General features: G+C 52.1%; 4 protein-coding genes across 6 annotated transcripts; 1 reads left to right on the top strand and 3 right to left on the bottom strand.

Annotated features, from left to right (window-relative positions):
- The first annotated feature begins 8556 nt into the window (after positions 1-8556).
- Positions 8557-21840, top strand: LOC133353193 (transmembrane protein 14C-like). Of its 2 annotated transcripts, none has more exons than XM_061569240.1 (5): positions 8557-8601; positions 11109-11208; positions 12193-12294; positions 16518-16605; positions 17757-21840. In XM_061569240.1, exons 2-5 carry the CDS (start codon positions 11133-11135, stop codon positions 17794-17796), a joined length of 306 nt encoding a protein of 101 aa, XP_061425224.1. In that variant the 5' UTR covers positions 8557-8601; positions 11109-11132; the 3' UTR covers positions 17797-21840. The 2 variants fall into 2 exon arrangements, with proteins under 2 accessions (XP_061425224.1, XP_061425225.1); XM_061569241.1 differs by lacking the exon at positions 8557-8601 and adding an exon at positions 10539-10588.
- A 13195-nt stretch (positions 21841-35035) lies between these two features.
- Positions 35036-41225, bottom strand: LOC133353362 (transmembrane protein 200A-like). The gene is made up of 2 exons (XM_061569551.1): positions 40800-41225; positions 35036-40001 (listed from the first exon to the last, which is right to left on the bottom strand). Exon 2 carries the CDS (start codon positions 39981-39983, stop codon positions 38394-38396), a length of 1590 nt encoding a protein of 529 aa, XP_061425535.1. The 5' UTR covers positions 39984-40001; positions 40800-41225; the 3' UTR covers positions 35036-38393.
- Positions 41226-51810: 10585 nt separating this feature from the next.
- On the bottom strand, positions 51811-61395 carry LOC133353405 (serine/arginine-rich splicing factor 6-like). Of its 2 annotated transcripts, none has more exons than XM_061569657.1 (6): positions 61168-61395; positions 58318-58436; positions 56923-57035; positions 55602-55807; positions 54439-54543; positions 51811-54024 (listed from the first exon to the last, which is right to left on the bottom strand). In XM_061569657.1, exons 1-6 carry the CDS (start codon positions 61272-61274, stop codon positions 52797-52799), a joined length of 1878 nt encoding a protein of 625 aa, XP_061425641.1. In that variant the 5' UTR covers positions 61275-61395; the 3' UTR covers positions 51811-52796. The 2 variants fall into 2 exon arrangements, with proteins under 2 accessions (XP_061425641.1, XP_061425642.1); XM_061569658.1 differs by having other exon boundaries at positions 57628-58436; positions 61168-61230.
- A 1385-nt stretch (positions 61396-62780) lies between these two features.
- Positions 62781-160736, bottom strand: LAMA2 (laminin subunit alpha 2). Its single transcript, XM_061569562.1, is given in 68 exon segments — positions 62781-66335; positions 67105-67327; positions 67540-67676; positions 68311-68464; positions 69622-69780; positions 70133-70322; positions 70480-70592; positions 71033-71339; positions 71827-72003; positions 72358-72506; positions 72951-73130; positions 73577-73697; positions 74770-74781; positions 75694-75835; positions 76430-76574; positions 77199-77361; positions 78392-78516; positions 79021-79174; positions 79665-79798; positions 80200-80343; positions 80835-80989; positions 82202-82384; positions 82948-83064; positions 83493-83565; positions 83567-83602; positions 84134-84272; positions 84395-84558; positions 85358-85474; positions 86610-86820; positions 87344-87506; positions 87940-88051; positions 88997-89095; positions 89249-89391; positions 92278-92471; positions 93031-93117; positions 94037-94161; positions 95396-95539; positions 96305-96422; positions 96847-96974; positions 97493-97675; positions 98447-98626; positions 99130-99273; positions 100758-100994; positions 101888-102024; positions 102585-102765; positions 103598-103828; positions 104519-104625; positions 105833-106044; positions 109097-109183; positions 110684-110811; positions 111218-111331; positions 112065-112121; positions 113886-113997; positions 114800-114996; positions 115617-115718; positions 116243-116416; positions 116733-116873; positions 117162-117275; positions 117277-117323; positions 118034-118139; positions 119670-119848; positions 120352-120469; positions 121031-121120; positions 121843-122022; positions 123701-123943; positions 127211-127323; positions 127823-127993; positions 160386-160736. Coding segments are annotated over 68 exon segments (9759 nt in total). The 5' UTR covers positions 160468-160736; the 3' UTR covers positions 62781-66180.
- Between the last annotated feature and the right edge of the window lie 50561 nt (positions 160737-211297).

Raw genomic sequence — 211297 nt, 5'->3', positions numbered from 1 at the left:
TGCAATGGTTAGCGCGCTGCGTGACGAACTTAGCGACTTGAGTTTGATTCCCGCTCACTGCCAACACCAGTGATGATTATCTGAACCAGCCCTGGGCCTCTCATAGATCGACACAACCTCAAATGAGTACCTGGTGTGACGTGTAAACTTCGTGACTAGGGAGACAAAGGCGGTCGGGCGTGGTTCTGGCCAGCCACCCCTTTGTGTACCGCTCGCTAACAACAGTCTGTGAAGGATCTACGGAGGTTCTTTGTCTTTGCGTGAAGATGATCGTGCGTCGTATTTGTCCTCTTGTGTGTGTGCTCGTTATTGTGCTGTTTTGACTTCCCGTGTCAACAGCAACGGCTTTCCATCTCAGCACCGGGGAGTTCAGAATTCACAATTAGTGGGCGCGCTGCTGACGTTTGCTGTTTTTGTTTGCCACTAACGACGGAGCGACGCTCTCGCAACAAAACGAGCTTTAATGTCGGCGCGTAACATCCCAATAATTGGCCAACGCTAATGAGGAAGACTCGCGAGCGATTTCTTTTTTTGTGAAGTGACACTGCCACTGGGCTAGGAGGAGCGCTCACTCTCTCTCTCTTTCTTGAGGGGGAATGCCGAATCTGGCTTCAGCTTGGGGCGCACGTGAAAGACAATTTCACATTTCTGAAATTTAAGTCGTCCAATGAGGTTTCTGCCACTCATTGTCTCCGCTGCTGCGGGCCAGACAGCGAAGGGGAGCTGAATGTGCATCAGTTGCACACGTGTGGCTTTCGCGAAAAATATTATTGAATGTGCATCGTCAGCGCGTTACGGAGGGAGGAACCCGCCCAGCCGCCCCCGACTGCCCCGAACACAAACGAGTTAGCTCCAAGTGCAGCCCTGGTCACCAATCTCGAAGCGTGGCCCACATTGTACCCCCACTGTCAAATTCCATAATTTTTCATCGTTTCATACGATGGGTCTCTGAGTCTATGGGTGTCCAGTGCGCGTTTATACGTTTCAAGTGTAAGTCTATGGGTCTCTGTGTAAGTGTTTTGGTCTCTGAGTGTGTTGTTCAGTGGGAGTCTGTAAGTCTCTATATATAAATCTATGGGTCTCTGTGTAAGTGTTTTGATCTCTTAGTGTGTTGTTCAGTGGGAGTCTATAGGTCTCTATGTAATTGTTTTGAGTCTATGGGTGTCAATGTGAGTCTGTGGATACCCGTCTATTCATTCACCGGGCTACCCCTGAAGCCATCCGCCGGCTCACTCTCCAACCTCGACCCTGCTGATCAACTCATCCCCTCCCCCTCTGCCTAACGAAAGAGGAAGAAGGCTTCCCCTGCTCGTGTGAGCGAGTACAGCCTCGAAACATACGCCACAGGTCTCCGCGTGTGCAAACGGGACGTCATTTGGGTTTGAAAGGCAATATGCGGGTGGACCAGACGATCGGGAAATTAGAGAGGCACACACCCAACGGCGCAATGCGAATGCGTCTTGTGAAGCCCGCTTAGCCGGGCCAAGGCGAGCTTGCTGGCGGAGGCTCATTGCCACTGTGGACGTGTTTGTGGGCAGTTAAGTGGGGGGGGGGGGGTTGTTTAAATATGTTGACTTGTCTGTGTTATGCATGTGCGTGTCGGGCGTGATGCTGGCCACCCACCCCCTTGTGTGCCGTGCCGGCATTCTAGGTGCTACTCGCGAACAGCACTTGCCCCAAGAGTCTGAGAATGCTATACGGGGGATCTTTGTCTTTGTGGCTGTGCGTGTGTGCGTGGGGAGTGGTAGCCTCGCGTTCAGCGTGCCGCGCCACGAACCCACCGAGCTGAGCGATACCTGTGACGATTATCTGAGTCGGTCCTGGGCCTCATCCCGAGGTCGAGTCAGCGTCAGAACAAGTACCTGGGGCGATGTGGAAAAATCATCGTCACTGCGGAGACAAATGCGGTCGGGCGTGGTGCTAGCCATCTAATCCGCTCGTGTGCCGTGCAGGTTTTCACAGGTGCTTGGCTCACAGCACTTGCCCCAACAGTCAGTGTGGGCTACACGGGGGATCTTTGTCTGTGTGCGTGTGCGTGCCGGTGCGGTGTTGTGTAATTAGTTTGTGCGAAGCGTTAACTCAATACAAGTCGATGCTTTCGTCGGCTGGTGCGAATGTCTCAATGCACCTGGGATTTATAAGCCCCTTTTGAAATGATTAATGACAAGCACCATATGGATTATGACCGGGTCTTAAATATAGCTTTTCATAATAATTTTCATATATATACTTATTTAACCCTTGTTCATGCATGAATTATTTAAAGCCTAACTAAAATTCGGTGTTTCGGGTTTAATTTGAAATTTGGAGTAAAAATGAAAAAACCGCGGACGTGTTTAAAGCGTTTAATATAAATCGTAGCGGTCCGCCCCGGCGGTCGGAAGGCCTCGCAGGGTGAAAACTGTCGTCACAAGCCGACGATTTATAATTTGCAAAAACATCCCACCAAATCAAGGATTACAGATCTCGGGAAAGTTGTTGGTGCGCCTTCTCTGGCTCGCGTGCCGGACACACGTCTGTGGATGTCCGCGCCTCTGTGCGAAAGCCGTACGCATCATAAATTATGCAGCATTGTGCGATTCAATTTGCATAAATTACCAAACGCGGAAACATAAAGTATTTACTTATTTACTGTCGCGGTCCGGGATAGCGGACTTGATGCATGACAGTGTAAAACTATCATCACTGTTCTATCGTTGTTATTCGTGATAATGTGTGTGCATATTTAATCATACTTTCTGCGTTTTATCTAAATCCGGTTTGTGGCCGTCATTTATTTTGCATCTGTAAACGTATTGCATTTTCTTATGACCTTTTCTCAGGAGCTGGGATTCATTTGACGATAGCTCTGCATGTGATCGTTTGTGTAATTCATCTTGAGAAAAAACCGAGATGCAGCTAAGCCAGGTTAAACAAGCAACGCAGAGTTCGGTTGGCTGAGTGGGGTAGGCGGAGTTAGGTGAGTGAGGGTAGGTGAGTGGGGCTAGGTGAGTGGGGCTAGGTGAGTGGGGCCAGGTGAGTGGGGCTAGGTGAGTGGGGCTAGGTGAGTGGGGCTAGGTGAGTGGGGCCAGGTGAGTGAGGTTAGGTGAGTGGGGGTAAGTGAGTAAGCATTTTATGGGTTTTACAATTACTTTTTACGGCTCATGATACATTCATCGATTGGCGCATTTAAGCATCAGTTACCTATGCTTTATGCAAATAATATACGATTGAAATGATAATTAATGTAACATTCACACTGGTGGGCTGAACAGAACTAGACAAACATGACTACGAAATATTTAAAAAGTGCAAACGAGATGGGAAAATGAGAGAGAAAACGACCCTTGAATCAAAGCGTCGTCTTGCATCGTGCCAATTCATCGAGTACTCCTGGAAGAGAACCGTGAATCATTATCGCCACAAGCTATGTTCGTGGGTCCACTGGTGGGCTGAGCGGTGCGGGGTAAGGAGCGCGGATGATGAATGGTGGATGCGTGCCGATATCTCTGCGCACGCTTCGTCCAGTGGCAGCGTGATCCTCCGGTCGTGCCGGGGAGTCGCGAGCCGCCCGGTTTCATAGCGCAAGTGGACAAACCACTGGGCCACCGTCCCGTCAAACAAAACAACAAAAATGCACTGGATACTTCTAGATTCTTTGGGTCTTTAATTTCGCTGGGGGCGCCTTGTGACCAGCTTGGGCTTAGTAGAGGAGAGGCAGTGGGATTTTCACTGTCCACAAACCGTCCACCTGAAGACGGAAGCTTGTGTTGCCTCCGAAACGTCGTGATTTTTACTTTACTTTTATTAATTTTAATTAACATTTTTCTACCTACGTGACTTTACCGGGAAAAACCTAAGAATACAAACCGTCCTCACAAGACCCGCACTGGAAACACGCCCGTGGTTGGAGTGGGTGGAATGAACTCATCCGATGCAGCGGCCCGTGACTCAACCGGGTTCTCAAGCCCAGTCACCAATGATTCACCTCCCAAAAACACCCCATCACGTCAACCTGGGCTTGTTACGGAATTTGGCAAAATTCCAGCACCGAGGATTAAACAGGCAGGTTTGGCTGCCTCGTGACAACCATTTCTAAGTGGCAGGGCACGTGCAGCGGTGCGGCGCCCCTCGTGTGACGAAGCTGACGGGACGTTAGAAGTACGTGTGTGATGTCAATTTGAGTGGGCTGTTCTATAACACGGGGCAATGCACTGCTCGACACACACTTTAGCATGGCCACTTCGTCTCTTGGCCTGACACAAATAGCTCATCCATCCATGGGCGACTGCTCGGGGTTCGGAGGTCAATGGTCAGCTCATGCTGACACTTCCTCTGGGCAGAAGCCCTCTCCGTTCCACGTGCTGGCCTGGCTCCACGCCTCGATGATGTCACCCCCCACCCCCCACCAATACATCCATCTTTGTCTTCTTCCTCTTGCCCGTCTGCCTTCGATTTTCCAAGCAGCGGGAGGTGTGCGGTGGGTGGGCTCAACGTGAGCCTCGTGCCACACGTTCACAGCGTGTTCCAACTTGTCCCGCCCCCCCCCGCCCCCATCAAATTACAATCGTCCAATTGTAACGCTGTGAGGAAACAAGCCCCAAAAAAGATGTGGACAGATAAAAATACCGAGAAGAGATGTTGACAGTCTGGCATCTGCGACGAGAGGAGGTCTCCACGAATGTCCTCGCAAGCAAACGAGGAGCTCCACGTGGAGCTGGCGAACTCCAAGCCTCACGCTGGCGGGGATCTCTTCCACCGGAATGATCTCCGTCGGCTGAGATGTGAGAAGAATTGCAAGACCGTCACGCCGCTGAGAAACGTCAAAACATTCCACGGTTGTTGCTGTTTGAAATAACAATAGTTAATGATGACAAACGTATCGTGTTGCCCCTGCCCTTTGGTTATCCCACAGCGGCCCCGCCGCAGCAGAACTACAGTAGCGTGGTAAAGCACGGAACAGCCCGGCTCTCTAGTTTCAGGTGACTAAAGGAGCCGCGTTGTTGCGCGGTTTATTTACAGAAGACAACACGCCCCAACATCCGAGTGGCTAAATACGCCAAAACCTACCGCAGACAGGCCCCGCACAGAAACCAATAAATCACAGCGGTTTGGCTTGAAAGCTCCTCATTTTGACCGTGCGGATGTAATAAGGCTGCCGTCACCTCCGCCGTCAGTGGATCGGCTGCGGTTACAAACTAATTGCTGTTGTAGCAAACAACTCGGTGTGAGATTCCGCGGTTTTCCGATCGTAACCCTCGTCGCCTCTGTTGGATGCGGCTCCTTTGTGCGTGGAACACCGCGCACCTTTGTTCCCATGGGCACTTTTTTCAAAGGACATCTGGATTTTTTTTATTTTGTAACAACCTACACCTGAACAGAGGGAAATGAACAGGAGACGGTGGAAAGTTGTGGCTCCACGTTCAGAAGGCTACAAACTCCAGGAGGTGACTGGCTGAGCTAACCTCCAACTGGGATTTAACCAAGTTCAATGTCATTAATTTAACCAGGGAAGCCTCGATACATCTCAAGACTCCGTTTTCAGGAGGATCGCGCATTGACGCGTTTAACAAATTCCCATCAACGAGTGTTTCTCGTTTTGCACGCGTGTTGCTGCGAGGCTCCTTCCTGCCAGTGGTGTGGATTGTGGGGCGGCCATACAGAACGGGTGAGAACCACTGATTTTACAATTGTTCAAAGTTTCTATGCCCCCCCCCGCCCACAAGCAAGGTCACGCGAGAGTGCTGCCTCTGCATCTCGAAGCGGGGCTGCTGCTTTAGTCTGCGGACGCTGGCGTCTCGCGTCGATCGATCACCGTCCTCGCAGGAGGTCCGAACACCGCCGCGGATGGTAGCGCGCAGCTCTCCACCCTCCCGCTCAGGAATGAGACCGCGGCCCCGGTGGTGGGATCAATGAGATTTGATCGCTGGGGGAAGGAAGGCGGGGAAAGAAAAAAAAACCCTCGCAGCCTCCAGACTCGCCGGTTCGATGACTCTGAAAATTGTTTGACCCACCTCTGAACCCTTCGGGTCTCAACGAACGCTTGGGAACTTTGGGGACTGCAACGAGCGGCGCCACCTACTTCAAGGGACCTCAGATGTAGTTCTGTGATATCCGCTCCCATGCACCGTTTCCTAACACAGACTTACCAATGCATTTTTCATCTCACGACTTGACACCAACAGCACGTTCGGCATAACATTGTGGGGAAAGACAAACATAATACAGCACGTAGTCACGTTAGATTGTTAAATGCAATCTCGTGTCTTGAAAAAAAAACCCACACGGGTCTGTTTACTCGAGGATGTGCGGTGAGCGTTCGTGTCTTAGCAGCAGCAGCAGCAGTTGCCCCAGCAGCAGCAGCAGCAGCAGCCTCCTCTCTCGGTTGCACGAGTCGTGGTGGTTGTCTCTCTACCTCTTAACGATTTAATTTACATTGCACGTGGAAGTGACCCCGTGACACGCGGCTGGTGTGTGGGCAGCGAGGGTCAACATGCACCCGGTGCATTTGCCGCAACTGACGTCTCTCTCTCAGCTCGGCAGCCTCTCCCCTCCACCGCAGCCCCCCATGTTTACGCTGCATTAGGGATGGCATTTTAATGGAGCGAGTGCATTAAGTGCTCTCGAGATATATATGTTTTTAATGCAGAGTTCCGTAAACTGCGCTTACATTATTAATCCATTTCATGTCCATTTTAAAGAACGGTCGTGTTCGAGATGGCAGAGGGTTGCGAGACGCCCGTTGTTTGGAGACTTCTTCCTCGGGGCACCGCGCAGCTCTCTCGCTTTGACCAAATAAATCGTTGGCACAGTAGAGGGCACAGCTGGTGCATCTGCCAGTCCTCTCAGTCGGTCAACCCATGACACCTGGGCCTCTCCCGTGACCTCCTCCTGTCAGCAGCGAGCCTTCGACACTTCACGTGGTCTCAAAGTGCACCTGGCCTGGCACAAGCGCCGTGGTGACGTCCCCGCCACTTAGTGGGGAATGTTGTTGTCAATGCAGTGGTGGAGCCTGCGAATTGAGGGCCCAAAGTAAAAATAATATCGTCCCCCCAACCCCTTTTCCAATGATTACTCCTTGTGAGATGAGAGAAGAGAGCAACTACAGTTGAGATAGAGATGTGATAGGAGATGCAGACAAGATACAGACAAGATACAGAGATGGAGTGAGATGAGAGGAGATATAGAGACAAGATACAGAGATGGAGTGAGATGAGAGGAGATATGGGGACAAGATACAGAGATGGAGTGAGATGATAGGAGATGCAGACAAAATACAGAGATGAAGTGAGATGAGAGGAGATATGGAGACAATATACGGAGATGAATTGAGATGAGAGGAGAGATGGAGACATCAAGTAAAGATGGAGTGAGAGGTACGAATGAGACACTTGTAATTAAATGTGAGAGATGTTGATGAGAAAACGGAAATGTAGCAGAACGAAAGCGATGCAGTGAATATAGAGATGAGATTATTTGAAAAAAAGCAACAGATTCATGAAGATCGCAGCCTTAGAAGGGCAACACAGCAACTCGAGTGCATGGGAGTTGGAGACCGCGCGTCATATACCACGGGACCTGCTCGGAATGAAACGCAGCATACCTGTCAACCCCTTGTCAGTGCCCTACCTTATTACAGACAAATTCAGACCTTATTGATCACCCCGTGCCCTTATAAATCTCACTGTTCATCCTACAAAGTCACATCACAAGGGATAAACACTAACAGACCACAACATTTGTGTCCGTATTGAAACTGCAAAGTATGATCTTGAGTTTTGATTATAGTGTGCTGATCTTTAAAGGTGCATTGAAAAATGTTGATACTTCCACATGATAGCTCTACTGATACTCCTGCTTATAAGGAGTGACTCATGCTGCCAGCTATGTCTGCAAAGTTTGGTCGGACATGTTATGTATATCGTTTATTGTTAAATTTGAATCACAGTTCCTATGATCACTGTTACTTTGTTTAAATAGCTTTATTTTGGTGATTTCGAAAACGTTTTGGATTAGCCATATTTGTTTGTTGTTGTACAGAGTTAGACTGATAACTTTAATCTAAATTGTCTTATGGTTGTTATTGTTTGACTTGCATCCCACTGGGATTTTTGCACACAGCATTGAACACTTTGCTGTTTTTTCTTGGATTTTTCTGCTGTGTGTAGTCACTTTAAGATGTTTCTTGTTCATGTTTTTGTTTGTCGCGGTTGCTCCCGATTCAAGAGCCGAATGGCTCACAGGGCTATACGTAATAAATGAACTGAAACGGCTGTACGCCCCGTATGGATCTGAACCTCAATTTCCCTGTGCAAGAAGGACACGGGGTAAACCCAATGGGTTAACAGCTATGGAAACGTAAAACATGCTTCCTAATTAACATTTAAAATTTGACACGTGAATCGTTACCAAAAGGGTAATTGTCTATTTTATACCTCACCTAGCTTATTATTTGCACGAGGAATTGAATTGTTCAATTATTTCGTTCATAAATTATATAAAAAGCTATTTATTAATTTATCTCATAATTTATGCGTGACGTCACCGCCTGCTTTCTGATTGGCCCGTCCCGCTTAGTGGGCGTGGCCTCTCGGAACGACATACAACACGAACCCGGCACCGGTAAACTTCCCTGCGCCGCTTACATTCATCAAACATTTAACAATTGCATTGTAAAATATCAACATTCACGTGCCGATGACTTGCAACGTTGTTTCTTAAGTTACCGCGCGCGTTTATGCATCATTTTGACGTTGGTGGCTTTAACTAAAGCGGGAGCGGCTCCCTCGCAGTCTGTCTGAAGGCTTCTGGCCTAGCCGCTTTAACAACTGTAGCATAGATAACAAAGTCTACACTATTTTATTTTTATTACGGTCCTATTCGACGCCGCACACTGATGGATTAAAAAAAATAAACCCCTAGACAACTTCACTCATCGCTGAATGTTAACATGTGATTCCGTATGCGCCGGAGACTTTGAGAGCTAAGCAAGCGTTGAGCCTGGCCTGAGACTTTGAAAGCTAAGCAAGCGTTGAGCCTGGCCTGAGACTTTGAAAGCTAAGCAAGAGTTGAGCCTGGCCTGAGACTTTGAGAGCTAAGCAAGTGTTGAGCCTGGCCTGAGACTTTGAGAGCTAAGCAAGTGTTGAGCCTGGCCTGAGACTTTGAGAGCTAAGCAAGTGTTGAGCCTGGCCTGAGACTTTGAGAGCTAAGCAAGAGTTGAGCCTGGCCTGAGACTTTGAGAGCTAAGCAAGTGTTGAGCCTGGCCTGAGACTTTGAGAGCTCAGCAAGTGTTGAGCCTGGCCGGAGACTTTGAGAGCTAAGCAAGAGTTGAGCCTGGCCTGAGACTTTGAGAGCTAAGCAAGAGTTGAGCCTGGCCTGAGACTTTGAGAGCTAAGCAAGAGTTGAGCCTGGCCTGAGACTTTGAGAGCTAAGCAAGTGTTGAGCCTGGCCTGAGACTTTGAAAGCTCAGCAAGTGTTGAGCCTGGCCGGAGACTTTGAGAGCTAAGCAAGAGTTGAGCCTGGCCTGAGACTTTGAGAGCTAAGCAAGTGTTGAGCCTGGCCTGAGACTTTGAAAGCTAAGCAAGTGTTGAGCCTGGTCTGAGACTTTGAAAGCTAAGCAAGCGTTCAGCCTGGTCTGAGACTTTGAAAGCTAAGCAAGTGTTGAGCCTGGTCTGAGACTTTGAAAGCTAAGCAAGCGTTCAGCCTGGGCTGAGACTTTGAAAGCTAAGCAAGTGTTGAGCCTGGTCTGAGACTTTGAAAGCTAAGCAAGCGTTCAGCCTGGTCTGAGACTTTGAAAGCTAAGCAAATGTTGAGCCTGGCCGGAGACTTTGAGAGCTAAGCAAGCGTTGAACCTGGCCTGAGACTTTGAGAGCTAAGCAAATGTTGAGCCTGGTTAGGGCTTGGATGGATAGCAGAGGTGTTATAGGCTGCGTGGTGGACAGCAGAGGGCGCTGCAGCAGAAACAACAACATTAACTTGTACTGGACATTCACCAACTCGTAGTGACCAGAGTGGTGAAGTATGGTCAAACAAATAACACCCACGATCTGCCACGGTGTTAGGAGGAGGCCCTCATCCAGCAGTCGTGTTACCATGGTTGTACTGAGCTCGCCAGGGTAACGTGGAATTTAGACCGCTGGCTCAGCCTTCCAATGCTAATTTGAGAGGTGAGACGTCTCGAATGTGTATTGCTCCACGTGGGCAGTCATCAGCCGTGATAATCCACTGCTGGATGAAGGCCTCCCCAAGTCTTCGCCATCCCCCAGGGGGTTTGCGACGCAGCAATGCATCTCTGCTCCTCCACACTCATTCTGATTGAATCCTTCCGCCAACCTGCGATGGACGTCCATCTCGGCCGTGTCGTTTTCTGTGGCTGCCACACCATCGTTTGTCTTGACCACCTTTATTTAATCCCTTTTCGAGAAGACTTATTCTACACAAACCCACTTGGCAGGCCAATATGACGCTCCTAGCTTTTGCATGGTCTTTCTATAAGCCACGTGTTCCATTTCTGCCTCTATGTAACTCCAATCATTCACTTTTCCATACTTTTCTTTGTGCACTTTACAGCTTTTGTTCCATTTTTTTGTGATCCAGATGTCAGCAGCAGGTATGATAGATTTGTTCTGGCCAAAGGAATGTGTCATTGTCTTGGGGCTTGGCGTCAGGAATGCATGAAACAGCCCTTTTCAACAAACTTACAACAATGTAAAATAGTTTTGTCAATTCACTGCTGCATGAAGAAGAACTCTGTGTTGGTCATACTTCTCCACGCTGGATGGTGCAGGTTTGGTTGAGTCGGGAAGGGTGCAGGACTAATTCATATATATCTCACACTAATGTTTACCGGTTCGATTACTACACTAATCGCATAACCACAAAACTAGTTGTAAAATAAAGTATCTTTCCACATGTGCCACTGGACGGGAGGTGATGGGCAAGGGTTGGGGTGATTTCTTTAGCATCATCAGTCATGAAAAGTGGGGCCCCATTGCATTTGAGCATGGGGACACCTTGACTAAGATGCAAGACATCTAATGGCCATAAGATTTACTTTTTTTAATTAAGTAAACTTGCAGTATTTCTTCAGTGAAAGTTACAACCACTAATATGATGCCTTTGTGTTGCAGATTTCCAAAACACGAGTTGTAGCCATGGCGATTGACTGGTATGGTTTTGGATTTGGCTCCTTGGTGATTGCTGGTGGGGTTATTGGCTACAAGAGGAAGGGTATGTATGGTTCACACTCGCTGCGTGATTAACCCAAAAGTTTTATACCCGACCACGGCTAATGTGAGTGGCATGTGTTCTATCCGAACTGGTTGCCAAACCGCATTGACCAGTGTATTGATTTATAGCTGCCACTCTATTCATGTCCATATGAAGTACGGACACAAAACCTCCCATGACTGTCTATGTATGAGGAAGCATTACCCCAGGGATGGATTGATAAGGAGCTGCAATGTTAATTTAGTTAAAATGTACTGAACATCCAGTAGTGGAGAGACCGCGGTAGAAAATGATGGCTAGCTATTGCAGTCGAGTTGTCAATGTATGACACATGAACATCAGTATTATATCTGAGTACATCTTTTTGTGCTTTGAATATTAAATCTAAGATGTCTGCTTGTTTTGGCTCATGTCTTGTCGATTTTTACAGATTTTTTTTTTTACACCAAGGCTTTATGAATAATGGTAATACTGTACCTTCAGTCACATTTAATTAGACATGAATACATAAATATGTAATTTCAAATTTCAAATACCATATTAAATATTTAATGTTGTTTATCTTCGTAATTTTATAGTCTGTAATGTTCAAAATTGGCACGTGCCTTGAGATGACAATTAAAAAAAGAACGATGTAAGACTCAGTTATTAGCTTAGCATTAAATATAAATTACAAATGACAACTAAATATGAGAGCACATTTAAGTTGTTAACCCATTCAGATTTGCAATCGCATTTTAAAGCCCATATCTCTTGAAATCTACGATATTTGCCATTTCCTTCAGTGCCAATTTCCTCTTGGGTGATGGAGCGGAAGACAATCCGCTGTGGAGATGGAATTGATGAAATCACCTTTTGTGCAGCCGCTGCTCGCTTAATTGTTACACTGCAGGGCCGTGAGAGATGGAGACGACTTGGGGAGAGGCCTCATCCAGCAGTGGATTGAACATAGCCGATAATGGAGTTTTCCACGTCTGTTTTCAGGCTCATTGCCGTCCCTGATAGCCGGCTTGATCTTCGGACTGCTGCTGGAGTTCGGCGCATTCCAGCTCTCCTTTGACCCGAACAATATTCTGCTATCTTTAGGTACGTTTCATTTCCACTACATTGGGCACAGTCTACACGCTTGTGTGTGTGCGCGTGTGTAAGTGGCCGTTTCGTCACCGTGTGTTCTTGGAAGTGGACACTTTCCATTAGCCGGCGTTCTATTTCACATTCCTCCTGCTATTTTAATTTATTTCAAAGTTTAAAGACATGCACAGAAACCAACCTGCTAAAATGAGTAAGTTGAGCAGTGATGTGGCCCAGCTGCAATGAGTTTTCCGCTTGTTGTAGAGGTTAATTGTTTGAAGCCGGAAGGAACGCTGGATAATACTGTTGGTGTGTTACTTGTAGAATACGTGCCACCTGCTTCACAGTGGGCATTAAAGATCCCTTGACATCATTCTAAAAGAGTGCGCCGGCACCATTATTCACATTTTACAAATGTGAAAAATTATCCACTAATTTCTGAATGGGAATTGCACTTAACAACATTGCCCCCTATAGGCAGACTATATCTTATTGTGAAACAAAGTGCCTTCGTGGTAGTCCTGCGCTGTAATAATTACACGAATAGCAAATTTATTCCATAATTTAAATACAATTTTCCATGTACTCTTGATGTGGAACTCAGAATTCCACGTGATCATGGTTTCTTGTGCAAACTGCTTTATTGTCAGCATAACGATGCACGTGGTCGGGATGTGAAAGGTGATATAAAAATGTCTTTATAAAATATCTCAAAGGAGGTTTTGTAGCACCCTTTGAGAACTATTTATAATTTACTTTCTTTAATATCAAAGAGTATAGTTTTTACATGAAGACTTAAAGGTGTTGCCTTTAAATATGCAATGGAAGATAGTTCAATCACTCGTTTTTTTCATACCTGGGTGGATCGATGATGAAGGGGTTAACACATTGTGACAAACCGGGCCACCTGAGTTAAATTCCTTTCGACAGCTTACATCTGTGGCGAGTGACAACTGATCTGGTTCTGGGCTCTGGGCTTCCTCCTATTCCTTCACCAACCACCAGTGAGCAGTGCGGTGTTGTCTGGTCAAACAAACTCCATAACCAATATGTTGTAGGGAGGCCTCCATTCAGCAGTGGACTGACAAAGGAATGTACAATTTTGTAATGTCATAGTTCTACATGGTGTTTTGTACATGTGTAAAACTTGTCTGTGACATTAGGACTCCCGAGTAGATATTTATACAAAGCTTATGCCCATACACCTTTAATACACAGGAGCTCCATGAAATAAGATTTTCTCAGTCAGTTTATTGTTTTGTAGCTGATAAATGTCAACGTGACACCTACGTAGAAATCTTTGTAGAAGTCTTGTTTATCAGCATTTCTGCATAAATGTCATTGCCTGAGAGCAAAGGAGCTCTGTGTTTAACACAATTTTAGGAAGCTTATTGCAAAGTTACATTCCTAATCCACTTCTTGAAGCCCTTGACACGAGCAGTGACAGTAGCCATGTGGGGTTATGGAAGCCCTAAGGGTGGGTTATTGCACAGCACCGCTTTATTTGCTGCCCTCGGTGACCTAAGCAGTAATGGACCATCTGCGCAAATCTAAAGGCATGATGCCGGTGGAGGTGAGAGCTGTGGCTTTGATGGGGAACGCTCGTGTAGTTAAGACGCATGCGTTATGTAGCCCTACAGAACAGAACACGATTGAATTTACCCCATGCACCTGGGAGGTGATCGTACACCCCCCCCCTCCGCCGTGTGCTTGCTTGTGTTCCGTATAGATGACCTTTGTAAGCAGCCACCTAATGTGTGGGCCTGTTTGCTTGTACTCTGAGAGCCATCGCCACAGAAACTCATTACCCTCTGGCTTTGCAGACCCTGGTGTCAGCATGTTTGTGTTTCATTAGATTTGGTGTTGTGTTTGAAAGTTTGCATTTTGGCATATACTGTACAGTATGTCTACACGTGTGTACATGTATATGATTAAACAGTATGATTGCAATTTTGGCAGTGCCCATATATGGTTTGAGTGAACTATGGAGTATGTGTTAAACAGCTCTTCCCTGTTTTGTGATGTGAAATGCATTGTTTTTTCAGTTGTCCTCAAGATAAATAGATTATACGAATGTGGAGAAAATATAGTTTGTCATAAATTGAACAAAAAAAATCCACAAAATATTGATTTAAACAATCACATCTTCCATCGTTGCTTCCACTGAATTGGCAAGCAGTGGAATTGTGATTGATGTCTGCTCTTGGCTTTGCTTCCCCCCGTGGAATTACATGTCAAATAACCGGCAGGAGACTTAAAACCTGAAGCGAGAGTGTGGCGTGTGGATTGTCCACGGGGCTGAGCATCTCTTTGGGTCAAAGTTCAGCTTGGGTTACAGCCTCGGGATAATAAAGGATCGTTATGTGTGGCACCTTTGTTTCGCTTGCCAATGATTGTGCAAAGAAACTTCGATTGAGTCTTGAGCTGTGCTTACACATCCATTATTTCGTTATTTTCTAACCAGGTAAGGCCAACTGAGCTATATAACTCGTTTTCAGAGCAACCTGGCCACAAATCATTGCTTAACTTTAAACTAAACCAATCCTGATCTGTGTTTGGTGAATCTGGGCTTGTTTCTTGTCCCAGTCATCAAATCACCATTGCATTTATACCGTCACAGCCAGATTTGCTGTATCAAGTGATACAGCAAATCTGGCTGTGACGGTCCCACCTTATGATGGAGACTTGTGTTGCCTCCGAAACGTCCTGATTTTTTATTATTTTATTTTTATTCATTTTAATTTCATTTTTTACCTACGTGACTTTACCGAAAAAACTAAGAATATGAATCCTTGCAGTCACGAAAGCTTCAAATCTAGAACCATTGCATTTGGTATTCACCCAATTATTTTGGGTTATAGGCTTTCACGAAGGAAGGTACTTTTTCTGCAGTAGTTTCGGAATAGTCAGCAATGTTGCTATTGGTAATCCAAATTGAGTCATTCGCCGATAGAATTTCAAACGTGTCAAATTTGGACCATGACTCCGTCACACAATGGCCTACTTTTTTCAGCTAACGCCATGGGATCTGTAACGTCCACTGTGAAGCGGACGGTGAATAGTATTTTGTGGTTAATTCACCCGCGGGATTAACAGGGCGGTCTGCTGGATGCGAACCGCGGACCTCGACAGCAAGTTGCAAACGAGCTCGCACAGCACCGTGCCACCTCCCCAGCATTCTTGCCGCGTGGACCCACTTCCCCCTCTCCGTCCCTTGGTTTCCCTTAGCTGCCTCAGGGCAGTTATCGCAATTTATTTTTTTGCAAGATTTAATGCAATAGCCAGATGAGCATTATGCTATCTCAAGCTAAAATCTATTATTTTTTTTTAATTTTCTGCACTGTTTCTTTTTTAAATTATGAATACACAACCCTGAATTCGACCTACTTTGAGACACACCGACTGTGTGACATCACGACTGTTTCTAAGGGCAACCCGGGTAAAAGCAAATAGCTCATCCCGGAAAGTGAGCCCTGTGGCCCAGTGCTACCTGGCCTGGTTGCACATGGCTAGGCTTGGCAAGGCTGCAATGGAAAACTGGGCTGTGCCCACCTGCCCAGTTTGCAATTGGGGGCCGGCCTGCCGTTAAGTGGTTGTGATAACACGGCAGCAGATTTAGGCGAGCTCACCGAGGTATGAGGGTGTCCAGTGTGTTATACGACACAGCGGAAACAAACCATTTTTCACACAACAAAGAGGAGAGCTAGGTTAATGGACCCTGCACCGACTGCCAGGAAAGCCCTGTGTAGTGCCTCGTTGTGGAGACATGCCTCTGCCACGGTATGTTGTTGTGCATCGCCATACCCCTTACAGTCACCCACAATTATTTCTAAATATTTTTATCCAAATGGTTATTGCTGCCACCTGTTATTACGGCGTTGTTGCGTATGTAAGCCATCCTATTATTTACTAAATTTCCTGTTTAAACAACATGTACCCCACGAAGCATTGCTCGCAAAAAATAGATATAGTGATGTAAACGTGAACAGAGTTGCTGAGATTTGGTGCGATAGCCGTTGTCAATTGCGCACGACATCTGCCAAGTGGTGGTGACGTCGGCACGGTGCCGGTGCAAGGCTTGGTGTACTGCGACGCTCAACAGAGCAGTGCAGACACATTGGCACGATTCCCTAGAACAGACCTGTACATAGCGAGGTGTGCGGGCGCTTTCACATGCACGTGTGTACGTAAATTGCGTGGACAGGAATATGTACGCAATGACTGACGGGTGTGTGCAGTTGTGTCAGCGGTGCTGGGCTTGGTGATGGGAATACGCTTCCAAAAGTCGGGCAAGGTTATGCCCGCCGGACTGGTTGCTCTTCTCAGGTAAAGCACTCGGCACGCACGTCACTTTGCTCACCTAGCCTGGCGTGCACCATCTCCCCCGGTAGGACAGAATGCGCAGGTGCACAGTGCATGACCCAGATACGCAAGCTTGCAGAGCTCATTCTTTTTCATCAGAAGCAATTTTGCTCTCGGGCTATTTTGCGAACGAGCCAATTTGCAACCGCAACGTTTCCCAGATTGCTTATGCGAGAGGCTTATCCGGGACAGTATAATTGAAGAGTCCATGCCGACTGTAATTTAATGGCATTTGGAGTGGTTGCAAACTCCCTGTTAATTTTCATATCACGATGTAAATATGTAAACAGAATTAAGCTTTGCACGCTTTAATTACGCGCGTCGAGCGAAGCCGCTGTAGGGAATTGGCGCTGGCTATCTTGTGGCGCTCCTGCCTTCAGCCATCAGAGCCCCGTGAGAGTCACCGGCTAATGCATCTCCGAGAGCGGCTCTCCGTACCGTGTCTAGCGGCCTTAGGAGCAGATGGGACGGCAGGGTGGTGGCGCAGTTGTAACACTTGTGCCTCGCAGCTAGAAGGGTCTGGGTTCAATTATCGACTCGGACGCCTTGCTGTGCAAAAATTGCATGTTCTCCCCCTGTTCTGTATTGGCTTCCTCAAGGTTCTCCGGATTCCCCCCATAGCTACATGTTTTTAACTGGTATTGGCTAAAAGAGTTTAGAGCCTCAGTGAGGCTTTCCTGTTTGAACAACCATAATAATCATCATATGTTAATAATAAAAATGCAAGGAAAGCCAGCAGGGGTTAGTGAATGTGTCACAAAGGCATCTCGGCAGCTGTTGGTTAATTTATGCATCGCTCTGGGTGCGTGCGTACGCTTACTCGTCGATAGAAAGCAGAGTGTGGAAGAGTAACGTTGTGCCGCATGCAATGTTTATGCGAGCGCTGAGGGCTTCCAAAGAGCGTATTGCTCTTAACGCGCAAAAATATACAGTGCATTCACACACTCACACCGCGACATGTAATAAAGTATGTTATTGAATATTAAAATTAAATGCGATTGTTTATGACAGCACTGAATCCAAGCATTCACTGGTAAACAACGCAAGCACAATGGCATGTCCCTGATGCGTGAACTGTCTGTTGAGAGTATGAATTTTTCTGTCTCGTTGCTTAGCATCTTGAACCTCGGACGACTGGTGCTCAGACTGCTGTGACGCCTGTTTGCCTGCCGTGGCGGCAGCGTCTCCACACCCGCTCGTCGCAAGCCCTTCTCGTTGGTAATGACTCGTGCAGACGCCAAGACGACAGGTCGCTCGCTGCGGGTGTAAGTTGCGATCGGACTGGCGTGTGCGTCACTGACGAACGTGAAGATATTAACCCTTGAGATTTTTAAGAGATTCTAAAGAGCGCAGTTGAAATTCTATATTTGTTTTGTCCTCTCCTCACTTTCGCGTCAATAATAATTTCCGTGTTTAAACACCCAGCCCGTTGTAGGTTTGTGATGGGGTTGATTACGTAAGTGTATGGCGTGCCTGAGCTCTGTGAAAGCGAAGCCACCGTACGTGACGAGTCGCGTGCTGCTGCTGCTGTTCGCTCGCGTTTCAATTTAAAACGAGCGCTCTGTGCCGTCTCAGAAATTGCTTCACACGACTGCTTTTTTTGGAAGCCGATTTGTGCGGATCCCATCGAATACCAGCAGCTCGGTCCTGCGTGGAGTGTTTAAGCCGACTGCTCGGGCAATAACAAAAAACACCCATTTAGGGAACAATTTTTAGCCCGAAGAGTAAAAAATGACCTCAAGTATGGAACTCTGCCAGCCGCATTGCAGGATTACAGCTTTGTAGTTTGGCTCTCAACCGCAGCACTTCAGACTTTCAACGTGTCAAATTTGTATGCGGGATAATTACCCTATTGAAGTTATTGTTTCCAATGTTGCGTAAAGTATGTACTGGGGTAGTGGGTGTGTTGTTAAACATACACATTATAATGCCTGTACAGTTGTATCTTCACATTTTCACCCAATGTTTTCCCAATTGTGTTATCGGCGTCACAGCACGAGACAAATCATCCATTTGGAAATTTCACAGCAGTTCAGCCCCGCGTGTTAGAGAACAGCCTCTTGAAGCAGACATTGCAGAGTTACTCAAAGATCCCTTAAAGTGACCTCTTGTCCACACTCAGAGACAGCACCCGTCCTGCTACGAAAAAATATTCATCACCTGACAGTCAAACAGATATTCTTCATTCTCACAACAAAATATAGTCAATTAAGTGCAAAATTACTTTGAAATAGGATGTTTTTTTTAGTGCGACTATATTGGTAACCAATTTCTGAGTTCATCACTTCACTACTCTTGAGTCCGCAGCAGTTGCCTGGGCTCGAACCCAGGCAAATCTCATCATCGTCAGCTCAGCGCTCTGACTTCTGAGCCACCGGACTTCCTCACAGAGCAATGAAATTCGTGAGAAAAACATATCTACCACCATTGGAACCTCCTTTGCCAGTAGCAAAATATGATAATTGTTTTTTTACCCTTTTATCTGGCAACAAAACTGACCTTTTTTTTACTACTGGCAAAGGAGGTTCCAATGGTGTAAATGCTTACCCCGAGCTCTCATACTCTGATGGTGCATTGTCTTTGAGTTGTGTGCCTTTTAGCGTCATCTGGTCCAACACCATGTGAGACTAGGCTCTAAGAAAAGCTGTCTCGGGTGTGGACCAATTCATTTCAAGGACAGTGCATACATTATCAGAGTTGTGTTTTTGTTTGCATTCGGACTGCAGGTATTGTGGTCAATCCAAACATGACTCCTTGTAAAAAAGGTGTCAGTTTTGTTGCCAGATAAAAGGGTAAAAAACAATTATCAAAAACATATCTACTCTCACGAGACCATCGACCCACTAGATTAGAGAACCCGTTTTTTGAACCTCGGGCTTCTGCCGAGCGGAATTTTGGTATCCTTGACAAAGACCTCCGCAGCATTACGTGGACGTAGTTCCATAACGGAGATCTTCCATGAGGCCATGTGAGAGACATTGTGCAGAACATCAGTGCACGATGGCCGTCACTTCTCATGGCTCCCGCAGAGAGCTTGAGTTCACGCGAGCGCAGTTGTGTTTTAAATGACCGTCTCCAATGCTCAATTGGCTTTACTTTGGTATTGCTTTGTCTTCAGTGAAGCCCTGAAATCCTGGATTTAACCACCGCTGTTTCACAACCTGCTGATCACACGTATTTAAAGTGTGAAGCACATTCAGAAGTTCTCTGTTTAATGCGGCAAAGTAACAGAGAGAACCAACTCACGGCCAAGTGAAAAGTCCTGGCATTTTAATTTGCTTGTGCCTCTTTGTACGTATTGGCCGCAGCACCTACAGATGCTCATTGAAGCACGAATCCCTTTCCAGTCATCGCCACCAGCCATGATCAATCCACTGCTGGCTGCAGGCCCCTCTCTAAGCCGTCACGATCTCACTGCCATCACAGTACCACGTGGCAATTCAAATGGCAGGTGGCGTATCGGTTGCATCTTGCCTGGCGTGGCCGACTGTCACTGGCCGCGCGCTCTTTAAGCCGTGTCACATGTTCTAGCCCTATCGCACGGCGTTTGCTTTCGTGTCAAATCGACGCAGCTTATGAGATCACCGCGAGTCATTTTATGTGGATCCTAAAAAAACCCACGGGCAATTTGCGAACGAAGCTGGTGTTATTCGGGATGAAGGTTGCGTTATTTCGTCTGCGCCGTACTGCCGTTGTGGAGCTTTCTCAGGTTGAACGCCGAGACAACTTGTGTCGTGTAACGACCCGCGGGCACAAGAGCGTGCAGGCTCGATGGCAGGAGCAACCCTGGGGCCGCACCGTGGCGGCGGCTGGCAAAGCGCATCACAGCTCGTCGGCACGTTGACGAGGTGTCGTACGGAGAGAAAATACACTCGTCTATAATTTAGTAATGCGTTCTCGTGAGAGCGCTCTAATAAGCTGAGATGCCATTAGAAGGCGTCGGACACATGCTTAGGGAGATTAGTAGGCACGTGCTCAAATCGGCGTCATATAAAATGGCATGAGCACAAATCTCTGTTGATGCTTAATGCAGGGGTCCAGATGCGTACAGTTCTTGCGCCGTTTCATTCCGAAAAAATTAACCTTCACTGCTTCAGATGGATGTGAATAATGTTTTGAATTTTATGATTTGTGGGTGTGTTTTTTTATTAAAAGTGCACAATTCCTGGTTCGGGTGATTTCAAGAAGGAATCGCATTCAATGTTTTTTTTCACATTTTGAGAAGTGTTGCGTTTCAGCGTAAGTTGCTAATACGTAAGGCTTGTTGCTAAAGCTGCGTTGAGTGCACGTACCGCTTGAATTGTGATTGCTTCGCGTCCGCTGCATTGTACGCTTTGATCTGTTTTACAAGACATACACGTGGTAATATACAGAAAAAAAAACGCAATTGATGTTCAACAATCCCTTGTGAAGTCTCACAAGCAAGAAATCTCGGAAAATGAATTCAAACTCCATTTCTCCACAAGTGTGTTCGACGTTGAGGCGAGGTGATTTTATGCACATAATAAATTATCGTGCAGTGCACGGTGCATCTGTGGGGTGCAGCCTGGAGGTAGTGTCTCTCATGAAACGAGACTGAATGTCAAGCCAGCTGTTTGAACTCTGAATGTTGGCTTTCATGCCTCTCCGCTCCTGCCGCTGCATCTGCAGCGGCCCCCGCACGTGCAGCCCTCGGTAGACGCACTGCTGGCTGAGTGCCTCCCCACGCCTGTGCGCGTTGTGGGGGGTTTTATTTCTCTCCGCTTCATGGTGATCGCTGCGGGTTTATGAAGGAGCGTTTACGCGGGGGCAGGGGAAGTGCAGTGCGATGGATTTTGATCCGCTGCCCTCTGCTGCCCGCAACATAACCTCGCAGATAACCTCGCAGCAGCAGCAGCAGCAGTCTATACCGGCTGTCGTGCATGGCGGTCGCCCATTCAAACACGACGCAGACTTAAACCTGCTTGCTTCTGAAGAAGTATGACGAGATCGGGTGCGTTGCAGATTATTTTGTCCGAGGCTTATATTGTGATGCAATTGAGCATGAAGCTGCGAGTGTACTTATGTGCTGTATGTTGAACTTTGTTCGCACCGTACGTAGCCATCCGTGCTAATGAGAGGTGCGAGTGGCGTGTAATCATGCTCACGTAGAGTCGACGTCCTTTATAACAACACGAAGTGTGTTTTGTGTTTATTCTTGAAAGTAAACATCTCCCTTCACATTTGCTCGCATTACATTTTTCCATAACGGGTTTTATCCGAAAAATAAATGGTCTGATGGAGCCCCGTTGTCTTAATACCAGCGTAATAAAACGATTGCTTTCAACATTATTTTGCATTTAAGTTTTACAGAAAAAGTATTCATATCAGCCAGCATCTATCCACTGCTGGATGAAGTCTTCCCAAGCCGTCACGATCTCATGGTCTCGCGAGGCACCATTCCATCGATCTGTTCACGAGTTGATCTCGTTGTTTCGCCACTGGTGGATGCCCTCTCCGCTCTATTTTCTCATTTGGCTGCCACTCCACCGTCAGTCTTGACCACCGCCCATCATTCGTCTTTGCGATGTTTCCTGCCCAAGCCCGCTTTTATCAAGTAAATACGGGGCCTTTAACTTGCCTACGTGCATTCTTGTAATCACATTTACTGGAAGAGGAAATCATTCACAATGGCCTTCAATCGTGCTTAAATTAAATCCACTCCACCTCTGTTCACCTGACCGGGGGTACACCTGGGTACACGTCAGTCGCTCAGCATGCCCCGCGTGTGGGTAAACCCCCCACCCCTTCCAAGACGTCTGGCCAGCGTGAAAGAGTAGGCCAAAATACCCTCCCATGAGGGGGGGGCCTCCATAGAGCTCCCTCTCCTGGAGGCCCCTGCTGTCAGCAGTGGCGTGAGGAAATCATTGCAGGGCTGCACCTTTATACGAATGCCATTTGACAATGTGGTGGGCGCGACGTGTTGCTGACCAGGTGTCGGCGCCCGACGCAATTCATTTTGTTTTGCTTGGCAAATAAAACAAAGCGGGCGCGGCGGGCGCGCCAACACGCAGTGAGGTGCCTTCAGAGCCGCCCCGTGGATGAAGACAAATGGGCGCTCCGAGCCGCCCTCGGCCCCCTCCGCCGCAGCCGCCGGCTGGTTCTTGAGAGCGAGGGCTCCCATCGTCCCTGGAGACCACGTGGGCTGGGACGCAGTCTTTCTTGTGGTGGCAGGGATGTTAAAGCAACCGCCACTCGCACTGCCAACTCAAGAGTGCTTGTGTGCTTGCCAATTTTTACAGTTAATTAGCGCTGCGTTTTCATTGTGTAATTGTTATTTACTAGCGGCATTTTTTTTTTGCTGGAATCTTTTGCATCTGCGTTTGTTTGTGTGGAGCGGTGGCACAGTGGTTATTAGCACACTGCGGTTAAGAACCAGGCCACTTGAGTTCGATTCCTGGCCACGGCTAACATCATCAGTTCGTATTATCTGAACCTGTCCTGGTTCTGCCCTCGTTCGACATGGTTAGTACGATGTGTCAATATCGCTGGGGAGACAAAGGCGGCCGGGCGTGGTGCTGGCCACTCCACCCTCTCGTGTGCCGTTCCGGCCTTCATAGGTGCTCGCTAACAGCACTTGTCCCGCCAATAACAACGTGTCGACTCGACTGGGGGAAATTTTGCTTTGGCCATAAAACAATCTAGGTCCAATATGGTGACTCACAATTTTAAATCAACGAGCCGAGGTTTGATTGTTCATAATGAAAAAAATCCATCATGCGTAAAGCACTCAAATGCTAGAACAAGAGCACATTTAGCGGCAGTACAACAAATCGGCGAGTGCTTCGTATCGTTTGTGTGTGTTCTCGGGGTGCTCCACTCTCCTCTGACACGCGCAAAGGACACACTTCGGAGAACGCCACAAAGTGATCGTTCCGTGCAGCGGCCCTTGGGCGGAAAATAAAGAACCGATATGAAAATTCAGATGTCACCTTGTCGACATTCTGCCCACGAGGGAACTGACGGGTCCCCCACGGATCGATGAGAAGCTGCGAATTAAAAACAACTCAATTGCAACGTTAGTCAAATATTTTAATTGATGCATCTCGGCGAATCTTGAAACTATTTCCGCGGGGTTAACACGTGTTCAGCCCTCCCATCACATTCTCCGCATTCTCGAAAATGTAACAGGCAATCACGGGGTTTGGGGTGGGAGGTAAGAGACATTGGTGATTCGCAGTCATTTACATGAAGGCAATTAGGGCGTTACATAAGATAAAATTAAGAAATGTGAAATTTGAAGGTGGCTTCCACGGTGAACCAAACCTCCGTTACCTCTTGTTGTTGTTGCTGTTGCTCCCACTCGATGAAGCTGTTCTTGCGAAAGCTCCTCTCTCTCGGGAGTTGGCAGCGTGCCGCGCGCACGCCGACAGCGCCGCCGCGTTTGTCTCGTGAACGCCTCATCGCTCACGGGGAGCGTCAGAATCGGTTAATAGTCCCTCTCAGTGACGATCTTGGGGGGGGGGGGGCAGATGGAGGGAGGTTTTCATCCAGCAGTGGATGGATCATGGCTCTACAATGATGGTGATGATTATGGGACACGAGTGCTTGGGGAAGAGACGCGTGGACACGTCGACCCAGCCAAGGTGCTGAGTGGGAGGCGCCGGTTTGTAATTAGTTTTTTCACGGCGTGGCTCCGTGATGCACGGCACGGGGAGTTCATTAGCGATGGTGGCCGTGTCCAGGGGTTTAGTCGCAGACACCGCCACCGTCGCTGCTGACGCCGCTGCACAACCCGGACGCCCTGGGCTCCCTCGCGCCGCCGTTCAGTGCTCGGTGATCATCCCGAGCGCGTGCGGCTCGAGACGGGGATCTTCGCCAAATGAGTTCGACTCTTGCGCGTCTGCGGAAAATTCCAGGACGCGTCACGGTGGCAACGCGAGGGAGCGGTGGGGGGGGGAGGCTCCTGCGGCGGGCAGGCGGATGGCCTCGTCCCACGGCGCCCGCCCGCACGCCGCTGTACGAAGGCCGAAATAATGAAATTGAAGTGTCAAGTAAAGGAATAATGCGACTTTGATCACAAGCGCCTCGTCGAGAAAGGCCATATAGCTTGCGGTGTGGTGAGAGGAAGTTCGCACTCGCCAGTACGTGCTGTCAAATGTCGCCCTGGGAATTCAACCCTCGGGCCATTAATGATCGTTCTCCAACTCGGGTTCAAAGTGTCCATGCGGCTCTTCTGTCCGCCCGTCTGAAACCGGGCGGGGGGGGGGGGGCACATGATATCTCTCGTAACGATGATCCAATATGAACAGAACCTCCGTGTCAAGTTGTGTTGCTCTTAGCGACCGACCCAAGAGGAGCCGGGTCGCACTGCTCACAGCGGTGCCCTCGCCGCCCGTCAGAGCCGCTAACGGTGCCCGTCCTCTCGCCGCGGCCTTCAGCATCCCTGCCGCGGCGAACGCTGCCGTGCCCCCGAGCTAAAGACGCGCACTTCTGAGGACAGTGCTGGGCACCGTCACAGAAGCCGTGCGTGCGCACGACTCTCCGTGCTGGTTGCGACGTGCGCGACACGGCTTCGTTGCATTTCGCCAACGCGACGTCTCTGCGTGTTTTCTACTCGACAGAAGAATATCTCCCCTTGGTATAGGCGAATTTGAAAGCGCACTCCCCCCCCATTAGTCACGTTCGTTTTGTTTGTGTTCACATTTAATGATCTTGCCAGAGGTGCCCGGTTCTCCTGGGAGACGGGGCGCTGATGGGATTAGCGGGGATGAAAGCATTGAATCACTGCAGCGCTGCGGTGCACAAGTCCAACAACTCGCTTGGACACACGTCCAGCGCCCGGCGGGATAAATAATTGAATGACGGAGAGGGCCTCTTGGCGATGAAGAAGGGCTCGTAATGTCGCATACTCTGTTTTCCCTTTGTGCTTAGGCAAGTGCTGTTGACCGTTGCGCTGAGATGTTGTTTGATAATTGTTTTTTGACCCTTTTATCTGGCAACAAAACTGACACCTTTTTCACAAGGAGTCACGTGCAAACAAAAACACAAACTCTGTTAATGTATTCACTTTCCTTAAAATTGATTGGTCTACACCCGAGACAGCTTTTCCTAGAGCCTAGTCTCACAAGGTGTTGGACCAGATGACGCCAAAAGGCGCACAACCCAAAGACAGTTTTGTTGCCAGATAAAAGGGTAAAAAAACAATTATCATATTTTGCTACTGGCAAAGGAGGTTCCAGTGATGTTGTTGTTTGTGTTCGTGCACCACTGCCAAACGCCCAGGCCAGATGGCTGCTCAGCGGTCTCGTGAGCGGCTCGCAATCTGAAGGTTGTGAGTTCAAATCCAGGTGAGGGTGGGATGGGTTGGGTGGCGGTTGACTAGCCCCATCATTCCTTCCGGGAGTAGATAGCACGGAGTGTCTCTTGGTTGGGGGAAGTCAACAGTGGTTGTCCTATAGATAGACTCGTCCACGTCATAGGAATGTGGAATCTCCACCGCCGGTTCATAGCAAGAACTGGAGGTGAGCACCCACCAATGTCTCTGGTGCTCGTACGAGCGAGAAGGCATCGCGCTGGCTGTGACCACGGCCAGTGCAGGGTCACGGGTCGCGTGCACACGGCACGCCGCTGCTGTTTTGTTCCGCAGGGTTTGGGAGGCTGATGTCCTTTGTTGTCTTGTCAGGGAGGAGTGATAGCCGTGAACAGCAGCGGCAGGTGGAGGCAGCGGATGTGAGTGGGATAGAAAATGAGACGGGCGGAGAGAGAGAGAGAGGGGAGGGAACAAACGCTGAGAGCAATGCAAACGTCAAGCAGATTGTGGACAATGCAACGTCGCATATCCGACCGTCACAATATGGCAAACTTACGACCCGCACCCAGTGTGGGTGGTTCGTTGTGCTTGGTCATTCCCAGCAGATATTCACAAATCCGCCTAATTGGGTCGGAGACGCGACGCTCGCCGTGCATCGGAGCCGCGGTGTGTCTATTGTGTGGTGTTGCCACACGGCTGCTCAGCGCAAACAGACAAAGATCCCCCGTACAGGCTACCCAGGCTGTTGGGGCAAGGGCGCACACAATGCACACAGTACAGACACAGGCACTGTATGCATGTGCAGATGCACACAGCACAGAGACCCCAAACACGTGCACTCAGGCGTACACACTGAACACATAGAGACAAAGATCTCCTGTATAGCCGACTCAGGTTATTGAGGCAAGTGCCACACAGAGCTGCCTTTCCCTGCGCCAGGACTCACGTTTACACAGATCCTCATTTAAGGATGAGTCGACCTAGGTGACTCAGGACCGGTTCAGATACCAATGATGTGAGGCAGTTTGTAAAAGCGGAGTGCGCTAACCACGATGCTACCGCTCCCCACACAGACACATGTGGTGTTAACCACGAAGACAACGACCCCCCGTATAGTCTTGACAGACTGTTGGGGAAATAACCTATGAAGGCCGGCACGACCATCACCAAGCCCGGCTGCCTTTGTCTCCCGAGCGGCGATGTTTACACACCGCACAAGGTACTCATTTGAGGCTGAGTCGACCTAGGGGAGGCCCAGGACCGGGTTCAGATAATCGTCACTGGTGAGCGAGAATCGAACTCGGGTCGCCGAGTTCGTAGCGCAGCGTAGCGCTACTGCTCCCCACACAGAGGCACGCGTGGCGTTACGACGCGCACACAGACCACAGCTGGTCTGACACTGACCCACACAGAGCGGTTGTCAGAGGCGGTCTCATCTGCCTCGACACCAGCATCTCGCCAGAGGAGCACGCGATGCAGCATTTCTCGTTTTATGAAACGTTCCGTTTGCTACGGATACAATGTTAATAAACCCCTCCTTAAATGCCGCACGCGTGCATCTGTGTCAGCGTACACACCGAGCCTGTTGACCCCTCGACTGCTGTCCGGCGCGCGTCACAGGCTCCCAGATTGTATGTGCGCGTGTCAGAATGTGTAATTGGACGGAGCGGTGGCGCAATGGTTAGCGCACTGCGCTACGAACCCGGCGACACGAGTTCGATTTCCGCTCACGGCCAACGCCAGTGACGATGATCTGAACCGGTATTGGGCCTCCCCTAGGTCGACTCAGCCTCAAATGAGTACCTGGTGCGGTGTGTAGTAAACATCGCCACTGGGGAGACAAAGGCGGCCATGCGTGGGGCTGGCCACCCACCCCCTCGTGTGCCGTGCAGGCCTTCATCGGTGCTGCTCGCTAACAGCACTTGCCCCTACAGTCTGGTCAAGGCTCTACGGGGAATCTTTGTCTGTTGAGACGCATGACGCACGGGGTGGTGCAGGCCGATTGGCTGCCGTGGCTGTCGCTTGTGGCAAGCGCGCGGTGTGCAGTGTGCAGTGTGTGGTGTCCAGTGTGTGGTGTGTGGTGGCATTGTGTGGTGTGCAGTGCGCAGAGTGCATTGTGTCGTGTGCAGTGTGCAGAGTGCATTGTGTAGTGTGTAGTGTGTGGTGTGCATTGTGTAGTGTGTGGTGTGCAGTGTGTGGTGTGCATTGTGTCGTGTGCAGTGTGCAGAGTGCATTGTGTGGTGTGTAGTGTGTGGTGTGCATTGTGCGGTGTGCAGTGTGCAGTGTGTGGTGTGCAGTGTGCAGTGTGTGGTGTGCATTGTGTGGTGTGCATTGTGTGATGTGTGGTGTGCAGTGTGTGGTGTGCAGTGTGCAGTGTGCATTGTGTGGTGTGTAGTGTGTGGTTTGCATTGTGTGGTGTGTAGTGTGCAGTGTGTGGTGTGCATTGTGTGGTGTGCAGTGTGCAGTGTGTGGTGTGCATTGTGTGGTGTGCAGTGTGCAGTGTGTGGTGTGCAGTGTGCAGTGTGCATTGTGTGGTGTGTAGTGTGTGGTGTGCATTGTGTGGTGTGCAGTGTGCAGTGTGCATTGTGTGGTGTGCATTGTGTGGTGTGCGGTGTGCAGTGTGCATTGTGTGGTGTGCATTGTGTGGTGTGCGGTGTGTGGTGTGTGGTGTGTAGTGTGTGGTGTGCAGTGTGTGGTGTGTATTGTGTGGTGTGTAGTGTGTGGTGTGCATTGTGTGGTGTGCAGTGTGCAGTGTGTGGTGTGCATTGTGTGGTGTGCAGTGTGCTGTGTGTGGTGTGTAGTGTGTGGTTTGCATTGTGTGGTGTGTAGTGTGCAGTGTGTGGTGTGCATTGTGTGGTGTGCAGTGTGCAGTGTGTGGTGTGCATTGTGTGGTGTGCAGTGTGCATTGTGTGGTGTGCAGTGTGCAGTGTGCATTGTGTGGTGTGTAGTGTGTGGTTTGCATTGTGTGGTGTGCGGTGTGCAGTGTGCATTGTGTGGTGTGCATTGTGTGGTGTGCGGTGTGTGGTGTGTGGTGTGTAGTGTGTGGTGTGCAGTGTGTGGTGTGTATTGTGTGGTGTGTAGTGTGTGGTGTGCATTGTGTGGTGTGCAGTGTGCAGTGTGCATTGTGTGGTGTGTAGTGTGTGGTGTGCATTGTGTGGTGTGCAGTGTGCATTGTGTGGTGTGCATTGTGTGGTTTGCATTGTGTGGTGTGCATTGTGTGGTGTGCAGTGTGCAGTGTGTGGTGTGCATTGTGTGGTGTGCAGTGTGCATTGTGTGGTGTGCAGTGTGCAGTGTGCATTGTGTGGTGTGTAGTGTGTGGTTTGCATTGTGTGGTGTGCGGTGTGCAGTGTGCATTGTGTGGTGTGCATTGTGTGGTGTGCGGTGTGTGGTGTGTGGTGTGTAGTGTGTGGTGTGCAGTGTGTGGTGTGTATTGTGTGGTGTGTAGTGTGCATTGTGTGGTGTGCAGTGTGGAGTATGCAGTGCGCATTGTGTGGTGTGCAGTGTGTGGTGTGCGGTGTGGTGTGCAGTGTGTGGTTGTGCAGTGTGGAGTGTGCGGTGTGTGGTGTGCAGTGTGTGGTGTGTGCTGTGTGTGTGTGGTGTGTGGTGTGCAGTGTGTGGTGTGCATTGTGTGGTGTGCAGTGTGCGGTGTGCAGCGTGGCGTGCAGTGTGCGGTGCAACTCGAGGTCCGGTGCGTCTCGTGGTGCAGTGTGGTTGTGCGGTGCAGTGTGTGGGGTGCGCGCAGTACCGTGCAGTGTGTGGGGTCCGGAGTACCGTGCGGTGTGCGGTGCAGGGAGCGGTGTCAGAGTGGATCGCGCTTTGTTTACCGCTGCACCCGTTTGACGCGGCGTGAAGGAACGATCCATAAGCTCATTCGTCTGGGTAAAGTGACAGTGTTCACGAAGAATGACGACAGCCAATATACGTACAAGTACATTCTATTCACCTGCGTCTCTGTATCTGTTAAATATTGGCTGTAGACACCCGTCCTTTGTTAAAGTTTGAGCTCGTTCATCTGACAATAGCGGAGTGGTGGAGCTCGAGATGGGGTTTAATGATTGTCAGCAGCAGCACGCCATTGTCCCTTTGTTTCCTGAGAACCCAATAATGATCTTCCAAGGTGGCAGGGTGACTCAGGGGTCAGGGCGTAGAGCCGGCATCTCTGAGACCATGAAATCTGGGCAGCCACACGTGGTAACATCGGGATTTCAAGTGTAGCGATTTGATAATCTCACTCTGATCACTCGTGAACGGACACACAAAATTACCATTATAAATGATTTGTTTGCTTAATGGTGGCTTAAAAGTCCATCTCCGCAAAGTAAAATATTTGACTGTGATGCAACGATGAGTGAGAACGTGTAAGCCGGGAGGGTGAGGAATGAGAGAGAGCGATAGGGCCACTGGAATGTGCTGTTTGGGAGAAGTCCCGTGGACAATCTCCGTGACGCGAGAACCACCGCTCGTCGAGAGTGCCGAATGGATTCTGGTTGCCATGGGTCCCATGGAACGATCCCGATAGCACAATCGGAACAGAATCACGCAAAAAAAAAACCCTCAATAACATTCGTTTCAACGTTTCAGTTCGCTTGTATATTTCTAAAGCTTTGGAATTGCAAGCTTTAAACCTTTCATGCGTAAAGTGCGGTCACCAGTGTAGATATTCTTTTGCCATTGACTCCGACTTCATGCGACTGGGTGAGCTGCTAAGGTGACGACCACAACGATGAGTGCGGCACTGCATCGCCCTCTTTACTCCTCTCCTCGCAGTCTCAGGTCCCCGATGGGCCTCGCCACGAGTCCAAAAGGGCCCCTCCAGACGACCAAATCCAGGACGGCGCCGTCGCTTTCATCAATGTGTCCCCACCGTCCTGTAGCTCCCCGGGTTGAGGTGTTCTGCAACGATTTCAAGAGCTTGGCACCATCCAAACTTACGACCCGGATTGTCCAAAACAAATGCAGCGTTCTCGGAACGCGGTGTGCTGCCAGCGTGCACCAGGGATGCGGTGGATTCCTTCGCTCGAGATGTGCGTTTCTGGTTTTATGTGCTCATAAATATTTAATGCCGCGAGCTGAGCTCTGGTGTATTTTTACGAGAGGCTTAGCAGCGTTCAGAAAACAACGTCAACGTCAAATAGCCTCCCCGCGCAAATCAGCAAGAGGGTGCTCATCTCTCGTCTCTTCTCACGACCCTGAGCCAGTGATGCCAAATCCCTATTCGGCGATAAAGCCTCTTCTGTCCATAACGCATTCAGCCGTTGACTTCCCTGCACAGTTAAAGCCACCACGCTGTGGTGTCTGGCCAGGACGGTCGCTGTTGGCGGGATGGTACTTTGAAAAAAGAAAAAAGCAGGATTTTTCTTCTCAAACTAAAATGTTTTGACCACGTTCCTGACTACCGGAGTAATGGGAGGGGCTATCTGCAAAGTGGGTGGGGCTACCTGAGTAGTGGGAGGGGCTACCTGCATAGTGGGTGGGGCTACCTGCATAGTGGGTGGGGCTACCTGCATAGTGGGTGGGGCTACCTGCGTAGTGGGCGGGGCTACCTGCATAGTGGGTGGGGCTACCTGAGTAGTGGATGGGGCTACTTGTGTAGTGGGTGGGGCTACCTGCGTAGTGGGCGGGGCTACCTGCGTAGTGGGAGGGGCTACCTGCATAGTGGGTGGGGCTACCTGCATAGTGGGTGGGGCTACCTGCATAGTGGGCGGGGCTACCTGAGTAGTGGGTGGGGCTACCTGCATAGTGGGTGGGGCTACCTGCATAGTGGGTGGGGCTACCTGCATAGTGGGTGGGGCTACCTGCATAGTGGGTGGGGCTACTTGCGTAGTGGGTGGGGCTACCTGCGTAGTGGGCGGGGCTACCTGCGTAGTGGGAGGGGCTACCTGCATAGTGGGTGGGGCTACCTGCATAGTGGGTGGGGCTACTTGAGCCGTGAGCAGAGCCAATGTCAGGTATGGAGGAGGTGGCCCACTCAATGTGTTTGCAGTGCTCGTGGTTGAGTGGGCGGGGCTGTCTAGAAGTGTGTGGGGCTGACTGACGGATGGGCTGCCAGGTCACCATGAGTCCTGGTTGAACCCTCACATAAATGTGGCAGCTTTAGACAAAGTGGCACTTAGGAGGATGATGGTGATGAGGATTTCAACTTGTGATTGCTCGGTTTACAATACCATCAATCTCACCTGGCATACACACACCGACACCGTGGGGATAAGCAGCAGCCTTGGCAGTGTAATCAATGCTGCAGCCTGCTACGTGTTCATCGATGTTGGTCAATTGAGGATGTTTATTATCCTGTTTATTATCTGGCAATGAAGCACACTCACTGCCAGTGAGGCTATATCTGTCCAGGCTGCGGCATTCCCGTGGGACACGCCGTGGGTCGGTACACACTTACAGGCGGTTGGCAATCGTTACCGCTTCATGTGGTGGCATTTCGTTAGGCTCTGGCATGAGCAGACTCAGTGCCGTCACCCAGGATGGCTGCTGGGGCGAACCTCACTGTGGAATTCCCGTCCCCGACACGAATCTGACTGCCGTGCAGTAGCTGCGTGACCTGTCCGTACGTCCATGTGCAGTTGTGTTGGCCTGAAGCAGGGTCCCCACATCTCTCACCACCGTGAGACCGCTCAGGACATGGGTGGCAGGACGTTGTCTTTTCTCACCCAATCGTCCCACGATTGCACGGGTTCGGCTGCTGGGATCTTATCTCTCCATGAGTTTATACTCCGTGTCTCTTCTTTCATCACGGCCACTCTCGTATCTCACGCCACTGCATCCTTCCATTTCTCTCTCTACTCCCTCTGCCTTGCACCGGTGGCATCTCCACAGCCTCTCTAATCTATGGATTTTCATTCGACTCTATGGGGCTGTTTGTGAGCCTATGGGTTTCGGTGTGAGTCTAATTAGAGTAATTGGCTGCTATAAATGTCCACATGATATGCCACTTCGTTGAGCTATCATTTGTGGCCAGGTCGCTTCTGAAAAAGAGCTGTATAGCTCAGCGGGCCTTACCTGGTAAAATAAAAATAGCTTTTTTAAACACATTTTTAATAGTTACATTTCAATAGCTTCTTTGGCTCATGACTTGAGATGCCTAGAGCAGAATCGAGATAACATTGGGGAAATAACTAGGGATTGGAACTGAACTTGAGAGTGGTTATTTAAGATACCCCCAACAAAAGTCTCCACGTAGAGCAATTATAATCTCTCACTTCTGCCAAGTCTTCAAGTCTTCAAATACACAGTTATTCAGAAATTATCATGATTTTTAAAAACAAGGCCGTCTCCCTTGGGAGCTGAAAGAACAGAAAATGAGATTCATGCTCGTTGGCAAGTCGTTTTATATTCTCCCAGCAGAAGCCTCTGAAATGTATAAATAAAACGCAGGCTCAGCAACAGTGTAATGAGGTCCTATTAACGTGATGTGTTGTTTTACGCTCGTGCCTTGAGAATTGGCGAGAATCTAATTGGGGATTCCGCAGCGCTCTGGTCCACACCGGATGATACGAATGTCGTAGTTTTGTTTCTGCTGCTTAGAATTCCTCCCGACGTGGGGAAAAAAACAATCACACGACGGTACAGCACTGACAATCCGAGTGATTTTAGAGGCGTCGTAAAGAGTTGACCTTCACCCTCACGACTACGCTTCATGCAAGATGGAGAGTCTGGTGAAAGACGCGATCATGAAAAGTGTTTTCAGCTGAAATATATGTTCTTAAGAAATGCTTCCGATGGGTTAAGCAGCTAATTATTACGCTTGGCTACCGAGGCATAGGAACTACTCATTAGCGGTGCACCTTCCGGCACGACCGTCGCCTTTTCAAAGCAGTTTTGCCGGGCCACGGAGGACGTTGCATTCATCTCCGAGACGGTCGCTGCGAGCGGCAGACGCGCCTAATATAGCGGTGGGGAATCACGGGAGGAGGCGGCTGTGAAAGATCGTCCTGCAGAGCTTGCATTAGAGGCGTGAATGGTCGTTTGGTGTCGAGGGACAGACATGCTGAGAAATCAGTGCGACGCTTTCCGCTAATGATACGGGGAGTATAAAGAGAGCCGTGCAAGAAACCGCGCGTGACCGAGCCGACACGCGGACGCACGCGCAGACTCCTTTGCTGCCAGGCCTCTGCAGAATCTTGCGTCGCCGCCGGGAAGGGCTTTGCGTCTAACCTGAGGCTGCTACTGCGGGGCACCCAGACGAGGCTTGCGACCTACGCGACACGTGAACGCCGACAACGGCACCGTGGTCACGCGGCGCCTCGCTTCCCCTTGGCTGACGCTGCCCTCCGGGTTCCCAGAGCTGGGGTACCTCGTGCGTGGAGGAGGAGCAGGAGGCCGAGGGGCGGCCAAAGCCTCGTGGCTGCAGCAGATCGACCGTGACTCGTGCGACTTTGGAAGAGAAAGGGGGCTCGCTTGGGAGCTTTGTCAGCAGGGACCCCTTGGAAGGGGGCTCTTTTGGGAGCTTTGTAAGCGGCACCTCGAGGAAAAGGGGCTTGTCTGCAGTCCCAGGAAGCCTTCGTAGTGTATTGACAGAGGCCGGAACGTAGTTGTTATGCTCAGCGTGCAATTAGTAAGAATTGCCGATTAAGTGCTCGTTGAAAGTTAGGGTTACAAGCTTTACAAGTGCGTATTGTGTGAGGATTTAATAAACGCCCCCCTATCGAGTGCTGAGCCTCGCGGTGTAAGTGGGGTAATTGTCGAGGCGGGGGCACACGATGACATCGACGCGCCTGCCACACATTTCACAGAAGATGAAAAAAAATCACCGAGTACCGTGCAACGATTCCACAAATACAAATCCCCATCGTTGCGTCGCTCCGTTGCTTCTTTGCGCACTTTTCAGTCGTCCGCTAATGAGCGCTCTTCTTTACTCTCTGTCACGGCAGGGAGGGTATCCGTCCACAAATTAAAACATGCCACATGCACTCTGCTTCTTTATTCGCCAGGTTTGGCTTCGTTCAACGTGTGCGATAAATAAAAACCAGCAGCAGCAGCAGCCGTCATTCACCACTAAGTGACGGTAACATCACCAAAGCGCCTGTGCCAGGCTAGGTGCACTTTGAGGCTATGGGAAATGTGGAAGGCTCGTCGCCATGAGGTCAGTCACGGGGCAGACCCAGGTGTTATCGGTTGACTGACTGAGATGACTGACAGTTGCACCACCTGTGCTCCCCACTGTGCAAACTCGCTGGGTTCTAGCCCACACGGCACTGCGTTCGTTCATTGTATCTGCACAATCTGAGCAGATACAATAACACACACACACTTTACTAGAGAAAAACACCCCCCCCCAACACTGCTTGCGGGTGCGAATGCGCATGCAGACCACCTGCAGTGTGTTTGAATGCGTGGAAGCAAACGCACTACCTGCTGTGACATGGTTCACTAAACTTGGGTCATACACAATTAAAAATGGAAGAGAATCTGAATAGCGCGCAACGAAGCGTCGAGAAGGTGCATGCTTGGAATGTGCACATCGAGAGACGGGATGAGAGAACGCAGGCGGGTTAACGGCGGCATCCGAAGGGTCAGGATCAAGGCTGAGAGGGCTTGGGCAGGGCTCGTGGTGGTCAGGTCGCACGACAGAGTGGCAGCTCAGGGATGGGATACGGACGGAAGCAACACCAACCCCTGGGAGACGGAGCGGTGAAATCGGTTCGTGCGCAGGTGCTAGGTGGATTATTACATCGCAGCAGGATTGCGAGAGATGGCGGTGGCGGCTGCGGCTTAGGGAGGTCTTCATCCAGCAGTGGAGTGACCGTGTTGACGACGACGACGATGGATGTTAACCGCTCTGCTGTTAGCTTCCACTAATGAAACCACAGCACAAGTGGTCTGCATCTGTATTCATTATTCTTGCAAACGGGGCATTGCGTTGGTCTCGTCCATGTGTGGTGTGTGTGCGTCAATAACATTCCGTTCGCTGGTGGTCGAGGCCAAACCCTTTGCATTGCCACGCGACATATAAATTGCGGCATTTCAGCGCCAGACTACTGCGTTGGTGGGAGCTGTCAGCATCGATGCAGTTTGAGCGGGAGGTGTCGTTAGAGTTTCTCAGCCCCTGGCGGTCGGCGCAGCTGCTAGCGATTACCAGATGTTTCCACGAGAGGAGGAAAAAAAACCCAGCAAGCGGAGAAACGCGTGAACTCAGCAATGAGGAATGGGTCCTGTGCCAGTGCAGTGATGACAGACAGCTGGAGGGTCGTTGAGTGGAGGCGCCTGAATGGTGGCATTGGGAGGAGCTGCTCTAGACGGAGGTTGAACTATCTCCCTCCAACCGCCCCCCTCTCTGCGAAGGTTTTCTCGGTTGCGCCGTGCCGGTAGCGCAGCTCTCCGATCTGGTTTATGTGTCGCGTTGTTTCGACACAAAGTCCGACGTTTTTCTCCCGAGTCCCGGGAAGCACGTGGATGCTAAAACGTCAGATGTCGTCGCCGAAACGGCACGTGGCGAGAGCTGAAAAACACGCCGGGTAGCCCGCTCCCGTGTTCGACAGCCTCCTCCGTTCACGCGCTCGCCTGGGTTGAAAATCTGTGAATGTGACGATGTGGCTTACGCTCCAGAGCGGAGCACAGCGGCTGAGTGGTCGGCCTGTGGTCGCGTCTGCGACACTAAAACTGCGCTGCTGCCGCGTGCCGCACACGTCTTTTGGTTCTGTGCTTCTATTCTGAAGTCAGCAGCGAAGTCGACAGCCCTTGTACGCCCCGACCCTTCCTCTGTAGGCCCCGACCCTTCCTCCGGATACAGCCTTGGGCTGTGGTGGGGGTCGTTGGTGGGGTGGGGGGGCCACAGCTTCGCGACGACCCTCACCGTTCCTCTTAAGCGCCGTGGTGAGCAGATGTCGCTGGCTCACTGTGAGAACGTGGGTCGATGTCTCCGGTAGGGGACAGGGGTGGGATGCCGTTTCTCGCGAATTCTCTACCCATGTTTACGACACCAAATCCATATTTACCCTGCCTCTCTCGAGCTCCTAAAGGTGCACTCGTTTGAGTTTCTGCTGCTGCTGCTGCTGCCGCATCGCATCAGCGATGAATGGGAATCGATGTTGGTAGGAGAGGGCTTCCTTTTATTTACAACGTACAAAATGGAAACAAAAAAACAGGCCTTGCGGTGCGCTGCCGGACAAAGAACTGTTGGTGCTTACGAAGAAGCACTGTGGCTCGCAGGGTGCGTACAGATCGCCGTAAAGGTCGCATTTATTACGTGAACTAATGAAGCATGCGGCGATGAAAAGCATTCACTTTGGGCGACATGAATTATTCAGTGCCCACGAGATGCGATTACACGAGTTTATGTAATTATGCTCGATTACTGTTCACGTTTCGTAGCAAATAGCGTTAACCCTCTCACAGCGCAGCGCTGTCCGCCGACTCGAGTGAACACGGCAATTCGGGGGGTGCGGAGAGAAACCCAAAACGTGAAGAGAATACAGTTGTAAGATGACGGACGCCTGCGCACGTGGATGCAGATGTTACTGTCACAGGTCATCGCTCAGCTGTTGGGAAAACAAACGCAAGCCACCCTGTGAGTGCCTTTCATCGGCAGCTGCGTCCCAACGGCTTTTAGCAGTGGCCTAGATATTGAGTGTGCAGGCGGTGCAGCTGCACCGGGAGCCTACGGGCCGGAAGGAGCCCGTGTCAATCACGTTAATGTTTAACCCAACTGGTGCCATGTCGTCTCGTCAAGAGGAGTAGTTGGCTGAACAAAATGTCCAATCGTACCGAAATGTACAAACCTCCCACGGAAAACTTCACTTACAGAAATCTAAACATGCGCCGTTAATAACGGCTGTTACAATAATCGCGGTACAAAATTCCAAATCACAAAATGTGTCGCTAACGGTGCATTAGTCTAATGGCACCGCCACTCAAGTGCTGCGATCTCAAATACTGGCGGTCAAGATATACAAAAAATATGACGGTGGCAGTTACAAACATATCCCTTGTGATGCAGCGCCCGGTTTTAAGTTACAGACCCCACGCACCGGAAACGTACAAATTGTGTTACAAAGTATTGGCACTGCTTGAGTTGAGACATTTATATATAAACGCTATCTTCATAATGTACATAAATGTATTTTTTCAGTCAAGTAAAATCTCTCATCAAAAGGTTAAAGGCGTAGCCCTGCAATTGCTCGCTCTCACCATTGCTGGCGGAAGGGCCTTTGCTCGAGGAAAAGTAGAAGAGCCCCCGCTGGAGGGAATTTTGGCCTACTCTTCCACGCTGGCCAGACGTCTCGGAAGAGGTGGGACTACCCATACTTTACCCCACCGCATGTGACTCGCCGATCGATCAACCGTGGTGACCCCACGCGTAACGCTGCGGGGTGCACAGAGGCAGGGGGTATTTGCTTTAACCGCCACACCAGGAGACCAATCGAAGCGGCGACCTCTGGGTCGTAAGTCCGCTGCGCTGACCCATTGCACCGCGGCAACGTAGCGCGACCGTCTCGTCGTGGAGAATCGACCGTCGGTGCTCATCTGTCCGCCTTTAGAAGTCCATTTCCAGCGAGCCGGGCACATCGCAAGGGTCGTCGTCGAAGCTGGAGTTGTGCGCGAACTTGGAGATCATGAGCAGCTTCTCCTTGTTCGTGTACTGGGCCTTGGGCTTGGGCTCGGGCACCGCCAGCCGGTCCACGGCATCCACGCGCCCGCCGCCCTTCGTCCAGTGCGCGCAGTTTTTGGACGAGCCGTAGAAGTTCTTGCCGTGCCCCACCGTGATGGTCACCGTGTGCGACCTCCTGCCGAGGTCCGGAGACAGGTCCTGCTGGGCTGGCAGCAGGAGGTGCGCGGTGCCCGGGGCCTTGCTGGAGCACGCCGAGGAGAAGGCGGCGGCGGCGGCGGCGTCGTTGTGAAGGCTCGCCATGTACGAGCGGGCTTCGTAGCTCTCGATCAGAGGGTCCTCGCCGACCGGCAGGGAGAGCGTGTTGGAGCATTGCAGTCTCGGGGCGGTCGGAAATTCAGGTCCTGCCACGGAGATCGCCTCGGGGTCGGCCCCCTCCAGCTTGTCGGCGCCCGCTTCCGGCTCCTCCGGGTCGTCGATAACGCAGTTGTTGAGTTTGATGATGGGCAGCGACAGGGTGGTGATGGAGGACGAGAGGCTGGACTTGCCGTGGAATATCTCCAGCTTCTCGGAGGGCTTGCTCTTGAACGGGCTGCCGAGACACATCTCGGAGATGATGAGCAGCGACGTGGATAGCATCGTGTTGAAGGGCGCTTGGAGAAACTTGAAGTGATGCTGCGCCGCGGCCTCGCGCTCCGAATCTTCCGACGAGTCCATCCCGCTCGCCGTCCAGGGGAAGAGCATGTAGAAGTTCGGGGTGGGCTTCTCCGCCGGCTGCTCCTGGCTCTTCGTGTCCTGCTCGTAGCAGCTCGAGAAACTTCGGGACAGGTTGCTGGTGCTCACGCTTGTCTGCACGTGCGGCTTCTGCTCCGACAGCTGGATGTCCCGCAGCGTGACGCCCTTGGTGTCTTTCTCCCGGTTTTCGTACAGCGCCGCGATCCCGCAGATGAACACGAAGATACCGATCCCCATGGTGAGCGGGCCCAGGATCTTGACGACGTAGAGGTACAGCTGCTGATCCAGCAGGCCCACGACCTCGCTGCCTCTCGTCTGCCCCTCCAAGCCCGTGGTGTTGTCGTTGACGCCACCGCCGCCGTCTCCTCTGCTGCTGTTGCTGCTGCTGCTATTGATGCTGCTGCTGCTGCTATTGACGCTGCTGCTGTTGTTGTTGCTGCTGTTGTTGTTGCTGTTGTTGTTGCTGCTTTCGGCCAGGATGGAGGAGCCATTGGTGGTCGCCGTGTGGTCGTACTTGGGCCAGTAGCCGATGATGGTCACCGTGATGCCAATGAGCACGATGGTGACACCCAGCGTGGCGCAGCCGGTGGAGAAGAAGCAGGCCTCGATCCGGTGTCGAACCCGGACGGCCCTCTGTCTGAGCGGCAGCCTCACCGACTCGTACTTGCCGCCCTCGCTGTCGTGGCTGTGCGCGAGGTGGTGCGACAGGTTGCTGCTGCTGCTGCTGTTGTTGTTGTTCTGGCTGGGACAGCTCTCGGGCAGGAAGCCGCCAGCTGTTGACATGTTGCCTCAACGCAGCTTCTGCAGGACAGTCGCGTGCCACAAAGAAGAAGCGAGAGATGTTTAAAGAGTCGACGATTTTTTTAAATAATTGACGAGTTGAACACAACGCATGCGCTCACGTATACACAGATCCCCGTGTAGCCTTAACATAGTGTTGGGGGCAACTGCTGTTAGCGAGCACCTACGAACGCCGGCACGGCGCACGATGTGGTGGGTGGCCAGCCCCACGCCCGGCAAACCTTTGTCTCCCAAGTGGTTGATGTTTACACACCGCGCGAGGTACTCATTTACGACTGAGTCGACCTAGCGCCGTGAGCGGGAATCGAACTGTGGTAGGTGGGTTCGTAGGGCAGCGCACTAACCGCTACACCACCGCTCCCCACAAACACACACGCGTATACATACATTCAGAACACACACGCGGCAACAAACACACAGACACACAGACACAATACACTCCATCACACAGACCGACACGTCAACACACAACAGACACCCATATAAAACACTCGCGACAAAGACAAAGACCCCCCGCATAGCCTGAACAGACTGTTGGGGCAAGTGCTGTTAGCGAGCACACACTCACACACACACTCACACACACTCTCACACACACTCACACACACACACTCGCACACACTCACACACACTCGCGCACACACACACACTCGCACACACTCACACACTCACACACACACATTCACACACACTCTCACACACACTCAAACACTCTCACACACACACTCGTACACACACACTCGCGCACACTCACACACACTCTCACACACTCTAACACACACACACTCACACGTGTACCGGCGCAGCAGCAGCAGCTGGTGGTGGTGGTGGTGTGGGTGATGGTGCCGGAGGCTGTCGTGGTCGCATCGCTGCTCTGTCCGCGCCTCCACGCCGCGCATCGCCCCGCGTCTCGTCGTCGTCACTCAGCTCCCAGCCCCTGACCCCGGCTCCCCACAACTCCCCTGCAGCACCCAGCCCCGTGGCCACACGGCTGCTCCAGCTCCCTGCTGCTAGCCCGTGCCCGGCATCCTGTCGCAGCAACGCGCCCAGCACGCTCCGGCTGGGGCGAGGCGAGTTCGACCTCGCAGGGGAGAGGCTCGGGTCGAGTGGGCGGGTGAGGGGAGACGCTCGGGTCGAGCGGGCAGGTGAGGGGAGGCGCGGGTGGGAGAGGAGACAATTGGCGAGGAGGAGGAGGAGGAGAGAGTTACGCAGCGCGCTCGGCTGTCGAATGTGGCTCCTGCCAGAGGCGCGGGGAGGAGGAGGAGGGAAGCGGAGGGTGCGGGGAGGGAGGAGAGGGCAGAGGAGAGAGGCGGGGAGAAAAAGGAGGCGAGGGATTTGCCGAGGGGACGAGGAGGAGAGGGGCGCAGGTGAGGGGAGGGGGCAGGAGGCGGGATGAGAGGTGAGCACGCGAGGGAGGCAGGTGAGAGAGAGGGGTAGGTGAGGGGAGGCAGGTGAGGGGAGGCAGGTGAGGGGAGGCAGGTGAGAGAGAGGGGTAGGTGAGGGGAGGCAGGTGAGAGGGGTAGGTGAGAGGAGGCAGGTGAGATAGAGGGGTAGGTGAGGGGAGGCAGGTGAGAGGAGGCAGGTGAGAGAGGGGTAGGTGAGGGGAGGTAGGTGAGGGGAGGCAGGTGAGGGGAGGCAGGTGAGGAGGGGCAGGTGAGAGAGGGGTAGGTGAGGGGAGGCAGGTGAGAGAGGGGCAGGTGAGGGGAGGCAGGTGACAGAGGGGTAGGTGAGGGGAGGCAGGTGTTCTGGTGACGGGGGATAGGTGAGGGGGTGAGAGAGGCGATGGAGGAGGAGGAGGCTTGCCGCTGCCGTTGGAACTGCGCTCCGTGTCCCGTGGCGCTCGAATGATGCCACTCGCTGGCGCCAGCTCGCTTGGTGATGCTGCTGTTGATGTTTTTGATGTTGCTGCTGCTGTTGTTGTTGATGTTGCTGCTGCTGTTGATGTTGCTGCTGTTGTTGTTGTTGCTGTTGTTGATGTTGCTGCTGTTGCTATCAGCGCTGTGCCGACATTAGCATCGCGCGCCGTCACAGTCCGCCTCCCCTCAGCCCTCGTGCCACTCCACTGCTGGATGAGGACCTTCCCACACCTCGCTGGGTGCGCCTTGGTGGAGGTGGAGCGTGGACGTGAGAGCAGATCACAGTGCTATGGATGTTGCAGCGTCCTCTGCTGCCCAGCGCATGGCCACACCGCAGCCTATAACACCTGCTATGCCTGGTAGTGAGCACCTAGCCAAACAACATCCAGGTTCAACGCCTGCTTAGCTTCCGAGGTCTGGCGAGATCGGGCGCGCATACTCAAAGGGCGATGTAGTCCTCGAGAATAAAACACTTACTACCATATTTTCAGGATTGTAGGACGCACCCTTTGGCCCTGTATTTTGCACAAGAGTTGGGGGTTCAACTCATAACCCGCTAGTTGTGTGTGCCCAGATTAATGCGAGCTGCATGTACACCGGGCACAATGCCAGTTCGGGGAGCGTCTTACTTTCCTGAACAGCGTTGTATGACGCCGAGAATACGGTAATAGTGAACGTGGTATTATAATAATAATCATCATCATGAATAACCAGGCGCTGGCACTGACTAATACTACATAGTGAATGCCGCTTTCCTCGGCAGAGTGAGCAGGCGGTGAGCGTGACTGTGGGCTCAGCTCCCCAAGCAGAGCACGAGCACAAATCCTACAGCCACGCACAACAACCATCATCATCATCACCGTCGGACGTGCTCTATCCACTGCTGGATGGAGGCCTCCCCCACGCCGGCCCCCCCATCGCTCACAGGTCCCGCGATGCCACCCACAATCCACTGCACCACTCAGACGTGGAGCTGGTTTTCATCGCTCCATCTCCGAGGTGGTGATCCTTTCTCGGGCGTGTTTCTCCAGCCCTTCACGACCCCTTCACGACCCCTTCACCATCCCTTCTAGGCATGACGTGATCGAGTGGCACTTACTGTCCTCAAATCAATGCGACGTCTCCAGTGTGTGTGTGTGGCGCAGCAGTTAGCGCGCTGCGCTCCGAACCCGGTGTCCCAAGTTCGATTCCCGCTCACGGCTACCAACACCAGTGACACGAGTATTTAAACCGATCCGGGGCCTCCCCTAGGTCGACTCAGCCTCAAATGAGTACTAGGGTGGTGTGTAAACATCGCCACTGGGGAGACAAAGGCGGCCGGGCGTGGTGTTGGCCACCCACCCGCTCGTGTGCCGTGCCGGCCTTCATAGGTGCTTGCTAACAGCTCTTGCCCCAGCAGTCTATTCAGGCTACACGGGGGATCTTTGTCTTTGTTCTCTGATCGACGCGTCCCTCCTGTCTCGGTGTCGTCTCGGTGTCGTCACCAAGTCATCCGGAAAGCGCCCGAGTCTAGACAGATCTCAGAAGCTAAGCGGGCTCGGAGCCTGCTCACAGTTATTACTCAGCCGTCAGTGAGTGCCTGATGCGCTTTGGCAATTCAAAGGCGTCCCAGCGTGGTGCATCATCTCAGCGTGCCCCATCCCGGCCTCAATAGGCGTTCACGAACAACATTTCGCCCAGCAGCCAGCCCTTTGTCGGTTAACAGGAGTGTGACCGTGCAAGTATTCATCGATCATCAATTATGTAGGCCCCAGATAGATGTCCAGTCAATTAAATTATATTGATCCACCATGATCAATCCACTGCTGGATGAAGGCCTCCATCTCCACGTCGTGGGGGTTGTTTGGGCACGCGAGAGTGAGATCATCGTTGGTGAAGACAGGCCCCATGCGATGGGCCCGCTCAGCCTCTAGAGGCGCTACTGGATTCACCGCCGATGTTGAAACTCGGGGAAATCGGTTTTGGAATAAAATCGCAAATCTGCACCTCCAGATGTTCGGGGGATCTCTGTTTAGTTTGCCCCCCGCGTGTCTTTATTAACAGCCCGAGTGCGCGTCTATTCCCCCGAGATGACTACATCGCTGCTCAATGTTGCCAGCGGCAAATGTCACGTGTGTCTCGTCGCAGGAATACAACGATTGTCTTGCGTGGTTACGGCTCCCCGCGTGGTCGTGGGGGGTATTTTGACGACTCTCACCGCGATAGTGAGTGCGGCTCGGTAAAGGCCGGGCGCATAGAGGCAAAGCATAGAAGTGCAGTACAACGATGGATTCTGCTGCACTGTCCTCTGCTGTCGTGGATCCGTAGCTGTTGGTGACAGCCTGCTTCTGCACGGTTGTCAGCACTGTCCAGGCTCAAGCTTGTTTGGCCTTCGAGATCTGACGAGATTGGGCGCATTCCAGGTGACTCGTTTGGTCATCGGCACCTCCATCATCCATCGTGATCATCATCAGCCCTGAACGCGCCACACGAACGGATTCCTTCGCTCCATTTCTCCTCGGCGGACGTCCTCCCAGGCGCGTTGCGCGCCCCTGGCTGCCACTCCCCATACCCCGTGGTTCTCGGCCACCTTCTCGCCGTGTCCCTCTGACCTGCCCCGCTCGCTGGCCTCCCACGCCTTCTACCCTTCCGAAGCCACCCACCCAGCCGGCCGGGCCGTGCCCCGCGCTGCGCTCGCTTCAGGAAGATAAACGGGCGCGTGACCTGGACGCCGATCTCAAATCTACCAGCAGGAAATTATATTCGAATCTAGTTTGGGGGGGGGGGGGGGGTTGGTGGTCGATTGTACAATAATAACCCTGGGATTCTAAAAAAAGAGAAACGATGTGAAATTGCATGAAGCTGCCAGGGGGCTGGGTGTGAGGGTGGAAAGTCTCGGATTATTGGCGAGGCGCGCAGGCGGTGGTGGGGGTCTCACGGCGGCATTCCAGCAGCAGCGTGGTGTTTGTTTATTCTCGGTGTTTGTTTATTCTCGGTGCTTGTTGCTTGGGCTCTGTGAGGTTATTTAAGGGCACGTTTGGGTCTGCGAAGGGAGGCAGAAGCGTTGGTTATCTAGCTCGAGTGATCCAGTCATGTGATAATGATCTCTCCATCCAGACGTCAGCACGAGCAGCAGCGGCGAGGCAGGAGGAGTCCCGTCCGTGTTGGAGCAGCGCGCGGTCAACGAAGCAGCCGCAGTCCCAAAGAGGCGGCTCCGTAAATTGCCAGAGAGCAGGCAGGTGAGCGGGAAGAGGTGCTATTAACATTCCTTCCATTTATTAATGCTAACCCGACTCCCTCCCTTTGTTGCTGCTAATCCTGCATACTGCATAATGCACGGGCATAATATGACTTTGAAACCCCCCGCCCACCTCCTACGCATTTCACAAGTAGTGACTAATCCCATATCTGCATTTCCCATAAATATGTTAAATTCCTATTGATATGCAAATTCCTTTGTCAAGGCGCTCTTCCCTCTCCAACCCAGCTTAAATATATGCTGCCAAGCCTGGTGGTGTTCATTCAGACGCTGTCTTTCCGACAGACCTGTCATTCAGACGCTGTCTTTCCGACAGACGTGTTCTTCACCTGAGGACGGCTGCTTGCGTTGTGGCCGAAACGTCGTGAGAATTATTTTATTATTTTTTTTTTATTTCGCTTCGACGTGACTTTACCGAAAGAGCCAAGAAGAGGTGCGGGAGAGTGATGATGGGAGCCAGCAGGCTCGTGCCATTATCATCCATCTCACTCCTGACGGCGTAGTCTCCTGGGCGGTCGACCTCGTGGACGCGTTCGTGATGCCGAAATCCACGTTGCCAAAAGCAGAGTAGCTACTAAACAGAGCGCGTGCTTGCAGGAGAGAGAGAGAGTTCGGGTGGTGAGATTGCCCAATGTGACCATTACAAACAGTAGCGAAAAGAGTTCAAATAGTTCGCCGGATGTTGTGCTCTGCCCACGTGCTTTTTAAAAGCATTGCGAGAGGCTCAAAGCGTAACGACGCCTTCCCAGTGGGCTACGGGAAGTGTTCGTTGTTGGTACGCGGAAGGCACAGATGACCAGCGGGCTGGTGCTGACTCAAGGTCCAGCTGCTGTTGTACCACCGCCTTGCTGCCAGGCCGATATCCATGGCAGACATATCTTTGTTTGTGGCTAATGGTGATCCACAACGTTTAAAACAAGCCGGTGAATGGCACCTTTTTTCTACTCATTCTTGTAAATAAGAAAATAATAATCATAATCCCAATATAATAAAAAAAACATTCGAAATCCATTTTGATCGGATTTTTTCCCTCGCAAATGGTGATGGGTTCCACTCATGGTTATGGTAGGTCAGCCGACAGTTCTTCATTGCTGCAATTCTCACACTAAACATCGAGATATATATAAAACTCGCCTTTTGCCCGTCCAAGGACGGGAGTATTGCAGTAAATCTGAAACTTGCAAGCGAAAAGCAGACCGTGACATGATATTCATTGCATTATCGCGTGTGCAATTTGTAAGGGCGCGGTGACACAGACCTATTTAATTTCATGGTTATAATCCCTTGTTGATCATGACGTCCTTTTTACTTCTATGTCTCAACAGCGTGACGGAGATGGCGTGACGTGAGGGTTCTGCCTTTGTCGTGAGGGTTGTAAGTTGACGCTGAGGAGGGGTAGGAGGTGCCTAGGCCCCCCATGTGGAGTGACGTCAGCCGCTAATTATTATTAATGGAGGGGGGGTGTCCATTTGGAGGACTTCACCTTATAATGATTATTAATGAGGGGGGGGGGGTTCATGTGGAAGACGTAACCTGTTCATGATTATTAATGAGGGGGGCTGGTCGACGTGGTGTGACGTCACGAGCGTTGCACACAGACATTATTGGCTCATTATAGTAGGTAACTCACTTGTTTGCCCGTCCGAGGACGGAAGCTGCAATATTTACGAAAAAATTGAGCAGAGTATAAGTATATCTTGTGTACATTTTAAGGGTTTAACTATACATGTATACTTACGCGATCTAACCCCAAAAACAAAATCTGTATCATGGATGATATTGTTCGCGAAAGCCAACGTGTTATAATTGAGCAAGTTTACTCTTATCTCGTACAAATGCGATAGCGCCATTTGTCACTAACCAATGGATGCGTTCGGCCCTTGGGCCCCCCGTGCTCGTGAGCGGTGTCAAATAAGAAGGCGCGATGGTGGCCAGAGGCGAGGGGTTAACAGCGCGGGCCCACACAGCCGCCGGACGTGGCCGCGTGGCCTCGTGTCGTCCTTGTGACGTCGTCGTGACGTCGAGCCGCGCTCGGCGTGCGTCACCCACGCCGCCTCGTGCGTGCCCAAAGCCTCCGTGCAGCAGCAGCAGCAGCGGCGGCGGTGACAGTGACGGCGGCGAGACCTTATCACCCTGCGAGCATCGACTCGCGCCACGGATATTAAAAAACCTTGACATTCTGAGCGCGAGTAGGTCACCGCGCGCCGCTGTTGTAGAAGAAAAAAACACACACACAACACACACACACAAAACACACAGCCGCCCTGCAATAAGCGGTGACCCACCGCATCTCTCTGTCCCCAAGCGGGCCACCACCGCAATTTAATAATAACAGCCCATAGCCGGTGGCCGCTGATAACGTCTGCAATATTGCCCCATGCATTACCAGGGCGCCGTGACATTTTGACAATTAAATTGTTTAAGTGCACGGCACCTTCTTTGCCGCGTGTGGCGAGTGTGGCGGTCTTACAAAACGCCGGGGGGGGATGGTGGCCGGGGTTCTGTGGAATGGTGACCCCGAGCGGCAGTGTCATTCACTGCGCAGTTTTCTAAAAGTAGAAATAACGATCTCAAGGAGTCAGATTGTCGAAACAGATCGTAGAAGGCGGCTGCACATCGGCGATGCACGGCGCCCTGCGTTCATTCGCCCGCTTCAACCCCCCCCCCCCCCGTCGCAATTCGCGGGTACTTAATTTCAGTCGCTCTGATTAGCATCGTGCATAGTCAATCACGCATTTGTTTCCCGCATGCTTGACCTTGGCAATTTCCAATTAACGCGTTTTTGATCAATTCACCTGCGTGTCCATCTGTTCAGGTTTGCCGTCGCAGCCAGAGGGAGTGGATTGTGAATCTGTGACGACTGTCCCGCCCAGAGTTCGCGGGGTGGCGGGTGGCATTGTTCCGGTGGGGAAGTGGGGTCTGGATTCTGAAGACAATAAATCGAATATTTTTTTCCATAGTCAGCACCCCACATGTTTTGTGGGGGGGGGGGGGGGGGGTTATTTGACCATACTGCACCATGCTGAACGGTATGTGCTGATGAAGGCTGGGAGCATAGATTCAGAGAACAGTACCGTACAACAATGCATTTGGCTGCACTGGCCTCTGCTGCTCACCACATCGCCTCCATGGTCCGATGACAAGCTGGTGACCCATCCAAGCACAATCCAGACGGAACGCTAAGGGCGCATTCCAGGTGATTTGGTCATAAAAATGCGTGTCTTAATTCTAGATTTGCAGTTTTCGTGTCTGCAAGGATCTTTTGGGGTTTTTTTCGATAAAGTCACGTAGGTTAAAAGAAAACAAATAAATTAAATCACACCGTTTAGGAGGCAACACAAGCTTCCGTCTTCAGGTGGAACAGTCACAGCAAAAAATACCGTATCAATTACTGCATCACTTGAAATTACTGTATCAATTACTGTATCACGTGATATAGTAATTGTGCTTTGATGGTTCCACCTGAAGACGGCAGCTTGTGTTGCCTCCGAAACGTCGTGATTTAATTTATTTGTTTTCTTTTAGCCTACGTGACTTTACCGAAAAAACCCAAAGAGTATGCGTATCTTAATCAAGTCAAATGGTACATATTCATGTTATAAAATTATACGTGAATTCAGTCATGTATGTTTCATGGTAATGGTTGAACATGCAATGCAATTGTCTATGGGAGTTCATTATACTGTTCCTTGGATCGTAATAGCACACAGGGATATGACGTATCCACGTATACACAGATCAATCAATTCCAATTCATGAAATAAGTACCACGCTTTATGTTCGAGCAGGGGTTGGAAACCCAAAATAACAAGAAGAGCCAGTTTTTTTGTATTCATTTCAAAAGCCGCAATGCAATTTGAATGACGTCACGAAGCAGTCATGAAAGAGCCCTATGCGGCTCCAGAGAGCACCACTGGGAGCCAAAAGTAGGTCACGTGTTTGGACCCCCACCCCCTCCACCCTTTCAATTAATAAAGTGCTGGCGAGATGGCAAAAGACGTTTACAAACGGGGGGTGTAGTGAGATGAACAGCGACACAGATCAGCCAGTGATGTCGTGTCATGAGAGCGATGTGGACGAGAGACATGGCGTGTTAGTGAGACGAGTGAAGGCAGCCGTGGACGACGGAGACATGAGAGAGATTCATTCAATGTTTATGCACATTTTATTTGCATGTGATTCGGATTTTTTTTTCAAGCGGATATTTGGTACAGCTGTTTCCATTCATCCAGGTCCCCTTGAGCCACTTGGGGCTCCGAGCATTCGCTTACTTTGCCGAATGCCACCAATGCGCTCTATGGTGGCATGTATTGTTCGGCGCTTCTGAATCTGGAAGCAATTCCATTAGCTCAGGAATCTCAAGAACATGTCTCTGTGTTAGAGGGCAATACATTTTTTTCATCACAACTATTTCAAGTACAGTATGCACACCGTATGTCGTCCATTATGAGGCAGCGATTATTGAGAATGCTTGGAATTCCATCGAGAGAAAGGGGGACGACGCGTGGAGCAGACAACACACGTAGGTCAAAGACATTATTCAAACTGTTAATGGTAATAAGTAACTGGGGCTTGGACAGAACACGTTGCTACAAAGGATGATAATCGATGGTCGATAATAATAATAACGGAGTGGCAGCCGAGGTGACGCATCCGAGAAGACGTCACCCGAGGGAGATGGAGCGATGAAATCAGTTTGGTGGAATATTACATTTCCAGATCGTGGGGGATATCAATCAATCGCTTGCGGAGGCCTTCACCGAGCAGTGAATTGATGCTCATGGTAATGTCAACAACTGTATTGGTGCCGACAGAATCACAACGTGTGCTATTTGACCCTTTTGAAGGGTTCACGAGCAATGTTAAACGACTCCAGCTTTGTGTGTGCGAAGGTTGGAGAGCCCAAGGGCTATTGTTCTCTCGCTGCCACGTGCGGGCCGAGATAACGCTCAGCTGCTGACCTCTAGCGGACATCCTGCGGCGCTTAGACGGATTGCTGCCACTTGCCCGGGACATCAGCCCGAGTGCTCCCGATCATCTCCATGATCTCGTCGAGATCTCGCAAGCGAAGCAGGAATTTTTGGGGCCCGAAAAAGTGCTTAGATGGGGTGACCACCATGCACAATAGATTTGCCATAGGACTGTCGGGCTTACGTGGTGGGCCATTCGATGGTTCAGTTGCGCTGCATGTATATGCTCCCCACCTTCACGAACCCACATGAACCAGCGTGGGTGACGTGTGGTCAAGTCATCCCAACGACCCTCACGGTGTGGGGAAGCCCTCACTCATCCAGCAGTGAATTGATGTCTACTGCTGGATGAGTAATTAGATTAACATTGTAGACATTGTGTATTGTATGCTCATGTTAATACAGCACTCGTGTTAATACTCACGCTCTTGTGGAGAGGATTGTACACACGAGTTAGACAATTAACTACAGCGATGTCAATTTACTACACTTTTATCACTTCATATTATCATAAGCGGTCAGGAAGAGGAAGTAATATAGCAACTGTTATCGCCATATAACCATACACTCTATTTTTCATATACATCAAACTGCAACTCATGTTTTAATTACATTTGGCGATAATAGCCTCAAAAGCCAGTAACACCTGCTCAAATATTGGTTTCCCCATTTATTTGGGGGAAAACCAATATTTGTTTACACCAGCGCTGCTCTGCCGAGCACAGACGATAGCAGCAGTGGCATGTGGGTGACACGATCATCATTGCTATGGATATACATCGTGGCTTTGTTTTGGGAGGTAATACCCACAAACACAATACTGGGTTAGGGTCACCGTGACCCAGGTGCAAACATGAACCCATCGAGCTTATTAGTAAAAAAGCTCTACGGTGAAGAGCCTCGCTGAGCAGATCGAAAAACTTTTGAACAAATCACGATGATGTTAACCTGCCCCAATTTCCATCCGCCACTCGGCAGCAGCAAGGGGCCCCCTAAACGGGGGGCGAAAACCGAAGCATCGCCTCCGCGTTGCGTTCCGCTCCCCTTCTTCCTTGTCTTGGTCACGGCACCTCGCGGAACGATGAGAAGGCGCCCTCGGCACCACCCTCCTTGGGCAGCACCACGCTGCCACGCGTTCACCAGAGGGAGCCCCGCGCATGGCAGACGTCGGTACCAATTTCTGCTGTTAGGAGCAAGCGTGTTTTTGTTTTTATGCGCCTGTATGACAAGCTACCCTTCTTCCCCAGACCACTGTATTGTCATGTGTTGTAGCTTTTAACAGAAATGTGCTTATTATACACGGAATACTAATATCCAGCTTGTCTCGGATAATATATTAGGTTGCATCAGACTAGAGCGCTCAGCAAGCAGCGCAGTCAGGAGAAATGAACTGCCACGCATCCCCAACGAGGTCACCGACGCCGCCACTGCTGCGTGCGTCACGCGCAACCTAACTTTCGGTTCCTTGCAGTTTAACTAAAAACACGTCGATTTTTAAGGAGCGTTCGGTATGTGGGAGACGAGGCAGGGAACGTCATTTTTCAGTGGCTCTCTGTGAACTCCGAAAAGCGCTTTCGAATCCGCTGCAGGCACCGTCTGCTTGAACGACGAGACGTCAGCAGCACGTGGTGGAAGTCAAAAGACTCGACACGGGCGAGCAGCCCTGCCTTCGAGGAACAAAACGACCTCTTGGGCACACACACATTTTACATTTTCTCCGAACAATCATAATCAGGAAGCAAGAGCATGTATTCCACGTGGAGGCGGTTTATTTTTTTTAATAATGAAGTATACAGCAAAGGGTGTAATTTACTGTAATACAAATCAATAATTATCTTCTTGGCAACAAGGAATTCCAAGATTGCAATATGCCTGGTTAAGTACTCCACACAGCTCTCATTTAGCAAGGTGGACATAGCATCAATTGTACAATAAATTTAATGCAGAAATGTGCATGGCACATTATACTATGTTCTGTGTATCCTTGCAGTGGAGTTTGTCTAACCATCTAACAAAGACGGTTGCTGCATTGCGCGCTTTCACGGCCGTCTGGAACACTCTTCCTTCCAATAAGAGGAAGCCACTGGATCTATGGACTTTTAAATCTAAATTCAAAACAATTTTTTTAGAACTGTTCTTATGTTTAGTTTTTTGTCCTTCCCCTGCACGTCCGATGAGCACGATTGGCTACGTACAGTGCAAAAGAAGTTCAACATACATATGTACCGAAAAAAACACGTCATGGCCATTCACTCAAAAATGTCTGCTCGTTGTCAATTGGGCGAGTGAAAGGACTGCCTTATAACATCACAATTTCGTGACTTACTGGCAGCTTACTATAATTTTCACCTTTCACAGGAACGAAGAGGGCACACATCACAGCCAAGAAAGAATGCATGCTTGTATTACCCTGTTGCCATCTATTGCAACCCTGGAGTCGTCATTTTTGAAGATTGTTCATTAACACAGCAACAAACCAAGCTCCTACGGAAATGATTGCCTTATGGGGGAAAAAAAAACAATTCACAAAAGCATGAGGGGCTCAATGCAGACAAATCAAACATCTATTAAAAATAAGGAGTTCACTATAAATGGATTACTACCTCATTCATACGAATGCCAGTGTTAACCTGTGAAGTGAAACGGTAAAAATGTTTTTGATAATAATAATTACAAACACCCCCTTTAACACCCCTTCAAAAATCCAATGTAAGAAACCCAACAATTGTTTCTAATGTTTAGCGGTCGTGGGGCAGCTCGAGTTGGAGGCAGGTTTCGGGCAGGAGGGAGACCTCGACTTTGACCTTGTCTGAGACGCGGAGCGAGACCGAGACCTCTGCCTCGACGGTGATGGCGACTTGGATTTTGAGAGAGGCTTCATCTTTTCCTTTTCCTTCGGAGATCGAGACCTAGAGCGAGATGGGCTGTCTTTCTTTCCCTCGGGTGACCTGGAACCAGAGCGAGACCTGGTGTTCTTTCTACCCTTAGGAGATCCTGATCTGGAACGAGATTTGCTGTTTCTCTTTCCCTTGAGAGACCTGGAGCGAGATCTGCTGTCTCTCTTTCCCTTGAGAGACCTGGAGCGAGATCTGTCATTCTTCCCTCTCTTAGGAGACCGTGACCGAGAACGAGATGCGACTTTTTTCTTTGCCTTTAGAGACCTGGAACGAGACCTGCTGTTTTTCCTTCCTTTGGGAGACTTTGACCTAGAACTAGACCTCACGTTCTTCCTTGCTTTGGGAGATCTAGACCTCGAGCGAGACCTGGCAATCTTCCGTGCCTTAGGAGGAGATACAGATCTGGAGCGAGACCTGGCATTTCTTCCTCTCTTGGGAGACCTGGAGCGAGATCTAACCTTCTTCTTCATTCCCTTGAGAGATCTAGACCTGGAGCGAGATCTACTGTTTTTCCTTCCCTTGGCAGACCTCGACCGAGAACGAGACCTGATGTTCTTCCGTCCTCTGAGAGATCGAGACCTCGAGCGAGACTTACTATTTTTCCTTTTCTTGGGAGACACAGACCTGGAGCGAGACCTGCTGGTTTTCCTTCCCTTGGGAGACCTCGACCGAGAATGGGACCTCGAGTATTTCCTGGCCTTTGGGGATGGAGACCTCGAGCGTGACTTGCTATACTTCCTTCCCTTGGCGGACGCGGACCTGGATCGGGACCTGGCGTTCTTCGCCCGCTTGGGAGATCTCGACTTGGAGCGAGAGCGCACATTCTTTGCGCGTCTAGGAGACCTCGACTTGGAGCGGGAACGCGATCGCCTGACCCTCTTGCGAGACCTGGACCGAGACCGAGATTTTGTTCGAGACCTGGATGTCGACCGCTTCCCGCCGTTCCTGCCGTTTGTTTTACCGGCAGACACAGAGCGGCTGCGCGAGCGACTTTTCTTTCTGCGAGACCGTGAATGGGACCTGCTGTCCCTGCCTCGTTTACGCTTTGCCGGTGAACGAGTCCTGAAGGAAAAAAATAACATCACAACGCCGCACCCGATAGCCATTAGGTGGATTTTAACGTATTCTTACGTCGCGATGTATAAAAACATTTCTGAAGTGCATGCATTTAAATCTAATTACAGAAACTCGAACAGTGCTATTAGTAATCTGTAATGCACATTTCTGGAAGTGTATAATTTACACTACTGAAAAACATTGAAATTTATATAATCAAATATTCCACTATCAAGTTCTCCCAGCACGTTATCTACAAGGTGCATTACGATATTTCGTGCCGTGCGACGTTGTTATCGTGCCCAACAATGCGTCGCAACGTTGCACGTCACGCCCTGCGTGAACGCCAACTCGTCGTGCGGCTTGGACCCCCAATTTGCTTTTATGAAGCTGTTAACGATGCCGGCTGCAAGATCTGACCTGGATCGGCTGCGTGTGCGGCTGCGTCGTCGCGCCCTTCTGCCACTCCTGCTTCGCGAACGTTTTGCCCGGTTCAGCCTTCGGCGGCGGTTTCTCGAGCGTGACCTGCCCAATACGATCAACACCGGCTCAACACAACAACCCGCAGCACGTGCGCCATATTGCACGCAACGGAATATACGCACGTGATGTCAATAAGTGCCGATAAAGTTTAAAGCTATTTTGTGACCGAGTAAAAAAACCTGGAGGCATTTATCCAGCAGTATATAGATCATTGCTGGTGATGATGAGAAACAGAGAGAAAAACTGTTCCCATGCTTTTATAAACACAAATATTCCTCGCCTGTCAGGCCCTTTACGATTAGCAGTAACCTTATTTTTCAATAACAGAGTGGGTAAGGCTAGACCTAGCTGGTACAGCAGAAACTCGATGTACGCACACCCCTTATCGCCCATGGGCCCGGAGCAGATACTTACTTGCCGGTACCACCTGAGGTGGCAAAACTGTTGTGGTTCCAATAGTGAATTACGTGATAACCATTTCAAATGACTGGGTAGCCGAATAATGAACTCTTATGAGATATAAACACATCGCTACAAATTTCGATTTAAAGCTTTCGTGACTGCAGGGATTCATCTTCTTGGTTCTTTCGGTAAAGTCACGTAGAAGGGAAGTAATAAAATAAAAATAAAACATAATAAAATAATAATATAATATAGTGATAATTATTTTATTATCTTTTATTGTTATTATTTTATTACTTCCCTTCTACGTGACTTTACCGAAAGAACCAAGAAGACATCGCTATAACTCAAATCCTGCTACCTCGGTACAATTTCTGCTTTATTGGGAAAAAGGCCGTTTGTGCTTTCATGCGGGGCTTGTATCACAAGCGAGCCTTCTCCTTCCCCAGACCACTGTAATATAAGATAAAAAAGTGTTTTTGCTTATAACGGAAATGTGCCTATCATACACGGCATACTAATATCCAGCTTCTTCCTGTATAACTATCAGATATTTTAGATTGTAACAGACTAGAGCGTTAAACAAGCCACGCAATCAGGATAAATTAACTGTCCCCGCATCCCCAGCTCGGCAACTGGTGTTGCCAGTTGCTGTGTGCGTCACGTGCAAGTGTTCTGTCGTGTACTGAACTCCAAACCTCGATCGACTGCGGCGTTTAGCGCGCAGCGTCCTGTTGGAGCGCTCCTCCCTCAGCTTGAGCTTGCGGCCAAAGAGCTCCATGCCGTCAAGCTCGTCCAGAGCTCGCTTCATGTCCACAAACGTGCGGAACTCCACAAAGCCCTCATTATCTCGCTCCACGTGCGCTTCGCCATACATCACCTCGCCAGCACGGCGCAGCGAGTCCTGCGGGAGAGTTGTCGGTGCGACCCGAGCGGATTGAGGCACGAGCTATCGTAACGTTTTATTTGAACAATACATCGACAAGATTTGGTAAAATTGGAAATAGATATCCTAAGAAATATATACATACATGGGTATTTTTTGCACCATAGAAATGATGGCAAGATTGATTACTGAGATCCCAAGACTGAATCGGGTCAGAAATTAGAATAGGAGGAAGTTAAGAGTGATGGTGCCCATCTCAGAGAAGACGAAAGAAAGTCGACTCAAATGGCGAGGGCACGCCGTAAGATGAGAGGAAACCCACATCGCAAAGGAAGGCGATGTTGAACATGGTAACACCAGGCCAGTGACCAAGAGGCAAGCCTTGGTAGAGGTGGTTCTTAGTGGTGATCTAAAATATGAAGGACTGTGGAGTTGACCTCGAGATGGCCCAGGACAAAAATGAGTGGAGAGGAGCAGGGACACCCACATGAGAGGGCCAATTAACTACAATGCGTGACTCACAATACAGGTCTGAATATGTAACCTTCAAAAGCATAGATGTCTATTCTATCATCCAGCCAAGTGCTTTACAAGAGAAAAACACAATTTGGTATAAAACCACTTTGAAAGTTACAATAAAATGGAATTGCATTGTACATATACAGCCCTTTTGCCTATCTACTGCTGGATGAGGCCCCACAACGCCGGATCGTGCGAGTTATTTGATCATACTTCACCATGATGGTCAGGACATGATGGTGTAGGTGTTGGGCAACACAGACGTTGCAGCATAGTACAATAAAACTATTTATTTCATTAAAACTGTCCTCTGCCGACGTGGTAGTTGCTGATCTAAGCAACAACATAATGCAAAAAGACAAATAAGAGGTAAAGATGCAGCCCTGCAAGTAGTTGCTCGTGCCACTGCTGGCAGAAGTGACTCCCACGAGAGGCATGATTTAAGAAACTTGGCCAATGTTTCAACTGGGGCATCGGGAGACAAAACCAGTGGCCAATGGATGGCAAGCCAAGTCTGCAAACCATTACACCACGGCAACATCCGCACAATTACAAATATGTTACAAACATAAATGTTGGTGAAGAATTTGCGATGGTCAAAGTCGAGCGATTACCTTCAGCTGTTCTGCATCGCAGCGGGTGGAGAGGTTCTCCACTACGAGCCGGTACTCGGTGCGGATTGGAGGCCTGTAGAGTCCGGAGCGTCCTCCGAAAATTGAAGAAGCACCTACACCAAGTGGACGTAGATTACAAAGCGTCTCATTCATGCCAAACAGCAGACGTATTTTAAAAATAGCAAATAAATATGTATGCGTGAAAAATAGCAATCATAGCAAAGGTGCAAATACATTGTATGTAGTGTATAAAGCATGAGTTAGTTCAAAAATAGCTATATATAGTGGTTAAAAAAACTATTTTCTGTGCTGTTTTGATTATACAGTTTTGTTTGAGCAAATTATTGCAACTATTAATGATGAAGTTGGTTCATTAAATATTGTTCATCTTGTGAATTACACTAAAGATTTTTTTTATTATTTTAAGCAACAGCAGAATTACTCAAACATAACCATGCATCTTGAAAATACAATATGGCAATTATACTGTGTGGAGCAAAGTCAGTGCAATTGATTCTATATAGCATACTAGACAATATGAATTAACGATACAAAACTGTGTGCGTGCATATTACACTTACGTCGTAAACAGCACAAAACAGTTTTAAGCTAATTCTAAACAATTAACAATGTACTGTAATGCAGTATGTGAAAAAGCACGGAGTTCACCAAACCAGCCAGAAATGACACCTGGCTGTTCCTCACCAACCGGGTCTAAAGGCAAGTGAGGCCGCAGGAGGAGGCTCCGGCAAGGGCAGCCAAGGGCCATGGGAATGGAACGGGTAGGTTGGTACGGTACGGAGTGGATGGGTTGGTGCGGTTGGTTGGTTGGTTGGTAAGGTAAGGCCATGGCCATTGGAACAGGCATCTTAGAGATTCTTGATTCAAAACATTGACGACTTTGTTAAATCGGTGGTTAAGTTTAAAGAGAAAACATTCAACAATTCATAGAAAAGCTCAAGAGCACGGGTAAATTATTTAAGTAGACTGGATGACGGGTTATGTAAGATCATATTAAAGCTATAATTAATCATTTGCAGTGTTTGCAAGGAACCACCGCATGAGTTAACTCGGATATAAATATTAACTAGGCAATAGACCATTGTTAAATATTTAGTTGTTACTTCTAAATAACAGATCCAATATTGAAATAACCCGTGGTCTTAAGAACATCAGAAACACTTTAAAATGCAAAACATACATTTCCATAAAATATAACAAAGTACTGTGTAAGGCATTTGCAATATATATGTAATGTACATTTAAAAACAACCGCTCATCAACACAGTTCAGCAGTATAAACAATGCATTTTCAGTAGACTTTTAACTGCACTCGAGGAAAAACACAGGCGCGAGTTGTTTTCTCTACTCCAGGGCAGGAAGCGGTGAGTCTACCTCCCGGCCGCCCCCGGGCGTGTTCCACCACCACCGGGTCCCCACACAGGTCGCGGCCGTTCAGCTCGTACACGGCACTATCCGCATCCCGGCCATCTTCAAGCTCCACAAATGCATACCTGAGAACAGCACACATCAGCCATTGAAGGACAGACACAGCAGCGCTCGCCTCGTTAACCACATGGGGTCGAGATGAAATATTTTGGTCGAGGCTGTCCCAGAAACTGCGGGTGTGAAAAAAATTCTTAGGCACTACGATCTCGAACCTCGGATGTATATTGTAACCATAACCTTCACAAAGAACACCATTGGAACCTCCATTGCCAGTAGCAAAATACGATAATTGGTTTGTTACACTTTTATGTCAACAAAACTGACACCTTTTTTACAAGGAGTCATGTTCGCATTGACCACAATACCGGAGGTCGGAATGCAAACAAAAAACACAACTCTGATAATGTATTCACTGTCCTTGAAATTGATTGTTCCACACCCGAGACAGCTTTTCTTAGAGCCTAGTGTCACATGGTATTGGACCATATGATGCCAAAAGGCTTGTGATTGGATGAAAATCTGATTAATAATTTAAAACCAATCTGGAGGAACAGTATTCACTTCCAAATATTTTAGACTCCAGTTGCGCTGAAAGTGATTCCAATTTCTTTACATGGGCAATGCAAGTGTGCTATGTAATAGCATACAAAACATTGGATTGATACATTTCACTGGATTAATTTGACGATAAATCATTACCAGTTAAAGTTTTTTCCACCTCACCGGTGGTGGCTCCTTCTGAATGTGCCCCAATGTCTGCAACGCCTCTGTCTTACCCTGTTCAGTCAAACTGACTGACGGCCTCTTCATTTTGAAGACTTAAATAGCCAACTCCCTATCTGCCCTACAGTCAACCAGTTGAAATTTGTACGGCATACATTTATACACATTGAAAATACAAACTTTCTTTATGCTCAGGCTCAAGGGCTAAAATAATCATGTTTTGTTTTCAGGCACCGCTATTAACTCCAGCACGAAAATATTCAAAATCTATGGCCATAAAATGGCCCAGGCAGCGATAATCGGACCCTCCTGAAAACAGCAACCCGATTCAGCTGAGGCTTGATTTGAAATACGTATTTCAAGTTAGCGAATGTTAATGAAATCAATTGCATAACATAGCCGAGCGCACTTACAAGTCAAACTTACATGCTGCAATATTTTATCTAAACATGAACACGTGTTTCACGAGGGCTGTCCAGCTTTGTTGGCAGTCCCGAAACCATCACATATGTAGATTACACATTACATATTAAGGCAGGACCAAAATCAAAGGCTCGAGTTCCTTTGACGGTTTGAGAGCGCACGAGTGTGGTCTGGCAATGGGCAGCATTGACTTGATGGTGCTATAGTTACGCGGTGTACATCTCCGCTGGAGGTACAGAACCCGCGGTGGAAATTCCACATTAACATGGCCAGAACTCAGGCTACAATATCAATGTTCTCTCTGTGTTTCCGGGTTGTTAATAATGCGTGTTGTTCCCGCATCGTGTTCGACGTTCGCTCCACGTGCAGAAAACACACTGAAGCTATATAGCACAGACGCGAAAATTCCTCGTAACAATACAGTAGAACTTATTTACTTAGAAAAAAACCTCACCGAGCCAAGACTATTTTTAGGAGGGTCCTGTATCGAGTAAGATGTATGGGCAATCCTAGATGTGGGAGAAACCTGGATTACCAAGACCCCCACGAATAGGAGTGAATAACCTTCAAAGCTCTGCACGCAGATTCAAAAATCCATCGCTCTACTATCATTTCCTGGTCACTTCGCAGTCCGATGACTTCCGTTCATCAAGTGACACTTTGTGCAATGATGTATATCAACCCCGAATAATTGACGTATATTGAAAACGACCATGCACATGAAACACGGGGGAACTGTATAGTCTGTATAGCTTCAAAAGCTAAGTTCAGTACCGGATTATGCCGCGTACCAGAGGCTTCACCTCGAATGCTCCATACGCGCCGAGTTGGCTCCATTCGACCATTCAATAGCCGATTCAGGAGTAAACGAACCACTGTTTACGATGTCCCACTGGGGCCTCATAATGAGCCGTGGTTAATCTACTGCTGGCTGATCCGGAGTGCGCAACAACCCACGCGGAGCTTCCAGCCACACACGAGGCCGATTTCATTGCTCCATCTCCCTGTGGGACGTGGACCCTCTCGAACGAATTTCCATTCCTTTGCTGTGTCGCTGGACACTTTGATTTTATCCACGTGATTTTGTTTTCATCAAGGGCCCTCCTTTGCCAGAATCAAAATATAATAGGTTTTCCCCTTACTGGCAATAAAACAGTTGTTAAGATGTTAAAACACAAAACCAAAACCTTTTGCAAGGAATCATGTCTTCATTAACCACATATACCTGTGAAAATACAAACAAATGCATATCTAAGAGCATGTTTTTGTTTGTATTTTCACAAGTATATGTGGTTAATGTAGCCTTGAGTCCCTGTAAAAGGTTTCAGTTTGGTGTTTTAACATCTTAACACAACTGTTTAATTGCCAGAAAGGGGAAACCTATTGTGATATACATTTATTTTTAAATCTTTGATACATTTGTAATAAACATTTCTGGACTCGCGGGAGGCCTAGAGGAACATGAAAAGCCTGCGGGCGTATTTCCCAGCGCAGATAAGCGCGCAGCGAGCTTCTCGCACGCCGATTGGACGAATCGCCGCACGGTCTCGCGACCCAATTGGCTGTGCGCGGGCGCGTGCGACGCGCGGACCAATGGGGCGAGAGCGCGTAATGGCGGCCGCCGATGTGAACTGGGGAATTGAGACTCACCCGTTCTTGAGGCTAATCTCAACGATCTTGCCGAAGCCTCTAAGGAAGCGTTCAATATCCCTCTCGCTCGCCTTGTAGCTCAGCTTGCCCAGGTAAAGACGAGCCATCTCTACGTGTCCCTTTTTTTGAACTGGCGGAGTTTTCGAGCGAAACGCGGAGCGAGCGAGCGCCGCCGCCGCCGCTGCTGCTGCTGCCACAAAGCGAGGCCCCCCCCCCCTCACTGCCGCATCCCCCGCGCGGTATCGGCCGGTGACGTCACCCGGCAATTAACATAATCGCCGATTGTACTCTAGATTTGAAGCTTTGGTGACTGCAAGGATCCATATTCTTAGGTTTTTTCGGTAAAGTCACGTAGGTAAAACATCAAAATTAATTAAAATAAAATAAAGATCACGACGTTTCGGAGGCAACACAAGTCTCCGTCATCAGGTGGGACCGTCACAGCCAGATTAGCTGCATCAAGTGAGGCAATGATTCAAGATGTAATCCCTTAAAAGCAAGTTGAGGGGGGAGGAGAGGGGGGCTCATCAGAATGTGGTAGCCAATGAATGGAACGTATCGGGAGGGAGGGGGGCGGGGCCGATTGTACTTTCGCGATTATATGAACGCATAAAATAATAATGTATAATTCTAGATTTGAAGCTTTCGTGACTGCAATGATTCATATTTTTAGGTTTTTTTCGGTAAAGTCACGTAGGTAAAAACGTTAAAAAGTAAAATGTGTTGCCTCCGAAACGTCGTGATTTTTATTTTATTTTATAATGTTTTTACCTACGTGACTTTACCGAAAAAACCTAATAATATATAACTTTAAATAGATTAACATGTCTGGCGCAGCTACACCTCACCCTCTAGCTCGGCCAACATTACAAAAGTATACAATTTTTTTGGATATTCCATGTTCATGTATAATACATGTTCATGTATTACATTTGTGGCAGTATATGTTGAGTTTATGTTAATTTATGCGAGATTCAGGGGCTCCTCGCTCAGCTGTGAGGTCTGTCTTTCCGACAGCCCTGTTCTTCACCTGTTCCTCACCTGAGGACGGCTGCTTGCGTTGTGGCCGAAACGTCGTGAGAATTGCATTTTATTATGTAATATTTTTATTATTTTATTATTTCCCTTCCACGTGACTTTACCGAAAGAACCAGGAAGATGAATCCCTGCAGTCACGAAAGCTTTAAATCGATACTATGCAATACATCTAAGAACCCTACTTTACTCCCAGAACGCGCTGTCTTGTTTGGCCTATAACAATATCACCATCAATTATGGACCAACGTGAACATTGTTTTGTTCTTCTTTGATTTATTATTCACAATGCACATATCATATTTAAAAAACTAGAACTGATATAACCTCGGTGAATAACATCGGAGTGTTCGTCATTTTCCATTGGTGGTGGCAACAGTCAAGGGAAGCAATTGATAAACAACACGAGGAGGTCCCCTTGAAACGGTAACAGCCCAGAGCCCCGGATATGGGGGGGTTAATGGTATTCATGCCCTTTATTTGCTCGACTATTAAGCGATTCAGCAATTCTAGACAAGACTCGTGAGATAATGCGTTGTTACACTCACGCTTCCATGCCAAATAAGTAGACAGTAGACTTTTGCAGATATAAAATACGGGGATTTATTCAACGAATCGATACTGTGTTTGTGAAATAGTGAATGTGTCTCATTTCGATCTCAGCATCTTAAGGGAAGGGTGCTTTAATTTTAATTCATTACAAAAGCGTTGTAGCAATAGGTGAGTCATCAAATTGCATTGCTTGGTAATTTATTTCAAGTATTGTTGATTTCCGTGTGATTGTGACAACACTCAATAACACAATGGCTTTTTTTATTTTGCTCAGTTTTGCTCTAAATCACTGTCAACATGGAAACGATCGTCATCTGTCATGATGTATGGCTTGAGCAAATTGAATGCACTTAAACCGCCACGGTGCTGTCAATTTAACGTCCGCACAATTTTCAGTACACTTGTAAACTGGAAGCGACTACCACGTGACTTTTTAGCAGCTCCTTTGGGGTTGCATCAGTGTTGATTTGATGCCAAATGTCCACTGCTTGAGGTAGGGCCCTATCGCCTAGTCATATCCATAAGTGCCACACTAACAGCTCCTTCAAAAATGAGAACAGGGTGAAAATACAAAAACACCCCACCAAGACCCCACTGGTGGTTGCCTTGACCCTACATTTTTTGCGAGCACCGAGTTATGTGCAATTGAGGTCTTGAGTGTGCGGACAAAGAGAGGTGGTGTTTGAAGAGCCCGAAAAGGGTTCCTCCTCTGCATTCCGTGAAGTTCCCCAAGATGGATTTTTTGTGCACCTGAATGGACGGAATAACTGATGCCGACACGTTAAAGTGTTCAGTCGTGAGCTGGTATAAACCTGAATCACCATGTCCAGTGCAGACAAGAAGGCCACATCATTGGTTCTCACTGAGTTCTCTCTCAAGTCAGCAATGGCTGTCTAACAATTGATTAGATGCACCACATTTATCAGGTGCTATTATGAGTCAGAAGCACATTTACATTCAGTTTGGTTTTAAGGTTGCCACCTCTGAGGTGCATAAACTTTGGACACATCACGGGAAGAAGAATATATCTCACAATACCAGATCAAGGGAATAACTACTTGTAAATGCATAGTCTTGAGTGGCGTATTCAAGTTAACCAAGTGATAGGTGAAAAGACCAGGTTCGTTTCAGTTTGCAAGGGTGACTTGGGGTGTTAGTCTGCCAGTTGGTGGCGACGGGCGCTGTGTGTAATCCCAATTGAGTCGATTGCGCAACTGACAAAACCTGGACTTTTAATGATCCGATTTCTCAGAGCAGCTACCTCAACAATTCAAGAAAGGTTTTAACATTTATCTATTACAGCGTTGATCGTGCTGTTTGTTGCTGGCTCTTTGAGGTTTTGGGCCTTTGCGTGCTCAGGAATTGTGTTAAAAGAAGCGGACGATCCTTAAAAAAAAACTCTTCAAATGTGTGCGTTGAAACAAAAAATAGATTTACAATTTTTCCTAACGATGTAGAAATGTGATCAAACCTGCGCACCTTAATGCAGTGGGCATGTGTTGAGATTGGTCAGTTCGTTAAGAATGCAGTTCCATTGGGAATTTGCAGCATTTGTAGCATCGTAGCTTGTTGCATAGGTCAAGGTCAACCGACTTGGGTTGCATGGCTGCACAGCCACAGAGCGAGGCAACTCCATCCAAGTCTAACCGAACTCGGCAAAAGGGGGGAAACTATACAGATACACGTTCTTTGAAATAACACTGCGTACATACTTTTATGCTTTTAATACTGTTGTGATACACACGCTGACATGCGGCCAGTCTCACAAAACACCTTCGGTCAACATTTTTCTCAAGTTGCACGACTTGAAAATGACGTAGGGAAACTTGCAATGTGTTTCATGCAACTGTTCACTGATATCTTTCCGACTGATGACACATTTTGGTTTAGCGACGTTGAGAGGGACCTCTCCAATATCGACTGGCTGGAAATTGGTGATTGCATTTATAAAAAAAAAAGTTGCATAGCTGGAAAAAAATGTTTTTGATTTCAAATATATTCACCAGAACACTTTAAAAGAGAGGTTCTTTGACCAAACATTACATTATCAGAGCTATATTTGTTCACCTGAATTAAAAATCGAGAAGGCTCTGTGTTCCGTCTGCAGTCGAGCTTTCGGCATTGTTTGTTCGAAGTTCATATTCAGTAACGGAGCCCACCCATTGCCTGGCCGACGTGATCAGCTCACCCCTTTGATTACACTCAATCCACAAACATTGACTTCATAATCAACGTTTTGGGATTTAGATCGCGTTATTTATAAATGTGTCGTAACCCTCCACCACCCGACACGGCCAATCAGTAAAAAAAGTGTCACGTTGACAAAAGACAAATAGTTCACTGCTTTAGCCCACCGGTGTGTTGAAGCGTGAAACCACAACATTTACAATTTTTGAGTACGACGTTTCGCTGGTAATTGCATCCAACATCATCGGGCAATTCGCCAGAATAGGTGAGGCTCTGCTCTGGCTCCAGGTCTTATATAGAGCAGCAGCAGGGTGACGTGATCATTAACTCATCAACTCAAACATTGACTTCTGGGATTTAAAAAGTATTTTTAATACTGCACTTCTACAACTATTACATGTGGTACTGTCAGAAAGTGGTATCAGCAAACACATTGGAAGGAAGAGGTGAGAGGAGGCAGCTGTGAGGAAATCTTTCTCCAGCCGTCGAGCTACAAGACCAACTTTCATTTCACTTGAGAGAATGCCACAGGCTCCCGGAAGCCTTTCACATGAGTGCACTGAGGCTTTTGAAACTCCAAGTGTAGTTTAAAAATAAACTGTCAATTTTTCTGCTTCTGGGAATACTCAAGACTAATTGGTTAAACGCGCACTTACATGTAATAATCTTGCCTCACAAACAAACTTTACAATGACAGGACATTTTGCCAAATTGTGCACTCCTGGCCTCAATACAGTACAGAATGTGTACTGCAGCTAAGTCTTGGCCCAGAGTTTTGAGAAAAACTACGGTTGCCACAATAGAATCTGCCACGATACAATACAATATTGTATTGAGAATTTTTATAGTCCTGTTTTTGTGATTTCATGTGCGTAAAGTACGCATAAAGATTGTGTAAAATTATTCAGCATAAACCTGCCATAAGTATTCTAATCATTGCAACTTGACAAACTAAAATGCTTCATGACCAACTATTATCACGAAATAATGATACTTTCGAAACGGGTGATAGGACTATCGTGGACCTTAAATCGTACGATTTATCGGAGTATCGCCATATCGCAGCAGCCTTCGTGAGCCATTCTCCGATTCTGCTTAAGTGAAATGTGAGTTGTCGCGGCGTCCTGGAAAATGCGCAGCTTGCGACGGAGCGAGCGCACTTTCCGCGAGCATCCTCGCCACTGCCCTCGCTGTCCCCGCCGCCCTGTGCCCGCGCCGAGCCCAGCAGCGTCGGCGTCCTCACTGCGAGGGGCAGGCGAGCGGCTGCACCCCGCGGAGGCTGGCGGCCTTGGCGAGGTCCACGGGCAGCGTCTGCTGGGGCCTCACCAACTGCAGGCGCCGCATGCAGCCCTGGAAGGGCGTCTTGCTGCTCAGCGCGAACTGCACCGAGTCGGCTGCAAGAGAAAGGCAGAGAATGGCAGCGTTCCACGCGTGCACGCTCGTTCTCTTGCCAAGCTGCTCCTCGCTCAGGACTCGGTGACCAAGCTATTTTAGGGAACAGTACACACGACACACATTCTACCCGTGGTCTATGTCAAGCAAGCAATGCGCATGTACACAATAGTCTAATTTGCACACGTTTTGCATTGTCTGTGTATTTGTTTTATCCTGGCCATGTTTCCCCTCCATTTATCATCATCATCACTGGTCAGGATCTATCCACCAGTGAATCAAGACATTCTTAAGCCGGTGCTAACTGCCTCAGTCTTGTGATAAAGTAATGCGTTTGGCTTCTGTACGGAAGATTATCTCTTGGCTCCATCTCTGCATCGTCTCAGGAGCATTCCCTCCTTTGGCTACCACTCCATCATTACTTTCGACCACCGACCATATGCTGCTCCTGCCCAAACTTACCTCTTTTCTTCATTACAATTGTCACCATCAGCCATGACCAATGCACTGCTAAATGAAAGACGTCCTCTTGGGAGTGAACTCTTACCCCTTTGGCTGCCATTCCTTAGTTAGCCTCGACCGCCGGCCACAATCCCTTCCAGTGACACTTCCTGCCCAAGCCCACGTACTTTTTCTTAACAGTCGACATTACGGATTTAACCGCATACATTCTCCATAATCCTCGTGTTCCAAGCACGCATCTCATCGCTCCGTGCTTCCTCATGTGAACGAGCATCGGGACCGTGCGGAGCGCGGGGGGCAGCGCTGTACCAGGGAAGCCGCCCAGGTAGACGGGCCGGTTGGTGTCAGCCGACGTGGAGGACTTCACGGACGACTGCGCGGTGACCATCGCCCCGTCGACGCGCAGCTCCAGCTGATGCTTGATCTTCTTGGCGCTGACGGCGTGCCAGCGTCCGTCGCACAGGGACCCGCCCGTGCCCGGATCGTAGACGGCCGTGAACCGACCCGGTCCGTTATCGGCGCTGAACAACAGCTGTGGGGGAAGCGTGGTTAATAGAGGGCATCTTAGTTATACCTTAATCCATGTTATTTGTAAAAATAGTTTTCTTTCAAGTTCAGCTTTGTTCATGTCATTTTTGTTGCCACGTATTGAAATGTGTCCAACATCGAGATGCATTTTTATAATGAGTGCATCACCGTGCGCTGTGGTACACTAGGGATGTGCGCTCGGGATTCCACACGTACCTTGCCGTCCACAAGTTCCAGACCCACGGCGTCGCTCATTTTATTGTGGCTGATGCCGAGCAGGACCCCGTTGCTCTGCACGGAGCGGAACTCCAAAACGACTTCAAAGTCCGTGCCGACTTTGTAGGCACTCTCGGCTGAAAGAGATCACAGGAGGTACGGTCACATTGTAAAGAGTGACAATCTCACAGCGGGTGCGCGCATTCACCCAAATTGAAACCTCCATCAGCCATGCAGGCGGCCGGGTGGCTCAGAGGTCGGAGTGCTGAGCCGGTGCCACTGAGATCTGGGGCTCGAATCCAGATTATCGCCTGTCATTAAACCGCCTTCTTGAGTGTGGCGAGTTCTATGTATGTACGTTGAACTTCTTTCGCTCCATACGTAGCCAACCGTGGTAACCGGAGGTGTGAATCACTGCCCTAGAGTTGATGGTCTCCGCCTGGTTACCAATGACTGAACTAAAATAACACATCACAAACATTTGGTTTTGCACTCAGATTGGATAAGTTCCAGCTCTGAGAAGTACAACATCAATTTGACTGTCATGCTATGTATGGAAGAGTGATCACTTGATGGGATCTCAGCAGTAACTCTGTGATATCCGCTTCCGTGGGCCGCTGTATAACACGAAGGGTTGCACTGCTCTGCTGTGACTGGATTCTTCGTCTCATGCAGTGATGTGGAGACCAGAATTGGGATATACGGCCAAAGCAAATAAATAGACGATGTCCATCAGCCATAGGGTGCCTGAAGGTCGAGGCATTGGCTTACCCAGCTGTGCATATCCAGTCCCGTCAAAATAAGAGCCCTCCTGTGGATTGACGTAGCAAACTTCCACGCGGTAGCTGGAGGTCGGCTTGTCCATGTCCAGCTGTTTGCCGTTCATGACAAAGTTTTTGATGCAGCCTGGAATGCTGTTGGTCACCTGCATGGGCAACAGACACAGGGTGTTCATTCTTCAACCTGATATCAGATTTTTTAATTTGTACGCACCTATTTCGGATCTGATTTAGTTTCATCGCGTGAGCATTTCAAATTGTCATGTTAAGAAACATTTTTTAAGTACAAAATAAAAACATCGGAAAAACTGAGAACATGAAAAATGTACACGTGTTTTTACTCAAGGTATTCCCATGAGAGCAATCATGTCAATTTAAGAATGTAATAAATAAAAATCACAAAACTTGCGTCACGTATGGTCGAAATGAATTCACGTAATGTCGCTTTTGGTCGGAAGATCACGAGAGATGTTGTCATGGAAATGGCTTCACTTCACTTTTATATTATTTGATACCAGGACCACTGCCTTACATTTTGCCTGGCCTGCATGTCTCAATGTGTTCTGCACACACCGACTGCACCTGATGATCATTCACTGAGGAAAGATAAACTGTGAAAAGTCACTGGGGGGACCGGGTGGTTGATATCATTGTCGAGACTGTTTTTATTCTCAGATAATTAAATTTGAACCCATTGTGTGGCCAATGACCGAACCACCCGAAATAGGGCCTAATTTAATCACATCTCAGAAGCTGAGCAGCTTTGAGCCTGAATAATGCTTGGATGGGTGGTCATCATGCACACACAGGTGGTCATAGGGCTTCAAAGTCATGTTAATTCGTTTAACCATCCATAATACAACTTTTTGGATTAGATCGCGTAAATATATAAATGTGTCATTAAACCCCACCAAAGCAAATTAGTAAGGTTTGTCACGGAAACAGAACATGCCACTAGTGCAGCACACCAGTGTGTTGAAGAGCAAAGCCGCAACAAATAAAACCTGTATTATGGATGATATTGGTCACGAAAGCCTACGTGTTAAATCGTGTAACCGTGTGAGAACCCAAAATAGACCAAGAAAGCCCCATTGCACAGGTGACCTGGATCACAAAATTGACAAAAGCAAAATCAAATAAAGTACAGGAAGGAGGTTTGCGAGACCACGTTGTTGTTGTTGTTGTTGTTGGCAGCGGAGGCCACAGCGGTGAAGCCCGTTGTACCGCACGGCTACACTCCCACATCCCACATTCACCAACCCGCAGCGACACCGGGGGGGGGGGGGGGGGGGGGCGACCTTACGTTGCCGATGCGGCGGAGGGTGTAGTTCTGGGGGACGCCGCCGACGTACATCATCCCCACCACGTCCAGAATGGTGGCGCTGGATGGGCCCTGCACCGTCACCCCGTACGTCTTGTCCAGGGTGAGGGAAGCTCGCTCGTTCTTGCGGGTAATCCGCACCTGCGAATAAGAGACGGAACGTGTCGTTTAATCAAGTCAGTTCCTGGGGCGAAACGTCGGGCGTCGTGCCGAACAATGCGCGGAACGACGCGTTAACGCATGGCAGAGATACAAGGGCACGACCGCACAATGCCTACATGGTAACAAGCGTAAATTGCCTCCTGCGATACGTAGATTGTACACATGGACATGAACGAAGAAAACAGAAGGTCCACATCCACTGTGGAGACGGAGGGATGAGATCAACTGGAATGCAGGTACTGGGTGTCTCGTTCCATCGCGGGACCGTGAGAGATGGTGACGGCTTAGGTGGGCGGGGGAGCAATGGGGGCGGGGGGGTGGTGGCACTCACGCTGTGCCACTTCCCGTCGTTGACGGTGCGTGGGATGTGCTTGGTGGACGCTCCCCGGCCCAGGTCAAAGCTGAAGTGCAGCTTCCCCTCCTTGATCTGCAGCGTGAAGAAGTCGGCGTGGTTGATGCGCGCCATGTAGAACACCAGCCCATTCTTCGCCAGCGTCCGCAGCTCCAGCGAGATCACCAACCTGCCGTCGGAGGGCCGGGGATTTCAGGTCTCAAGTTCGTTTCGTGTAACCAGGCGAGAACTCAGGGATCGGGGAGAGGTCCATTCGCAAGAGAGACGGAAATTGCCGAAATTTACAAAAGGCGTGTGCGGCATCCGTGGCGCGCGTGTGCACGCACTCCTTCTTGACGGTGGTGTCGTTGAACGCGAAGGCCGTGTGGCTGTTCCTCGAGACGCCGAACTGCTTGGCTCCACCGAGCGTGACGGGCGACACGTGAGCCGCACACTGCCCCTGCGGGATCGCAGGCGCATGGTCAATCCACCGTTAGATGAGGGCAGCCGCTCATGGGCTGTAAACCATTCTGTGTGGACCTTTGCCGCCCCGACCGTAAGTTGGATTTTTCTCCGGTTACTTCGGTTTCCTCCAAAATGCAAATCAATCCTCTATGGAATTCTCCAAACATCCCCCAATTGCAGGGCCGTTTCTAACAAGATGTATCGGAGGACTCATTGAGGCCTCCCTGTTAATATAAATGACATCACTGTTATAAGCTTATAGAGAGGACAGAAGCCTGGAGACGACCAGCTGGGTTACGCTTTACAGCCCTTTGCTCCACCGTGGGCACGAGTGCACAACGACGCTGACACCAGACTCGCTGGCCCTCGGCCTGGAGCCACCAGAGGCCCTGCGAGACCCCAACGGGGGGACGCGCGACGAGCCGGGGGACTCACGGCGGTGGCGGTGACGGGCGGCGCGGCAGTGGCCACGACCGCCGGCGGCGCCACGGGCGTGGACGGTCGCCTGGCCGGGGGCTTCCTCTGCGGGGCGTCGGGCTCCGGGTAGCTGCCGGGAGCCGGGCCCCGGGTGGGACGAGCGCCGGCCACGGGGGGCGACGCCGTGACGCGCGGTGAGGACGGCAGCGGCTCCAGCTCGGCCGACTTCTCGTTGCCGCGCGTGCCGCCCTCCTTGGGCTCGAAGCTCACGCACTTCCCGATGTCGGCCTTGTCGAATGTCACTTGGTTAGCGAAGTCTGCCAGGCTGCGCAGGAGGAAGAGGAGCAGGGATGTGGAGGGGGAGGGCGAGGTTTTTTTTAACAGGGACAATAGCGAGCCCACTAGCTACCGTGCCCACCCTGTGCCGACACAACGTGCGACACGGCACACCGCGCAGGAGGCACGCCGCACACGTCCCACACGCACTGCAGGGGCCACCGAACGGTGTCTGGGAGACTGGAGGCAAAATGTCGGATGATGCCCCATCTGAGACCCCCCTCGGCCTTTTGAAAGGCTGCCTTCTGAAGCCCCCTCATATAAGGGGTCCGGGACAAATATCCCACCTGCCTCCTGCCGCAGAGCCGGTTTAGGCCTCAATTTGTAAAACGATGGCACGGAGCGCGTGCGATGGCAGTGGTGGTGGTAATGTTGATTAGACGCTTGGTAGCGTGGTGGTGCAGGCGCGTGCGATCGTGGCGTTGCGGCGCGGTTGTAGGGCGTTGCGGAGACGGTGCGGCGGGGGCGGCACTCACACAGAGTTGACGATGAGGTTGCGGATGCAGCCCTGGAAGGACTGGGTGGTTTTGAGGAGAGTGGGGGGCACAGAGGGTGGGACGCCCCCCACGTACATCTTCTGCACACGCACGGATGCGGTGCTGGCAAACACTGTCTCCTCCGAGTTGTCCTCGTCCACCTGCACCTTGATGAAGCTGAGGAAGCCAACGTGAGGAGCGACAGGTGATCACGGGTGTCTATAGCTACCTGCACAGGGGCGATCAGTTCCTGAACAAGCTCCCAGCATGTGGAGAAAAACATCGGAGATTGTGCCGAACGGCACGTGACACGACTAGAAAACACACCGCAGAGCTGCCTCTGATGTCCCTACAAGTAACCGCTAGTCCACAACATTGTCTCAGCTTTCATCTATGATTTTGGCCTTGGGGATGTGGCGTTAGTCCTGAAATTGTCCTGAGCCTAAAAGTCTCCTGGAGGGTCGGCGAGTTCGGACTGAGGTCACGGGAGTTTGGTGCCAAGCTCGGGAGGTGAGAGGCGATCTCGCTCACCCCTTGCGCCGCGAGACGGTGAGCGAGTGGTCCTTCCCGTCGTAGAAGATCCCGGCCGAGGGCTGCGCCGACACAAAGGCCTGGGAGCCGTCGGGCACTTGCACGTGGAACATGACGCGCCCGTTGAGCAGCATCACGGCATAGTGTGGCTACGGGAGACACGCGGCGCGGACTTATTTTTTCCACACCCAGCATAGACACATCCAGTATGTGTGCGTGTGTTGTTGTGTGTGTGCATGTGTCGTCTTGTGTCGTCATGTGTGTGCGGTCCTGCGTGTGTGCGTGTCGTCGTGCGTGTGTGTGTGGCAGCGTGCCAGTGGCATTCAAAGTCCTATTCGGCTCCTAGTAAGGAAAGGGTTTCCCACCTCTTCTTACGAGTGATAATTAAGGCTAGTATGTTGGCATGGTAATTGTTATATGTAGTACACAATGTATATTAAACGCACGAGAATATACCACGTGGTATATAATGTATTGGAAATGCAGTAGAATGCCGTGAACTGGTACAAGTTTTATTTTTTCCCGTCAATCCCGGCCCTCGTCCCCACACCGCCGTGAACCGCCGCGTCACGGCGAGACCCCCCGGCACTCACGGCGGTGGCCTGACGCCGCGGCCTGCCCACGCGCCCCGCGCCCAGGCCCAGCAGCAGCAGCCCCGTCCTGTTGAGGGTGCTGAAGGACAGCGACACGTCGGCGTCCACCCCCAGCGTCGCCGATTCCAACGAGGGCAGCTCCACGAAGCCCTTGTCCTGCAGGCTCACCGAGTGCGCCGCCTGGGCGGGGGGTGGGGGGGGGCGGTCGGGGGCGGGGGGTGGGTGGGGGGTGGGGGTGCAGGCCGAGAGACCAGAGAGGAACACGTGGGTCACGTGGTCGGACGTTCTGACACGGGGCGGCACTTGGAGCACGGGACAGTCAAGCCGGTGATTCTTTGTCACAAAACGTCAGCACCCATTAGCAACCTCCACTGACAAGCATGGTGGAGTACGGTCAAGTAATCCTTTAAATCTATACGGGGATCTCTGTATATGCGAGATGGAGCGATGACATCAGAAGTGAGATGAGATAGATTGTGGCGTCGGAGGGCAGTGAGCAATGACTTTGAGGCATTTATGGACCATGGCTGATGATGATGATGATGACAATGTCGAGATAGTAGACACAGTCCGTGCGTGGGAATGCAGTAAAGCAACGGGGCGCAGCAACCGTTCCCTGTCCTCACGTCGAGCGCGCAGCCCTTGCGGATGCCCAGGGAATCCTGGCTCCTGAGCAGGCCGTGGAAGCTGCCCGCGATCTCCACGTCCCTCAAACAGCCCGCGAAGTTGCGGGAGGCCAGCTCCGACCTGCGCCACACGCACGGACACAACGAGCGGCTCGAACTCGGGCCTTCGCGCCGCGGGTGGCCGTCGCGCGTTCGCCGCTTGTGGCGTGCACCCGACGGGCCGCCCTGGTTACGATTGCGGGTCGGTTATCGGTTGCTCGTCAATCCAGAGCGCGTCTGTTTCACGGTGGACGTTCAAGATCCCGGGACGTCATTTGAAAAAGTGTTGGCCACGCTTTGCCGGCGTCACGGCTCAAATTCGCCACGTTGCATATTCCGCCCGCAAATCACTTATTTGGGAATCCACTTAGCAATGTTGCCCCCTGCTGGCAGAGCAATGCTCAGCTGCTGCCTGGTGCTCCGTTCATAGGGACAGCTGCCATCAGCGCCCCCCCCCCCCCCAGCTATATTTAGAGCAGGGCACCTTGAGACACCCTGCACGGGAGGCGTGAATATCACGCGATGGTGGCGACAGGAGGGAGAGACGCGCGACACGGGGCTGGGGGTCCGCGCACGTGCCACCCCCGTGGCTCTCCCCGCCAGCGGGCCTCCCTCAGCGACAGAAGAGGGCTCGGCTGCTCAAAGCTGAGGCTGCTGCGTCACATGCGGTGGCTGTTAGCCATGCACAGGCAGCCTGCGGGCTCGGGTGGCAGTGCAGGAACAGTGTTAGCTGCAGAGGTTAAACCGCGACCGGCTGCGAAGGCGGCTGCCGAACGCTGTCCCCGTTTGACCGGGACAGTCCCGGTGCTTTGCGGAAGGCCCTGGTCGAGGTGTAGGCGCGGTGGTCAGTGGAATTGGCGACGTTTTGGGCACAGGCCCTTCTTCAGAGCAAAGAGCTAAAAAAGGGTCATTACCTGAAATGTTGCCTATAATATTATTGCTTCTCTTCAGACAGTGTTATTGCCGAACGCGTAAAATTTTCGTTACACGAGTCTAGAAAGCGTGCTTCCGAGATGGCGCAGCCAAAGAAGAAAGCACGGCTCGAGGAAGATGCGACAAGATCCGAGTGTCGGATCGTGGCGGCGGGAAGGATCGTGGTAGCGAAACGCGTTGGCAATCGAGTGTCGTGACCGACAGCAATCGGATGTCGTTACCTCACGCGCACACTGAGGCGAGCACCGCGGTCCAAACGGAGACAAAAAAAACACAGCAACACAGATCGTGAGTATCGAGTCACAGCAAACAACCACGGACAACAGCGCACACAGCACATCGCGGAACGCACGCGGCGACGACGACGACCTAGGTCGGGTGAAATGCAGACGCTGGTTCATTTTCATTTGGCCGTTCATGTGATGGGGTGCACAGGACCGCTTCGGATATGTCAGCCGTGACCGTGCATCGAACTGGGGTGATGCCAGGTTCATACGTGTAAGAATCGCAAGTGCAACAAATCGACGTTTATTTTAATCCTTTATAATAAGTTCGCTTGCTTGCTTGCGTGCTTGCTTACGACCGTGCAAATATTTCGGTCGTTTTTTAACCCACTGATCCAATCGAGCTGACATTTTCCACACAGACTCGTTGTGCCAGACAGTTAATGTTCGTGAAAAAAAATTCCCAAAATTTTACACTTTTAGGCAAAAAAAATATATTTTACATATATTCAAAAGAACTCCACAGGCCGTGGTGGAGTAGCGCAGTTGGTAGCGCCCTCGCTTCCCATGCCAAAGGTCGCGGGATCGATCCCCGCGTCCTCCACAGGCGAATATATTTTTAAATCCTTTATATTAAGTTCGCTGCCACGCATATAAAGGATTTATAGTGAAAAACTTTGTTTTTACGGGTTATACTTATTTTATTTGCACGTGATGTAAGTGACGGGTTCATTCCACGTGCATCGCGGCACCCCTGCTACTAAACACTGCGGGCAGTCCCATTGGGGGGGGGGGGGGCACTTACTGTGTCACTGCGAAGCACGAGGGGGCAAGGCAAGCGGACGGCACGCACACCGTGCTCCCCGCGACGCCGACGGGGCATGGAGAGGGGGGGGGGGGCGAGGGGAGATCGCCGCTCACCTGGCGTTGTGGCCGTTGGGAATGCCGCCGATGTAGATTTTGTCTTTGCTCTGGAGGTTGAGGCCGGTGGCGCCCCCGGGGGACGAGCCGGCCATCTCCTCCGTCTGCTTGCTGTCGCGAATGTCCACGAGACGCAACCTCCCTGGAGGGGGTGCACGGCCGGTGACGCACGACCGGTGACGCACGCACGCGTTCACGCGGTGCGCGCGTCCGCACCGTGTCGAACTGTGTAGTGTCTCAACGTGCGGCCGGATTGACACACTGTATAAATCGGCGCGTACTGCCTCGTTCAGAGACGCGGTCATTCCCGAAAAATATAGAGCAAAAACTGAAACGTGAGTAAAGAAGCGTGGACAGACACGCGCTTGGAACCACACAGGTGAATGACTATCCAGACTGTTCAGAGAAGTGAAGCAGGCTTGGGCAGGCCAAGTCATAGGGGGGGTGGGGGGCCCGGGGCAAATCGCACCACGTGGGCCCCCCCTACCTACGCCTTCAAACTAAACGAGAAGGATCACATCCGACACCGTGACGTAGACGCGTGGGGCCCCCCGGAGCGCGGGGCCCGGGGCGGTGAAGGTGATGAGTAGAAGGCGAGGGTGAGGAGGTGAGGGTGAGGAGGTGAGGAGGTGAGGGTGAGGAGGTGAGGGTGAGGAGGTGAGGGTGAGGAGGTGAGGGTGAGAAGGTGAGGGTGAGGAGGTGAGGGCGCGAGTGCGGCGAGCTGCGGAGGAGGCACCGGTTTTGCCGTTGCGTCCAAAGTTGAGCGACTTCCAGGTGCCGTCGTTGTAGCGACGGCTCGTGCTGATGCGGCCCACGCCGCTGCCCAGGTCGTACATCACCCTCACCTGGCCCTCAACCAGCTCCACCGACAGGAAGTCTTTCTGCGGGCGGCAACGCGGCACGAGCGCTCGCTTAGCACGGTTGGCTACGTGCGGTGCGAACGAAGTTCAACAAACAGAGTCACATCACGACGCGGCTGAGGCTGTGCGGGAGTGGCGGCGCGGTGCTTCGCGTGCCGCCCTATGAACCCGGTGACCCGAGTTCGATTCTCCACCAAGGATAATGTCGGTGGCGAGTCCTGTGTATGGGGCGCACAGACGTGGCTAGATGCGGCACAACGATGGATGTTGCCGTACTGCCCTCTGTTACGCACCACACAGCCCCGCAGGCGCTGTGACAGCATCCCTTGCATGGTGGTCACTGGTAACCCATCCAAGCACTGGCCAGGCTCAATTCTGCTCAGCTTCCGAGATCTGACGAGATTGGGGAGCATTCCAGGTGATTTGGTCAAAGGCTTGCAACGTTTATCATAATGAGTGATGCACCGCACAATAGAATGGAAGGACACTTTAGGGCACAGCTCAAAATGGGCTATGGCCTGCAATCAAAAGCCACCGGGTACTTGAATCGTCCACGCGAAATGAAGTGGAGCATTTGAGACAATTTAATCCGTGGAGCCACGCGTCGGCCACACGGGGCGGCGGGGGGGGGGGGGGGGAGCGCACCGTGTCCTTGGTGGCCGAGTAGAGGAGGAGGGCGTTCGCGGCGAAGGTGCGGAACTTGAAGACCAGCACGGTGGTGTTGACGTTCCAGCGCATGGGCCGCGGCGCCGCAGAGTACCCCTCGCCGTCAAACTGCACCGTGCCCTCGTCCTCTTTGGGCTGAGGGCTGCACACGCGCACACAAAGACAAAGATCCCCCGTATAGGCTGAACAGACTGTGGGGCAAGTGCTGTTAGCGAGCACCTATGAAGGCCGGCACGGCACACGAGGGGGTGGGTGGCCAACACCACGCCCGGCCGCCTTTGTCTCCCCAGTGGCGATGTTTACGCATCGCACCAGGTACTCACCGTTGTTGGCCGTGAGCGGGAATCGAACCCGGGTCGCCGGGTTCGAAGCGCGGAGCGCTAACCGCTACACCACCGCTCCCCACACGCACGCACACATACACGTGCATACGTGTACACACGCACACACAGGGCCAAGACACAGATCCCACGTGAGCTGATTATGCAGCCACATCGATTAGAGGGGGCAACGCTTCTGAGACCATCGACTAATTACATTGACAGACAACCCAGTTTGGTCACAGGCGGCTGCCTGGCTTTGACCCCACGTTCTCAGGGGTGGTGGCTCAGCGCTACGACCTCTGACCCACCCGGCCTCCCCCCATCATCGCCTTGCCCTCTATTAGAGGCCTGGAGCCAGCGCTGTGGCGGCAGCGGCGCAGCTGCGCTGTGGCCCCCTGCCAAGTAGATGACAGACGCACAGCCAATGCGCTTTCGTTTATCGCTGTTGCCGCCCTACGCGTAGTGCTGACAATACCATAAATAACGAACGTCTAATGAAACTGAACTAAAATCATTGCATCACATCTACGATTGAACACAGCGCCCACTGTTTGTGCGCCGGTGTGTATTAAAACATCGTGAGCAGCACGTGGCACTGGCAGGAAGTGAAGGTCTCGGGATTGGCTGTCGAAATGTCCGGAGATGAAATCACGATAATCGGTGAAAAGCATCATCTTGGAGATCTCACCTTACGCATAATTGTTCGTGTGCATTTAAATGTTCCGTAGTCGGTTGAATCAAGATCAACATTTGCGTGATTTTGTTTTGTCACAAACGTCACGGGTGCATCCAAGCCGGAACATCCTGGGGGTGTCCGGACGCCCACGGTGACCCCCACGGAGGCCTCACCTCACGACGCATCCCGAGCAGTCGCCCCCCGTGCTGCGGAAGTTCCAGAGGCCGATGGACTTGCCGTCGAGGAACGCCTCCCCCATGCAGCCCGTGAAGGCGGTGAACTTGACCGTGTCGTGTTTCTGCGGGGGAACGGAGGAGTCGAGCGAACGGCCACGGCGCCGTGGGCGTGTGGCGGTCATCGCCGGGCCGCACACTCCACGACGTCGCCGCCTTGAGATTCACTCGAAGCCCAATGAGTCGTCCTTGTCGAACTTTCAGGGAATCGTCATGATTCAGGAACACGATTCGGGAAGAGATTCTGTTTCGTCTCGTTAGCACGCATTCCAACCAAGGTTGAATGTGTATATACGCTAGGCACGGTTAATTCGTGTGTCGATTACTGAATATGAACAATGCTGTAGCATGAAGGTGTGTTGATGTTAGGTCTTTAAATCAGCGAAATTGATCAAAATCTGGACACAAATTGGAGCAAAAAAGACTTTGCGCACGAGTACGTGTGTGTGTGCGTGAGTGCATGCGTACATGAGTGCGCGAGTGAGTGCGTGCGTGAGTGAGTGTGTGAGTGTGTGAGTGAGTGAGTGTGTCAGTGCGTGCGTGCATGCGTGCGTGCCTGCGTGCCTCACCTTGACGGTGGTGCCGGGGAAGCCGCCCACGAACAGCTTGGCGTTGCTGTCCACGTCCAGGATGGTGTAGCCCTTGGGGGACTGCCCCGTCTGCTTGGTGGGCTCCCGGCCTCCCACCAGCGCCTTCACCGACAGCGAGCCGCTGATGCCGGATCTGGCCGAGACGATGCAGCGGGAGGCGATGGGGAACAACAACAATGCACTTTCACTTCGTGTTCCCCCAATTACCTGCCAGTGGATCTCTTGGCAAGAGGTAAAGGTGCAGCCCTGCAACTGCTTGCTTGCACCACTGCTGGTGGAAGGGTTTTTACGAGAGGGATCGCTTGAGAGAGAGGGGCTGTCTTTGGCCTACTCTTCCACGCTGGCCAAACGTCTCGGAAGAGAAGGGAGTGTCCACGCTTAACCCCGCCACACGTGACCCACTGATCGACCGACCGCGGTTATGTCAATCCATACTGCTGAGAGCACAGCGGTGTAGAATAGCAGTTCACGGAAAGTAACCGTTACATTTAATTTTATCTAAACACCGGCTGGGGGCTGCCCTCGAAGACGGGCACCACCTCGCGTCGAGCGCATGGTCCGCTGTGAACATTTCCACGTTGGCGCAGCGTGCCCGTGCACGCTCACGTCGCGAAATGCCGCACCTCTCCGCGTCGATGCGGTACCACACGTTGTTGTGGATCTCCAGCTCCGGGTAGTCCACCTTGCCCACGCCCGAGCCCACGTCCCACTGGAACACGACGCGGCCGTGCCGCATCTCAATCGCCATGAAGTCCGTCTGCGCGCGGGGCAAGCGGGACAAAGATGCGCGACGCTGTCAGCCCCGCCCACTTTTACACAGGCACGCCCATCCACCCACTAGCACCGCCCACTTCGCTAGAGGCCCCTGGCTGACTTTCATTGATGTTGGCTCCACCCACTATTCAGGTAGCCCCACCCACTGTTCAGGTAACCCCACCCACTATTCAGGTAGCCCCACCCACTGTTCAGGTAACCCCACCCACTGTTCAGGTAGCCCCTCCCACTACTCAGATATCCCCATCCACTACTCAACCCACATTTTGCCCCGCATCACAAGCCTTTCTGAAACCACCGGAAACGTCCAGACCACGTGAGGACATTTGGCCGCTTAATGTGGGTGAGGCGCGCCGCGCGGGGCGAGTGGTGGCGTGCCCCCACCGTGTTGGCGCTGGCCAGGTAGAAGAGCAGGTTGTCGGGCACGGTCGTCTTCACGTTGAGCGTCACCGTGTTGTACTTGCCCTTCTTGATGTCGGCGTGGTACGTTCGCACGCAGCTCCCGCCCGACGCCACCGACACTTTGATCTGCGAGCGGAGTCGAGGCGGCCAGACCGGCGTCAGCACTGGGGATGGCCGCGTGCACAGCCGGGCACAGCCGGGCACAGCATCTCACAGCGGTGGGCTCAGGGACACTGCCACGAACCCGACGCGCACATCCACTCGCCACCGCTAGCGCAGCGTGGTCGGCGTGCGACGTGGTAGCCAGGAATGCGGTGGGTTACTCCGTCCGCTTACCCTGCCCCTCCAACACGTGGGTGCCGGTGCAGTTGCACCAGTCACCAGCGTTAGGCACTATCACGAGATTGCAAGGTACGCATATCCATCATTATCTTATATTATAATTGTACCAAAATACCTACAGTCCAATGAGAACACGTTCGTATCACGAGGGCAAAGCAGGTGAGGTTATTGTGGCTGGGCGCAACATTAATCCCAGAGCAGTGATCCGGGCCGTTCGGGCCACAACCAATCACAGACAGTGCGGTGGCCCAGGCGTGAGGGTCACGGCCACTCACCGAGGCGGCCTGCTTGCGGGCCTGGTTGATGAGGTTCTTGATCTGGGACAGGTTCTTGTTGAGGTTCGACTCCAGCACCTGGATGGGCTTGAGTTTCTCGAGGAGGCGGTTCACCTCGTCGTCCACGGCCTTCGCCTTGTCGGCCGCCTCAGCAACTGCGCAGGCCGCACCGGGCACACGGTTACCGCGCGTCGACGGTGTTGCCACGGTTACCGCACATCGATGGTGTCGCCATGGTTACCGCGCGTTGACGACGTCGGCACAGTAGCGTGAGCGTCGACGACGTCGCCGACCAGCGTCGCTGCGACATCATTTGTTACGAAGCGACGTCCATTCTCAAACAAATTGGGGGGCAGATGCTCAAAAGGAGGTGAGGTGGCCGAGCATGCAGCCACAACGCGCGCCCCTTACGCAGGCCACAGCGAAGTGCACCGTGCAACTCATGCTCAGGCGACGAGGGGGAGGAGGGGGAGGAGGAGGGGGAGGGAGAGGAGGGGGATGAGCGGGAGGAGGAGGGGAGAGAGGAGAGGGAGGAGGAGGTGCGATGAACAGACACGAGGTACGTACTGATTCCTGGCGAGCATGGAAAGGAGACAGGAACCAAAACATGGAAAGGAGAAGAAGAGAGAAAAACGACATCAGTGGCTGTGAACGATTCACCGCAAGAAGCTCACGCGAGTGTGGTCAGCAGGGCACCGGGTGGCGTGGGTCATTGAGGGTTAAAGTGAAGGTCGAGGCAAGGAAGACTAATGCACAAATGGGCGACGGCGGGGGCGGCACTCATTTCCACCGGCGGCCCTGAGCCAGTGCGAGAAATTACACATTCCCATGGCGGAGACTCGTCTCTCCTTGGGCAGTCCAAATGTGTACATGTACACGTAGAGCTCTTTGACGAGTCCACTCCTGGATGACGGCCTCGTCACGCTGTGTGGGTCATGGAGGCCATTTGACAGGACTCAGGTTGGGGAAGGCACGGTTCGTTTTGTTACTCTGCCCAAGTGCCCGGGCCCCCTTCCTGCCCGCGGGAACTCGGCGCAGTTGTATCGCCTGCACACTCTATAGGTGACAGGGCCGACCGGCAAAAGCGGTTCGTGCCTCCGACTCAGCGGCCGCCCCGGTCAACGCTGCGGCTGTACTGTCCGCCGTATAAAAGAGGCGCCGCCGGCTCCTCCACGGGTGACGTCACATATCCCCTCATGTGGAGCGCAAAGGGGATGGCCGCGAGTGCCGGCGTCGCAGCCACAAGTTTTATTTATTTATTTACAATCGATCGCCTGCACCGCGAAACTACCGCGGACTCTAGCCACCTGCGCGACTCCGTCACCGCAGCCTGGAACGGGGCAGTCGCGCGAGCGACGTTCACGTACTGTTCTTGCCGGAGTCGTTGATGAAGTCGTTGGTCTTGCGCGTGTCCTGGTTCAGCTTGTTGTAGTCCTCGTTGATCTTGGCCAGCTGCTTGTTCAGGTCCTTGGTCTCGGCGAGCAGCGCCCCGGCGGACTCGTTGGCCATCCTCGCCTTGTCCTTGGCCTGCGCGATCTTCGCGCCGGTGTCTTCACAAACAGCCACACGTCACGGTCATCTCCCGTTTACAGCCCAGAGTCAGCGGTGGGAATTCCACGTTCACATGGCGGGGCTCGAGTCTATCCATGGGAAAGCCGCCGTTGACTTCCCCACAGTGGTACTAGTTTTATGGACCCAAGAGAGATGATGGGGCGAGGTAAACCCCTCAAAACAGGGTTGGAACTCACAACCTTCCAATTGGGAGCCGCCTGCTCTACCGCTGAGCCACCTGGCAAGGTTCACAAACACATTGTAGACACTTGCACGCATGCTTGTAGGTAGCTATGCATTGTATGTACGTACATGTGGAATCCCACCGTGAACCCTCGGTAACAAATGTTTAACCCTTGACCCTTGACCGTTAGGGGCCCCCCGTTCACGCGTGCGGCACGCGCGTGAAAACGCCGGCGCTCGGTGCCGCAGCGTAGTTGGCATGGGCCCCGGTGGACGGGTTCCCCTCCCCCGCTCCACCCCCACACCCCCACCGAGGCCCCAGTGCAGTTGCACCGCCTGGAGGCTGGATAGCGGAGCGGCCGCCCTGCCCCCTACTCACCGTTGGGAATCATGCGCAGCATCGCCACGGCGTCGTTCAGCCGCCTCTCCAGCTCCTTCTGCTCCTGGTTGCCTTTGGCGATGCGGTCGCTCACGCCGCCCGTTTGGTTCTTGAGGCCTGCGCAGACCGACGATTGCAGCTCGCGATGGCAGCGGACACGACGACTCGCAACGACGGCCAGCGCCGCTGGACTGGCAGTTCAACGGTCGCCGCATCGGTTCGATTTCCTGGCGCGGCGGTTGAATCGACGGCGCAAGTTTAATAAACCGACCCCACCCGCCCCTGCGCCCCTCCTCTGTCCAGCCAGCAGTGTGAATGTGCGCGGCGGGGTTAGTCGATCGGAGGGTGCCGTGTGCGGTGGGGTAAAGTGAGGGCACTCCCACTTCTTCCAAGACCACCGTGGAAGAGTGGCAGAACTACCCTCTGGAGGGACTCTCTGGAGCTCCTGACAGCGGAGGGCCCCTTCTGCCAGCAGTGGAAGTTTCGGGGCTGCGCCTTTACCCGCCACCTGTGATTGTAATGCGCCACGCGAGCGAAGTCCGTACCGTCCACTTGCTTGCCCAGCTTCTTGGCTTCGTTGTTCAGGCCGAAGCTCTGCTGCAGGGAGCTCTTGGCAGCAGTCCTTCAGGGACCCATCGAGACCCGGACCGGAGGCCTGGGCACGGCGCGGGGGCCACAGGGCACCAGAGTTGATCACGCGATGGAACAGGGTGGGCGAGTGGTGGCTGGCAAATAGCCAGGGTGGAATAATAATAATCATAATACAAATATATTTTGCAATTTATTTGGCGAAATTGCTGCTACGAGCATTAAAACTATTGGTTTGAGTGTTATTAGAATAACATTACTGTTGGTGCAGAGGGGGTGGGAAGTTGATGGGGATAGAGCAGATGGGAGGGTGATGTCCCCTCCTGTGTGTTTTATTTCAACACAATCGTAGAACACAGGCACAACACGTTGTACGAGATTAAAGTTGCTCACGCATTTCTAGATGCAGATGTCACTTGAAGTGATCTCAGTGATAGCTCTGCAATATCCACATCCATGGGTTCGGTTGGCTAACGCGGAGGGTCAAAAAGGATTCTTAGCCTCGTAGCGACACTGGTAGCGGCACCGCGATTCGTGCCGCACCGCAGTGATCACCCCTGCGGAGTCTGCTCGCTCCCCCACGCGCCCACCCGCTCACCATGCGGTGGGCGTCGTGCGCCACATCGCCCGCCTCCCGCGCCAGCCGCTCGGCCTCGTCGATGTTGCCCTTGATCTTGGTGTAGGCCTTCACGGCCGCCGTGGCGTTGAACGACACGTTTTTCGCATCCGCCAGGATCCTGTCGCGATGGAGGAGAGCGCAGAGCGGCTCGTGACCAACGCCGAGGGCGAGCCGAGTGGCGAGACGATGAAAGTTCAGGGGCGAGGGTAGTGGGAGTGGTGGGGGGGGGGCTCTGCATACCCGGCGAGGCGATTGGCCGCCTCCTGCAGATGTGCCGAGTGGTTGGCCGCGCGGTCGACGAGGAGCGGCAGACCCCTGTCTCCGATTTCCCGCACCAGCGCGTCCACGTGCAGCTGGAGCCGCCCCGCCGCCGCCTCCAGCTCGTCCTTCTGCTCGTCCAGTCGCTGCGCCGGTCGACACGGGCGGGCGGTGGGGGCAGGAGAGGGCCTCTCGAGTTCCCGCGACGGAGCAGCCGCCCGAACTTCTCAGAGAATAGATTCCCTATGTATTCTATTCGCCTCCCTTCCTCCTGACGTTCACATTTCATTACACGTTGCCTGTGCTGGATTAAATACGGTGGAGTGTCTGCTTTTGTGTGTGTGAGTGACGTGGCGACACACAAGACAAAGATTTCCCCCCTTGTATCCTTCAGCAGATGGTTGGGACAAGTGTGACGTTACTGAGCATCTAATGAAGACCGGCACAGCACACGAGGGGGTTGGTGGCTAGCATCACGCCCGGCCACCTTTGTCTACCCAATGCTGTTTACACATACTACACCAGGTACTCATTTGAGGCGGAGTCGATCTAGAGGAGGCCCAGGATCGGTTCAGATAATCGCCACCGGTGTTGGCCGTGAGCGGGAATCGAACTCGGGTCGCCGGATTCGTAGCGCAGCACGCTAACCGCTACGCCACCATTCCCCAGATGTACACGTACACACGCACGCACACACGCACACACACACGCACGCACACACACACGCACACACACACACACGCACACACACCACACGCGCACACACACACACGCACACACACACACACGCGCACACACACACACACGCACACACACACGCGCGCACACAACACGCACGCACACACACACGCACGCACACACACACACGCACACACACACACACACGCACACACACGCGCACACGCACACACACACGCACGCACACACACACGCACACACACGTACGTCCAGTCCATCCACGACGGCGTCGGCCTGCCCGCGGGCCGCCTCCACCATGCTCTGTCCATCCTCCAGGGCCTTGTCGGCCTCCTTCCGGCCGTCCTCCACCAGCTTCCTCTTGCCCTGGCGAGACCATCCAACAAGCAGCGTCACCCGGCAGCGACGCAGACCGGGCCCGTGACGGTGGTGGCGATGGTGACGGTGGTGGCGATGGTGACGCGGTGGTGACGATGGTGACGGTGGTGGCGATGGTGACGGTGGTGGCGATGGTGACGGTGGTGACGATGGTGACGGTGGTGGCGATGGTGACGGTGGTGGCGATGGTGACGGTGGTGGCGATGGGGACGGTGGTGGCGATGGTGACGGTGGTGGCGATGGTGACGGTGGTGACGATGGTGACGGTGGTGGCGATGGTGACGGTGGTGGCGATAATGACGGTGGTGGCGATGGGGACGGTGGTGGCGATGGTGACGGTGGTGGCGATGGTGACGGTGGTGACGATGGTGACGGTGGTGGCGATGGTGACGGTGGTGGCGATAATGACGGTGGTGACGATGGGGATGGTGGTGGCGATGGGGACGGTGGTGGCGATGGGGCGGTGGTGGCGATGGTGACGGTGGTGGCGATGGTGACGGTGGTGGCGATGGTGACGGTGGTGGCGATGGTGACGGTGGTGGCGATGGTGACGGTGGTGGCGATGGGGCGGTGGTGGCGATGGTGAGGGTGGTGGCGATGGTGACGGTGGTGGCGATGGTGACGGTGGTGGCGATGGTGACGGTGGTGGCGATGGTGACGGTGGTGGCGATGGTGACGGTGGTGGCGATGGGGCGGTGGTGGCGATGGGGACGGTGGTGACGATGGTGACGGTGGTGGCGATGGGGACGGTGGTGACGATGGTGACGGTGGTGGCGATGGTGACGGTGGTGGCGATGGGGACGGTGGTGGCGATGGTGACGGTGGTGGCGATGGTGATGGTGATAATATTGTTGTTGGTGCTGCCACTGTGGAAGTTAATGGTAATGATGGTGATGCTGATAATACTACTACTACTGCTCGTGCGGATGATGATAACGATTACATAACTACTAATGCTCATGATGAGCTGTGACTAATGATGTACGTAATTTAACTTATTTAACACTATACGGAGCCAACCGTGCTAATGATGACGATGCTATCCGCCGCTAATAATAGCGACGATTCTGCTGTTGTGACAACACTTCTGCAATCGTGATTATGACGACGGTGATCCCCTCACGTCGAGCTGGCCGATCGTGCGGAGGTTCGCCTCGGAGAGCCGATCCGAGTCGCGGATCTTCCCCTGCGCCTGCGCCAGCAGCGACTCGGCGTCGCGCAGGCGGTCGCCGTGTGCGCCGAGCGTCGCCTCGGCCTCGCTCGCTCGCTTCTGGTTCTCTCCGTGCGGCTCGGCGAACTCCTGCTGCACGCGCGCCAGCAGCTCCTCCGCCTCCCTGCACGCGGCGCCGCCCGGGGGAAGGGGGAGGGGGGGACGGGCGCGACCTTTTGACCTCGCGTCGATATTTAATTCGTCTAACGACTATCGCAACGGTGATTTGTGAAATTCACCACAATGATCAAATATGTACGCACAACACAGTTCGGCGTCACGCCCGGGCTGGTGGTGGTGGTCGAGGCAAAGGAGGTGGTTGATGCAGGGTAGAGGAGGTGATGAGAGTGGTGGCCGTGGCGGTGGAGGCAGTGGGAGTAATAATGGTGACAAGTCTGGGCCACCCAAAGGTGGGGGAAAAGTGGGAAATTTGGCCTGGGGCCTCACAGAAAAGAGGTCCTCACTAAGGGCCTGTTTTAAGTGGATCGCGAATTCAGGGTGGGGTCTCCACGTGGTATTTTTCTACCCGGGGGGCCTCCTGCAGCCCCCCCCCGTGCGGCCCTGGATGGCAGCGGTGGTGTCGGTCGCGACGGTGGGGGCCGTCGGGTCGGGCGTGGGGGGCGGGGGTGGCGGGCCGCAGGCCTCACTTGTGCTCTCCGCGCGCCGCGGCGAGCGGCTCCACCAGGCGGCGTGCGCGCATCTCCTGTAGCATGCGGCCAATGTCGGCCTTGATTTGCGGCAGGTTCCCCTCGGGGGAGCCGTCGTGCCCGCTGAGCACCGCGTTCAGCTGCCGCGCGTTCTCCACCAGCGCTGCGGGGCCACACACGCACGCAACACGAGCGCTGGCCGTGAGCACGAGGCCGTGCGGACCAACGCCACCGGGAAGGCCCCCGGCGAGGCTCCCGCTCCTGAGAGCGGCTCGGAGGAAAGTTTACGCTTCTAAGAAAGAGCTAATAGCTCCATGGGTCTTACCTGGTAAATAAAGACAGTTTAGTTTATGGCGCTGTAAGAATTGTTATTAAGCAGAGAGGGGCAGCTAGCAATTGCCCAAGCTCTGTGGACCCATTTGTAGATGTTGGCCAACTCCATTAATGAGTGAATTATTCATGTGGGATTACCCGGAGAAAATCCATACATGCGGGGGGGAGGGGGGGGGACCGACAATCCACGTACGGATGTAAATCAACAACCCCCTTGCTGCTGCTGCCAAACGGACGACATGCGGAGGAGATGCCTTCCTCACCCTCGGCGGCAGTGGCCGTTTTGCGGACGAAAGTGTCCACCTCCTGGGCGCGGGCGAGTGTGCGGTTCGTGTCCTTGTCCACCTGCTCCCCGTCCGCGTACACCTGCGTCGTCTGTGCGGGGAGGAGAGGGTGTCAGGATTCACTATTGGTGCGAAATCAAGGGCTCTGATGAGTAATCCAGATACGCCCGATCTCGTCACATGTCGTAAGCTAAGCAGGTTTGGAGAGAGCTTGGAAGGGCGACCACCAAACACACGCGGGGTCTCATGGAGATGGGCTCCGCTCGGTTTGGGCAGCAGAGGGCAGTGCCGCACAGTCCACTGCTCTGCACAGTTACCGGTCGGACTATGCGCCCCACCATCCACAAACCCACCCTGACTAGCGTAGTGAAGTACGGTGAAAATAACCCCCATGACCTGCACGATACGGAGGGGCCCTCAACCAACAGTGGATTGAGAAACTCCTCTGACAGGGAACAGGGTGATCCGGGAGCAGACGTCCGGGGCATGACGGACAACCACACCCGGTGGTGGTGGCACCTGGAACATGCTGCGGGAGGAGGCAATGGCACAAACCTCCGACTGTAACGCGTACGTTTTCACAGGCAATATTATGATTCAAAGATAGTTGAACTCATAAATTATCATCACTAAAGCTCACCGGTAAGTTAGAGAACAACTCCCATAAACATAGCAATTTGGTGACCGGTGTGAGCTGTAGCACTACTAATTGACGCATCAACTGCTCGCACGCGTGACAAATTAATGTGTTTGGCTGTGTCGGGTGGTGGAGGGTCTCACGACACAAACTTGGCAAGATCATTATGGAGTGGCCAAACCCATGATTTCAAACCACTCCCGGACTCCGCTTTCCTGAGCGGCGGCTCAAGAGAGAAGGCTCTAAAGAGCGGCGAGGACGGAGGGATATCGAGGCAAAGCGCCGTCACCGTGCCGAGACCCGCACACTCGGCAGCAGCGCGAGGTGGCCGTGCGTGCCGTGCGGTGCTGTGGCGCGATTGCAGCCGGGGGACACGGGGGCCGGGCGAGGTGCACCCACCCGGTTGAGCAGCTGGTCCATCTCCGTGACGAGTCCGCCCAGATTGGTCTCGGCCACCGTGAGCAGCCGCGTGGGGTCTCTCTGCGGGGAGAGCTGGTGCTGCGGGGGGCGAGACGGCGGCGGCCGTGGCATCGTGAGCGAGACGGCCTCGCGGGTACGGTACAACGTCGCGTGTCCGACTCGTTGGGGGGTGAAGGGCGCGGGCAGATACGCGATAGTGTCGTTCTCGCACGCAGACAGACACGCACGCACCTTGAGCAGGTGCGTGGCATTCTCCATGGCGGTGAGGCGAGGGTACGGAGCCGGGATGGTCCCCGTCACGTTGACGGACATGAGCAGCTGCCCCATGGAGTCGAGGTCGCTCAGCAACACGCCGGTGCACTCGTCGTCGCACGCTGTGGGGGCAGCGCAACGCACGCGCTGAGCATGAGCACTCACGCGCTCGCGACACACGCTCGCGACACACGCACTGAGCAGGAGCACTCACGCGCTCGCGACACACGCTCGCGACACACGCACTGAGCAGGAGCACTCACGCGCTCGCGACACACGCTCGCGACACACGCACTGAGCAGGAGCACTCACGCGCTCGCGACACACGCTCGCGACACACGCACTGAGCAGGAGCACTCACGCGCTCGCGACACACGCTCGCGACACACGCACTGAGCAGGAGCACTCACGCGCTCGCGACACACGCTCGCGACACACGCACTGAGCAGGAGCACTCACGCGCTCGCGACACACGCTCGCGACACACGCACTGAGCAGGAGCACTCACGCGCTCGCGACACACTCACGCGCTCGCGACACACGCACGCGACACACGCACTGAGCAGGAGCACTCACGCGCTCGCGACACACTCACGCGCTCGCGACACACGCACGCGACACACGCACTGAGCAGGAGCACTCACGCGCTCGCGACACACGCACGCGACACACGCGACACACGCACGCGACACACGCTCACGACACACGCACGCGACACGCGACACGCGCTCGCGACACGCGCTCACGCCACACGCTCACGCCACACGCTCGCGACACGCGCACGCGACACACGCTCACGACACGCGCTCACGACACACGCACGCGACACACGCGACACACGCACGCGACACACGCTCACGACACGCGCACGCGACACACGCTCACGACACACGCACGCGACACACGCTCACGACACACGCACGCGACACGCGACACACGCTCGCGACACGCGCACGCGACACACGCTCACGACACACGCACGCGACACACGCTCACGACACACGCACGCGACACGCGACACACGCTCGCGACACGCGCACGCGACACACGCTCACGACACACGCTCACGCGCTCACGACACACGCTCACGACACACGCACGCGACACGCGCTCACGATACACGCACGCAGCCCGTGGCCCCTGAATGGCAACCGGGGTTGAAATTCAGGCAGGCCTGTTTGGGTCGCTGACCCACAAAATAGTTACCCACCCGGCATACCACATCCAGCAACCCACCTCTTGCATTGGCTGTGGCTACCAGTGATGTGAAACCTCCACCAAACTAGTTTCTATACTACAGTCTATATTGTATACGACAGACAACGCTATAGTCTATATTACAGCGTGTACAGTCGATGGTCGTCCAGTTTCTAGTCTAAAGTCCACAGTTTAATTTCAGCTGGGCCTGTGTGATCGGTGATCAAGAAAATACATCTACAGGCAGCACACCACGTCCAGCTTAGCTTACGTGGCTAGGGCAATGGCTACTCGTCTCCTGCTGCAGCGATCTGGATCGATGCTGAGTGAGAAACAAAGTCCCTGAGCACACTGCTGGCTCCAAGACCACACAAGCACACACGCCTCATGCATGGGGGATGCAGAAACACAGCGATTAGGTTTTTTTTAACACAAACAAAACAGTTATATTGCACGTGTTTTTGTTGCTTCCTCCAAGTTATGGTATCGTTATGGTTACAAAAAGTTGTTATCGTTAAACCAATCCGTCATCACATGCACAATCGCTAGCAGTAGGCATGTCACGTTCATCTGAGATCTAACCCAATGATATGCGTTTTTTTATTTTACATAAAAACTGAAATGAAGTTGGTTTCATAATTGGCCAATCAAGTCTTGTGAATGCAAGTTATTTTTGGCCACAAGTTGGGCCTTTAGAACACAGCCCAAATGAGCTCTGGGCTCTGTAGCGTCGCGATGTCCCTCAAGCACACGGCAAGCGCACGGCACACGGCGGAGACACCGCACGGGGAAGGAGAAGGCAGAGGAGGCCCTGGAGGCCCTGGCTGGCCTGGCTGGCCTGGAGGCCCTGGCTGGCCTGGAGGCCCTCTCTCCCTCCGTGGACGCTGCTCCTGGCCATCGCTCGCCCTCCGCACGAGGAGATGCGCTCGTCACCCGCGACGAGTGGAACCTCGCGCGTTCATGGGCCGGGGCGAGCCCCTTTCCGCGGAGGAGTTGACGCTGCCCTGCCAGCGCCGACCCCTGGCCAGGCGGCTCCGTGGTAGAGGAGAAAGCGGACCGCTAGCGGAGGGTTGTGAGTTCGCATCCTGGTTGGGGGATCACTCGGCCCATATTCTATCCGGGGCCAATAAAGTGCAGACCGCTTTGTGGGGAAGTCAACAGTGGTTGTGATATGGATACGATACTGGACATCTGTGACAACGAACTTCATAGCTCATCGCATTTCTCCGGAATAGATAAATATTCAGATTCTGATGCTCGTTCCCCTCATAGGAGTGTGAAATTCCCACCACTGACTGAGGGCTGTGCACAGGAGATGCGCACCAATGCCTAAATTCTGGTTTGAGTAGGAAGCCACTTTTTTTACTCGTGCTTCAGCCAATGCAGTCGGCTGGCATTCGCGCAGCCAACCATGACAAGCGGCTTGCGCACGGCGCGATCCAGGCTCCATCCTGCTTGGCCCCGAGGTCTGACGATATTGGGCGCATTGCGGCGGGTGGCTCTGCGTCGGTAAGGAATTGAGGCCACTCATGAGGCCCTTGCAGACAGGCATCGAGGCTGTCTCGTCTTAGACTGTCTGCCCCACACCAACATGAAGGTTCGTATATACAGTAACATAGACAAACGTTCGAGCGTGCCCAGAACTGTGTGTCAATTCTTCACGGCTGCTGGGTCGCGGACAGCTTTACTCGGAGCCACAGGCCACTTGGGCCGTAACACTCGTATCTCCCGTGGCAATTGGAACGGCCTGCTTCACAGCGAGCGGAGCGGCCGGGGAGTGTAGAACGGGGGCGGGGGGGGTTAGTACGTACACAAGCAGCGGGAGGCCACGAGCACGTGGCGCGGCATGCACGAGTCACACAGGCGCCCCATCACGCCGGGCCGGCACGAGCACTGGCCCGTGTGCGGGTTGCACGGGTGGTGCGTGCTGCCCGCCACGTGGCACCCACACGGCTGGCAGGATCCGCCCGGAGACATCGGGTCCCCGTAGAAGCCAGCGGCACACCTGTGCGGGGGGGGGGGGGGGGGGGGGGACGAGGTGAGCGAGGAGGACGGAGGAGGAGGAGGAACATGTAAACGTGGCAAAGTGGGGCAAGTCGCCGCGTGGAAGGGAGGCCGACTGCCAGAGATGTCAGCAGCTGCCGTGATGTAAACTGTTTAAGCAGTGGACAAACAGGGAGGCTGCCGTGCTGTGACGGTTAGCACACCGGTTCGCTTCCATCTCGCGGCAAGGAAGTTGAAGCTCCCGTGCAAGTCCCTTCAGTCGTCCCGCTTCTAGCCATGCGCCAGTTTAAACGTGCGCACCGCGGCATCGTGACGTGACACCGACGAAGGGCAGAATTGTCACGCACGTGGCAATTACACCTCGGCGGAGTTGCTCTGCACAACATAAAAGGAGCCTCTAGCAGCGGAACGGCGCTGGGAAGAGAAGGCAGCACACAGCTGCTGCTGCGACTGCTACTTGCTGTTACTGCTGCTACTGCGACTGCTATTTGCTGTTACTGCTGCTACTGCGACTGCTACTTGCTATTACTGCTGCTACTACTCCTTTTCACGGCACTCACTTCTCGCAGCGCGGGCCCTCGTACCCCTCGGCGCACGCGTCGCAGAAGTAGTCGCTCTGTCCCACGGTGACGCACGTGGGGCTGAAGCTGTCGGCACGCAGGAAGACAGGGCACGTCAGCCGCAGGCGACTTCACGAGCGCCACCACGCACGCCTCCACGCGCACACCGCACACGCCAGCAGCATAGCGGGTGGGTATGGGCCCTGCTGCAGGGAATGAGACGGGGCCACCCCATTCCCACCACCCCCCCTGACACATGCTTGCTCGATCCCTCCTTTAGCCGCCACTTCGTCGTGAGTCTCCACCACCGGCCATCGTCCTGGCGGCGAGGTGCCCTGCCCAGGCCCACGCACCGTCACTCGTGCCCAAGGAGGCCTCTGACCGGCGTGTGTTCTCTACCCCACGTGATCCTCTCGCTGCCTCTCAGTCTAACTCCGAGTGTGGGTCTCTCTCCACACTTCTCTGCGTGTGAATTTCCATGGTCTGGTACATATTCCAGAGCAAGTAATATATATACATTTTATTTAGCTACATTTTCCATGCTGCATGAATATAAATATTTATTTAAAGCAGACTTCAGGGAGAATTGAGCTGCGGTTAGTACACTAACCTGACAAGTAGAAGGGCGGGCGTTCGAATCTCAGCCGGGAGTCAACTGAGCTCATTATCCCTCCAAGGTCAATAAAACGAGGAAGCCAAATAGGCGATCGTCGACGGAGACGGCCTCCAAGACCCCAAGGGCACACGTGTCTGGTGTGATCTGGGAGACACTGCGTGTCAGAGCTCGGGGCTAGGGGTGGGTTTCGTGGGTGGGTCCGGTGCCAGACCACCCTGTTTCGAAGGAGGAAGGGGCATCGTCATTGCCAGATGTGTTCAGTTTGTAATAATTGTGCTCGTGCACCACTACCAACGCCCGAATCTCTAAATCACTTTTTGTTCGGCGTTTGGGGCCATGTGGCCGGGTCGGGTGTTAGCGAGCGGTGACGGCGGTGCCAGCAGCGGTTACTTGTTGCCCGGATCCTGGGAGGGGCAGGCGCAGCGGCGGCAGTCACCCGGTGAACCGCGCACCACGCCGTAGAATCCCGGCTGGCAGAGCTCGCAGTGCGCGCCCGCCGTGTTGTGCTGGCAGTTCTGCGGGAAGAGCGCAGGAGGGCCGGCGTCACAGGTGGCCGTGGTATCACTTTTCACGCTTAGACACGATATTGACGCTCACGATTTAATGGGATGTAATTTTCGTTACGATACGATATCAATTTTCACGAAACTTAAAAAAATCAGTTTGGAATAAGGTGACAAACGCTAACGATGCCGATGTCGCTGGCTCGGTCCATCAGCAGCGGCGTAGATTCTAGATAGTAATGATGATAATTATCCTGCAGTAGAACTCCTTCTGTCCGTGATGAACTGGGAGGTGAACTTCACAGATGCCACCTGTGAGCTGCCCAGTCCCCACCAGAGAGGAGCCCCTCGTGGGGCACCTCCACAGTGCGCTAGCACCGCCCTTATAGCAGGGCCACGGGGGGAGGGAGCACGAGGGGAGGGAACGGGGGGAGGGAGTGTGAGGGGAGAGAGCGGGGGGAGGGAGCACGAGGGGAGGGAGCGGGGGGGAGGGAGCTGTGGGAGTGCTGGGGCTGGCGGGGTATATTTATGGCTCACGACGTACCCTTTACAAGTCCACTTGAGTTCCTTTTCAAAACACAAATCTTTCAAACGGAGGAAGGGCTCTCTGCCGATGGTAATCCCGGAGATCCTGTCCCATTCCCTACAGGAACAAATGCTTCGCGCCGGTATCCCTCGTGGAAACAATTATTGGCTGCCACGAGTTTCTGCCGTGGCCGGCGGGACACGTAACCCGGCTGCGTGGCGCAGCGGTAGAGCGAGCGGCTCGCAGGCGGAATATTCCGAGTTCAAACCCCGATCGGGGTCAACGCAGCCCTCCCTCCCTCTCCAGTGGGTAGAATGAGAACTGCTCTGCGGGAAGTAGTCACCCTCTGTCATTTACAGCTCGTTTTTTAGCCACTGCTGGATGAAGACCTCCCCATGCTGGGTCAATCATAGGGTTTGTTTGACCATACTTCACCACGTTTGGTCAGTGCGAGTAATCGAAGGGAGGGCCCGGCACCGGTTCAAATAACACTCGGCACTGATGTTAGCCGTGGCCTGGGATTGAACCCAGCCCTCTGGGTTCATAGCGCGGTGCGCTAATAATTGGTCCGCCGGCCCACCCGTATCCACAATAGTAACGTGGAGTGTCCGTAACTGGCTCAAGAGTTGCAGATCACGGTCACGTCTCTCCCATGTTAATGAACCCCACGTCAGGGAGAGGGGACGAGGGGCCGCGTGACGGTGGCCATGCGGTGCCCACCAGGCATTTCCCCGTGTCGGCGTCGCAGCTGCCGGAGTGGCCGTGGCACTGGCACGCGACGCAGGGCGGCACGACGTGGTGCGGACGCGCGCCCCGCACCGTCAGCTCCATCCCGCTCTGCCGGAAGTACCCCTCCGAGCACTCCTACGGGGGCGGCGCGGGGGGAGCACGGCAGGGTGAGGAGACGGAGGGGGGAGGGGGCAGTCAGCGGGCACCGACGGTGGGGGGAGGGCGCCGAGCGGTGCAGCAGGAAGAGAGGAGGCAATAACAATAATTACTACATTTTATACGGCGTTATTCATGCCAACAGCATCCCGAGGTGACCGAGGGGGGCATGGGTGGGGGGCTCCGCGACGAGGGGTCGTTCGAGGGAATCGCCGGCGTGGAGTCCGCGAGAGTTTTTTATGTTTTGTGATTTTTTTTCTCTCCGTAAACAGTCTGGCTGCTGAGCAGGGGTCACGTCGGGTGAAGTAAACTGAAGTGAGCACTGTCCCCGCGTGCTGTCCGCGCGACCTGTGCGCGCGCGGTATCCCGCAGCTGTCCCGCAGATGGTGGATGTTGGAAATGGAAAGAACGCACTTTTGTTGTTTTCACGCGAATCACACAGGCGTGATCATCGCGCCGCACTTGCACACGGCAGTGATGCGTGTGGTGTGGTTGAGATGGAATTCAACACAAAAATAGCTCAAGTCAAAGATGCATGCCAATACCTACAAGAGACAAGAGATCCCACGTGTAGTTCACACATTCTCTTGCAGCAACTATTAGCAAGCACCTATTAAGGAATGCATGGTGCATAAAGGGGTGTTGTGGCCAGGACCACGGCCGGCCACCTTTGTCTCCCTCGTGGGCGACACAGACACACACACACACACTGTCCCACGTGAGCGTGCCGCACGTCTCTGGTACCTGGCAGGACAGCCCTGAGTAGCCCGTGGGACAGACGCATCTCTCGATCTGCCGGGCTCGCTCGCTCAGCGAATTCCCGTTCTCCTCCACTCCGACCTCCAGAGCGATGCCCGAGATCCTGCGGAATTACCGCCGCAGGACAAAATCCCCGTGAGAGAACGCACACCTGGACACCTGGACACCTCGACACCTGCACACCTGGACACCTGGAGCGGCGCGGGGGGTTCGATGGCAGCACTGGAGCGTGACGGACGGCGTCAGATTCTGTTTCGTTGTTAGCTCACTGATCCAGGAGAGCCACACACAAAGTCGTCGTGGGACTCTCTTTCACGAGGGTCCTGCCGTGGGATTTTGCTCAAAGATGTTTCCAGTCGACGAGTGTTCATTATAGACGTGGGAGGAAAGTGGATAATCCAAGGAAAAACGCACGCATGAAAGGAGGCAACGCTCTATCCTCGTACAGATGGGGGACATGACGATTAGTCCACTTGCCATACTGCGCGCGCACATTGGGGGCTCTCACTCCGGCCGGCGTCACTCACCGGGACTGCCTCATCTGGCGGCCGTGCGAGGCTCTGATGAGGATGTAGTCGATGTCGTTGATGACGGAGAGGAAGTCGGAGCGGCTCACCGCGTGTTCGGAGCCGCCGCTGAAATACTTCCAATTGTACTGTTGGGTTCAGACGCACGGGGAGCAGGGGGAGCAGTGGGAGGACACCGCAGCAAGGAGCTTACGATGCCAGGTAACGAGCCACCCTGGCACGGTCTCGACACCCGTGAGCTCGCCGGCCATGCGGTACTTTTATTTTCATTTCAAAACACAGCCCAGGCCCAAGATCGCGCGTGGAACGCGTGGATTGTGCAACGGTTATCAGACGTCCGCTTTGCTTTCGGGAAGTGTGCAGAGGTTAGCGGTAAGGAAGCCGATTGGGTAGCTCCCAGGACAAAATGCGTTATCATACTCGCAAAGTTTTGGGCAACCCTTTGCTGAACGTGGCCGGCTATCAACGGGACAAGTTACGAAAAGCAGCGCAACTTCGCGGTCAAGCTGTGTTCGAAGGGGTCAGACGGGGCAGATCACGGCCAATGCATCAGCACTTTAAAACTGAGTGGGAAAGGATTCGAAAGACAGAGTGGAGACCCCCTCCCCATCCCCATCACCGGCCCCACGAGGCTCTCCCCCCCCACCTCGACGAGCGCGACGGCGTGCTCGGCACGCTGCGCGGTCGGCGGGCCGCGCTCCTGGTACGCGATGACCACGTGGTTGCGAGCGCCCTTGATGATGACGAGCGGCTCGTGCGACGACGGGCCCACCTCCTCGCGCGCCTCGAACGAGAAGCTGTAGCGCAGCGTGCCCCCGTAGGCCGAGAGCTGCACGCACACGCAGGCGACGGTGGCACCGACGTCAGCGGCGCCGGCCGGGCACACGGACCGGCAAACTCGGCCTCATCGCACGGCCAGATCGGCACGCCGTCGCGGCCAAAGGCGTTGATGCCACGAGCAAAAGGCAAAAATCCCCCGCATAGCCTTAACAGACTGTTGGGGCAAGTGCTGTTAGCGAGCCCTCACAGTACGTGACACTGCACAGTCGTGAATCACTGTGAACACATTGTGAGTATATGCATCAGAATATTGATTTGTACTGGAGGAATCTGATAAGATATTTAATACAGATGGCCAGTGCATGGATCTCTATGCGAGTCTGTAGGTCTCTATGTGAGTCTATGAGTCCCTATGTGAGATCGCACAGCAGTGAACCACTGTGGTCTCAAAGTCAACAAACGCATTGGAGCAATCCACCAGCTCGCATCAACTGAAGACATTTTCTGTGCAACTACTAATTTGGACAGAGTGTTAGTAGTTCAAGTTCATTTATTAGGTATAGCCCTGTGAGCCATTCGGCTCTTGAATCGGGTGCAACCGCAACAAATAAAAAACAAAAACATGAACAAAAAACATCTTAAAGTGACTATGTGCAAACAGAAAATCCAAGAAAAGACAGCAAAATATTGCAGAAAAAACACAGTACACCAACGCTGTGTGCAAAAATCCCAGTGGGATGCAAGTCAAACAACAAGATTTCGATTCACACGGCAAGAGGAATGAGAGGAAGGGAAACAATCAGACGAAGGAGGGAGTGACCTTGTGACCCAGGAACTGCTTGGGCAGCCTCCAGTAGAACGGCTCTCCGGGCAGCTCCAGCAGAGCCTCGTCGGCGCTCACGACGACGTCCGGGCGCTGGTAGCGCACGCCGCGCGTCGTCTCGCGCAGCGCGGCCTGGTCCACCACCGGCAGCACCGCCTGCTCGTGGCCCAGCGTCACCTGCACGCGGCACCACCACACCGGGAACGCACTCATCCACGCTGCTACTCCACGTGGAGCCCCTTGGTTACTCCACGTGGAGCCCCTTGGTTACTCCACGTGGAGCCCCTTGGTTACTCCACGTGGAGCCCCTTGGCTACACCACATGGACCCTCGTGGCATTATGGGCCAAATTTGTCAAGTGTCATATACTACTCGGAAATAACTTAATTGGGAAAATTCACATCGCGACATCGTCCCCTACTGGTGGACTAATTCTACTCGCAGATCATCGGCACACGGGGAAAGCTGCTACCTGGGGTCCCCAAGGTTAAACTGCTGCTGGACCCATGAGATGTACTGCATGGGAAGCGTGTGGCATAAATAATTCGCGACGACGACGATGATGACATTTCGTTTGATGGGACACGCTCCTGTTGACGCGTGAACGCGGTCAAGCGAACAGAGCGAAGTTCCGTAAAGCGCTGGTGGTGGCGGTGTTCGTGGTGGTGGCGGTGTCGCACCTCCTGCCGCACGAGCCCCAGCGCCTCGGAGCACTCGGAGGAGACCCCGAAGCAGAAGCACTGGCTGCAGCCCTGCGGGTTCCCAGCGTGGAGGCCGAACATCCCCGGGCCGCACGCGTCGCACTTGAGCCCGTGAGCGTTGGGCTGCGCGTGGCGGTGAGGGAGGGGAGAGAGGGGCGGTCGGCACGAGGTCGGCGAGTGGCGTCGATGTCGATCGGGCACCGATTCAACAGCTGTCACTCGCCTCCTGATCACTCGTCTACAGATACTAACGTGGTCAATGTTCCCGTGAACTTCACTCACTCATTCGCTACTTTCGCTCACTGAAGGTCAGTCACCTCCTTATAACTCTTATATCACTGCGAGGATAATTACTGTCCCTATGAATCTCCCTCATTAATTCAGCCACTCATCTACACATCTCTTATCTCTCTCTCTCTCTGCACCGTCCCTTGCATTCATCCATTTTGGGATTCCCACCTATTGTCGATTATCCCCGATGTCTCACAATAACCCTGCCCAAGTCAAGAAGCCTGTTGACCATTTTCTACAACTCTGCTGCTTGTTGGGTCTGCATTCAGGCACCGAGATTTAAACCCAAGACAAATTGAGCAGCGCACGGAGCCGCGTCACGCTGTGTCTGTGTGTAGTCTGCATACACAAGCGGTGTCTCTGCGGCACACCGGGGGTGCGTTTGGTTTATCTTGAGAAGACGTGGGTGTTCGTTCGCAGACTCAATAACTTTGCCGGGAAGTTTACACTTGTTGTCTTTGTGTTTGGTTTGACGTGTTTCCATATCGCCACACTCGCTGTGTCGCTGTAAACCTGGGAGGCCGGCCAGCCATAAACATCTCCTAATACGACAAATAGCAGTTCTCTGCAGTTCCACCGCTGTCAGCATCGTCCACCGGTGAATTTACCGCATCACATCATCCTCCTGGAGGCACTCAAATTTGAGTGCTGATTTCTCGGATAAGGACAGTGGTCATCCCATAGACAGATTCTACGTGAGATGAGAATGTCATTTTTTTCCACCGTAGCATCAGATCCTCCAGTGGCAAAGGAGTGCCACCACACGCTCGACTGAGCATGGACTTCTCTACTGAGTAGTGGTGGTAGATGGAACTGTAGTGAATTACAATAATGTGGCTGCTGACAATTAGACATTATTTGGGGCACATGTCTGTAACTGAGTGAGTAATAATGCGATGATGAAGCTCAAAGTGGTCTGCCCGAGTGAACTTGTGTTACAGGAGATTTATTATTTTAAGCTGATTTATGTTTGTGCAGTGTGTTGGCGGCACGGTTGAATTCCTTCCGATTTCTAATTGTGCTTCATTGCTGTACTCTGATTTATTTGCTTTTCAATGGTTATTTCGGTAACCCACGTCTCTCTTGCAATCGAGACTCTCTGAAACGCTCATTCTGTCCCCACGAAACAAACCTGAACACAACTCGACGTCGGGGGAGTGCCGGGCACAGCGGCCTGCCCGCCGTACACCGTCCCGGCGTCGACCGGCACACGGGCGGATTACCAGGCACACGTGACCCACGCGGGCGGCGCACGGCGGTCGGGACCGGGGTCGAGGGGTCAGCGCTGGTGGCCACCGACCGCGCGACCTCCTCACCTTGCACGGGCACTGCCCCGCCGGCTCCGAGCACGAGCAGGACCCCGAGACGGCGTCGCAGGCGTCCGCCCGCGTGCCCGCCGGGTCGCAGCGGCACTGCGCGCAGCGCGGGTAGCCGTAGAATCCGTGGCGGCACTCGCCGCACTTCTCCCCCGAGTACTCGGGCCGGCAGTCACAGCGGCCGCTCCGCTGGTCGCACTGCGGGCTCAGCGTGCCCACGGGGCTGCATTCGCAGTGCTGCGGGGGACAGGGGCACAACTCCAGGCGGGGCCACGCACGGAAACCCGTTCCCCCACATTGTGGCATTGAGAAGAGCAGCATTGATTATAGGCACTGTCGTCTCTTTGTCAGTCGCAGTAAAATTCAGTTGTTTTAACTTCATCCCCAAGCTCAAAGTTGGCATCATTGTATTTGGTTCACGTAATTTACATGGTAATGTTGATTTAGATCTTGACTGTAGCAGACATTTGATTGTACTGGAGTGCATCCCGGCAGCAAGGTTGGGGATTGTGTGTGAGTGTGGGGAATCCTAATGTCTAAATGTATGGGGTGGTGGCAGAGTGGTTCATAATAATTACCAGCGAAACGTCATACTCACGTAATAAATGTTGTGGATTTACTCTCAAACACACCGGTGGGCTGAAGTAGTCACTATTTGGCGTTTTATTTACGTGACAAACCCCTTACTAATTGGCCGTGTCGGGTGCTGGAGGGTTTTGACGCATTTATACTTACGCAATCTAACCCAAAACACCTTTATGAATAATATTGGTCGCGAAAGCTTGCTACGTGTTGAACTGGCATAGTGGTTCTCAAACTGTGCTACAAACCCGGAATTTCCCGCTCATGGCCAACAACAATGTCAATTATCTGAACTGGTCCTTGGCCTTCCCTATGTGGACTCCCCGAGTACCTGGTTCCGGTGTGTGAACATCGCCACTGAGGAGACAAAGGTGGTTGGGCGTGGTGCTGGCCACAAACCCCTTTGTGCACCACGCCGGCCTTCATGGATGCTACTCGCTCACGACACTTGCCCCCGAGTCTGTTCAAGGCTACACGGGGGACGTTTGGTCTTTGAGGGACACGGTGCCCAAGGTATCCGGCTTCTGTCCCCGCGTGCGGGCACCCACCTGGCAGCCATGCGCGGGGTCGTGACCCCAGCAGTTGGGGGAGCAGCGGTCACAGCGCGCCCCCTCCGTGTTGGGGGGGCAGATGCATCGCCCGGACACCGCGTCGCAGTTGTGGCCCGTGTGGTCGCACTCGCACCCTGCGTCACGCACAGAGACAAAGACATGCAACTAGTTCGGCTCCTCTTCACTGTTACTCAGCTCCACGGTTCGTTCGTCGCACGTGACTACGAGATCTGAAGTAACCCAGGCTGAAATTACAAATGGGGCGTTTGGCATCATCAGGACATGGGTGGTGGTCAATCCGTAAAGGAAATGCACTAAATATACAGAGAGGGGGCATACAACCGCAGCAGCCTGGAGCCCCTCTCACACGTAACCCGGAGTAGATGGGGAGCGGTAGCATAGAAGTTAGCGCCACGCTGCGCTACGCTGCGCTACGAACCCGGCCACCCGAGTTCGATTCCCCCTCACGGCCAACACCAGTGACGATTATCTGAATCGGTCCTGGACCTCCCCTAGGTCGACTCCGCCTCAAATGAGTACCTGGTGCGGTGTGTAGTAAACATCACCATTGGGGAGGCAAAGGCGGCCGGGCGTGCTGCTGGCCACCCACCCCCTCGTGTACCGCTACGGCTACACGGTGTGGGGTTGGGGAATCGTTGTCTTTGTGTGTCACTAGTAAACTGCAGCGACTCACTGGTGCAGCCGCCCTCCTTGAAGTCGTAGTATCCCGGCGCACAGCGGTCGCACTGCCGCCCCACCACGCCGGGCTGGCAGTGGCACTGGCCGCTCTCGTCGCAGTCGAACGAGAACGCGCCAAACGAGTTGCAGTTGCAGGGCGCGCACCCCGTGGGCTGGCTCATCCCGTAGTGGCGCGCCTGCAGGGCGACGGAACGCACGGGCGTAACAGACGGAACGCGGGTCCCTTTCGCCATAACCCAAGCCGCGAGACCCGGTGCTTGCTGCGCTGACGCGGGACTCGGGAGGAACTCTTGGCGCGCGTGGCGGGGAAGCTACGGCCCGTGACTTCACGTCACGACCTCTTACACACGGAGACCACAGATGACTGTTACCCGTGCATCTTACTTGGGAAGGTAGGTAAAGGGGCAGTCCTGCAATTTCTGTGCTCGTGCCACTGCCGGCAGAAGGGCCTCCACTGGAGGGAGCTCTAGAGGAAATGCTCTCTTCGAGGTTGTTTTTAGCCTACTCTTCCATCCTAGCCAGATGTCTTCAAAGGGGTGAAAGTACCCACACTTTACCTCACCATCGCTTGACCTGCCGATTCGTCTGTGGCCGTACCCATGAATACCGTTGGGGTGGACAGACACGGTGGGGGTGGGGGGACTTAAGGAATATGCGCCGACATCGTGCACTGGAGAGCGAATCGATCCGGCCACCTCTGGATTGCAAGTCGGCTTCTCGCTGTCGCACCACCGCGGCACGCCGCCTCGCAGCGAAGGAGCGAGAACGCCTGCTGGCACGCGCATAGATCGCCTGCACATTACGGGACGCCGCAAGAACGAAGATTGCAGCAGCTGCCTATTGGTGCAGCACAACCCACGGGGCGGGAGCGAGCGCAGTGCGGACAATCAGAAACCGCAGCCCGTCGCGAGCGAGCAAAGGAGCTAGCGTGAGAAGGAGCGAGCGAAGGAGCGAGCGAAGGAGCAAGCGAGTGTGAGCTTTGGGTGGGGGCGCCGCCCGCTTAAGTACCCCGCCGGCGTGCGGAAGGCCGGCCCTGCGGTAGGAGCCGCGGGGGCAGCCCCCGGCGAGGCTGTTCTGCTGCTGCTGCAGCAGCTGCTTGTTAAACTCGCAGCGCTTCCCCGAGAACTCCGGCCTGCAGGCGCAGCGGCCGTGCTTGTCGCAGGTGGACGACGCGGCGCCCTCCAGGCTACAGCGGCACGGCTGGCACTTGCGCTGCTGAGCGTCCCACCAGCAGTTGGGCTTCGCCGGCGCGGCGTCGCGGAGGCAGAGAAAGGACAGACGGATGGACGGAGGGAAAGAGAGAGACAAGGGAGGAAAACAGAAGGAGCGCAGAAACGAGGACGGGCAGTGTGAGCAAAGGCGCAGCGGTGAAGTCGCAGCGTGGGAGACGCTGGTGGCGAAGGTTGAAATTCAGCAGCGACTACGTTTGGAAGGTTTCTAGCAGAGGAAAGGGAGCCAGCGAGGGATGAAAGTAGAACAGCAGATATGGGGATTGTTTTTTTTCAAAGATTGTTCAAAAAGTAGTCCAAGCCATCCCCACACGTTCCTAGGTTTGCGAGATTTATGTGAATAATTAAAAGTAATAGGCAACTGCCAGTTCGCTCACGAACGCATCCCCATGCCGTGCTGGTTTTCGGGGTTCTTCAATCCGTACCGAGCCACAGTGAGACATTGGTAAAAGGGCACCCAGGACCAGCCCATAGATCCCACGCCGCTGACGTTAGCCGTGGCCAGGATTCGGGTTTATTGAGCAGTGCCGCCGGGTTTTGTTTGTTGGGCTCGGCGACCAGGAAAAATATTTCCGCACCCGGCAGGACCACATCCATCATTCTTCTCACTCTGGCACGTGGCTGCTAGAAACCACGCGTCACAGACTCCACCGGCGGCCCCGGAAGAGGGCGGTGTGAGGCGTGCAGGGCCGGTTCTCACCACGCAGTGGTCGCACTGCCTCCCGGCCACGTTGGGCTTGCACTCGCACTGGCCCGTCACGGCATCGCACGTGTTCGACTGCGAGCCGTTGGAGCTGCACTTGCAAGCTGAGAGCGGGGTGCACACACACACGCACGCACACACACGCGCACAGGAAACGCGCGAAGATTTCATCCGGTCAACATCGCTGCCAAAAAAAGCCTACGCCAGCCCTGGCGAATATAAGCGGCAGGCCGTCGCTCTCTGAATGCTTTAACCGCGTACCGATTCCACAAAGCTGAAAGCTGCACAACGACATCTTTATCCCATAAAGGGGTGCGAAGTGCCGCCGCCGTCGCTGAACCCACGGGGTTGGCGAGCGAGACGCCGTGGCTCGCAAGCGGCCGCTGGGACGCGGTCCACCCGTACCTTCATGCCACCTCTAAGAAGACGACGACCTAACGCCTTCTCGTGGAACATGACGCATGCTATATATACATCGCTGGAGCATCAATTTTAATTGCCCCTACTTATGATATTAAGACAGACCGTGGTGAGACTATAAACACAAGCACACGCCGCTGTAATCATGGTTTCCCCAGGGCCCGATAACGCACGCGATAGTTCTGGAAACATTTTAGCGGCAGGCTGTCATCAAACACTCGGGGAATTCAGAAGAGCTGGGGCAATTTTCTCGTCTCCCGTTGTTTACACAGATAGTGGAATCTCAGAGCATGTGTTGCTCAGTGAACTGACAGATTCTCATCCCACCCACTGAAAACACAGCCCTGCACAACTCACCAGAATAATTGCTGAAAAATGCCCCTTTTATCACGCAACACAGCGACAGGAGACGTGGGGACACTCAGTGAGATACAGCCACACTGCTTTTTGTGTTTAGTTTGTTGTCCTTCCCTCGCACGTCTGATTAGCACGGTTAGCTATGTACAGTGCAAAATAGGTTAAACGTACATACATACAACATCCAAGAGGGAGAAACTAAAATAATGGGGACACGGAGACGTGGGGACACTCAGTGAAACGTTTGGACACCATCTCTATACCAGATAGACAGAGTCCATTCCCACGTAGTGCTTGTCCCGTGGACAGCCCTGGCTTTCGCAAAGACATGTGGGACTTCCACCACGAGCTCGGGGCCATGGAGATCGGTACCCGAGTGGCATCAACGCGGCCCATCATCACCCGACTCCGCAGCCGACGGCGTCACGACCGCTGACAGGCCGACGGCGACTCGGCGAGCGATGAAAAACTTTGGAGATGTTCTGTCAGTGACGGAGAAGGTGGCGGTGATGGCGGCAGGGTCTCTGCACTCACGCTGGCAGTTCTTGGCGACGATGGCGTCCCCGAAGTAGCCGGTGGCGCAACGCTCGCAGTGCCGCCCGGACGTGTGGCCCACGCAGCGCAGGCACTCGCCCGTCACCGCGTCGCACGCACCCGGCGTGGACAGGTCCACGTTGCCGTTGCACTGGCACGGCTGGCAGGTGCTGCCGGGCACGCCGGGGCTCCCGTAGTATCCGTCGTCGCACCTGCGACGGAGCAACCGCGTGACCGTGAGCGCCGCCGCAGCGGAGACTCGCGAAAATATCTTCCGATGGAGCCAAACGGGTGGTAGGCATTTACAGGTTATAAATGTTTTTTCGTTTTACAACAGTTTTCGTCGCAGGGCAACGGGGAGGGTTCACAGAGCGTGTGGAAGCAGCGCGTCTCGCGACGACGCACAGGGGGAAAGCGCCGCCATCAGGGGGGATTGGATGAGGTGCTCCTATACAAATAGCTTCCCAAAACACTTGTTGTTGATGAGAGGAGAGAGTCAGTCATAGCCATAGGCAATGGCACTCACACAGCTACACAACATATCATCGTCGGCAGGTTATTAAATTGGTCACTTTCCAATTTACATTCACAAAGAAATCTCAAACCGTCACACACAGTCACATCGAAACATTTCCTCGGGGTCAACTGCTCCTCTGGTCACCCCATCCTGCCCTCCCCCGCGGGGTCAACTGCTCCGCTGGTCATCCCACCCTGCCCTCCCCCGCAGGGTCAACTGCTCCGCTGGTCACCCCACCCTGCCCTCCCCCGCGGGGTCAACTGCTCCGCTGGTCACCCCACCCTGCCCTCCCCCGCGGGGTCAGCTGCGTGGACAATCGCGACATTGAGCGTACAACCACGGGCGCGTCACACACCACCCAGCCCTGGTGGTGGTGGTGTTGTTGCTATGAACTCGAACCAATGTTCCGGGACTTATCAGCGCTGCGAGCGATCTGTAACAGACGCCCTCGTCGGAATGAGCGATGCATCCCAGCGTCCCGCCTCAGCTGTCCGCGTCCGTGAGCCTTCAAGGGCCTCCTTTCAAAGGCGGGCAGAGTGGACGGGCGTCAGGTGGCGCCTGACCTTCGACCTCCCTAAAATACATCGCCGGCCGCGCTCGTAAAGTTTAGAGGCAGCCGGGACGGGGTTAAATCTGCCAGACGGGCTCCGTGTGCCGCGGGTCATTCTCTGAAGGAGGCTCGTTGTCTCCGTGTTGACGCAGCACAGACGCGCGCGTCGTGCAGTCCGCCTCGAGCTGCTCTCGCTGCTAATAGGGCCCCGCAGCGCAACACAAGGGACGCCTTTTCAGCCGCGATTGGCACCAGAGGAGGCCGCGTGGTGGCGGCTCAGAGGGCAGCGTGCTGAGCCGGCACTGTTGAGATGCTGGGTTCGAATCCGGGTTTCAGACGCTACCTGTGATTTAGTTCGTGAATTAGTTAATTCGTTAATTAATTAGTTAGTTTGTTGATTACGTTTTTGAGCCAGCTGGCCACCTAACATTAAAACTAACAATAACATATTTAATAATCACAGTTAATAGACAAACAACACATATACTGTACTCGTAAACATACTAAATAAATCTATGTTTATTAGCCCGCGTTCTCAAGTCCAACCAGTTGATGGTGGATATCTGTGCGATCGCTTGCGCAGATATCCGCCTGGTTAGTGAATGCCGGCACGAGAGACGGGGATTCGCGTGTGCCGCGAGCATCGCTTACATCCGGCGTGCGATCGTGATGGACAGGTGGCATGCCGCACACACACACACACACGCCGGCACAGCGGGCGACGGACTCTACCATTCTGCCGCTGCTGAGCAACTCGAGAAGTTAAGCAGGGTTGAGCCGGGGTAGCGCCTGGATGGGCGACCACCAAGCACAGAACGGTGGTGTAGGCTGCGGTGCGGCTACGCTCTCAGCAGAGGGCAGGGCAGTAACATCCATTGCTGCCCTCGACTGTTGCAACATCTACGCTGTCCATTATCACCAATCCGCATTGGCCGGTGCGGTGAAGTAAGGTCGACTAACCCCCAAGATCTGCCCGGCGTGGGAAGGCCGTCATCTAGCTGTGGATTTCTAAATGTGCATGGTTACAGTCTTCAACGTGACGACAAATAAACATCGGCAGGGGTGAAGATCTGGGGAAATTTTTACGAAAAATAACGCTTAAGATCGATGGAAATTACTGCATTACTAGTGAGTCAAAGTGTTGGGTTAAGGAATGAATCAGTAAATACATAACAGAGGTCACCATGGTGCCTGATGAGATTCAGCACGCTTATTGGTAACAATATCTTCTTCATCTTTCAAACAAAGCAAAACAAATGAAGTGGAGGCGAGCAGCGACATCACGCGAACAACTGACGAGGGATGGACACACGTGACTCCGCTCGAGCGGTGACTGAGACGGGAACGGAGCACAGAGAGACGGCAGAAGAGACGGTAACAGCAACAGCAGCAGCAGCGGCGGCGGTCGTAGAGAGATGGCCTCACAGAGGTCGGAGGTCATTACTGGACAGGAGCAGCTGGGGAAAGGAGGGCATGGGGGAGGCCTTTGCCTGGCGGTGGGGAGTTACCGCCGACAACAACAACAGCAACAACAACATGTTAATTTGTTAATTAGCCAACACGGCGAGCGTAGAAGATAAAATTGGTGCACAGTGGTGAAGACAACCTCTGCTTGAAGTTCTATTCTGGGAAAACGACGCAGCGTGCTTTACCCTAAGAGGCAGCGCAGAAAATAGAAAAGCCTCAGCCTACTTTTAGAATTTCAATGGCACAACTTCTTACGAGACTCGCACAGGCACCACCAATGCCAGTGAATATACAACGATGCATTGTATGCCATGGAATGTAAATACTGTAACTGCTTCTTAATATTTTTGTTTGCAATACAAGCAAACATGTAATGCTACTATGTTCAATTCGATTGAGGTCATGAAGAAGCCCCCCGCGCATGTGGAGCAAAACGTCGGACATCGTGAAGAACAGTGCGCGGAACGACTTGAAAACGCATTGGAGAGCTCAACATTTGAATACATTGCGGCGCTGAGGATATTTCAGAGAATTAAAATCGTAAAGGAGCACTGCTGTTAAATGTTCTATGGTGTTGAAAACATAAACTGATCTGGGCGTATGCATCGCGCAGAGATAGTGAAAGACAGCGGTACACGTGCGACATGGTGCTCGACGTTACGCGGCACGGAAATCAATTTCCCACGCTGCGCCACGGCCCAGTGGCGGCGCACCCCACGGCGCCTCTCACCTGTCACATCTTGCTCCCGCGTAGCCCGGGGCGCAGCGATCGCACAGCATCGCTCCGCTGGGCCCCACGCGGCACGTCGGGCTGAAGCTGCGGGACAGCGATTGCGGGAGGGCGGGGGTGACGGTCAGCTCGAGCAGCAGCAGCCAGAGCAGCAGCGCCGGCGTCGCGGACGCGCGGCGCCACGACGCCGCCATGGCTCTGCCGCGGCTGTCGGCTCTCTCTCTCTCTCTCTCCATTCCTCCGCTCCGTTCCTCCGCTCGCGGCCCTTGAGCGCATTCTTCCGCGCCCGTCGGCCCCGTGGTCACGGCGCTATTTTGGTGAAGCCCTTATTTTTGGCACGGCCAGTTGCTGCCGGGATTGGTGCGAGTCGCGATGAATCACGCGGTGTTAGAGCACGCGGCCAAAGCGAGAGACCGATGGTTTTTTAATGGTTCGGTCTGAATTTTTGAATTATCAAAATTAGCCGCAAATGAGTTTATTGAGTAGAACCATGTCGCGGTATCGTTGGCAGACGCCTATACAGTACTCGTCTGTGAAACACAACGCATGCGTAATAGCGTTCGTCCGATAAGACTGGCGGGGAGTGGCGGCACCTAACTGCCACAAACATCGCGGTCCTTTTTTTTATGATTTAAGAGACTCCCTCGAGATGTCAGGCAGTTAAATACAGAACCGCATCCCGCATCTTGATAAGACCGTCGAATGCAATAGCTCCGCCCGTTCTCAACGACACGGATTGACTTTTTGAGCAGAGGAGGAGGAACGTGACAATGCAGGTTCAACGGAAGGATCACTTCGCACGGTTTCCATTTGGTTTCAACGAAGCCAATCAGAGCGAACCGAACGTTCTCCCCCAGCAGGGCCCAACAGGCGCTGGCACGGAGGCAGTGCCTGGGTTTCCGATACCGACATTGAATCGAGCTGCAGCACAGGGAGCAACAGACAAACGGCGCAACGTGGCACGGCCAACGGATGCCAAACAGAGAAGCGAGAGGGCGCGTTAACGCCGAGCCCATTAATGTCCGATTGGCAAACGTTTACCACGGTCCAATTGATCCTAAATGTAATAATAACTTGATAATTTATTAAATGGGAAACACAGAGCAATTGCCAGCCCTGACTGTAAAACAAACAAAAAGGGACTTTGCAGGGGGAGAGGGGAGAGGGCACAGAACTCAACACAGACAGACGCCCCGGTCGGAAATCAAATGCCGGCCCTCCTTGCTGCGGGGCACGAGCATGACCACTTGGCCACGGCCACCGCCACCACGCTGCCACCCAACGCTCCATGGACGGCGGTGCTCGCCTCCCGTTCACGGCGCCGAGTCGGCGGTGAACATTGCAGTGAAAGTTGTGAGAAAATCACCGCTGTTTCTATAAACCCTCTAAACCCGAAACGACAAAATGTTCTTTTGAGCTGGTGGTTTGCACAAGGCCGAGAGCTTTCGAACTTGTTGCTAGCTCCGCAGAGGCTTCCGCGGCCGCTGCTTTGGCGTGCCGTGCCACTGTGTACGCGCGTGCATGCATACGTGTGTGCGTACGTGTGTGCGTGCATGCTTGTGTGTGTGTGTGTGTGTGCGTGCGTACTTGTTGGAGGGGATGGAGAGAGGGCAGGCACATGGCTGGCAGTCGTGCGGCGTTCCCTCCTGGGCGTTCCCATAAAACCCTGGCAGGCATCGCTCGCAGCGCGGCCCCACCGAGTTGTGTTCACAATTCTAAGGGGGTGACGAGGAAACGAGAGGGAAGAGAGAGGGAGTGTCGTCACGCGTGCACTTGAGGCCCTTCGTACGGGTAATGTCGGTTGTTGACAATGCTTCACCGCGCTGATCGGCCGCGTGTTGGTGAATGAATGGGTGGGTGCGCAGTACAGATCGGGCGCAAAACATCGCTCGCTGCGCGTGGATCGCTGCGCTACCAGCGCTCCACACTTAGTGAGATCCACAGAGGGGGGGCGGGGGTTCCAGATCGACCGGTGCGACACACAAATTTACGTGGCTAGGTCATGGCTAGATTACGGCCAGCAGTGGCTAGATCACGGCGGCTACTGCTGCTGACGACGACGACGAGGATGATGACGAGCTACCCCCTGAGCGACTCCCAGCGTGGGGAACGCGAGCTCACCAGGCAGTTCCCAGAGACGTCATCGCACTCGGTGGCGTGTCCGTGGCAGTCGCAGGGCTCGCACGCCCCGGCGTAGAGGCTGCCGTTGACGCGGCGGTGGCCCCGCACGCACGCCTGCCGCCGCCAGGGACACAACGGCGAGTCAGGGGCCGCAGTGGGGGTCACGCAACTCGGTGGGCGGTGTGGGGGGGGGCTCGAGAGGGCAGGGGACAGGGGAGCCCATCTAGGGTTGCCGCATGTTCCCCGTTTCCCCCGGATCGTGCCCCTTGTTGAGGAGGCAGCTGCGCTGCTGTGCTGGGAAATATTTGAGTCTTCCCAGGACATTAAGATAAAAAAATGTTGTCGGTTACACAGTAATAATAATTATACGTAACATAAGACGAAGTATGTACATGATTACCATATTCTCTGGATTATAAGACACTCTGGAAAGTAAGACACACTCCAAACGTGTACCCAGTGTCAGTAAAGTGATACAAATCTGGCCTCTCACACACACAGACACACATCTACCTTATTACGACGCAACCCCCAAACTTTGCTTTAAACACAGGGGAAATCGAGTGCGTCATGATCCAGAGAATACGGGAGTCGTTCTCCCCGGGCATTGTGAGATATTTCTCCTCCTCCTCCTTCTTGCCGTGACGGATCTCGGTGTTTGTTGGCGTGCCTCACAAGTGGCGACCCCAGCCCGTCCCGTGTGGCCGATGCGTAGGGGAAGTTCAAACGTGTCACGGTCCGGCGGGAGTGGCAAGGAGAACGAGTTGAGAGCAAAGGCGTTTCAGGCGGGGAGAGAGTGTGAGAGGGAGGGAAGAAGTGAGCGCGAAGAGAAGGAGATGTTACAGACCGTCTCCAGGGGAGCTTGGTGAAGAGCCGTGTCAGAAACATCGAGCTCCTCACTTATCTGGGGTCGAGGCGCAGCATAGAGAAGGGTTTTACTGACGGAGGCAGAACAGAGAGCTCAGAAGCACACATTGTATGTAAGAAGGTGAAAAAAGAAATCGGTAAGGTTGCACAGTGTGCCCAAGAATTGTGGGTAAACCCAGGGCATCAAACCTCGCGACAGTAGAGAAGGCCACACTTCGTCGTTGTCAAGCAACGTTAGCCGGCGATGCCTTCCAAGCCGGTGTGTTTATGTTTAAAAATGTATATTTTAAATGCTTCCTCAAATTTAATCCCGATCGCGCTGTCGGCTTCACGGGACGAAGAATCCATTGGCATCGCGCAGAGCTGTGCGACCCTTCGTGTGAGAGAACAGCCCACAGAAGTGGATATCACAGAGCTGCCTCTGAGATCCCTTCTTCAAGTGACCTCTGATCCACACAGTCAAGGGAGGCACTATCCTACCCACTCCGCCTGAGAGGGTCATTCTCAGAGCTGGAGTTTATTCAAATTAAGTACTGAACCAAATTCATCGCGCTAACAAATGTATTTTTGTCCAGTCATTGTTGATTGTGCTAAGACCATCGAATCACTGCACCGGAAAACCTCGGCTGTAATCGCCGGCACTTTGCCTGGATTTGAAACCCGGATCTCAGTGGTGGCAGCTCAGCAGCGCTCTGACCTCTGACCCAGCCGGCCAACTCCCTCATGCCCATATTAGTATAACTTGACAGCCACGTGTTGTGTGGGTTTAACGGGAGACTTTTTGGACACGCTGTGAAATTAATCAAAAACACCAAAGCATCAATATTTTAGGCAACACGTTTAAAGAAAGGTTACAGAGAAACACGAGGAATGGTGTCATTCAAACCCTGGGTTGACAAAATATCTGCAGTCGACCTCTCATGGTGCAGGTCCAATAAGAGGCTTCCATGCGGCGACATTTGAAAGCGTTTACCACGACTGCTGTTTTGAGTTTGTGGCTATGACAGGGGATCGTGAAACTCTTTGAAAAAGCCCCTTTCCAAAATGTTTTAAAACTGCAGCCTCCTCAAGGAAACAGCTTCACAGGCTCCGCTGAGGAACATCAAACATTTCTTAACCTCGCCTCGCGAGAAGGGCAAATGGAATTTTATTAAATGTCAACCTCGCTTACAGTCCCGGCGCTGCACGTCGGCCGTTTACACGCAGTTTTGATCTCCGCACAGATCTCTTGATTGAACACAGGCCGGGCCTGAGACTCCTCGTGACCCTGAGCGTCTACCCTGCAACTCGTGGCTCATCTCACGTCTCTAAGTCAGCAGTACAAAGTCCGCAGGCCCTCTCAAGGGAAACTTCAGCCCTCCCAGTTGCTTCAGTTGTTTTTCCCTCCACATATTTGTATTGTCCCTACTGTGCTATTATCGTTGTCCCGGCACGAGGAGCCCATTTATAAACGCTCGCACGGCCCGCCGCGACTCTCACGCCTCAGAGCCAAGGCTGCCTCTCTCCGTAAAATGCACGTCCACCAAAAGGCCTCTAATGAAGGGGCCGCTGGGACAAAGAAGGGCGTTGCCTCACCCCGCTCGGGAAGGTGGCAAGCTGGTGCGGCGCACTAATAAACCTCGCCAGGGATGAGCGAGCCCTGAGGCTGGAAGTTTCTGCTTCTGTCGCGGCAATAAGCGCACGGAGGCATCATTACGTGACGCCGCGCTACTAGATCCATTTGCGAACGTGGTCGCACGCGGACGCTCTCTGAGCCCACGGTGTCGCGTGACGGTACGTGGACCGAGGTTGCCGTCGTCACCTCGCACGATGTGCCGCTGTAGCCCGGCGGGCATTGGCACAGCTCCACATCGGAGGCGGCGACGGCGCCGCGCATTCCCTCCGCCGCCACCTCCAGCGTCACCGAGCTGAGCCTGTGTGGAGAGAGGGGCACAGGGAGAGGGGCACAGGGAGAGGGGAACAGGAAGAGAGGGGGCGTGGGGAGAGGGGCGTGGTGAGGACCTCGTGCCACGAAGCCGTGGTAATAAGCAGCATCTGTGTAATTCTAGATTTTCCCCAACAAGGGTGCTCCTTAAAGGTTCCTGTTAATGTCATGAATGCCTTCATTCTTGGGCAGCAGAATCCATGCGCGTGTGATGCAGGTAGGCAGAACGCAGGACTCCAAGGGTTGTCCTGTTAAAACTTTACAATAACCCACTGGTGAATCTATTTATCTTTGTTGAGCCGTGGATAAGTGTCTTCCTCTGCTTGTCTGTTTGCCAAGCCCACCAAGAGGCGGTTTACCAGCGTAGAAGTAATCTATCCTCGCTTCACTGGAGCACAGAGATAGCACTAAAGCTCTTAGCATTGTCCAGACCACCAGTTCAAAATAACTGAATGCGTGGTCATTTTGTTTTTTACAACCACCAACGGGCAGCAGTGAAACACAGACACAAGTGAAGCAGGTTTGGTCCTCATTAGGACTCATCAGCACGGTACAGCCATCAATGTTCGCTGCCGGCATGCACCTCTGGCAGCCCCGTACACGGAGAGGGCTGTAACCATTGCACTACGGGGGAACACCATCAGCACTTGCGTGAAGCATTTCATTTGATCACTTCACAATCCGCATTCGTCACTTTGGATTGTACCAGCTCCCCATAGATGGGGGACGCACAACGAACTGGTCATGATTGTCGTCGTAGTCATCGAGACGAAGACGACGACGACGCTCACCGGTAGACGGCGTGTGGCTCGGAGCTGTACGGCACTCGGATGAGGACGGCCGCGAGGTCGGTCAGCACCGTCATGAGGTCGTGCTGCGTCACGCCCGCCGCGAAGGAGGAGGGCAGCAGGCGCAGCGACACTTGCTGCTCCTCGAAGGGGTTCATGGGGGCCTCCTCGCCGTGCCACACCAGGTGCTGGCCGACCCCCTGGGGACGCCGCGGCGTCGCGCCACACGAGGGCGCGGCGGCACCACGCACACGCACGGGGGGGGGAGGGGGGGTGGGCGGGTGGGGGACCACGTGCGTCAGTGGTTTTGCGGACGCGTGTAAATTTTTATTTCCCCGACCATAGTCGGGTTGCGCTGTCGGCATCATTCCACGAGGCACGGTGTCCTCATTCAGTTCGCGGGCAGACCACTTCAACTCTTCCTGCTGAAGAGTGGCCCGCGGTAGTGAATATCGCAGGGCTACCTCGAAGAGCCCTTCAAGTTCTACACAATAACAGGCGACACTTTCTCACCTGCACTGCCAATGACAGTCGTGTCCACCACAGAGTAATATCCATCACGTGTATTTTTTAATCTTAGACATAGGATTGAGTGAAGTTAAGTGCAGGGGCAAATTGAATTCGATTAGGTTTGCAATCTTTGGTGAACGGGCTGACACCTTCACCTCGCTACAGCTGGTCAGCTCCAGATCTCAGCCGTGCTGGGTCAGCACTCCGATCACTGAGCCGCCCATCCAAAGCCCTTCACGTGGTGGCTAAGCCCCCCTTGCTGGGCCCTAACGTGTACGTCCGCTCCATGTCGCGCTGCTTGCCCCCTTACCTCCAGGATGACCTCCAGCCGGGCCCGCACGGCCGGAGCGAACATGTCCGGGGGTAAGTCGTACGACAGCGTGAAGCTCAGCTCGCCGCCGTAAGCGGTCAGCTGCAAGGGCAGACGATGCACCAGAGTTACTACCATCGTCATCATCATCCATCATCAATCATCAATCATCATCGTTATCACTGATTATAAATTAACTACGGGAAATGATGAGCAAATCCCTGTACTTTAAATGAGAAAATGTGGGCCACGTCTTAAATCCTGAAAATCCCCTTTTTGAAAACGGTTCTCCATTGCAAAACCTGACCACCCAGAGGACAGAAGACGCCACGAAATATTCAGAATCATCTCCCAGACGGCACCTCTCCCTATTGTAAAGCAGCGCCTTCATCGTCATCGTCAGCATCTTCACACTCTCTGCATAGTAGCGCATTCTCCCTATTATACAGTACACTATTTTTCTTTCGAAAATGCCTTCAAAAGTTTATTGTGCGTTTTTATTTCCGGAGCGTCTTGTGGTCTGGAGAATAAGATACTGCATGGGAAGCACCTTATAAATACTAAGCAACGATAACAACGACGATGACGATGATGGTGATGATGGTGATGATGATGATGACGATCACCTTGTTTCCCAGGTAGGGGCTGGAGGCCGCCCAGTAGTAGGAGGCCGGCAGCACGCGCCGAGCCATCGTGTTGTTGACGCTCAGCTGCAGCGGCCCGTCGAAGCGGTCCTGCGTGGGCAGCATGGCCTGCTCCCCGCGCCTATCCATCAGCCGCCAGCCAGACATGTCCGACACCTGGCACAGACGATTGGGGAGAGAGGGGATGGCCGCATCAGCTGATCAGGGCATGGGACACGGGGCACGTGGTACGGGACACCGGACACGTGGTACAGGACACGGAGCACGTGGTATAAGACATGGGGCACATGGTACGGGACACGGATCACGTGGTATGGGACACGGAGCACGTGGTACGAGACACGGAGCACGTGGTACGGGGCACGGAGCACGTGGTACAAGACATGGAGCAAGTGGTACGGGGCACGGAGCACGTGGTACAAGACACGGGGCACGTGGTACGGGACACGGGGCACGTGGTACGGGGCCTCACCTTTGCGCGTGCCCAGGGGATGCTGTCGCACATTCGTGTGACTCCGAAGCAGAAGCACTCGGTGCAGCCCAGCGCGTTGCTCTCCTGTAGGTTGTAGTGGCCCGGCTTGCAGCTGTCGCAGTGTTTCCCCTGCACATTGGACTGTGGGAGCGGCGACAGCAGCAGCAGCATCGTCATGGGCCTTGACCTATCCACTGCTGCTTTTATGCCTCGCCATCTCTCAAGGCCTCGCAGTTCAACATTCCGTCTCAATTATGCACGCGGTTCCGTTTGTCTCGATTTGTTTTCATTTGGCGCCTTCAACCGCAGCCACACGTAGCACTCTACTTCCATGCTCCCCGCCCTTGCCAACTCGCCCTGACTCAGGCACCGAAGTAGGATGGGAGGAGGCTCCCGTCCCCGAGGGGCCGCTCGGCGTCTCTGCCCTACCTTGCAGACGCACGGCTCCTTGCAGGGGTCCTTGTTGATGCTGCCCTCAGTGCTGCACTTGCACTTGACGCAGTTGGGGAAGCCCTTGTAGCCAAACGCGCAGCGGTTGCACCGGCTCCCCGCCGTAGCCCGGCTTGCACCGGCAGCTCCCTGGCGCCAAGCCTGACGCACGCACGGAGGGGCAGGGATGTTACCGACGGGCTTTCGGGTCGTGCCGAGCGACGCGCTATTCGTGCAGAAGCTCCCAGCACGTGGAGTAAAACGTCGGACGTCGGTCCAAACGGTACGACCCAAATGCATGTCAGAGAGCTCGACTGCAATGCAACCATGGCAAAAACCTAAGTCAGACCATCGCGAGCTTGGAATAAAAATTGACCGCTTGCCCGATGTATTTATCTTATTAATTCCAGTACGCTCAAAGGGTTGTCTGACGAGTTTCTCATCGTTACAGAAAATGTAAATATCAGTTTGAACTGTACACGTAAAGGACAGCCACTGAACATTGCAGACCATAGGGAGAAATGCTGTTAATGAGCACCTATTAATGCAGGCGTGGCGCACAAGTGGGTTGTGTGGCCAGAACCGTTCTGATATTTAAACACCACACAATGGATTATTTGAGTCAAAAAGCCAACAACGCACTGCTCTAGGAACCTGACGCCATCTGAGTTTGATTTCCAGCCGTGTTAAACATCAGTGGTGAGTGACAAATGAAACGGTCCACGGAGCTCCCCGTTCATGAGACCGCACTGACCAGCACGGCGAAGTACAATCAAACAATCCCCGCCGCTGCCTCCACGACGGCGCGGTGAGGCCTTCATCCAGCAGTGGATCGACGAAGGGCTGGGAATTATTATGGTGACTACCCTCACCGCCGGCGGAGGAGCTCTCCTTGTCGTCCTTGACGCAGACCTTGCTGACGGAGCCCACCGGGTTGCAGTTGCAGGGTCGGCAGGGGTTGGGGTCCGTGGGCCGCACCTGCGCGTGGACACGGCAAGCGGGAGCGCGAGGTCACGCCCGGCTCAATTCCCTCGCTTCCCTTGCTGGGGGATTTCACAGCCGCGACCCTCGCGACCCTCGCGACCCTCGCGACCTTCTCGATGCGTTCGACCGTCACGACGCGCGAACCTTGCTACCCTGGCGACACTCGCTACGTCCACAATGTGCACGACCCTGGCGACCCTCGTGACCCGGGCGACCCTCGCGACCTTCGCGACCCCCGGGGCCTTCGTTCCGAGTGCAGCGATACGGCCCAGCCGTGGCGACGTTCAAATTTACTTCCTGGGCGCAAAGGTGCATCGTGGAGGGAGCGATCAAATACCAAACCCCCGAACGTCGACGCGGCAGAGATTCGTCGTGCGGCGCGTACCGATTAAACCCGGATGGCGCTAATGCGGTTCTCAGGTTTCAAGCGATACAATGCTACGCGCCGCTTATGCTTCACGGTGGACGTTAAACATCACGCGACGTCACCCCAAATGAGTCGGCCATTGCCTTCACGGTCCACAACTGAAAGTTTACCCACGAATTAGACGACTGGGATCACCCAGAGCAACACAGTCGCCCGCTGCAAAACTATGGAACGCATCACCTTTGTGATAGCCTCGCACTGTAAGAATGGCGCAAATACTAAATGTACTCACGATTGCATTTGTTCTTCCCAACTCGCGTAAAAAAAACATTTTGTAGAATGTTTATTACATCCTGATTGTGTTTGCTGAGCACGTGCCAGTGTCTCCATCGCCAACGACAGGATGAATCACCAGGACGGAGTGTTTTTGGCTATTTGGTCAAAGTGTGACATTGGCCCACCATTGTTTAAGATTATTGTCGGTTCGTGGGACCATGGCTGATCCCGGTAACATTGTCAAGTTATGATGGGATTCTATCCTGGACATCCTTGCTATTATGATTACAACACAATTACACTTATAATTGTTATTATTGTGCTTCTTTACTCAGGAAAGCCTCACCGAATATAAATAATCTTTTTCAGGAGGGTCCTGCCAAGTTTTTGCAGAAGGAGAAGTTGATTGCTGCGTATGATCTCAATTCAGTCATTTGCAGATATTTATTTTACTTAGCAAATTGGGACCCTGGCGGCAACACATAAAGGCCTACTGGCATCACAGGGTATCTAAGCTCCATTGTGAAGCAGGCGGCATGTACTTGTACGTTTAACACAGACACCGTAGCATTAACCTAGAACAGATGCTGGAGCCGAATCGTGAACCTCTTACAACGAGTGGGCGAACGCCCTTCCGCTGTGCCGAGTGTCTAAACTGTGACGTCACTCCAAGACGCTTGTGAGGAACAGTACGAATGGAAGGCTCAAGAGGAAGTGGCAAAGGGTGGGTCGAGATGGAACGGAGACAGATCAGCGCAGAAGAGGAACACAGAGCAGCTTGGAGGCAGCGACGCATCGAGGCAAGCGAGCGCAGATGTGCCGCAGTCACGAAGCTGGCGACGATGGCGACGATGGCGAACGGGGAAGGTCGCGATGAGCACCTTCGGCGGTCTGAAGAATTCGTCGACGCAGCTCTCGCAGTTCACGCCGGCCGTGTTCTGCGAGCAGTTGAGGCAGACTCCGCCGCCGACGAACTTGCCGGCTGTGTTGAGGCTCAGGTTCCTCCGCGCGACGTCTGGGTCGTAGTAGCATTCGCCCGCCTTCCCGTGGCAGTTACACTCTGCCCGTTTGAACACACGATTAACAGCGGGTAAAAGTTAAATGCGCAGCCCTGAAATTGTCCGCTCATGCCTCTGCTGGCCCAAGGGCCTCCCCTAGAGGGCGAGATCGTTTATCTCTTTAGAGGACATCGCTGCCTGCTGTTCCAGACGTCCACGCTGGCCAGATGTATCAGAAGGGGCCGGAGTACCCACATTTTGCGCCACCCCACGTGACCTGCCAATCGACTAACTTTGGCGAACCCATTTATGCCAGGGGACGGGATCGAACCGGTGATCGCTGGATCGCCACGGCACTTTGGCGGCAGCGTCCGTGTTCATCCGATGGTCCGAACAGATAAACATCCCCTCTTGTCGTAAACGGAGCGAAGCTCCCCGGGCCGTCCCCGATTCCACGACGCCCCTTGCCGCTTCTGGCAGGAAAGGGGCACGCTCACCGCCCGTCCGCCGACGCGGCCGTTAGACAAGAGGAGCGGCGAGAAAGGAAGCGAGGGGCGACTCTTACTCTCGCACAGGTTCCCACTCGCCACGGTGCCCGGCTGCCAGGACATCTGGTGGTATCCGGGGCAGCAGCGGTTGCAGCTCTCTCCGCACGTGTTGTGCTCGCACTGGCACGTGTGTTTCTGCAGTGGGAGAAGAGGAGCGGATGTGTGTGGGGGGGGGGGGGAGGAGGCCCGGGGGAGTGGGGGTCAGTCAAGCACAACAACGAATAATCAATTGAGTAAATTAATAGATTCGATATGGTGATGGGTAAATGGGCAACCCTGCAATTGCTTGCTCCAGTCACCGCTGGTGGAAAGACCTCCCTTGATCCATCACCCCTCTCGAGGGTAACTGGCCTGCTCTTTCACACTGGACAGATGTTTCGGACGAGGTGAGAGTGCCCACACTTGACGCCACCATACAGGACCTGGTGACCGGCTAACTGTGGCGAACCACAATCACGCGTACCACGTGACCTCAAGACTGTGGCCTATCAGACAAAGATCGCCCGCCTCCCCTGTATGTCCACAACCGATCATAATGGTCGTTGAAATAGTATTAGTTTCGGTTAAGTTATCGTCGGGGAAAAGGAGTGGGGCAGGACACCTAGCCAGGGGGTCAGATGACCGATGGGAGGAGATGAACGGCGGAATGAAGGCCGATGGAGGGGAAGTGACACGCCGCCAGAGTCATGGCTGTACCTTGGTGCTCGAGTCGTAGAGGCAGGCCCTGGCGTGGCCGTAGCAGATGCACATCCCGCCAACAGAGATGTCTTTCACCGAGTAATAGTACTGGAACGACATAGGTGGCCATGACAGCAGGGGTGAGTAACGCCCGGCCGAGGTTTCCACCTCCGCGGTACAAAACACCGGGATGTGTCACAACGCCGTGAGAGGGGAGAAAACAACGGGCCAAGTCGTCGTCTTGGAGCAAGGTTTTCTCATTGTTACTTTTTACGCAACCAACAAGAAATGGAACTTGTAATGGATTTATCATCACAGCAGCTGCCTTCTCAAGGAGAGGGACAATCCTGGGAAAACCAGGACAGGTGGCAACCCTTAGCCGAGCCACTGAGGCAGCATGCAGCAGTAGGCAATCACTGCACGGATGGTTTATAACAAGGATGGCACCACTGTGCACTTGTCTTACTGCTGTCTAAAATAATTACCACAAATTTGACTCTTTCGAGTTGGTGGCCTAAACAAGGCGTGTGCTTGATACACGTGGCACGGTGCCCAATGGCCACCCTTGGTGGGTTCAGAATGTTTCTTTTGACAGGGAGGTTTCGGGAACACACGCTCGCCTCTCCCTCGCCAAATCAGGAAACCATTCGTGAGGAGCATGGGAGGGGGGAGGGGGGGCACGGGTGGACCAGGAAAGCAAGCGACGAGTACAGTATTTACTCGAAGGTCAGCGTCGGATATAAACATCGTCTGGGCGTACTGCACGCTTTGTTTGATCAGGGTCGCGGTGGTGAGTAAACATCCGTGGCGGTGCACGTGCACGTGCGTACGCGGCGGGTCACGATGGGGTCGAGCTCCTGCGGGCCGTGGTGGTTCAGGGTCATCAGGTCGGCGTTGAGCGTGCGGATTCGCTGGAAGCTGAAGCGGATGAATCGCGCCGACGTGAACTCCATCAGGGCCGGGGAGGGGTCGTCCGCGCTCGGCCGCCCGTTTATCATCGACGTGTGGATCTGCGCGCAGCATCGGGGTTAAAATCGTCATCGTACTCGCCTTCCTCATTATGGTCATCACCGTCGTTGACATCAAAATTGTCGTCGTCATAAATTCTATGATCATTGTCATCGCCATGGTCATCATCGTCGTTGTCATCACCATCATCAGCCACGATCTAGTCACTCCGTGACCAAGGCCTACCCAAGCTGTCACTACAATCCCACTGGATCCTGCTCGCGAGCTCATTCCACGGCTCCACCTCTGCAGCGGCGGTGCTTGTTGAGGCAGCGCAGCGAGGTGTGCTCAAATGGTGTGGGGCAAAAAGGGGCAATTTTTTTCCCGGGCCTCACACCAAAGAGAGGTCCCCACAACGGGGGCTCCTCATCTGTCACTCACGAATTAGGGGGCACCGCGTGGATTCCTGCCCCGGGCCTCCAGGAAACTCTGGAAGACCCTGCGCCGAGCCGATAGGCGGTGGTGATTACGTGTACACCACACCCGAGTCTCGGAATGTAATAGTTTGCGTCGGAGCATTTCCTTCAGGAAGGAGAGCCTTCAGCAAAGTCATTAGCCGAGTCTCTGCAGACCAAACAAATCCAAGGCTACGGACGCGGCTTCGCACGTTCACTCCCGAGCAGCCCACCTCCCTGGTGGCGTTCGCGCAGTCGTCTCTGCTTTAGATTTACACTTTGCAAGAAAAACGACGCACGAGTCGCGCCGGCTGTATTCGTGCGGGAATTCACGGCAATTAGGCGCGGCCTGGGAAATGAGGGGTGAAAAAAAAACTGGGGCAGATGTTCAAAAATTCAATCGCTCTCATTGTGCGTCGAGTTCTCGTTTCATCGCGATGAATGATTGCACCGATTTTTCTTTTTTGAACACGCAAACAAATTCCACGCAATCTCCGGCCGCCTCGCCTTGCGCGCTTGTCGGGAGGTTATCGTTACGGCGCGGAAGCTTAAGACTGGCACGTGAACTTTTCAACTGTTATGTTTATATGTACGGTTTATTGCATGTATAAGTTCACTGAAGCTGCAACCGGATATAGTAATTTGTGACTGCTTAGTCGCAGTGTCGGCAAGTTTTTAAAACAGATGCATGACGAGGAGTGCCGGGGATTGCCAGCCAGAGTGTTCCACGGCCCTGTGGCGTCTGGGATTGAGCCGTCTTGGAGTGTAAACAAGGAAGTATTTACGCGTATGTAAATCACTTTTTACTAACAATAAGGATACATTGTTTCTAATTATAGGACTTTGGGACGAAGTGAATTTAAGACCGGCAGAGATGTATAGCGGTGTGGTCACGTCAGCACCATCTACGCCCAGCCTTATTTGTCTCTCTGACATTCCGGAGAAAGTGCTGCCCCCTATCTTGCGTCGACTTCGGGATCTATTGAAGAGTTCTCAGAAGCATCTCTGGGACATCTTCTTCCACGGGCCGTTCTCGAACACAAAGGGCTACATCCGAACGCATAACTATTCGTCTCGTCACACGATGGCGATCAAGCAATCGTGCTAATCTATCTGGAAAACATTTAGAAAGATACAAACGGACCAGCTCAAGCGCGCACACACACACGCGCGCACACACACACACGCACACACACACGCGCGCACACACACACACGCGTGCACGCACACACACGCGCGCACACACACACGCGCACACACACACGCGCACACACGGTACGCGTACCTCCCCGTTCTCGAGCGGCACCAGCCGTGAGTAGTAGGATGTGCAGATGACCTCGTCGTCGCGCCGGTACGTGGGGTTGCCGATGGTGGGCATGACGCTGTAGCGGATGAGGCAGTCGGCGTCGGTGACGGCGTAGTACTGCCACGGTGTGTACGCCACGCCGTCCAGTGAGCGCTCCAGCACCCAGCTGCCGGGCCGCGGAGAGTTGGCCGCTTTCAGGATCACGTAGGCGATCTGGAAGACCTGCGCGCACGCACACACGGGGAGAGGGGGCCCGCGGTGGAGGTGGCAAGCGGTAGGGAAGGAGATCGTCATCGTCGTCGTCAAGCCGTGGTCAATCCACTGCTGGACGAAGGCTTCCAAGCCGCCGCAACCTACAACAATCCTGCAATGCGACAATTCACGCAGTACCTGCGCACGACCTTATTCTGTCGCTCCATTTCCTCGGTGGACGTCCACTCATTCATTATCTCCACTCCGTTAGAGATAATGAATCAAAATTAAATAAAAAGTCCAAAACTTTATGTTATCCAGACTTGACCCTTAACTGCTACCAGTTGTCACGTATCTTTGCCAACCGCTTGATCGTAACTTTTATCATCATCATCATCATCAGCCATGATCTATTCGCCGCTGGATGAACTCGAGAACCCCAAGTTCGATTCCCGACGACGGCGAACATTATCCGAACGAGTCCGGCCCTCTCCCATCACCAACCCGTATTGACCAGCGTGGTGAAGTAAGTCCGCATCTAGCAAATCATCCCGGGGCCCCATGGACGTTGCGGTGTGGGGAGGCCTTCATCCAGCAGTGGAATGACGACGGGCTGCGATCTCAAATGAGCGCATCAAGTTCCGAGGTGGGCGCCCAGGTGCAGCTCGTGGTGAAAGCAAACAAAAGCACCCCCCGGACGAGCGGCTAACGAGAGCGCCCCGGGGGCGCGCGGCGGCGAGTCGCTCCGTCTCCGCAGCTGCGCCGCTCGGACGCCCCCGGGACAATGGCCGCATTTAGCACCGTGCGGCACGGGGGGAGGGGGAAGGCAGCGCCGCGCGGCATTCCACCGGGCACGGCGAGCCGGCGCCGTGGCGCGATCGTGACCCCCCTCCCCGCCACGCGGCACCCCGGTGCGTCCGCCAAGCCGCGCGCCGTGGGGTTGGAGCTCAGGCTGAGAGCCGCGGTCTCCTCCGCACACTCCGCGTGAAGTCGAGGGAATGTACTTGACACATTCTGGAGGTTGGCTCGAGTCAATCATCCCTCCCGGGTCGATAAAACAAGTACCACTGTGCAGGGCAGTCAACCGTGGATAGACTTGGCACCGGCCATACAAATGAGGAATTTCCACCGCCGGCTCAGAGCCGTAAACATAAGATGAGCACCGTCTCAATTTTCAAATGATCAAGAAATCACTTTGACTTGATTTACTTTGACGATAAAATACAATTCGGATTCAAATCGTGTCGAATTGCGATTGCATTTAAATGCGATCGCACTTAGACGCTGCACGGATGCGGTAGTGCAGTGGACGAAGTAAAATGGCACGGACGCCGCACGCGAAGAGGCTCTCGGCCCCCGAGGCATCGTGGGACTCCATCCACGCGGAGTGTCAGCGAGTGGCTTCGGGAGGTCAAACCGCCTCGGCGGGCGCGCGGCCAGGGCCGTGTATTTGTGGCTGGGAGGTGGCTCGCAGCTGGGCACCAGCTTGACCCGCGGTGACCCCCGCTGTAAGAAGCGGTTTGACCTCGCGAAGCCTCTCGCTCGGCTCTGCGGCCCCACGGTCCCCCCCCCCCCCCCCGTCCGCCAGATGTGCCCCGCGCACCCCGGGCTACGTCTCTACTCTCGCCTCAGGGGCTCTTTGGCAAATGTCGCAGCGTAGGAGGCGATGGTGCGGGGAGGTATGGTGTAGGAATTCCACATGTAGGGAATTATAATATAGGAGGAAGTTATTAATAGTACGGACCCTGCTTCACGCTGCAGCTGTGAAGCCATGCAGCTAACGGGGTTTAAAGAGAGCGATGTTCGCGTGCCAACTTGAGGTGTAACTCTGCATTACTAGCGAGGTGAGCACAATGGTTAAGCAACCTGACAACCGATATGTAATACACCAGGGATATCATTATGCAGTATACAATTTATGCTCAAACCACCGGCACACCATTACATGGTACGTAATGCATATTAAATGCATTAGCATGCGTTACGTAGTACATTTGATATAGTTTTTGTAAACAACGTTAGACACGAACAGACAAGCCTGCTGGCACTCGCTGCTCCGAGTGTGAGTCGAGCGACGCTGTCGAGGGAAAGCTCCTCGCCGTTTCACTCGGACGGAGTTCGCCGCGAGCTCGTCGCGAGATCAAAGCCTCCTCCTCCTCGCTCCGCATCAAGGAACTGCGACGTCGCCGCTACTTCCAAACGGCCTCCGCCGAAGACGGCGGGCGATTATTCGGGAATGGCGCACGCACTCCGCCGTTTGATGCCAGTAAGGTCCCGGTTTATGAGCGTGCGTATTGTGCACGGCCACGAAAGAAGTTCAACATGCATACACAAGTGAAGGTGCAGCGCTGCAATCACGAGCTCGCTCAAATGTCAGCGAATATGTAAATAATTCTTCATATATTGTTAACATCTAAAAATCCAGAGTCCTGATGTCACACTAACTCTGTAACGCTATAATAATAATCACGAGCGGGTGAGGTCACTCCGAATGGAGGAGCCCCCCCCCCCCGCTCATTAATAATCATGAGCGGAACATGTTTTTCTCTTGAATATTTCTAGTTTACTGCAATACACCCGGGCTATAGGCTGTATAAACACGAGCCAATTCACGTAAAATAATTAACATAAAACAGCCAATTAGCATCTCATTTTAATCTCGTCTGCATCTCTATTCTCATCTCCCTGCATGTCTGTATCACGCAGTGTGCGAACCACCGTGGCACCCCTACCTCCATCACCCCCCACCACCCCTACCTCCAGCCCCCCCACCCCCCCCCACCACCCCTACCTCCAGCCCGCCCCACCTCTACCCCCACCACCCCCCCACCACCCCTACCTCCAGCACCCCGCCCACCACCCCCCCCCACCCCTACCCCCCCCCACCCCTACCTCCATCACCCCCCACCACCCCTACCTCCAGCCCCCCCACCCCCCCCCCACCACCCCTACCTCCAGCCCGCCCCACCTCTACCCCCACCACCCCCCCACCACCCCTATCTCCAGCACCCCGCCCACCACCCCCCCCACCCCTACCCCCCCCACCCCTACCTCCAGCCCCCCCCCACCACCCCCCTACCCCCACCACCCCCCACCACCCCTACCTTCAGCCCCCCCCACCACCCCCCCCACCACCCCTACCTCCCGCACCCCCCCACCACCCCTACCTCCACCCCCCCACCCCTACCTCCATCACCCACCCACCCCTACCTCCATCACCCCCACCACCCCCCCTCACCCCCCCACCACCCCTACCCCCACCCCCCGCCCTTACGCTACGGGGCTCCCGCGCGTTACCTGTCGGAGGTCGAGGGTGATGGTGACCCAGTGGTACTGCACGCCGTTCTGGATGCTGGGGCTCTGCCACCAGCTGTTGGTCCCGTCGATGGCATGCTGTATCGAGTGGCGCTCTGCGGAGACGGGGTCACGGACGGACCACGGGGGGGCAGGGGCGGGGGGGGGTCAGGATATGGCACGGTCACCCACAGTGTACTTGAGAGTTTCTGAGATTACTTCTGATAGTGGTCGAACACGACAACATTGCCCCTTACTGGGAGACTATACCCGTATGGGAACAACAGCACCTTTGTGAAAGCCTGGTGAAAGTACAATGGCTGGAATTCCACATGTAGTAGTTCATAAGTGTCACGATTTACTCTGGCGATTTGATTCCTAACATTGTTTTTTCTTGCCCTTGCTTCCAAGCTACAAATGCCACCGCTAACCTGCAAAGTGTCTTGAGATGCATTCCATACATCCATTAAACAATGACCAAAACATCCGTGGCACTGCAATTCCAGTGGTGCAACCAGCGCAACCGGACAAAGGGCGCACAACCGCCAACACCCACGCGCGTTCGCTCGCTCGCTCGTTCGCGCATTTGTGCGTCCGCGTGTCCGCGCGTCCTACCGGCCGGGTTGGCGCTGCGCTGGTCGCACAGGCGGCACTGCGGGTTCCTGAAGGGCCTCCCTGGCACGTGCTCCACCAGCTTGCAGTAGGTCTCGGGCTCTCTCACGCCGCACGTGGCGTTGGCCGTGATCTCCGAGTTGCTGGCCAGGTTGAAGATCGCCGGGAAGAGCCCTGCACACGTCACGCACGGGATCAGGGAGCGCCCACACAATGTCTTTGCTTGTGATGGCTGATACACGGAGACATTTGACTTAAGTTGGTGCTGTTCGTTGCTGTCCGTTTTCTTTTTTTGTTCGTATGTGAATGCGCTCGGCAAATGTGCATGATACAGTAATAAACATTCATGCTGGCACTGCTGTCAAGTGATACAATTAAGAACACAGTCAACTCTCGACTATCCGGGCTCGTGGGGGAGGGTCCAGAAGACAAACACGTGGATCGTTCAAGACGTGTAATTAGGCTGTGCCATCAACACGTACAACGCACCACCACCACCACCGTCTGTTATATTGCTTCTGCCGACGTGCGTGCGGTCAAGTGGGCACCGAGTCACTGACCCCTCCGTGAGTGAGGAGCGGCTCATAATAGAACTGCATTGCGAAAATATTTTGTTAATTTTCTTTCGGAAGCGCGGTTAATCCGCAACCCGTACACCACCGCGCACTAGTTGACTTTATTATAATCGCAATGCTCGTTTGCCGATTAAGGGAATTGGTTGGGAAATCTCACAGGAGTTGAGGTGAGGGGGGCACGAGCCGGGGATTGAAACCGGAGCTGCGGCTTGACCTCTCAGACCGCGGAAAAACGCCGACGGGGGGGGGGGTGGGGGGAGAAGGAGGAGGGGGGGGGGGCGCTTTCACTGAAGGCCGCGCCAGCAGCTGTCGGCGCTATTCTGGGACCGCTCGCAAACGCGCCGCACCGGCGCCTCTTGGGGTCGCGCCGCGTGGATCGCGCACGGCACGACCGGCACGACCGGTGCGGCCGGCGCTTTCTCTGAATCAGCGGCACGTGGCCCGGGTTTGAGTAAAAGCGGCTCTCGCTGCTGAGTTGTCCGTCCCCCCGGTTACAGGTCTCCGCAGGGCGCCGGGAAAGTTGCAGACGTTTGTACGACCGTCGCAGTGCGCTTCTCGAATGCAACGAATGAGCGGTTCAGCAATTCATTTGATTTACGAAGAGCGTGAACCTATGCACATATAAGCTGAGATGCGCCCCATCTCACGGGAGGAAGCCGGAGATCCCGGAGGAAACCCACGCTGAACAAAGCAACTCCGCACAGAACGGCGCCCCAAGTCAGGATTCGAACCCAGGCCCTTCTTGATGTGGGGCACAAGCGTTACCACTGCACTGTCACCCTACAGTTCCAAATAACATGGCAGAATAATGTTAAGCAACATAGCGCTTGGGCTGATTGCCAATGCAGTGGTAATGATTTACGGCCAACGATGGAAATGCAACTTCCTTCCTGAGACGAGCGGCTGATTGGAGCCACCTAAAAAACTCGGCGACGCCGTGGAGGGGGAACAGCAGACATCACCATGAGCCGCGCGGACTCACGCAGCTGGGGCAACGCTTCCATGCGCCAAGGGACCGCCTCACGGGACAAAGGAGGTGAACGGAGTGACTGAGGCCACGGGTTTTTGGAACTCTCACGCCAAAGTGCGGCATAAATGTCAGCGACCAGACGCTCTCGTCTCAACGGTTTCCTGTTTACTGCGGGTTTACTGCCCCGCACTCAGACTAAGGGATCTTGGACACGGGCAGATTAAGCGAGAAATGCTTTGTTGGGTGGGCTGCCTTTCCGCTGCCTGCTGGCAGAGAAAAAAGACCACAAGTTTGGGAAGAGATCACTGCGGAGAGTTTCGCGGTTGTGCTGCTCTGCAGCAATCTTATGGTGCGTCCGCGTCATACCGCACGTTGTTCGTAACGATGTCCGACGTTCCACTTCACGTGCTGGGGGCTCCTTCAGGAGCTGAATTGAAGAAGCCCCCACACAAGAATGTCTTAATGATGTGCTTTACCATAAATTGTGATTATATTTTTCTAACGGATTAGGAGCATTTTTGGAACACAGCTGCTGAGCACAGGCCTGAAATGTCAAGCATCCAGCAACAAACAGCACTATAATCAGTAAGGTTACTATTATTATACGAGCTTGCGAATAGAGACGATGATGACGATGGGAGGAGGAAATTCCACAGTGGAGCAGTGCAGACAGAGCAGTGTTGTTATGACCTGCAGTGTGGTGGGTGAGTGAGTGTGTGAGTGTGTGGGTGTGTGGGTGAGTGTGCGAGTATTGTTGTGACCTGCAGTGTGGTGGGTGGGTGTGTGGGTGAGTGTGTGGGTGAGTGTGTGGGTGAGTGTGTGGGTGAGTGTGTGGGTGAGTGTGCGAGTATTGTTGTGACCTGCAGTGTGGTGGGTGAGTGTGTGGGTGAGTGTGTGGGTGAGTGAGTGGGTGGGTGAGTGTGCGAGCATTGTTGTGACCTGCAGTGTGTTGGGGGAGTAGGTGGATGAGTAGGTGGGTGAGTGTGTGGGTGAGTGTGTGGGTGAGTGTGTGGGTGAGTGTATATGTGAGTGAGTGTGTGGGTGAGTGTGTGAGTATTGTTGAGACCTGCAGTGTGTTGGATGAGTAGGTCGGTGAGTAGGTGGGTGAGTGTCCTACTGTGTAGTGGTTGAGCACATCATGGATGAGAGATGAAACATACATTTTGGGAGATGGAGCCCTTCACTATGGGGACCTCATTTGCCAGTAAAAATATGATAATTGGTTTTTTACCCTTCTATCTGGCAACAAAACTGACACCTTTTTGCAAGGAGTCATGTTTGCATAGACCGCAATACCTGCAGTCATAATACAAACAAAAGAACATAACTCTGATAATGTGCACTGTCCTTGAAGTTGATTGGTCCACACCCGAGACAGCTTTCCTTCGAGCCTAGTCTCATATGGGTTGGACCAGATGACGCCAAAAGTGCGCCTTTTGGCGTCATCTGGTCCAACCCATCTGAGACTAGGCTCGAAGGAAAGCTGTCTCGGGTGTGGACCAATCAACTTCAAGGACAGTGCACATTATCAGAGTTATGTTCTTTTGTTTGTATTATGACTGCAGGTATTGCGGTCTATGCAAACATGACTCCTTGCAAAAAGGTGTCAGTTTTGTTGCCAGATAGAAGGGTAAAAAACCAATTATTATGATGGAGCCCTTGTTAAAGGTTTAAAATGTATTAAGCAGCCAGGGACATATGGCCTTGATACGTATCTACCAAGAAAAAAAGCGATGGTATTGCATACAATCTTCTATTCATTAAATCAACAAACGTGAAAAACATAAATTTTGTATGTTTTTCAGGTGAATGCGGGAACAATTGAACGGGCATTACGAATAATTTGCTCACTGTTCCATGGGGCTAGCGGCGAGCCTTGGCGAGGTAGCCGCTCCGCCAACTCGCAAGTAACCTGCCCCGTGGCATTTATAGCAATTCCTGTGAGCTTTTAACGAAGTGCGAATGGGCCAACGAGTGAGCGAGGCACGGAGTGGCGCAGAACGCTGCCCAGGGGCATGGCGGTTCGCGAGGGGCCGGCCGCTCGCCACGGACAGCCGACCTTTGGCGTCACGAACGGCACGTCCGCATCGCTGGACCCAAGCTCTTGCTATCTCGCTCCGAATCTCTCTCTCTCTCCACTCTGTAGGACCTCAAATGGTGACTGTCCCGTATCTGCCATTCCCTCTTAGCCCAGCTGGAGGCCGTCGCTCGCGGGCTCACCCACACCCCAACACGCCCTCCTCCAAGCTCGGGACCCTCCAAAATGCCGATGTCGAGACGACGTCATCTCGATAGGCAACCCTTCGACCCTCCAGTGGCCCCTAATACAAATCCAGGGTCAAAGTCAATAGCGCACTCACCATTTACAAAATCCTCCATTAACTCGCACTCTCATCTCACTATCCTCCCCTCCACATCACTTTCATTTATCTCCCCTCTCATCTCACTCCCCTCCACATCACTTTCATTTATCTCCCCTCTCGTCTCACTCCCCTCCACATCACTTTCATTGATCTCCCCTCTCATCTCACTCCCCTCCACATCACTTTCATTTCTCTCCCCTCTCATATCGCTCGACTCCCCTCCAGGCACTCTCTGTTCCAGACAACGAGGGCTTTCTGTCAAAGTCTCCACCAAACCTCAGTGGGAGGTCTCGCATCCTGCTCTGCTGCCCTCGCTGTCTGGAAGTCGCTTCCCCCCCTGCCCTCCGTGCTGTCGACTCCCTGCCCCTGTTCCTCGTGCAGGCTCAAGACCACCCTCTCTCGTCTCCTCTGTCCCCTGGCTGACTGCCCCCCTCTCTCTGTGTAAACATCGCCACTGTTTCCATGCAGCATCTCGAGATGGGATCGCATTTACACGCTGGAACAATACACCCTGCGTTATTTTAACACGTAGGCTTTATTTAGTTGAAACCCAACGTTTACAAAGGAGACAGTAATAACGGCAAAACGCCAGGGAAAATGTGCCTGAAGTATTTTATATACACAGAATGTATGCTATTGTACAATCAAGATTGATATTCAAGTTTATTTATATACATCACTGAAAATATGTAACAGCATGTACCCAAAAACATGGAGACGCACTCATAGATAATCTCGATATGAGATATAATTCTAAATGCCAGCTCTAAAGCCATATTTCGTGGAGACCAGTAGAGCATTACATTGATTTTATCAGCCCAAAAAAAACACGCAGATGAAATACGTCTGCTGTATCCTTTTATCTCGGCTCGGCATATTTTTGGCCCAACGCTCCCCATCGCAGAGGCCGCGTGCACAAGACTCCGACTCGCTGGCTGGGAGGCACGACCAAGGCCCTACCGGGGGTGGGGGGGGGGGGGCTGGGTGGGACCTCACGGGGACCTCCGTAAGGGAAACGCGCATGTGGGTCCGGCGCGGTGGAGGCAGGGGTTGACGGATCACGTAGTGATCTAGGCACAAGTGGCACTGAGTGGGCATCACGCTGAGAAACGTCCCACGCGGTGAACCAGACGGCTCACCAGTAAGGTGTGATGAACAAGGTGCAGTCCAGACGGCTCACTCGTCTGTAAGGTGTGATGTGCAAGGTGCAATCCAAGGGCCACTGTAGTGCACTTCGTGTGTTTGTGTCTTTGGGTTATGTCGCTTACCAACTCAGGTTAAGGATGTTAATGACTTGGCTCTGTCCGTCTATATCTGTCCGTAAGCTGGGGGTTCGGTAACTCGAGCAAATATGACCCAATGTAATTAAAACTTCAGTCTAAAAATGTGTTTTCTATTCGGGACTTAAACGATGAGAAACCCAGACACGTTGATCAAAGGGTCGAGCAAGGAGTTGGCGACAAAAACCATCGATAAACAGATCCACATTTTTCCTTTTAGCCTTTTCGGCGTAATTAAGGGTGACCTCATCTCGCCATCGCGCGGCTTTAACCATGTAACATCATCGTCGCTAATTAAATGCCATACGCTGGAAAGTGTTATCGAACCCGTGCGTGAGCATGATTTTCTTCCTCGCTTCTTTAGGCGCACGTGACGTTCTTGCCACAGAACACAATCGGACGGCACCGCGATCATTTTCACCCCCGCATGACTGATGGGTCCAGACAACGCAACGCCGCTCAGAGTCTGGGCGCCTGCATCCTGTCCAGGGCTTCAGGCTCGTGTATTTATAGCCGATGTGGACGTTCCACTGGTGCCAGAAATGGAGGCGACAGGGGGGGGGGGGCTTCTCTTTCCCCAATGCCCTGCGAGTGATAAACCTTCGCGTGAAACCACGTGGCCAAGCACAACTGCGGACTCACGCGGATGGGAACGCTTCTCTCGGTGCCCCTGCCAATTAACCTTCTCACCAGCGCGCGAGTTCAGTGGGTGGTCTGAGGCTTGCCCACGTCGCACGAGTTTCAAAGCTCGCTCCGAGTTGATTTACGAGCTGCCACCAATTCTGGTTCAGTTTCAATCGAGGGCAGCGTGAGCCGACGCCGCGCGAGGACCTTTAACAGCGAGGCGGCGTGCTCCGTTTTCTGCGTACAACCGTGCAACTCGGAGACACGACACCGGGAGCTGGGGAGGCGTGCGCCCTCACTCCGGGAGAAGCTCTCAGGTGTCCGACACGGAGAGTCCGCGCAGTCAACGGTGCCAGACCATCACCCCCAACCGGCTCGCGTTGGCATCTCAAGACAACTCCTAAATGGATGTCAGCCTCTCCCCAATAAATCAGAGACGAGGGCAGCTGGTGCTTGTGGAGCCCTTTAACGAGGCTGAGCAATTTTGCCGCTCGTTGCGGAGGTATGTGGTTCGAGACCAGCGACCGCCCTGGTAAATACTGCGGGAGGTATATTAACCATGGATAATGCGCGCCATCTCCTCACAGCAGATGTTCAAGAAAGAGGCATTGTTCTTAAAAAAATTGTGGCCATGTGTGCCGGCATCACGGTCCTATAATTTCCAAATTTAGAAATGAGTTAACAGAGCAATTAGGATTACTACTATCTTACTAGTGCTACGACAATGACCCATGTTTTATGATCATTAGGATCTGAGTTGGAGCCGATTCAGGATTTTGTTCGCCCCAAGTTTCGTCGTGAATCTGGGGCCTCTTGAGCCGCTTGGGGCCCTGAGCTCAGCGCGCTCATGGCCAGCGCTGCGATACGGCCACGAGCAGCACGGAACACGCAAGGTCGTCTCAACTGCAGCTGCGCTGCAATCGGCAGACACCGCACAACTCGCGCGGCAGTTGTGCATCCGACACCCTAACCAGCAGGGACGGCACGGGCACGTCCGAGCATTGCGACGCTCGGCAATGGAGCTCTTTGGAAGCGTCCTCACGAGCGCGACCTCGGAGTGACGCTTCGTGTGGCTCCCGCAGAGCGCGCCGCGTGCGGGCGCGCCCGCCGGGGCGTTCCTGCGGCCCGCCGCGTGTTTGTCCAGGTGCGAGAGCATCCTGCCCGCGTGCTGCATCCTGCGCCCGCGTGCTGCGGCGCGCGCGTGCTGCGGCGCGCGCGTGCGTGTGGTCGCGCACGCGCGAGAGCGCAGTAGCAGCGGCGAGCGCACGGCTCACGTCAACGCTTCTTGAGATGTGAACGGCAAAACGAAGGAAAAAATGCGCAGCCCTGCAATTGCTCGCTCACGACACTGCTGCCGGAAGGGCCTCCGCTGGACGGAGCTCTAGAGAGCCTCTCTAGAGGGTGTTCGGCCGACACGTCTATTCTGGTCAGATGCCTTAGAAGAGGTGGCAGTACCCAGCGAGCGTGACCTGCCGATCGACTGATTGTGGTGTACCCATGTGGTGTACCCATGTGCACTGCTGGGTGGACAGAGGCAGCGGGGATTTCGGAAACCTGCCCCGTTGTGTCAGCTGCCGACAGATCGCCAGTCGGATACGCTGACCGTGACGCCATGGTGGCAGCCTCCCCTCTTGGGGACGAACCGTTGGGGAAAATAGCACGACCCATGGGATGTACATGGTGCAATGGCACCGTTTCGTTCGATAAATCGATGTTATCACTAGTGATAAATGCATAATATTGTACGTGTAAGAATCCGATATTAATGATACATACATGATAATTTTCACCATCAGGCACGATTGCTCCCATTGATGGATGAAGGCTTCAGCAAGCTGTCACCATCTCTCATGGGATGTAAGAATCCACCGGCTCATGCACACGAGCCGAGTACATCGCTCCGTCTCCGTGGTGGACGTCCCCTGCCTTGGTTGCCATTCCGCCATGAATCTTGGCTACTGGCCAAGGTCGTCCCATCTCGGGTCATGTTCTACCCAAGGCCACTTTAATCTCCTTAACTTTAACGGCCAGAGTGATGTCTTTAACCTGTGTACGTTTCCTAATGCTGCCTGAATTACCAACTGTTTTTCTTCCGCGGTGAACACTGGAAAAAAACAGGGCGAGCATAAAACCTGACGATCAGCGCTAATGTCTAATCCACATGCCCCAGCTGTTAGTCTACAGTTGGGATACCCAGGGCTACTGGTGCAGAACAAATGAATGCACTTGAGTCCATAGGAAGTGCGTGGCTCAATGGGACCCATACAGGATGAATGGGGCCCCAGTGTGGGATGATTTTGTCTCTTAGAAAAGTAGCTGCAGACCAACAATGGCCCACTGTGACGGACCCTAATTAGCGACACATTGCAACAGCACGAGCCTTGATGTTCCACAACTGCACGCAGCTTATTTAGCCAGGCGCTCCTTGTCGAGCTTGATGAACGTGGCGAAGGCTGCGGCAGGCGTGGGCACGTTTGTTTTTCATTACGAGAGCATTCAATAGTGGCTGCGCGTTTAGGTCAATTGAATTAATCCATCCACGGGGCAAGAGAATGGAGGTCTCTGTTTAAGGTCTTTGCAAAGGGACGTACGCACCATCGTACAACAGCAGTTGCCTGTCTTAGGGGACCCTTTCTTCGCGATGATTATAATTATTATTTTCTTCTGTAATGTTCACTCGGGGACGTTGCTGCGGTGTGATGGTTATCTCACAAGTCGTGCGATCCGGGGGTCATGGCTCGCAGGTTCGATTTGATTCCCATGCCTGGCAGGTGAAACATGGGGGAAGTTTATTTAAAACTTCACATCCTCTCCCCACCCAGCAGTAGAAGTGAGTACAGGTTGTACGTAGTGGGGTGAAGTGTCGGTACTAGCACCGCTTTGAAAATGTCTGGCCAGAGTGGAAGAGTAGGCCAAATATCCTGTAGAGGCGCTCTCTTGAGCGCCGTCTTACAATGATGTTGTGAGAAGGGTTTATATACCACACCAGGCTGTCGTGTTCGTCGCGATAAGTGTCAGGTTTTAAAAAATCACATTTCGGATTTTAAGAATTACTTTGGATGTTTCGGATTTTCGCATCATGCAATTTACGTACGGATATTTGTGACATCGCTTCCAGTTTACAGATACATTTGAAGCATTGTTTTTGAATTATCTGAATTTCTAATCTCGGCCTATTTTTCATTCAGTTTTTTTTTATGAATCCAAAAATCGGGAGCACATCCATAACACATGAAACTAAGACACACACACACACACGTGCGATGATGTTCAGGAGTAGGTGCTGTCAAGTCTGAGCAGGTTGTTTGATCTGTTACAGGAGTGGCGCTGTACATCGAGAACGTGGATCACATATCAACTGCACTCTCTAAATTCAAGGCCGAGCAAAGGGATAGTGTGGGAGGTGTGACATGTAAACGTGTGCCTGCCTAATTAACGACTGCAGACCGGCCCGGCTGCTTCAAGACAGACTGTGCAAGTCGTGTTCTCCCTCTGTCTCAACTGGAGCATTACGTGCTGCTCGGCTAAGAAACAAAACAAGGAGGAGATCGCCAAGTCGCTGAGGGGTCGGAGCGCTGAGCTTGGCACCGCTGAGGGCCTGGGTTTGAATCCAGACAGCCGCCAGCCATCACACCGAGTTGTCACGTGGAGCGAGTTGGTCTCAAGCCCGGTCGCTGCGTTAAAAACACGAAAATCACGTCGCTTTCGTTCAAGTTCTGCGCTTTATTTTTGCCAAAAATGCCAGCTCCGAGATTTTAAATATCAGTTTTGCTGTCACGTGACGAAGTGCCGGCGAGAAAGTGCTGCCCTTCAGCGCGTGGACCAGAGGTTACTTGAAGGGATCTCAGAGGTAGCTCTGCGTTACCCGATTCCGCGGGCTGTTTTCTAGCGTGAGACGATGCACTGCTCCGGGAGAGCTCCGAGTAGACTCTGCGTTTCGCAAAGTGACGCCGATAACACGAGCGGTAAAAAAAAAGTCGTGGAAATTATACGCAAAAAACCGTAAATGGAAAACAACCCCATCTCAGAGGCAACATTTAGGGACCCTTCCCGCACCGGGGTGGTGTGCATTGCAGAGCCAGGGAAGTCGCAAGCTTAAAGAAATAACCCGAGGAAGCGGAGGCTGTTTCCACATTTGATTGATTCCAAGAGCTATGCAGCAGGTCCAGCAGCAGCGGAATTCCCAGAAGCACAGAGACGCCGACCCCCTCCGCTCCTGCCCCTCCCCAACCACACGGCTCCCCCCCTCTCCCTCCCTACCCCCACCCTTCAACTCCCACCACCCTCACAACCTTCACCCCCACACCCCAACCCGCACGTGAGAGTGAAATTACAAATTGAGCTCACGAGGGGCCAGAGCGCCCCGCTTTAAAATAAAGAATTTGCAATCGTCACATTAGGCGCAAATGAACGTGTGGCCGACGGTCTACTCCCGTGACCGACGGCAACGACCAAGCCCACAAAACAGACATCGACACGTGTCTGCGTCACCCTCTATGCGCGTCGAGCAATTACAGAGCCACAATTATAATCAGGCGGACCCGCGTGCAGTGTTTACCTTGGTTGACAGCGACCTGAAATGCATTCCGAACGCGCAGTTTACTCAGAGACCGAGGATGATGAAGACGCGTCCGCACTCAAAATGTCCGAGCGATGTAGCTCCCACAGAAACACTCGCTCCCGTGCTCACTCACTCGCTCGCTTGCTCGCTCACCCGCTAGTCTGCTCACCCACTCACTCGAGAATCTGATCAGTTGCTACTTCTCTCTCCCGCTCACTCGTTCACTCAGTCACCGCCGATCAGTCACTCACTCTCTCATTCACGCACTTGTTCATTCACGATCTCACTCACTCGTTCGCTGACTTTCACTCACACCCTCACTCAATCGTTACTACCTATGCTCGCTCATTTACCCGTTCACCCACTCACCAATGTGTTTGCTCGATCATCTGCTAACCCACTTACTCGCTCGTTCAACCACTTATTCATTAGTTCACTTGGTCATCCGTTCACACACTCACCCACTCGTACACTCACTCGGTCATCTGCTAACCCACTCGCCAACTCGCTTGCTCACTTTGGCTCAGAGGGGAGATCCTTTTCCACCGTGAGCTCCACTCCGCTGTTATTTAAACCACGGGGGTCACAGGGTTGGGTTCTCAAAATATATATAGAGTAGGAGCAACGCTCTCTTCCGAAGGGCGCATTAACGAATCGGCGAGGGGCTGAGGCGCTGCTGATGGAGGAGCGTGGAGCGAATCTGTGTTGACCTCCAACACAGAAGTGCTTTGGCTGTGCAGCCTCGCAGCGATTTTAAGATGACCCCCGGTGGGAGGGGAGAGGTTAATGATTACGAGCAGTTCATGCGGCTCTGCTGCGATGCTGCTAACGTTGCCCTCCTACTCCAACTTGGCGAGGAGCAACGTGGAATCTCAGCGGGGTCCTCCCCTCGCACGCTCAGCGCGCCGCTCGGGGGATTTACTACCCCCTCTGACTTGGTGGGGATACACGGACAATCGCATTCTCGACATTTCCAATAACATGGGATTCCACAAGCAGTGGGATATTATCTGAGAGACTCGCCTAGGCCACGTCCCCGCAGTTTCCCATGACTGCGGGACACAGCTGCTATGTAATGAGCAGGCGATCCAAACCGTCGCCTTTGTTTCAAAAGTGAGAGGAAAATTAAAACAACAACATCAGTTCCGGACATGCTCACGTTAATGCTTTTGGCAATCGGTAAATGAAATGTAACGTAGTAGTAGGTTTTTACCCTTTAAACTGGTACAAAAAATAACCACAACACAAGCAGTCAAAATGCAAACAAAAAAAGCTGTCTCGGGTGTGGACCAATCAACTTCAAGGACAGTGCATATCATTATCAGAGTTTTTTTTGCATTTTGACTGCTTGTGTTGTGGTTATTACAAACATGATGCCTTGTATAAAGGTGTCAGTTTTTGTGCCAGTTTAAAGAGTAAAAACCTACTACTATATTTTGCCACTGGTAAAGGAGGTGTCTCATAGTGAAATGTAACGTATTCTTTGGTTATTTCCATTCGCCTTGAGAGCTTGGTGTACGTGTTTGAGTTCACTGGTTAGGTGTTCATGGTCGGAGATACATTGAGCTCTATGGTGGAGCGTTTTTAAGAGGGAATTCTTCTGGGATGGACGGTGGTGGGAATCAGGTTTTAGGTAGGCGTCAGTATGGGTTACTTTCCTGTAGACAGAATGGCTCATTGAGCCATCTGGTCTCTTCTGACTACACAATCCGCAAAGACATAAGGTAGATTTGAAACACGGTAGGACCAATACTTCTGCCGTGGCTGATCATGAATGTAATGCGGCTGGCTCGCACAAAATGTATTTCTCTACTTTGCAAGCCTACTGGCTATCAACGATGATTCGTTCATGAAGCCATCCATATATACAGACACAGACACAATTTGAACCGAGAGGATGGTTATAAACTCAGCAATCATTGCAAAGATGTCATCAACCACTTTGGGTCATGACTTGACTTGTGCTTTATTGTCAATCAACCTCCACCGTCAGCAGTGTGGTGTGTGGAGCGGGGTCCAAGGATTTTCTGGCGGCCCTTTGCTGCATTGGCATTGCTGCTGCATTGGCATTGTTTGCCACATTGACATTGCTGCTGCATTGACATTGCTGCTGCATTGACATTGTTTGCCGCATTGACATTGCTGCTGCATTGACATTGCTGCTGCATTGGCATTGCTGCTGCATTGACATTGCTGCTGCATTGACATTGTTTGCCGCATTGACATTGCTGATGCATTGACATTGCTGCTGCATTGACACTGCTGCTGCATTGACATTGCTGCTGCATTGGCATTGCTGCTGCATTGACATTGCTGCTGCATTGACATTGCTGCTGCATTGACATTGCTGCTGCATTGACATTGCTGCTGCATTGACATTGCTGCTGCATTGACATTGCTGCTGCATTGACATTGCTGCTGCATTGACATTGCTGCTGCATTGACATTGCTGCTGCATTGACATTGCTGCTGCATTGACATTGCTGCTGCATTGACATTGCTGCTGCATTGACATTGTTGCTGCATTGACATTGCTGCTGCATTGACATTGCTGCTGCATTGACATTGCTGCCGCATTGACATTGCTGCTGCATTGGTATTGCTGCTGCATTGGCATTGCTGCTGCATTGGCATTGCTGCTGCATTGGCATTGCTGCTGCATTGGCATTGCTGCTGCATTGACATTGCTGCTGCATTGGCATTGCTGCTGCATTGACATTGCTGCTGCATTGGCATTGCTGCTGCATTGACATTGCTGCTGCATTGGCATTGCTGCTGCATTGGCATTGCTGCTGCATTGGCATTGCTGCTGCATTGGCATTGCTGCTGTATTGGCATTGCTGCTGCATTGACATTGCTGCTGCATTGGCATTGCTGCTGCATTGGCATTGCTGCTGCATTGGCATTGCTGCTGCATTGGCATTGCTGCTGCATTGGCATTGCTGCTGCATTGGCATTGCTGCTGCATTGACATTGCTGCTGCATTGACATTGCTGCTGCATTGGCATTGCTGCTGCATTGGCATTGCTGCTGCATTGACATTGCTGCTGCACTGGCATTGCTGCTGCATTGGCATTGCTGCTGCATTGACATTGCTGCTGCATTGGCATTGCTGCTGCTGACATACTTGGGCTACGCCCATCTCCAAACCTTCATAAACAGTTTGCATTTAGAGGCAAACCTCTTTTCCTGATGACGACCGCTTTTGTTGCAATCGAAACGTCGTGATTTTTTAATTAACTTTATTTTTATTATTCTTTTTTCTATCTACGCGACTTTACCGAAAAAAACAAAGAATATTAATTCCTGCAGTCACGAAATTTAAGTCGAAAAATGAAATGTGCAATTGCAGGAAAAGTGCGGATCAGACGAAGGGACATGATACTCAATGCGTTGGTTTTTCGTGGTTGTGCGGCGTCACTTTGCAACACGCGCGACGCTCCGCTCAACTCGCCGAGAGCTTCATGACCCGAAGAGGCTTCGGGCACGTGGAGCGAAACGTCAGACATCGTGCAAGAACGCCGATGGGCACTTGCGGGCGCAACCCTAAAACACAACGGAGAGAGAAGCGACGTCGTCGGGACTCCAGCAGACGACTTCCTGCGGCTCCCTCCCAGAGCCCCACGGCTCGCTCATCGGCGATGCCCCCGATTCCCCTCCCACAACGAGCGCCTCCCGCCGCCGCCCTCGTCCCCAACGGACGCGCGCCGCCTCGTTAATGAGCGGCGAGACAGAGGAGGAGTTGACCGTGCTCACTCCACCGCTCACTCCACCGCTCACTCCACCGCTCACTCCACCGCACGCCCGTCGACACGCCGCGCGCGGGGCCACCTCGCCCTCGCTGCGTCTCCCCGCGTGCTCCCCGCAGACGCCCATTCCGCCTGTCCTGGTCAATTACGTCGGCGCTGGCCGCCACCAGAGCCCGGCCGCTTTGTCCGTCACCCCCCCCCCCCCCCCCCACTGCCACGCGAAGGTTTGGCACCGCTTCAAATCTTTCGGCAGCAGGGAGACGGCGCTCCGCGTGGACTCGGCGGACCGCGCACGGCGCCGCGGATTTGCCGTGGCGATCCCCGTGATGGCGCGCGTCTGACGGAGCCGCCCCGGGGTGCTCCACGCGCGTCGAGCGACAAACATCGGGGAAGAGCACCGCCAGTGGCAGCTGCCCCTACGCGGCGCAGAGGAACTCAGCAGCTGGGCAGTGGGGGCCCATGGTCGCCGTGCGTAATCCGCGGTACGCCGCTACCGTTCTATAAAGATTCTACAGACACCGCGAGGACGACTCACGCTCCCATGTGCTTCACTTCGCCTGCAGCACATGTGCTCGTGTTGCATGGGAAAACTTGATAGCCAACATAACAAACAAACAGCTTTTAAGATTATCCACGCATTGTACGGCCTGCGATGGCTGCACAATGACCTTAATAATTCATGTTTTCATCGACTTACTCCCTCTACTCTGGACCTTGAGATGCTGCGAGTTAGGTTTTTTATAGGACATCCGCCAATTCTAAAGACATGTTTCCCTCTTTAAAGTAAACAGTCAACCTTTGCTCGGTGGGAGTCGCACTTTCTCTTCTGCTGCCCCCACTGTCTGGACCTCTCCATCCATCCGTGCTGTCGACTCCCTGTCCGAGTTCAAGTCCAGACTCAAGACCTTCCTATTCCCCCCCCCCCCTTCTGCCTAATTACTAAATGCCACTTTCTCTTACGATACACATACAAATTCCTCCTTTCCCCAGGATGCCCGTGTCCCATTGTCATTCACAGCATCTGTAGCTGCGGTTGCATTTAGACGCCCGATGAATCCAAATTGTATCGCGATATATAATTCTGGGTTTCTACTCTGAATAAGGGCCATTTTTCAATTCTCGACTTTCTATCGAGTACTTTTCCACAACATTGGCAATGTCTGTTCCCTCTCGGTGTTTTTTAGTTTGTTTACAATTAAATGCAATTATCTGGTTGAGGAGTTCGAGTGCAATATCTGTCATCATTATTTCTCCACCACCAAGTCAGCGCAATGCGTTTCCCTCTCAGTATTTATTTTCCCCCTCCGTTAAAACATCCACGAAACATCTACGAATTTGTTTTGATTTGGGTTTAACTTGGATTGCTGTAAAGTTGTGCGTGTGCCTCTCTCTCTCTCGTTTTGCTCTAGCTTTGCACTGCTGGATTGTCTCGCACTGTATTTGCCTGTACTATTGCACATCATTAGTTGTCACTTGTTTAATAATTCGACGGCCCTCCTGGAGGAAGACACTTCGGGTCGCAATGAGAGTTCTCGCTCGAACTGCCGGCAGCGCTAACGACGAACGAGTTGTGCCCCAGCACCGCTTCAAGCGCAGCGACTGCCTCCGCGCGCACAGCGCCTCGCCTCGTACCGAGAAGACAATCTGCTGGCTGACACTTCACCAAGACTTGCAAGGGGAATTCGCTGGCGAGGCGTCGACGTGACGTGCGCCACGTGGCACCCACATCGCCGCTGCGGAGGAAGGCGCCGAGACGCGCCAGCCCCACGCACATCCTCCCCGCATCCTCCAGGGGGGAGGGGGGGGCACGAGCGGCACCGGCAGCACCCCCCCCCCTCTCCCCCCCCCCACGTCTCCCTTTAAACCTGCAAATGTCAGAGCTGCTGTTTCCCATCAGCGCCAACCACTATCATCCCCCACCCACCCCGCTCCGGCCGTCAAGAGCCTGCGTCGCGCTGCGTGTTCGGGGTCCGCGTGTCGAGCCACTCGCAGGCGTCTTGGCTGCCAGTGCAGCTGCTCTGACCCACGTGGCTTTGTGGGCAGCGTGCACACACGCAACGTGCACAGACCAGACGAAGCCATGCAGCGTGCACACACGCAACGTGCACAGGCAAGACGAGGCCATGCAGCGTGCACACACGCAACGTGCACAGACCAGACGAGGCCACGCAGCGTGCACACACGCAACGTGCACAGGCCAGACGAGGCCATACAGCGTGCACACACGCAACGTGCACAGGCCAGACGAGGCCACGCAGCGTGCACACACGCAACGTGCACAGACCAGACGAGGCCACGCAGCGTGCACACACGCAACGTGCACAGGCCAGACGAGGCCATACAGCGTGCACACACGCAACGTGCACAGGCCAGACGAGGCCACGCAGCGTGCACACACGCAACGTGCACAGGCCAGACGAGGCCATACAGCGTGCACACACGCAACGTGCACAGACCAGACGAGGCCACGCAGCGTGCACACACGCAACGTGCACAGGCCAGACGAGGCCATACAGCGTGCACACACGCAACGTGCACAGGCCAGACGAGGCCACGCAGCGTGCACACACGCAACGTGCACAGGCCAGACGAGGCCACGCAGCGTGCACACACGCAACGTGCACAGGCAAGACGAGGCCATGCAGCGTGCACACACGCAACGTGCACAGGTCAAGACGAGGCCATACAGCGTGGCTGTAACCTGCACCTCACTTTGCTCAATCTGGTGCTGGATAAAGACCTCCGCAGGGGTTGTTTGGCCATACTTCACCACACTGGTCAGTGCGGGTTGTGTTGGCCTGCTTGTGCCAACATACATCGCTGGATAAAAATCCATCATCTTGGATTCGGAGGTAGCGCAGTAAGTAGGTAGCGCACCAAGCCGGCGAGCCCAGCTCAATTCCCAGTCGTGGGCTAGCGTCGGTGACAATGACCAGCATGGAATGGCACCATATACAACAGACGATAACATGATTATTATTATTATATCTAATGGTGGGGAATGAATACGTTGTGCAATCCAGAGAACACGGTTTTAGTCACGAACTTCGAAGTGAGAGTGAAGAAAATTAAATTGGTGGGATAAATATGTACCACGAGTAGAACATTAGTCTCAGGGACACCAGTTAAGGCCCCGACCCGAGCTGGCCGTGGTGTTTCAATGACAAACCCACGGGGCGTGTGACCTTGGGAGAGTGGGGCCCCTCCTAGACAACGTCTACAACGTCCTCCCGGACCAGCCCAACAAAATACACCGACCCCGAGATCGACGAGACTCAGAGCATCGTGGCCGGGGCCACGCTAGCCAGGCTACAGGAACTCCGGTGAGGGTCGGAGGTAGCTTACCGGGCTCCACATCCGGCCACCTGAGTTCAATTCCCGATCGTGGCGCGCATCGGTGCCGAGTGATACCTGAACCCACTGTGCCACCCCTTGTATGCTCCCCCACCTCCAGCAACCTGTATAGACCAGCATGGTGAAGTATGATCAAATAGTAACCTCCCGGCACCAACACGGTGTGGGGAATTCTTTATCCAGCAGTGGACAGTCAAAGGGCTGGAAATGATACATTCATATTTTACAATAATGTATGGGAATACAAATTGAATTGTAATATAATTGTCCAATGCTCGTGCATGAATTGTGCAGTTTAATTCCTTCTCAAAGTTTCAATTTCCCCCCCACGTCACCCGATCTTGCTTAATTTTATTCAAAAAAACTCTCCCGAGCTCAAAATAAATAAATAAAAGTATCGACGAATGGGAAGAGAATTTAGAATAACTAAAACTCCATCAGACTCACTTTGAAAAACAATCCGTCCATTCTTTTTTGACATAGGTCAAAGGTCGTATGCAGAATTATCATAATTGCCGTAAGTTCCCGGTTACTGACTCGATTCGGTACGCCGATAATTACTCAGCAAGTGCTGTGGCTGACAGGCTGCCTCAGGCGGGGAAAATGAAGTTTATTTTATAGTTGGAACAAAAACTGCACAGTACGCAAAGGAGCACGGAGAGCTGCACAATTGAATTGCTATCGGGTACGTAATTGAAGGAGCACACGGATTAGAGAGCATGCGCAGGATCAAGACATCGTTGTCAGGGGACTTTGGGCAGGACACGGCGCTGGAAGGGACGGTGGTCAAAGGTCTATAGAATAATGACGGAGTGGCAGCCGAGGGATGGAACGCGTCCGTGAAATCATCTTGTGTGCAGGTGCTGAGATAGATGGTGAGCCTCACAGGACTACGGCACGGTGACAGCTTGGGACCGCCTCTACCCAGTAGTAGATTCATCATAGATGGTGATGACGATGACCGCATATGAAATTGTCCTGTTGCTATATGGATGCCTGCTCGAGGCTCTGCCATGTGCTTTATTGTCGGTCTCTTTAAAGGCACGGAGCAACCTTGATATCGACCCACGGTCAAGTGCAAGAGGTCACACGAGATAACAGAGCGTGGCTTTCGTGGCCTACTCTGTGGCAGATGACACCTCATTAGCGATGATGAACGCTTGCATTCCTCCTCTCCTTTGATCAATCGCGAGGCAGCCCTCGGCTCTTTTCCGGCCGAAATCCTTTGCCCGAGACATGAAACGCCGCTAAAGTTTCGTTTTCCTTGCGTTTTAAATGTCAGCATGTGGATTAGGTTATGAACGCGCCACCACAAAACGCATCGACAATGAGAAGAACGTCAACAACAACAACAAACGGAGGTGCTCTCTGTTTACGAGAACCGTCTGGAATCGCTGTGCTTGGACGGACACCCGCAAAGGAAAAATCAAGTATTCACTTGAAAGATGCCAAGCGCAGAGGCCATTATTCTCTGAGTGACCTCGACCTGAAGCCGCATGGACTTGGCAGAACGTACACGGAATATGCATCGTTGTAAATCCCAGACATACAGTGTTCCTACTGCCATCGCGGCTCGTCTGGCTGTGCTGCTTTGTTGTCCTATAAGCCCTTAGAAGCCTCGTTCGGGTGAGGTGCAGCCGAGAAACTACAACTCGACGTGGATGGGATCATCCCAGACTTCTGGGGAGGAAGCGGGGGTGGGGTGGGGAAACATCCCAACTTCAGAAGCTGCTTTTACAAAAATACTTTGAATGAAAACAAACGTAACGCACACTGGCGCTACCCGAGTCACCCGGACGAGTCTGGCTCAGCAATACGTGAACACGTAACCCTCTAGTGTCCACGCTGTTCTTGAATTGCAAGACTATCACATAGGTGCTATGTTTCACAGACGAGTCTAGTCTGCCAGTAGAGATGCGATCTTGATCTTTTGTTCTAGTCAACTATATATGTTTTGGCAGATTTGTTTTTAAATTTGGCAAATTTGAACCGTGATGATGCCACACACGGCATACATTTTTCAGATGAACACAACGGGATCTTTAACATCAAGTGATTAAAACACCCGCAGTATTAACCGGGGTGTCCGTTGGGCTTGAACAGCTAACCATTTCAAACAAAGCGGCACATGTGCCACTACTGGACATCTGTGAAAAAGAGCTGCATAGCTCATCGGATTATTCCAGTATAAATACAAATCCTGATCGTGACAGCCATGCACAGCCGGCTGATATCAGCTGCGGGACTGTGCTGTTGTACCGTACTTATTCGCTCCGACATCTATGCTCCCCGCCTACACCAAGCTTCAATGATCAGCGTGATCACGTGTGGTCCAACGGCCCTCACGACCCGCGCGGGGCTCCAGCAGAGAGCTGTGCACGCCATTCCTGCAGTGAAGCTGGGGTCACCTACTAATAGCTTCAAATCAAGATCACCTACTAGATTAAACAATTTACAGCTCACGACTTCCGCTTCAAGTGCAAACAAACAATGAGCACGAAAACAACTTGAACTGGATGTGAAATTAGCAGGAAACATTTCGTGACAGTTATGCATTACTTAACACATGCATATAAAAACAAAACGGACTGTCGATTCTAAGCCATTGTTTTTTTATTTCCAGCTCAAACTTCTGTCTGGAGCTGCCAGCTGGAAGCCGGTGGAGGAGTTTGTGTTCGTTCCTGTGGCTGAATGTTCAGCCAAGATCGGAGGCCCCCATCGTTTTGCTCGTGTCAAGTTCAAAAATCTCTCTCCGCTCCCCACTACGATGCCAAATCACCCCGGGATCATCGCGTCTCAAACAAGTGGAAAGTAAAAAAAAACACAACGAGAACCAGACCGCGCTACACTGGGATGGAACAATTCCCTACACCACCTCCGCTCTGTAACACGAGGGGCACGATGACTTTCGCGGAGATGATCCAAGACGAATGGAACTTCCGTGGGAAGTTGCGCTGTTGTTGCTGTGCTGCCTGGAAGAGACCGGCCACACTCACCGAAGCGGCAGAGCCGCTACCTCGGCCCGGTCGTCTCACTGCGGCCTACGGGTTCCTGTGCACATGGCACGGGGCCTCTACTCGTATTACCTCAAAATGAAACCCTTTCACTCCACGAGGACAGGCTCACGTTGGAGAAACGTTGCAGTGAATGGTAGCGTCACTAGTGGCTGCAGGGGCGGATTGAACCCATGGCATGCGACTTGAAAAACATTGATTGTTACAACCGCGATTTAAAGCACGGAGTTCGCAAAATGTACGAAGCGTAAATATGCCTCGTTCCTCCAGATGATAAAAGAAGTATTCAGCTGTGAGCTTGCCCTACCACTACTCAAGTATGTACATATGTTGAACTTAGCCAACCGTGCTAATCGAAGGTGCGGGAAATGATGTTCAAATCAATTGTCTAACTTAACTGTACCTGTCCTGGACCTTCTGTCTGAGCAGCGTGCCCTTCAAGTTGCGACTGCGCAGATTTCCACGCCGTTGGTGCTGCCGCCGTGCAGATCTCCGACGCGCTGTCACGGGTCGCACTGCGTGTTGCTGGGCACGATGTCCGATGTTCCGCTCCGTCTGCTCGGAGCTTCTTCAGCAAGTCAAGCCCCCAACACCGTGGAGATAAACGTCGGGCAAGACCCCGATCGGCACGCGGTAACAACCCCAAAACACGTCCGAGAGCTCTGCCTAAAATTGGCTTTCAAAGATTCTCCTTTTTGTTGTATTTCACTTCTGTGTGACGCTTACATCGGTTTTTTGTGGCAAGTGAGGCATTCATGCACCGCCCCTGGTGACCCCTGACCCCGCAACGGTCGACCCACAAATTCACCAAAGCCGCAGAAATGAATGAGTGGATGTACACTTTTGTGCCCAATTTGAAAGCCAAATGTAACACACTACTCATTGTTGGCGGTACGTAGACTGGCTATTACTGTGTCGCTAATGGAGGCTGTTTGACCATACTTCACCATGCGGGTGAAGAGAGGGTCCCGGGGCTGATGCAGCTGTCACTCACCAGTGACATGAGATTCAAAAGACACACGTGACATCAACAAGACAAACGCGCTATAGTAAGACGTTTAAAGAGCTCATAAGTCGTCTAGTGTAGTGGGCAGCCAACAGCAATTCAGCCAAAATGAATCATTGTACTGCACTTCTACGCTCCCGCGCCTTAGTTTCTACGCCTCCACCAACCCTGCGCCGATCAGCGTGCCGCGTGGTCGACTAACCCCCTGTGTGGTTGACTAACCCCCTGTGTGGTCGACTAACCCCCTGTGTGGTCGACTAACCCCCAGGATCCACGTGGGGAGGCCCGTGTCCAGTGGCGGATGGACAACGCGGCTGTGTTAGGAAGCCGCTGGGGGCTTGGATGCTCTGCTCGATCTCGATTGAAAACTCATTTCTTCAGAACTGCTTTTGGTCTGTTGTCCTTCCCGTGCACGTCCGATTAGCACGGTTGGCTACGTACGGCGTGAAAGAAGTTCAACATACGGTGGACATGTGGCCGACTGGGCAGCTTAGCCGCGTGCGCCGTCCGCTCGTCCGTGGGGGGCGACATCGTTGAGAGGATCTCTGCCCGGGCTGGACTCACGCGACTGGCGCAGTGCCATCGCCACAGCGGGGAAGAAAACCTCTCGAACGAAAGAAAAAAAACCTTCTCCCTCAAGGATATTACAACAACAATTCCCGGATGTGAAGGCTTATTTTGCGACTACTTCTTCAAAAGAGATCAGATTTATTCATGAAAGCTGCGTAGCCTAAAATGTACACGTTGCGTATACGCTCACGTTACATATGCTCGCAACACGTACACACACATTACGTACACACACATTACGTACACACACATTACGTACACACGCATTACGTACACACACATTACGTACACACACGAGAATAGGTTTTCCCCTTTTTTCTGGCAACAAAACAGGTGTTAAGATGTTAGAACACCAAACTGAAACCTTTTACAATGGATCATGTCTGCATTAACCACAATGCTTGTGGTCAGAATGCAAACAAAAAACATGCTCTGATAGTTTATGCATTGTCTTTGAAACTGATTGGTCCACACCAGAGACAGCTTTATTTTGAGCCTCTGTTTAAATCTCTCACTCCCTGCTGATGATAGCCACGGTTGGGAATCGAACTCAGGTGGCTTCGTTCCCCGCGGAGTGCGCTAACAGCTGCGCCACCGCTGCCCACCAAATATATTTATAGAATTTAAATGACAATGTTGATCCACACGGCGCCCCTGAGGAAGAGTGAGTGAGTTGTGCCGAGATGGGCCACGCGAGTGGAGCCGATGGGCAAGGCGAGACACGGAGTGGCAGTCAGTGGACGGAACGCATTAACATGTAGACGATCTAACATCGCTCCACGCCACACGCACAAATGAAGGCGAGAGATGGAGGAGAGTCTCGACTGCGGACGACGTCAACAATGAATATCACGTAGAGCCACCCTACCGTCGAACCTCGCCACTTTCAAGCTTCCACGCCGCCAGTGGTCGAACATCAACCGAATCGGGACGGGGCCACGTGACCGACGCGGCCACCCGATGCCACAAATGGCGCCGTCAATGATTCGGCGGCCTGCGAGTGGTGCGGCCACGAATCCCGAACCGTCGACGGGCATCGTAAGCACTCCGCCACTGCTGCTCCGGTCGTCCTCGAAAGGAGGAATGGACGAGATCCACACTGCGTCTGAACAGACAATTGGGTGGATAACACATCTGAAATTGCATCTTTAATCTGCTGCTATTAATCCAGACGAAAGAAGAAGACCCAAAAAACAACCTCTATTACGGGTGGAACGCGCCCGAGAGGGAATCAGTTCGTGTGCGAGTGCTCGCTGGATTATCGCATCGCGGCGTTTTCTGCTGTGATGGGGGTTTCTTGGCATGCGCAAGCTTGGACTTGGCGAGGATTGGGACAGATAGCGGGCAGCGTGGGGAGACCGTCATTCAGCAGCGGATTGACCATGGCTGATGACGACAGCAGGTTAACACAATTGCAGCTCAGGATGCTGTTAATTTAAGTGATCTTAACTAATGTAGAAGGCTCTTTTAAAAATGTGAACAACCTTACCAGATCTATCATGGGACCTTTTTGCCGGTATCAAAGTATGAAATAAAAGGTTTTACTCTTTCTGGCAATAGACGATGCATATATTATCACAGGATGTTTGTTTGCATGTTCACCACAAGCACGTGTGGTTAATGCAGACTTGATTCCTTGAAAAAGGTTTCTATTTGGTGTTTGAGCATCTAAACATTTGTTTTATTGGCAGAAAGGGTAAAACCTATTCGTATTTTTCACACTTAGCAGATCTTGCGGTAGATAGTATATGACACGAGCTCGACTCTTCAGGAGGCTCATATTTTATTATTCTAATGTTGTGGTACATTAGCTATTAATGATTACAGTCACCTACAAGTTACCATAAGTGGGTTACATTTTCAAACATTAACCAAGGATCCATTTTCTCCAAGAAAATATAATTAAAATTAGGTTTGAAAGCTAATCTATTTGCTGCACCGACTGCCCTTTGGTTCAGACCACTCATACGGTGCGGGGAAGGACAACATACTAAAACGCAAAAAAACAACACTCACCTTAAACAATTATGTCTCGACAGGCATAAGCAATATATTAACACCACTGAACGGACGAACCAGAAAGCTCCCAGTCGGATCTCGGAAGGCAAGCAGCTGAGAGCCTGCAATGCCTTTGCTTGGCGAGCACGCTTCACACACCTTGACACGACTCTTGCGGGGCCATGTGGGCGGTCAGTAGAGGGAAATGCACCAAAATCCACCGTTGTACTGCACTGCTACGCATCCACGTCTATGCTCCCTGCCTTCTGACCGCCCCGCACTGACCAAGGTGGAGACGGCGGTCAAATGACCATCGCGACCCTGCACACGCACGAGGTGGCCTTAGTCAAGCGGCAGATTGAAGAAAGTGGTGCACGTGCACATGCACACAGGGGCCCCGTTCGAGCGCAGGGTAGCAGTGTGCATGCCGCAACATCTGTGAGCGCAGCACACGAGCAGAATGACATCGCCGGTGCACGCGAGCCTCCAGCTCGGTGTCGGCTCTGGAAACCATTTCTCAAAAGTTGGCTTTGGAGGTGAGCGCATTGCCTCTTTCTGAGCAAACCCTGCTGCTGCTGCTGCTGCTGCAGTGAATGGGACAATTAGCTTAAGCACACTCTGAACATGTGCAGTCGCCCAATGAATGCATCTGCTCTCGGTTGACAAAAATCATCATAGTAATAATACTACTACTACGCCGTCACTGCTGTGCTGCGGCTGTGGTCCGTATCCGTGCAGCCACACGGACCGCTGCGTTCACTGCCAAGCGGCGGCAGCGTGTGACCGACTGTTTTCAAGGGATGGCGCGTTATGCAAACGTCGGAATTCGGGCAATGGGCAGCATCAGCGTACTTGGGGAACGACAAGCCACGACCAACGGGTGGCGGCTGGCGGTGGCCCTCAGGGCTGTCCCCACTCCTGCCTGTTGGTCAGCTTCGCGCGCCTTCAACCGCGACGCGGGCACACGACGGCCTGCTCTTGCCGAGCGACGGGCTCGTTCATTTGTCCGGCGCCATACTCCAGAGGCGCCGTCGCGGGGGCCTGTGGCGGTGTTCGCGTTGTCGAGGCGCCGGTGACTTTTGGACCGAGATCCGAAGGCTGCTCGAAGCAACGATGATGTTTAAATGCTTTTTTTTTGCGTTTCGTGAGATGATGCACAGAGGGAATTGTCGGTCATCACGGCTAACATCTTACTGCGGGCCAGGCAGTATTAACCCGGGTGGCCATGCTGGATTCGAGCCACGAAGCTCTGCAACAAGTTGCCAACGCGCTACGCCCAATGCCCCCTGAGGCCAGACTGCACATCTGTTGAAATCCGACAACCACATTACTGCTCTCGGGGCTCGATCGATGCGCACCGCACGACGAATCTCAACCCCTGTCGTCGCTCGGGGTTTGGTATTCGATGGCGCATGCAGGGCCGACCATTGCGCGCCCACGAAGAAAAATCACCGGCGAAATGTCAGGAGGAAATGAATGTTGGCGTGACGGCTAAAGGTCAGGGGCTTTTACCTTCGCGACCGCCCGAGGGACTGAGTGCCGTTTATCGCACGACTAGCGCGGCGGCGTTTCGCCCACAGATGGGTTGATTCACTGCTCCTCACTGCTCCTCAGCACGCAGGGACCCAGCAATGCGCGGGGTTCCTCCACTCACTCGCACACACACACGTGTGTGTGTGTGTGCGAGTGTGTGCGTGTGCGTGCAACATGTGTTTTCCTTTAGCGCTGGAATCTGGGAACGGTTTTTTTTCGTTTTACAATGAAGAACATTTTTTTAAGGGGCGAGCAAATCATCTGTTTTCTTGCACAAAGGCCTCTATGGGTATACAGATCCCCAGTGCCGTGTGATATTCGAGACATTTTTGCTAATAGCGGAAGGGTGTTGTTCGCACGTGAAAACTTTGGTATGGAATCAAATATTCCACTGTGGAGCTCAACTACTGTTAGTCAAATAAAAATTGCACCGCTCTTGATTGTAATGCATACGTGTAATTAGATAATTTACTTAAATGGCTACGTGTAATGAGACCAGGTGTCCGCGCGCGGTCTCTTGCGCTCTCAGCTCGGCGGCTTGGGTTCGATCGCCGGCCACGGCTCACGTCAGTGGCGCGAGATTCCCTGCAGGTTCTGATCCCCCAAATGTCTTCACCAATCCACAACGACCAGAGCGGTGAAGTATAGACAACCCCCCACCATCATGATGATGACACACTGTAGGGAAGTCGTCATCCAACAGTGATTTGATGAAGGGTTACACATTGTTGCTGCCACTATTGGGAGATGTTGCAAATGTCACTTTCTGAGCTGTCGAATGCTTAATAAATAATTCTGGAAAGAGCTTTTAGATGAACAAAATATGAAAGCACACCAACCACGCCTGATGATTTGTTTTTTTAAGTTGCCAGTATGTGTAGATATAAAAAAGTACAGCCAATGGGTCAATCCACTGCTGGATGAGGGCCTCCCCATACGGTGTGGGTCACGTGCTCACATGACCATGCTTCACCATACCGGTCAGTGTGGGCTCGTGGAGGAGGGGCCCAGGATGGGCTCGGATATCATTGTCCCCACTGATCTCAGCCGCGTCTGGGAATCAAAGTCGGGTGGCTGGGATTGCAGTGCGGTGCCCGAACCACTGCGAAACTGCCCCCCCACCCCCCTCACAACCTCAGCTCTCTCCTCGTTATGATCAGCACCACAGGTTCTATAACCGAGACTCGGTCGAATAAAAAAGGACCCACTGGAGGTTACGATTTCACGTTAATTCGAGCTCGACCCCGTGGCCCCAAGGGTAGCAAAGATAAAAGTCAATTTACCGTTTTAATTTCGAGGGCAGTAATTGTATTTGGCTCAAGATAATTGCTGCTATTACTGTGAACACACCCTGTAAAATAACATTTAATTAAGAACTTAATGAGCTTCAGCATGGCAAAAGTAATTACTGTTTTGATTGTGCTTTGACAAGTGAAATTTGCTCTCAAATTAACCGAGATTGTGTTGTTACGTTCTGCCATCGAGCCTAGAGACGGTAGCGATGAGTTTTTAAATACAAATGTAGTATTTTTCATTTTTATGGACAAGTTCTGATATTTTTCGGATTTTCATTTTATTTACATTATGTTACATATTCATGTGTCTGCACACGAACTAAAGGTACTATCATTGTTAATATTATGCTTGTTTATCCTAGAAAGCCTCACTAAGTCTTGAGACTCTTTTTCAGGATGACCGTGACAAGTTTTCAAAGCAGAGGAGACAACGATCGCCGTGTAATAATCCCAGCGAGTAATTGGCGGTGTAACTTTACAAACTTGCCAAATACGCCGGGACACAACTGCCTGGCATCTCGAGTGACGTCACAGGGATATTGAACGTCCTCTGCGATTCCGACAGCACGCGTGGTGATTGCACACCACAGCAAGAGCGAAATTACGTCACCTGGTGTCACGTGAGACCATTTTTGGAATATTAGTGGCACATATTAGTGACATCACTTTCATTTGTCAGATTAATCAGAAAGTGCTAATTTTTTTCAGTGTCCAAATTTTGATATCCAGGCCTATTTTTATTTTCATTTAACATCCAAGTTTCGAGAGCACAACTCCGCGAAGACGATTCATGAAGCTGTCACGGAAGACCAAGTCACGATTCCTGCCCAGCAGAGAAATGTGTCGCCTCTGTCACGAAATGTGAACTCGACCGGAAGTCTAATAAACCAACGTATACATTCCCATTACCAGCGGCACGGTCCTTTGCTTTGAATGACCGTCGTACACTCAACACGAGCGCGTTTCCATTATTATTTTAAACGCTCGGCAAACAGCGTCTCATTAGAATTTCGGGAGAATAAGAATGTAAACAAAATACTGCCAACGATAACAGATGTTTGTTACAACGCAGAGCCGTGAGAGATGTCGACGGCTTGTGGAGGCCTTCATCCAGCATGATGATAACCGATGATGATAACCGATTTGTAAACGGCTGAACGTGCTCGCTGATTAATATGACGGAGTTGTGTGAAACCAGTGGAAGCGTGGGACAGCTGCTGCCACTAGCGATGCAGGAAATGTCTGCTCAAAAGCATTTGCAAACATTCACTCTCAGCTAGTCTGTGACCAAATCACACACAAGTTGTCCGATATCATTTGCATCTAAAAAGCTAAGCATGCTTGGGCCTGGATAGCGCTTGGATTGACGTCCCCTCCAGGCACGAATAGGTTGTCATTGGGATGGGGGCCTACGTTACAGGCAGCAGAGGTCTACTCGGCAACACCCATTGTTGGCATGTACTTATGCGCTCCGCCGTCTATGCTGCCCATCGTCACCAACCCGCAGTGACCGGAGTGGTGAGTTATGGTTAAAGAGTCACCACGACTTGCACAGCGTTGGAAAGTCCTCGTCCCCCCACGGCCCATCCTGGCTCCTCCCCCCTCCCCTTAACCAGTATACAAGGTCGTGTATCTTAGAGCTCACTTCACTTGATACAGTAATTTTGCTGATGACTGTTCCACCTGAAGACGGGGGCTTGTGTTGCCTCCGAAACGTCGTGATTTAATGTATTTGTTTTCGTTTTCCTTTTTTAACCTACGTGACTTTACCGAAAAAACCAAAGAGTATGGATCCTTGCAGTCACGAAAGCTTCAAATCTAGAAAAGGTCCTCATCCGTGTATGGATTGACAAAAGTGTCACTCACTCTCCGTGCACGCGGAGTGTCGGGTCAAGGTCCCCTGGTGGACGCGGGCAGTCAAACACGAGACAGAAGCTAATCACGGTGACCCCACACGAGACTTTGTCGAGTGACCTCACACCCAACATCGTCACCACTCCGAGCACCAACAAATGACAAAGATCCTCTGTATAGCCTGTAACAAACTGTTGGGACAAGTGTTGTTAGCGAGCACCTATGAAGGTCAGAACGGCACACGAGAGCGTGGGTGGCCATCACCATGACCAACCGCCTTTGTCTCCCTAGTGGCGATGTTTACACACCGCACTGGGCACTCATTTGAGGCTGAGTCGACCTAGGGGAGTGGGGGGCAGGACCGGTTCAGATAATCGTCGCTGGTGTTGGCCCTGAGCGGGAGTCGAACTCGGGTCGCCAGGTCCGCAGCGTAGCGCTAACCGCTCCACCACCGCTCCGCCACTCTTAGCGCCGCAGCACACCGAATGACCGCCCACGGCTGCTCAGCTGCCAATTTGGCCTGAGCCTCCTCCGCTAAACTGGGCCGGAACAAGCACGGCCAGGACTGCTGCTGCTGCACATGAAGGTGATCTTTTTATAGAAACTCCCTTCCTGGACGCCGTGCTGCTGCTGCTGCTGCTGTGCGCAGTTCAACTCGAGCCCCAGCTCTTAGTGTTATGGTCAAAGAGCAGAACTCCTCGTATCCGCGATGATTTGGGGATGAACATCACGGATCCTATTCTCCGCGAGGTTATCCGTGATTTTTTTATACTTCATTTACCCGCGGAGGAATAAATTCCTTGCGATTTAAAGGGCAGGGAAATTTACGTCTTCAATTCTCACAGCTGGAATTTAGCCAAATTATATGCGAAACCAAATTTCATGTGTTGGGAATGAATAAAAAAAATGGTTACGAAGCTGGGACCATAGTCACCTCGCTCTAAACCCCCGTTATTCACCAGCGCCTGCCTGGATTCAAACCCAGGATCTTAGCGGTGCCGGGTCCGTACTCTGACCTCTGAGCCACCCGACCTAGCAGTGAGCCAATAATTTATGGTTAACTTGAACAAGACATGGAGGTTAACCCTGAAGGACCCCGGTCTTCATAGCACTTTGAGCATCTACATGACATCTACGTGAATGTAACTTCGCCTTGCGACGTAAGAACCGTGCAGCCGGAGCAGCGTGTGTTCGCGAGCTCTCCGCCAGCCGCGGTGGATCTGGTGCACGCCGCTCCACGTCTCGTTGCCTACTGGCCACGTGGTGACCGCAGCGCAGCAGTTACTCATTCATTTTAATATGAAATAGGACAGAAAGTCTCGTGGGTCCATTGGCTTAAGAGGCAATGCATTGGTTAAAGGTGTGGATCTGCACACTTTCAATACATCGTCATAAACTTCTTCTTGTTTCTTTCGGTAAAGTCACGTAGAAGGGAAGTAATAAAATAATAAAAATAAAACATAATAAAACAATTCTCACGACGTTTCGGCTACAACGCAAGCAGCCGTCTTCAGGTGAAGACGACTGCTTGCGTTGTAGCCGAAACGTCGTGAGAATTGTTTTATTATGTTTTATTTTTATTATTTTATTACTTCCCTTCTACGTGACTTTACCGAAAGAAACAAGAAGATGAATCCCTGCAGTCACGAAAGCTTTAAATCGAAAAATCGTCATAAACTGTTTGTCATTTCCCTTATAGACTGTAGCAGCACTCCTCTAACCCTATTACCCGTCAATCCTATTATCTACACAATGTATAGGGTCCACAAGAGCTGTCACCATTATATTATTATATTATCCAGACCATATTCTTCCTTGCATCTGCATGTTTTTGCACGCAGCACTGCCGAATGGCTTCTATAATACACACATTTTGCGGATAGTTGGAGTTCATCCTCAGATTAATCCTACTATCCACAATTGCCTCGAAAAGGACCCGCGACCAACGTCCCGTACATTGCCTCGGATAGAGATAACTCTACTGTATAGATCGAATGTAGAATCACGTCTGTATTTAAAAATAATACGCACAGATATAGCTACGCGCACTGCTAAACAATCGCAGTCCGATGACAAGCGCGCCGTGAACACATGCAAGACCCCCTCTATTATTAGGCCCTGTTGCTTCTAGCCAAGGGCAATGGGCAGACGCCACTGCCCATGGGCTGAGCAGGAGCCCCACACACCAACGCTAAACTCCCTGCACTCACGGGCCATAAACACGTCAACGTGAGTTCTTGCCCAAATGAGCATTGAGGCCCTGGTGCTCATCTCCTGTTTGCAGCCCTGAGCCCGTGCTGGACATTCCACATTCCTATGGTGGGGGTTTTAGTTTCACCATTGGACGACCACCAAAGTTGACTTCTCTACAATGTGGTAGATATTTTAAGGACCCTGGAGCGATGATGGGCTGTCAACCCCCAATCGGGATGTGAACTCGTGACCTTTCGATCACGAGCCGCTTGCTCTGCCTCTGAGCCACGTGGCCGGCAGGAGCCGTGCACAGACCGCACGAGTGCAATGGCCGCGCCTTGCTCCGTCAAACACGCCGTGTACACAACAGGCCAGGGACATCACGAAGAGAGTCGCTTGGCGTTTAAAAGACATCAGCCACGATATGTCCACAGCAGGATGAAGCGATCCCCTCGCTGTCATCGTGTTGTGGTGGATGTCCTCTCGGGGCGTGGTCCCACCCTCGACTGCCACTCCGTGCTTAGTCTCGACCACCAATAGCAACGTGTCCTGCCCGAGCCCACTTACTTTATTTGACGGTCAATAAGATGCCCATAACTTGCCTATGTTCTCCAACCCACGTGTTCCTCGCTCTTCCTCAATATCATTCGAAGTTTGCTAAACTGATATGCACTGACAAAGCAGCACTTTGAAATGACATTCGAGGTATAATTATAGTCACGACTTCATAATGCAGAATGAATACACTGTACATGTTTAGCCAATCATAAACAAGAAAGAGTCAACACTCGAGGTTAAATGCAACATCAAGACTACATTAAAACCACGAAATTACACTGGGAGATACATTAACAGAGTAATTAATGACTCTCTTTACTTGCCAACAGGTGACTGAATGTTGTGAATGGGATGGCTCCGCATCTCAGACGAAGTGGGATTAGAGCCGCATGCGGCTCTTTAAGGAAACTGCCTCGTGACTTCATTTATTTCAGGACCAGCGTCTCGTATCCACCACAGTGCGCTGCGGCTCTTGAAATAGAGGTTTATTTCAACATAGAATTCGAAAGAGAATGTCTCTACTTGTTGTTGTGGTTGCAGAGCCCCCGAGTTAGAAGACTGATGAAGTGCACGTCTCGGCGGGAGCCGTGTCGTGGCGTTCAAGTCAAAAGGTCGTTCTCTCTTTAATCTCTCACCATCGTTCTCTCTGTAATCTCTCACCATTGTTTCCACGGGACACCTATAAATAGATCAGCCCGTATTAAAATGATGACACGTGTGTAATCAAAACCCCGTGCTGCGTCTCCACGTATAAATACAGTACACACACACATTGTTCACCAGCCTGCAGGCATTCCAGACCTCTATTATCAAGCAGCATTTGTTTAAAGGCAGCAAACTCTGGACGGGTTCAGACTTTCTGCGTCTCATCCGCAGAGTCAGGCTCGTTAAACATATGCTGCTGGATTTCCAGATGGCAGTGGCAAGAGCACTCCACACACACACACACGTGGTGCTGTCTCGGTGTGCTCCGGCAGCACACACGCACGATGCGACTGTGTACAACACGCGTGCGTTGCGGCGTTCGTCAGAGCGACGAGGGTGGTGGACAGGGGAGAGACCATCTCACCTCTCTGCTGGGCTTCAGTGAACCCGGCACAGGCGGCACAAGTGACGAGCAGCAGCAGCAGCGCGCATTCTCGTGCCTTCATCGTTCCAGCCTCAGCACCGATCACGGTGTGGTGGCGAATCTCCTCTCCACAGTCACCCTCGAGTGTTCACGCGGCGAAGCTGTCCAGCGCTTGGCTGTCGATGTCACAGCCTCCGAGACGACGACTGGACGATGCGGTTGATGAAGATAGCTGTGATGGGGAACGCGTGCGAGAGTTTGCCACCGAGCCGAGCCATGCAATGAGTGGGGCGCCCCGCGTCGCAGTTGCGCGCTACTGCGCCTGCAGAGGAACGCGGCAGCTTTAAAATAAAAATAAAACTCGCGCCTCCAAACAAGGAGAGAGAGAGGGAGCGAGGCTGGGTGCGTGGTGGTTGGTGGTGGTGGCCACTGCGTGACCGGTGGCATGCCAGGAGGGCAGGCCAACTCACTGACAGTTTATATACTACAGTCTAATAGATTACTGACGTGGTGCAATGGCTAGGACGCTGGACTTGCAATCTCGGAGATCGCCGGTTCGACCTCCTGTCGCGGAAGTTTTTTTTGTTTCCCTCTCGCTAGCGGAAGAACTTCGCCAGTGGAAGAACTTCGCTGGCGAAGGAGAAAATGCCGACGTCCAGAATAAACGTCTGTACTGTATGTACGGTGAACTTCTTTCGCACCGTACGTAGCCAACCGTGCGAATCGGAAGTGCGCGGAAAGGACAAACTCAACACACAAATTAGTTTTTAAAAGCAATCGGTAAAAAAATAAGCATTCTAACGCACACACTTTTTTTGCAATCAAAAGTAGAAAATAAAAACATGCGACCCCTAAATTAATCAAATATCGATGTGCTAAATAAAAGTGTGTGGCTCGCATGAAAGAATATGAAACGCATCGAAAGGAAGCCACCCATTTTTATTAAGCCATTTAAATTGTATTAATTTGGGGGTCTAAATAATTTACTTTATCCTCTTGAGTGCAAATAAAAGTGTGCATTGAACATCTTGTTTTTTTATATAACGCAATAGTTAGTTTAAAATATGTAGTGGGGCTTTCGCGGCCAATAATATCCACAATAGACGTTCCTAGTGCAGCACGAACCGGTGCGTTGGAGAGTAAACCCACTGCGACATTTACTGGTGACGTGTCGCCAGTAATTACAACCAGCATCATCAGGCGACAGCCATAGTTGTGGAGAATTCCTCCGGTTTCGTTCTTAAATATCGGGTGTTAGCGGGTTTAACGATTCATTTATATTGACGCGCTCTAACCCAAAAACCTCTCTGTTATGAGCCTAGTAGTTGTTGTGGACTTGGGGCTCTCGCGCTGAGGAAGGGGAGGGCAGCGTCCACTCCGGCTCCGTGACGAGTGGCGGTAGGAGCGGGTCACCTCTCATTCACCGCAGGGTGGCCGGCGACTGCCGCTGTGGATGGACGTCGAGACGTTTGGCGTCAATAGGTTGGTCGCGGCCATTCGTGATTAAAAAAAAAGGGTGGGGTTAAAATGTCGGATTATGAATGAGTCAAAATGTAGTTAAGAACACGAATAGGGCCACGACGGGCAGGCCCTGGACCCGGTTTCTTTAATGAAATCTTGAATTGTCACGCGAGGCGGGTCTGTGTCGAGAATGTCAGCTCGTTAGGCTTCGTATATCCGAAGATATTAAGCGTCAAAGATTCCAAATAATATAAACCGACAACACGGCAAGTTCAATAAAAGTGTATAGTACTAAATAATAAAATAATGTCATAAAAACGAACGAGCGTTCTCATTCGAGAAGAAAACATCACACCTCCTGGCGTCGACACTACTTTTCGTAGGCACTGATGGAACCATCAACCGCACCAGAACATCAACATGCCGATGCGCCCATCTCCTTCATGAATGAGAAATTGAAGGCCAGCCACAGTAGCGCGATTGTGACCATGCAGCCCAAACTATGGACCACTGCAGGCTGCGCCCCTTCGACTTCGGAGGAGGAGGAGGAACAACAACCGACACGAACCCTCTCTCTCTCTCTGCTGAAGCCCTCTCGTTGCGACCGGCAGCAGATCTGGACAATGGCATTAAGCTCGTGAACCACATTGCTGCTGCTGCCGTGATGTGAACATGGAACCCCATCACACGCAACCTGCCGACAGACACAAGACGAGTGGGGGTGGAGACTGAACCGACCTGCACCGTCACTTCGGCTCACGGGATCCTCTTGCGATGGTATTTTTGTTGCCACATCGCTGCAGTTCCACAGACACGGCACTCACGCAATGTTCAATGCAGTCACTAGCAGCGTGTCCAAGTCATTCCGATTGTGAACTCTGACAAAAAATACACTTCTCAAAATACTAAATCCCAGTTTAACACGTACGCTTTCGCGACCAATAGTATCCATAAGAGGTTGTTTGGGGTTATATCGCGTAAATACAAATGTGTCGGTAAACCCGCCACCGCCCGACACAGCCAATTAATAAGGGTTGTCACGGTAAAGAAAACACGCCAATTCGTTACTAATACAGCAACACCGCCGTGTTGCAGAGTAAACCTACAACATTTACAATTCGAGTGCGACGTTTCGCCAGTAATTAAACCATCAGCATCATCAGGCGACAGACAGATTTATGGAGAACTCCTCCTGTTTCGTTCTTAAATGTCGACTGGTGGCGGGTTTAACGACATATTCATAATTACGCGATCCAAGCCCAAAACCTCTATTATGGATAATACTAAATCCCCATCAGCATGGTACATTTTCGCATTTAAATATGTTGATACAGTGCGAGATGCCAACTACCTCGCCTGGTATACAGGAGGTCGTTGGTTCGATCCAGACCCTGACCCCTGCTGCTGCATATTTGGAATGTGCGTGTCTCTCTCCCCGTGGTCGCGTGGATTTTTATCCGGGTCCTCTGGTAAATCCCTACACGTGTAGAATCAACATCACGCGTTCAGCTATCAGTTGTGGCCAGGTCGCTTCTGAAAAATAGCTATATCGCTAAGTGGGCCTTACCTGGTAAAATAAAAAAAATTCATAGTTTCTGAAAGATTTAGTTATCCTTTAAATGCCACAGCGTATTGAATAATGTTGATTTATTTGATTACTATTGGTTGTGCTTGTGCACCCACTGCCAAACGCAGTATTACCACATACATACAATAATTCGCGTCCTTGTTAAAACGTGTCATTTCGGTTCATCTGAATTATAATCCGGTAAAGGACACCGACAGCCACGCGTGAAATGCGGAGGCGCTGTGGAGCGTTTGCCGAGACGGTGCCGCCCTCTGCAGGGCGCGTGAGGGGCCGTGCCGATTGAAATGCAGAGGTGGTGGCTGCGTGGTGAACGCCGACTGGGCCGGTCATGCAGCCATGCGGTTGCTGGCCCACGACACTGCCGGCGGACGGACTCCCACCAGAGGGAGCTGTCGCTCTAGAGAGCCCCTTTCTGGACGGTATATCGGCCTGATCGTCTACGCCAATCTGTTCTTGTGTGCGGCGATCTGGCTCACGAGCGAGAGGTCCGTGTGGTGGTCTGCGCCTGGCCACGACGAGAGGGCTTCAGGGGAGAGCGCGTTGTGCAGTGCTACTGTTCTAAATTCAATTACAAACTTTTTTATGGAGTAATTTATGACATGGGCCGTTGTATAACGTCATCATTATTGCAATTCCTTGAATTATGTATTGGTTAACTGACAGCATGAGAATCATAAGGCATTATGGTGTGTAAAGTTACAATGATTAAAATACGTATTATGGTCTTATGGTGAGTGGACTGGAGATAAAATAATTTTCAACATTCATTAGCACATAATAGCACAAAACAATACGAGAAAAAATTAAGAACACAATTACAAAGTCCTGGGAAACCGATATCGCGATGAATGGCATTTCCCAAAAAATATCGTCTCGTGCGTGGCGCGTTCTCGTTTCACCATCGCAGGTGCAGAAGCGCACGTCCACGCAGAGAGACAACACACGAACTGCGGCATGAACCGCACAAAATGATTGCGTCACGGTGTAACACGTGAATATACAAATGCACATTTTAATTAATTTCACAGTGTCTTGACACTGCGTCGCTTGCAGCAAATACATGTTTTCATTAAGTCAGAGAGACGTGTGACATTTTTATTGCAGTGTTATTAGTTACATTTCCGAGAGCGTTAAAATAAATATTGCCACTGTAATATTCCTTTCATCAATTATTGTGGTAATTGCACTCTCTCTATCTCGCAGGCTTCAGAGAATCTCTAATCTCCCCTAACCCCGTGGGATTCTGGAGTGGCCGCGGCGGCGTCTGTACATAAGGAGCCCTGCAGAGCCCACAATGAACGTCAGGTGGCAGCCACAGAATATCATTGCGATGTTGCTCCCGCTATTTTGGTAGACCCCGCAAACGAGGACACCACTGCCGTGCGCTTGTTGCTGTGTAGCTCCGAGACGTGTTTCCGTGTATTGTTCAAAACGATGTCCGACGTTTCGCTCCAGGTGCTGGGAGCTTCTGCAGGAGCTAAAATTGAGCTTCTCACTTGAATAGGGTTGCCAGCTGCAGCAGCACCAGCACCAGCTGTAGCCCCAGCTGCAACCCCAGCTGCAGCCCCGCTTGCAGCCGCAGCTGCAACCCCAGCTGCAACCCCAGCTGCAGCCCCAGCTCGCAGCCCAGCTTGCAGCCCCAGCTGCAGCACCAGCTTGCAGCTCCAGCTACAGCACCAGCTGCAACATCAGCACTAGCTGCAGCCCCAGCACCAGCTTGCAGCACCAGCTTGCAGCCCCAGCTGCAGCACCAGCTTGCAGCACCAACTTCAACACCAGCTGCAGCCCCAGCACCAGCTGCAACACCAGCCCCAGCTGCAGCCCCAGCACCAGCTGCAACACCAGCCCCAGCTGCAACAGTAGCACCAGCTGCAGCACCACCTCCAGCTGCTACACCAGCACAAGCTGCTACACCAGCTGCAGCACCACCCCAGCTGCAGCCCCAGCACCAGCTGCAACACCAGCCCCAGCTGCAACAGCAGCACCAGCTGCAGCACCAGCTTGCAGCACCAGCCCTAGCTGCAGCCCCAGCACCATCTGCAGCAGCAGCTGCAACGCCAGCACCAGCACCAGCTTGCAGCACCAGCTTGCAGCTCCAGCACCATCTGCAGCCCCAGCTGCAACGCCAGCACCAGCACCAGCTTGCAGCCCCAGCACCATCTGCAGCCCCAGCTGCAACGCCAGCACCAGCACCAGCTTGCAGCACCAGCCCCAGCTGCAGCAGCAGCTGCCGGTTGTTGACGCTGAGCGTTCACACAGCAGCTGGCAACGCGATACAATCAGAAAGGAGAAGCTCCCAACACGAAACGTCGGACGTTATGCCGAATAGCAGGAGGTACATAAAACACATTGGAGAGCTATACTGCAATGGAGGCGTCATTAAATTACACGATGAAGTAATATCCAGTGTAATAAAAAATGATATAGCCAGTAAAATTAACTTTTTACGTTTCATACGAGGTTTAAATGTTTAAGACTGAGCACTTCATTAAAATTAAATAGATGCTTCTACTGTGGAGTGCTTGTGGATGCTTTGTTGCAAACGACTTTCCTTTAATTCTATGTACATTTAAAATTCGCAGTTCCTATAGTGTTGAGGTCGAGCCGTGAACGTTGCTTAAATGTTGTAGATAAGTTTGAGGTCGGTCGCTCATCAATCTGCACAATCCTACCACGAAGATTTACTTTAGTGCACCGAAACATTTGTATCACGTGCATGTAACCGCCGGGGAGCCCAGGAACATTCTTTATTTGCGAAGGTCTATTTAATATTTATAATTGAACAATGAAGCCAATGTAGGAAAGTGTTCAATAAAAAAACATTATTGTTCCCATTTGTTTCTGCAGGAGGGCTACAATTAATATAAATAATTGACCATGTAATGTAGTCATTACATGTATTATTTGGCACGCAATGGTAAACGATGACACAGCGTACTCTCCATGTATTCTTATGGTGGGGTGGCAAAGTGGCACCGTGCTTACTGCGCTATGGAGCCACGTGACCCGAGTTCGATTCCTGAGCACGGTGAACATCATTGGCGAGCGACATCTGAACCGGTCCTGGACCCTTACGACATCGTCACGTGGGCTCACGCAGGGCGCTCTGCACCTGGATACCCGAGTCAGATTTTCGGCGGTGGCTAACGGCCAACCTCAGCGGCGAGTGAGGTCTGAATTGGTACTGGTGTAGAGGTGTAATTGTATAGATGTATGGGCACGGATGGGTAACAAACACAAGGGGCGTGGTTAGGGCCGTACACAGAGGAGGTGCTCACACCGACGTCCGCACCTGCATCCCCCACGGGCCCCTCCCGGGGGCCGAGTGCTATAAAAGGTGGTGAGCCGGAGGGCTCGAGGTCGAGTATTAGCTTAAACCAGCGAAGAGTGAAGACCAGCTAGAATAGGCCCCGGAGCTCCCCTGGCTCGCTGTCCTTGTCAGGGCCGACCAGGGCAAGCCGGTGGCGTGGCCCCGAGAGCCCAGACTGACGTTCTTATAAGAGCCGGTCTGGAGACTCAGGGTGCCGGGATCCCAGCTTGACCAGGGCTGGGATAGGTAGCCTCCCCTAGCTCCGTAGTGGAGGACTCGGGCGTAGGTTAGCGGGGTTAGACGTTGTGTCTCCCTGTAAGACGAGTGAAGGGGACGATACCCCTTCAAGTGCTGTGTATTCCCGTTACTGTACACAAGTTGGTGTTAATAAATAAGTGTGCCTCCAACCACGTCGTCCAAGCCTCCTGCAACTTACTGCACTTGGTTCTCCACCAATTCATGTCATTAACCCACACCGACCAGCGTGGTGAAGTATGGTCAAACAACAACCCCTACGACCAAAATTGCGTGGGAAGGCCTTGGTATAGCAGTGGATTATCAAATGGTTACAAATAATGGCATTTATGGTTATAAAGAAATACTCCAGACAAATAAACGGTACAGCCCACTAAATACGTGCTTTGGAATTAACGTCAATGCCAAATGTTTGGGGTCAAAACATATGAATGGTGCATTTGATGAGAGCAGTGGAGCTGTGCCACTTGACACACGACTGATGTCATCTCATCAATGCGTAGTCATTGTGGCGGTGTGCTCATTGCCTCAACACACTTTTATCCTTTCAATTTCAACCTTCACCAACTCTACAGTATATTTAGCTACAGTTATACACGATGAACCATTAGACTATAAATTATGACATTATTTGATGATGATGGTGGTGGTTCTGCTGCGTTGGCAGTGGTGTACACGCCTTTTTTATTTCAGGCAAGAGCCTTTGGTGGCGCTATGAAGAAGTGACATTGCGAGACACGCCACCTATTCTATACTTTCATTTTAAGGCCACACAGAGGTTTTTTTTCCAATTAAATAATAGGGAGAATTACGTATAGAATTTAATTTCAAAGCCTCTCTTAATCAAATATTTTAGCACTCTCCTCTGTGAGATATGCAGCGATCGCTTCCTCAATACCCCATCACTTGTCGAGAAGAGGCTCATTGTGAACCAGTGGGGCATCGATAAATGGATCGCCCTGTTCAACATATGCACACACGAGTGCGTGCATGTGAATGAATGCCCACGTGCAAGTAGAGGCCTCGGATAATTAAACACAGGGTCTGAGAGATGTGATGTTTTTGCATATATATAATATATATATCAGAATGAAGTGCTACAACAGCGCTCAACTTTTTGCAGAAGTTACAACACAACTGTTTTTAGGGATTTTTTTTTCTCCAAAATATTTCCGGCCGAAGCTGCTTTCCACGCCGGCTGGAGTTGTGCTTCAACGCAGGTAATTGCTGCGCCATAATAATGGCCCTTTAAAAAAAAAACCTCAAACGACCTTGGCACTAGTGCATGTCCACGGTGCGCTGGGTTCAAAGTTACCGCGTGTTCATAGTTCTGAGAGCGGCAATAAAACGCCACACTCAACCACACCACGCTGCAAAATAAGAGAGTTACGTTGACATTTCATGAAGTCAGAGCAAGCCTCAAGAGCTAGAGGAAGAGCTGTCGGCGAGGCAATGCGTCCCATTGCTACTGTATCGATGCTGAACCTCCTTCGCGCCGTACGTAGCTGACTGTGCTAATCGGACGTGCGATGAGGTTATCGCGGTTGCGCTGTTTTAGGGGTTGGATTGCTCCGTGTGTTTTTTCCGCGTTGCGTCCCGAATGGTTCACTCCAGAAGCCCCCAGCACGTGGAGCGAAACGCATCAGAGGGTTCCCCTCGCGTCATGCGGCAGTAGTAGATGCGTTCAAAAATTAGAGCTCACAACGCGAAATCGCGTCGTTTGGCTCGTACAGTCACCCAACCCACAACACACCGCACGAGGAGACAGCTGTCTGCCGTGTGGCGCACAGAGTACACACACGGCACACACACACGGCACACACGGTAGACACACCACACACACCACACACACATGGTACACACACCACACACAGCACACACACACGGCATACACACACGGCACACACACACATACACACGGCACACACACACACGGCACACACACACACGACACACACACGGCACACACACACGGCACACGGCATACACACACGGCACACACACACGTCATACACACACGTCACACACACGGCACACACACACGGCACACACACACACACGGCATACACACACACGGCACACACACACACGGCATACACACACGGCACACACACACGTCATACACACACGTCACACACACACGGCACACACACACGGCACACACACACGGCACACACACGGCACACACACACGGCACACACACACGGCACACACACACACGGCATACACACACGGCACACACACACATACACACGGCACACACACACGGCACACACACACGTCACACACACACGGCACACACACACGTCACACACACACGGCACACACACACGGTACACAATGTTCTCCCACGCCCGACCGCATAAACGCGTTTGAGTGAACCCAACCCGCATAGAGCGATGTTTGGGTAGAAATAGGTCAGCCGCATAGACGCGAAATTGCACACACACTGAATCCGCATAAAGCCAGGGAAACCTGCGTTTATAAGTCTTAGAACATAAAACCACACGTGACACCGCATTTAAAAATAAAACATCAAATTTAAATTCCAGAAATGATGAAGGAATGGTTCGTGTGTAGAGGCAGAGTGTGCCATTGTTAATGCAACAAAAACTTTTATTTGTCAACGAAATCTACATTTTGTTGCCCTCCGGTTAAACATTTGAACCACGATAATTTTATTTTGTGATGTTTTATTTTTATTACTTTATTATTTATCTTCTACGTGACTTTACCGAAAGAACCAAGAATATGAATCCCTGCAGTCACGAAAGCTTTACATCGAAACTTGAACCACGGTTAAACAACTTAACAACCACGGCGTGGCCAGCCCACACATCCGCGAATTAACACCGAGAGCTCATCAGCGGTTGCAAGACAGTGGGGCCGTGCCTGAGACCGGGCTGCTAGGCACGCGGCGGCCGGGACTTGGGAGTCAGAAGCGATCAGAGTTGCGAACGCGAACAATGATGCACTTTTAGTGACAAGAGCGACGCGGGCAGCGATGGAATAAAAAGATAAAAAAATAACGTGCCAGGTCTGCCAAAACGTGGCCTGCGGAGCCGTTGCATTCAAGCGGCGATCTTCATGAATTATGCAGCCAAGTGGAAAGATAATCTTGTCGGGGGGGTGGGGGGGGGAGAAGTCCGTGCCGTGGTTTGCCGCAGGCCTCTGCATCCGCAGCCCACCCCTCCTACCGCGCGATGCCACTTCCAATTGTGCGCCGCATGAGACGCGGGGGGGGGGCGGGGATGGGGCGCTTGGCTCCTCTTGCTTGAGCCCAGATCTCCGCTCTTCGCCACCGAGGCGTCTCGTTGCGAGCAAGGCGAATGTCTGCCGTGAGCAGTCACTGGCCATGTCTCACCCGTTTCCAGACACAAACTTTTTCATGTCATTACGTGGCCTAACCACAAAAAATATGAATTGGCGTAAAAGAGTTTCACTTTTTTACTTTAGCAAAAAAAATCCCTCGTCCGCTTGGAGAGACTGAATCATTATCTTTATTTAATTTATGATCAACATCAAGATCTCATCGTGGCCAAACAAAGCCTGGTCTCACAGCAGCTGCTGATGCTGCAGTGTAAACACGCGGCGACCTTATAGATCTGCCCTCACAGTCTCCCTCCACCCGTTGTGAGGTCCTGGCCCTTGGTCGCTGGACACGTGGAGACCGCTTGGGCAACGGGCCCTCACCCATCCTGCACGCGTCCCACCCAGCGTGGCCGCGTCTGCCGAATCAATATCCACAGACGCTCACCTGTCGTGCTCTCTTGCGGACTTGTGCATTGCTTCTCCTGTCTTGCCACGACATGCCCAGCACCTCTCTCAGACGCCGGGGCTCAAATGTCGACACCTTCCGGGCTGTTTCTGTTCACATTATCATATAGAGAGGCAGTGGTGGCGGAGTTTGCTCACGCACTGTTCCAAGAAACCAGAGACCCGAATTCAAATCCAGCCACACCTCACATCAATGAACCATGTGCCCTCCTCTACCAACCCAGACTGAATAGTCTGGGGAAGTGCACGGTGCAGCCGAGTGTCGTGTCTGGGGGTCTCCACAAAGGTGATACTCGGTAATCGCCGCAGCCACTGCGGCTGACCTGACGCGAATCCAGTTTACGCAGCCGCATTAAAGACATTTGGCTGCTGCCAACTCTGCCCACACGCGGGTGCTCCTCGGTTACCGTGGCAAAAGTGCATCGCGACGCACACCACGCTCGCACGAAGGCGTCAGGCCTCGATGCTGCGAGTCGCAAGGCTGCTGATTGACAGGCCCTGGTGGCAATAAAGGGGTCACGCGATCTCGTCACCGCCTCGGCATCCGCTTGGGGTCACGAGCACGGGCAACAAGGGGGAAGCTCAGAAGGGGGGTTTAAGCTTCAGACTCTTTGGTTCTTTCGGTAAAGTCACGTAGATATAAAACTAAATAAATTAAATGACCACGTTTTGGGCGCAACACAAGCGTCCGTCATCAGGTGGGACAACCACAGCACGAAACAACTGCTGAGGCGGGCAAAGGGCTGCTTGTAACAAGGGGCTAAAAAGTAAGAGAGGGGGTGGGAGGGGTGGGGTCAGGGAGGAGATTGAAGCTTCAGACTCTTTATGAAGATGCGGCCGGGGCAGAGGTTGTGGTTGTGAAGTTGTTCCGCACGGGTTCGGCATTCCGCGTGGAAGCAACCTGACTCTACTGAACATCGAAATATGGGTATTCTTTTACGCTTTGCAAGCAAAGTTGAAAGCGTTAATGCACTAGCTATGACTGTCGGTCGGTCCGGTCCAAGGGGTCACGATAACCTTCGTTAAGGCGACCCAATGTAGGATAGATTTAAGATCATACTCGTATTTGGACCGGGTATTTAACCTATACAAAAAAAATCTGCCAAATTGATTCAAATGTTACCCAAAACTTGGCGATAAAAACCTGCTATTATGGGTAGACCTTTTCAGCCAAAGTAATCGATTGTTTTACAAGATTAATCATCGTAAACCATGAAAGCATTTCTCCAAAATGAGTCCCATCTGCTTTCCCATGCCTGGTGACATCATCAGGCACGTCACGCTAAGCGTGGCTTGTAGGGGGTTTCCCAGCTTCATAATGTAGGATTTATGGGCGGCTGTCATTGATCGATAAGTGATTAATCGTCGCAGTTCAAGTAACTTTCGCTATTGCACAAACGCACTCGCAGTGCACTGCCAGGGTCTACACAAACACGGCACAATTCGCAAAAAATGTTCATCCACGTGATTTTTCTCCAGACTGCACCCTCAGGGATGAAGGGGTTACAGGTCGTTGAGCATCCCATGGCAATATAGGTTTAGAGGTAACACCTCGATAATAACAAAACACACATTTCCTGGGGGCAATATATTTTCTTAAAATATCGAATTCTGTTAAGAAAAAAATAACTAAAACCATGGACAAATTTTAAAAAAGGTAGCAGTGGAAACGAAAGGGGAAAAAAATGAAATTTTTGTTACATATTATATCAAAAATGTTTAAATGCGTAGGTTACATAACTATAAGACTAAATGGCTCAAATTTCGATTTAATGCTTTTGTGACTGCAGGGATTCATCTTCTTGGTTATTTCGGTAAAGTCACGTAGAATGGAAATAATAAAATAATAAAAATAAAACAGAAAAACATAAATTATTTTATTAATAAAATAATAAAACAAAAACATAATAAAATATTTTTAAATTATGTTTTATTTTTATTATTTTATTATTTCCATTCTACGTGACTTTACCGAAATAACCAAGAAGACTAAATGGCTCCTCTGGACTACAGAAAGCCTTTTGGAGCCGTGGCTGCCGCATGGCATGGGGAGTGGGGGGAGGGGGACAGTGGGGGGGGGGGGCAGTGGGGGGGGGACTGTGAGGCCGCTACAGGCGACTGTGAGCCGCTGGGAGCGAGCTGGGCCAGGCGGCTTGGGTTGACACCTCTGAGAAGCAAATACCCGGGGCCAGTCACAACACCGGAATCAGGGAGAACTACATTGAATGCAATTCATTTTTGTAATTGTATTGTATAAGTTTCCTTTTTAAAACAGTGTCATTGACGAATGTTTTGAGTTTTCACGACATCTAATTGCATTGTCTTGAGCGGTTTATAATAAAACTGAGAACGTTTAATGGAAGAATGACATATTTCCCATGATGGCTTACTCATCAGCGAGAGGACAGATCCTGGTAAAGCCAGGACAGGTGGCAACCTCTAATGTTGGGCCCAAGTAGCTGACAGCCTCAGAGACACTGCAGCTGAACGCTTCCCAAGAGGCACGGTTTTTCCCATCAAGGGCAGTTCTTCGGAAATCGTTAAAACCTCAATAGCAGTCGGAGCAGCAGGAAGAGTGCCGACGTAATTACACGTCCATCCAGCGCGTTTTCTTTACTGTGATGGAACTGCAATTTTAGCTCCAAAACCCAAAAAATAATAACATATACAGCCCCCCCAACCCCCCAATTGTGGGAAGAAAAATCAATAATGTATTTTTTCTGCATAAAAAGGCGATATAATATTTTATTTAACTCGGCGCCCTTAAACAGCGTGTAGGTGGCAACGTGCAGAGAGCTCCAGGTTGACAAAGAAAATGCTAAACTGTTGCCCCTTCAAAATGTTCTGAATTGGGGCTCAAGAATCAACAATCGAGGCATTTGAATCTGATGCCATATTCTGGAGTCGGCGCCCGTCAACAAAACCTCCAGGTACAAACTTCTGTAGGGCCGCGTTCAAAATCTCAAACGTTCAAAATCTTTCCCTTCAATGCACTCGGCTGGTGCACCCTGCGAGATGCATTCCTGCACTGCTGCACCGTCACACGGAGTGAGAGAGGGGGTCAGCTTGGGGAGGCGTTCCTGTAGCACCTTTGGGTTATTTTTACTCATTTAGAAGCTGAATCTCCGCTATATTTGCCCCCCAAATGTGAGGGTTCTAGCCCTTCTAGTCTGCAGCCCTTCTAGAACATCAAGACAATGCACATCAGTCACAACCGACTCTTCAAAGGCATTGCTGTGCATGGGACAGGAATAGTGCACTGGCACAGCGAAACTCAGCCACAGTATACGCGTTTATTATATCACTAAATAACGCAATTATTAGGAATACATGTTATTTATTCAATATAATGCGTGCACTAATCCTTCAACAGCGCTGCATTTGCGACGTTATTCAGAGACGCGTTGCATACTTGTGGGAGGAGGGGGGGGGGGTAGGACAGGATTCAGTTTCATCGATATAAAATGTAAAAATATTAACTCCTATTAATTATCTCCAACTAAGGTTCAAATCGTCAACGCATTAGCTCTGTCTAAAACGTGGAGGCACTAAACTCTCATAACGACGACCCGATATGAACAAAACCTGTCATGCAAAGTCGCGTTGCTATTTTAGGGACTTGCATTGAGAGGCAACAGACCAAATCGATCAAAGTGTTGCCCAAACCTTGGACGCAACAGATCCCGCAGTGCCCACGGCATTCAAACTCGCCGATTGGACACGCGCCTGCCCGCCCCCCTTCCTCCCTCGATGACGTCACAGAGCCACGCGCCACGTGACTCCGTCTCCGCACGCGGCTCGAAACGGAACGACGGTGCTGAGCGCGTGCATGCGCGCGCTTCGCCTTCCTCGCTTAAAACGTGTTCGCACGCATACTATAGCATTGCCCAAACAAAGTGAGCGGAGCCACCCTGCCAAGATAAAAGTGCAACCCTGAAACTGCTATGCTGGTGGAAGAGCATCCAGCTATTGCCACCTTCTGTCACGATCGCTAACGTTCTAACGAGGCTCAATCATGTCTGAGGCTGAGTAAATATACACGGGTTGTTCACGAGCGTCTGTGCTAGTATTTTCTGATACTGTTGTTGATTTATGTGCAAGCCCGGATCATTGTTTATCCTCTCTGCAGTAACTTCTGGCGTGGGTGTCGAACAAACAATTTGTTGTTGTTGTTGTTGCTGCTCCTTGTTAACTTGCACGGTTCCTCCCTGCGATGTCCTTCAACTGCCGCCAATGCCGACGGTCTTGGGTCGTGGTCCCTGGGTCTCTGTGCAACTCCATGCGCCTCTGCGCAACTCTGTACGTCTCTGTGTAGCTGCAATGTCCTGCTACCACTGCTGACGGTCGTAGATGTTCCAGAATTGCTTAGCTCAATGGGGCCATGCCGGCTGTAATAACGTGAGAATTTGAACTCGTGTATTTTACGTAAACATACATTTTCTTCGGTGAAAAAAAAACACATTGATGTAATTTCCATTGGCATGCACGACCCATGTGAGAAGTCCTTGACTCTCCCGTCAAAGCAGAGATGAAAGATCCTAATTAGCATGTAAAGCCTTCCTTCAAAGGACCACATGTTCCAACAGAAAGGCGTTACTCCGCAGTGTAGGTACGGGTAACCATTAACCCGCTATCAAACGTACAGGAGTGATAATCACTCGCACGGGAATAATTAACGGGATTGATCTCAGCTGCTCCTCCTCCTCGTCTTCCCATGATGTACTCCGTTCCTTTATTCTCTGGATGCTGACTCGAGCCACACCGACCATGCCATCCATCGCCAAACTCCGCCTTTCCGCGAGCAATGACTTTTTTGAAAAATTGCATGCCCCTGACAGAAATGGCTTCAAATTATTGGTTGCCAAAGAAATTATGAACTGCACCGTGCCTTATGTTCATTGTGGAGTCGCTATGTTTTTTTTCCAGCTGTCATATTAGTAAAAGTTATATTTGCAGCAATCAATACTAGTTTTTCTTGGCCTCCGATACAGACCTGCTGTCAGGAAATGCACTATCCATGAAGAATTAACTGCTTTAGCGATTTAACAACCCTACAGCTCCCGATCCATCTTGGCTGAAACCCCTCCCCACAATTTCATTTTGCGATGGAAAGAGAGGGCTGCACATTCATGCGTGCAAATGCATTCAACAACGTACAGAATGTATTTCCATCGGCTGGATAAACTGTCAACGACTGCGGCTCCTGCCCATTCTAATTGCTCAGTGTGAATTGCCCTGTGATTGCAGGTGGCACGTGACGTTACAAATGCGCTTTGCAAGGAGGACGTCGCCTGCCGGCAATGGCAGGGAGACCTACCACCTGTCCACACAGACTTGTCAGAACTTCAATCTAAACTTGTCAGAACTTAGCGATTTTACTTCCAGCCTTAGGGCAAACTCCACTCGGGATCCCACTCACCGTCAAGCCCTCTGTGTGTTATTCCTCCACGAGAAATCATTGTCCTATTTACTGGTGTGTTATATAAGCAAGTTCATGAGGTCTTAATTGGAAACGTGAATAATTTCCGGATGAGATTTCGCAGCCCAAACTGTTGACATATTTTTTCTTTATATGTTTTGATTTCTCCATAAAATCAGTCGAGTGGGTATGGGCAGGACACAGAACGAGACCACCTGACGGGGCGGCGAGAGACACGACAGTGGCGTACATACTGAGCAGGCACAGGGGAAGAGACGGCGGCAGCGAGACGGCATCACGGAGGTGGGAAGGTCAGTGCTGAACAGGAGTGGCTGGGAAAGTTCAAGTTCATTTATTAGGTGTAGCCCTGTGAGCCATTCGGCTCTTGAATCGGGTGCAACCGCAACAAACAAAAAACTAAAACATGAACAAAAAACATCTTAAAGTGAATATGTGACTGTGCAAACAGAAAATCCAAGGAAGACAGCAAAATATTGCAGAAAAAACACCGTATACCAACGCTGTGTGCAAAAATCCCAGTGGGATGCAAGTCAAACAACAACAACCACAAGACAACTTAGATTAAGGTCATCAGTCTAACTCTGTACTAAAACAAACAAACATGGCTCAGAAGAGGGAAGTTACCAGCTTACGCCAAAACCAACAATGAGTGGTGATGACGAGACACCACCTCTTTGGAAAAACAACGCAGCACTTGACAAAACGAATTCTTCTCGGAGAGAGGTCATCATAACTAGCATGGCTAAGGGCATGTCGAGAGAGGGTGTGTTGTTCTCTCTCTCTCTCTTCGCTACGAACTGGACGGCATCGCTCTGCAGCTCGCGGACAGTCGCGTGATATCGACTCCGGGCGCTGCGGAGCGAACGGCCAGTGGCCCCCCACGGTCCGACGTGCCCTTGAGCTCGGACAACGCGAACATGTTTGTCCCGCACGGGATTCGAGTGGGACCGCGCTACCCGCACGGCGCCCGGTGATGGCGCACACACGTTTCAGCGGCGCGGTTAGTGATGAACGAGCGTGGTGAGATTTAAAAACACACACCGTTGCAATGTCTTTGGCAGTATTTTGCCAATAGCTCACCGTCTTTGAGCAGAAAGGATAAAAAAAAACATAATCTTAGTTACTGCTCCTGACAACAATAGCGCTTTTGCCGCGGCCGTGCGGGTTATGTGACTTCATTCAATGTGCCATTATCGCTGCGTTGTAAGTGATTGCTGGGAACATGGAATGTAACCACTGATGAATTGCCCTGTAATTTAATGCAGCAATGGGGAGATGTGTGTAATGATTTTCGAACGTGAACATTTCCTATGCAAAGCCGTGCCCATTGTGACACCGTTGCGATCAAAATGCTGCGAGCTGCAAATTACAAATGTTTAGTTCCGTGACTTTAGTTTATAAGAACTTTGCGTACTGTGCGATGTCTTTAATAAGAACACAGCGATACGTTCGGAAGGTGTTTTAATATTATTTCCCCCTGCCGCTTGAACTGCGTCATTATTTTATCGCTACTTTTTTATTTTGGCTTCGGGCTGTATTATGCGCTGGCGTTATTTTTTTTAAAGCACAATGTACTTGAAACCAATTTATGAAAAAGTAAAGGGGGGAAAAAATCCCATAAAAAATTCATAGCGCGAGTATAATATTACCTTTGTGACAACGATATTGCGTCATGAAACATTCATGAATTGCCTTATTGCGAGAAAATAGAGGGGGGGGGTGGGAGGGGGGACAGTGGTGATAGCAATTTCCAAACTAATATCGGGGTTGGACTTCTCATCTGCGCTGTCGTCAGGGCCGTCCATAGTGGGGGGCCGGGCCCGGGGCAACTCACATCGCGTAGGAGCCCCCCAATGCCTTCAAACCAAACGCGAAGTCTCACATCGACACCGCGACGTCGGAGCGCGTGCGCCCCCCCCCCCCCCCCGCCCCTGAAGCGCAGGGGCCCGGGGCGTCTCTGGGGACGGCTCTGGCTGCTGGAACGTTCCTGGTCACAGTCCACCGCCGCGTGCGACGGGCAGTGGCAGCTGCCCCCCCCCCCCCACACCGTCGCCTCGTGCCGTGACACTGCCCACGGTGCGGGTGTCGTGACCTCGGAGCAGGCTGGGTCAGGGCGCGCGCTCATCGCTGCCGGCTTCTGTATTCTGCCATCTTCATCATCGTCAACAGCTGCAGCCGTTGTCTCTCCACTGCTGGATGAATTCCTTCCCCACGCCGTCGCCAGCCCTCAGGGTCCTGCGATGCCACAATCTACACCGCTCCGGCGCCAGAACGCATCTCGCCGCTGCATCTCCTTGATGGGACGTCCTCTGGGGCGCGCTCCCTCGTTCGGCTGCTGTTCCGTCACCGGTCTCGTCCCACGGCCATCGTCCCTTCTAGTCATGGACGCGCCCTGCCCAAGCCCCCTTACGTTGTCTGGAAAGTCGATATCATGGCTCCGATTTGCATTTGTTTCATCATCCAAGTGCTGCCCTCCCTGCCTCTCGAGTCACTGAGCGTGGATAGTGCCGAGATGGGCGACGGCCGTGCGTAGCAGGTGTTGTCGGCTGCGGAGGGCTCCACGGTGGGTGGCAAAGTGCCACCATTGTCCTGCCCCGCACTGTTTTACTGCCGTGCCTACGGTGCCCTCCTCGACGGAGCCGCACTGACCGGCGTGGTGAAGTATGGTCAAAATCATCGCGTGGCCGTGTGGGGAGCCCTTCAACGAGCAGCGCAGCGCAACAAGGGGGGACACGAGGATCCAGGAAGGTGGCGATACCGAGTCCTCGTTCTGCGCCCCGAGAACGACGGCTTCATCTCGTGGCGGGGCTCTTCCCTTTGTTATTCGCGTGGCCGCGTGGCCTCGTGGCTTTTGTATTCAGGCCTCCTCCGTTCCACGGGATGCCGAAACCATCTGGAGCCAGAAATATAACCTACCGCACGCTCTCAAATATACGCTCCCAAGTTGGCCGTTTCATTTTTTAAGCTGCCGTAGTCAATAGCCGCTGCACCTAAATATGAATCATCCCCAGCAGCTGCTTTATTGCAGTCAACAAGGAAAAAAGCGCCGTAAAGACGGCCATAAATAAATGAATTTCAAGCAGCCAGAATGTGACAATGACAGAACATGCGGTAACACCACCCAGGGGAAATCGCATGCGACTTCAGGTTAATATTCCATCTTGTACGTTATATACTGCGTGGCTGATTTGCATGGCTCACTTTATATCGTCCTGCCGACGATGACTTACTTCCGAGAGCGATGTAATGACAGCAATTCCCAAGATGCTGCGCGTTGCGCTGCAGAGATGCAAATGCTCTCAGACAGACGTATTTTTTTCGCAAGTGCGATTGCAATGGCTAAATAAAGCGAAAAAGCCTCTCGGGAAATGGATTAAATTGGGTATTTAATTGAAGGCGACAGTTTAACTGTGATTAATGCGGCTTGTTTTCGCGCAATTATAGGTGCTGTGGTTTAGGCAGTGTAAGCTGTGGTACAACTATGCTTCATTGTTACAATCCTTAATTCCCTTCTGAGACTTTCCAATGAAAACCAATAATAGACGATTTCCCAATTAACTGACAATTATACAATAATTATACACAGCGCAAATTCCACACTCCTGAAAGCATTTTCTTCTTCCAATTTGCTGGGCTAAACGTGAATTATTTAAATTCCTGCTGCTTTTATGCATTGCTTTAGCAAAGCATATAATCACGTATGTACTTGCTATGCAGAATATTCGCATCGCTACAGACGCAGGTCTTCTTTGAGTGGGCTTGGGCAGGGCGCGTCGCCACGCGATGTGACGGCCGCTACCCGAGACTAACACCAGTGGCAACCGAAGGAGGTTAAAGAGGTCTCATGTGTTCATATTCTTACGAGTGGAGATGAACGGTTACAGTTGAACCAGCCCTCGGATGAGATCTCCTCTCGTATGGCGAGTAGTTGATTGTCATCGTGTCTGCGTTCAAGTGGAGGTTGGCGTGCGAGCCAGCGGATAGCTGCAGGAGCAAGCTGCTGAATATTCGGAATGCTGCTGCTGCCAACAAGCGATGGAACCGGGCAGCGGTGAAAGTTGGTGGGCCGTGGTTTGAGATTGGCGACCGGAGTCACACTGTGGGCTATGATGAATCGTTGTCCATCAGTGTCGGAGAGAGCTGAACCTGTCGTGGGGATGTGAGAGGTATCTGAACAGGTCCTGGGGGGGGGGGGGGCATTCATCAATCGGCACTGACCAGCGTGGTGAGGTATGGTCAAACAATTCACACGACTGGGCAGGTCTTCATTAAGCAGTGCATTGACACAGGTCTGGGAATAAATCATTGATTTGACTATATTTACCTTACTTTGAGCATTAGTCTCATCAAATTTTAAACGCTAATCTTAATATTGTACAATCTAATATACATCAAGAGTGTACTGGGTTGTATTTTTTTTACATTTACAACGATTATATGAATTATTTGTTGCGCATCATCCATGTATGTATTCATCACCAATATATGTATTTGTGTCATATCACAGATGAACCATGGCACGGTATGAGCAGCTTCGGACTTGTCCCGAGAATAGAGAGCCCGATCAGCCTCCCACGACGCTTCTCACATGCAGAGAAACCACAAATCAGATTGTGCACGCTGCTGCTATCGGTGTCCACGGCTGTGCTGCATGGCCCCGCGATGCATTTGAAAGTCTGCATGTTTCAAAAGTTTCAGAGAATTTCAATGTGATGCGGCAACATCACAACTGTAATCAAGACCAAGCTTACAGCCCCACGATGATAGGCAATATATCAGGAAGCCAAGTCGGCAGCGGGCTTCCCACTCCCAAAAGCCACGCTGAATAGGCGAGAGACTTCCAAACACTATGTTACATGTGTTTACAACGCATATGTGCAGGGAATGCTCTCGCGGTGTGACGGTTATTAGCACACTGGGTTTGAAATCCAAGGTCGACGCTGAGATCCCTCAGGGTGGCACTTGAATCAATGTCCCAAGCTTCTTAAATTCTCTCTACCTCTGTCCAACTGGCAGGATAAATGAGTCAAGCGCGGCTCGTTCATTCCACAGGTCGTGTGTGGTGGGGTAGAGAGTGGGCACTCCCACGTGTGTCAAGAAGTCTGGCTAGTACGGAAGAGGAGGTCAAATGCCCTCTCGCGGGGCTTGCTGGAGCACCTTCACTGGGAGGTCTTTCTTAACTGTTTGACCTTTTTGTTCAGTAGTGAACTGATCACTTACTCGTTCACTCCCACAGGGAAGTGGAACGACTTCCAAATACCATTTTATATTTTGGCACATGCATACGTGCAGCACTGTCGTACGTGTGACCTCAATAAGATGACCGTTTGATTACGGTGAAAAAAACACCCTATGGAAATTACAATCTATTTCACATCCATAAATCATTTCGTAAGCAACATTTTCTAAATCACCGTACATACGGGTATGCCTTGGCTCACAACAACCCTTGTGGGCTTGTCAGAGTCCCCAGTCCTCACAGACTCTTTATTCTGCACATTACCGACTCTGAATGGTTTCCAGAAACGTTTACAAATTCCCCCGGTGGATTTACCCAAAGCGTTACACTTGATGGACACGTAATGCCAGCATTTCGGATCTGTGCACACGTATTAGATTGACGATTGACGTGGCTTTATGGACATTTGTCCCGCGCAGCTAGAACGCCTGGGGACATCGGTTTGGCCCCGAGCGTTCTCCCCCTGAGAGCACACACACAAAGACAAAGATCCCCCGTGTAGCCTTAACAGACTGTAGGGGAAAGTGCTGTTAGCGAGCACCTATGAAGGCCGGAACGGTACACGAGGGGGTGGGTGGCCAGCACCACGCCCAACCGCCTTTGTCTCCCCAGTGGCGATGTTTACACACCACACCAGGTACTCATTTGAGGCCGAGTCGACCTAGGGGAGGCCCAGGACCGATTCAGATAATCCCCAGTGGTGTTGGCCGTGAGCGGGAATCGAACCCGGGTCGCCGGGTTCAAAGCGAAGCGCGCTAACCGCTCCCCACGAGTACATACACAAACCCACACACCAACACACACGTGCCCATTTGAATTTGTACCGAAGCAGACACCTGCAAGACAGCTGCGTTAGAGTCCCTTCTTTCTAAACGAAAGTCGTCATTGTCGTTAAGAAACGATAGAATGCCGATGCCCGATATGGGTTCGTAAAGGTTTATTTTGCGCAGTTTTGTCCATGCGGAGCTCGTGTCATTCCACTGCTACACGAGGGCTTCCCCGTCCACGCTGTGCTGGCCGTGGTGGTTAGCTGACCAGACTTCCCCACGCTGCGCGGAATCTTACTCCGTTACAATTTTAATCGGTGTCTCAGCCATTTCTCAGTTGCAGTTCGCAGAGCATTAAATGTTCAGTACGTAAATATTCTTTAAGGCCAAAATGCACACTCGAAAATACGATTTAAATCCAATGTTTATATTGGAGAATTTTTTTACTGTGTTATTTTTTTGTTATTTTATGACCCTTTTGCCACCATAAAGGCGATGTTAACAATTCCACATAAAAAGCCACCCACGGCAGTGCGTGCGTGCGTGCGCGTTGGTTTAGTTCACAATATTTCTGTAGCGCACTACGCTCCAGTGAAATGTACTCTTCAAACATCACAAGTATATTATTTTGCCATGAAAATCCATAGAAGAGATAAATTTAGGAGAGGCAGAGTAGATTACCGGAATCCCTCGCGACCTTGGTCAGCGACGCGTAATCTGTGAAGGTCTGCGCACGAACGTGCCAAAAATGGAAAAGCTGATGGAAGAGATGCGGAACCAACATGATTCAGATTATCATCTCATCCCACACCGCCCACATCACCTGTGCCATCAGATAAGCCAGTTCCATTTCACTGCCCCACACACTGGCGCTGGAGACACTCCAAAACAAATTGACGTTCTGCGATGTCTGAACGTATTTCCCCAGACGCCGGCGCGCGCCGTGGCCCTCCCTTGTCAACATTGCTTGATGTACACGGGCGGAACTTAACAACTACTGGCAGCGAAATATCAGCCTCCCAAAGTTCAAACGCATTCGGCGTTGGCAGCGTGAGGACAGCCAGACACCTCGGATTTATTTTAAATCACCGCGCACTTAGGGCGAGTTACCGCGATCTGAATATTTCATCGCTACGAGCCAGAGCCCTGCTCACGGCTCTGCGGATGCCGTGAGGCCACGAGGGATTAATATTCATGCAGGGATTTTTTTTTTACGAACGTATTAATCCAAAGCAGAGTTTAAACATTCTAATGTTTTATGGTTAAAATGTTAATTGCGTAGCTGTGGCCGGATTGCTGATAAAAAAAATACCAGCGAAATGCAGTGGATTAACCATCACCTTACACAGCTTTAAAAAGCGGAATCCTTAAATACACGTGGGGACCATCTGTGGGCAGATGGAAATCTGTAGCTTTGGTTAACAGCTGGGTTGTTATTTTCCCAGCCAAAATGTAAGTATATTTGTACGTTGGTATATAGTCATCATCATCATCATCATCCATGATCAATCAACTGCTAGATGCAGGCCCCATCAGACCATTGCCATCTCTCATTGTTCCGCAATGTTACAATCCACCAACACGCGAGTTAATTCATTGCTCCATCTCATGGGTGGAAGTGCTGCGTTCAATTCCTTGGCTGCCACTCCATCATTCATCTTCAACATCGGACACCGTCCCCACTCGCCGTGACGCGTCCTGCACAAATCAACTTACATCGTTATATAATTATGAACTATGTCTTTGATCCGTGCATGTTCGCTAATCGATGCGTCCATATATCTTATCTCAATGTAATTCCAAGCACGCATCGCTCAACAGTGAATGGTAATGTGCAGCGAAATGTAAACAACTTTCAACTGCAGAGAATAATTGTAATCGGCACAAAAAAACATGCGCTCTGCATAGCAAGCATCAGAGTCGAGAGCGAGTGTTCCTGAGATATCGGGGCAATGTTCTCACGAACCGCGGAGGTCAGGACGCCGCGTATCTCTCCGTTTACCCCCATGAGGCACGCGAGCCTCGTTTAGCTTCGACTCGATCTGGACAGAGCCGGGACATTTTTCAATCAACGTGGCTCTCACCTGCGTCGGACCACATCTCTCGCGTGGAAATTACCCCCGACCAAGGTACCGGGGGAGCCTCGCTCCCAGCGTCGAACTTAATTAGCATTTTTACCCGATTTTTCATCCCCCGGGGTTTGTCTCCGTGGCCAGGGAGGCGATTAACAGTTTCACTCCGTCACCGGCCCCGCAAACTCGGCAGCCAGATGTGGCTGCGTCACGTGCCACCACCGCTCACTGCGGGCCGCGTGGCTTTGTTGCTCAGCCCTTCGCTACAAAGGTAAATGTGCAGTCCTGAAATTGCTTGATTGTGCTCCTGCTGGAGTAAGGGTTCTAGATAGCCCCTCTAAGGCGGCAGAGTTCAGCACCTTCAGTACCTTGTAGAAGGGCGTTCTATAAATGTTATTCGTTGTGAATCACGTGGCCTACTCTCCTACGCTGAGCAGGATTCTTGGATGAATTAGAAGTACCTACACTTTACCCCACCACACGCGAGCTGCCGATCGGCCCCCCCATCGATATCGCTGGGTGGACACATGTGGGAGGGTGAAGGAAAGCTCACCCCATTGTTTCAGCTGCCGCACCGGGAGATCGAATCGAACCCCAAAACCGTCGTATTAGACGGCCGGCGTGCCGACCGTTCCACCAATGCCCGCTATGCTTGGGTGTCCGGCCGAGCTCACCACACTCACCGCACATCGCGACAGCGGCGCTCGTGCTCAGCAGGAATGTGACACCAACACTTTGCAGGCGCCTCCATGCCATTACCTGCTGCGAGCAATAACCCTCCCGTATCCCCAACCCAACAACAATACTTTGATATCGATGTATTACTGCCATTAGTTACAGCGGCTAAACTGAACATCATAACCATCGTTTACAGCCCCGTGTGAATTCACTGCTGGATGCAGCCCTTGCCACGGCGTGTCAGCCATGGGGCATGTTAGACCATACTTCACCACGCTGGTCAGCACGAGCTGGTGAAGTGGGAGGAATGCCCAAGATCGATTCAGAAATCACTCGCCACTGATGTTCGCCGTGGCTAGGCTTCGAACTGGGATGCCGGGGTTTTATCGCGCAGTGCGCCAGCCACCGCGGCCCCACTGCTACCGGCGCTACTGCTACTTGCTCTAAATGGTAATAGGATTCGAGTGTGAAAAGTTCCGAGTAATAATAATAATAATGCTGTCACGGTGTTTCTGTCACGCTGAATGAAGTTCACTCCCCAGGAGGTGGCCAAGTGCCTCAGGAGGCCGAATTCATGTTGGAGTGCTGAGACCCTGGGTTCAAATCCAGACCCCCCCCCCCCATGATTAAAACAGGTTCCTACGTGTAGCGAGATGATGGTCTCAGCCTGGCCACTCGTGCTTTAAATAAGAAATATGCATTCATAGATTGTAACTTTTTATTTGACACATGTCTTTGTTCAGTAGGATATTTATTCAGTAATTCTCAATTCACAAATGGATGAAGCTCTCCGCACGCCAGTCGCGGGGGCTATTTGACCAAACTGCACCACTCTGGTCAGTTGCGGGTTGGTGAAGGGGCAGGGGGGGGGGTGTGAAGGGTACCGACTGATTCTGATATCACTTGCCACTGATGTTAGCCGTGGCCAGGAATGAAAGTCGGGTTTCCTGGGTTCGTTGCAATGTGTGGCCAACCCGCAACTACCTTTGGATAAGGTCCAACTCCGAAACTTATAATAGATCGTTACTGTATTCTTAGGTTTTTTCGGTAAAGTCACGTAGGTAAAAAAATGTAATTAATAAAAGTAAAATAAAAATAAAATAAGCAAGCGTGCTGTACTTTTATTATTTAAAAAAATTACCTACGTGACTTTACCGAAAAAACCTAAGAATATGAATCCTTGCAGTCACGAAAGCTTCAAATCTAGATCGTTACTGGCCCGTCACGTGCAGTTCTGGACCCTCGGCCGTGCGGACCGTCTCTGGGCACACCCGATACGACAGAGCGCACAGCGCGCGGCATCACCGCACCACGCCGGTAGCGCTAAGGGGCACAAGGCGCGTTCACGTGCTGCATAGCGAGTGCCTCGCGATACAAGTGGGACACGCGGTTCTGTGAAAGGTGCTTAACGTGTCGGCTATCGAGCCAATCACACAAAGGTGGGCAGCAGCCCATGGCCACCTCTCACACTGAGTAATGAATACAGCACTTAATTGCCTAAACGCTGGAGGGCCGCATACACAAACATGATCTTCCCGAGCTGTACAAATATACTAAGTGTCATCGGCGGAATTTCTTATTATACAATTATTACGCGGTGCGCTCGTGCGTGGAGAATGTCTCCCAATTATTGCGCTCGAATCCCACCGCAGCTTGCCAGCCGAAATATTTTGTCAGTTCCGAGCTCATCAACACCGCGGATGAAGCCTTTGATGAGCGGCAGACACACGGACCAGGTGGCTAAGCGGTAGAGCGGGCCGCTCGCAATCGCAAGTTCGCGAGATCAAATCCTGGTTGGGGTTGACTCAACCCATCATCATCATCATCATCCCTCTGGGGGACTGTAAAATTAGTATTACATTGTGTGGAAATCTACAGCGGTTGCCCTATGGATAAACTCTCCCCCGCCATAGGAATGTGGAATTTCCGCCGCTGGCTCAAGGCTGTGAACGGGAGAAAAGCACCGCCTCGATGCTCGTCTGAGCAGGAGATCACCGTGAGCGTGGAGTGAGCACGCAGCTGTGTGGGCGTGTGCTCAACGCAGCGTCTGAGACACCGCCAGGAGGCCTCTGGGTAGGTGGGACAGACAGTGAAAGCGCTGCCTCGCCTCCAAGTCATGCGGGCTGCATGCTTGTTTGTATGAATGCAAATATAAATACTTGATGTTAACTTAATATTTCATCTGACGCACACCTCGCACGCGTGCGCGCGGGCGCAGCACCTCCCTCCTTATTCTTATCTCACAAAGCGCACCTCAGAGATAAGCGACTCGTGTTATTAAGCGACGTCGGCGTTTCTTAAATATCTAACGGCACTGGGTGAGAGCTTTGGTGCCCCCGTGCACTGGTCTCGAAGGGCAGCAAGTGACCACGTGCTCCCAAGGGCCGCAGGGGACCACGTGCTCCGAAGGGCAGCAAGTGACCACGTGCTCCGAAGGGCCGCAGGTGACCACGTGCTCTGAAGGGCAGCAGGGGACCACGTGCTCCGCTGGCTGTTCTGCTCCGCAGTCGCGGGGACCACGTGACGCCGCACATTCCTCGTCCATGTCTCACGCACCTCGTCGACGATGGCCACATCACTCAGAATATGGATTCGACCTCAATAGCTCTCGGACGCTGTGCTGGGGTTGAGCCTGGATAGTGCTTTGGGCGTTTGACCACCACGCATAGCAGGCAACTTTTCCGACACGATGTGGTGGGCAGCCGGAGCCAGTGCGGACACTCCACTGGTGGACTGTATTTATGTTTTTCCACATCTACGCTGCCTCTGGCGTCATCAACCGGCAATGAGCAGAGTGGTGGGTTTCGGTACAATCATCACGCGGTGTGTGGGCAGGTCCTCATCCCGGAGTGGACGGACAGCTGTAGCTTATACGACGAGTCACAGGGATTGGCACGTGGCTTGCTGTGGTAAGTTGGGCTTGGTATCGATTTGAAGTTGGGCTTGGTATCGATTTTAAGAGGCAACCTGGGCAACCCTACGTCATTGCCAGATGTAAGCGCCATCTGTTAGTCAAGTAATTTTAACCAATTAACCCGGCATCCTTTCACGTTCTTGATTAGTACAGGTACGTGGACAATTATACACTGGTGACTCTTCACATTGCTCGTGGACTGGCACATTATTATTATTTAGCTTTGCCGATGCGAAGTTTATTTCTTACTTTTTTTCCATTAGATGTAACAATTGTTGACAAAAGCATGCACTCTCACCGATTAAAAAAACCCCACCCTTTTCATTTTGTGCAGTATCTGTCAGAAATGTAATAAGCCTCATGCTGGGGGTTTTCAGGTGCTGCGAAAAAGAGGCAGAATAATTCATATCACAGCACGGAAATTGCCATCCAAGCATAGCCGATGCTGCTCACATCGAACGCCGTCAATGTGTAACACGACCGTGATCCGGAAAATCGATTTGATTGCTCGCGGCCACATTTCCACCAGCAAAGTGTAATTCCCATGAAATGAACCTTGCCATTGCAGAATTATCTTCAAACGTGCAAAGTTGTGCCGCAGAAGAGGGAAATAAAAACTCCGGGGCTAAATCATGTTAAACGGACAGCCGAGATGCAGTGCCGAGGTGTGTGGTGAAATCTGTGGGCTTTTATAACAATAATACAAATAAAGCACCCTGCGCAGAGGAGACTGGGATAACGTCTGAGCAGCTGCATTATCGCCTGAATACGAACACGTCCAATAGCCGAGACGGGCAACGCTGCGCCGTGTTGCAGTTGCCTGCAACCGCGTTCAGGGAAGCTGCAACAGCGGTCCAATGGTCAGCAGGTTGGTCTTGCAATTCAGATGTCACCGGTTCGATTCCGGTACAAAATCAAGTTTCTTAAATCCCACCGCCTCCTCTGTCCACCCAGCAGCGGTGTAAATGGGTGCGGCACGGTTCGTCGATGGGGGAGGGGGTCTCGCGTGGTGGGGTAAAGTGTGGGTACCCCCACCTCTTCCAAGATGTCTCGTGTGAAAAAGTCGACCCCAACTTGCTCTGCAAGGGCTCTCGAGGGCGCACTCTGGCGGAGGTCCTCGCACAAGCAGCTGGTGCGAGCAGTGGCAGGACTGCGCCTTGACCTTTAACCTCTAAATTTCGGATGGTGCGACCTCTGTCACCTGCAGCCAGTGCCGCTGACCGTCCGGCTGGCGCTACTGACAGAGGGTTTTTGTTGTTGCTGAAACGTTCACGAACGTCACGGAACCATCTTCCAGCACAGCGTTGGTGATGAACCCCTCCGTCGGGCCTCTTTCGCGAGATGGCCTTTTTGTCTGAGCGTGGCTCGTGAGAAGAGCGAGTTTGTAAAATTGATTTGCGTCTGTCCCTCTCGATGCAAATTGACTTGGAACGGCGGCTTGTGATTGGCCAGGGGTGCAGCCATATGCGCTTCTGTCGCTTCATAATATGGGGAGGTCAGAAGGAGTGCCCCATAGAGATTGTACTTGAATAGATTCTAACCGAGTCAACAAAGAAAACATGAAAAACTACTTCACTTCCTTTTCATACCGTGTGCGTTAGATTCACGTGAACCTATGCGTCTGCTTGCTTCTGTCCTGTTGTAGAAAATCAGAAGGAATACCATTTTAAGGACTTAAATCATCAACTTGCTTTAGGTGTCTTTTGAACGTTTTCAAAACCGTTACTAATAAAAAAAAATATGCATTCCAAATAGAATTAAGCACATTTGTAGATAGTGTACCACCCACAATGCCCCGCACAGACCAGCTGCCACTGCGGGACATACTTCATCGCGGCAACAGTAATGGATCGTTGGAAACGTGAAATAAGGATGAAGGAATGTATCATTTAGAGGCACTGCGATTGCATGGGGCTCCCGGGATTTAATGCGTATTTATCTCAGCGTGCGTGCTGCCTGCCAGAGCCTCTAATGAATTTGGTGCCCATTTGCGTCCCACGGTGAGATTGGCAGCAGCGCTATGGGAGGTGGAGGATTTACATTGTATGATCGAATTTAACCAGATGCTATATTCAGATAGAAAATGTCATTTGGTGGATGTTGCTTGGTGGCCCAGGGTGCTAATGTCTATGTCGGAGCACCAATCCCGTGCCGCGGAGATTTCTGGTTTGACTCTAGGCAGCAGCCACCGCCGGCTGCTCGAGCCACGGACTCTGAGTGGCCACGGCGAGTCGATGATTCTCTGGCAGGTTTTCAGGTGATAGCACCAAACCACCAACCTCCCCTACCCCCTCCCCGTCCCGTCAATTCCAAAGTTTTCACTTCATATATAACAATGATTATTTCATTCAAGCTGGCCCAGATGTGAGAGAGATATGCATGAGAGATACTCAAATGTAATGCCCTTTTTTTCCTCTCTCCCTGTAATGTTTTTTAAGGAGCTGATACAAGCCGCGCGATAGTGGCAATGTCATGCACGATTTGCTATTTTCCATGCACTTGAACCAAAAGTGGGGAGCCAGGGCTAGCATTCCATCAGGGTGAAGGATTCATCAGTGTCATGCAATTAGAGGGGGGTACGGAGATGCCACCGGTGCAGGACAGAGGGAGACCCAGGGAGAGATGGGAGGATGCGGTGGGGCAAGATACGAGAACCGTGCATTGTGAGTCGAGAATAGGAGCGCGTTGGGAGTGAAAACCCGAGCAGCAGCTGGGCCCCTGCTATCGTGGGATTTGTAGCTGAGAAGAAAACGAATGTCACGGGATCATTTGGGAATGATGAGAACAATTTGTCAATGGTATGCTGCCCTTCAAAGGGCTGAACAGAGGAACATCTCAGGGTGCCGGAGCTGGGCTTTGAAAACGACGGGCCAGCACACAGCTCACTGGAGCTGTGTGCTGGCCTCTGGTGTCCGCACCAGAGGCCAGCACACAGCTCACTGGAGCTGTGTGCTGGCCTCTGGTGTCCGCACCAGAGGCCAGCACACAGCTCACTGGAGCTGTGTGCTGGCCTCTGGTGTCCGCACCAGAGGCCAGCACACAGCTCACTGGAGCTGTGTGCTGGCCTCTGGTGTCCGCACCAGAGGCCAGCACACAGCTCACTGGAGCTGTGTGCTGGCCTCTGGTGTCCGCACCAGAGGCCAGCACACAGCTCACTGGAGCTGTGTGCTGGCCTCTGGTGTCCGCACCAGAGGCCAGCACACAGCTCACTGGAGCTGTGTGCTGGCCTCTGGTGTCCGCACCAGAGGCCAGCACACAGCTCACTGGAGCTGTGTGCTGGCCTCTGGTGTCCGCACCAGAGGCCAGCACACAGCTCACTGGAGCTGTGTGCTGGCCTCTGGTGTCCGCACCAGAGGCCAGCACACAGCTCACTGGAGCTGTGTGCTGGCCTCTGGTGTCCGCACCAGAGGCCAGCACACAGCTCACTGGAGCTGTGTGCTGGCCTCTGGTGTCCGCACCAGAGGCCAGCACACAGCTCACTGGAGCTGTGTGCTGGCCTCTGGTGTCCGCACCAGAGGCCAGCACACAGCTCACTGGAGCTGTGTGCTGGCCTCTGGTGTCCGCACCAGAGGCCAGCACACAGCTCACTGGAGCTGTGTGCTGGCCTCTGGTGTCCGCACCAGAGGCCAGCACACAGCTCACTGGAGCTGTGTGCTGGCCTCTGGTGTCCGCACCAGAGGCCAGCACACAGCTCACTGGAGCTGTGTGCTGGCCTCTGGTGTCCGCACCAGAGGCCAGCACACAGCTCACTGGAGCTGTGTGCTGGCCTCTGGTGTCCGCACCAGAGGCCAGCACACAGCTCACTGGAGCTGTGTGCTGGCCTCTGGTGTCCGCACCAGAGGCCAGCACACAGCTCACTGGAGCTGTGTGCTGGCCTCTGGTGTCCGCACCAGAGGCCAGCACACAGCTCACTGGAGCTGTGTGCTGGCCTCTGGTGTCCGCACCAGAGGCCAGCACACAGCTCACTGGAGCTGTGTGCTGGCCTCTGGTGTCCGCACCAGAGGCCAGCACACAGCTCACTGGAGCTGTGTGCTGGCCTCTGGTGTCCGCAGGCTTGCGAGCGGTCGAGCGTGGTGGGCCGACTCGTACCATGTGACGAACGTTCATTTACATTCGCGACATTCCCATTAATGAATGCAACTTTTAATTCGTTCAATGAGAAAAAAAGTTAACGAGAATGGTTTATTTCACGAGGCACGAATTGTATGGCATTCGTCATCAAGCGTGTGGGGCCGAAGGCTGCGCGGGGTTCAGCCGCCCTGCGGGGAGGGCCCACGGCCCCTGGGATGAGAAGCAGCGCCTCACTTACCGGGTGGTGCGCGAGACCTCGCGGTGTGGGGCTCTGTTGTCTGAAGCGCTCGCTCGAGGCCGCGTGTTTTCACCTCGTAACCTCGCGCTCCGAGCACAATGAGAAAACAATTACGCACGGAATCTCATCTTGCATGCTAATTTTTTAAAATAAAAACTATCATTGGTTGTACGAATAAATGCAAAGTATCTCGAGAACAGAATACAAAATTGGGTTTAGACACACATACAAAGACAAAGATCCCTCGTATAGCCTTAACAGACTGTTGGGGCAAGTGCTGTTAGCGAGCACCTATGAAGGTCGGCACGGCACACGAGGGGGTGGGTGGCCAACACTACGCGCGGTTGTCTACCTCATAGTGATGTTTACACACCACACCTACTAATTTGAGGCTGAGTCGACCTAGGAGAGGCCCAGGACCGGTTCAGATAATCGTCACTGGTATTGGCCGTGAGCGGGAATCGAACTCGGGTAACTCGGTTTGTAGCGCAGCACGCTAACCGCTACATTACCGCTCCACGCACACACCACACACACAGACATATACACACACTACAACAACCGCCGGTGCCTTTCCTGGTCTCAGACTCTGGATCGCCTTTAGTACTTGAACAGATGGCACCTCAGCCAGCCACTCACAGGGGGTGACTACTTCTTCCAATATTTGAGGCACCACGGCCTTAGCAGGGTTATCCACACTTTGCCCCACGATGTTTTCCAGGTTGAGGGATTTCCCCTCCCCAAGACCTCAGAAATGCTCAGCAAATCGGCAAACCTGTTCCTGGAGGTTGGATATTAGATCAACTTTCTTTCCCCTTATGATGGTGATAGGTGTGGCACTATAAGTTACTTTTTTTATGGAATTAAAGAGTGATTTGTGTTCGCAGGCCACGGAGGCAGATTCCATATCCTCAGCAACCCATGACCACCAACCATCCTTGCAGCACCTCGCGGCTCTCCGAACCTCCGAGCGAAGGCTGCGGTAAGCCTCCTCATTTTCCGACGTGGGATGCTCTAGACGATGAGAGTGGGCCTGTTGCTTTTTCGCAGCCAGCTTGACCACCTCCTCTTTCAGCCAGGGTCCCTGGTGAGGTCTGGACCGTGAACCCAAGGCAGCCATTGCAGCTACATGAGCCACAGTCCTAGACCTCACCATTTCCCCTCGACATCAGGAGGAGTGGGGGACGATGCTAACCCCAGCTGCAAGCGATGATGAAATTCTCGCTTGCAACTTTCATCAGCTAGCTGAGACCAGGCTACTATGGGGTTGAATGGGGTCCTGAGTGTACACCCACCACCGGAGTGGACGAATGGCACGCGCATCTACAGATGACAAGTTGATGGTCAGTGGGCAGATCAGCTCCACGGTAGGTCCTGGTGTTAAGGAAATGGGCCCGAATCCGCTGTTCCGTCACTATATAGTCCAGCAGATGTTCTTGCTTGGACCCAGCATGCATCCATGATGTTGTGTGGATGCGCCGATGCCGGAACAGTGTGTTGGTAATGACAAGCCCATGAGCTGCACAAAATTCTAGCAGCCTCCTACCACTGTTATTGAGCCGATCTGACCCATGCCTTCCAATCACTCCAGACCAGGTGTCAGCATCATGACACTTAGACATTAAAGTGACCCAACAGGATGATTCTATCCCGAGGGGCCACTTTAGCTAGCACCTGTGACAGGAGGTCATAGAAGGCATCTGACGCGTCGGCCTTGCCTATAACCCTCCACTGATGTTCATCTTCAGTGGGGGCATAAGTAACCATGACCACCACTCCTCGCCCAAAATAGCCTGGCGCTTACAACTTCCCACACCTCACCGCCACACTCCCACACCCCCTTCATTCTTTTGTTCAGAGGAATAGCCACTCCCTATTGTTTGGCAGTCTCCTGCCCCGAGCAGAGGACTGTTCACCCCTCAGTGGAAGGAGTCAAAGCCGGTCCACCAGACCTCCTGAATACCACAGAGATCCAGGCGGTACCGGTCCAGCTCCCGACAGAGGAGTGGCAGCCTCTCCTCCACAGTGAGCATTCGAACATTCCACGTGGCCACCCGCAGTGTTTTTTTCCGTTTCTGGAGGAACCCCGAAATGGGGTTTGGCCAGGAGACGTCATAGACGTTTGTCCCGCTGGGGCCTCTGGCACAAGCTTCGTTTGATATGTTTTTCGTAGTTTAGTGGTAATATATTTGAAGGTGGAGGGGTTACCAGCCCCTCGCACTTGTCCAGAGCCCCCTCTGGTCGCTGTGGAGGCTACAAACACCATGACGGGAATGGCCAATCGAAATTGGCCCTCCCCCCATGGCACTGCTCATCACAGCGTTACCGTCCGGCACCAACAAGGAGGTAGGGGGTTGTTTTGTTGGACACACACACGCGCATTGGCCACGACCAACCTTTGTGCAAGGTGGTCACCCGTCCAAATGGTGGTTATATTATCCAGGCTCCACTCGAATTAGCTTCTGAGAAGTGGCAAGATCATAGGCGTAGCACCGCTTGTGCAAAGATTCGTCTCCAGATGATTTTCGAACACAAAGACGTTGGTATTTAGTGGGGGGGGGGGGGTAAATCTCGGCTCCCGAAGCGACTCAGAATTTGCGTCTGGCCCATGTGAGATGGAGCGTCGCAGGAACTGGACACCTCATCGCCAATGTCACGCACAGCGTGCGAAGCGCGGCGCAGCAAATGTTTTTTTGTTCAAGTTGTTTATCAACAGCCACAGGGGGACGCTATTATTTACGATGTTGATTGTTAACTCGCTCAAACGAGAACTAAGGCTGACCTTCCCCTCCCCCTCACAAATGCAATTCTTACAAAGCCCACTCTCTCTCTCTCACGTTGTTGCAGCAAGAGTTTGATAATAAACAAATAAGATTCCACCAACGAATGCAAAACGGAGGCATGCGGAGGATTGGGCTGTGGAGCGAGAACAGATTTCGTTTAGCAAAACTTCTCTTAAAAAATAAAGTGCCAATTATTTTAACGATACTTTGGGGCGAGCAATTCCGATTGTCTGCAAAGGGATACGTTTACTAGCAATGCTGAGCAGAGAGAGAGAGAGAAAAGAAAAAACGTAAATATGACAAAATATATATACGTCGTGTCTTTTGTGTAACAGCCCAAAAAAAAAACTTTGGAGCCCTTTTGCCGCAGGCGTGGATCCATCTTGAGCACTCAAAGTCAAAGCTCCACTTGTGTAAAGGCTGCGGAGCGACAGCTACAAATCTCGCTTTGATGTCACAACCGGCGACGAGATTAGAGTGACACGCAAAATCACTAGAATGAATCCACGGATTGGACGCGATGGGAGGGAAGATTCGTCTGTGTGTGGACCGAGTTCACATCCATCGCTCGCCGGACCCCGGCTATTGTGAAATTTCTTGTTACAGTGTTTCACACATTGGCTTTGACACGAACATTTTTTTTATGTTTTTTTTAATATATATCTTTAGCCTGCCCGAAAAGGCATTTTTTTTCACTCTGCGATTTTGGTTTACATTTTAAAACATCGAACAAAAGGCCGTCTAGAAGGGTGCAGACCTGCAATAATAATAGTAATTTTATAGAGAGTAATTCATGCAAATTGCATCCCACAACGCTGCACAACAATTATCTAGTCCCTTACACAGATCATATAAAAACAAACCCCTACTTACTTAGGAAATCAAAAACTAAAAACGTAAATAACGAGAGAGAAAAATACACATAGCGAAAAAAATCACGGAGAAAATAAATTTAAACAAATAATGTCTTGCTCATGCCACTGCTGACGAAACGGCCTGAACTGTAGCCTCTCTCGAGCAGACCGCTGTTGCACGCCGGCCAAGAGGTCTTCAAATGTGGGAATGCCCCACACTTCACCCCGCCGCTCGCGACCTGCCCATCGGCGTGCCGTGGTGTAGACATTCGCACTGCTGGGTGGACACATGTGTCCAGAGGATGGGGGACGATTAAAATCATCGTAGTTCCAGCTGCCGCGCCAGGAGATCAAATCGAACCAGCGAATGTAAAGTCCAGCACGCTGCCGACCAACGGCAAATGCTGAACTAACAATGCACACAAATCTAGGCGTTCACTACAGACGGCACTGCTTTGGTAGATGCTTCGATGGGGCGCGCTATGCAAAATGTTGACAACAATGCAAGCATTTCATCTCGGGAGTAAACAGGGTGAAGAAGCAGCAGGGGAGATTGCCGCTCGTCATTTGTAAAATGCAGAGGCCATCCAAAAGGGGGCAGCAATCAACTGTGTTTGTCAAAAACGCGGCCGTAAAACGTGAGCAGACAGCCCTGGCGCGTTGCTGCTGCTCTCCGTACAAACACAGCGCCTGCTGTGCGCACGTGCTGATGCAGAGTTTGTGTTGCGGCCACCGCGGCGTGCAGTAGACAGCACTCGGCTTCACTCTGCCCTCTCCCTTTCTCTCGCAGTGATAAGGAGAGGCGCCCGCACGGAAGATGCCTTTGCAGGCGCTTTCAAACGCCGCTTTCAAACGCCGCTTTCAAAACGGGGAGACACCGCAGCGTTAGCCGTGTCAAGTTAAACCGCGGGTCTGCTCTTGCGTAGCGGGCAGACGGCGAACACGGAGAGCTCGGATAAATATCCGCAATTGCGAGAGACGCTGAAAAATGTTTGGTGCGAATTGGCCGCAAATGGGAAGCGTGCGAATAACTCAACGCAAGTAGGCGATCCGTCTTGTTCCGCTGGCGACGCGACATGAGCGGCTGTTTATCCTTCTAAGCAGAATAATAAAAAAATCTAATTATTTACCGTCGATCAATCAAACACTTGAGAACCACTTTGTTCTTTTCTCACCACGTTTTATGTCACTGTTGTTCGCAAGGCTCCGTGGTAATGTATGAACGTATATAACGTTGACGCCTGCCGAAGAGCTGCGCCCGAATTTGGGGCATGTTGTGGCTGCACTCATCACCACGTGGCAGAGCTTTATTTTAGGAGACGGATTTAAATTGTCAGCGGCGTTCTCTGTTCAGGCGTCCGTCCCATCATCGTTCAAAATACACACATCCTGAAAGCAGTGCTCGTTATGTGCTGATGCTGCTGCTGCATTGGCAGTGCTGCACGAGCGCAATTGACGGACAACTCAAACACGCTATAAACACTGCGGCTTTAAAAGGAAATGTATATATATACACTTGGCATGCTTTATGTTTTATGAAGGAGGACCATTGCCCAAAAACACGTCACCTGTTATATATTTTTATTTGAAGACCACAGTGTTAATGACGACTGTGTTGAGATGACAATTTGTTTACTTCTGCCACTGCATGCAATCAAGAAGGGAGCATGATTTCATTAAAATACACCAATGAATGAAGTCATAAGTCGGTGCTCCGGCTTCATAGTGGAACATGTTAACCACTGCACCACCACTCTACTCCTGGAATCTTTACTGTATTAGTAAAAAGTATATTTTCCGAAAGTAATTTATTTACTATTTTTAACGTCGACCCCCCCCCCCCCCCACTGCGACTTTGCTAGAATGTAATGCACAAAGGAAGAAAATGAGCATCCACATGAAAAGGCACGCGGTGGAATCTTCGTGCCGTGTGAGTGTCTGCGTGTGACGGCCTGTAAGCGTCGCGGTGTGAAGGCGAAACCGCCAGGGAAGATAATGAAACGGCGGAATTGTTGCAGTCCGATTCATTTCAAAAACTCCCAATCTATCTGCATTCAAAAGCCATGCAAACAGCAGACAAAAGAGTGGGAAATGGCCAATTTGATACGGTGTGCATATTCGCGGTGCTTTCGTACGTGACCCACTCCAATTGGCGAAGCCAGTGGAGCATTTCAACTCCGCCACTTTGCCCTCGCACACATACACATATATATATATAATAACTAGCCCTGCAGGGCGGTAGCCTCGACACAGCGAGCGGTGCGCGGCGTGCCTCCACACACACACACCACCAGCTAGGCTCTGTGACAGCTGCACCACTCACGGGAGGGTGGTGGAAGGCAGCTGACACCGCACCAGAACTGTGCAGGACGTACCCCCCCCCCCCCTTGCCGCTGTGTCGCGGTTAACGCGCTACGCTTGGAATCCAGAGGGCGCCGAATCGAGTCTATCTCCCGGCGCGGCAGCTAAAAGAATGGGAGCAAGTTTTTTAAATCCACACCTCCCTCCGGCCCCGCCCTTGCTGCTTCTGTCCACCCAGCAGCGTCAATTGGCTCACCACAGTCAGTCGATCGGCAGGTTGCGTATTGGTGGGATGAAGTGTGGGTACGCCTATCTGTCAATATGTCTAACCAGCATGGAAGAGTAGGCCAAGCGAACATTAAGAAGCAGCTTCCTCTTAGCGTAGGCCCTGTTGTAAGCAGTGGCGTGAGCGACGATTTGCAGGGCTGCGCAATTACTACCCAGGCCTGTGGATCTGGGGCGAATTACACATTTGCATTTCTTTTTTTCCACGTGACCTGCTAAAACTCGACAGCAGAGGCCTTACAGCATGACGAGCTCGTAGTGTTTATAGAACACACAGCGAGTGTAAGGGTACAGGTGCATCTCTGCACCACCCTGGCCAGATGTCTTGGGAGAATTGGTAATACCGACACTTCACCCCACCACCACCACCACACGCAAGGGCCTGCGACGGACCCGTTTGCAGTGCCCTGCTGTGTGGACGGGGGAGGCGAGGGGGGTTAAGAAACTCGCCCCCATCGCTGCAACTGTTGCGACAGGAGATGGAGTCGTACCGTTGCGCTCTCTGGATTCCAAGTCAAGAGCTGACCATTATACCACCGTGGCAGCATTCACCAAATAAATAAAAAGCAGGATCTTTTTACGTAAAAGTACGTGTGAGGATCTGTGTTGTAAGAGTCGCGTATTGTTAGGCGGGTCAGGTTGCTTGAGTTTGGCACGTAACAAAAACATTTCGAAAGTTTTCATTTTTAAAAATCCCATTATTTTTCGAGCTTGCGGCGTGACCTGCCAGATGTACAAAATAACCTTTGCATATTTCCTCATGCGTATAAATCTCATGGCCTGGGTATTATTTACTTTTGGTCTTTGCAAAACAAACACTCCCGATTGGAAAGTTGCAGCGTTCGCCTGGACACCGCCCCACACTCAGCCCCAAAACATCAAAGACGCGGAGACGGCCACCTCGTAAAATATGCAACAGGGAAAGGAAAAACCATGGCAACATCGGGGGACAATAACAATAATAGACATCCACACATGCATTTGGTCCGATGGAAAATGAGAAAATGTAATGAGTGCCGTGTGATGGTTATAGGGGGGAGGAGGAACACAAAGAAACTCTCCCTCTCAAACCGGCGAGTGGGGCAACTTCGCAAATCATTGCAATGAATTCAACAGATGCTGATAAAATCGCTTGACAATGAAATGCTGGACGGCTTGCAAGTGTCCGCGAGCTTCAACGGCAACTGCCGAGTTCAAAAGCCGGGCAAAGTTGGAGTGCCCGCCGGTCACTCCTCAAAGTCGCGCGTCCGCAAGCCTCGCGCCTCTGCGCCGTGCGGCTGCTGCCGTCTCGCGAAGTCTCTCGCAGTCGCCCCCCCCCGCACGCCCTGAGAAGCCACGGGGGGGGGGGCAGAATCGTGGAAATGCAGTGAGCGTGATTTGGTCACAGATTTCGCTTCGGCCAATGTCTATAAAAGTATTAAATAATGCATATTTACAGCCCGTTGACAGTACCCCGCTGCTGCCGCTGCTGCTGCTGCTGGATAAATGGCTGTCCCATGTAGTGTCGATCCTGCGATCCTGCGAGTTGTTTGACCATACTTCCCCTTGGCACTGCTCACAGTGCGGGTTGACGAGTGATGCAGAACGTTGGCGAGCCCTCTCTGCTGGCACCAGCGCTGTCCCAGTCAACGTCAATTACAAGCGCACGAGTGTGCCACTGATTGAGATGAATGCAAAACTGCTGCTCGAACCCAGATTCAATTAGCTGCACCTGGCGAGGAAAAAGAATTGTAATTAAAGTTGTTTTCTATCTCCAAACGTGATTAGGGCCCTTGCATATTCATGGACAGAGACTGGAAATATAGTCGAGTTTAGAGTGCGCATCGGACTCAATGTGTCACGACAACGGGCCACGTTGTCTGCTATATACTTTTACGGCTACAGTGTTCATGGCAAATGCCTTGCGCGTGTTATTTTCACTTTGTGCACCACTGCCAGCACAGAATCACCAAACTATTTATTCCACATGACAGACGGATCGATGCACGTATTGCTCAAACACAATGTAAGAATGTAAAATATTATCCAGTGAGAAGTAATTTCGTATCATTTCCGGCCCTCGTCTAACAATTGTTTAATAAAGGACGATACCTCGGTGGACACCCTCTGCGTTGCACACCTATAACACCTATACATACATTCGTGCAGGCCTTTGTCTATCCACTGCTGGATGAAAGCCTCTCCAAGTCATCGCCACTTTTCGCGATCTCCGCCCTGCGTGTGCAGTTGTGTCTCGTGTCATCGTCGTCATCGTCATCACCGCCACCACCATCGTTGAGTGGCTTAAACCTAGATTCTAACTTTAGATCCAAGCGGGGCCGGCTCGGAGTTCAGTCATCATGAACCCACCTTAGCCGCGTGACCACCTCTTGAAGTTTTTTTTTTATGTGGAAGAAAACCACACGTCACGTTTCATCATACTTGAGCACGCTGGCGAGTCAGTGCAGGTTATCTCAGGGAGCACTTGACACGGATGTCAGCCAAAACCCCGAATCAAACTGGCGTGCTCACGAGTGAACTGCAGTGCGCCAACCAAGTGCACCACCGCTCCAAAGTGGAACGAAGTTTTTTGGGCAGTAAATAAAACGGCGATGTACTTGGGCCGATCAAAGGAAGCATCACATACAAGCATCTCTTATCAGCCGCTGCGATGTGTTTACCTCTAGGAGCCGCAATTCTTTACCGGCGCTCAGGGAGATGGGACGTTCTCAACCTCTTGATTTCATAGTTTATATTCGAGAGGCGATTCAAGCCGAGAGCTCTCGCCACCACAAAAAAACATCATTCTTCTTCAGAACGCGGCCGCACCCGCGGTGTGCGCACGGGCACGGCGAGCGAGCCGTTTCGTTGTTCACCAACAATAAATAAGAACAACCTGCTACGTCGCACATACGTACGGCTAACGGCGGCGAATATCTCACCGCGGAATCGTAATGCCACATCTGTTACCGCTCTCGCATTAATATATTTGTTGCGTAAACTGCATAATGATCACCCATAAACATTCGTTACCGCGCACAGCGACTCGCTCGGTGCCGCGAATCCATCGCGGCGCGTGCCGAGCGCCGCGCCCGCCTCTAAATCACCCTTCCTTGTGAAACGTGCGCGCGAGTGTTTGTTACGTATTAAAGCCAGAGCCCTTCCCCCCCCCACTCGCCTTCATCTGGAGGGCACGGTATTCCTCATTTCTTCCGATCACTGAAATGTAACTGCTCGTGAGCTCACTAATGCGGCAATTAAGCGTCGGTCGAGAGGGCCACTTCACATCGGGATTGGCCGGAGAGGGCGGTCCCTGGGACGAGGCAGGCGGTCTCCCTTAATCCACTCCGATGCCGAGTGGCTGCAGGCACCGCCGGTCATGGCAGAACAATTGCTTTTCTTTTTAATCCCACGCAACACTCCCCAACCCCCACCCCCTCTCCCATTTGCTACCTTGAGGGATCATGCAGATTAGAGGCCATGCTGACAGCGGACTCAAGTTGTGTCTGGATGCTGCCACTGTGATGTTATGGGGCAAGTTTTTTCAACGCGTTTCACCTCTGCCCATGGAGGTCTACACCACCGTCGGTTGGCAAGCGTGGGCGTGGTGGGGTAAAGTGAGGGTATTCCAAATACCCTCTAGTGAAGGCGCCATCCGTAAACAGAAGATTTGTGAAAAATATTGCAGGGCTGCGCCTCGACTGTTCTACAATTACTTCAGGTTCTGTTAAACAACATGCACAGGTCGTTTTGGAAACGTGACAGTTTGCTTTGGCGTTCAAACCGTTAGCGTGAAACTTGATTTTATTATGCCGATAGATTCATCCTGGTGATGTCACACCTGCAAACTGCGCCAAAACGACTGTCACTGCAGCTCAAACAACCCCCTCTCTCTCGCTCTCCCCGTGTGGCCCCGAGCAGGAGTCTTCCACCATCATCATCATCATCGTCCTCATCGTATCTCTTCTTATTCTCGGCCGTCCTCCGCCTCACACCAACGTCGCCGATGCTTTTCCAGAATCCTCTCCCGCGGCGGCGTCTTCCCGACGTCACCGCAAACGTCGCCATCTGCGTCCCCCCCCCACCCACTCAAAATCATTCGTCGCCTTGGCGAACAAAGTACGACGAGAGTCGTGACCATAGGACTGCTATTTTATCACCCACGTTTGTCTTGTTTGGCCAGAGCGTTATTTCAAATCGATATCCGACCTTGGGAGCGTCTTCCCTAATACGGCCTATGAGCATGTCCAGCCGAGTTCATTCGAAGGTGCTTCGAGCAAACAAAACTGTCCCGTGGGCTCCTGTTCATTCTCAGATGCACAGTTTGATTCAATAAAACATTGCGTGGAGTGGAGCGGTGAGTGGCGCACTGGTGCACACGGTGCGCTCTCGACCAGGCGAGCCGAGTCTGCGTTGCTACCGATTCTCAACCCCAATTCATTTCACCAACCCACTCTGACCGGCGTGGTCAAGAATAGCCAAACAACATCTTGATGGACACAGTGGGGGGATAACTTCATCCAGCCGTGCATTGACAGAGGAATTGTAATCATGAATTACTATATTCTTGGTTCTTTCGGTAAGAACCAAGAATATGAATCTCTGCAGTCACGAAAGCTTTAAATCAAATATTATGAATTACTATGTTAATAATATTTGCAGTGCTGCATTGTATACCAGTTTTATACACATCGGCAGCTGTAATTTACAGCCCTTTGACAGTTATTTGTTGGACAAAGGTCTCGCCACACCGTGTCCATCGTACGGGTTGTTTGGCCATACTTCGCCCACACTGATCAGTGTGGGTTTGGTGATGGTGGGTGCCCAGGACCGGTTCAGATATCACGCGCCACCGACGTTTGCTCTGGCCGGAGAATTGAACTCAGAGCCGCTGCATTCACAGCGCAGTGCGCGACCCGCTGTGCACCCCCCGCTCACCCCACGACAAGCTTCACATCTACGGGTGCTGCTATTCACCTCGGACGTGTGCATCAGTTCAAATTGGAACGGGATTTATAAGAGGAAATTGTTTTTCTATTTCCAGAGAGCCTGAATTTACGTGCTACACACAAGGGATCTCTAATGCTTCTCTTAGCTGTTATTTATTGCTAATGCGTCCCCGCTGCTCTTCCCGCTTACCAACGAGAGAACAGCTGATGGCGTAGTTTGTGCAATATCCATTCCTTAATGTGCAATGGTAGAGCAGCTCCTTGTTTCTAGAGGTGAGTGCACAGAGTGCAGACGGGCCGAGCGGGTATCCTAGAGCAGAGCCACCTTGGCATTCGCACGCCAAGCAGATTTCGTCTCCCGTATCTCGGCAAGATGCCATCCCCGACATCTCAACACCTAAACAACGCGGCCCGCTTCGTGAATATCCCCCCACCCACCCATCCACCACCACCATCATCCCCACCCCGCCTCTGTCCACCCAACGGTGTTCATGGGTGCACCACGGTTAGTCGATCGCCCGGTCCCGTCTGCGTGGTCGGGTAAAGTGTGGGTTCTCCCACCTCTGCCGAGACGTGTGGCCAGTGTGGTGCACAGCTGCACATGTACCCTTACCACTCACCGTGTTTTCTTTATACACTGCAAGCTGGACATGGTGTAAGGCCTCTGCTGTAGAGTTTTACCAGGTCACGTGGATAAACACATATACAATACTCTGCGTGCAAATTTGTCGCTGGGTCCAGATCCACAGGCCTGGATTGTGAAGGCGCAGATCTGAAGTTCGTTTCTCACACCACTGCCGGCAGAAGGGTCTCCACTCGAATGAGCTTCAGCGTGGATGAGTAGGCCAACTTACTTCTGGAGGGGCTCTCTAGAGCTCCACCTAGTGGAGACCCTACCGGCAGCAGTGGACTGAGCACTGCTCCTGTCCCTCTTTATTTCACATTGCTCCCAAACGACCCCCCCCCCATCACCGCCCCCCCACATTATATTTTCTTAAAGCAGCATCATTACTTGAGATGAAGAGTAGACACGATTCAATTTAATTTCCACCGTCGATTGTCGTAGCCAACACAACGATGCATATTTGTTTTGAGGCGAGGCCAGGTGGTGGGTATATTTTGATGCGAAATTTCTTGTCATTAATAACGACGACGATGATGATCGTACGGTGAATAAACCAGCAGTAAGAGCATCATTATCACCACCAGCCTCGATCCACGTTGTCACCACCTTTCATGGTTTTCCGCAGCAATACTTCATCTTGCACCTGCACACGAGGCGATGTCATCGCTACAGCTCCCCCATGGCCAATCTCCGGCGCGAGTTTCCCCCTCTGGGATGCCCTCTCCGTGGTTCGTCTCGGCGACCGCTTCGGAGAGGAGCCCCCCCGCGATTAATTCATTGCGCCAGGGACAGAGCCAACCGCGCGACGGCACCGACTGCGCCAGTTGTCCCCAATCTCGTGTGGACCTTTGGAGATCTGCACGAACGTGTAGGCTATTAAATGCCACTGTCACGGCTAAATTAACCACCGGCTATAAAATTTATGCTTCTCCCCCCTTCCCCCACACCCACCAGCTTGGCCTCTCCTACCCCGCCCCCCTTGTAAAACTAGCCGTTAGCATGTCCGCGGGGCTATACGGTATCAAGACGTTAATTAAATCCAATAAATAAATCAAGAACATGCCTCTTACAAGTGTTAACCTTCAAGGTCACTGAATATGTCTTCTCAATTCAACATTTCATAAAGGCTATCGAGAACTGGCCTCCCACCGAGAGGACGATACATCAAATCAAGCCTCGATGCAGGACAGCAGCAGATGTCGAAAATATTGCCAAACCCACCGCTAGAATGTGGCGAATCGACTGAAATGGGCAGAGTCTCCATGCCGGCCCAGGCCTGCCACCCACCACACGGGGAAAGATTTATCGGCAGCTCTGGCGTCATTTTAAACGGCCCCGTTCGCCAATATTGGATTTGGATGGCACTGCATCTGCAGCGAAATTAAATAAATAACCATTTTCTTCAGCGCTTTGCAACGTAGACATACGAACGTGAAGCGTACAGACTATTTAAATTCTGTCAATTTGCGAAATAAGTGCGAGTTTCCTTTTCAAATAATTAAAAACAGACATTTTTACTTTGTGCACGCGATTCCTAACGTTGGTTTGCTTTGCAAGCATCCCATAATCTAATTTAATCCTCGCATAGGAGTTTATTTTAATAATCTTTTGCTTTGCGTGGTCAGCATGAAAGTTTCATCGGCGATTTATAAAATGCGCAGCGCTCCCTTCCTCCTCCTCCTCCTCCCGATATTCGGACGCCACTGGAGCTATGAAATGTTAAATCTAGACGCTGCTGAACATTCATTTCTTTGCAACTCCGTTTTATGTTTAGTTTGTTATCCCTTCCCCCACACCTCTGATTAGCGCGGGTTGACTACGTACGGTATATACATACAACGTTAATTCTCCACTTTCAAATAACACCGCCCAACTTTATTCCGCCGCTGACAATATTTGCGGGCCAACACTCAGCGCATCTGTCTTGACAGATTTGTAATTAAAGCGCCGTGAAGGACCTGCCATTCACCACCGCTTGCAGCTGCTGCTGCTGCTGCAGATGTTTGCTCTACACTCGCAACCGCGTCGCCACGCTCCTCGGAGGGTTCGTGTCGGGCGACGTGGGAGCGGTGCGCGCAGCCCGACCATCTACGGGCACCAAAAAAGGCCATCACGGCACGGCGCCTCGGACTTTTTTTTTTAAACATCAAACGCGTTTCCACATCGTTTATCCATTTTCATCGCCGCACTTCGAGGCCATTTCTCACGCGGTTTGACACACGTTTAATAAATGAAAGCAATACAGAGAACGCGTGCGTGTGTGTGTGCGCGTGCGTGCGCGTGCGCGTGTGTGCGCGTGCGTCACACGAGGCATGCGGTCGGCGGGCGGTGCGCGAGACGACGCGCGCGCTGCTAAACGGTTCGCGGACGCGGCTCTGCGTCCTGCGAGCACGACGAGAGAGACCGCGGGGACCCGCGAAGTTTACTTTCTCGCCCTACAATTGCGGGACTTGGCTGCACTGCTACATGCGGTTCATTACGTTGATGTACCGCAACCTGTACCACGTCTACATAAATGTACAGCCCCTTGCAAAACCAATGCCGGGTTAAAGACCTCCCCCACGCACGCCTTTGTCAGTGAAGGCGGTTGTGCAAGCGTACTCGGTGAGTGTTGGTGAAGGGGGTGTAAGCCCAGAATCGGCGCAGATATCATTCGCCACGGATGTTTGCCATGGCCGGGAATCGAACTCAGGCTGTGCAGTGCACCACTGTGCCGCCCCTCCACCCACCATACCGCCACTTATTTACACACACACACACGCATGTGTACGTGTGGTCGCAGATGGGGAGCGGTGGTGTAGCGGTTAGCGCTACAAACCTGGCTACCCGGGTTCGATTATATGAACCGGTCCTGCGCCTCCCTTAGGTCGACCCAGCCTCAAATGAGTACTTCGTGTGATGTGAGCATAGCCACTAGAGAGACAAAGGCGGTCGGGCGTGGTGTTGGCCACCCACCCCCTCGTGTGCCGTGCCGGCCTTCATAGTTGCTCGCTAACATCACTTGCCCCAACAGTCTGTTAAGGCTACACGGGGGATCTTTTTTCGTGTTATCGCAAAAACATCTTCAGGTATGTTTTTTATATTAACGTGATTTTAATACAATCCGAAAGTGCATGTGTTTTTGATAGGAAGGTACACGCAGGTAGATTTACAACAAAACTATTGTGTGTACATGTTGAGGTTTAAGAAAGATACATTCAAAATGAAATAATTTCCAATCGACCAACGTATATCCCCGCTCCTTATTTGAGCACAATGTGGAAAGGCATTAGATAATATAGATTGCTCATTTATTGCTATTGTTTAAATTCATTTTAGTCCAAGAAAACAAATAATTGTATTGACACATTAGCTGTCAGCGCTGAATTATTAGGGCTCATGTTTGCTTGGCCCCGCGCGTCCCATTAAGGGGCTCGGGTGAGTAATTTGGGTCAGAACGCCTGAGAAGAGGACTCCATGAATAAAAGTCAGGGTTGGGAGGCCACGTGTCCCAGAGTTCTCGCCGTTTGCAGGCAGCGTAACATACGGCGCGGTGCAATTAACGGTGACAAAAGCCACGCGCGGGAGAAGATTGAATTCTCAGGAGGATATTCCGCCTCGCTCACGGCTCGCGTTGCACCAGCGCAGGTCTCCGCGCTCGTGTTCTCGGCTTGTAACCGCCCCTCCGATCAGCACGGCTGGCTACGCACGGTGCACGAGAAGTTCAACACACGTGCACACGTGCACACGTACCGCGCGCGTGTCGTTTGGCACGGCGTCCGAAGTTTCACTTTCACCTGCCGAATTTGATTTAGTTTCACGCAAGAAGCTCCCAGCACGTACAGTGAAATGTTGAACATCGTGCCGAGTGGTGTGCAAGACAACCCGAAAACACATCCGAGGGGCTATTACTGCTGCTGGCGTCGTCAAATGCCAAAGCCGAGCGAGCGAGCGTGCTTTGGATGCTCGCGCGCGCGGTCCCAAAAAGTGCGTGGGAACCCGCGCACCAATGTCCCAAACAAAACTTCGTGGCATCTTGCCGCGGCCCTCGGTGCTGACAATGTGCCAACAATGTGCCAACATTGTCGGCGTTGAGCCCCCAAGAAAAGCCCTCGCAGGAGAAACTCCAGACCAGAGGTGGATTCGTGTCGCTAAACGGCAGTGTCCGGTGACGCCAAGGTATTTTCCGTTCGCGTTAAAAACTTTCACAATTATCGCCCTTGCGGTCACGCACGAACATCTCAAGTGTCCACGGAACACGCACATAGATGTTTAAAAAAAAATTCTTAAGGAGCAAAGACGTGTATCGTGATTTTCTCAAGCGATGTTTGCTATTTCCTTGTAAATATGTGGCGAGTCGCACATCTTTCATTACCGCCTGACCAAGCGAGCGACTTGAGTTCCCTTGTTTTAAACACACATCTGCATGATGCTTCGGTAGAGCAGTGGTGACTCTGCGGTTAGTGCACGGTGCCATGAGCCCGGCCGCTCGATTTGAACTCATCGCTATGGCAAACAACCTGTTGCCACGCGGTACTAAGAGTCGCATAGCCTAGCACAGAAATTGAATCACGTGTTAGAAAGGAGGCGTTGCGTAGTCACAGGAACTTTTCCCGTGATTGCGGTTGCGAAGCTGCCCTTAGAAATTACGAGATATAAATATAGTGCAATTCATTTAGAACGTGACAGGGTCTGACACGTTTCAAAAAGACTATTTAAGACGGATGTGTGATTTGGCATACCCTTTAGGAAAATTGCTGCCCTCCTTTAACATTCAATTCACAGCGTCCTCGAGCTGGTCCGGCTCCCCGCTACGGCAGACAGCCATCACTTATAGCGTCACCACCGCGGGGGGGGGGGGCACTACCCCCAAGGAGCAGGCCTGCGAGATGCTCGTTGAAAATGAGCACAGAGAATGTAATCCTTGTTAGAATATTTATAGTGTTGTTGTTGTTGTTGTAATTTCTACCCCGAGTAAAACACTCAATGGTTGCCGTGGTGTCACGATTCACTTTCCCTCCAACAAGTATCTCGTTCTTATTTTCAAGGCAAACTTCTTGGAGGGCGACTTTTGTTGTTTCAAACATTGATCTTCGAGGTCGACTTTGCAGCCTTCTATATTCCGTTCTTCAATCGCGTTCCTGGAATTAGTTTCCATCGATTGTTATAACGACCGTGTCATTAGCAAATGTGAAATTGTGATTAATTTTTCCATCTATGTTTGTGCCCCCTTGATTTCATCCGATCAAAATGTCGAGAAGCGTGTTCTCACGCTGCTGCGAATAACCCTGGCGAGGGTAAATCTCCACGCCAGACTCCTCCTGCCCACTCCTCGTGTGCCGGTTATCTTCGCGCAATCTCCTTCGAGCCGTTCCATCAAGCGTAACGGGTTTGTTATATATATAATTTATAAATATTTTAAATTCAGGACTTGATTAGGATGACTGAATCAATTTGCACCGCGTAAAATGCTTTTGAGAGTCTACAAGAGCCAGCCACAATGGCGTTTGATTATCATTTGTCTTTTTCAGTATCTGATCGATCGTGTGTATTTGGTCAAATGGTCGCAGGCATTCTTAGATTTGGCTCGCTCATGTGGTTGATTTGCCTCGAAATTGTCCATCATTCAGCTCCCCCATGATCTCCATGGACACATGCGTGACAAGAGGCGTGTGGGTCCATCAGTTTACAAAGTCGATCATCCGTTGTTGAATCGAGTGACACCAAGTTTAAGTATCCTACTCCAGGATACATTCAAACTTGGAGCGGTAAACAGTATTATTACGAAGCGCCTGGTGCCAAGAGAATAAAGTGTGGACATCATCCAAGTAGCAGCACCAGATGTAGAGGACCCCTCTCCCACTTCAGCAAAAAAAAAATATTGCTGTGGTTTTCCCACCTGATGATGATTGCTTGTGTTGCAATCGAAACGTCGTGATTTGTTTAATTTTATTTCTAACTACGTGACTTTACCGAAAGAACCAAAGAGTGAGTAGATGACCTGCATCTAAAATTATGTCCAAACTAAAATGCAGTCGAATATTGTGAATTATGCTCAGACACGGGCTAAAATGGCCATCATCACACATGATTTGAAGCATTTGAAACACACATGCATTTGGAGTGTTATCAATTCAGGCTTAATTGCTTTTTGAAGCTACAGTCATACATTATACATTGACAAGGCAATATTCTTGATTTATGACTTAGCAAAGAAACACTCAAATGTGTTATTTGAAGACATATCAAAAGAAACTGATTTACACAGCGATACCCTGTGTGTATCAGAGAAAAGAGCATTAAATAATGTACACGGACATAAAATATTATAATTACGTCTTTGAGACACTTTGAAAAAGTTTTTTGCATTTTCCTCGCAAAGTAAAAAAGCAATATATGTTGCCGGATTAAAGTAGGTTCATAAAAATAATAATGGCAACATTAATATGAGGCAGTGGAGAGCGCTCTCAGAATGGAATATTAAAGCGTGTGTAAATATTTACATTCATTATCCAGTCGCGTTATTACAGCCGCCCTGATTCAAGCAGCCGTGCGGCTTAGCCGCAGAACGCGATTGGAAGGCTGAGAGTTCAACTCCTGGTTGGGAGGGCGAGTCCACTCGGCCCACCATCCCTCTCAAGGTCGATAAAGTACGTACCCGCTTTGTAGGCAAGTCAACAGCGGGTGTCCTCCGTTTGGGACGATTTGCTACGTATGGTGCGAAAGAAGTTCAACATACACAGCATTCATAACAACCCTATGGACAGACTCGCCCCTGTCATAGGAATGTGACATTTCCACCGCTGGGTCAGGGCTGTAAACATTGCACGAATGCTCATGCAAGCAAGCACTCACGTGGTGTTGACTCTGCGTCTCTCATTAGGTGACAGATCGCACACGAACGCAACCGTTGTTCGCTCAAAGCCCTCGGTGAGTCACTTTGGCGGTTTTCAGCTTTCGCTTTCTCGAAATACGAGAGGCGCGTTGTGTTAACGTCGCTCATGCACTACGCTGTTATGTACCATTTCAGTTTTATGTTTAACGTTACACATCCCATTAAAGTAACTCACCTTGATATAATTACATCGTAAATTAAGTGCCGCATTGAAAATATTAAAAGTAAAGAAAAGCAGCAATTTATTGACGTTCCCCGTAACCTACACCGCTACACGCGCTGCTACGGTGAGCAGCGTCGCTGGACTTGCAACCCCTCAGGTCGACGGTTCGACTCCACCTCCTGCCGCAGCTGCCGGAACAATGGCGTTTCTTAACCCCCCTAGCAGTATACAAACGGGTACAAGCGCAGTTAGTGTGGTGGGGTAAAGTGTGAATAACCCCGTATCTTAC

This window comes from Lethenteron reissneri, chromosome 43 (genome assembly GCF_015708825.2).
Source record: "Lethenteron reissneri isolate LAM-NWPU_2019-01 chromosome 43, ASM1570882v1, whole genome shotgun sequence".
Taxonomy (NCBI): domain Eukaryota; kingdom Metazoa; phylum Chordata; class Hyperoartia; order Petromyzontiformes; family Petromyzontidae; genus Lethenteron; species Lethenteron reissneri.
The sequence above is the reverse complement of the archived record's forward strand: the minus strand, read 5'-3'. Positions and strand labels throughout refer to the sequence as shown.

Bases quoted from the DNA above. Each gene is read 5' to 3' on its own strand.
- LOC133353362 (XM_061569551.1), bottom strand. From the start codon at position 39,983: ATGTCAACAGCTGGCGGCTTCCTGCCCGAGAGCTGTCCCAGCCAGAAC.
- LOC133353193 (XM_061569240.1), top strand. From the start codon at position 11,133: ATGGCGATTGACTGGTATGGTTTTGGATTTGGCTCCTTGGTGATTGCT. The intron at 11,209-12,192 runs GTATGTATGGTT...GTCTGTTTTCAG, and splicing joins TATTGGCTACAAGAGGAAGG to GCTCATTGCCGTCCCTGATA. The intron at 16,606-17,756 runs GTAAAGCACTCG...CTCGTTGCTTAG, and splicing joins GGACTGGTTGCTCTTCTCAG to CATCTTGAACCTCGGACGAC.
- LOC133353405 (XM_061569657.1), bottom strand. From the start codon at position 61,274: ATGGCTCGTCTTTACCTGGGCAAGCTGAGCTACAAGGCGAGCGAGAGG. The intron at 57,036-58,317 runs GTAGACTCACCG...CACTTGGTGTAG, and splicing joins CGCCCGGGGGCGGCCGGGAG to GTGCTTCTTCAATTTTCGGA. The intron at 54,544-55,601 runs GTTTGGAGTTCA...CGTATTGGGCAG, and splicing joins AAACGCCGCAGTCGATCGAG to GTCACGCTCGAGAAACCGCC.